The sequence below is a fragment of the Pseudophryne corroboree genome, chromosome 7 (assembly GCF_028390025.1).
Source record: "Pseudophryne corroboree isolate aPseCor3 chromosome 7, aPseCor3.hap2, whole genome shotgun sequence".
In the NCBI taxonomy this organism is placed as follows: domain Eukaryota; kingdom Metazoa; phylum Chordata; class Amphibia; order Anura; family Myobatrachidae; genus Pseudophryne; species Pseudophryne corroboree.
This window is the reverse complement of record NC_086450.1, coordinates 306,767,426-307,055,783: the sequence shown is the minus strand read 5'-3', so window position 1 is coordinate 307,055,783 and position 288,358 is coordinate 306,767,426. Positions and strand designations below refer to the sequence as shown.

Below are 288,358 nucleotides of genomic sequence, written 5' to 3'. Positions count from 1 at the left end.
TTGTTTAACCATGGACTGATTTAATTGTTGTAACCGGGTTGACAGAGTATCCGCCCATGGTGGATGAACTACAGGGACAATATGTGGCTGTAATGGCACAGGAGGTCCCACAAGGGGGCGTAAGTCGTGTTACAAGCGTAGTCAGCATATTTGAAAATGCGGCCCAAGGATTTTTTTTTGACACTGGTGCTGCGGGCTGACTAGAGGGTGCAGAACACCCAGTACCTGAATCCTCAGCAGAAATCTTTTCCTCAGGTAAATCCGTGGCGCCAGCACTGCATGATGCAGGCATACCTCCCAACTTTGAACTTGGACCAAAAGGGGCGTGGCCTAGGAAAAGGGACGTGGCTTCGCGGGGAGACCCGCGATCGCGAGCCACGCCCCCATTGTTGTCACTAAGGGGGCATGCCCAGCGCTCTGTGAGCCGCTGGCATGCCCCCTCTTCCTCGGACTCCAGTGAATAGACGCTGTGCGCATGCGCACAGCGTCTATTCACCGCTGCTCTGCTAAGCAGGGCAGCGACAGACAGAGACTCCCAACTGCCCCCCCCCCACCGTGGGACACTGCGGCCCGTGGGTGGGACAGCGGGACAGTCCCCAACAAACGGGACTGTCCCGCGAAAATCGGGACAGTTGGGAGGTATGTGCAGGACCTTCTGCAGATTTCCCACCCTGTGTAGCAGACATTATTGGGAATGTAGCCTTGGGGCGTATCAGTACAATATAGTCAGACAAACACAATACCTGGCAAAAAAACCCTTAGATATGTGACCGCAATTGTGCTCTGCGCACAGAGAATTTAAGTGGTATGAGGTGACTGAAACACACAGTGAAAAATACAAAACAGTATATCCTGTGGAATACTATATGGTATATGAGACCCTGACGCACTTAGACCCCCAGGGCACAGAATATAGGCCCTCATTCTGAGTTGTTCGCTCGCTATCTGCTTTTAGCAGTAGTGCAAACGCTAAGCCGCCGCCCTCTGGGAGTGTATCTTAGCTTAGCAGAAGTGCGAACGAAAGGATCGCAGCGCTGCTACAAAAAAAGATTGTGAAGTTTCTGAGCAGCTCGAGACTTACTCCTAGCTTGCGATCACTTCAGACTGTTTAGTTCCTGTTTTGACGTCACAAACACGCCCTGCGTTCGCCCAGCCACGCCTACATTTCCCCAGCCACTCCTGCGTTTTTATCTGACATGCCTGCATTTTTACACACACTCCCCGAAAACGGTCAGTTACCACCCAGAAACACCCACTACCTGTCAATCACTGCGGCTAGCAGTGCGACTGAATAAGCGTCGCTAGAGCTTGTGTGAAACTGCATCGGCTTTTGTGAAAGTACGTTGCGCGTGCGCACTGCGCACCTTACGCATGCGCAGAAGTGCCAATTTTTTGCCTGATCGCTGCGCTGCGAACGGCAGCTATCGATTAACTCGGAATGAGGGCCATAGTGATAGCAATATGTGTGATACACAGAATAAAATCCACAGAGCAGCTATAGGCACACACAGTCACCGGTACAATGCAGAAATTATTACATATAAAAAATAAAACTGCACTGGACTAGCAATACTACATAAAGATATGTATGTATACAGATATAACAATGCTCAGTAACCACTGAATGTATATCACAGAATACTTGGACTAAATATTCATATAGACGTGCACTTGTTCTTAACTAACGCTGTGTAAACGACATGTAGAATACTTAAGTGTCCTGTAAATGCACAGCGCTGATGAGACTGGCGGCTTTACAGAGGAGACAGTGCCCAGCAGTCCCAGGATCAGCGCAGCCATGTGAAATGGCGCCCAAACGCTGACAGGGAGTGAGGGAGAGAGAGAGAGATGCAGCTCCAGGGCGGGAACACCTGCTGTAGATGGCGCCTGGAGCTGGGGCTACAGGTCAGAGCCTTTTCCCCTATGCTGGACTTCACCACCGAGTACTATGGAGCCTATAATAAACGGATTTTAATAAATCCGACCTGTGCTCCCTGCCCTGGTGGATATAGTGGGGTCCCTGCACGGCCACAGTGTGCACGCCAGCGGCGCGGTCTCTTACCTCCTCCCTGAAGTGCAGCCACGCGATCCAGGAGAGCAGTAGTGGTGATGTGTGCCTGATGACTGGAGTGCCTCCGCTGCAACCAGGGCGTGGGAGTATGCAGTGCCGCTGGGGGAGGTGATGGAGCCTCAGCACAGAATGTCAGCATGATATACACAGCATCTAGTGCCTGTGCTACGGCCCTTGAAGTCTTCTTTCTCCCTAAAAAGCTCTTATTTGGGCTGCCTAGCGAAGATCTCCCTGTTAGTGACCTGCACTGCAGGCACCAACTTACAAACTGAGCTCCAGTGCCTGGAGGCGGGGCTATAGAGGAGGCGGTGCAGTGCATCCTGTGAACAGTGAAAGCTTTAGCCTGTTGGTGCCTCAGATCAAGATCCAACTCTACACCCTGATGTTATTCCCTGTGGAATACCAGTGTACCCCTCTGCAGAAATATGCATTTTTAAAGTGAGATATAATCCTTTTTAATTGTATGGTTTATTTTTGTTTAATATTGTATCAAGTCTAAAAAAAAAATTAATATTGTCTCTGCTGTGTTATGCATTAATTCAGCTATTTCATGTGTACTGTGTATTTTTATATAAAACACAACTATGTTGAAACTAGTTGTGGAATATCAAAACGTTTCAGAATTTTTTTGTAGTCTACTGTAAGTAAATCCTAAATAAGAATTATGGTTGATAAAACGTTAGATGATCCTTTAATGAATATTAGCACATACAGTAAATAGTGAGTAAAAAAAAAAAAATCCTATTTCAGATTCACGCCTTTATTTCATCAGTGTTATTTATACAGTAAGCCAGAAATACACACTCATTTTAGGGCATGAAAGTTCTTACTACCTGACACAGTGGTTTATAGTATTGTTTCTTCTATGACTCTTTACTGAAACCCTATTGGGAAGTTTCTTACTCTTTGTCTGCAGCTAGGACCTACCCTTTATCAATGAGCATTTGTACAAGATTGATGCCAGTCAGAAATATCCACAGAATTCTGGATCATTGTAGCAATGATATGTGTAAATTGTGCAATCTTTAAATGCATCACTTGCCAAAGACTTCAGATATGTTTTGATGCACTGAAACCTTTGTTTCTAGTAATTACAAGACTTTATTTTTATCAAATAAAATTATCACCGTGGCACATAAATAGTAATATTAGGGCCATATAGAGCCATTAAATCATGCTGTCACATTGAGTGGATGGTGCTGCCAGGATTAGGAAGAATCCCAAAACGGCTCTATAAGCTGCAGGGTGCATTTCCGGAGTACCCCAAGTACGCACTGCCAGCTCTCTAGCAGTTTTCTAGGCTGCAAGGTGTCAAATGCAGGTGCTATGGGGCAGTTATAGTCTTGCCGACTATGCTTTGTGCACTGGGTGGCAGCACTGCTCACTCACCCCTGATTATGGCCTTGAGTAAAAATGTTTGAATAATTATTATTATTTTTGCAATATAATAGCAAAGGGCGAAAGGGTCTATTTACTAAGCCTAAGAGAAAGATATATTGACAAGAGATATGGGGTAAATGTATGAAGCAGTGATAAGAGTGGAAAAGTGAGCCAGTGGAGTAGTTGCCCATGGCAACCAATCAGCTGCTCTATAATTTTATAGAATTCAAATTATAAATGTTACTTCAATGCTGATTGGTTGCCTTGTAAACTTTTCCACTGGCTCACTTCTCCACGCTTATCACTGCTTCATACATTTATCCCATACCCCACAACCAACCAGCTCCTAACTGCCATGTAACTGGCTGTGTTTGAAAAATGACAGAAGCCGATTGGCTGGTACTTTATCTCTCTCCACTTTATCTCTCTTCCAGGCTTAGTAAATAGACCCCTATATGTGTATCAGCTTCATATATTCATTTAGGTATGTTTTTTTTAACAATCATATATGTTCCACATATTGCCAGTACAGTATTTAGGAACGTTGTGTGGTATACCTGAGATTTGTTGTAGTTTTATATCACTAAACGTTTTCATGTAAAGTCTAATGTTATTTCCTTTCTGACATTATAGATACATGCACTAACTCTATGATACAGTCACATCTCAATTATATTAAAAAAAGCTATAAACCATTAATGAAAAGCAAATATCTTATCTACCTTCGCACTGCCCACTCTCAAGTGTGTGGGATGGAAAAGCTTTATCTGAAAACACAAGGTCAGTATCCAGATCAAAGTGATTCACCAAACATGAGTCACTGCTTACATGTGCTTTATACATTTTCTCATGTCCATTAGTGTCTAATCATCTGATGTCTCTTATGCTGAGTCACCAGTCAGTGTATTCCCCCCCCAGTTTTCACTTGCAGACGTGTAAGGGCTCTACTATATACTGTATATACCACATTTGCTTTTGTGATTTTATATTAACATTCAACATTTTTTACAGGTGCTACCTGTAAATTATAGCTGCACAACTCAGAGGCCACAAGCCTCATAAGGCTCAAGACGCAGGACAGATACAACGATACCGGGGATGTGGGGACATTACAGCATCTATTGAGATCCAACATGTCAGATCCCACTATAATGGTCTTGTTCCACATTGCTCTTGGAGCTACTACGGTGATGGTGGTGTCTGTGACGACGTGCCAGATAGAAAGTCAGCCCCATTCTGATATGCTGACAGGGTGCTGCAATACTGCAGAGCTTAATTTTGCACCTGAGAAATTATGAAAAACTTAGCTTGTGTTCCTAAGTTTTGCTGTTGCAATGGAGCTTGAGAGAGAACCCCAATCCCCCCCCAAAAAAAAACACCAAAACAAAAACAAAACAAAAAAACCCACAACAAAAACACAGGCATTCAATCTCAAAAGGACTGTTAACATGGAGTCAAGGCCGTAACTAGGGTAGTGTAACTGATTCCCCCGCATAGATAGCAAGATGCCCTGGGTGCCCTCCTCCTGTACCCGACCCGGCTGTAGCAGCTGCCTGTCAGCTCTGAAGGTGTTGCAAGCACAACTACCACTCTTCCCTAAATACTACTGTGTAGCATAATTTGTTAGGGGTATCACTGTGTGACGTAATGTGAATAAGGGACACTACTGTGTGGTGTAATGTGAATAAAGTTGCACTACTATGTGGTGGAATTTTAACTGGGGGCACTATTGCGAGGCCATACCCCTTACCAGTGAGACAATACCCCTCTTTTTGGATGCCCGCCAAAGGCATGCAATGTCCCTATTTAAAATATGGGGGGTGGGGGAGAGGGGTGGTGGAGGGGGGGGGGGGGGGGTTGAACGCCAATGTTCTTTATAACACAGGGTGCCAAAGTGCCTGTTTATGGCTCTGCATGGAGAAAAGATCAATGTAAGGATAATATACTCACACAGCAGCTGTTCAAAGGGTCTTACCACCCAATATTATAGGAAATCAAAAACAAAATGTCCTTATAATAATAATAATAATAATAATAAATGTTAGTATGACAGAATAGGCTCTGCCTCACCCAACTGCACATCACTGCTAAAGATATCAAGAGGTGCTATCATGCTGAGGCTTCTCATACTATGCTGGAGAAAGAGAGCTGTAGATGCACACTCCTAGCATTAAGAACACTGATAGTAAAAATAATTTAAATAAACCCTCACAATTAACCTGGAGTATAATTGAAGTTCTTAGCACACACTTGCACTAATGTGTGCTAATGTGTGTTTATTTCTTGATATAAGCGCCTTGAGTCCTATTGGAGAAAGAGCGGTTGGGAATCAGGAGCGGGGATAGTAAGTATTAATTTTTATTTTTTTATTTTTTTTATGTAAGCGGCGCTACTCTACAGGGGCACAACTCTACAGGGGGCACAAATGGGGGCACAACTCTACAGGGGGCGTAACTGACCACGCCCCTGTATGAAGCCACACCCCTATTTTCGCCCGGGGCGCCACAAGGGCTAGAACCGGCCCTGATTGCAAATAGATGCAGATTTCTGCCTGTATAGTGCGAGCTGGCTGCATTTCACCGCTTGTGAAGGTAGCTGTCATCATTACCAACACGGATTTGCACCAGCCCTATCCTTGGTATAAAAGATCAGTCTGAAATTACCAGATCTCAGCATACAATGTTCTCTGTACAGGCTGCATTTCTGTCTACATGCCCCTGCCAAACTTCCATACTGAACTGAATAGCCTGCAGATCCACAGAGATGCCTCAGATGTATGCGCAATGAGCCTAACTGCAGCAGTGATAGCGTTAGATGGTGATGCAGCAGGAAGTGTCTATTGCAAACAGATGCCTCCTGCTGCAGTAGGTATCCGACCTGTGTCCTGGGATGCAGCATTGCATTACTCAGCCACCATTGTGCGGCTTACGCAAGCCGCCCGTCGCAGAGGCTGGAAAATCTCCGTCATACAATAGAGATCCCTGGCCTCTACTTCCCCATAAATGGTGGTGACAAGATTCCATTTTCACACTGCCACCCCCCCCCCCCCCCCAGGAGGCAGCAGACTGTCAGTCACGGCCAGTCTGCTGCCACTCTGCATCCTGTGTAGCAGAACCCGTTTGTGCACATGCCGAAAATCTTTGCGATGATGGGTGCAGTTCCAGCCAAATCTGAATCAGGCCCATTGTGAGAAAATACCTTGCATGCGACTGTGAATTACGTCCAGTACTGGCTCTACTGTTGCCTAGGACAAATGCCGTATTTCTACAGGTATTTTTTTATTCCAAAGGTTAAATATGAAAAAGACCAAGCAATAAGAACCTTGTTGCTATAAGGCAGCAACAGATTTTTTTTGTGATGGTTGTTTGAAACCCTTGTCTATGAAATATACACTTTATTCAAAGACACTGTGAAATGTCTGCATGCCGGCATTATATAATTAAAGTCCTGAATGCACAGATGGTGACTGCGTTACGTGTATGAAAATCAATGCAGATATTGACCTGTATTCATAGTGTAAACGTCGGTTTACTTACAGGACTAAAAGCACTACTTTAAAAAGACATTTAATACACTTTAAATGGAGCCACTGCGGCCGCTGTACTCAATCCTTAGCCTACGTACTTTTTACACCATTAGCGTACAGAACCCCGTACCGTGTACATACTTTGCGTACAAACGCCGTGCTGGCCGTACAAAGTACACTCAGTGCGTACACACCCAGAGATACTCTGTGAGCCCTTAGCAGCTACACATGTGACTGTAATACACTTATAACCTTAGCAGGGAAAAGAGACACGACACCAGATTGTATTTAAAATGCCGGGTTCCGACACACCAACATATAATTACTGAAAGGGGGTTACAATAACAATACAATAGAATAATGGCTACAGTCAATGGTACATACGTTTTAGTTTCGCCTGCGCTTCCCAGTCTGGTCCTCAGTCATCAAGGTAGATGACCTTCAGAGTCTGTGTCTGACCGGTCATGCAGCTGGCTCTTTTATACAATAGTCCAAAACCTAACCCATTGGACACAGGGATGGTCATTTACAGTACAGGAGAGGTCATAGGTCGGTTTGAATAGGTGGGCGATGTCTGTTCCAGGTGCACTTGCAGGTGGTCTCCTCTGGGTTCCCGCCGCATACCAAATGTACAGTAAACAGTTAGTATTTATATTCTGCTCCTGCGCATAACTATTCGCAGGAGCGTGCGATCTTCTGCAAACCAACACCGGAATACTGCCCTTAAAATACCCTACAGCTGGATACAAACACCACCTTATAACCTAGTTCTGTCCCCTCCTATCCTGTAAAGGTAAATCCCTTTGTTCTGATACCATTTAAACTATTGTAACTTGCTGGTGTGGTGCAGGGAGACTATGTGTACATTGTGCACTATTTGGATTAAACATGTAATGTGTTTTTATGGCTTCTCCATGCGATCACAAACTCTACCGTAATTACCCATACCACGCGCTAATACGCAGGACCGCAGGAGCGGCCAAACGCAAATTGCGAATATGTGCACGCACGGCAGAATAAGTGTGCGCACGGAGGCCATCTGTGTGTAGTTTGTACGTGATGTGTGTACTGCAATATTTTTCGACTTTGACAATAGATTCACCCTTCCATGCAACCACACCCTCCCTATCCATCGACTTGTGGAAGAAGCCATCATCACTATTCTTGGTGCAAGAGATCTGTCTGCAATCAAATGCATTTCTGTGCAACCCTCAATTCTGTCACCCACAGTATGCCCTATGTGTGTGAATGCCACTCAGTTACCCTAGTCGGGTGCAAGTGAGATGCTTATGACTCTGAATAGCTATTAGATGCCTGTACACTGCTCTGGCACATGTGCAGTTGCTAACAAATACAAGAAGCATCCCGAAGCCAAACTTCCATACATATGCACCTCTGCCCACCAGCTTTTCCCTCATATGCACCTCTGCCCACCAGCTTTTCCCTCATATGCTCCTCTGCCCACCAGCTTTTCCCTCATATGCACCTCAGCCCACCAGCTTTTTCCTCATATGCACCTCTGCCCAGTGCCGTTAATAGACATTTTAGCGCTGTGTGCAAGGAACAGCATCGGCGCCCCTACCCCCACACCAAACACAAAACAGGGTCAATGCATGCAGTAGGCACACTCCAAAAATAGGGGCATGGCTTCATGGGGAAGGGGCATAGCCACATTGCTCCCTTTTACACAGTATGGCAGGCAGCATTCCCTTTTACACAGTACGACACGTAGAGTCCCATTTTACACATTATGGCAGGTAGAGCCCCCTTTTACACATTAGGCAGGTAGAGTAATCTTTTACACATTAGGCAGGTAGGGTCCCTTTTTACACATTAGGCAGGTAGAGTCCCCTTTTACACATTAGGCAGGTAGAGCCCTCTTTTACACATTAGGCAGGTAGAGTCCCCTTTTACATATTAGGCAGGTAGAGTCCCCTTTTACACATTAGGCAGGTAGAGCCCCCTTTTACACATTAGGCAGGTAAAGTCCCCCTTATACACATTACAGCAGCAGAGTCCCTTTTTAATCATTAGGCAACAGAGCTTTACACGTTAGGCAGGGAGTGTGAGATATAGATAGATAGACAGACAGACAGACAGACAGATAGATAGAGTGTATTACAGCAATAGAGCTCTACACATTAGGCAGAGAGTGTGAGAGATAGAGAGAGTGAGAGAATGTGAGTGTGTGTATTACAGCAACAGAGCTCTACACATTAGGCAGGGAGTGTGAGAGTGAGTGAGAGAAATGAGTGTGTGTATTACAGCAACAGAGCTCTACACATTAGGCAGGGAGTGTGAGAGTGAGTGTGTGTGTGTGTGTGTGTGTGTGTGTGTGTGTGTGTGTGTGTGTGTGTGTGTGTGTGTGTGTGTGTGTGTGTGCGCGTTTGTGTGTGAGAGTGTGTGTTTTTTTTTGTTTTTTTTACAGTCACCTCTGTGGCCAATCTGGCATCCAGGCCTGCCAGGCACAGTCACTCTTGTACAGGCGCTCCCAGTCCCTCTCCATTGCCGGCGGCGGGTCTCACAGGCGGAGCAGCTGCAGCTCATTTAACGGAGCTGCTGCCTGCAGTAACGCTTCCACTCCCTCCTCATTGCCAGCAGCGGGTCTCACAGCCAGTGCGGCGGTCTCACAGGCAGAGCGGCGGCGGGTCTCACAGGCAGAGCGGCAGCGGGTCTCACGGGCAGAGCAGCGGTGGCTCATTTAACGGAGCTGCCACCTGCAGTAGATCTTCCACTCCCTCTCCAATACCGGTGGCAGGTCTTGGCTGTATAACAAATGGCGCCTGGCACCTGCAACACCGCTCCCCCTCCCTTGCAGAGGTGGCGGCGGGTGACAGGCACCGGCACCCAGCGGAACTTACACCTCACTTACACCTGACTAAAATAGCCATACGTGCTGCCAGATGGTGCGCCTTCAATGCAGGTGCGCTGTGGGCAAGGCACCATCGGCACACACCTAGTTACGGCTCTGTCTCTGCCCACCAGCTTTTTCCTCATATGCACCTCTGCCCACCAGCTTTTTCTTCATATGCACCTCTGCCCACCAGCTTTTCCCTCATATGCACCTCTGTCCACCAGCTTTTCCCTCATATGCACCTCTGCCCACCAGCTTTTCCCTCATATGCACCTCTGCCCACCAGCTTTTCCCTCATATGCACCTCTGCCCACCAGCTTTTCCCTCATATGCACCTCAGCCCACCATCTTTTTCCTCATATGCACCTCTGTCCACCAGCTTTTCCCTCATACAGTATGTACCATTGCCCAACATCCTTTCCCTCATACACTATGTACCATTGCCCAGCAGCTTTTCCATCATATGCACCTCAGCCCACCAGCTTTTCCTCGTACAGTATGTACCATTGCCCAGCAGCTTTTCCCTCATACAGTATGTACTTCTGCCCAGCATCTTTTCCCTCATATGCACTTCTGTCCACCAGCTTTTCCCTCATTTGCACGTCAACCCGCCAGCTTTTCCCTTTTCCGCCCCCAACAAAACAACGAGAAGCTTATTGTCTAATGCATCTAAGGCTGGATACACATGGAGCGTTGTGTGCGGCCGATGCAACGGGCATCCGAGGATCAACATATCAAGCGGTCCCCACACAGGGGGTGCCCAACCACCTGCTATGCCGGCCCTCCTCCGCATAGCGCTGAATGGGATCGTCCACTAGCATCACTGATCATTTGAACATGCAGAAAGATCAGCAATGTGGGCAGACGACCCCACGGGGGGTTTGCAATGGATGACATCATGCCCACACACGGAATGATATAGCTGCTATATCGTTCCAGTTCATTGGATTGGCCGTTATATTGTGTTGTGTGTGGGCTTTATAAACAACCATCACCCAATGAATACAGCACTATGGTGCTGTGACCTCAGTGAAATTCCCAGAGTGAATGATGAAAGTACCTCTATTCCCCTTATATACCTGACTATCTATTACATCACTTCCTGTGTTCCTATTTAGTTCTTTAGATTTATTTTAGTTATTTTAAATGATGCATAGGATTAAAATTATTTTCAATTTTTTTACCCATTCAAAGAGCTTTCATTTGAAGTTATTTTTGTATATATTCATGAACTAGTACAGTTTAATTGGTATCTAATTGGATTAAGTTGCATTATAATTTAACCTATTTAATTTCCTGAGTGAGTTCCAAGCCTCATTGTCATTTCCCAGTTTTTTTAAACATCTAATGATAATCAAGCTCCTTTAGTTGTCATAGTGACCTGTTCATACTAACTATAAATGAGTCTGCTCCTTCCTCTAAATGTGCAGGTTATTGGTTTGTATAAATGATATATATATATATATATATATACACACACATACAATAAATATATATATATATATATATATATATTTATTGTAACACTGTAGGGGAACAGGCGCCATCTCCTGGGGTAGACAGCAGTGTGCAGCAGCTGAGAGATCATACAAGTCCAGTTTTGTGATGCAACTGGCCGCAACCAGTTTTATTAAGCAGAAAATAAAAATAAACATCAAAAGAGAATGCCTTGCCTGTCCGGCACTAGCTATACACAAGATGTACCTGACTGTCTCTAAACAAAACACAGAGTTTTCCATTAAGTACTGTGTGGCTCACTTGTATAAGGACGCAGGTTTCCCTCACAGAGATTCTGCAGTTTCTCCCCAGACAGTCTGCCCCCACTGATCAGGCTAGCAGCCCTATAACACTCTTACACAGCTGAAAGCCCTGATTAGCCCTCTGTGAGGCCAAAGACTCGAACTGGGCCCAATGGCTGGAACTTGCCCCCTCTCTCTCTCCCAGGACCCTCATCCAGCTTTTCCAACAGACTGAAAAGCTGCTAACAAAACAAACATTTTCCTGAAAGTTTATTTTATCTAAAACATGTAGGACAAGAACCTGGGACAAATGCACCTGCCCTCAAACACTATTCCAGTGTACCTATCACATATCCCCCTCTCCTGTTTCGACCTAGGGTCCGGAACACTTGTAGCCCCTAAACAGAAGATTTGGGACAATGCATCTGCATTGGCCAATTGTGTACCCGGCCTATGTTCAACAGTAAACTTAAAATCTTGCAATGCTAGAAACCATCTAGTTATACGAGCATTCTGACCTCTATTTACATAAATCCATTTTAAAGGGGCGTGCTCTGTCACTAGTTTGAACTATCTACCCAAGAGGTAATATTTCAAGGTATCTAATGCCTATTTAATGGTCAAAGCCTCCACAATAGCATACCTTCTTTCATGCTCATTGAGTTTCCTCAAATAAATTATAGGGTGTTCCTCCCCATCTCTGTTTTGGGACAACACGGCCCCTATCCCTACCTCTGAGGCATCCGTCTGTACAACAAATTCTTTTGAAAAATCTGGTGTTATCAACACAGGTTGTGAACATAAAACCACTTTTAACGCTTGTAATGCTTTTTCTGCATCAGGGTTCCATTTCACCATATGTGACTGCTTCCCTTTGGTAAGGTCTGACAACGGCACTTGTGTGGTCGCAAAATTAGGAATAAATCGTCTATAGTACCCTGTTATTCCCAAAAAAGCCTTTACCTGTTTTTTATTCACTGGACGAGGCCAGTTTTGAATAGTGTCAATTTTATTCAATTGGGGTCTAATCAGACCTCTGCCTATGGTGAAGCCCAAATATTTCACCTCCTCCATCGCTAGGCAGCACAAGTGGGACCCCCAGTCCAGACTGTGAATTACCACATCATCCAAATAGGCAGCTGCATACTTTCTATGGGGCTTCAAAATCTTATCCATTATCCGTTGAAAGGTTGCTGGAGCCCCATGCAACCCAAAGGGTAACATCTTATACTGGTATAGCCCCTCCGGAACCGAAAAGGCTGTTTTTTCTTTTGCGCTATCAGTTAAAGGTATTTGCTAGTAACCTTTGGTCAGGTCTAACGTGGTGAGAAACCTGGCTGTTACTAGCCTTTCTATAAGCTCATCCACACGGGGCATGGGGTATGCATCAAATTTGGATACCGCATTTAGCTTACGGAAATCATTACAGAAGCGCATGCTACCGTCTGGTTTCGGGATTAGAACTATTGGGCTGGACCACTCACTGTTAGACTCCTCTATAATTCCAAGTTCTAACATATTTTTAACTTCTTTAGAGACAGCTTCTCGCTGAGCTTCAGGAATCCTATATGGCTTTAAATTGACCTTGACCCCTGGTTCTGTGACAATGTCTTGTTTTATTATGACCGTTCGGCCAGGCAGCTCTGAAAATATCTCCCTATTTCAGATGAGAAACTCTTTAACCTGGTTGTTCTGATCAGCTGATAGTGTCTCTGACACCTTTACTGCTGGAAGCAATTGAGGTGAAGACACAGAAGGGCAAGGCTCAGCTGACAGAAACAACCTATCCTTCCAGGGTTTTATTAAGTTAACATGATAAATTTGTTCGAGTTTTCTCTTTACCGGTTGGTATACTTTATAGTTAACCTCATTCACTTTTTCCCTGATCTCAAATGGTCCCTGCCATTTAGCTAAAAAACTTGCTTTCCACAGTGGGTATCAAAACAAGAACTATCTCCAGAAGCAAATTCCCGTACCCTGGCATTCTGGTTATATACCCTCTGTTGAGCACTTTGGGCCTGTTCCATGTGCTCTCTGACAGTAGGTACCACGGCTGCAATCCTATCCTGCATTTGTGTTACATGTTCAATAATGCTTTTATAAGGAGTGGGCTGCCCTTCCCACGTCTCTTTGGCAATGTTCAGCAGCCCTCTGGGGTGTCTACCGTACAATAACTCAAATGGAGAAAACCCCAAAGAGGACTGAGGAACTTCCCTGATGGCCAACAACAAGTATGGCAACAAACAATCCCAGTTTTTCCCATCTCTATCTACAACCTTTTTTTAACATACTTTTTAATGTTTTATTAAACCTTTCTACCAACCCATCAGTTTGTGGATGGTAGACGGATGTCCTGAGGTGAGTGACCTTAAACAATTTGCACAATTCTTTCATGACCTTCGACATAAATGGGGTACCTTTGTCAGTCAAGATTTCTTTTGGTATTCCCAACCTACTAAAAACCTGCACCAGCTCCCTAGCTATCGCCTTGGTTGTGATATTGCACAAAGGGACAGCCTCAGGATATCGAGTGGCATAACCCATTATTACCAGGATATATTGATGGCCCTGAGCAGACTTTAACAAGGGCCCCATGAGATTCATGGCTATTCTGTCAAACGGGACCTCTATAATAGGCATGGGAACTAGTGGGCTCCTGAAATGGGGTCTGGGGGCATGATACTGGCATTCAGGACAGGAAGAACAATATTCAGACACCTCTTTATAAACCCCTGGCCAAAATAACCCTTGTAAGACTCTCTCAGTGTTTTTTTCTGCTCCTAAATGTTTGGCTGTGACGTGACTATGAGCTAAGTCTAACACTGTTCTCCTATAAGGCTGGGGAACTACCAGCTGTTCCACCACATCCTCACCCTTTTTGACCATTTGGTACAAGAGCTCATTACAGATGGCCATGTGTGGATACATAATCCTGTCACCCGGTACCACAGGTTCCCCATTAATAAACTTAACATTCTCTCTAGCCTTTATTAAGGTAGGATCCCTTAACTGTTCAGATGCAAACAGATCCTTCTTTACCTCAAGGTCAGGCACACTTTCAGCTCTAACTACTATGTCTCTATTCCCAGCAAAAGGATTCTCACTGGACTCCCCATCTGTCACTTCCCCAGCCAAACTAGCAAAAGGTAAAGGGTCAGAAAGTCAGAGGACACACGAACACCCATAAAATCACTGGTATTGTCAATTGGCTCTTTACTGCTCACACCTGTTGCTAAATGGGATTCCCACAATTTCCAAAAATAAGGAAAATCCCTCCCCTTTATGGCCCCATGCACTAAGGTGGGGACCAGTCCTGTTTTAACAATTGCTGACCCACAAAAGGTTTCTATATTCACTTCAGCAGTGACATAGTGTTGGGTATCCCCATGTATGCAAGTTACCCCAATAGTTATTTGTTGGACCTTTAAGGGGTTCAATAACCTAGCTTTCACGAGGGTAACTAAACTTCCTGAGTCTAGCAACGCCTCTACCCGGTTACCATCTAGGGACACTACACACATTTGTTTTTCCAGCTCAGGTGAAGGTACAACAGTACAGGCTAACCTAGTGACAATGCCGTTTTATATGTAGGAATGAAAAGCTATACCTTCTATACACTCTAAACACACTTTAAACCTTTAGCAGCTGCGGCCGCTATACTTGGTACACACGCTACGTACTTTTTACGCTATTAGCGTACAGAGTCCCGTACGATGTACGGACTCTGTGTACAAACGCCGCACTGGCGGTACAATGCACCCGCAGCGCGTACACACCCAAGTAATACGCTTTAAACCTTATACAGCAATGCAATGCGTTACTAATACACTTTTAAACCTTAGCTGGGAAAGGAAGACACAACACCGATTTGTAGTTAAATCACTGGGTTCCGACACCACAGCGTAATATTGCTGAAAGGGGGTTACAATATATACAATACAATATAAGACAATATAACAGAATAATGGCTACAGTCAATGGTACATACGTGAGTATATTCGCGTGTGATTCCCAGTCCGGTCCTCAGTAATCTAATAGATAACGTTGTGAGTCTTGTGTCAGACCAGGCCTGCAGCAGCTCTCTTTATACACTTCTTCCAAAAAGCAATACAATAGATACTGTAATCTCTTTGTCCATTGGACACAGGAATGCACATTTACAGTACAGGAGAGGTCATAGGTCTGTTTGAATAGGTGGGCAATGTCTATTTTCACTGCTCTTGTGGGTGGTCTCCTCTGGATTCCCGCCGCATACATAATGTACAGTAAATACAGTTTATATCTATATTCTGCTCCTGCACATAACTATCCGCAGGAACATGCGATCTTCCTCAAACCAACACCGGAATGTTTCCCTTAAAATAGCCTACAGCTGGATACCAAACACCACCTTGTAACCTTGTTCTGTCCCCTCCTATCCTGTAAAGGTGAATCCCTTTATTCTGTTACCATTTAAACTGATGTTAATTTCTGATGTGGTGCAAGGAGACTATGTGTACATTGTGCACTATTTGGATTAAATATGTAATGTATTTTGATAGCCTTCCATGCGTTCACAAACTCTGCCGTAAATACTCATACCACGCGCTAATGCGCAGTACCGCGGGAGCGACCATACGCAAATTGCGAATATGCGCACGCACAGCAGAGCAAGTACGCGCATGGAGGCCATCTGTGTGTAGTTTGTACATGATGTGTGTACTGCATTATTTTTCGACTTTGACAGTCCACCCTTTGGCAGTCACCAATAACTGCCACTATCTAATCAATAAAAACAGAAAAATATCTACACAATATCTACAGAAGCTTGGAGTTGTCAGAGGAGAGTTGTAGGTGGGAAATGTATGACCTAGTGGGATAGTAAAAGTATGTATGTATGAATCAATGTCTGAGGGGCATGTATCATCGTGCCGTATATGTTCTACATAAGCTTTGAGGTATTGCGAAGTATACATTAAATCCTTCTCATCCCGTATTAAGGGTCTGTAAATGGGCCAACAAACACTACCGAGCTCTTTTCGGCTTCTTGTTCCAACAAATGGGGTGCACATTTAGTTGATGATACATGGAGGGGGAACATATGTGAGTGCTAGTATATGTGGATATCACCTGTCGACTATGTTAACTGAAGGTTGTAGAGATGAAGATAAGACACATATCTAAAATACATTCACATAAACATTCTTGGGTAGGGCTGATGTCTTTTCCGGATGGGTGTATCTGGGCAAGGGGGAGACAAAACTAAAACGGGTGAACGAAACAGGCCATGAAATTCATTTGCAATTCTTATCATATCACTGTCTCTATGGAAGGGTCATGAATTAAATCTGCTGCTATAACAGTACCCTTGCTCCTGAGACTCATCAACTTTGTGCCGTACTTGCGCCGCGTCAGAATTCGAACACACCTAAAAATCAAACCAATAATTATGACTACTCCCAGGATACAAAGGAGAAACTTCCCTACACTCATAGTAACATTTTGAGCCCACTCTCCTAAACCTGAGAACCAATTTCGTGGGTTCAACCATGAGACCAAGCCGGTCAGTTCATTACTCACAGTCGCCAAGGTAAGGCTGTGTTTCCTCCTGAACTCCCACTTCAACTGCAAGATATCGTCCATCTTTTGATCAATGATCTCCGTTGGGTCGTCAGTACTGTTCGTAAAATACGTACAGCACTTCACCCCATTTTGAGTTGCAAGCGTAACACAGTACCCACCTGTCACGGCTGTGATATAATTAAAGACCATCCTGTGCTGAATCCGTTCCTTCTTGTAAGCTTGTAACTCCCTTCCCGTATACCTGAAGGTGTCGTCATACATCTCATTGATATTATCTATCAAGTTCGCTAGCGCATGGATATACCTATAATTTATAATTCCTCTGGCAGTACGGGTGATGTCTAATGCGAGAAGGAATGGAATCCCGGTGGATTTGTGGATCAAATCAGAGGCTGCGTGCTCTGTCCTATCTATGAGGTGTCTCTTGACGATGTGTTCATAGTGAGTATGAGTATAAGGAGCCTGAGCACTGCGGTGAACATATCTCATCTTATCATGGGTTATGGTCATGACCTCTGGCAGTACTCTCCCAATATAACACAATCCCTCTGAGCTCGGAGCAAGCCACTTGTACGCCTTCCTCCCACATATGAAATAGGCATCATCTGGGAGAACATAGGGGACAGAATATGACATCACCATATTATAAACTTTCCAAGTGAAAAACCCAATCCCTAGTTCTCCCATCTGCTCAGTACAAGTATCAGGATGGATGATATGAGCACAATACCCTGGTGATACTTTTCCAACCCACATGGTCTTGCTTCCACGAGTATACCTATACCGAAAATACCTCCCACTGTTGGCTATTTGGCGTACAAGTTCAGAGTCTATGGGTATCCTATCAGCTCTGTGTGAAAAGGTCATTGTCTGGTTATTCCACGTCACTTCCCAATTTCCCGGTTTTCGGTAATTGGAAATATTGAAACATAATAAGGATCTATCTACATGATACTGGTGGAGCTTCAAACTAGGGGGCCTAGAAATATTGAATTTCTTGTCCACCGGTCTCCCACCCCGCAATTCGAGTACCTCATCTATTGCTAAAGGGTACGGTACTAATCCTGACTTGCTCTGACCTTGAGGTACTTGTGAGCACACCCAGCATTCTGTCTGGTTTAAGACCTTACCCACTAGTGAGTGGTAGTCACTCAATGGATGACGGTCCATGTCGATGTTAAGGCTGGACTGACATCTCTGGATGCACCCATCCTCGACTATGTTCTCACAATTCCTACAAATGCAATTTTCTGCAGACAATAACCCCTCACAGTGCCTCCGAGCTCCCTGACTACCAGAGCGCTTACTGATGCCAGCCTTTACTAAAGTGATGTGCTGATTCTGAGATCCTACAAATTCATACTTGCCATCAGAACCCATTCCAGATCCCTGCTCGACCTCTCTGGGACCCTCACAAAAACAAACTGTCCTTATCAAAACCAGAGTTACTAATAGAACCCGAAACGCAGTCTCTTGTGATCGATCCATTTCGTATAGGGAAAGGAGGAAAATAAGAAGGGGAAAAGACAGGAAAATGCATGGGGAGGGGAAAAAAAATGATACTACAACCGTTCTAGATCTGTGCTCGGATGCCCTTCAACAGTCCTGCCTCTCAACCTTCCCGGAACAGACACTCCAGTGATACGAGGTTCTCTACACTCTGCTCTTTGTCACGAGTTCTCTCCGGGTCAGCGGCCTTTCTGTAGGGACCATAAATCTTGCATTTCAATGTGTTTAACTGTTGTGTATTATCAGTTGTGTGAAGTAAACCATCTGTGGAAAGTGAAAAGAGAAAGGAAATAATAAAAAGAAAATTTTTCAGATTTGCGTTCACCATCAGGCTGTCACGCCATCATACATATTGGTGTCTATGCACAGTCTCCCTTCACCAGTATTCTCATTCTCCACCCTTTGTGCATGACCAGGCACACTGCGTTAATACTGGTGTCCCTATGCTGGTGAGATATACTGGATTTGGGCAGAACTCTGAAAGACCGAGTAGGCCTGTGGCGTCTGAACTGTAACCCTGTCGGTGGACGTAAGAGTTGAAGAGGAAGCTTTGAAGACAAATCACATAGAGTTTAGTAACAGATAAGTTGGTAGAGGCAAAGAAGATTTTACAAAGTTTGACATCTGGATTGGGCACTAAGGGGAATGATTCTCTACTCGGTCTGCTCCCCAAAAAAAAAAAATCTATGTGTGTTATATCTCTACTGGGACTATCCCAGCCATCAATCCAGTGTCCTGTCCATTCTAAATTCATAGGGAACCCGGTATCTTTGAGATTATTTCCTCTACCTGTGATGGACATGTATCTAGAACAGTGAAATGCAACCTTAGTCTTCGTGGGTATCCAACATAATTCGTACTTCCTGGGCGGGAGCACGCTATATGTATACCATCTCTAACAAAAGTTCTGCTAAATTAATTAGAGGTCACTTCTGCTAGAGAAAGAAGCAGAATTTTAGAGACCTCCTCCTAACCCCAGTAAGTTCTGTCAAAAGGGTAAAGTTGCATTCATTTATTTATTTCTTCCCATTAACCGAATCTGTGTTTTCTCTATGGCTCGTGACTCCTTACTATATGTCCCTTGATCCCGTCTATGTGTTTATGTTTAATATGGTGGCTTGTTTTCTCTGTCTAGGGGTCTATATTGGCTATGTGCTCTACTACTCTTGCAATCTCTAGCAAAATGTCCTTTATTTTTTTTACAAATGTAACAATTTCTCTGTCTTTTCTTACCACCAGGGTTTTTGGGGTTTAGGCTGATGAGACTCTGGTGTAAGAGCCTGTATACTTTCAATCCCCAGCCTCTCCTCCTGCAGTTCTCTACGCCTAGCAATATTCTTATGGTGTTCAATCGTGCACTCTACGACAAGCTATCCAATCAGGCAAAAAATGTTTGTACCCTGTCCCTTACTGTCTGATTGAGTCCGTCCATTAATACAGAAACAGCTACCTCCCTGTAATTCGCATCGTTCCCTGTATCTGATACCCCCATGTATCTATCTATTATTTGCAGGTCCTGATGGAAGTATTCAGATGTCATTTCATTTTCCCTGTGTTTAATGGAGAAAATTTTTCTCCACTTAACAGTTGTGGGGAAATACAACTCTAGTTGCATGTTAATTTGCTCTAAGTTCTCCTGATTGTGTTTGGTCAGTCATAAGACTATCCGACTCTAATCTACAATCAGTGATACATTTTCGGGTGTCAATATTAGGAGGTAGGCACGCTTTCAAAAATATCCGCCAGTGTTTGTTTGTCGGTTCATACGCATTACCCAGATCTCGGAAAAATTTCTGACATCTGGCTAAATGCTTCCGAGGGTCGGGGAATTCTGAAATGATTGATCGCAGCTCATCTCTGGGCCACGGGCAATACATTGCATTATTCCTGGTGAGGATTATTCCCTGACTATCGGTTCCCCCATTGGGGGTTACTATTTCCAAGACAGGGTGTAATCCTACCATTCCGTTCCTAATCTGTTTACTGTGAGGTGTTGTTGTCTCTGTGCAATGAACTGTCTCACACTTACCGGTAGCTGTGACCTCACCAGTTCTTTCATTGGGGAATATTGTTACTGCTCTACCTGGTTGGACAGGCCCCACCTGAGTTTCCTGCAGCGAGGTGACTGCTTGGAGGAGAGCTGCGATTTGGCTGGATATATTTGTTATTAAAAAAAAAGATATAGATTCAATATATATATTACAAAGTACAGTATACCTACAGTTACAACTCATACAGTAAGCAGTTAAAACATACAGTTACATACAATTACAGTTACAGGCCAGCGATACAATTACCATTCCCTCCAATGCATCTTATGTCTCTCTCTCTCTGTAAATAAATACAGGAACTGATCTGCCAGCAAGTCCATCATCCTCTTGTGACCTATAACCTTGAAAAGACTTAAAAAAAACAGGATACATCTTGCAAAAAAAAAAAAATTAGGGTTAATACATTGGCCCTCATTCCGAGTCGTTCGCTCGGTATTTTTCATCGCATCGCAGTGAAATTCCGCTTAGTGCGCATGCGCAATATTCGCACTGCGACTGCGCCAAGTATCTTTGCTATGAAGATAGTATTTTTACTCACGGCTTTTTCATCGCTCCGGCGATCGTAATGTGATTGACAGGAAATGGGTGTTACTGGGCGGAAACACGGCGTTTTATGGGCGTGTGGCTGAAAACGCTACCGTTTCCGGAAAAAACGCAGGAGTGGCCGGAGAAACGGGGGAGTGGTTGGGCGAACGCTGGGTGTGTTTGTGACGTCAAACCAGGAACGACAAGCACTGAACTGATCGCACAGGCAGAGTAAGTGTGGAGCTACTCTAAAACTGCTAAGTAGTTTGTGATCGCAATATTGCGAATACATCGGTCGCAATTTTAAGATGCTAAGATACACTCCCAGTAGGCGGCGGCTTAGCGTGTGTAACTCTGCTAAATTCGCCTTGCGACCGATCAACTCGGAATGAGGGCCATTGTTTTTACATACTACTATATTTTACGGATATACCATTGACTGTAGCCATCTTCTCCCCCGCAATATACGGTAGTGGTGGTGCGGTCGCCATTGTTTTCCCGCTAGGTTTGGAACCTGCTGCACGAGCTAATTCCCTTTGCACATCCCCCTCTTGCTGCCATAATTTTAAACAATCATTATGTCTAATCCTTTGTTTTCTGGATTTAATCAGACATATCTTTAACCTTAAGTTCTGTAATACCTCTGGTTCAAAGCTGCTCACCTTGGGGAATGGTTCCCTATCTTTGTCAGTCATACGTACCCATTCAGACAAAAAGTCTTCAGTGTGTGATCCATATTTACCACACATAACAAACCTCGCTGACCCCTTAGGCCGTGGCACCTCAACCTGAACCCTGGTTAAAGGTCCACCGCTTGTGCAATTGGATCCCATTGCGGACTTTTTCCTTATTACACAATCCCCAATGCACAATACGAATAGACGGTGAAAGTTCTTAAAGCGCTTTCACCCACTCCTTCTCTGCCGGGTACCACGACTCACTCCAATAATGACCACCGCGTACCCAGTGAGGTCCCTATCTGATTTCTATTCACTGGAAGTGTTTAGGAGTGACTTACCTATTCCAGTGAATATACACCGCTGGAGATTTTCCTGAGAGAGACCAGCAAAAACTCCCTATACTCTTATACACAAATCACACTTGCGTATGCTCTATACCAGGGCTGGCCAAACCAGTCCTCAAGAGCTACTAACAGTTCACATTTTCCAGACCACCTAGCTGGTGCTCAGGTGTAGTCATTACTAATTATGATGTGCTGCATTCATTCCTAACTGACAATTCTACAGATCTCCAGGAGGACTGGAAAACATGAACTGTTGGTAGATCTCGAGGACCGGTTTGACCAGCCCTGCTCTATACAGTGCTAATGGTACCGCGATTTTACGCAAAGCACGTAAAGGGGTATCCAGTTGCGCTATATATATCGCATCCACAAATGCGCGGTCCAATCGCACAGCATATAGGTACTTGTTACTTATCTGCCGTATGACCACGGGTCATTATACAAACTGGGACCCTCAGTCTGGAGCGTAATACAAAAACCTTTTAACTTCAATACTTCGCAATACAATGCACTATCACGCTCCTTTACAAATCACCTCACGATTTGCGTTTTAAACCTTATACTAACGTGAGTCAGCTGCCTCACGCCACCAAGTCTCCACTCACTTGATGTACCAAATAACGGGATCCCGGATTACGGGGTTCGAATTTCACTCACTCCTACGTTCGCTCACTCAGGTATACTTGGTTTTTCTGTACAGAAAATTATCATTCATTCAGATAAGCAGCTCTACTCCCAGAGGCAATACAGTAAATAAGAGTTTTATACTAAACTTTGGAAACTGGGCAATTTTGTGCTATTGTAGCGTGGCTACTGTCCCACCTTTAAACTAAACAAACTATCGTGTGGTTTTATTCTGCGCACACAATGCTACGCAAGCTTGTGTAATTACGCAACCGTGCGTACCTCTATGCCACGTGTGCAGCCTTGCGCCACGTGCACGTTTTTGTGTACGCTGTCCTCACGTTCCGTACCACGTGTACCAATGTGCGTACGCAATAAAACAACTCACACAATTTCTATAAATGTGAGCAATTTTAACTATAATCGCTCACTTAACACGCCACACAGTTTCTTTCTGTATTAATCTTTATGCAGAACTGCGTTTGTGTCTTTACGCTTACTTCCTTAAAATACTGTTATTTCAAATGTACCTATATATTTACCTATATAGCAACAAATGTATCCTATTTCACACAGATCTATAATGACTAGCAATAATCAATAATTTAAATGATATGATTCAGATTGGATAGCTATCTTGCAGAACATACACTGATATAAATATACACATAATTATAATAATTATATATATATGTACCATTCACTGGTCTCCTGAGACTCCTTTACCCATTCAGTGCTTCTAATTTGCATATGAAAGCTATGTGCTTTTGCCTGCCTGTAAAAGTGGTTTTTCATTGCTAAGAAAAAGCAGTTACACAGGGCAATTTGCATTTCAATGGCTATCTTATAGCAAGCAGATTCTAACTAAATACTAGAGGTAAAAAAAACAAAAAACTTTGTTTATATCTGTGTGTAATTCTTACATCAAGTATTCATCTTACTATTAACTTTCACTAGGCCCAGCTGAAACTATTTGTAATTGACTATGGCATGGGTTAAATAAATGCATTGGTAACTCATAAATGGTGATTGATGTGACCAAGGAGAGCTGATTATTCTGGGCAGTGAAAATCAGCCATTTAGAAAAATGACCTTCCCAAAATGGCCGCAGCGCCTCCCCCTTCCACATCCATGAGGGTTACACAAAATGGTGGACAGGCCATGTGGTTAGTCCAAAATGGAGGACAGACCATGCGGCTTAATTTGTCAAAAATAAATCACACATCATACAAGCCCCTGAAGTTATTTTAGGCCTGAGTTAAACATAAAAACTATATCAATGCTATGCAGCAACTTTTAAATGTACTTTTAACCCTACTTAACAGATAAGCAATCCAATCTGAATCAAACACAACATGACTTATTTGAACCTTGTTTTGCAACAATGTGAGAGAGTATGCAAAGTATGGGTGCCGTGTATGCTTTTGGCGCCCCAAAAAAATTCACAGATTTTAAATAGCTTTTTTTTCTGTTTACCTTTACGAGTTCTACCAGCATCCCTACAAACCATACAGAGCAGACGTCATCTAATCAGCAAATAAGTAGGGTTTCTCAGTGCATCCACCGACCAAGAAAAGGTTACGTAGGATACCTGTCCACCCTTTTGCTGATAGGTTAAGTCTGCTGTGACCTGTGGATATGTGGAAAACCGGACGATGCTATTAGTGTACAGAGTCCCGTACGATGTACGGACTCTGTGTACAAACGCCGCGCTGGCGGTACAATAAACCCGCAGCGCGTACACACCCAATTAATACGCTTTAAACCTTATACAGCAATGCAATGCGTTACTAATACACTTTTAAACCTTAGCTGGGAAAGGAAGATACAACACCGATTTGTAGTTAAATCACTGGGTTCCGACACCACAGCATGATATAGCTGAAAGGGGGTTACAATATATACAATACAATATAAGACAATATAACAGAATAATGGCTACAGTCAATGGTACATACGTGAGTATATTCGCGTGCGCTTCCCGGTCCGGTCCTCCGTAATCTAATAGATAACGTTGTGAGTCTTGTGTCAGACCAGGCCTGCAGCAGCTCTCTTTATACACTTCTTCCAAAAAGCAATACAATAGATACTGTAATCTCTTTGTCCATTGGACACAGAAATGCACATTTACAGTACAGGAGAGGTCATAGGTCTGTTTGAATAGGTGGGCGATGTCTATTTTCACTGCTCTTGTGGGTGGTCTCCTCTGGATTCCCGCCGCATACATAATGTACAGTAAATACAGTTTATATCTATATTCTGCTCCTGCACATAACTATCCACAGGAACATGCGATCTTTCTCAAACCAACACCGGAATGTTTCCCTTAAAATACCCTACAGCTGGATACCAAACACCACCTTGTAACCTTGTTCTGTCCCCTCCTATCCTGTAAAGGTGAATCCCTTTGTTCTGTTACCATTTAAACTGATGTTAATTTCTGATGTGGTGCAAGGAGACTATGTGTACATTGTGCACTATTTGGATTAAATATGTAATGTATTTTGATAGCCTTCCATGCGTTCACAAACTCTACCGTAAATACTCATACCACGCGCTAATGCGCAGGACCGCAGGAGCGAATATATGCAAATTGCGAATATGCGCACGCACAGCAGAGCAAGTACGCGCATGGAGGCCATCTATATGTAGTTTGTACTGCATTATTTTTCGACTTTGACACTAGCAAAGAAAGACATTCTGCGACATTCAAAGGCAGCATCACATTGCATGGGTTCTTGCGTGACTGGGCAATTGGCAACATGACCTGGCATACCACACCTGAAACATTTAAACACACGATTATCAACTTGTTAGGGTGACAGAGACCTTTCTAGCCCCATTGGCCTGTCTTCAGGGCCAGTATTTACAATCTCTCTAGTTTTGCGTTCTCTTAACCGCCCAGCAACGTTTTCCCAGGGTACAGTCTTACCAGTCTTTACTGAAGGGCACTGTCGAGGATCTTGGGGTTGCTGGGTAGTCATCAGTAGTTCCTCTGCCGCCAGATACCTCTCTACCATGTCCACTAACTGGTCAGCTGTATCTGGATTTCCATGGCTCATCCACTTGCGCAGGACCATGGGCAATGATCTCAAATAGCGGTCCATGACAACTCTTTCAACCATCTGGGGACCAGTTAATGTCTCTGGCTGTAACCATTTTTTGGTTAGGTGAATAAGGTCGTGCATCTGTGAGCAAGGAGTCTTCTCCATGGCATACACCAAACGGTGCACCCAGGCGGGTCAGGATCTCAGTTTTTAGTTTTTCATAGTCCCGAGCCTCGGCAGGGCTTAAATCAAAGTATGCTTTTTGGGGCTCACCTGAAAGAAAAGGTGCGAGCAGACTGGCCCACTGTGCTTTAGGCCAGTTCTCACGCTCGGCAGTCCTCTCAAACATGGTGAGATAGGCCTTCACATCATCAGTCTCCATCATTTTCTGCAGGAAGTGACTGGCCCATATGGAAATAGAGCTGGTCGGAGCAATGGCGGCTACATCTCCAGTCCGTGCTGCAAGGCTCTGCACCACTTCTGTTAAGGCTTCTCTATCCTGACACTGTTGCCTGTAAAGTTCATCAAGAGCCACCTCCTGTAGTCTCCTATTCTCCTCAATGGCCACCTGCTGTAGTCTCCTATTTTCCTCAATTGCCACCTGCTGTTGTCTGTTGGCCTCCTGCTGAGCCGCTGTAGCTTGCAGCAAGGCCTTAAGAAGTTCCTCCATGTCAACAGGATTTTCGGTCTGCTTTGTAGTGGCTTTCACCCAGGACATATATTGAATCTTCAGGGGTAAGTCTCAGCAACTTCACACTGGGCTGTATCTGCATAAACCACAGTTTTCTGCAGGTCTCATAAAGCTGCTGCTTTCACTTATGCACAGAACGGAGTGCTCGCATTCTCCACCAACTTGTAACACTGTAGGGGAACAGGCGCCGTCTCCTGGGGTAGACAGCAGTGTACAGCAGCTGAGAGATCATACAAGTCCAGTTTTGTGGTGCATCTGGCCACAACCAGTTTTATTAAGCAGAAAATGAAAATAAACATCAAAATAAAATGTCTTGCCTGTCCGGCACTAACTACACACAAGATGTACCTGAGTGTCTCTAAACAAAACACAGAGGTTTCCAGTAAGTACTGTGTGGCTCACTTGTATAAGGACGCAGGTTTCCCTCACAGAGATTTTGCAGTTTCTCCCCAGACAGTCTGCCCCCACTGATCAGGCTAGCAGCCCTATAACACTCTTACACAGCTGAAAGCCATGATTAGCCCTCTGTGAGGCCAAAGACCCGAACTGGGCCTAATGGCTGGAACTTGCCCCCTCTCTCTCTCTCCCAGGACCCTTATCCAGCTTTTCCAACAGACCAAAAAGCTGCTAACAAAACACACATTTTCCTGGAAGTTTCTTTTTTCTAAAACATGTAGGACAAGAACCTGGGACAAACACACCTGCCCTCAAACACTATTCCAGTGTTCCTATCACAATATATATATATATATATATATATATATATTATAAACATATATAAAAATTTACATAAAAGTAATGAAAAAAATAAAAGAAAATAAAAAAATAAAAAATTAATAGAAATAATATTATATTAGAAATAAAATAAAGGGACTTCCGGTGGGTGGGGCATCGAGCATGGCCACCTTTTAGATTCTCTCCCGAAACAGGGACCTGTTTCGGGAGAGAATCACTCTTATTTTGGACAATTTTCGGGTTATTCTTTGCAACATAGGGTGCCCACAATTGTGTTGATTCTTTTGGTCCCTATAACTCCTCGGGATTATTGTTTTCCACCGGAATCCAGCCACTAATACCAGTGACTTCTATGAACGCCAGAATTGGTGCGAACACTGACGAGGCTCCTGAGGTATAGCAGATTTGCTTTAACCTCTGAGTTTTCATTGGGACTCCTATTTGCCTGCTGTTCACTCTGTCCTCCCTGTGCTCTGCCCGGCTGGGTGTTCAGGAGGATTGGAAGCGAGGGACTCAGAGTCGCATACCTAGCCGCGGAATGTGGCAGTGTGACCAACGTTGGACCTGTCCAAGGATTACTGCTATCTACACACCTGATTACCCTCTGAGGGATGGCTCCTGTCTGTAGCAGTGGAGAGCGGGTGCCGCTCGGCCGCTGATAGCTGCCGTTTGCCGGGGGTACCCGCTGCCTCACTTCTGGCAGCATACCAGCGGAATCTCCAAGCCTGGGTACTCGGGAGGCCATACGCTTACACTCTTACTGAAGTTCAACTTAGCAGGAGTTCTAAAGATACCAGGCACTGTTGCTGGAACGGCTGTGCAGGACGGGAGCTTGTGGGACTGACCTCCACAGAGAAAGCCTATTCTCACTTGCTAAAGGGGCACCAAATTGCGACGAGATCTCCTGGTCCCACTCTTGTACAGTTAAGATCCAGTGATCGACGTCTACTCTGGGGCTCTTGGTCCTCTTGACCCGCTGGAACCTACTGTCCCACTTTGCCTGCGGCAGCCCTGCGCTGACACTCACTGGAGTCTCACAACTCAACATCTGGGGGCTGACAATCTTCTCGCAGAGCTCTGAAGATATTGCTGCAGCCTCTTCCACCTGCTACTAATATTGTTTGTGGTTATTTTTTTATTTTTTTATTTATTATTTCTTCTAACACCCTGATTACTTTCTCTCCTCTCCCTGCTTTGCCCCATACCCTCCTATTGTGTTATCCATTTTTAGCAGGCTTTTCCTTTCCCATCCTTTCCATACTTACCTTTTCTTAGTTCCCCCCCTTCTGCTTCCCCTTCTTATATACTTTTTACTTTAGGAGAATACGCAACTTACTCCATATGTGTCTACCTAACAGCCCTGCAACTGATTTCCTTACAGAAACTGTGTCTTTCTCAGACGAGGCTGAAGTTAGCTTCTTATTCGGCCAGCTTCTTATTCAAGCTCTAGCTTCTTATTCACTTCTTATTCGAACTCCAGCTTCTTATTCAGATCATTCAGTTTTGCAAGGGTTAATGAGTCTTGGGTAACAAATTTGACACCTGAAATCAACAGAGTAGGTTCCCTTACATATGACCCACTTGTATTTTGCCTGGCCCAATGCTGTTTTGGGCATGAAATACACTGGCAAAGTGGGCACACACACCATATTTTACCATTTTGAATAAGTAGCTATAGTTTTGCAAGGGTTAACTAGTCTTGGGCCACATATTTGACACCTGAAATCAACACAGGGTGGTCACTTACATATGACACACTTGTACTTTGCTTGGCCCAACACTGTTTTGGGCATGAAATACACTGGCAAAGTGGGCACAAACACCATAATTTAACATTTTGAATAAGTAGCTGTAGTTTTGCAAGGGTGAACCAGTCTTGGGCCACAAATTTGACTCCCAAAAACAACAGAGGGTGGTCACTTACATATGACCCACTTGTATTTTGCTTGGCTCAACGCTGTTTTGAGCATGAAATACACTGGCAAAGTGGGCACAAACACCATTTTATAAATTGCCATTTTGAATAAGTAGCTGTAGTTTTGCAAGGGTTAACCAGTCTTGGGCCACAAATTTGACACCTGAAATCAACAGAGGGTGGTCACTTACATATGACGCAGTTGTATTTTGCTTGGCCCAATGCTGTTTTGGCCATGAAATACACTGGCAAAGTGGGCACAAACACCATTTTATAAATTGCCATTTTGAATAAGTAGCTGTAGTTTTGCAAGGGTTAACTAGTCTTGGGCCACAAATTTGACACCCGAAAACAACAGAGGGTGGTCACTTGCATGTGACCAGCTTGTATTTTGCCTGGCCCAACGCTGGTTTGGGCATGAAATACACTGGCAAAGTGGGCACAAACACCATAGTTTGTTCCTAGTTCCGAAACCGAATGGATCCTCCCGGCCCATTCTAAACCTCAAGTCTTTGAACAATTTTGTGAAGGTTTCCAAGTTCCGTATGGAAACTCTTCACTCTATTGTTCTGGCTTTGGAGCCCATGGACTATATGGTATCCAGTGATCGCGCTGAGCCAAAAAAAAGTGGGTCCGAGGGACCCCTCACTTTTGAAAATTGGGGTCCTACCGGTCTTATTCTGGGTCCCATCGGAATGAAGGTTCTTATAAACTTAATCTTGTTTGGACACTATAAAACTGTTGCAAGGTGGGAGGATGGGGTGACAGTGCTGCTGGGCTGTGTAGCATGCAGGACACCCTGCACCAGAGTTATAACTAGACATTTTGGTGCCATTAGGCAGAAAGTGAATTGGTGTCCCACCTCCCAGACTACAAAGTATAGGCGGTGTGCGCCGAAGGTGCGCCACAAAATTTTAGTGGCGTGGCTTCATGGGGAAGGGGCGTGACCACATAATAGTGCCAATTCACATTACGCCACACAGTAGTGCCGCTTATACACATTGCACCAGGTAGAACCTCCTATGCACACTGCGCCAGGTAGAGCACTTTATACATATTGCGCCAGGTATAGCACGTTATACACAATGCACCAGGTACAACACGTTATACACTTTGCACCAGGTACAGCACGTTATACACAATGCACCAGGTACAGCACGTTATACACTTTGCACCAGGTACAGTACGTTATACACTTTGCGCCAGGTACAGCACGTTATACACAATGCACCAGGTACAGCACGTTATACACAATGCACCAGGTACAGCACGTTATACACAATGCACCAGGTACAGCACGTTATACAATTTGCACCAGGTACAGCACGTTATACACTGTGCACCAGATAGAGGACTTATACAAATTGCGCCAGGTAGAACACGTTATACACATTGCGCCAGTTATTGCACATTATACACATTGCGCCAGTTAGAGCACGTTATACACATTGCGCCAGGGAGAGCACGTTATACACACTGCGCCAGTCCGAACGCGTTATACACAATGCGCTAGGTAGAGCACGTTATGCAATTTGTACCAGGTACAGCACGTTATACACTTTGCACCAGGTACAGCACGTTATACACTTTGCACCGGGTAGAGGACTTATACAAATTGCACAAGGTACAGCACGTTATACACTTTGCACCAGGTAGAGGACTTATACAAATTTCACAACGTAGAACACGTTATACACATTGCGCCAGTTATTGCACATTATACACATTGCACCAGTTAGAGCTCGTTATACACACTGCGCCAGTTAGAGCGCGTTATACACAATGCACCAGGTAGAGCGCTTTATACAATTTGCACCAGGTACAGCACGTTATACAATTTGCACCAGGTACAGCACGTTATACACTTTGCACCAGGTAGAGGACTTATACAAATTGCGCCAGGTAGAACACGTTATACACATTGCGCCAGTTAGAGCACGTTATACACATTGCGCCAGGCAGAGCATGTTATACACACTGCACCAGGCAGAGTGCGTTATATACACTGCGCCAGGCAGAGCGCGTTATACACACTGCGCCCAGTAAAGCACGTTATACATAATGCGCCCAGTAAAGCACGTTACACACAATGCGTCCGGTAAGAGCACTGAGGCACACTGCACCAGGTGAGAGCACTGAGGCACACTGCACCAGGTAAGAGCACTGAGGCACACTGCACCAGGTACGAGCACTGAAGCACACTGCAGTAATCACCTGCGTCATCCTCCTGCCCCCCCCCCCCCTCCCCCGGGCCGTAGCGGACACAGAGAGGGAGCCAGGGAACGCACCACACGTGCAGGGATCGGCGTCCTCCGTGATCTAGTGGGTAAAGCTGGGCTTTGTGACTGGGGCTTCCCGTGGTGCCGTCTGAGGCAGTGGCCACGCTGTCACTCTTGCTTCGAGGGGTTGAACACCTCAAAGCAATAGCGGCAGCGCGGCCACCGCCTCAGACGGCACCGCGGAAAGCCCCAGTCACAAAGCCCAGCTTTACCCACTAGATCACGGAGGACGCCGATTCCTGCACATTGCCAGCACCTCTCAGAGTCGTCCCCCCCCCCCCCCGTAACCCATCCCGCACTACTCTTCACTCACCGACACCGAGTCACCCGGCCTCCGCAAGCAGCCAGGCGCCAAAGAGGAGGGGAAACTGGCTCCACCTCCTCTTTATATCATTCAGCCCGAGGCCAGCTTGTCAACTGGAGTCCCATGTCTTCAAAAACAGGTAAAAAACGCGCCATAGCGCGTTTTTGCGATCACTGGTATCTATGGACACACAGGAAACTTACCTACATATACCTATTGCCATATCGCATCAACAAAACCTGCGGTTGGCTATTGGCAACCTACATTATTAATTCCAGGCCTTACCTTTTTGCCTGACCACGGCTCCACAAATCTTCAACAAGGTCATGGCGGTTATGACTGCCCTACTCCGCCGTTAGGGTATCAGGATCCCACCAGGTCTGGACGATTTGTTTATCCTGGGAAACTCCCCAGAGGTTCTCCTCCGTCATCTGGAACTGACGGTCCAATTTCTGCAAGCCCACGGGTGGCTCATCAACTGAAAGAAATCCTCCCTGGTCCCTGCTCAGAGCATGGTGCACCTGGGGTCATTGTTGGAGACACTCAACCAACGGTTGTTCTGGTCTCAGGAGAATGTCCTGAAGCGTCAGGACAGTATACAATACTTCCTTTCTCGCTCATGAGTGTCGATACACTCGGCGATGCAAGTACTAGGCCTCATGGTGTCGGCTTTGGACATGGTGGAGTATGCTCAGTTTCACTCTCGCCCTCTGCAGAAGCTAATCCTTGCCAAGTGGGACGGCCTGCCTCACCGGATCAGATCTCACATGATATCCTTGACTCCAGAGGTTCGTCTGTCACTGACCTGGTGGCTACAGGACCAACAATTGAGCAGGGGTCGTACCTTCTGGATCTCCAACTGGGTCCTTCAGTCTGCGGGGTTGGGGTGCAGTGTTGGAACTACATTCTCTTCAGGGTCGGTGGACCAGGGAGGAATCTCTCCTCCCGATAAATATTCTGGAGTTGCGGGTAGTGTTCAATGCTCTGAAACTTGCCCTGACTCTGGTACAGAACAGGCCTTTTCAAGTACAATTGGGCAATGCTACCACGGTGGCGTACATAAACCATCAAGGCGGCACTCGAAGCCGCATGGCAATGTTGGAAGTGTCAAAGATCCTTCACTGGGCGGAACGCCATCTGCCAGCCATATCGGCAGTGTTCATTCTGGGGGTCCTCAACTGGAAAGCGGACTTCCTCAGTCGTCAGGACATACACGCCAGAGAGTGGAGCCTTCATCCTGAAGTATTTCAACTCCTAGTAGACAAGTGGGGTCTACCAGATGTAGACCTGATTGCGTCTCGACACAATGACAAGGTTACGGTCTTCGGAGCGAGAATAAGGGATCCTCAAGCAGCGTTCGTGGACACACTGGCAATTCCATGGAACTTTTGGCTGCCGTACGTGTTCCCTCCGGTGTCACTGCTGCCCAGGGTAATAAGGAAGTTCAAGCAAGAAGGAGGAATCCTACTTCTACTCGCTCCAGCATGTCCCAGAGTACATTGCTTCTCAGACCTACAGGGTCTCTCGATAGAGCGTCCTCTTCTACTTCCTCAATGCCCAGACCTCCTAGTTCAGGGACCCTGTGTCTACTAGGATTTGGCCCGTCTGGCTTTGACAACGTGGCTCTTGAAGCTTCCGTCCTGAGTGCCAAAGTTTTTTCTGAGGCGGCCATTCAAACCATGTTGAAAGCCTGTAAACCAGCTTCGGCTCGGATTTATTATAGAGTCTGGAATTCTTACTTCACCTGATCTGTGGCTAAGAATTATGATGCATACAAGTTCAGTACTGCAAAACTTTTGGCATTCCTGCAACAGGGCCTGGACTTAGGCCTTCGTCTGGCCTCCCTCAAGGTTTATATTTCAGCCTTGTCGATATGGATTCAGAGAAAAATTGCGTCTCTGCCTGACGTTCATACTTTCACTCAGGGTGTTCTAAGGATTCAACCTCCCTATGTCCCTTCGGTGGCTCCTTGGGATTTGTCTGTTGTTCTAGATGCCCTGCATGAGGCTACGTTTGAACCTCTTGAGTCTGTGGACCTTAAGTGGCTTACGCTTTAGGTCTTGTTTTTGCTGGCTATTGCCTCTGCTAGACGGGTTTCGGACTTGGATGCCTTGTCATATCGGTCACACTTTCTGATTTTTCACTGTGACCGTGCGGTTCTTAGAACTCGCCCTGGTTATTTACCTAAGGTAGTGTCATCTTTCCACCTTAGCCAAGAGATTGTGGTTCCGGCCTTTATCTCTCCTGATTTGTCCTACAAAGAGCGGTATTTGGATGTGGTACGGGCTCTCCGTATCTACGTGAAGATAACCGCTTCCCTTAGGAGATCAGATTCTCTATTTGTTCTTTATGGTTTTCAGAAACGTGGCTGGCCTGCTAATAAGCAGAACTTGGCCAGATGGATTAGAATGGTGATTGCACAAGCTTATGTACAGGCTGGTCTTCCAGCTCCTGCAACTATCAAGGCCCATTCTACTCGTGCTGTTGGACCTTCTTGGGCGGCCTGCTGTGGCGCCTCCCTCGAAAAATTGTGCAAGGCGGCTACGTGGTCCTAAGTGAACACGTTCATTAGGTTCTGTGCCTTTGATACTTCCACCTCCCTGGATGCTCCCTTTGGACGCGGGTTTCTTGTGCCCGCTACACTGCATCCCCACCCATGAGGAACTGCTTTAGGACATCCCCGATGTTATTCCCTGTGGAATACTAGTGTACCCAGCTGCAGAAAAGGAGATTTATGGAAAGAACTTATCCTTTGCAAAATCTCTTTAGGCGAGGTACACTGGATTCCACAGGGCACCCGCCCTGACGCACTTAGCTTCTTTGGGTTTGTATGGCATTAGCCGCTGGTACCTTCTCCTGTTGTGAGAATGTGGGTCTGTGTGGCTACTAACTGTTGTTGTATCTTTTACCTGCTACTGCATTGGACTGGTTAACAAAACTGAGCTCCTGTGCATGCAGGTGGGGTTATAGAGGAGGCGGTGCAAGGCATCCTGGGAACAGTCAAAGCTTTAGCCTGTTGTTGCCTCGGATCAATATCCAACTCTACACCCCGATGTTATTCCCTGCGGAATCCAGTGTACCTCGCAGAAAGAGATTTAACAAAGTTAAGTTCTGAAAATAAATCTCCTTATTATCAGATTCTTATATAGCGCAGCAAATTCCGTTGAACTTTACAATTGTAAACAACTGTGAAAAAACAAAACTGGGTAAAAACAGCCAGATATAAGGTAGGAAAAATGTACAAACAAAAAACTAGTTAACCCTTGCAAAACTACAGCTACTTATTCAAAATGGTAAAATATGGTGTGTGTGTGTGTGTGTGTGTGTGTGTGTGTGCGTGCGTGCGTGCGCGTGTGTGTGTGTGTGTGTGTGTGTGTGTGTGTGTGTGTGTGTGTGTGTGCGTGTGTGCCCACTTTGCCAGTGTATTTCATGCCCAAACCAGCGTTGGGCCAGGCAAAATACAGTTGGGTCACATGCAAGTGACCACCCTCTGTTGTTTTGGGGGGTCAAATTTGTGGCCCAAGACTAGTTAACCCTTGCAAAACTATAGCTACTTATTCAAAATGGCAATTTATAAAATGGTGTTTGTGCCCACTTTGCCAGTGTATTTCATGCCCAAAACAGCATTGGGCCAGGCAAAATACAAGTGGGTCATATGTAAGGGAACCTACTCTGTTGATTTCAGGTGTCAAATTTGTTACCCAATACTCATTAACCCTTGCAAAACTGAATGATCTGAATAAGAAGCTAGAGCTTGAATAAGAAGTGAATAAGAAGTGAATAAGAAGCTGGCCGAATAAGAAGCTAACTTCAGCCTCGTAAATGAGAGAGTGTGTGGTTGATGACAATTACCAAGGACAGTAGTACTTCTGCTGTCCACTTGGTTGTGCACAGGTTCTCTGTTACTTGAGTATTGCAGAGAAATAGTTCCCTGGCATGTGGATGAGAGAGTGCTGAAAAGAAATAGCTGGTGAATGAATAGGCTAAGGGCCCCGCCTTCTGCTGTCCACTGTCATATAATAGTTTATAGCGGACAGTGGATGAGAGAGGTGGGCTGCCTTAGCCTATTGAAAGGAGGAATTAAAGATAGGCTCAATGATCTATTGATAAAAGATGTCAGCCCACTGTGCCAAATAGGTATATGAAAATGCAAGTATATAAGAATTGCACCTTAGATGTTATCAAATGGGACTAAGTGTCTATTAGCAGACAGACATGTGGTAATCCATATATATATGTAACTTATTAGCATCGACAATGGTTTATAAGTGCAATAATAAGTCAGATTCCTGTCTGTGCAAATACAGCATATGACCAGTATATGATCCTGTGTTGTTAAATAAATGTTAATCAATTCATTTTGATATGCATAGATATGGAGCACCAGAACAGACACTTTTAGTTATCTGTCTCTGATACAAGAAAAGATACATATATAGCTGTATTGCCCAAAAGGATAACGTATGCAAGTACTGAATAACTTGAAATTTTTTTCTAGTGCCCAACAGGTGCACAGAGGTGCAGATATATGAGTGTTGCACCGTATATGCTCTTAGAAAGGGCTGAGTGCCCATTACGATCATATACCAGAATCCAATTTCTGTATTTATAGCATGTGACCAGCATATAATTCCGTAAAGTTGGAAAAAGTATCAATCAATGGGCATTGATATGCATTACCAAGGTGCACTAAGGCAAACAATTGTAAGCAAATCTGATACAAAAGAGATGTATGCATAAATAGCCACAGAATACAGCAGTTTCTGCAAGAAAGATTGTAGCGATTTGTATGATGATATGCTGCTGTTTAGTTAGCTGCTGTGTCACTAGATGGTTCATTGTCTTAAACCACATAACAGCAACAAGATAGAAACAATGGTTTGTCTTTGTGATAGAAAAGCATAGGTACACACATTTAGTTTAAAAAGATATTAGCAGCAAGATTTATACAAGAATAGATTTCTATCCCGAAATGGGTGTATACAATACCAGGAGGTATGTGGGCTGAACTGTGCACAGTCCAGCACCACTCGTCCACAAACGGCCGTTTCACCTTAGGGTGGCTTGTTCACGGTCAAGCACGGGATTGGCTAACACTTACCCACAGGTGTTTCACAAGTGCTCACAGGTGCTCATTTGGTCTCCAACATGGCCACCTTCTAAACTGCAGACACACAGTGGTGCCTTCGGCCATTCGGTCCCCGCACTCTCGGCTCCCAGAACCTGCATCACCTCTGCCGCTGACCACACTGCGTCCCCACACGGCCACACAGCACCGCGATCAACCACACCGGCAATGGACAGACCCCAGAACCCACAGTGGTGAGTGATTGGTTCGTGACAGTACCTCCCCCTTTAAGGGTGGACTCCGTACACCTTTGAGCTTTGTTAGAATTCTTGGAGTAGAATTTTTGTACCAGTCTTGGAGCATGAACATCTCCGGCAAAAACCCAGGACCTCTCCATCGGACCATGGGGGTGATTCCGAGTTGTTCGCTCGTTATTTTTTTTTGCTACGGAGCGATTAGTCGCAAACTGCGCATGCGCAATGTACGCAGTGCGCCTGCGCCAAGTAAATTAGCACAAAAGTTTGGTAATTTACTCACAGCGTAACAAAGTTTTTCAATCGCTCTGCTGATCGTAGTGTGATTGACAGGAAGTGGGTGTTTCTGGGCAGAAACTGGCCGTTTTATGGGAGTGTGCGGAAAAACGCAGGCGTTCGAGTTGCAAAACGCAGGCGTGGCTGGAGAAACGGGGGAGTGGCTGGGCGAACGCTGGGTGTGTTTGTGACGTCAAACCAGGAACGAAAAGGACTGAGCTGGTCGCAATGGCTGAGTAAGTCTGGAGCTACTCAGAAACTGCGGGGTAATCGTTACGAGAAAATTAGTGAAGCTTTCATTAGCAATTCTGCTATGCTAAGATACAGTCCCAGTAGGCGGCGGCTTAGCGTGTGCAATGCTGCTAAAAGCAGCTAGCGATCGAACAACTCGGAATCACCCCCATAACCCTTCCAATCAACAAGAAACTGCAGGCGTCCATATCGACGACGTGAGTCCACAATCTCCTTAACCTCAAATTTTTCATCCTGCAAAGAGTGAACTTTAGGAGGTTTGGACATGGCAGTACGTAATTTATTGAGAATCAAAGGTTTCAACAGCGATGTATGAAAGGAGTTGGGAATTTTCAAAAAAGGTGGAAACTTGACTTTGTATGCCACAGTATTGAGTACCTTTTCTATGGGAAATGGACCAATAAACTTGGGAGCAAACTTCTTAGAAGGAACTTTGAACATAAGATTGCGAGTAGAAATCCAAACTTGGTCTCCTACCTTGTAGTTTGGTACAGCCGTACATTTTCTATCTGCAAAAGATTTATAGCGAGCAGAGGATTTAATCAACGACTTGCGCACACAACTCCAGATTTCAGACAAACGTTGAAGTACTTGATCTGCTGCTGGAACCTCTTGAGCTGGCGACAGATGGAACTCTGGCACACGAGGATGATAACCATAGTTAGTATATAACGGTGTAGATTCTGAAGATGAATGAAAGAGATTATTGTGAGTGAATTCTGCCATTGGAAGGTAGTCAATCCAATCATCCTGTGAGGAAGATATGTGTATCCGGAGAAAGGTTTCAAGATCTTGATTAACTCTCTCAGTTTGTCCATCTGTCTGGGGATGATATGCCAAAAGGAAAATTCAACTTAATGTTTAAAGATGAACAAAGCGACCTCCAAAACTTGGCTACAAACTGTGTTCCCCGGTCAGAGATGATCTCTTGAGGAAGGCCGTGCAACTTAAAGATCTCAGAAATTAATAATCTGGCTAGTGAAGGAGTTGATGGTAATCCAGTTAATGGCATGAAATGCGCCATTTTTGAAAATCGATCCACTATCACCAAAATGGTCCACCCTTTTGATGGAGGTAAATCGGTCACGAAATCCATTGAGATATGAATCCATGGTTGTTTGGGTATAGATAATGGCTGTAGCAAACCTGGAGGAGAACCCCTTGGACTCTTATGTTGGAAACATTTAGGACATGCTGCTATAAATTCTTGAACATCGGTTATAAGACGTGGCCACCAGTAAGACTGTTGAATAAATTTGATAGTCTTTAGGACCCCAGGATGACCCATGAAGGATGAAGAGTGAGCCCAAGTAAGTAGTTGTTTTCGAAGATTTGTGGCAACAAAGATTTTGCCAGGCGGAGGAACTGGGACCGTAGAAGTACTCATAATGGCTTGATTCGTGGTAGCTCATTTGATTTGGAAGAATTGATTTGGAAGAGTGAGCCCAAGTAAGCAGTCGTTTATGAAGATTTGAGGCGACAAAGGTTCTGCCAGGAGGAGGGAAAGGGACTGGAGAAATTTGAGTAGTTGAAAAAGAGGTAGAACTTACGATGGCTTGATTCGTGGTAGCATTGTCTGACTCGGAGGAACTAAAGGACCGAGAAAGGGCATCCGCTTTTTTTTTTTGAGACCCTGGACGATAGGTGAACTTAAAATTAAATCGGGTGAAGAAAAGAGCCCATCAAGCTTGTCGTGGATTCAAACACTGAGCCGACTGCAGATAAAGAAGATTCTTATGATCAGTATATACTGGGATGGGGTGTTGTGCTCCCTCTAGAAGGTATCTCCATTCCTCAAATGCCAATTTGATGGCGAGTAATTCCTGCTCCCCAATGGCATAATTATGTTCAGCCGGTAGAAACTTACGGGAGAAATATCCGCAGGGATGGACTTTTTTTTATCTTCAAAGACTTGTGACAACACAGCTCCCATTGCATCTGTAGATGAGTCTACCTCCACTTGAAAGGGATGGTTCAAATCCGGCTGTCGAAGACTGGGAGCTGACACAAAGGCTTGCTTCAAATCAGAGAAGGCTTTGATTGCTTCAGAAGACCAGTTCAAAGGAGATGCTCTCTTGCAAGTCAGGGCTGTGATGGGAGCGGCCAATGTAGAATAATTCTTAATGAATTTCCTATAAAAATTTGCAAAGCCAAGGAATTGCTGAATCCCCTTGAGAGTCATAGGAGTGGACCAGTCTCGGATAGCTTGTACCTTTACAGGATCCATACATAGCACTGATCCGAAAATGATATAACCAAGGAATGGTATAGAAGATACTTCAAATGTACAATTCTCCAACTTACAATAAAGTCGATTTTTCCTCAGGCGGGTTAGTACCTCTTTAACTTGGAGACGGCGGGACTTCAGATCCTTGAAGAATACTAAGATATCATCCAAGTACACTACTAAACACTTGTAAAGAAGATCTCGAAAAAGTTCGTTCACATAGCTTTGGAAAACTGCAGGAGCATTACAAAGTCCAAAAGGTATTCGTAATGCCCATCCCGGGTATTAAAGGCTGTCTTCCATTCATCCCCTGCACAGATACAAATTAAATTGTAGGCTCCATGAAGATCTAATTTTGTAAACACTGTAGCACCCTTTACCCGGTCAATAATTCTGGCATTAACGGCAGTGGGTACCTGTTCTTCACAGTGATCGCATTAAGTCCGCGATAATCTATGCATGGTCGTAAGCCACCATCTTTCTTCTTAACAAAGAAGAATCCGGCTCCTGCAGGTGAAGAAGATGGTCTAATAAATCCTTTGGAAAAATTCTCTTGTATATAATCAAACATAGCTTGAGTCTCCGGAAAGGACAGCGGATAAATTCGCCCCCTAGGAGGTGTTTTGCCCGGCAACAAATCGATTGGGCAGTCCCATTCATGATGAAGGGGGTAAGGAGTCAGCCACTTGTTTACTGAAGACATCCACAAAAGATTGATATACTGAAGGTAACTCGGGAAGACCGACTGACCTGAGGGGTTTGACTGAAGCTAAACAGTCCTTGGTACAAGATTCACCCCACAAAAGAATTTCCATGGTTTGCCAGTTGAATTGTGGATTATGTTTCTGCAGCCAAGTTAATCCATGTATCACATCATGAGAGGTTTTGGGAATCACGAGAAAGGAAATGTATTCGGAATAGAGCACACCAACTTTCATCTTGAGACATACAGTTCGACGAGTAATTATGCATCTGGACTTCGACTTCCATCTACTGCTGTAACAGAAACTGCTACTTCCAGAGGCATAGTTTGAACTTTAGATCATATGACAAAGGCTGAGGTGATGAAATTCTCGGCTGCACCGGAATCTAGGAAAGCAGAAACTTTTACTGTAGAACTCGGAACTTCTAAACGAATAGGCAAAGTTGGCTCCTTCCTGGAACATGATTCCAAAGTAACTCCTAGCTTAACCTCTCTTGAATAAGCTAGGAGCGAGAGTTTCCTGGCCGGAGTTTGCAAGACTTAATGAAATGTTCGGAGGACCCGCAGTACATGCAGAAGTTACCCTGTCGACGACGAATTCGTTCCTCCTCCGTAAGGCGAGAGTGCCCGATCTGCATAAGTTCTTCTGTCGTCACAGGAGACTGAGATGAAGAAGAATCTTGTTGAGGTCTGGGACGATAACGCGGACTAGATCATTCGGCCTTGGATTTCTGTAAACATCGCTCTCCGTAGCGCAGATCAAGTTTATTGCAGATGGAAATTAATTCATCCAGCTTAGTTGGCACATCACGAATGGTTGAATCATCCTTGATTCTTTCTGAGAGTCCATTCCAAAATGTCACGACCAGGGCCTCCTCATTCCAGTTTAACTCTGAAGACAATGTGTGAAACGGAATAATATATTGACTAACAGGACGTAAATCTTGACATAGACGGAGAATCTCCAAAGATGCAGAGGTGGTTCTACCTGGTTCATCGAAGATTTTCCGGAAGGATGATACAAACTCTTTATAATTAGAGAGAATAGGATCTCCCCTCTCCCACAGTGGTGACACCCACTCCAAGGCCTGACTGGACAGGAGGGCAATAATATATGCGATCTTAGAATGGGCTGATGGAAAACTACCAGACAACAGTTCGAACTGGATCGCGCATTGGTTCAGAAATCCTCTGCAAAGCTTTTGGGTCCCGTCAAACTTACTTGGCGAAGGTAACTGCAGACGAGACATAGGCACCGTCGCTGGAGAAACCATTGCGGAAGCCGAGACCACCGGAGCTGGAACTTGAATCTTGTCGTGTCTTTATAGCCGTATGAAGAGCCTCCAAATGATCTGCCATAGTTTGCATAAACTGAACTATTTGTGTCTGTATGGACTACTGATTTTCCAGAGGGGAAAGGATGTTTGCCGTAGCACCGCCTCCTGCGAATTGGTCACCCGACGGATTCATGGGGCCAGTGCTTACTGTCAGGGCCGACTGTTTTTGTGAATCCGTTAACCCTGGACCAGCCGAAGGTGTAGGTGCTGGAGTATGGTGAAAACAGGGAGGATGAAGAAAGTTCCGTTTCATATATTTATTAAAAGATGATTCCAATAATGAGTTAAATGACAATCATTAGACTCCAGGGGGTATATTTACTAATATTCGTGTTTTAGCCGTTTTTAAGGGTGTTTGAACTCGAATGGTATCGGGTGCATTTTACTGCAACTTTTTGAATCCTGATACGGTCATTTACTAAGCTGCCGAGTTTGCAACATTCGTCTTTTCCGATGTCGATGTGATTCGCAATGTCAGGCAGTGTTTTACGGGAGTGATGAGTAAAACACTGCCTGACAAAAATAAGAATTTACTTACCGATAATTCTATTTCTCGTAGTCCGTAGTGGATGCTGGGGACTCCGTCAGGACCATGGGGAATAGCGGGCTCCGCAGGAGACAGGGCACATCTAAAAAGCTTTTTAGGTCACATGGTGTGTACTGTCTCCTCCCCCTCTGACCCTCCTCCAAGCCTCAGTTAGGTACTGTGCCCGGACGAGCGTACACAATAAGGAAGGATCTTGAATCCCGGGTAAGACTCATACCAGCCACACCAATCACACCGTACAACTTGTGATCTGAACCCAGTTAACAGTATGATAACAAAACGAAGTAGCCTCTGAAAAAATGGCTCACAACAATAGTAATAACCCGATTTTTGTAACAATAACTATGTACAAGCATTGCAGACAATCCGCACTTGGGATGGGCGCCCAGCATCCACTACGGACTACGAGAAATAGAATTATCGGTAAGTAAATTCTTATTTTCTCTAACGTCCTAGTGGATGCTGGGGACTCCGTCAGGACCATGGGGATTATACCAAAGCTCCCAAACGGGCGGGAGAGTGCGGATGACTCTGCAGCACCGAATGAGAGAACTCCAGGTCCTCTTTAGCCAGAGTATCAAATTTGTAAAATTTTACAAACGTGTTCTCCCCTGACCACGTAGCTGCTCGGCAAAGTTATAATGCTGAGACTCCTCGGGCAGCCGCCCAGGATGAGGCCACCTTCCTTGTGGAATGGGCATCTACATATTTCGGCTGTGGCAGGCCTGCCACAGAATGTGCAAGCTGAATTGTACTACAAATCTAGCGTGCAATAGACTGCTTAGAAGCAGGAGCACCCAGCTTGTTGGGTGCATACAATATAAACAGCAAGTCAGACTTTCTGACTCCAGCCGTCCTAACTATATATATATATATATATATATATATTTTTAGGGCCCTGACAACGTCTAGTAACTTGGAGTCCTCCAAGTCCCCAGTAGCCGCAGGCACCACAATAGGTTGTTTCAGGTGACAACGCTGACACCCCTTTAGGAAGAAACTGGAGACGAGTCCCAGTTCTGCCCTGTTCAAATGGAAAATTCTAATATGGGCTTTTGTAAAACAAAACCGCCCATTCTTTTTGACAATCGCCTGGCCGAGGCCAGGACTAACAACATGGTCACTTTCCATGTGAGATATTGGTCAACAGCATGGTCACTTTCCATGTGAGATATTTCAAATCCACAGATTTGAGCGGTTCAAACCAATATGATTTTAAGGAATCCCAACACTATGTTGAGATCTCACGGTGCCCCTAGAGGCACAAAAGAACCGTATATGGAATACACCCTTTACAATCTGGACTTCAGGAACTGAAGTCAATTTTTTATTTTTTTTGGAAGAAAATCTACAGGGCCGAAATTTAAATCTTAATGAACCCCAATTTGAGACTCAAAACACTCCTGTTTTCAGGAAGTGCAGAATCGACCTAGTTGAATTTCCTTCGTGGAGCCTTCCTGGCCTTACCCACGCAACATATTTTCACCACATGTGGTGATGACGTTGTGCGGTCACCTCCTTCCTGGCTTTGACCAAGGTAGGTATGACCTCTTATGGAATGCCTTTTTCCCTTCAGAATCCGGTATTCAACCGCCATGCCGTCAAACGCAGCCGCGGTAATTCTTGGAAAAGACATGGTACTTGCTGAAGCAAGTCCCTTCTTAGCTCCCCAGGCCCTTAGTCCTCTGTGAGCATCTCTTGAAGCTCCGGGTACCAAGTCCCTCTTGGCCCATCCGGAGCCACTAGTATAGTTCATACTCCTCTATGTCTTATAATTCTCAATACCTTGGTTATGAGAAACAGAGGAGGGAACCCATACACTGACTGGTACACCCACGGTGTTACCAGAACATCCACAGCTATCGCCTGAAGGTCTCATGACCTGGCGGAATACCTGTCCCGTTTTTCGGGCGGGACGCTATCATGTCCACCTTTGGTCTTTGCCAACGGTCCACAATCATGCTGAAAAACTTCCCTATGAAGTTTCCACTCTCCCGGGTGGAGGTCATGCCTGCTGAGGAAGTCTGCTTCCCAGTCGTCCACTCCCGGAAAGAACACTGCTGACAGTGCGATCACATGATTTTCCGCCTAGCGAAAAATCATTGCAGTTTTGTCACTGCCCTCCTGCTTCTTGTGCCGCCCTTTCTGTTTACGTGGGCGACTGCCGTGATGTTATCCCACTGGATCAATACCGGCTGACCTTGAAGCAGAGGTCTTGCTAAGTTTAGAGCCTTATAAATTTGCTCTAAGCTTATTTATGCAGAGAGAATTCTCCAGACTTAATCACACTTCCCTGGAAATTTTTTCCCTGTGTGACTGTTCTCCAGCCTCTCAGGCTGGCCTCCGTGGTCACCGGCATCCAATCCTGAATGCCAAATCTGCGGCCCTCTAGAAGATGAGCACTCTGTAATCACCACAGGAGAGACACCCTTGTCCTTGGATATAGGGTTATCCGCTGATGCATCTGAGGATGCGATCCGGACCATTTGTCCAGCAGATCCCACCGAAGAGTTCTTGCGGGAAATCTGCCGAATGGAATTGCTTCGTAATAAGCCACCATTTTTACCAGGACTCTTGTGCAATGATGCACTGACACTTTTCCTGGTTTTAGGAGGATCCCGATTAGCTCGGAGAACTCCCTGGCTTTCTCCACTGGGAGAAACACGTTTTTCTGGACTGTGTCCAGAATCATCCCTATGAACAGTAGACGTGTCATCGGAAAAAGCTGCGATTTTGGAATATTTAGAATCCACTCGTGCTGACGTAGAACTACTTAAGATAGTGCTACTCCGACCTCCAACTGTTCTCTGGACCTTGCCCTTATCAGGAAAGCGTCCATGTTTCCTTTTAAGAAAAATCATCATTCCGGCCATTACCTTGGTAAAGACCCGGGGCGCCGTGGACAACCCAAACGGCAGCGTCTGAACTGATAGTGACAGTTCTGTACCAGGAACCTGAAGTACCCTTGGTGAGAAGGGCAAATTTGGACCTGTAGGTAAGCGTCCCTGATATCCAGTGACACCATATCGTCCCCTTCTTCCTGGTTCGCTATCACTGCTCTGAGTGACTCCATCTTGATTTGAACGCTTGTATGTAAGTGTTCAAATATTTCAGATCTCACCGAGCCGGTTGGCTTCAGTACCACAATATAGTGTGGGATACTACCCCCTTCCATGTTGTAAGAGGGGTACTTTGATTATCACCTGCTGGGAATACAGCCTGTGAATTGTGTGAGGGGGAGATGTCTCGAATTTCCAATGTACACCTGGGATACTACATGTAGGATCCCGGAGTTCCCTTGCGAGTGAGCCCCCTGCGTACTGAAACTCTTGAGATGACCCCCTACCGCACCTGAGTCCGCTTGTACGGCCCCAGCGTTATGCTGCGGACTTGGCAGAAGCTGTGAGGGGCTTCTGTTCCTGGGAATGGGCTGCTTGCTGCAGTCTTCTTCCCTTTCCTCTACCCCTGGGCAGATATGACTGGCCTTTGCCCGCCTGCCCCTATGGGGACGAAAGGACTGAGACTGAAAAGACTGTGTCCTTTTTTGCCGATATGTGATTCGGGGTAACAAAAAGTGGATTTTTCAGCTGTTGCCATGGCCACCAGGTCCGATGGACCGCCCCTTTATACGGCAATACTTCCACATGCCGTCTGGAATCTGCCTCACCTGACCACTGTCGTGTCTTCGTCTGGCAGATATGTAAATCACATTTACTCTTGATGCCAGAATGCAAATATCCCTCTGCGCATCACGCATATATAGAAATGCATCCTTAAAATGCTCTATAGTCAATAAAATCTTGTCCCTGTCAAGGGTATCAAAATTTTCAGTCAGGAAATCCGACCAAGCCCCCTCAGCGCTGCACATCCAGGCTGAGGCGATTGCTGGTCGTAGTATAACACCAGTATGTGTGTATATACTGTCATGATATTTTTCAGCTTCCTATCAGCTGGCTTCTTGAGGGCGGCCGTATCTAGAGACGGTAACGCCATGTTTTTATAAGCGTGTGAGCGCCTTATCCACCCTAAGGTGTGTTTCCCAACTCGCCCTTACTTCTGGCGGGAAAGGGTATACCGCCCATAACTTTCTATCGGAGGAACCCCACGTATCATCACACACTTCATTTAATTTATCTGATTCAGGCAAAACTACAAGTAGTTTATTCACACCCTACAAAATACCCTTATTTGTGGTACTTGTAGTATCAGAAATATGTAACAGCTCCTTCATTGCCCTTAACATGTAACTCGTGGCCCTAAAGGAAAATTACGTATGTTTCTTCACCGTCGACACTGGGGTCAGTGTCCATGTCTGTGTCTGTCGACCGACTGAGGTAAATGGGCGTTTTTACAAGCCCCTGACGGTGTCTGAGACGCCTGGACCGGTACTAATTTGTCCGCCGGCCATCTCATGTCGTCAACCGTCTTGCAGCGTGTTGACATTATCACGTAATTCCATAAGTAGACCATCCATTCCGGTGTCGACTCCCTAGAGAGTGACATCAACATTACAGGCAATTTGCTCCGCCTCCTCACCAACATTTTCCTCATACATGTCGACACACACGTACCGACATACAGCACACACACAGGGAATGCTCTGATAGAGGACAGGACCCACTAGCCCTTTGGGGAGACAGAGGGAGAGTTTGCCAGCACACACCAAAAGCGCTATAATGTATATAACAACCCTAGAAGGTGTTGTTTCTATATATGCGCTCTTAATATATCATTATATCGCCAATTTATGCCCCCCTTCTCTTTTAACCCTGTTTCTGTAGTGCAGTGCAGGGGAGAGTGGGAGCCTTCCTCACCAGCGGAGCTGATCAGGAAAATGGCGCTGAGTGCTGAGGAGAATAAGCTCCGCCCCCTTTTCGGCGGGCTTTTCCTCCCGGTTTTTTAATAACTGGCCTGGGTTAAAATACATACATATAGCCTTAATGGCTATATGTGATGTATTTATTTGCCAAATAGGTATTTATATTGCTGCCCAGGGCGCCCCCAGCAGCGCCCTGCACCCTCCGTGACCGTGTCAGTGAGCCGTGTGACAACAATGGCGCACAGCTGCAGTGCTGTGCGCTACCTCTCTGAAGACTGTGAAGTCTTCTGCCGCCTGTTTCCGGACCTCCGTTCCGCCGTCTTTCTTCAGCGTCTGTAAGGGGGATCGGCGGCGCGGCTCCGGGACGAACCCCAGGCTGACCTGTGTTCCGACTCCCTCTGGAGCTCAGTGTCCAGTAGCCTAAGACTTCAATCCTCCTGCACGCAGGTGAGTTGCCAGTCTCTCCCCTAAGTCCCTCGTTGCAGTGATCCTGTCGCCAGCAGGAATCACTGATTAGAAACCTAAAAAAAAAAAACTTTACTAAATAGCTCCTTAAGAGAGCCATCCAGTTTGCACCCTTCTCGGACGGGCACAAAAACCTAACTGAGGCTTGGAGGAGGGTCATAGGGGGAGGAGCCAGTACACACCATGTGACCTAAAAAGCTTTTTAGATGTGCCCTGTCTCCTGCGGAGCCCGCTATTCCCCATGGTCCTGACGGAGTCCCCAGCATCCACTAGGACGTTAGAGAAACACAAGGAATCCCGGCCGGATCTGTAAGATCCGTGCAGGGCTTCATTGTGCACCTTTAAAAATAAAATGAAAGTGTTAAAAATCAAGAAAAAAATTGCGTGGGGTCCCCCCTCCTAAGCACAACCAGCCTCGGGCTCTTTGAGCCGGTCCTGGTTGCAAAAATATGGGGGGGAAATTTACATGGGTTCCCCCATATTTTAACAACCAGCACCGGGCTCTGCACCTGGTCCTGGTGCCAAAAATAAAAGTGTAGGGGCGCTCCCTGATTGGCTGAAGGGACCCTCTGTGACAGGAGTCACGGGGGGTCTCGGCAGTCGGGGAAAGGGGTCCCATGTGTAAACATGGGACCCCTTTCAGTGCGTGGTTCAGGTTTTTCGGTTTGTTTTTTTGCCAAGTACGTGGATTACAAGCTCAGAAGAGGACCGATCTACACTGGATTTTTGTGAGTATAATTTTATTTTCAGGTACCCCATGGATTCTACTTGGAGAAGTGGACCTACCCTCGTGTGAACATAGGTAAGTATGTGTGAATGTAGGTGTGCATGTATGTAATAAAGTTTTACTTTCAAGGTGTGTGAGTTCTGTTTTTATTTGGGTATTTTTTTGTAGTAGTACTACAGGTACCAGCGGGCCCGTTTTTCCACCGCATGCTGGTACTTGTGGTTCTCCAAGTACCAGCTTGCGGAGAGGCTTGCTGGGACTTGTACTGCTACAAAAAACAATATTCTTATTTTTACACATGAATATCAGCCCCCCATCCGCAGCCCTTGGATGGGGGGGGACAGCCTCGGGCTTCACCCCTGGCCCTTGGGTGGCTGGAGGGGGGGACCCCTTGATTTAAGGGGTCCCCACTCCTCCAGGGTACCCCGGCCAGTGGTGACTAGTTAGTGATTTAATGCCAGGGCCGCAGGGACCAATATAAAAGTGTCCCCCGGCTTTGGCATTATCTCTCTGACTAGTGGAGCCCGGTGCTGGTGTTAAAAATACGGGGGACCCCTACGCTTTTTGTCCCCCGTATTTTTGGCACCAGGACCAGGCGCAGAGCCCGGTGCTGGTTGTTAAAATATGGGGGAACCTTTCAATTTTTGCCCCATATTTTTGCAACCAGGACCGGCTCAAAGAGCCCGAGGCTGGTTGTGCTTAGGAGGGGGGACCCCACGCAATTTTTTTTTAAAGTTTTTACACTAAACGACCCTTTCCCATAGATAACCATGCACAGATCTCACTGATCCGTGCATGATTATCCAAACTCGCCAGGAAAAAGCAGGTCTATTTTTTTGCTGCTTTTTTTAACGAATCGCAAAAAAAAAAAACACCCGCACTTGAGCATTCAGAGACTAACACCCAAATACGAATTAATAGTGAATACCCGTGTTGTATGAAATAACAGCCGCATTTGACCGATAGTCTATTCATTCGTATTTCTGAACTTAGCCTTGAAAACCATAACGAATAGCCCAAACACTGCCGAGATTTGTGCTTAGTGAATTCCCGTGTTGGGACTTAGAAAAAAAAACACAAATCGGTCAAACTCGGATTATTAGTAAATATAGGCCCATATGTAAACTGACGTACTGCAATGAATGGCATAATGATAAGCTAGAACAGTGTTATAAATGCATTGAAGAAATGTTCATACAACTGAATTTAAACAGGCTTGAAAATGAATGAAGAATTGTCCAAATGAAGCAATGATTACTGTAAGGAGTGTTAACTGGATATTGCAGATATAAATGAATAACTGTAGAGACTTGTACTGGAGCTTAAAGGTTAAACTGGAAGGCTGTGAAGAATTGTCCTTGAAAGAAGCAACAATGAAGATACAATACTGAATGGAATACTTGTAGGTTGCGAAGATAATACTTGAAGCACTGTGAAGCTGCAGCAGATGACAACGGTGAAGAATGAGTTAAACTGGATGATGAGACAACGAGGACCAGGATTAAGTAGAAACTTCCACAGACTCTGTGATTAAAGCAGGCAGTCACTGAACAAACAGGGAAACTCTAACAGGACTCCTGGAATCCACTTATTGCCACTTGGAGAGCGATTAACGGACAGCACAGCAGGGAGCTGGTGGATCTTTTGTGGTGAACGCTGCAGGCAGATCCCTGGCAGCAGAGGCGATATCAGGATCACTGGAACCACACAGGATATCACGGAGAGAGCACAGAGCTAGGGCATAGAGTAGATACAACAAAGCACTGGCTCAGAGTAACATAATCCCAGCCTACTTAAAGGCAGCACAAGCACGGGATTGGCTAACACTTACCCACAGGTGTTTCACAAGTGCTCACAGGTGCTCATTTGGACTCCAACATGGCCACTTCCTATACTGCAGACACACAGCGGCGCCTTTGGTCATTTTGTCCCTCCACTCCCGGCTCCCAGAACCTCTGCCAGTGACCACACCGCGTCCCCACACGGCTGCACAGCACCGCAAGCAACCGCGCCAGCAACAGACGGACCCCAGAACCCACAGTAGTGAGTGACCGGTTTGTGACAATAGAGTACCTGTGTGTACGGTTGTGTGTACTCAGCCTCTAAGGTATACCATAACTGTGCCATTTTGATTGATAGCTGTAAACAAAACTCCAAAAATAATGGTAGGTTGGTACAAAGGGGATCCCAGCTGAATAAGTGGAGAGCACCCAAAGTTAGAAGGTAGTCACAGGGGGTAAAGTGTGTAACTTTGTGGATCTGGGTGAGATAGTGTGCGATAGAATGGAGCCAGCCGCCAGGCTCACCTAACAGCCACTACACATATGATGATCTGTCCGTGCAGCGCTGTGAACCTCCGCTGTTAGACTCCTGCAGCTCTGATGGCTGCTCCCAGGCAGCTGGTTCTGTGTGTAACCGCTCTGGCAGTAGATGATCCAACCACAATTCTACCACATTACCACCAGTGGCGAATTTCCCATTAGGCATGTGAGGCACGTACCTAGTGGGGGCACGTTTGGGGGTGTCACTTGGATGCTTGTGTTGGTACTGTCAGCACAAAAAAAAGTACCAGTAATTGCACAACATTTCCACTGTACCATACCATACACAATCCTGAATGGCGTGTAACTGGGTAGGACATGCACATGCTGCCTCTGTAAGCTGTCCTACTTGGTACATATGTATACATATTTACCAAGTCGACGCCGGCAGGGGGGCAAGTGCAATGAAGCCCCTTGCGAGCTTGCTGCGCTCACCACGCTGCAGACTCGGTGGCCCGCTGCACTCGCCACAGGTACTATTCCCACTCTATGGGTGTTGTGGACACCCATGAGTGGGAATAGCCCTCGGCCCCCTGCCAGCATTCTGGTGGCTGGGATCCCGGCGTCTGTATGCTGACCGCCAGGATCCCGACTGGCGGGATCGTGACTACATCCCGAATAGACGCTATGCGCACAGCATCTATTCACAGTGCAAGGTGAGCACGTCCCCATAGCTCTGCACTCGTTCTCCGAGGCTTGGCCCCCTCTGACCCATAGATTTTTTTATATCATTGTATCTATGCAAAACCCAGAAAAGTGGGCAAGTCTCCTGCTTTTTGCTGACACCTGTCTGCACCCCCTGCTATCCCCCCACAGCTGCCCACTTATAGAGGGAAAGTAGGCGGGGCGATGATGCAATTAGCACTGAATTGTGTCATTGTAGCCCCACCCCCCATTTTACAATGCCTGTAATGTGGACATTGTATAGTGGGCGACAGCGCCATGATAATGCGATCACTTCTCTGCGCTCCCAGAGCCACCTCTCTATTCTATATCTGTGCCACCTGTGTTGTTGACTTAGCTGCCCCCTCTCAGAGGAAGCAACCAAAAAGCTGGCAAGTCTGATGCAAATATAGTATATTTTAAAATATTTCACATCTTTTCTAAATATATTTATGTGGTCCACCATCTCTTAATGGTGTAGCAGTGTTTGCTAATAAACAAGCAACTCTTAATCTCGCGTCGGCAGCATCAGCGCTGCAGAAATCACTGGGAAAATGGCGCGGTGGCCATTTTCCCTGTGTTTTGCACCTCCTGTGTTTTGCACCTGCGCAGTAGGAAAATCACTGGGAAAAGGTAGCTATGCCATTTTCCCAGAGACCTGTAAGTGCACACTAGACTTTGGGACAGCGCTAGGGTCTCCTAGTAACCTAAGTGCCCAGAGTCAAGACCGCTGCCGGCTAGAGAGGAGGGGGCCCAGAAGGAGACTGCACACTGTCCTCCTCCTCTCTGAAGATGCCCGTGGGTTGGTAGTAAAGCAGAGGGAAAGAGTGATTATCTATTCACAGGAGGGTCTTAATCAGTGCATAAACATCTAACAGCATAAAAAGGTTGCAGTTATAAAGCACATTCATAGTACTAATTACTAACCTACATTGAATATTTCCACTGGGAGAAGCAGGTGGGTGGCAAAGGGGGCAGGGCCAGGCTAATCGTGCTATTAGGCCCCACACATTGGCGTTTCTATAAAGGGTGCAATGTGTGCGGTGCACGCGGCCCCCTGGATCTAAGGGGGGCCCACACCGCACCCATTTTAATACTTACCATTCCGGAGTCCGCGCAGGGTGCTGCGTTCGCGGTGGAAATCATCACCAAAATAGCTGCCGCGCATGCGCAGTAGCCAAATTGGTCTCCGGATCATGGCATGCTTCTGGAGGCCTGCACATGTGCCGGAGTCTACAGCGCCGTTCAGAGGAGGGGTCCACCCGGAGGTGCACACGGGCCCCCTCCACTGTAGAAACGGCCCTGGCCCCGCACCCTCATGAGGAAAATGTCGCTATTGGATCCTTTTTGTATTTGGGGTGGAGTTAAATGATGCAATTGGCCCCCACCCCTCTGCAGGAACCACAGATTCACTGTGTTTATCTCTGCATTCTGCCCACTTCATTAGGAAGTGGGCACCTGTGCAGACTGCAGATGGGCCCCCTCCTCTCCCCAGCACAGTAGGCTCCGGCATTGTGCCAGAGTCTACTGCACATGCGCATGTCTCCGGAACCATGGCACCCGCCATGTTCCAGAGCCTGATTTCACTACTGCGCATTCGCCGCGGACATTTTGGCTGTATTTGCGCCACGACTGCAGCGCCCGACATGGGACTCTGGAGAGGTAATAAAGTATGGATGCAATGTGTGTGGTGTGGGCCCCCCAGGACCCAGGGGCCTGTGTGCACCGCACACATTGCACCCATTATAGAAACGCCAATGTACAGCTCTATGCTTTGTAGTACAGACTGCTGCTTCCTGCATCCAATGGGTTAAGTACTATGAGTCATACATCAAGAAGTCAGCCTGCATGAGATCTAGCCTATTAAATGACTAAATGGAATGGTGTAATGTTGGTGGATTCTGGAGCAGTGACTGTATAGTAATACAGGATGCCTGTGACACTGCTCCAGTCACAGTCCACCAGTGAGCTGGCATTGTGACTTATTAGACAAGGAGACATTTCAACCACTGAATATAGCGTGACATGATCCATACTACACTTTGCTTTTGAATTAGCTGCCCTGCAGTGAAGGAGACAGACGAAACTGTTAATAAATAATAAGTGCTGGGTTAACAAAAGAACAGCCAGGGCATAAACCAAGGGACCCCACACACAGGAGGTCCCCAGACCTAGCTACATCATCAGTGTGGGGAGCACTGTGGCATAATGTGAACTGGAGAAATACAGCATGTTTAACACTTTTGCAGTGCTGGGAGTATTTACACACACATACATTTTGATAATAATGTCAGTATATCATTTTGACAATTTAATTGGTCGGAACCCCCACACAAGATAGCTGCCCTCCGCTATACAATACCCAGATTACCAGCATTGTAAAGCAGTGGGTGGGGCTATAATGATGCAATTCAGCACAAATTGCATCATTGCCCATCCTACTTTCGCTGAATAAGCGGGAAATGAAGGGGTGTATGGGCAACTGCGGAAGGGGAGCAGGTGGCTCAAGGCTGCTTCGGGAGACTTGTCTTGGGGGTTGGGGGTTCTGTGCAACCCTACTATCCTGGCCTGTTGCTGCGGGAGCTGCTGGTGGCAATGGGCTGTCCGGGCCCAGTGCGTGCTAGCATATAATAGTGCTACACGATTTTCGGGAGCCTCCTGGCCGTTCCAGGAGAGTAAACATGTACAGTATGACTACTGTATAATGACCTTTTCTATATAAAACACACAAAAATGTAACTAATTAGCTACTGTCTCTAGCCCAACAAATTGTCACTCAGATCCCATCTGAATATGGTAAAATTATAGGTAGGCAGATGCTGACAGAATTGGCAGAATGCCTTTATACAATACCAGTCAGAGACTCTTAGGGGCATTTTTTTTCACAATCCTCAATTTTAATGCCGATGTGATAAATATTTTCTGCCTAAATTCACAATGCGAAAATGTGTATCTTCATGTGAATTTATATAGAAAGCTCTTGCTAGGAGAGCCTGTCCAGCTTCCGCTATCACTCTGCTTCCTGGACCGGTGGCCTGTGTACTGCGCATGCTCAGCTGTCGGCCAGTGCAGGCGTCAGTAGAGGGGCGATGGAGAGGTGTCTGTAGGCTTCTTCTGTGAACAAATTAGTGGAATAGTAGCCCATAAGCCACTATAGGCTAACGCTATCTGCAGATGGAAGTAGCTTCCAGGGTCAGTCTTGTTAAATCCAAGTAGATCGCAGCAACCATAAAAACTTACTGTATGAGGGATGCTTTGCAGTCAGCAATGCAGGGGCCATGACATACAGACCTCGGCCAGGGGCTGCGACGGTCCCTTAATGTTAAATACAATCTATGATATATGATGGAAAATATTTTTAATGTCATTTAAAACTTTCTAGTATTCTAGCTATTAGCTGCTGAATTTGGCAGTTAAAACTTTAATTATACGATTTCAGCACACAAGAGTGTCAAAGTCAGAAAAATATCTCTATGCACACTACCATATTTGCACCTCACACAGGTCCGTGCTGCGCATGCGTACGCTCTCCCGTACGTGCGCATACTCACAGTCACGGGCACCCGCAGGCGCACGGTATGCGTATTTACGGTAGAGTTTATGTGATCGTAGCGTGCGACTCAATCATTACATATTTTCACTATATAATGTATTTTTTAGATCATGGTCCCTTTGATAGATTCTGAAAGTTTGGTTAATATAGAATGTTCATGAACAGAGAAATCCCTCTTTGTTTGATACGAAGGGTCAGACAGGAGTAATACAGTGGTGTTTAGTATCCATCGGAAGAATATTTAATTAGAAATATTCCGGTGTTGGTTTGAAGCAGATCAATCGCTCGTGCGAATAGTTATGGACATAAGAAGTTTATGAACATTTACTTTATTTGCACTTTATTACCCATGCGGCGGGAAACCCAGTTTCCCTCCCACCTGAGCTGTTGGAAATAGTCACAGCCCACCTGTATGAATCAACCTATGACCTTTTGTTATAATGCGAGGAGGAATTCCTGTGTCCAATGAACAATGAGATTGTAGGGACCATTGAATTGCATTGTGTGTGGGGCATAAATAGAAAGGCCGATCACATCCAGCTCTCACTCTTCAACGGTTATCATTGCTGAAAATCGGGAGCTGGATGTCCAGAGGCGCATGCGATCGTTTCCTTTGTGCGTAAGTTTTTCTCCGTAATCATACTGTTTCTCTCTTGTTATTATGGGCCATATCTTTCTCTCTCTTCTCTTTCTCTCATTTTTCTCTTAAACTTAATTGTATTGTATTTACTGTGTAGTTACCTGGTTAGTTAGTCTATGTTATATTGTAGTGTATGATTTGTATTTGTATTAATTCTTTTGCAAGTATATCATTCAAAATATATATATATTAGGCGTTGGACCCTAAGCCCAGGTATCTGTGTATTTCTTATAGAGTTAAGTATTCTCAGAGCGTCGGTGATGCTCAAACTGCTTTTAAGCTAGTAAGGTTATACTGTGTTGCATTTACTCCATATCACTACACAAAGGGTTTACTGCATAATACACTGTTTATGGTTTAGATATAAAGGTTTAACATTGTGAGCGTATGCGCCGCTGGTGATCTCCTCGTGGTCTCGAGCGATCGCATCGCTATAGCGAATCATTACGGTAGTCGGCAGCCAATAGCGTGCCTGCCAGTGATCTCTTGGCCGTGAGCGAACGTAACGCTTGAGCGTCTCGACCACGGCTAAGCGATTGTTACGCAACGTGCGTACCCTTACGGTACTTCATACGTAGTTAGCGTACAGTGTTCTTAGACCTCATAAAGGGTATTATATAAGATAAATAATCTGCTTTATCAATTGCGGGCTTGTCCTGTCCTTCACATATCTGCACTAGGTAATTTCAGCAGACATTATCCAGCAGCAAAGGGCGGGAGATCATATTCCTCGTAGTGCTGTTTGGATAAGCGTCTGCTTCTCTTAGTAAAGGGTGCTGAAGGAATCCGGGAACCGGAGGTAAGAACAACACGCTAGTCTCTTTTAAAACTGTTTATTTTTCTGTCTTGCGTACACACGCACGCATATCTGCATTTCTTTTCATTCGTGTATTTTCGAATATCACTCTCCTGTTTGCTATTATATAGTTGATAAACGTGCTAAGAGAGATTTGCCGCTATTTCAAAGTGTAAAAGTAAAGGTAATATAGTTAAAGTATAGACAAACACACAGCTCTACCTGAGAGACAAGGCGAAGTCAGTGTGGTGTGCGGTAGATGATCAAGGATCATCTACATTGATAAACATATAAATTGTGTTACGGTGGATCTTTATTTTGCGTACACGTGTCTCTAACAAGGACTGAGATTTGTGCACGCAAACCAAAGGCCGACGCACGCAGCGTATATTACGCAACAGAGCGTACGGGTACGCCCACGTAACTCAAATCACAAGTTTTTTTTCGCTTCTCAACGCGATAAATAGCGCAACGCGGTAAATAACGCAAGGCGATAAATCGCAAAAATTTATTTTAAATTCGAAATTTAAATTAATAGATCCTTCTCCTAATTTGTAACACATCTGGTCTAAAGAGAAATTTCTGCGCAGAAATAGAAATAGAAACAAAAGTGTACATGTGGTGAGTGAGTGTGTTGTATAAAATTTTACAGGTTGAACCACAAGAAAAGTCGAGTTCTCGTGAGGTACATGCGTGTAAGTGACGTACACGGTGGCTAGGGAGGCATCCCTGGTTAAAACATACAATTTGAGCATTAGAGTGTAGCAGACCAGGAGGTCATACTGTAACAGACCAGGAGGTCATAGCAGACCAGCAGGTTCAGGTACAGCAGACAAGGAAGTCCGCTATACAGTCCACAGGCACAACACCAAGAAAGGGTTGGTGCAACACCCATATAGGCCATACAAGCTCTTGCTGAAGGAATTCGCAGCCGCAATTTTCGATTCCACTGGTCGCTCCGTACATAAGATTAGTTGCTTATGTGCTGAACGATTGTACCGCACGTAATTGTGTACATTAGTAAACCTGACCGGTACTATTTGTGTACGAAGGTCATAAACGCTATTTGTACATTCTAACGTGATTTGTGTAATTTTTTTTATTTTAAGGGAGGTTCGCTGCTCACTCAGGAACTATCCAACAACCAATAGTTACTGGAAAGAGTAAGTGTTCTTCGGATCACCCTCACAGGTTCCAGTAAATAGAGGTTCAGGTCGCAGGGGCCCTGGGTCGAGTACGCCAGCACCATATCGGTGTGATCAGGTCGTATTGGTCGGCGTGGGCGAGTGAGTGGGGTACTCGGTAAACCGCCACCGTCAGCCTATTTTGAACATTTTGGTTTGCGTAAGGGTTGGCTGAATAAAGCAACACCTTCGAACTATGGGGGCCACTTGTTCAGGTAGGGGGCGATCAACCTCGGTTCGGGTTGATTCAGTGAACCGACCAGTCGGGTCGGCAAGATACGTGATGTGTGAAAAATACGGTTCACACACAGAGGTTTTATGTGATGAATGGGAGAGAATGACGGTACATGACGGGGAGAAATTCCCAAGAGTAGGTAGCTTCAGCACAGAAGTGTTAACGAATTTAAGGAGAAGGATATGTCTCATTAAATCAGCAAAGAGACGAATCAAGCATTATGATTATTTGCAGTTGTGGCAACAGGAGGGTGACATACAGAGAGGATTGGCTCAGGCGGCGGGATCTGCCTCAATCAGAAAACTGATAGCCACGGCCCCACCGCCACCATATATATCGGGAGAGAAATTGGTTGCGGAGAATGACGCACTAAGGTGTAACACACAAACACTTAGCAACTGTGTAAATGTTAAAGATAATGTTAACCAATTAACCAATGCAAGTATTAACCCGTGCAAGTTGTACCCTGTTTTGAACTTTCCTCAGGAATGTGATCAAGAAGACGAATCGGCAACAATTTCAGCGCTCTCTCTAGCAGCCACCATAGCAGAGACCACAGTAGGCACAGCTCCACCCACGAGATTAGTAACAAGGGCCCCTAGCGGAGGGATAGGTGAGGTCGTATCTACAGGTAAGTACGGCACCATACACTATGCTGAAGCCATTTCACCACAGGCTGTAGAACCCACACAGAGTGATGTTGTTAGAGTTAATCCTGTTAGGGTAATAGCTGTTCCAAATGGGAAAACTGACACATCAGGAGTCACCCCTGTGAGGAACATTGCCATGTATAGCCCATTTTCCAGAATGGAATTAAGGACCATAGTGTCTGAATTCCCTGACCCTAGAAAAGACTTAGTTGCCAGCCAAAAATACATCAGAGACCTAGGTAACACTGTAGAGCCCAACAATAAAGACTGGCAGATATTGCTGAGAGCATGTTTACCCTCCAATGTTGACGCAACTCAATTTTTAGCTGATTGCGGATTACATCAGGATGTACCTCTTACAGATGTGTACAACAAAGACAATGTAAAAAGAATAAGCTTACAGTTAAAGGAGTATTTCCCAGCCGTAGTTAAATGGAACAAAATATTCTCCATTAAACAGAAGGAGTCAGAAACAGCTGCAGAGTATTTTCACAGAGCATTATCAGAAATGGCAAAATACACAGGCATAGAGGACATTAAAAGAAACATAAACCATCGAGAAGTAGCAGTATCGGTACTGATGGATGGTTTAAAAGAATCATTAAAGACTAGGGTACAGACCACACAACCATGTTGGCGAGGTCTGTCTGTGGCTACTTTGAGAGAGGCTGCTATTGATCACGATAGGAACATCACCAGACACAGGGAACAACAAAGTGATAAGTTAATGGCAGTAAGTATACAGGCCCTGACCACAAAACAGCCTGTGTTAACATCACCAAACCCTGTGGGTAAGTCAAATGTGGTAACATGTTATTTTTGTCACAGACAGGGACACTTTGCACGAGACTGTAGATCGAGAAATGTACAAAAATCTTATCAACCCCCTAGACAACGACACGACACACGACATTGGGAGCAGGGTCCGCAGAAACGGAGTTATGAGCCACATGCAGGGGAAACAAAAAGATACCCCCCGAACAGAGACTGGCACGCCTCTGGTAGTTCCCAATTAACTCCGTCACAAGTAGTTGCTGCCAGCGGGATTCAGGGAGGTCACCATACCCAATAGGGGTGTGGCCATACCTGTAATCTGCAGCCAGTAAAATTGATTGCAAGTCTTGGAAGTGAACCAGAAATTGCAATCAATGTAGCTGGTAAATCATTAAACTTTCTTGTAGACACAGGGGCGGCCAAATCAGTGATAAATTCGACAGTGCGCATGAGAACCACTGGTAAGACAATTCCAGCTATAGGGGTAACGGGAGTAGTCCAGCACTACCCTGTTAGCAAACCAGCCGAGATTACAGTAGGGCCTTTACATACCAAGCATTCCTTTTTGCTGGCTGCATCGGCACCGACCAATCTCCTGGGAAGAGACTTACTGTGTAAAATGGGGTGCGTCATTTATTGTACTCCTGAAGGTGTATTCTTGGACATACCTGAGAATCACGCTCAGGAAGTACGAGACATGTTAGACTCCCCGTCAAAATTAATGTCACATACCATTATGACAAATAGGACTCCCTCCCAAGTAGAAGAAATGACATCTCAGATACCAGAGTCACTTTGGACAAAAGATGGACAGGACACTGGATTAATGGCAAACATAGCTCCGGTAGTTGTACAAGTAAAAGATGGTAGGATAGCTCCAAAAATCCCACAGTACCCTCTGAAGCCAGAGGTGGAGTTAGGAGTTTATCCCGTAATAGAGCGCTTGCTACAACAGGGCATTCTGGTAAGAACGTCCAGCACTGCCAATAGTCCCATCTTCCCTGTTAAAAAGAGTGGGGGGAGGGGTTACCGGCTAGTGCAGGATCTAAGGGGGATTAACAAAATAGTTGAGAGTCAGTTCCCCGTAGTGCCAAATCCAGCTGTCATCCTAATGCAAATCCCTCCCACTGCGAAATTTTTCACTGTTATTGACCTCTGCTCCGCTTTCTTTTCGGTACCTCTGCACCCTGACAGTCAATATTTGTTTGCATTCACATACAGAGGAGTCCAATACACATGGACTCGATTACCACAAGGATACATAGATAGTCCAAGTATATTTTCTCAGGCTTTGCATGATTGTTTACAGTCTTTCCAACCAGTGAGTGGATCAGTATTAATACAGTACGTGGATGATCTACTACTGTGTTCTGATTCATTGGAAGCATCCCTGAAGGATACGAAACAGCTCCTGTTTCATCTTTCAGACACAGGACACAAGGTTTCCAAAGACAAGTTGCAATTATGCCAAACTAAGGTAAAATATTTGGGACACTGTCTAACACAAGGACTGAGACACCTGACCGCTGATAGAATTCAAGCAATTAGAGACATGACTCTGCCACAAACCCAGTAACAGATCAGAACATTTTTAGGAATGTGTGGGTATTGCCGTAACTGGATCCCAGGGTTTTCCATCCTAGCGTTACCCTTGCAGGAAATGGTCTCCTCAAACAAACCTGATCGGATTTCGCATACAGACGAGTCTGAGACAGCATTTGAGAGACTTAAACAGTGCCTAACGCAGGCACCAGCATTGGGTATGCCTGACTATGGGAAACCCTTTGAACTATACGGAACAGAAAGTGCTGGTTGCGCGGCAGGCGTACTAACCCAAAAGCACGGTGATGCCAGCAGGCCAGTAGCATATTACAGTGCTCAGCTAGATACGGTAGCGCGATCCCTCCCCACATGCTTGCGAAGCGTTGCTGCGATAGCATTGCTAGTAACGAAAAGCGAAGACGTCGTGCTAGGTCACAACCTCACAATTCATACACCACATGCAGTGTCAGCCTTGTTAAATTCTGCCCAAACCAGACACGTCTCATCAGCGCGGTTTACAAGATGGGAATTGGCACTAATGGCCCCCGTAAACATCACCATAAGGAGATGCAGTGCATTAAACCCTGCAACATATCTCCCAGGTGTGCCTGGACAGGCACAAAGGGTGGAAGATGAGAGTGGTGGGGAAGGAGAATTTAATACAAAGGAAGACACTCATGATTGTATGGAATATTTGACCCAAAATTTTACCGCAAGGCCTGACATCAGTGACAACCCACTGGAAGATGCAGAACTTACGTTCTACACGGACGGTAGTTGTCATAGACAGTCAGACTCGGGAGACTTGTGTACTGGATACGCAGTCGTAGATGACCAAGGCACCATAGAAGCGGAACCGCTAGGCCCACCTCACTCAGCCCAGGTTGCTGAACTGGTCGCCCTAACCAGAGCATGTGAATTGGCTAAGGGCAAATCAGCCAATATCTACACCGATTCTAGATACGCATTCGGGGTAGTCCATGATTTCGGAGCCCTATGGCGCCTCAGAAATTTCATGACGGCAGCTGGTACACCGGTAGCGCATGCAGCTCATATAAAAAGGCTTCTAACAGCGATACAGGAACCCGACAGAGTGGCTGTTATCAAATGTAAAGCACACACATATAGCCAAGACCCAATATCACTTGGTAACAGCCGAGCAGACGAAGCAGCTAAGTTAGCAGCTGGTACCCCCAGACAGACAGACACCACACAACTGATGGTATTTAATACCATCAACACACAGAAGTTGTGTGAGATGCAAAATTTGTGTTCCACACAGGAAAAGGCAGTCTGGAAGGCAAAGGGATATGGCCAGGAGTCCTCAGGACTCTGGACGGATGGACAAGGTAAACCGGTGGCCCCCAGAGCATACCTTCCATGTTTAGCTGAGGCAGCTCACGGGCTGACTCATCTGGGCAGGGAAGGGATGTGCAAGTTGGTAAGAGCATATTGGTGTGCCCCAGGATTTTCATCTCATGCGAGTAAAAGAGCAATGTCATGCCTTACCTGTCTGAGAAAGAACATCGGAAAAACAATACCTACAGAACCATCTCATATCCCACCTGCCGGCGGCCCTTTCCAGGTAATACAGATTGACTTTATTCAATTACCCCCTTGTCGAAATTTGAAATATGTACTTGTTTGTATAGATGTTTTCTCAAATTGGGTCGAAGCATTTCCGGCGGCCGCAAATACCGCTATGTTTACTGCTAAGAAAATTGTGCAGGAATTTGTATGTAGATATGGTATCCCTAGAATTATCGAAAGTGATAGGGGTACCCATTTTACAGGTGATGTCTTTCAAGGAATGTGTAAATTGATGGGAATTGATAGCAAGCTGCACACTCCATACCGTCCACAGGCGAGTGCGAAAGTGGAAAGAGTGAACAGCACTATTAAAAATAAACTGAGTAAAGTGATGGCAGAGACAGGATTGACATGGCCAGAAGCTTTACCCATTGTACTGTACAGCATCAGAACCACTCCCAGGTCCCCTCTTAATCTGTCTCCCTTTGAAATCTTGTTTGGTCGACAACCGCATGTTATGATTAACCCTCAGGATGATTTGAAGTGTAACAATGAAGTGACTGTAAAATACTTGATTAACATGAGTAAGCAGTTAAGGAATCAAAATGATAATCTGAAGTTAGTGATTCCTGATTTACCAGATAGTAATTGTCATGACATTGAACCTGGGGATTATGTAATGATACGGAATTTTCTACGCTCAGGTTGCCTTATTGACAGATGGGAAGGACCATACCAGGTCTTATTGACTAGCACTACAGCATTGAAGGTTGCTGAGAGAGAGACTTGGGTTCATTCGTCCCACTGTAAGAAGGTTGCTGATCCAGAGAGGTCCCGTGATAAGGAACAGACGGTAGAGGTTGTATCACTGGAGTGTCTGTTCCAGGAAGATTGAGGCGGCACCTGAGCATTGAAAATCACAAGACCAAAAGCAGTTGTCGATCCCCTGTTCCCTTTTATTGTTTTTCTCCAACTTCCCATCCCCTCTCCCCCAAATTTTTTTTTTTTCCCCCCCTTCTCATTCTTCTCCGTTTCCTCCTACAAGATGGACTTGCCCCAAGAGACTGTGATCCGGATTTTCCTGTTGACCATGATGTTGACCAGAGCAGTCTGTTCCGGCGAGAGTACCATGGAGGTCGAGAGAGGGTCTGGAATGGGTTCTGATGATAAAGATGGAGGCGTAGTTTTCCAAGAACAACTTAACCAACAAGTAAAGGCGAGTATCAGAAAACGATCCGATAGCATTGACCATAGAAGGAATTGTGAAGGATTGTTAGCTGAAGAAAACTATCTGTCGGCTCTGTAACAATGTCATTGAGGATGGGTGCATTAAGAAATGCCAATCCAGTTTTAATATCCATATGGACCGGCATCCATTGAGGGACTATCACTCCTTAGTGGGTAGTGTGTTAAATAAAACAGATTGTTGGGTATGCTCTCAAGTACCTCAAGGTCATAGCAAATCAGGACTAGTACCATTTCCTTTAACGATAGGGGAGGTACTTGAGTTAAGTGGTGGGAGACCGGTGGACAGAAGGTTTAATATCTCCAGTCCTCCTAGTTTGAAGCTCCACCAATACCATGTGGATAGGTCCCTATTATGTTTCAACATCTCCAATCCCCGAAAGCCGGGAAATTGGGAAGTGTCATGGAGTAACCAAACCATGACCTTTTCGCATAGAGCAGATAGAATGCCTACAGATACAGAGCTTGTACGCCACATAGCCAGTAGAGGAAAATCTTTCCGGTATAGGTATACCTTAGGAAATAGGATTACTAGAGTTGGAGAGGTATCACCAGGATACTGTGCACATATCGTACAACCTGATACGTGTACTAAGCAGATGGAAGAATTAGGGTTAGGAGATTTCACATGGAAGGTGTGTAATATGGTTATGTCCTACTCCGTCCCATATGTTCTCCCCGATGATGCATATTTCATATGCGGGAGAAAGGCGTACAAGTGGCTTGCCCCAAACTCTGAAGGATTGTGTTATATTGGAAAAGTACTGCCTGAAGTAATGACTGTATCACATGACAAAATGAAAGACATACACCGTGGTGCCCAAGCTCCTTATACTCACACCCATTACGAGCACGTTGTTAAGAGGCACCTGATAGAGAAGACAGAGCATCCGGCCTCTGATCTGATAAGTGAATCCACCGGGATTCAATTCTTAATCGCGTTAGATTTCACCCGCACCGCTAGAGGAGTGCTGAATTATAAATACATATCGGCGCTCGCAAATTTGTTAGATAATATCACTGAAATGTATGATGACACATTTAGGTATACTGGAAGGGAACTTCAAGCTTACAAAACAGAACTGGTACAGCATAGAATGGTTCTCAATTACCTCACAGCAGTGACAGGCGGATATTGTGTCACACTGGCAACACAATACGGCGTGAAATGTTGCACATATATTACGAATAGCACCGAGGATCCGGTCGAGGTCATAGACCAAAAGATGGACGATATTCTCCAATTGAAGTGGGAATTTCGCAGGAGACACAATCTCACTCTTGCTGCTGTAGGTAATGAGCTGACTGGTTGGGTGTCATGGTTGAACCCGCGAAATTGGTTTTCTGGTTTAGGAGAATGGGCTCAAGGAGTCATAATGGATGTTGGGAAGTTTCTCCTATGTATCTTAGGTGTTGTCATATCGATTGGATTGATATTTAGATGCGGTCAGGCTTTAATGAAGTGCAAACATCGTACAAGGGTAATGAGTTTGAGGAGTGAGGAAACTGTAATTCCAATGGACTTGATTTACGACCCAACGGTAGAAACAATGATGTAATGAAAATGCGATTATACGGTCCGTTTCTTTCACCTGTTTTTCCGTTTCCTCCAAGGTAAAAAGACCCACTTGGACGAGGAATTTGATGAGCCGATATACAGACAACAGATGGATTAAAGAAGAAGTTTTGACAACCTGATACACAGATTTTTGATGAACTATGCCATGGATCCCCAGTTTCCCTAGAAATTTTAAAATTACGCTAGCCCAACACTTTTGTAAATCTATGGACATTGACAGCTTTGCTCGCACCTTATGAGCAAAAGCACAAAGAAGACTGCATTCAACAGACACCAAACAAGACCTCAATCGACGAATGTACATTTACCTGACATAGAATACCACCGCATTTACCGTAATTATGTCTTTTCTTCATTTCTACAACCCTCAGGTAATGACACACATAGTCGATAGGGAATACAGGCACAGATATCAGCAATCACATATCTCCCCCATTCATGTATCATCAACTAAAATGTGCTCCCCCATTTTGTTACAACCAAAGCCGAAAAGAGCTCGGTAAAGTTTGACAGCCCATCCACAGACCCGTACCACGGGATAAGAAGGAATTCAAATGTATACTTCGCAATACCTCGAAGCTTGATTTAAAACACGTACGGCACGATGATACATGACCCCCAAGCACGGATTCATACACACATGCTTCTGCTATCTCACTAGGTCATACCCTTTTCCTACCTTCTCCTCTCCTCCCCTACCCAACCATGTAAATGTATTAACCCCTGACATATATTTTTCTCTTTTTGAAATGTTTTCAGGAAGTGGCAGTTATTGTTGACTGCCAAAGGGTGGACTGTCAAAGTCAGAAAAATATCTCTATGCACACTACCATATTTGCACCTCACACAGGTCCGTGCTGCGCATGCGTACGCTCTCCCGTACGTGCGCATACTCACAGTCACGGGCACCCGCAGGCGCACGGTATGCGTATTTACGGTAGAGTTTATGTGATCGTAGCGTGCGACTCAATCATTACATATTTTCACTATATAATGTATTTTTTAGATCATGGTCCCTTTGATAGATTCTGAAAGTTTGGTTAATATAGAATGTTCATGAACAGAGAAATCCCTCTTTGTTTGATACGAAGGGTCAGACAGGAGTAATACAGTGGTGTTTAGTATCCATCGGAAGAATATTTAATTAGAAATATTCCGGTGTTGGTTTGAAGCAGATCAATCGCTCGTGCGAATAGTTATGGACATAAGAAGTTTATGAACATTTACTTTATTTGCACTTTATTACCCATGCGGCGGGAAACCCAGTTTCCCTCCCACCTGAGCTGTTGGAAATAGTCACAGCCCACCTGTATGAATCAACCTATGACCTTTTGTTATAATGCGAGGAGGAATTCCTGTGTCCAATGAACAATGAGATTGTAGGGACCATTGAATTGCATTGTGTGTGGGGCATAAATAGAAAGGCCGATCACATCCAGCTCTCACTCTTCAACGGTTATCATTGCTGAAAATCGGGAGCTGGATGTCCAGAGGCGCATGCGATCGTTTCCTTTGTGCGTAAGTTTTTCTCCGTAATCATACTGTTTCTCTCTTGTTATTATGGGCCATATCTTTCTCTCTCTTCTCTTTCTCTCATTTTTCTCTTAAACTTAATTGTATTGTATTTACTGTGTAGTTACCTGGTTAGTTAGTCTATGTTATATTGTAGTGTATGATTTGTATTTGTATTAATTCTTTTGCAAGTATATTATTCAAAATATATATATATTAGGCGTTGGACCCTAAGCCCAGGTATCTGTGTATTTCTTATAGAGTTAAGTATTCTCAGAGCGTCGGTGACGCTCAAACTGCTTTTAAGCTAGTAAGGTTATACTGTGTTGCATTTACTCCATATCACTACACAAAGGGTTTACTGCATAATACACTGTTTATGGTTTAGATATAAAGGTTTAACATTGTGAGCGTATGCGCCGCTGGTGATCTCCTCGTGGTCTCGAGCGATCGCATCGCTATAGCGAATCATTACGGTAGTCGGCAGCCAATAGCGTGCCTGCCAGTGATCTCTTGGCCGTGAGCGAACGTAACGCTTGAGCGTCTCGACCACGGCTAAGCGATTGTTACGCAACGTGCGTACCCTTACGGTACTTCATACGTAGTTAGCGTACAGTGTTCTTAGACCTCATAAAGGGTATTATATAAGATAAATAATCTGCTTTATCAAGAGTGACCCCAATTAACTTCGGGGTAACCGCAGACCGCAAAGTTCCCATTATAGGCTATAATGGAGGACCGCGATCCTCCATACTAGCCGCTGCGCTGAGCCTGATTGACAGGCAAGGGGCACACAGCCAATCAGGAGAGCGCCATGACGTGGCGCTCCCTGATTGGCTGGCGGGACCTTCACTGACAGAAGTCACGGGGGTCCCGGCAGTCGGGGAAAGGGGTTCCATGTGTAAACATGGAACCCCTTTAAGTGCGTGGATCGGGATTTTCTGTTTATTATTTTAAACAAGTCCCTGGATTACGTCGAGAAAGAAGAGGACAGATCTACACTGGATTGGTTGTAAGTATAATTTTATTTTTCCAGGTACCCCATGGATGCTACTGGACAAGTGGACGTGAATCGCAGCATTGGATGTAGGTAAGTATGTGAGTGTGTGTAATTAAAATTTTACTTTCACAGTGTGTGTCTACTGTTTTTTTGGGGGTATTTTTGTGTAGTAGAACTACAGGTACCAGCGGGCCCGTTCTTTCCCTGCATGCTGGTACTTGTGGTTCTCCAAGTACCAGCTTGCTGGGACTTGTAGATCTCCTACAAAAAACAATATTCTATTTTTTACACAATGGCTATCAGCTTCCCATCCACCGCCCACGGATGGGGGAGACAGCCTCGGGCTTCACCCCTGGCCCTTGGGTGGCTGGAGAGGGGGATCCCTTAATTTAAGGGGTCCCCACTCCTCCAGGGAACCCCGGCCAGGGGTGACTAGTTGGGGGGGTAATGCCACGGCCGCAGGGACCAGTATAAAAGTGTCCCCCGGCTGTAGCATTATCTCTCTGGCTAGTGGAGCCAGGTGCTGGTTTAAAAAATACGGGGAACCCTACATCTTTTGTCCCCCATATTTTTTGAACCAGGACCGAACACAGTGCCCGGTGTTGGTTGTTTAAATATGGGGGGATCCTACGCATTTTTTCCCCCTGAATTTTTACAACCAGGACCGGCTCAAAGAGCCCAAGGCTGGTTATGCTTAGAAGGGGGGACCCCACGCATTTTTTTTTCTATTTTTAACACTTTCAACACTTATTATAATGTACACAATGAAGCCCTGAACTGATCTCACTGATCCGGCCGGCCTTCATTGTGTTAAGTCCGGCAGTGTTTTACTAATCACTCCCGTAAAACACTGCCCGACAATACAATTAGCATCGACATCGGAAAACATGATTTACTTCAACTCGGAAGCTTAGTAAATTACATGAACAAAATTCAAAAAGTTGCAAAAAAAAGACCGATACTAATCGAGATGAAATTCCCACCAAATCGCCACAAATACGATCCTTAGTAAATATACCCCCAGGAGAGATAAAGGCCGGAACCACAATCTCTTAGTTAAAGGTGGAAAGACGACACCACCTTAGGCAGATAACCAGGGCGAGTTCTAAGAACCGCATGGTCATGGTGAAAAATCAGAAAGGGTGACTGACAAGATAAGGCACCCAAGTCTGAAACTCTTCTAGCAGAGGCAATAGCCAGCAAAAATAAAACCTTAAGTGTAAGCTATATAAGGTCCACAGACTCAAGAGGTTCAAACAGAGACTATTGTAGGGCATCCAGAACAACCGACAAATCCCAAGGAGCCACAGGAGGGACATAGGGAGGTTGAATCCGTAAAACACCCTGAGTGAAAGTATGAACGTCAGGCAAAGTCACAATTTTTCTCTGAAACCATACCAACAAGGCTGAAATATGAACCTTGAGGGAGGTCAGACGAAGGCCTAAGTCCAGGCCCTGTTGCAGAAAAGCCAAAAGTTTGGCAGTACTGAACTTGTATGCATCATAATTCTTAGCCGCACACCAGATTCCAGACCCTATAATAAATCTGAGCCAAAGCCGGTTTACGGGCTTTCAACATAGTTTGAATGACCGCCTCAGAAAATCCTTCGGCCCCCGGAACTGAAGCTTCAAGAGCCACGCCGTCAAAGCCAGTCGGGCCAGATCCTGGTAGACACAAGGGCCCTGAATGAGGAGGTCTGGGCATTGCGGAAGTAGAAGAGGACGCTCTATCGAGAGACCCTGCAGGTCTGAGAACCAATGCCGTCTGGGCCACGCTGGAGCGATTAGAAGTAGTAATCCTCCTTCTTGCTTGAACTTCCTTATTACCCTGGGCAGTAGTGACATGGGAGGGAACACGTATGGCAGCCGAAAGTTCCATGGAATTGCCAGTGCGTCCACAAACGCTGCTGGAGGATCCCTTGTCCTTGCTCCGAAGACCGGAACTTTGTGATGGTGTCGAGACACCATCAGGTCTACATCTGGTAGGCCCCACTTGTCCACTAGGAAATGGTGTTCCGCCCATAAAAGAATCTTTGACACTTCCATCATTGCCATGCGGCTTCAGGTGCTGCCTTGATGATTTATGTACGCCACCGTGGTGGCATTGTCCGACTGTACTTGAACAGGCCTGTTCTGTACCAGAGGCAGGGCCAGTTTCAGAGCATTGAACACTGCCCGCAACTCCAGAATGTTTATCGGAAGGAAAGATTCCTCCCTGGTTCACCAACCCTGAAGAGAGTGTTGCTCCAACACCGTGCCCCATCCCCGCAGACTGGCATCCGTTGTTAGGAGGACCCAGTTGGAGATCCAGAAGGGATGACCCCTGCTCAGTCGTTGGTCCTGAAACCACCAGAGACAGACGAACTTCCGTAGTCAAGGAAATCATGTGAGACCTGATCTGGTGAGGCAGGCCGTCCCACTTGGAAAGGATTAACCTCTGCAGAGGGTGAGAATGAAATTGAGTGTAGTCTACCATGTCGAAAAGCTGACACCATGAGGTCTAGTACTTGCATCGCCGAGTGTATCGATACACGAGGGCGAGAGAGGACGCATTGTATCCTATCCTGAAGTTTCATGACCTTCTCTGGAGACAAGAAGAACCGTTGGTTGTGAATGTCCAGTAACGCCCCCCCCCCCCCCCCCCCGTGTACCATGCTCTGAGCAGGAACCAGCGAGGATTTCTTCCAGTTGATGAGCCACCCGTTGGCTTTTAGGAATTGGACCGTCAGTTCCAGATGACGGGGGAGAACAACTGGGGAGTTCGCCAGGATCAACAAGTCGTCCAGATATGGTAGGATCCTGATACCCTGACGGAGTAGAAGGGCCGTCATGACCTTGGTGAAGATTTGCGGAGCCGTGGTCAGTCCAAAAGGCAAGGCCTGGAATTGATAAAGTAGGTTGCCAATAGCAAACCGCAGATATTGCTGATGTGACATGGCAATAGGTATATGTAGGTAAGCATCTACAATGTCCAGGGATACCTTATTGTCCTTGGGCTCCAAGGCCACAACAATAGAGTGAAGGGTTTCCATACGGAATTTGGCAACCTTCACAAATTTGTTCAAAGACTTGAGGTTGAGAATTGGCCGTGAGGTGCCATTCGGTTTCGGAACTAGGAACAGCGTTGAATAGTACCCTCTGCCTCTCTGAGCCAGAGGCACCGGCACTATCATTCCTGTTTCCAGGAGGGATTGTACCACCAAATGTAGAGTTTTTGCTTTTAACAGATCCAAAGGGATATTTGTCAAGCAAAACTGGCGAGGGGGACATTTCTTGAAAGAGATGGCATATCCGTGAGTGATGACATTCCTCACCAAGGCGTCTGAAGTGGTCTGTAACCATACCTGGTCGAACCGCAGAAGTCAGCCTCCCACCCTGGGATCCCCCAGGGGGAGGCCCGCCCCGTCATGCAGCAGGCTTGTCTGGTTTGAAACAGGCTGACGGGCAGCCCAGGAACATTTAGGTTTGGGCTTAGAGGTTTTGGAAGTGCGAGCCTGTTTCAGGTATGCCTGACCCTTTGCCTTACTTGGAGGTCGAAAGGAAGGAAAGGTGGTACTTTTAGCTTTCGGAGCCAAAGGATTAGCACTCGGCAGATATGCAGTTTTAGCAGACCCTAAGTCAGCAACAATCTTGTTCAGCTCTTCCCCAAAAAGAATGTTTCCATTAAAAGTGATCACCTCCAAGGTCTTTTTAGGGTCCAGATCCACAGACCAGGACCGCTACCACAGAATCCGGCAAGCCAGAATGGACGTAGTAGATGCTTTGGCTGCCAGCACACCAGCATCAGAGGCCACCTCCTGTATGTAATGAGAGGCTGTAGTAAAATATGAAAGACACTGCCTGGCATTATCAGAAAAATTAGAAGGTAGCTCCGCTTCAACTTCTTGAACCCAGGCTTCAATAGCTTTTGCAGCCCAAGAAGCCGCTATGGTAGGTCTATGCACAGCACCCGCAAGAGTGTAAATAGACTTCAAGCAACCCTCCACGCGCTTATCCGTCGGTTCCTTCAAAGAGGTGACAGTAGTGACAGGCAGAGTAGAAGACACCACCAAACGTGCAACATGTGAGTCCACCGGAGGTGGTGTTTCCCAATTTTTACTTAACTCTGCAGCGAGGGGATAATGACCTAGCATCTTTTTAGACAGGGAGAATTTCTTTCCTGGAGTCTCCCAGGATTCCTGACGTATATGTCAGGTTTCTTAAACGTATCTGGAGGTTCAGTTTCATCATCGATATGAAGAATCAGTTTGATAGCCTCCAAGAGGTCAGGAACATCTACCTGTGTTGTAGATTCCCCATCAGAAGCATCTGCATCAGTGTATGATGGGTCAGTATATACGCCATCTTCATCGGATGAAGTATCCGAAACATGCATGGATTGTGAGGAAGAAATGGCCCGCTTAGATGACCCCTTAGTCCTAGGGGGGCGAGGGTCAGGCTTTTGTTTAACCAAGGACTGATTTAACTGATGTAACTGAGTCGACAGAGAATTCACCCATGGTGGATTTACAACAGGAACAATATGTGATTGTACAGGCACAGGAGGTCCCACAGGGGGCGCAAGTCTCGTTACTAGCGTAGTCAGTAAATTAGAAAACGCAGCCCAAGGTGGGTCTTGGTGTGCCACCGGTGCTGCAGGCTGACCGTGGGGTACAGAACCTCCAATACCTGAACCCTCAGCTGGAATATTTTCCTCAGATAAATACGCGGCGTCAGCACTGCATGACACAGGATCAGCCACGGATCTCCCGCCCTGTGACGCAGACATTATTGGAGAATGTAGCTCTAGGGCGTAGCAGTACAATATAGCCAGACACAGTACCTGACAAAAAAAACCTGTGGAGTGTGATTGCAAATGCAGATCACAAACAGAGGATTTAAGTGGTATATGGTGACTGAAATACACAAAGAAAAATACCAAAGGGTATATCCTGTGAAATACTATATATATAAGACCCTGATGCACTTAGCCCCCGTCAGGGTACAGAATATAGGGATAGGATGTGTGAGATACATAGAATAGGAACCACACAGCAGCTATTGGCACACACAGTCACATGTACAATGCAGAAATTATTACAAACAACAATAAAACTGCACTGGACTATAAATACTAAGTAAAGCTATGTATGTATACAGATACAGGTTGAGTATCCCATATCCAAATATTCCGAAATACGGAATATTCCGAAATACAGACTTTTTTGAGTGAGAGTGAGATAGTGAAACCTTTGTTTTTTGATGGCTCAATGTACACAAACTTTGTTTAATACACAAAGTTATTAAAATATTGTATTAAATGACCTTCAGGCTGTGTGTATAAGGTGTATATGAAACATAAATGAATTGTGTGAATGTAGACACACTTTGTTTAATGCACAAAGTTATAAAAAATATTGGCTAAAATGACCTTCAGGCTGTGTGTATAAGGTGTATATGTAACATAAATGCATTCTGTGCTTAGATTTAGGTCCCATCACCATGATATCTCATTATGGTATGCAATTATTCCAAAATACGGAAAAATCCCATATCCAAAATACCTCTGGTCCCAAGCATTTTGAATAAGGGAGACTCAACCTGTATAACAATGCACAGTAAATACTGGATGTATATCACAGGATACTTGTACTAAATATCCCTGTAGGTATGCACTTGTTCTTAACTAACACTGTCTAAACGACATGTAGAATACTTAAGTGTCCTGTTAATGCATAGTGCTGATGAGGCAGGCGGCTTTACAGAGGAGACAGTGCCCAACAGTCCCAGAATCAGTGCAGCTCTGTGTATGTAATGGCGCCCAAATGTGGGAGTGAGGGAGAGAGAGAGATGCAGCTCCAGGGTGGGAACATCTGCTGTAGATGGCGCCTGGGGCAGGGAGAGGGGCTACAGGCAGAGCCTTATCCCCTCTGCTGGACTTCACCACCGGGTACTGCGGGGCCTATAGCAAACAGATTTTGGTAAATCCGACCTGTGCCCCTTGCCCTGGTGGATATAGTGGGGTCCCTGCACGGCCAAAGTGTCCACGCCAGCGGCGCTGTCCGTCTCCAGAGACCGCGCCGCATTGTGATTTTGGTGGGTCCCACCTGGGGGACCCTCTTACCTTCTCCCTAGATGTGCGGCCATGCAATGCCGGAGAACAGCAGTGATGTGTGCCTGATGAGACCGGAGCGCATCCGCTGTAAGTACCCGGCAACCAGGGCACGGGAGTATACTGCGCCACTGGGGGAGGTGAGGGAGCCGCATCACGATATGTCAGTATGACATATAGCACCAAGTGCCTGTGCTGCGGCCCTTGAAGTCTTCTTTCTTGTCAGAAAAGCTCTTTTCAGGGCTTCCCAGCGCAGCCCTCCCTGTTAGCTGCCAGCACTGCAGGCGCCAACTTACAAACTGAGCCCCAGTACCTGGAGACGGGGATAAAGAGGAAGCGGTTCAGTGCATCTTGGGAACAGTCAAAGCTTTAGCCTGTTGGTGCCTCAGATCAAGATCCAACTCTACATCCCTGATGTTATTCCCTGTAGAATACCAGTGTACCCCGCCGCAGAAATACTGTATCTGTCTTGTCCTGTTTTCTAATATGACTTCCTTTTCCAAGGCCTCTTAAACACATGCTCTGCCTGAGGTCTCTTAGATGACTACGCTGCTTGAAGTCTCTTAGATAACTCCCCTTACAGGGGTCTCTGAGATAACTCACTTGCCTGAGTTTCTGGGGCGACTACCTTACCCAAGGCCTCTGAGGCAACTGCCTTGCCCAAGGTTTTTATCAGTTTTCAGTATTCTCACTGTCTGCTTCTTCCCTGAACTCTAGATGAACAAATCTGTTGCTCTGGTTTTCAGAGTCTGAGGATAAATATTAGGGATGAGCGGGTTCGGTTCCTCGGAATCCGAACCCGCCCGAACTTCATGTTTTTTTACACGGGGCCGAGCGACTCGGATCTTCCCGCCTTGCTCGGTTAACCCGAGCGCGCCCGAACGTCATCATCCCGCTGTCGGATTCTCGCGAGGCTCGGATTCTATCGCGAGACTCGGATTCTATATAAGGAGCCGCGCGTCGCCGCCATTTTCACACGTGCATTGAGATTCATAGGGAGAGGACGTGGCTGGCGTCCTCTCCGTTTATAGAGAAGAGAGTGAGACAGTAGAGAGAGACACAGTAGTAATTTTGGGGAGCATTAGGAGGAGTACTAGTTACTTGCTGAAGTGATAGATAGTGTGACTGTATATTATCTGACTTGTGGGGGAGACACTGACAGTGGGGGGCAGTTAGAGTCTGAGAGCAGGACTCAGGAGTACATATAACGTACAGTGCACACTTTTGCTGCCAGAGTGCCACACTGCCATTGTGACCACACTGACCACCAGTATAATATATATTGTGATTGTCTGCTTAGGAGTACTACTTGCAAGTTGCTGATAGTGTGACCAGTGACCTGACCACCAGTCACCACCAGTTTAATATATATATATATATATATATAATTGTATATAATATATATATAATATTGTATACCACCTACCCGTGTTTTTTTTTTTTTCTTTCTTCTTTATACATACTACTATAGTAGCTTACTGTAGCAGTCTGCGGTGCTGCTGAGCTGACTGTGTCCAGCAGGTCCGTCATCAGTCATTACATAATAAATATATATACCTGTCCGGCTGCAGTACTAGTGATATTATATATATATATTGATTTCATCTCATTATCATCCAGTCTATATTAGCAGCAGACACAGTACGGTAGTCCACGGCTGTAGCTACCTCTGTGTCGGCAGTCGCTGGTCCATCCATAATTGTATACCACCTATTCGTGGTTTTTTTTGTTTTCTTTCTTCTTTATACATACTACTATAGTAGCTTACTGTAGCAGTCTGCGGTGCTGCTGAGCTGACAGTGTCCAGCAGGTCCGTCATCAGTCATTACATAATAAATATATATACCTGTCCGGCTGCAGTACTAGTGATATTATATATATATATATATTGATTTCATCTCATTATCATCCAGTCTATATTAGCAGCAGACACAGTACGGTAGTCCACGGCTGTAGCTACCTCTGTGTCGGCAGTCGCTGGTCCATCCATAATTGTATACCACCTACCCGTTTTTTTTTTCTTTTCTTTCTTCTTCTTTATACATACTACTATAGTAGCTTACTGTAGCAGTCTGCGGTGCTGCTGAGCTGACAGTGTCCAGCAGGTCCGTCATCAGTCATTACATAATAAATATATATACCTGTCCGGCTGCAGTACTAGTGATATTATATATATATATATATTGATTTCATCTCATTATCATCCAGTCTATATTAGCAGCAGACACAGTACGGTAGTCCACAGCTGTAGCTACCTCTGTGTCGGCAGTCGCTGGTCCATCCATAATTGTATACCACCTACCCATGTTTTTTTTTTTCTTTCTTCTTTATACATACTACTATAGTAGCTTACTGTAGCAGTCTGCAGTGCTGCTGAGCTGACAGTGTCCAGCAGGTCCGTCATCAGTCATTGCATAATAAATATATATACCTGTCCGGCTGCAGTACTAGTGATATTATATATATATATATATTGATTTCATCTCATTATCATCCAGTCTATATTAGCAGCAGACACAGTACGGTAGTCCACGGCTGTAGCTACCTCTGTGTCGGCAGTCGCTGGTCCATCCATAATTGTATACCACCTACCCGTGGTTTTTTTTTTTCTTTCTTCTTTATACATACTACTATAGTAGCTTACTGTAGCAGTCTGCGGTGCTGCTGAGCTGACAGTGTCCAGCAGGTCCGTCATCAGTCATTACATAATAAATATATATACCTGTCCGGCTGCAGTACTAGTGATATTATATATATATATATATATATTGATTTCATCTCATTATCATCCAGTCTATATTAGCAGCAGACACAGTACGGTAGTCCACGGCTGTAGCTACCTCTGTGTCGGCAGTCGCTGGTCCATCCATAATTGTATACCACCTACCCGTGTTTTTTTTTTTTTTTTCTTTCTTCTTCTTTATACATACTACTATAGTAGCTTACTGTAGCAGTCTGCGGTGCTGCTGAGCTGACAGTGTCCAGCAGGTCCGTCATCAGTCATTACATAATAAATATATATACCTGTCCGGCTGCAGTACTAGTGATATTATATATATATATATATTGATTTCATCTCATTATCATCCAGTCTATATTAGCAGCAGACACAGTACGGTAGTCCACGGCTGTAGCTACCTCTGTGTCGGCAGTCGCTCGTCCATCCATAAGTATACTAGTATCCATCCATCTCCATTGTTTACCTGAGGTGCCTTTTAGTTGTGCCTATTAAAATATGGAGAACAAAAATGTTGAGGTTCCAAAATTAGGGAAAGATCAAGATCCACTTCCACCTCGTGCTGAAGCTGCTGCCACTAGTCATGGCCGAGACGATGAAATGCCAGCAACGTCGTCTGCCAAGGCCGATGCCCAATGTCATAGTACAGAGCATGTAAAATCCAAAACACCAAATATCAGTAAAAAAAGGACTCCAAAATCTAAAATAAAATTGTCGGAGGAGAAGCGTAAACTTGCCAATATGCCATTTACCACACGGAGTGGCAAGGAACGGCTGAGGCCCTGGCCTATGTTCATGGCTAGTGGTTCAGCTTCACATGAGGATGGAAGCACTCAGCCTCTCGCTAGAAAACTGGAAAGACTCAAGCTGGCAAAAGCACTGCAAAGAACTGTGCGTTCTTCCAAATCCCAAATCCACAAGGAGAGTCCAATTGTGTCGGTTGCGATGCCTGAACTTCCCAACACTGGACGTGAAGAGCATGCGCCTTCCACCATTTGCACACCCCCTGCAAGTGCTGGAAGGAGCACCCGCAGTCCAGTTCCTGATAGTCAGATTGAAGATGTCAGTGTTGAAGTACACCAGGATGAGGAGGATATGGGTGTTGCTGGCGCTGGGGAGGAAATTGACAAGGAGGATTCTGATGGTGAGGTGGTTTGTTTAAGTCAGGCACCCGGGGAGACACCTGTTGTCCGTGGGAGGAATAGGGCCGTTGACATGCCTGGTGAAAATACCAAAAAAATCAGCTCTTCGGTGTGGAAGTATTTCACCAGAAATGCGGACAACATTTGTCAAGCCGTGTGTTGCCTTTGTCAAGCTGTAATAAGTAGGGGTATGGACGTTAACCACCTCGGAACATCCTCCCTTATACGTCACCTGCAGCGCATTCATAATAAGTCAGTGACAAGTTCAAAAACTTTGGGCGACAGCGGAAGCAGTCCACTGACCAGTAAATCCCTTCCTCTTGTAACCAAGCTCACGCAAACCACCCCACCAACTCCCTCAGTGTCAATTTCCTCCTTCCCCAGGAATGCCAATAGTCCTGCATGCCATGTCACTGGCAATTCTGACGAGTCCTCTCCTGCCTGGGATTCCTCCGATGCATCCTTGCGTGTAACGCCTACTACTGCTGGCGCTGCTGTTGTTGCTGCTGGGAGTCGATGGTCATCCCAGAGGGGAAGTCGTAAGCCCACTTTTACTACTTCCACCAAGCAATTGACTGTCCAACAGTCCTTTGCGAGGAAGATGAAATATCACAGCAGTCATCCTGTTGCAAAGCGGATAACTGAGGCCTTGACAACTATGTTGGTGTTAGACGTGCGTCCGGTATCCGCCGTTAGTTCACAGGGAACTAGACAATTTCTTGAGGCAGTGTGCCCCCGTTACCAAATACCATCTAGGTTCCACTTCTCTAGGCAGGCGATACCGAGAATGTACACGGACGTCAGAAAAAGACTCACCAGTGTCCTAAAAAATGCAGTTGTACCCAATGTCCACTTAACCACGGACATGTGGACAAGTGGAGCAGGGCAGGGTCAGGACTATATGACTGTGACAGCCCACTGGGTAGATGTATGGACTCCCGCCGCAAGAACAGCAGCGGCGGCACCAGTAGCAGCATCTCGCAAACGCCAACTCTTTCCTAGGCAGGCTACGCTTTGTATCACCGGTTTCCAGAATACGCACACAGCTGAAAACCTCTTACGGCAACTGAGGAAGATCATCGCGGAATGGCTTACCCCAATTGGACTCTCCTGTGGATTTGTGGCATCGGACAGCGCCAGCAATATTGTGTGTGCATTAAATATGGGCAAATTCCAGCACGTCCCATGTTTTGCACATACCTTGAATTTGGTGGTGCAGAATTTTTAAAAAAACGACAGGGGCGTGCAAGAGATGCTGTCGGTGGCCAGAAGAATTGCGGGACACTTTCGGCGTACAGGCACCACGTACAGAAGACTGGAGCACCACCAAAAACGCCTGAACCTGCCCTGCCATCATCTGAAGCAAGAAGTGGTAACGAGGTGGAATTCAACCCTCTATATGCTTCAGAGGTTGGAGGAGCAGCAAAAGGCCATTCAAGCCTATACAATTGAGCACGATATAGGAGGTGGAATGTACCTGTCTCAAGCGCAGTGGAGAATGATTTCAACGTTGTGCAAGGTTCTGCAACCTTTTGAACTTGCCACACGTGAAGTCAGTTCAGACACTGCCAGCCTGAGTCAGGTCATTCCCCTCATCAGGCTTTTGCAGAAGAAGCTGGAGGCATTGAAGGAGGAGCTAAAAGGGAGCGATTCCGCTAGGCATGTGGGACTTGTGGATGGAGCCCTTAATTCGCTTAACAAGGATTCACGGGTGGTCAATCTGTTGAAATCAGAGCACTACATTTTGGCCACCGTGCTCGATCCTAGATTTAAAAACTTCCTTGGATCTCTCTTTCCGGCAGACACAAGTCTGCTGGGGTTCAAAGACCTGCTGGTGACAAAATTGTCAAGTCAAGCGGAACGCGACCTGTCAACATCTCCTCCTTCACATTCTCCCGCAACTGGGGGTGCGAGGAAAAGGCTCAGAATTCCGAGCCCACCCGCTGGCGGTGATGCAGGGCAGTCTGGAGCGACTGCTGATGCTGACATCTGGTCCGGACTGAAGGACCTGCCAACGATTACGGACATGTCGTCTACTGTCACTGCATATGTGTCACAATCCTGACTGTAGGTTTTATATTTGGTGACTTACCCCTGCCATCTGTCCTGGATCCTGTGTCTTTTCACTCACGGAGTTAAACAGCTTGTCAGTTTTCCTGAGTTCTCTGCCTGAGAGGTAATAGTTAATTAGCTCCACCTGTGGTGATCTCCTGTGTGAGGCTGAATTCAGTAATCTGAAGTTCAGGCTTCAGTGTTCTCTCGGCCTGCTATGCCTCGCTGCACTTCACAGCCTCCTCTAGAGTAGTCACATGACAGTGACTTCACCTGACCCAGAGTTGTCCAATCCTCTGCCAGCCTGAGACTCTCTACATCACCTAATCCTGCCCACCAATCATCAGGGACCAGGAAGTATAAATCAGGAGGCTGAGTTGGAATCTGGGCCAGTTCCTCATGTCACATACAGCCTTGTGTGAGTCTTATGCTGAGCTCCCTTAAGGTAACCTTTGTACCTAAGTTCCTGTGGGAACTCTGTTCCCTTGTTACCGTTTGGTTTACTTGTGTGTTGCCATTTGATTTCATCATTTTCCCTGAGTCTCAATGTAAAGGCACAGCTGCAATGTTTCGTCTTAAAGGCACAGTACTGAATTCCGTGTTCTCCACTGAAAACCACAGAAGTCGTGTTTCAGTTTTACTACTGTTGTAGTTGGGACCTCCGTGACTCAGTACCTCCGTGCCTCAGTACCTCGTGCCTCAGCATCTCCGTGCTTCCAGCACCTCCGTGACTCAGTACCTCAGTGCCTCATCATCTCCGTGCCTCAGTATCTCCGTGACTCAGCATCTCCGTGCCTCAGCACCTCAGTGCCTCAGCATCTCCGTGCCTCCGTGCCTCAGTACCTCCGTTCTTCCAGCACCTCCGTGCCTCAGTACCTCAGTGCTTCCAGCACCTCCGTGCCTCAGTACCTCCGTGCTTCCAGCACCTCCGTGCCTCAGTACCTCCGTGCTTCCAGCACCTCCGTGCCTCAGTACCTCCGTGCTTCCAGCACCTCCGTGCCTCAGTACCTCCGTGCCTCAGCACCTCCGTACCTTAGTACCTCCGTGCCTCCACGCATCCCAGTGCCTCTACGCACCTCAGTGTCCCCAAGCACCTCAGTGTCCCCAAGCACCTCAGTGTCCTCAAGCACCTCAGTGTCCTCAAGCACCTCAGTGTCCTCAAGCACCTCAGTGTCCTCAAGCACCTCAGTGTCCTCAAGCACCTCAGTGTTCTCAAGCACCTCAGTGTCCTCAAGCACCTCAGTGTCCTCAAGCACCTCAGTGTCTCCAAGCACCTCAGTGTCTCCAAGCATCCCGTGCCCTTTAGCACAGTTGAACCTGGTATTCTTCACTGATTCATCAGCGCCTTTCCAGTTCTGTCTTTCAGGAGACCTTCAGCGCCCCCACGTGCTTCCTGTCTGCCGACCTAATCCTGTATGAGGAGAGCCTAGATTCGTCCATCTCTGCCGCGGTTCCTCTTCCCAGTCATCGGAAGAATACTCGAGTCCACAACATTTCCAAACCAGGTCAGTGGTAGTATTCACATAATCCTCCAGTCGCCCGCACAGACTTCACTACACCGGGTTCACAAAAACCTCAGTCATGACAATATGATTCTCTCCCCATTGAAAGAATGGTGGAGGATTATATGAGTGACCGCATCCAAGTAGGCACGTCAGACAGTCCATACTTATACTGGCAGGAAAAAGAGGCAATTTGGAGGCCCTTGCACAAACTGGCTTTATTCTACCTAAGTTGCCCTCCCACAAGTGTGTACTCCGAAAGAGTGTTTAGTGCCACCGCTCACCTTGTCAGCAATCTGCGTACGAGGTTACTTCCAGAAAATGTGGAGAAGATGATGTTCATTAAAATGAATTATAATCAATTCCTCCGTGGAGACATTGACCAGCAGCAATTGCCTCCACAAAGTACACAGGGAGCTGAGATGGTGGATTCCAGTGGGGACGAATTGATAATCTGTGAGGAGCGGGATGTACACGGTGATATATCGGAGGATGATGATGAGGTGGACATCTTGCCTCTGTAGAGCCAGTTTGTGCAAGGAGAGATTAATTGCTTCTTTTTCGGTGGGGGTCCAAACCAACCCGTCATTTCAGTCACAGTCGTGTGGCAGACCCTGTCACTGAAATGATGGGTTGGTTAAAGTGTGCATGTCCTGTTTATACAACATAAGGGTGGGTGGGAGGGCCCAAGGACAATTCCATCTTGCACCTCTTTTTTCTTTCATTTTTCTTTGCGTCATGTGCTGTTTGGGGAGTGTTTTTTGGAAGGGCCATCCTGCGTGACACTGCAGTGCCACTCCTAGATGGGCCAGGTGTTTGTGTCGGACACTAGGGTCGCTTAGCTTACTCACACAGCTACCTCATTGCGCCTCTTTTTTTCTTCTTTGCGTCATGTGCTGTTTGGGGAGTGTTTTTTAGAAGGGCCATCCTGCGTGACACTGCAGTGCCACTCCTAGATGGGCCAGGTGTTTGTGTCGGCCACTAGGGTCGCTTAGCTTACTCACACAGCTACCTCATTGCGCCTCTTTTTTTCTTCTTTGCGTCATGTGCTGTTTGGGGAGTGTTTTTTAGAAGGGCCATCCTGCGTGACACTGCAGTGCCACTCCTAGATGGGCCAGGTGTTTGTGTCGGCCACTAGGGTCGCTTAGCTTACTCACACAGCTACCTCATTGCGCCTCTTTTTTTCTTCTTTGCGTCATGTGCTGTTTGGGGAGTGTTTTTTAGAAGGGCCATCCTGCGTGACACTGCAGTGCCACTCCTAGATGGGCCAGGTGTTTGTGTCGGCCACTAGGGTCGCTTATCTTACTCACACAGCTACCTCATTGCGCCTCTTTTTTTCTTCTTTGCGTCATGTGCTGTTTGGGGAGTGTTTTTTGGAAGGGCCATCCTGCGTGACACTGCAGTGCCACTCCTAGATGGGCCAGGTGTTTGTGTCGGCCACTAGGGTCGCTTATCTTACTCACACAGCTACCTCATTGCGCCTCTTTTTTTCTTCTTTGCGTCATGTGCTGTTTGGGGAGTGTTTTTTGGAAGGGCCATCCTGCGTGACACTGCAGTGCCACTCCTAGATGGGCCAGGTGTTTGTGTCGGCCACTAGGGTCGCTTATCTTACTCACACAGCTACCTCATTGCGCCTCTTTTTTTCTTCTTTGCGTCATGTGCTGTTTGGGGAGTGTTTTTTGGAAGGGCCATCCTGCGTGACACTGCAGTGCCACTCCTAGATGGGCCAGGTGTTTGTGTCGGCCACTAGGGTCGCTTAGCTTAGTCATCCAGCGACCTCGGTGCAAATTTTAGGACTAAAAATAATATTGTGAGGTGTGAGGTATTCAGAATAGACTGAAAATGAGTGGAAATTATGGTTTTTGAGGTTAATAATACTTTGGGATCAAAATGACCCCCAAATTCTATGATTTAAGCTGTTTTTTAGGGTTTTTTGAAAAAAACACCCGAATCCAAAACACACCCGAATCCAACAAAAAAAATTCGGTGAGGTTTTGCCAAAACGCGGTCGAACCCAAAACACGGCCGCGGAACCGAACCCAAAACCAAAACACAAAACCCGAAAAATTGCAAGTGCACATCCCTAATAAATATGCTGCCATAGTCTCTGTGCCTTGAGACAAACATGCTGCTATGGCCTCTAGACCTGAGGACAAACATCTGACCTGAAATCTGAGCCTAATTAGAAGTCTGATGCCCTGTCATTGGGCCTCGGAAATTCCAATGATTCTGCTAGATTTGGCCTCAAAATCTCATTGCTTACAAACTGGGAACTTAGATTCTCATGATATCCATGGATCCTTACCCACAGAAATGTACACACTTTCTGGATTACTTATGCATCGCTCTGCTGATCCTCAGTCACATTATTCCTTCTATGTTCCAGCAACATTTATACACTCTGCATAATCCCAAAAATATGTATTAGTTTGCAAGGAATTGCCATGGAATGCTTTGACTCTTGGTGACTGTAGAATTTGTAGTTCTAATAGTGTACTCCAACCAGAGGCGGAACTACCGCCAGTGCAACCAGTGCGTTGCACTGGGGCCCGCCTCTGTCCAGGGGCCCAAAGCATGTAATGAGTCAAACTGACTCATTACATGCCGCTGTGCGCTGCTGGCAACCGCTGCCTGCAGCGCACAGCCGCCCGGAGAGAGGAGCAGCGGTAGGGGGAAGGAGGAGGAGGGAGGTGGAGGAGGGAGCCGCAGCAGCGCTGTGTTACTGGTGGAGGTGCTGCTGCTGCTGCTCCTCTGCTTCACTATAGGCTGTCTTCCGAGAACAGCCTATAGTGAAGCAGAGGGGCAGCAGCAGCAGCGCCTCCACCAATAACACAGCGCTGCTGCGGCTCCCTCCTCCACGTCCCTCCTCATCCTTCTCTACTGCCCGGGAATTGTCAAGCTGCACCGAGGAGCCTGAGCCAGCGGAGAGGGTAAGTATAATTCTTCTTTCTTTCTGGCTCTTTCTTTCTTTCTGTCTTTGTTGGGACTGCCTGCCGCAATGTGTAAAAATGGGGGACTGCCTGCCGCAATGTGTAAAAAGGGGGAATCTGCTTGCCGCTATGTGTAAAAATGGGGGACTGCCTGCCACTATGTGTAAAAAGGGGGAATCTGCCTGCCGCAATGTGTAAAAAGGGGGAATCTGCTTGCCGCTATGTGTAAAAATGGGGGACTGCCTGCCGCAATGTGTAAAAAGGGGGAATCTGCCTGCCGCAATGTGTAAAAATGGGGGACTGCCTGCCGCAATGTGTAAAAAGGGGGAATCTGCTTGCCGCTATGTGTAAAAATGGGGGACTGCCTGCCACTATGTGTAAAAAGGGGGAATCTGCCTGCCGCAATGTGTAAAAAGGGGGAATCTGCTTGCCGCTATGTGTAAAAATGGGGGACTGCCTGCCGCAATGTGTAAAAAGGGGGAATCTGCCTGCCGCAATGTGTAAAAATGGGGGACTGCCAGCCGCAATGTGTAAAAAGGGGGAATCTGCTTGCCGCTATGTGTAAAAATGGGGGACGGCCTGCCACTATGTGTAAAAAGGGGGAATCTGCCTGCCGCAATGTGTAAAAAGGGGGAATCTGCTTGCCGCTATGTGTAAAAATGGGGGACTGCCTGCCGCAATGTGTAAAAAGGGGGAATCTGCCTGCCGCAATGTGTAAAAATGGGGGACTGCCTGCCGCAATGTGTAAAAAGGGGGAATCTGCTTGCCGCTATGTGTAAAAATGGGGGACTGCCTGCCACTATGTGTAAAAAGGGGGAATCTGCCTGCCGCAATGTGTAAAAAGAGGGAATCTGCTTGCCGCTATGTGTAAAAATGGGGGACTGCCTGCCGCAATGTGTAAAAAGGGGGAATCTGCCTGCCGCAATGTGTAAAAATGGGGGACTGCCTGCCGCAATGTGTAAAAAGGGGGAATCTGCTTGCCGCTATGTGTAAAAATGGGGGACTGCCTGCCACTATGTGTAAAAAGGGGGAATCTGCCTGCCGCAATGTGTAAAAAGGGGGAATCTGCTTGCCGCTATGTGTAAAAATGGGGGACTGCCTGCTGCAATGTGTAAAAAGGGGGAATCTGCCTGCCGCAATGTGTAAAAATGGGGGACTGCCTGCCGCAATGTGTAAAAAGGGGGAATCTGCTTGCCGCTATGTGTAAAAATGGGGGACTGCCTGCCACTATGTGTAAAAAGGGGGAATCTGCCTGCCGCAATGTGTAAAAAGGGGGAATCTGCTTGCCGCTATGTGTAAAAATGGGGGACTGCCTGCCGCAATGTGTAAAAAGGTGGAATCTGCCTGCCGCAATGTGTAAAAATGGGGGACTGCCTGCCACAATGTGTAAAAAGGGGGAATCTGCTTGCCGCTATGTGTAAAAATGGGGGACTGCCTGCCGCTATGTGTAAAAAGGGGGAATCTGCCTGCCGCAATGTGTAAAAATGGGGAATCTGCCTGCCGCTATGTGTAAAAAGGGGGAATCTGCCTGCCGTAATGTGTAAAAAGGGGGACGCTGTCCCACTGTCCCACTGTGTGTACCCTGCCGCTGCAGAAAGCAACAGCTAGTGGGGAAAATCCAGCTCTGCCTCCGCTGTGCAAAAAAGTGGCGGATGCAGAGAAAAGCAGCTACTAGTAAATTCAGCGCTACCCTCAGTGTGCATACTCAATGGCTGTAGGGAGGCTCAGCTGCAGGGAGAATGCATTTGTGCTCCAACTCGGCATACTTACCTTCCCCTGTTTGAATTCAGACTTTAGGGATGCCGCCAGCGGTATTCTGATCGCCAGCATCCTACCCAACCCAAGAGAATTAACACCTCAGTGTATCATCTGCAAACAGACAGATTAGTGAAACCCTTAAACAGATGTTAAGGTGGGTGGTATACCAGGATAAGAAAGATTGGGACCAGCTCTTGCCTTATCTAATGTTTGTAGTTCAAGAGGCACCACATTCATCTACATGGATTAGATCCTTTGAGCTCCTTTATGGTAAAAACCTAGAGGAATCCAAAAATTTCTTAAAGGAAGGGTGGGAACAACAACTGTCCCAAGAGCCACATATAGTTCAATTGTGTCTCAACAGTTTGGCCGCATAGTACATAATGAGCCACTTGTAAAAGAACATAAGAACTCGGCTCAGCAACGTCAAAAGCGTAATTGTGATGTTACAGCAGTGAACCGATACTTCAGTCAGGGGAGCAAATTTATTGTTTTTGGTTCCCACCCCTGAAAGTAAGTTGTATGCCCATTGTAAGTTGTATGCCAATAAGATCTCTATGAGATCTTAGAGGCAACAGAATCTGTTAACCTTCCCTATTGGCTAAAAAAACTCCCGACTGTCAGGTGCCTATTGAAGCCGAAGTAAGTCCCAGCCAAAAGCAGAAAGTTATAGACCTTGCAGTATGGAACTAGGATGTTTTTTTCTTCTATCCATGGGAAAATCCATATAATACAGTATGCTATTATTACATCACCTGGGGTGGTGATAAAACAGAGGCCTTAATATATTCATGTGGCTAAACAGACAGCAGTTAAGCAAGAGGTAGAGGAGATGCTGCGCCCAGGAGTTAGAGGAGTCAAACAGTGAGTGGAACAACTCCATTGTGCTGGTACCCAAGCCTTCAGAAGCTCTAAGATTCTGTAATGATTTTAGGAATTGGAATAAGGTCTCACAGTTCAATACCTACCCTATGCTTTGGATTGATGAACTGGAAGAGAACCTTGCAAAAAGCCAACATGTAACTACTCTTGACTTGACAAAAAGGTACTCACAGATACCCTTAACTGATGCTGCCAAAGCAAAAACAGCCTACTCTAGCCCGGAAGGACTGTTCCAATATAATGTGCTGCCCTTTGGTTTACATGGGGCCCCTGCAACCTCCCAAAGAGCTATAAACAAATTGCTTCAGCCCCATCGGTAATATGCAGTGGCTTACCTCGATAACATCGAATTGGAAGCCTCAACTTCCGAAGGTAGAGGCAGTTTTACAATCCTTACTGGCACATGGGATTACGGATAACTCGTAAAAGTGTGCTATAGGAATGGTAGAGGCAAAGTACTTGGGGTATGTTGTAGGAAGGGGCAAATTAACCCCAAACACAATAACGTAGAAGCAGTGGTAACATGGCCTAAGTTGAAACAAATCTCAGTTCAGGACATTTCTTGGTCTAGTGGGTTATTATTGCAGGTTTATATGTGATTCTAGAACCAGAGCAGCCCCACTGACTGAGTGTTTAAAGAAAAACTCTGTACGATTATCTGGTCTCAACTGGCTGAAGTAGCCTGGCAAGATTTAAGGCAGGCTTTGTGTACAGAACATGTTTTGCAGGCACCAGACTTTCGGAAACAGTTTGTGTTGCAGACTGCTGCTTCTGGAACAGGGTTGGGTGCAGTCTTGTCCTAAGTGGTGGATGGCGAAGAAAAGCCATCTTATATTTAAGCCAAAAATGATTACTTAGGGAGTGCAAGTACTCCATGGTACAAGAGTGCTTGGTAATTAAATGGGTAGTAGAGTCCCTAAAGTATTACTTGTTAGGGAGAGAGGGGGTCATTCCGAGTTGATCGTAGCTGTACAAAGTTTAGCACAGCTACGATCGTTAACTCAGACATGCGGGGGGACACCTAGCACAGGGCTAGTCCGCCACGCATGTCAGTGCCGCCCCCCCCCCCCCCCCCCCGCACAAATACAAAAGCATTGCACAGAGGCGATGCCTTTGTATTTGAGGAGTAACTTCCAGCCAGGGCAGCTCCTGAGGCTGGCCGGGAGTTGCTCGTCGCTCCCGTTGGCCGCAGTGGCCCGCCCCCCCAACGGTCCGGCCACGCCTGTGTTGGCCAGATTGCTCCCCCTAAATGGCGGCTTGGCGCCGCTGTTCAGCCCCCTCCCGCCTAGCGACCGCCTCTGTCTCAGAGGCGATCGCTAGGTAATGAAAGCTGCCATGCGCCGGTGCACTGCGGTGCCGGCGCATGCGCAGTTCCGACCCGATCGCTGCGCTGCGACAAACTGCAGCGAGCGATCGGGTCGGAATGACCCCCAGAGTTAATTACAGATGCACACGAACAAAGAGGTGGCCCATTGGTTTTTGGCTCTACAGCCATTCAAATGTGAGGTGCAACATCACCCTGGGAAGCTAGACCTCAATGCAGATGCCCTCTCTAGGAAATGTATAACTCCCAATCCTCCAGTCAACCCTGTGGTGAAGCTAGGGGAGGGGGGAAAGGATAATGAGTAGGGACTCTGGAAGGAGGTGCAGAAGATGTATCTTCCCAGACTTGAAACGGAAAAAAAGGTGGGCGAAGTAGAGTTGTCAAACAAAGGAGTATAGACACCTGCGCTAAGAGGTAAAATACATAAATCAACTTTAAATGTCTTTCTCAGTGGGACACTGTGATATAGCCACAGCTGTCTGCAATCCAGTGTACTTCCAGATCACCTTGTCACTGAATGACCCTCGTGGAGTAGTTTCTTAGTTACATGCACTTTTCAAGGAATGTTTGAGTGAAAACTCTACTTACATATTGTTTCACTCTCGCATGCATTGAAAGGTATCTTTTTATGGACTGCACCACACCAGCTACTTCACTTTCCTTCAAGGCAATATAACTTACATTCTAATTCTCCCCGCGTGCATATAAAGGTATCTTTCCACTTCCAATTCCGTCAATAAAAACTTCTTTAATATTCACACAATAGTCCACGAACATGTAGTACGCTTAAAAGTTTATAAAAAAATGCATAAAACAATTGCTTTGAAGCCAGACTGGACCGGACTTCTTGAAGTGGAGAAAGGGGAATCACCAACTTTGCCTCCGCCTCTGCAGTCAGCGGATGCATGCGGCTGATGGAACTGCTGATTCCACTTCTCTCCACAGTCTGCCGTTGCTGGAGGTACGGGATCAATAAACGCGTTTCAGAGACGACGCTCTCCTTTGTCAAGATACCCCTCTGAAACGTGTTGATTGATCCCGTAACTCCAGCAACGGCAGACTGTGGAGAGGAGAAGTCGAATCAGCAGTTCCATCAGCCGCATGCATCCGCTGACTGCAGAGGCGGACGCAAAGTTGGTGATTCCCCTTTCTCCGCTTCAAGAAGTAGTCAACGACCTGGACAAAATCGAAGATACATGCAAGAGACAGGCGAATCTGACCAAGGGAGAGGTACAGGCATTAGAGGAACTCAAGAGCTTTAAGACTCTTGTTATCAAACCGGCGGACAAGGGGGGTGGAATAGTGCTGCTTGACAAAACTGATTACATGCAAGAATCCAGACGCCTATTGGGAGACACACAGACTTACACCAAACTACCAGGAGACCCTACACAAGAATACAAACGAGAATTACAGACACTCCTGAACGAAGGTTTATCCCTAGGGATCATTAACAAGAAAGAATTTGATTTCCTCACTCCCAACAATCCAGTTATACCAGTATTTTACTACCTTCCCAAAATCCATAAAGACATAAAACATCCGCCAGGCCGACCTATCATTTCAGGTATCAACTCACTCACCTCAAATTTATCCAGGTACATAGACTTCTTTCTACAACAACATGTGACTAAACAGAAATCATATCTCAGAGACACCACACACACACTCCAACTACTGCAAGACATAACATGGACAGAAGATATGCTATTGGTGACCAGCGACGTAACATCCTTATATACAGTTATAGAACACACACAAGGCACCGAAAGCACAAGGCATTTTCTCCTAAAAGACGAGACACTTCAAACAAACACAGACAGAGTTCATTCTAAAGGCCATTACATTTATCCTAGAACATAACTATACCTGGTTTAACAATGCTTACTACAAACAGCGGACAGGGATGGCTATGGGGACCAGGTTTGCCCCGAGTTATGCCAACCTGTTCATGAGCAAGTGGGAGGAGGATAACATCTGGCAGGGGCATGGCTTTGGGGCAAACCTGGTGCTCTGGCGCCGTTTTATAGACCGGAAAGGGACCGGAAATGACTTACAGGAATTCATATCCTACATTAATGACAATGACCAGAATTTACAATTCACCACCACCTACAGTAAAGAGAAGGTGATCTTCCTGGATCTAGACATCCACATTGTCAACAACAGAATAGAAACACGCACACACCACAAACCAGTGGACGTGAACAGCTATATTTTATCTACCAGCAGCCATCACCCCAACTGGCTTAAAAGCATTCCCGTAGGACAATTTACACGATTGAGGAGAAATTGCACACAGATAGATGATTACAAGGAACAGGGACAGAAGTTAAAACAGAAATTCCTTGAGAAAAGGTACGACAAAGAGACTGTAGACAAGGCGTATCAGAAATTGGAAGAGACAGAGAAACACTTTTAACATATAAAGACAAGAACCAAGCGAAGAAAGGAGATGACATCTATTTTGTGACACAATACAACACTGCAGCTGGAAAAATCAAAGAGAGCATAAAGAAACATTGGGCCATCCTAATGCAGGACAAGACACTAGCAAGAATCCTACCCCCACAACCAAAAGTGGTGTACAGGAAGGCCCCCGACTTAAGTACAAAATTAGTACATAACCATATTCCCCCATCAGAGACCCATCAGATGAAACTACATGGTGCGACCAAAAGACCAGGGTTCAACCATTGTGGTTCATGTTTAGGCTGTAGGACCGCTCGCTCAAGAACTACCAAAAGCATTACAGAATTCACCTCAAACACCACAGGACAGAAACACATGGTTAAGGAAGAGCTATCATGCCACACGAAAGGGGTTATATACCTCATCACATGTCCATGCGGACTCCAATACATTGGACGCACGATTAGGACACTCAAGATCAGGATAGCAGAACATATACAAAATATAAAAAGAGGTTACGAGAAACACAGTGTATCACAACACTTTAAAGATAAACACATGCAAGACCCCACACACATACAATTTATGGCAATACAGCAAGTAACCAAGAATTGGCAAGGAGGATACTACATAAAAAAAATCAATAGGGAAGAACTCAAATGGAACTTCACTTTGAAGACCCTTACACCGAGGGGTCTGAACATAGAATACAATATCACCTCAGTTATGTAATAAGGTAGAATACACTTGAAGGTTGCACAACAGAAACTGGACCCCCCCCCCCTGTTCCACAGTATGTCCCACGGATCTACCAAAATACGTGTGTTCACTCTGTGTAAAGGGGGACGAATGGGCCCTCAGTTACAATCGAACACAGGACAGACCATACTATACTGCAACAGGTATCATTCATTAAGGGGTAACAATAAGGGTATAATATAGAAGATTGGTCACAAATACATTTTGCGTGAGGGATAATTTCCAATTATCATAACAATTAGACCCCTGACATGCAAAATACAGGAGTCCACATATTTGATTTAAGGACATGTGTGAACATTCACCATTAATCTATACACACTTTTCAGCTATTTGTAAATCTGCAAACCATTAGGGTATGCAACTTATCACATTTACTAAAGACGATCTGTGCAAATCCCCCTTTTTTTCATAATTATCATTCATTATTTATGACTCTGTAAATATACACACAATAGGATTCATGTATTCATTAAGACATTCAGATAAATGGGACAGACTTGAAACAAATTTCAGTGAACTTTATTGACAAATGATGGACAAGGAACATTCCATTGCCAAAGAGGGTGGCACCCACTAACAACCAATCACGGATTAGACATTGGCTTAAAAGCAATCCAGAGTATCAGGGATGTAATCCTAGAAAAAGGCACGTATGCTGAAACGCGTTGGAGACCTGATACACACTTTAAACACAGACTTTTTTACCCTGTCATTACACCACAGATCCCCCTCTCAGGCCGGGAAGGGAGAGTACACGATTACGGACAACCTCGCCCGCTCACGTGACCCAGCACATGACGCCGACACCAGGAAGTAGCAGACGGGACCCGCGAGCAGGAGGAATACAGCAGCGCCTGCAATAGAGCCGGGGACCGGAGCTGCAGACAGGACTCGCGGAGGCAGCGTAGGACGCGGGACGGGACTGCAGAAACCGGCGGCAGGCGCACCAGCCTGCCCCCGGCGGTAAGTGAAACTTACACAGCCCCACACCCGCTACCTCCAGCCGAGCACAACATTGAGAGTCTGACAGGCGGGACGCCGCAAACTGTCACACTCATTTACATCAGACTAATAGAGACTACTCAGAAGCACATAGGCACACCACACCTATGGTAAAGGTGACCCATACCAGGGTACACCCGACATTAACCCCAGCTGGGGTCCTTCTGAACAGGGTATACCATTAGGAGGGTATACTTATAAAGGGTGGTGTGCAAGACACACCTGATAGTGGCATTTTAGACATATTGACTACAAGGGTCTGGGAAAAAGTGTACCATTCAGGAAGGTACACTTAGAAAGGGTAGTCTGCACGACACACCTGAAGAGGGTTTCACATAAGCCAAAACAATAAACAAACACAGTTTATTCTGTCTCACGATTATCATTGTACACATAGGGTTTACAGTAGAGATGTGCACTTGAAATTTTTCGGGTTTTGTGTTTTGGTTTTGGGTTCGGTTCCGCGGCCGTGTTTTGGGTTCGACCGCGTTTTGGCAAAACCTCACCGAATTTTTTTTGTCGGATTCGGGTGTGTTTTGGATTTGGGTGTTTTTTTCAAAAAACCCTAAAAAACAGCTTAAATCATAGAATTTGGGGGTCATTTTGATCCCAAAGTATTATTAACCTCAAAAACCATAATTTCCACTCATTTTCAGTCTATTCTGAATACCTCACACCTCACAATATTATTTTTAGTCCTAAAATTTGCACCGAGGTCGCTGGATGACTAAGCTAAGCGACCCTAGTGGCCGACACAAACACCTGGCCCATCTAGGAGTGGCACTGCAGTGTCACGCAGGATGGCCCTTCCAAAAAACACTCCCCAAACAGCACATGACGCAAAGAAGAAAAAAAGAGGCGCAATGAGGTAGCTGTGTGAGTAAGCTAAGCGACCCTAGTGGCCGACACAAACACCTGGCCCATCTAGGAGTGGCACTGCAGTGTCACGCAGGATGGCCCTTCCAAAAAACACTCCCCAAACAGCACATGATGCAAAGAAGAAAAAAAGAGGCGCAATGAGGTAGCTGTGTGAGTAAGATAAGCAACCCTAGTGGCCGACACAAACACCTGGCCCATCTAGGAGTGGCACTGCAGTGTCACGCAGGATGGCCCTTCCAAAAAACACTCCCCAAACAGCACATGACGCAAAGAAAAATGAAAGAAAAAAGAGGTGCAAGATGGAATTGTCCTTGGGCCCTCCCACCCACCCTTATGTTGTATAAACAGGACATGCACACTTTAACCAACCCATCATTTCAGTGACAGGGTCTGCCACACGACTGTGACTGAAATGACGGGTTGGTTTGGACCCCCACCGAAAAAGAAGCAATTAATCTCTCCTTGCACAAACTGGCTCTACAGAGGCAAGATGTCCACCTCATCATCATCCTCCGATATATCACCGTGTACATCCCGCTCCTCACAGATTATCAATTCGTCCCCACTGGAATCCACCATCTCAGCTCCCTGTGTACTTTGTGGAGGCAATTGCTGCTGGTCAATGTCTCCACGGAGGAATTGATTATAATTCATTTTAATGAACATCATCTTCTCCACATTTTCAGGAAGTAACCTCGTACGCAGATTGCTGACAAGGTGAGCGGCGGCACTAAACACTCTTTCGGAGTACACACTTGTGGGAGGGCAACTTAGGTAGAATAAAGCCAGTTTGTGCAAGGGCCTCCAAATTGCCTCTTTTTCCTGCCAGTATAAGTACGGACTGTCTGACGTGCCTACTTGGATGCGGTCACTCATATAATCCTCCACCATTCTTTCAATGGTGAGAGAATCATATGCAGTGACAGTAGACGACATGTCCGTAATCGTTGTCAGGTCCTTCAGTCCGGACCAGATGTCAGCATCAGCAGTCGCTCCAGACTGCCCTGCATCACCGCCAGCGGGTGGGCTCGGAATTCTGAGCCTTTTCCTCGCACCCCCAGTTGCGGGAGAATGTGAAGGAGGAGATGTTGACAGGTCGCGTTCCGCTTGACTTGACAATTTTGTCACCCGCAGGTCTTTGAACCCCAGCAGACTTGTGTCTGCCGGAAAGAGAGATCCAAGGTAGTTTTTAAATCTAGGATCGAGCACGGTGGCCAAAATGTAGTGCTCTGATTTCAACAGATTGACCACCCGTGAATCCTTGTTAAGCGAATTAAGGGCTCCATCCACAAGTCCCACATGCCTAGCGGAATCGCTCCCTTTTAGCTCCTCCTTCAATGCCTCCAGCTTCTTCTGCAAAAGCCTGATGAGGGGAATGACCTGACTCAGGCTGGCAGTGTCTGAACTGACTTCACGTGTGGCAAGTTCAAAAGGTTGCAGAACCTTGCACAACGTTGAAATCATTCTCCACTGCGCTTGAGACAGGTACATTCCACCTCCTATATCGTGCTCAATTGTATAGGCTTGAATGGCCTTTTGCTGCTCCTCCAACCTCTGAAGCATATAGAGGGTTGAATTCCACCTCGTTACCACTTCTTGCTTCAGATGATGGCAGGGCAGGTTCAGGCGTTTTTGGTGGTGCTCCAGTCTTCTGTACGTGGTGCCTGTATGCCGAAAGTGTCCCGCAATTCTTCTGGCCACCGACAGCATCTCTTGCACGCCCCTGTCGTTTTTTAAAAAATTCTGCACCACCAAATTCAAGGTATGTGCAAAACATGGGACGTGCTGGAATTTGCCCATATTTAATGCACACACAATATTGCTGGCGTTGTCCGATGCCACAAATCCACAGGAGAGTCCAATTGGGGTAAGCCATTCTGCGATGATCTTCCTCAGTTGCCGTAAGAGGTTTTCAGCTGTGTGCATATTCTGGAAACCGGTGATACAAAGCGTAGCCTGCCTAGGAAAGAGTTGGCGTTTGCGAGATGCTGCTACTGGTGCCGCCGCTGCTGTTCTTGCGGCGGGAGTCCATACATCTACCCAGTGGGCTGTCACAGTCATAGTCCTGAGTCTGCCCTGCTCCACTTGTCCACATGTCCGTGGTTAAGTGGACATTGGGTACAACTGCATTTTTTAGGACACTGGTGAGTCTTTTTCTGACGTCCGTGTACATTCTCGGTATCGCCTGCCTAGAGAAGTGGAACCTAGATGGTATTTGGTAACGGGGGCACACTACCTCAAGAAATTGTCTAGTTCCCTGTGAACTAACGGCGGATACCGGACGCACGTCTAACACCAACATAGTTGTCAAGGCCTCAGTTATCCGCTTTGCAACAGGATGACTGCTGTGATATTTCATCTTCCTCGCAAAGGACTGTTGGACAGTCAATTGCTTGGTGGAAGTAGTAAAAGTGGGCTTACGACTTCCCCTCTGGGATGACCATCGACTCCCAGCAGCAACAACAGCAGCGCCAGCAGCAGTAGGCGTTACACGCAAGGATGCATCGGAGGAATCCCAGGCAGGAGAGGACTCGTCAGAATTGCCAGTGACATGGCCTGCAGGACTATTGGCATTCCTGGGGAAGGAGGAAATTGACACTGAGGGAGTTGGTGGGGTGGTTTGCGTGAGCTTGGTTACAAGAGGAAGGGATTTACTGGTCAGTGGACTGCTTCCGCTGTCGCCCAAAGTTTTTGAACTTGTCACTGACTTATGATGAATGCGCTGCAGGTGACGTATAAGGGAGGATGTTCCGAGGTGGTTAACGTCCTTACCCCTACTTATTACAGCTTGACAAAGGCAACACACGGCTTGACAAATGTTGTCCGCATTTCTGGTGAAATACTTCCACACCGAAGAGCTGATTTTTTTGGTATTTTCACCAGGCATGTCAACGGCCCTATTCCTCCCACGGACAACAGGTGTCTCCCCGGGTGCCTGACTTAAACAAACCACCTCACCATCAGAATCCTCCTTGTCAATTTCCTCCCCAGCGCCAGCAACACCCATATCCTCCTCATCCTGGTGTACTTCAACACTGACATCTTCAATCTGACTATCAGGAACTGGACTGCGGGTGCTCCTTCCAGCACTTGCAGGGGGCGTGCAAATGGTGGAAGGCGCATGCTCTTCACGTCCAGTGTTGGGAAGGTCAGGCATCGCAACCGACACAATTGGACTCTCCTTGTGGATTTGGGATTTCGAAGAACGCACAGTTCTTTGCGGTGCTTTTGCCAGCTTGAGTCTTTTCAGTTTTCTAGCGAGAGGCTGAGTGCTTCCATCCTCATGTGAAGCTGAACCACTAGCCATGAACATAGGCCAGGGCCTCAGCCGTTCCTTGCCACTCCGTGTGGTAAATGGCATATTGGCAAGTTTACGCTTCTCCTCCGACAATTTTATTTTAGGTTTTGGAGTCCTTTTTTTACTGATATTTGGTGTTTTGGATTTTACATGCTGTGTACTATGACATTGGGCATCGGCCTTGGCAGACGACGTTGCTGGCATTTCGTCGTCTCGGCCATGACTAGTGGCAGCAGCTTCAGCACGAGGTGGAAGTGGATCTTGATCTTTCCCTAATTTTGGAACCTCAACATTTTTGTTCTCCATATTTTAATAGGCACAACTAAAAGACACAGAGGTAGCTACAGCCGTGGACTACCGTACTGTGTCTGCTGCTAATATAGACTGGATGATAATGAGATGAAATCAATATATATTATATCACACTAGTACTGCAGCCGGACAGGTAGATATATTTATTATGTAATGACTGATGACGGACCTGCTGGACACTGTCAGCTCAGCAGCACCGCAGACTGCTACAGTAAGCTACTATAGTAGTATGTATAAAGAAGAAAGAAAAAAAAAACCACGGGTAGGTGGTATACAATTATGGATGGACGAGCGACTGCCGACACAGAGGTAGCTACAGCCGTGGACTACCGTACTGTGTCTGCTGCTAATATAGACTGGATGATAATGAGATGAAATCAATATATATATATATATATATATATATATATATATATATAATATCACTAGTACTGCAGCCGGACAGGTATATATATTTATTATGTAATGACTGATGACGGACCTGCTGGACACGGTCAGCTCAGCAGCACCGCAGACTGCTACAGTAAGCTACTATAGTAGTATGTATAAAGAAGAAAGAAAAAGAAAAAAACCACGGGTAGGTGGTATACAATATTATATATATATTATATACAATTATATATATATATATATATATATATATATATATATATATATATATATATATATTAAACTCACTGGTGGTGATTATTAAACTGGTGGTCAGGTCACTGGTCACACTATCAGCAACTTTCAAGTAGTACTCCTAAGCAGACAATCACAATATATATTATACTGGTGGTCAGTGTGGTCACAATGGCAGTGTGGCACTCTGGCAGCAAAAGTGTGCACTGTACGTTATATGTACTCCTGAGTCCTGCTCTCAGACTCTAACTGCTCCCCACTGTCAGTGTCTCCCCCACAAGTCAGATAATACAGTCACACTATCTATCACTTCAGCAAGTAACTACTAGTACTCCTAATGCTCCCCAAAATTACTACTGTGTCTCTCTCTACTGTCTCACTCTCTTCTCTATAAACGGAGAGGACGCCAGCCACGTCCTCTCCCTATGAATCTCAATGCACGTGTGAAAATGGCGGCGACGCGCAGCTCCTTATATAGAATCCGAGTCTCGCGATAGAATCCGAGCCTCGCGAGAATCCGACAGCGGGATGATGACGTTCGGGCGCGCTCGGGTTAACCGAGCAAGGCGGGAAGATCCGAGTCGCTCGGACCCGTGTAAAAAAACCTGAAGTTCGGGCGGGTTCGGATTCCGAGGAACCGAACGGCTCATCTCTAGTTTACAGCCATCATTGACACTCCTTATGCAAAAATAGACATTTGCAATTTGTCACCCATTCCTTCCCCCTCCCCTTTTTCCTTGGTATCCACATCCCCAAAGTGCGCTGTCCATTTTTTCCTTCCATATCTGCTAAAGGAGGTAGGACACCTCCAGGTCTAGCGGCACTTACCCAAACTGTTCCCCAGTGAGCGCCATCTCTCCCAACTACAAAACAGTATTCTGTCCTCTGAGAGATTGCAGCACACACCCCCAACCCTGTTTGTCCTTCACTTCAAGACACCGTATATCCTTAACTGTTTTCAATACACCGGCTGTGGTGAACACACATTCACACACACGTCGGTAGCATACATATGGGGATATTAGAATACCGAAATGATCGTATAGATAGGGCAAAACACACATTCACATTATTTGAACAGAGTACAACGTCACTGAACAAAGGACAAGACTTCTGTACACACATTACCCAATTAGAACGGTTACTGAAACAAGAAGCCAAACTATGGTGGGACACCTTTGCACTACAATGGTATTTAGATGAAAACACGATACCCAAGGGCCTGAAGATCAAGAAGGTACCCACACACAATAGAGAGAACATAGAATTTATGAACAAGTGGAATACCACTCTCAAGGACTGCTCATTGCAACTCATACGCATCATAATACAACAACATGAGAAAGATTTAGAAAAAATAGACCGAGACATCATTTCAGCACACCAACATTTGGATAAGTACCAGCAAGATCAGGAATACCAGAAAATAGAAACACTCACCAAGAGTAGACTCAAAAAAGGGGAAGACAACATAATTGAAAAGAAAAAGAAAAAATTCCTTGGGGACAGGTGGGGAGTAAAGACCACACACAAAAACAACAAAGGAATAATCTATACACCAAAGATTAAGTCACCAAACAAGAGTAGACCAGTAATCAAAACACAAAAATATATAGCCCCCAAAAAGTACAAACATCCCACTACAAATAGATCCTTGACTTATCAGGAGTACATGACCTTGATACATTCTGATAGACAAACCACGAGGGACATAGAATCAGAAACAGAGTCAGACATCACAGATACATCATGTATGGCGGAAATGGACTCCTCATTCTCCATCCACGAGGTAGAGGACCCAAGACAAAACACCACCACAAGGGAATTTGTGGAGAAAGGACATACTTTAGAGACATCAAACAAACGTATGGAAGAACAAAGGGAAAATACACAACAGATCACTATAGGAACAGAAAGCATACCAAGCCAGAATCCAGACGCAAATATAGGAAAGGGGAAACACTGGAACATAGATTTTTTAGACCTAGAGGCAGGGATTGCGGCCTGCCGTTCAACCAAGGTACACATACAAACCAACAAAAGAAAACTTACAGAACCAGACGAGGATGCAGGGGAGGCCAAAAAAACAAAACCCACTCCACCGCAAGTAGAATAGGACAGTCGGAAGGGGTATTCAACCTAAGCAGTTTCCCATTGGGGGAGCAACATAAAACACTACTCAACAAGGGACTCAAGTTCGCACCCACCAAAAAGATGAACAAATTTGAGACATACTTGGACATACAGGCATTCACAAGGAAAATAACACTCAAAAAATATTTCGCACAAACGAGTCTACAGTACAAACCAGAAGACAGAACCACAGACCACAAACATACCAGTTACAAACCACCATCCACTTTCTACCCCCAACATGTAAAGGGACATATTGTAAATACATTTGAACAATTAGTAGTCAACGACCTGGACAAAATCGAAGATACATGCAAGAGACAGGCGAATCTGACCAAGGGAGAGGTACAGGCATTAGAGGAACTCAAGAGCTTTAAGACTCTTGTTATCAAACTGGCGGACAAGGGGGGTGGAATAGTGCTGCTTGACAAAACTGATTACATGCAAGAATCCAGACGCCTATTGGGAGACACACAGACTTACACCAAACTACCAGGAGACCCTACACAAGAATACAAACGAGAATTACAGACACTCCTAAACGAAGGTTTATCCCTAGGGATCATTAACAAGAAAGAATTTGATTTCCTCACTCCCAACAATCCAGTCATACCAGTATTTTACTACCTTCCCAAAATCCATAAAGACATAAAACATCCGCCAGGCCGACCTATCATTTCAGGTATCAACTCACTCACCTCAAATTTATTCAGGTACATAGACTTCTTTCTACAACAACATGTGACTAAACAGAAATCATATCTCAGAGACACCACACACACACTCCAACTACTGCAAGACATAACATGGACAGAAGATATGCTATTGGTGACCAGCGACGTAACATCCTTATATACAGTTATAGAACACACACAAGGCACCGAAAGCACAAGGCATTTTCTCCTAAAAGACGAGACACTTCAAACAAACACAGACAGAGTTCATTCTAAAGGCCATTACATTTATCCTAGAACATAACTATACCTGGTTTGACAATTCTTACTACAAACAGCGGACAGGGACGGCTATGGGGACCAGGTTTGCCCCGAGTTATGCCAACCTGTTCATGAGCAAGTGGGAGGAGGATAACATCTGGCAGGGGCATGGCTTTGGGGCAAACCTGGTGCTCTGGCGCCGTTTTATAGACAACATACTGTTCATTTGGAAAGGGACCGAAAATGACTTACAGGAATTCATATCCTACATTAATGACAATGACCAGAATTTACAATTCACCACCACCTACAGTAAAGAGAAGGTGATCTTCCTGGATCTAGACATCCACATTGTCAACAACAGAATAGAAACACGCACACACCACAAACCAGTGGACGTGAACAGCTATATTCTATCTACCAGCAGCCATCACCCCAACTGGCTTAAAAGCATTCCCGTAGGACAATTTACACGATTGAGGAGAAATTGCACACAGATAGATGATTACAAGGAACAGGGACAGAAGTTAAAACAGAAATTCCTTGAGAAAAGGTACGACAAAGAGACTGTAGACAAGGCGTATCAGAAATTGGAAGAGACAGAGAAACACTTTTAACATATAAAGACAAGAACCAAGCGAAGAAAGGAGATGACATCTATTTTGTGACACAATACAACACTGCAGCTGAAAAAATCAAACAGAGCATAAAGAAACATTGGGCCATCCTAATGCAGGACAAGACACTAGCCAGAATCCTACCCCCACAACCAAAAGTGGTGTATAGGAAGGCCCCCGACTTAAGTACAAAATTAGTACATAACCATATTCCCCCATCAGAGACCCATCAGATGAAACTACATGGTGCGACCAAAAGACCGGGGTTCCACCATTGTGGTTCATGTCTAGGCTGTAGGACCGCTCACTCAAGAACTACCAAAAGCATTACAGAATTCACCTCAAACACCACAGGACAGAAACACATGGTTAAGGAAGAGCTATCATGCCACACGAAAGGGGTTATATACCTCATCACATGTCCATGCGGACTCCAATACATTGGACGCACGATTAGGACACTCAAGATCAGGATAGCAGAACATATACAAAATATAAAAAGAGGTTACGAGAAACACAGTGTATCACAACACTTTAAAGATAAACACGTACAAGACCCCACACACATACAATTTATGGCAATACAGCAAGTAACCAAGAATTGGCGAGGAGGAGACTACATAAAAAAAATCAATAGGGAAGAACTCAAATGGATCTTCACTTTGAAGACCCTTACACCGAGGGGTCTGAACATAGAATACAATATCACCTCAGTTATGTAATAAGGTAGAATACACTTGAAGGTTGCACAACAGAAACTGGACCCCCCCCCCCCTGTTCCACAGTATGTCCCACGGATCTACCAAAATACGTGTGTTCACTCTGTGTAAAGGGGGACGAATGGGCCCTCAGTTACAATCGAACACAGGACAGACCATACTATACTGCAACAGGTATCATTCATTAAGTGGTAACAATAAGGGTATAATATAGAAGATTGGTCACAAATACATTTTGCGTGAGGGATACTTTCCAATTATCATAACAATTAGACCCCTGACATGCAAAATACAGGAGTCCACATATTTGATTTAAGGACATGTGTGAACATTCACCATTAATCTATACACACTTATCAGCTATTTGTAAATCTGCAAACCATTAGGGTGTGCAACTAATCACATTTACTAAAGAAGATCTGTGCAAATCCCCCTTTTTTTCATAATTATCATTCATTATTTATGACTCTGTAAATATACACACAATAGGATTCATGTATTCATTAAGACATTCAGATAAATGGGACGGACTTTGAACAAATTTTAGTGAACTTTATTGACAAATGATGGACAAGGAACATTCCATTGCCAAAGAGGGTGGCACCCACTAACAACCAATCACGGATTAGACATTGGCTTAAAAACAATCCAGAGTATCAGGGATGTAATCCTAGAAAAAGGCACGTATGCTGAAACGCGTTGGAGACCTGATACGCACCTTAAACACAGACTTTTTTACCCTGTCATTACACCACAGATCCCCCTCTCAGGCCGGAGAGGGAGAGTACACGATTCTGGACAACCTCGCCCGCTCACGTGACCAAGCACGTGACGCCGACACCAGGAAGTAGCAGACGGGACACGCGAGCAGGAGGAATACAGCAGCGCCTGCAATAGAGCCGGGGACCGGAGCTGCAGACAGGACTCGCGGAGGCAGCGTAGGACGCGGGACGGGACTGCAGAAACCGGCGGCAGGCGCACCAGCCTGCCCCCGGCGGTAAGTGAAACTTACACAGCCCCACACCCGCTACCTCCAGCCGAGCACAACAGTGAGAGTCTGACAGGCGGGACGCCGCAAACTGTCACACTCATTTACATCAGACTAATAGAGACTACTCAGAAGCACATAGGCACACCACACCTATGGTAAAGGTGACCCATACCAGGGTACACCCGACATTAACCCCAGCTGGGGTCCTTCTAAACGGGGTATACCATTAGGAGGGTATACTTATAAAGGGTGGTCTGCAAGACACACCTGATAGTGGCATTTTAGACATATTGACTACAAGGGTCTGGGAAAAAGTGTACCATTCAGGAGGGTACACTTAGAAAGGGTAGTCTGCACGACACACCTGAAGAGGGTTTCACATAAGCCAAAACAATAAACAAATACAGTTTATTCTGTCTCACGATTATCATTGTACACATAGGGTTTACAGCCATCATTGACACTCCTTATGCAAAAATAGACATTTGCAATTTGTCACCCATTCCTTCCCCCTCCCCTTTTTCTTTGGTATCCACATCCCCAAAGTGCGCTGTCCATTTTTTCCTTCCATATCTGCTAAAGGAGGTAGAACACCTCCAGGTCTAGCGGCACTTACCCAAACTGTTCCCCAGTGAGCGCCATCTCTCCCAACTACAAAACAGTATTCTGTCCTCTGAGAGATTGCAGCACACACCCCCAACCCTGTTTGTCCTTCACTTCAAGACACCGTATATCCTTAACTGTTTTCAATACACCGGCTGTGGTGAACACACATTCACACACACGTCGGTAGCATACATATGGGGATATTAGAATACCGAAATGATCGTATAGATAGGGCAAAACACACATTCACATTATTTGAACAGAGTACAACGTCACTGAACAAAGGACAAGACTTCTGTACACACATTACCCAATTAGAACGGTTACTGAAACAAGAAGCCAAACTATGGTGGGACACCTTTGCACTACAATGGTATTTAGATGAAAACACGATACCCAAGGGCCTGAAGATCAAGAAGGTACCCACACACAATAGAGAGAACATAGAATTTATGAACAAGTGGAATACCACTCTCAAGGACTGCTCATTGCAACTCATACGCATCATAATACAACAACATGAGAAAGATTTAGAAAAAATAGACCGAGACATCATTTCAGCACACCAACATTTGGATAAGTACCAGCAAGATCAGGAATACCAGAAAATAGAAACACTCACCAAGAGTAGACTCAAAAAAGGGGAAGACAACATAATTGAAAAGAAAAAGAAAAAATTCCTTGGGGACAGGTGGGGAGTAAAGACCACACACAAAAACAACAAAGGAATAATCGATACACCAAAGATTAAGTCACCAAACAAGAGTAGACCAGTAATCAAAACACAAAAATATATAGCCCCCAAAAAGTACAAACATCCCACTACAAATAGATCCTTGACTTATCAGGAGTACATGACCTTGATACATTCTGATAGACAAACCACGAGGGACATAGAATCAGAAACAGAGTCAGACATCACAGATACATCATGTATGGCGGAAATGGACTCCTCATTCTCCATCCACGAGGTAGAGGACCCAAGACAAAACACCACCACAAGGGAATTTGTGGAGAAAGGACATACTTTAGAGACATCAAACAAACGTATGGAAGAACAAAGGGAAAATACACAACAGATCACTATAGAAACAGAAAGCATACCAAGCCAGAATCCAGACGCAAATATAGGAAAGGGGAAACACTGGGACATAGATTTTTTAGACCTAAAGGCAGGGATTGCGGCCTGCCGTTCACCCAAGGTACACACACAAACCAACAAAAGAAAACTTACAGAACCAGACGAGGATGCAGGGGAGGCCAAAAAAACAAAACCCACTCCACCGCAAGTAGAATAGGACAGTCGGAAGGGGTATTCAACCTAAGCAGTTTCCCATTGGGCGAGCAACATAAAACACTACTCAACAAGGGACTCAAGTTCACACTCACCAAAAAGATGAACAAATTTGAGACATACTTGGACATACAGGCATTCACAAGGAAAATAACACTCAAAAAATATTTCGCACAAACGAGTCTACAGTACAAACCAGAAGACAGAACCACAGACCACAAACATACCAGTTACAAACCACCATCCACTTTCTACCCCCAACATGTAAAGGGACATATTGTAAATACATTTGAACAATTAGTAGTCAACGACCTGGACAAAATCGAAGATACATGCAAGAGACAGGCGAATCTGACCAAGGGAGAGGTACAGGCATTAGAGGAACTCAAGAGCTTTAAGACTCTTGTTATCAAACCGGCGGACAAGGGGGGTGGAATAGTGCTGCTTGACAAAACTGATTACATGCAAGAATCCAGACGCCTATTGGGAGACACACAGACTTACACCAAACTACCAGGAGACCCTACACAAGAATACAAACGAGAATTACAGACACTCCTGAACGAAGGTTTATCCCTAGGGATCATTAACAAGAAAGAATTTGATTTCCTCACTCCCAACAATCCAGTCATACCAGTATTTTGCTACCTTCCCAAATCCATAAAGACATAAAACATCCGCCAGGCCGACCTATCATTTCAGGTATCAACTCACTCACCTCAAATTTATCCAGGTACATAGACTTCTTTCTACAACAACATGTGACTAAACAGAAATCATATCTCAGAGACTCCACACACACACTCCAACTACTGCAAGACATAACATGGACAGAAGATATGCTATTGGTGACCAGCGACGTAACATCCTTATATACAGTTATAGAACACACACAAGGCACCGAAAGCACAAGGCATTTTCTCCTAAAAGACGAGACACTTCAACAAACACAGTACAAAAAAAATTATGACCACAGGTCCCACCAGGCGCCTAGGACAAACAATGTATGACAACAGTAATATCTGGGGGTGCATAGACAATAGCGTATACAACCCTTTTCTTCTAGAGCGTAGTGTTCAACCTCCAAAAGCTCACACCTTCTCCTCACAGCATGAATGGTTCAGATGCAGCATATGTAAATAGAGGAGAGAGGAGAGCACATGTGTCGTACAGTAATTTAATAACATATACATACACAGTAAAAAAAGGGGAGGGGGACACAAATCACATAAAACAATTTTCAGATTGTGGAAATGATAAAGACCCAGGTGTGGGAGCCACAGGGGAAAAAAGCGGAAGAATTACCAGAGGGTCTGAGAACCCAAAAAAGTTCTCAAACAAGTTCTTTAAAATCCAAACAGCCGTCCCGGGCCGCACGCTTGGACCGTGTCTGATCTCTATCCCGCAAAATGCCCACCGGATGCTGTCCACATAGGGTGCAGCCAACGCGTTTCAACTCCTTTCCGGAGTCTTTCTCAAGGCTGTGTATCACTTCCAGAAGTAATTCTCCATATATTTAAGGGTTCCATAAACCAATCATAGCTGGCGTTCCTGTACGCTTCTTAATCATCACCACCGGTGCACTGGCGGGTTGCCATGGTAACCGGAAGTGTGTCCATGTCACTTCCGCCCGCTCGTGTGTGTGGTCGTCGTCATGGAAACCCAACACTCCGGCTTGTGCGCTCCGGGGCTGGCGTCCTCGCTGTTGTCTCCATATTAACTGGACGCGAGAGCGTCTCCTCGTCATGGAAACCCGACGCTCCGGCTCGTGCGCTCCGGGGCTGGCGTCCTCGCTGTTATCTCCATAGTAACTGGACGCACGAGCGCCTCCTCGTTAAATCTGTCTCTAGCTGGCGTTGTATCTCCATGGCAACATAAAGTCACAGCCGGCAAATAGGGAAATACATCTGAGAACATCCTGAATATAATAGATCAAGTCCAATGACTTTAAATAGTATATCAATGTTGTTAAAATCTAAAAATACAAAATAAAACATATAAGCTGAATAAAATCACATGAACCATTTCAATTCGAAATCATTATTAAGGCCCATAGGGTGCAGGGTATTAAATTCATAGATAAAATGCATTTTCGAATTGAAATGGTTCATGTGATTTTATTCAGCTTATATGTTTTATTCTGTATTTTTAGATTTTAACAACATTGATATACTATTTAAAGAAACACTTTTAACATATAAAGACAAGAACCAAGCGAAGAAAGGAGATGACATCTATTTTGTGACACAATACAACACTGCAGCTGGAAAAATCAAACAGAGCATAAAGAAACATTGGGCCATCCTAATGCAGGACAAGACACTAGCCAGAATCCTACCCCCACAACCAAAAGTGGTGTACAGGAAGGCCCCCGACTTAAGAACAAAATTAGTACATAACCATATTCCCCCATCAGAGACCCATCAGATGAAATTACATGGTGCGACCAAAAGACAGAGGTTCCACCATTGTGGTTCATGTCTAGGCTGTAGGACCGCTCGCTCAAGAACTACCAAAAGCATTACAGAATTCACCTCAAACACCACAGGACAGAAACACATGGTTAAGGAAGAGCTATCATGCCACACGAAAGAGGTTATATACCTCATCACATGTCCATGCAGACTCCAATACATTGGACGCACGATTAGGACACTCAAGATCAGGATAGCAGAACATATACAAAATATAAAAAGAGGTTACGAGAAACACAGTGTATCACAACACTTTAAAGATAAACACATGCAAGACCCCACGGATCTACCAAAATACGTGTGTTCACTCTGTGTAAAGGGGGACGAATGGGCCCTCAGTTACAATCAAACACAGGACAGACCATACTATACTGCAACAGGTATCATTCATTAAGGGGTAACAATTAGGATATAATATAGAAGATTGGTCACAAATACATTTTGCGTGAGGGATACTTTCCAATTATCATAACAATTAGACCCCTGACATGCAAAATACAGGAGTCCACATATTTGATTTAAGGACATGTGTGAACATTCACCATTAATCTATACACACTTTTCAGCTATTTGTAAATCTGCAAACCATTAGGGTGTGCAACTAATCACATTTACTAAAGAAGATCTGTGCAAATCCCCCTTTTTTTTCATAATTATCATTCATTATTTATGACTCTGTAAATATACACACAATAGGATTCATGTATTCATTAAGACATTCAGATAAATGGGACAGACTTTGAACAAATTTCAGTGAACTTTATTGACAAATGATGGACAAGGAACATTCCATTGCCAAAGAGGGTGGCACCCACTAACAACCAATCACGGATTAGACATTGGCTTAAAAGCAATCCAGAGTATCAGGGATGTAATCCTAGAAAAAGGCACGTATGCTGAAACGCGTTGGAGACCTGATACGCACCCTAAACACAGACTTTTTTACCCTGTCATTACACCACAGATCCCCCTCTCAGGCCGGAGTGGGAGAGTACACGATTCCGGACAACCTCGCCCGCTCACGTGACCCAGCACGTGACGCCGACACCAGGAAGTAGCAGATGGGACCCGCGAGCAGGAGGAATACAGCAGCGCCTGCAATAGAGCCGGGGACCGGAGCTGCAGACAGGACTCACGGAGGCAGCGTAGGACGCGGGACGGGACTGCAGAAACCGGCGGCAGGCGCACCAGCCTGCCCCCAGCGGTAAGTGAAACTTACACAGCCCCACACCCGCTACCTCCAGCCGAGCACAACAGTGAGAGTCTGACAGGCGGGACGCCGCAAACTGTCACACTCATTTACATCAGACTAATAGAGACTACTCAGAAGCACATAGGCACACCACACCTATGGTAAAGGTGACCCATACCAGGGTACACCCGACATTAACCCCAGCTGGGGTCCTTCTGAACAGGGAATACCATTAAGAGGGTATACTTATAAAGGGTGGTCTGCAAGACACACCTGATAGTGGCATTTTAGACATATTGACTACAAGGGTCTGGGAAAAAGTGTACCATTCAGGAGGGTACACTTAGAAAGGGTAGTCTGCACGACACACCTGAAGAGGGTTTCACATAAGCCAAAACAATAAACAAATACAGTTTATTCTGTCTCACGATTATCATTGTACACATAGGGTTTACAGCCATCATTGACACTCCTTATGCAAAAATAGACATTTGCAATTTGTCACCCATTCCTTCCCCCTCCCCTTTTTCCTTGGTATCCACATCCCCAAAGTGCGCTGTCCATTTTTTCCTTCCATATCTGCTAAAGGAGGTAGGACACCTCCAGGTCTAGCGGCACTTACCCAAACTGTTCCCCAGTGAGCGCCATCTCTCCCAACTACAAAACTGGATTGCAGACAGCTGTGGCTATATCGCAGTGTCCCATTGAGAAAGACATTTAAAGTTGATTTATGTATTTTACCTCTTAGTGCAGGTGTCTATACACCTTTGTTTGTGTATTGTACAAGGAACAGGTGTTGGTTCCTATATAGATTACCAGCGGCTCTAGAGGATTTGAAGTGAGCGCATGATTGAAACCAACTAACCGTTTTTTCGAAGTAGAGTTGTCGCCTGAAGAATTGGTAGCTTCACCAGGTTGGTTGAAGATAAGGGGGAAGGAGTGTCACAAGGACAGCATAAACATACCTGACATGGATGTAGAACAGCAGGGTGTGGAATCCAGTCCTGGAATTCCTTTTAGATCAAGTCTGAGCAACAGCAAGCATGATTGCAGACACCTGTCGGATTGCTGTTAAAATGGTTTCAGACACATGAGACAGTGCTCCTGATGGTGAACTAGTTACCAAAGCGATAGGCCGGGGGTGTGGCTACTGTAAGGGGTTCTGGATCATTGGTCTCTAGAGAATTTACACTGTATGCTAAGAACTGCTGTGAACTATTTTGGTAGCCTGTGACTTGCTGGTAACTGCTATGTTCAGTTGTGAATTGCCTAGCTGTGGAAAAGCTGTGGAAATATAAAACTGCAGTTTGGAACTTTATCTGGTGCATGTGATCCTTGTCGCTATATATTGTATATGTATGTGTGTGTGTGTGTGTGTGTGTGTGTGTGTGTGTGTGTGTGTGTGTGTGTGTGTGTGTGTGTGTGTGTGTATATATATATATATATATATATATAAAATGATCAAATCATGAGCGCTTTTTTGAAAAAACAATAAAGGGAAATTATATCTAATGCAATAGAGGCCTGCTTTTGCATTTACTATTACTGCCCTTTTAAATATGGCAGAAAAAATCCACAAAAATTATTGGTTGTGATAGGCCGGCCCCAAAAATGGGCATGACACGCCTGCATTTCCCAATCTCCCCTAACCCCAATTAAATCGCCACCCCATGACACCTGTCTCCTGTCAATCACCATGGGATCGCATCCTTCCGGGATGTGATTGTATGGTGAAGTGTCATGTATGCACACTATGGCCGGTGCGGATGCGCGGACTCTATGGACATGGCCGCTGCATGCAAATACAGCGGCTGCGTCCATCTCTGAATAAGGCCCAATGTGAGAAAAAAATACTTATATAGCAAAATTAACATACTGTATAAAGATGTACAAACGTGACCACAAAAGACTTAGCAGTGTGTAGCTTTTCAAGATTTCAATTATAAGGTACATCACTTTCACGTTCTCATTATACTGTCCTTCGTAACGGCATTCAAACTCCAATATATCATGGTAGAATAATTCTCCTTTGCTCCTTGTTCTCCTTGAATTTCACAAGATTAGCACCAGGAAATTGTACTTTAAAGGGAAAATCCTGCCGCAGTGCACCGGTGCATGCCAGACAGCTGACGGCTGTCTCAGCTCTGCGATTGCCTCTGCCTGATTGACTGGCAGAGGCGTTCACTGGGTGGGAGGGGGTGGGCTGACGGCATTTGGCCGCTGTTTAGGGAGCGCAGTCCGGGCAATGCAGGCCTGCCCGGACCGTTGGGGGGGGGGGGCGGGTCAAGGTGGCTTCATGATGTCACACGCAGCCACTGCGACTCTCACAGCGATGAGTAGCTCCCTGCCAGCACGCAGGAGCTGTGCTGGTGGGGAGCTACTCTTCAAGTACAAAAGCATCGCCACCGTGCAATGCTTTTGTACTTGTGCGACGGGGCAGGGCCTGACATGCGGGGCGGACTAGCCTTGTGCTGGGCGTCCCCCGCATGTCAGGGAAGCTGAATATAGATGTGCTGAATTTAGCACATTTACGATCAGGTCTGAATTAGGCCCATAGTTTTCAGCCTTGTGATTGCCCAGGAAGCCCAGAACCATAGTGGTAAAGCTGGTCCAAGCAGCTTCCGCTTTCTGAGCAAGCATCTTTGGGAATTCCTTGCACTGCAGATTCTTCATAATCTGTGGTACCATAAAAACACCAGCTTTGAATTTTGCCTCAGACAGCGAAGGGAAGTCTTGAGGGTGCTTGAAGGTTACCTACAGTAATCCTTACCTAGAGCTCTAATGAATTGTTTCATAAGGCCCAACTTCGGGCGGGATGTAATGCCACCAGAGTTCGGTCGGCGTGTGGGAAGCTGGCTGGACTCGGACTTATTTTAAAGGGGCAATCACTTTAAGGTCTTGTAAGTGATTGACACTTTAAAAAATGTCCAAGTTTAGCCGGACTCGGGTGGCATTACATCCCGCCCTTGATGTGCAGTGTAGGCATCAGCACCATCCTGGAGTCCACCAGTGGCTTCCACTTGACATTATTCATCCCCACACAGAACCCTGCCCACCATGGCCAGTGTCATCTATTGTAGTGTGCCATGGTGTCCCTGCTGACCCATAGGCAAAGAAAGCAGGGAAACCTGGTAAAACCGCCTTGGAGACCCAATAGAAATCCCACCATTTTGAAGTCTCTGATGACCTCCCAGCCATACTTCTAGCAAGGTCTTAATGCTGTTGTAATCCTCTTTGCGGTGCACCAAGTGAGCCAGAGGAAGAGACTGGTACTTGAATCAGAAATGTCCTGGAAAATAAGAGCATTTCAAAATATATCTGTCGAGATCACAAAAGCATAGTTTGTGAGGAATAATTGGCATTTTCTATAGACTCTGGGCTTGGGCAATTAGGAAAACAGGATTTTAATACCTACCGGTAAATCCTTTTCTCCCTGTCCGAAGAGGATGCTGGGGTCCACTTATTTACCATGGGGTATAGATGGTTCCGCAGGAGCCATGGGCACTCCCAAGACATTTCAATGGGTGTGAACTGGCTCCTCCCTCTATGCCCCTCCTCCAGACCTCAGTTATAGGAACTGTGCCCAGGGAGACTGACATTTCGAGGAAAGGATTTACTTTAATACTAGTGGTGAGATACCTACCAGCTCACACCTCAACCATGCCGCACCCATGGCAATTAACATAACACACGCCAACAGGCATGAATCAAATGCAGCAACAAGCTGAAACTAACATAACACAACTTGTGTATAACTAAACTGCAGGTAAAGTACGCACTGGGACGGGCGCCCAGCATCCTCTACGGACTAGGAGAAAATCCTGTTTTCTAATACATCCTAGAGGATGCTGGGGTCCACTTATTGACCATGGGGTTTATACCAAAGCTCCAGTACGGGCAGGAGAGTGCGAATGACCCTGCAGCACCGATTGACCGAACTTGAGGTCTTCATCGGCCAAGGGATCAAACTTATAGAATTTAGCAAACGTGTTTGACCCCGACCAAGTAGCTGCTCAGCAAAGCTGTAATGCCGAGAACCCCCAGGTAGCCGCCCAGGATGAGCCCACCTTCCTAGTGGAATGGGCCTTCACCAATCCTGCCGTAGTATGAGCTTGCTGAATCGTATCTCTGATCCAACGTGCAATAGTCTGCTTGGAAGCAGGACACCCAATCTTATTGGGAGCATACAGGACAAACAAAGACTCTGTTTTCCGAATTCGAGCTGTTCTAATGACATACATTTTCAAAGCTCTAACCATATCTAGAGACTTTGACTCAGTGAACGTGTCAGTAACCACTGGCACCACAATAGGTTGGTTAATGTGGAAAGAAGAAACCACCTTTGGAAGAAAATGTTGGCGAGTTCGCAACTCTGCCCTATCTTCATGGAAGATCAGGTAAGGGCTCTTGTGAGACAAGGCCCCTAATTCCGACACCCGCCGTGCGGATGCCAATACCAAAAGCATCACCACCTTCCAAGTGAGAAACTTCAACTCTATCTCTCGTAGAGGCTCAAACCAATCCGATTGAAGGAACTTCAACACCACATTAAGGTCCCATGGTGCCACCGGAGGCACAAATGGAGGCTGGATGTACAGAACGCCTTTCAAGAAGGTGTGAACCTCTGGGAGAGGCCAATTGTTTTTGGAAAAACACTGACAAGGCCGAAATCTGGACCTTGATTGACCCCAATCGGAGGCCCGCCTCCACACCAGCCTGCAGAAAATGGAGAAAACGTCCCAAGTGAAACTCTTCCGTAGGAGCCTTCTTGGATTCACACCAAGACACATATTTTCTCCAAATACGGTGGTAATGTTTAGACGTTACTCCTTTCCTGGCCTGAATAAGTGTGGGAATGACTTCTTTCGGAATACACTTACGGGCTAGGATTCGGCGCTCAACAGCCATGCCGTCAAACGCACCCGCGGTAAGTCCTGGTACACGCATGGCCCCTGCTGCAGCAAGTCCTCGCGAAGAGGAAGAGACCGAGGATCTTCTATGAGCAACTCCTAAAGATCCAGGTACCAAGCCCTCCTTGGCCAGTCTGGGGCAATGAAGATTGCTCGAACCCTTGTTCTTCTTATGATCCTGAGAACTTTTGGGATCAGCGGAAGTGGAGGGAAGACATACACTGACCGGAATACCCACTGGGTTACTAGCGCATCCACTGCTATTGCTTGAGGGTCTCTCGACCTGGAACAATATTTCTGAAGCTTCTTGTTGAGACGAGATGCCATCATGTCTACTTGAGGAACTCCCCAAAGACTTGTCACCTCTGCGAAGACTTCTTGGTGGAGGCCCCACTCTCCTGGATGGAGATCGTGTCTGCTGAGGAAGTCTGCTTCCCAGTTGTCCACTCCTGGAATGAAAATTGCTGACAGAGCTATTGCATGCCTTTCTGCCCAAAGGAGGATCTTTGTCACCTCTGCCATTGTTGCTCTGCTTTTCGTTCCGCCCTGCCTGTTTATTTAAGCGACTGCTGTTACATTGTCCGACTGGATCTGCACGGGATGATCTTGAAGATGTACCGTTTGTCAAAGGCCGTTGTAAAAGGCTCTCAATTCCAGCACGTTTATGTGAAGGCAGGCTTCCTGACTTGACCATTTTTCTTGGAAGCTTTCCCCCTGACTGACAGCTCCCCAGCCTCGGAGACTTGCATCCGTGGTTACCAGGACCCAGTCCTGAATCCCGAATCTGCATCCCTCTAGTAGGTGCAGACTGTGTAGCCACCACAGGAGTGAAATCTTGGCTCTTGACGACAGGACAATTTTTCGGTGCATGTGAAGGTGGGATCCCGACCACTTGTCCAACAGGTCTCACTGGAATACTCTGGCATGGAACCTGCCACACTGTATGGCCTCGTAGGCCACCACCATCTTCCCAAACAACCGAATGCACTGATAGATCGACACACTGGATGGTTTCAATAACCTTTCCCATTTTCTGGATTTCTAGAGCCTTTTCCACTGGAAGAAATACTCTCTGAACTTCCGTGTCCAGAATAATCCAGAGAAAATACAATCTTGTTGTCGGTTCCAATTGTGACTTTGGATAATTTATGATCCAACCGTGTTGTTGGAGTATCGACAGGGAGCGTGAAGTTTTTTAACAACTGCTCCCTGAATCTCGCCTTTATCAGGAGATCGTCCAGATAAGGAATTATATTGACTCCCTTTTGACGAAGGAGTACCATCATCTCCGCCATCACCTTGGTTAATACCCTCGGCGCCGTGGAGAGACCGAAAGGTAACGTCTGAAACTGGTAATGGCAATCCTGAACCGCAAATCTCAGTTAAGCCTGGTGAGGAGGATAAATGGGAACAAGCAGGTAAGCATCCTTGATGTCTACCGACACCATGTAATCCCCCTCCTCCAGACTGGAAATCACTGCCCGGAGTGATTCCATCTTGAACTTGAACCGTTTCAAGTAGAGGTTCAAACTTTTTAGGTTCAGGATCGATCTGACCGAGCCGTCCGGCTTCGGAACTACAAAGAGGCTTGAATAAAACCCCTCCCCTTGTTGCGGCAAAGGTACCAGGACTATGACCTGATCCTGACATAATTTTTGGATTGCCGTTGTTACTGCTTCTCTTTCTTGAAGAGAAACTGGCAAGGCTGATATGAAAAATCGGCATGGGGGAACGTCTTGAAACTCCAGCTTGTATCCCTGGGATACTATTTGCAATACCCAGGGATCCAGGCCAGACAGAATCCAACCTTGGCTGAACAGTTTGAGATGTGCCCCCACCCGAGCGGCCTCCCGCCAGGGAGTTCCAGCGTCATGTTGAAGATTTGGCAGAAGTAGGTGTAGACTTCTGCTCCTGGGAACCTGGAGGCGCTGTGGGCTTCTTTCCCCTTCCTCTTCCCCTTCCTGCAAAGAAGGGGGAACCTCTCGCTCTTTTGTATTTATTGGGCCGAAAGGACTGCATGTGTGTGGGATAGATCTTTTTTGCCGGTGCAGGCGCAGAGGGCAAAAACGTTGATTTACCTGCGGTAGCCGCCGAGACTAACGCATCCAGACCATTGCCAAATAAGGTCTCACTTTTATATGGGAGAGCCTCCATGTTCCTTTTGGAATCCGCATCCGCGTTCCACTGGCGAATCCACAATGCCCGCCTAGCTGATACTGCCATGGTAGCGGCTTGTGAACTCATGAGTCCAATATCTTTGATATACCCTAACTTAAGGAGTATCTCATCTTTATCAATCGTGTCAATTTCTGATGACACGCTATCTGACCATTTTTCGATAGCTCGACTGACCAACGCGCAGGCAATAGTGGGTCTGAGTAGTGTACCATTGGCAACATAAATGGATTTCAATGTAGTTTCCATCTTACGGTCAGCCGGCTCTTTTTCTTTTCAGAGAAACTCAGTAGAGCTCCTCAGAGTGCATCCAGTCTGGATGGGCACATTTCTAAAACTGAGGTCTGGAATAGGGGCATAGAGGGAGGAGCCAGTTCACACCCATTGAAAGGTCTTGGGAGTGCCCATGGCTCCTGCGGAACCGTCTATACCCCATGGTCAATAAGTGGACCCCAGCATCCTCTAGGACGTATGAGAAATAACACTTAAAACACAAGGACAAACAAAAAAATAAAATTTGTTACATAGTGAATTTCTTCTCTCATCACGTCATTATGTTACCACAATGTTCCTTGCTTTTCTTCCCTCCATAAAAAGTACATTAGTTCATCCAGGCATCCTTTCAGGTAAATAGCCTCTTAGACTTTGGAGATAAGCCACTTGAAAGAAAATACAATAGATCATCAAATGCACACTAGGAGGCCATTATTTTGTATGGCTGACAGATCATGTGCTTGAGTTCACTTAGTGGTTCATTCAGGCGCTGAACATCCAGATTTAAAACGTTCAGATCTGAGAGGGACGTGCTCAAACTCAAATCTGAATTGCAGTGTAAAACAAAGGGCCATTCAGACCTGATCGCTCGCTAGGGTTTTTTTTGCACTGCGGTGAGCAGTTAGTCGCCGCCCATAGGGGAGTGAATTTTTGCTTTGCAAGGGTTCGATCGCATGTGCAGCCAGGTGGTACAAAAAATATTTGCGCAGTTTCTGAGTTGCCCAGAACTTACTCAGCCTTTGCGATCACTTCAGCCTGTCCGCTCCAGGAATTGGAGTCAGACACCCGCCCTGCGAACGCTTGGACACGCCTGCGTTTTTCCAACCACTCCCAGAAAATGGTCAGTTGACACCCACAAACACCATCTTCCTGTCAATCTCCTTGCGATCGGCTGTGCAAATGGATTCTTCGTTAAACCCATCGCACAGCAACGATCCACTTTGTACCCATGCGACGCTCCTGCGCATTGCGGTGCATACGCATGTGCAGTTCTGACCTGATCACAGCGCAGCGGAAAAAAACTAGCGTGCAATCAGGTCTGAATGACCCCAAAGTCGTCCAGCAATTGTGGGCTACATGCAAAAGCAGCTAGTATTTACCCTGCATGCAAAAAATGTATTAGCACACCTTGCATTGCAACATGGTTTGTTCCAGGTACAAAGTTACTGTAGGCTGAGTACACACTTTTCCAATCCTTGGGAGATCTGACTCCTGATCGACCAGTTTGACTGACATTGGACAAGTGTGTACTCTCCGCTGAGCTACCCATTCACCCTATCCTGATCGCCTATCAGGTATCCTGGTTTTTAAACATGCTTTATGTTGCAGTGTGTATGCTGCTGAGACCAGATCAGACCTGGATCCTGGAGGATGCAGTCCCCATCAGCCATTACTGCAGAGTTCAACAGCAGGTGTAGAGCACAATGGCGGCGTTTCCCTGTTTAAAATCCATGCAATTTTTTTACTTGAAGATGGCCGTGGCAAGCCAATCGTGGTGAGTCGCATCATCACCCTGCTCCCTTGTGCCAACTAATATTATCCAGCGTGAAACAGTGGCTGTCAGTCCGACAGCGGAGGAGGAGCAAGCAAGAGCTCCTGAAGACTATGATGATGTTCATAGTTCTCAACCCCCTTTTAACATTGTTATTAATAAATTCCTCCCTATCTCCCACATTATCATTAATAAAGGCCCCTTCCCAACAGCCACATTTTTTTCCCAGCAGATTGTTACAGGTCCACTGAAAAATTGGACAATTGTGTATGCATAGATTGGATGTACAACAGACTCTTCGAGCAGGTCTGCGGTGGGATTGTATAAATAGTCTGACCTGGAATCTGATCTCCAGAGGATTGGACAAGTATGTACCCAGCTTAACTTGCCTTTCTGCTCAGCTCCCAACTCAGAATTAGTCCCTACTATAAGAAAGACTTTAGTGAAGCGTTGTGAAGAATATCAGAGTTTCTGCATTGCTTCACACTAAACAGGTATGAGGTAGCCCAGCTGAACATTAGAACATTGCCGACACCCACAGTGTGAATAATGAAAGATGCCCACATTTGTGCTTACATCAAATGAGTGTGCTGAATTCCTATCAAGGTATCTTTAACCACTTGCCTGGCATGGTCGCATCAGATGCCAGCATGCCTGCAAGTGCTCTATCTGACCTGGTCGCACAGGATGCGACCAGTCAGATAGAGAGTGTTAACAGCGGCCTGGAAGAGAAACTTCCCCCCGCTGCTGCTGTCAGGGGGACCGGAAGGTCCCTCTGCCTACCTGCACTCTCCTCTACTGATTGCCATGCTGACGATCACTGCTGATCGGTCAGCGTGGCAGGATCCCCCCTCCAGTGGCTGCAGACAATGGCAGCCACTGGGGAGAGTAAATGAACCCTCCCAAGCCACCCCTAGACCCCCCCCCCTGTATACCTGCAGGCTGTCCCGGCTTTCAAAATGAAAGCCGCGATGGTCACGATGTTCGCAATGTTCTGATGGTCGTGATGTTCCCGATCGATGTTTCGATGTTTGAAAAATATATATACATTTTTTTTTTAATATTTTTATTTTTATTTTTATTTTTTTTAACTAAAATCATTTGGGATAGGGTTAAATTCATGTTCTTTACCTAATTCACTCATAAAAAAACGACAATTTCGGAGCGGTTTTCGTCAAAATAAATCATCAGCTAGGTGGTTTAAGTCCACCGCTCCTTCCTGCCAAACTGATCCAACCCCCCCCCCCCCTTCCCTTTCCCCGGTAAGTGGCCACAAGTGCCTCTGCACAGAGTGCAGTGGGATCAGTGGCATAAGTTTGTCCCAGTTGCCCGGAGGCAAGAAAAATATTGGTGACCCCATATACAGGTTGAGTATCCCTTATCCAAAATGCTTGGGACCAGAGGTATTTTGGATATCGGATTTTTCCGTATTTTGGAATAATTGCATCCCATAATGAGATATCATGGTGATGGGACCTAAGTCTAAGCACAGAATGCATTTATGTTACATATACACCTTATATACACAGCCTGAAGGTCATTTTAGCCAATATTTTTTATAATTTTGTGCATTAAACAAAGTGTGTCTACATTCACACAATTCATTTATGTTTCATATACACCTTATATACACAGCCTGAAGGTCATTTAATACAATATTTTTAATAACTTTGTGTATTAAACAAAGTTTGTGTACATTGAGCCATCAAAAAACAAAGGTTTCACTATCTCGCTCTCACTCAAAAAAGTCTGTATTTCGGAATATTCCGTATTTCGGAATATTTGGATATGGGATACTCAACCTGTATATATATATATATATATATATATACACACATATATATATATATATATATATATATATATATATATATATATATATATATATATATATTTTTTGCTCCTGCATAGCAAGCCTGCAGATTCTAACTATGTGAAGCTACTACAAAACCATTGCAACTAGGTAGATCTTTGTAGGGGCCCAGCCACACACTACATATATCTGCTCAGTCACTCACAATGCTGATTTTTCTCTGACAATTAATTTGCAAGTGTCATATCCAGGATTAGAACCCACAACCTATTACACTGGAAGCATGCACCTTACTGATGGAGATATCTGCTCTTGCATACTAAGTATGAGAATTCTAACTGTATGAAGTTACTTGTAATTGTCAGAGTAATAACTTCATATAGTTAGAATTCTCATGCTTCCTTTATAGGAGCAAATAGCTTCATCAGTAAGTGTATCTATAATAAAGAGGGTGTGATTTGTAATGTGTAGTGGCTAGTGGGGAAGTCGGCTACAGAAGAGATACCGGCTGCTGTCAATTAACTTAATTGATTAATGTCGCTGAACACACAGAACCGGAGGAGCAGTGCCCCCCTTCAAAGCAGGAACCCAGCGGCAGTTGCCTCCGTTGCCTCCCAGAGTTCTGCCTCTGTGTGGGATCATCTGGTGGATCCTGCATCCGTGTCCTGGTTACTGTGGCTATTTGTTGCAGAGTCCCACAATGGCAAGCAACCTGGGGTTGCAGCATAGTATATTGAGGATTGGGTGCAGAGTATGCGGTATATGGCGGGAGCAGTATATGGAGGAGAGGGGTGTCCTGTATATAGGGGGGCCATATAGGGAGTGGTATGGGGGTGCAGTGTGTATATAGGGCATTATATGTTGGAGGGTGCAGAATATGTAAGAGGATGGGGTGCAGTGTTCATAGGGGCAGTATATGGTGGGGGTGCCGTGTACATAGGGAGTGTCTGTGGTCGTGTCCAAAACGGAGCTCTGTCGGGAGCCCTCCAGTGGCCACTGGCAGCACCACAGATGTAAGGAGTGGCATTAGCCATATATATATATATATATATATATATATTATAATTATCACATAATGTCTCAGTATTCTTAATTATCTATAGAGTATCTGTTAATAATAATACATGGTTCTACTCCCTATAGATAATTGTATTGTGATAGTGCTATTTGCCTATATATTAAGCAGAGTAGCTGAATTGCTATTACCCTCTCTAATCGAGTGGTGATAAAGCAGTAAACAATGTTACAATCAATAGTAGTTGTTAATTGTAATTATTTACGTTGAAAAAAGAATAGTTTGCTGCACTAATTTGAATGATGGAGCAGCTCAATAATGGGTTTTAAATACACATGCAAATTACAGTCCTAGGGCTGAGACCACGTGCTATTTATTTATGGTGTAATGCAAAGTAAATATTGATGATAATAATAATAATAATAAAAAATAAAAGTACAAAATAAAAATAGGAATAAATAAATAAAATTAAAGGGGAAGGAAGGGAAGTAGCAGATGCATAAAAAGCATAAGCAGTGAGAGAATAAAAATAAAAATATACAAAAAGGGTTAATTAACCAAAATGTTTACCGCGTTTTTGGACAGTTTTGGAACTGCGGGTAATGCCAGGTAACAACAATCTTGTATAGCTGCTTATGCCATATAGGCTGTGGTGAGCTATCCTTATCTTACCCTACATGTGCAGGTGGCTCAACAGGTCCCTCTCTGGCAGTGGCCCCTGGCGCGGACCTAACCGGAAGTCCATGCATCTACTTCTGGTGCCGACAGATGCCGACTGTACAGATGATCAACTCTTCAAACAACAAAGTGGTGATATGAAGAAAAAAATCCTACAAAAAGGTTATAAACTGGAAAAAGTGGAAAAACTAGAAAGAAAAGAAATAGTAGCCTTCAACCCCCCCCCCCCCCCCAAAAAAAAAACACAAAAAAAAAAAAACAAACAAACTGCAAGAAGAATTCCCATTGTCATTCATTAACAATTCAACAGTAACTACATGGAAATATAGAGCATACTAGACAGCCACTGGCGGGTGTGGTATGGAGGGTCGACAGTGTCTAGGTTGACCACTATTGGTTGACAGTAACTAGGTTGACAGGGATGCTAGGTTGACAGGGTGTGTAGGTCGACATGGTCTAAGCTGACAAGTCAAAAGGTCGACAAGAGTTTTTAATGGTTTTTTTGTGTCGTTTTCTCCGTACAGTGACCGGGAACCCCAATAAGTGCACCATGTTCACTCGCCATGCTTCGGGCAAGGTGCCTCGCTGCGCTCAGCACAGGTTACTATTCCCAATTGTAGTCCGTGTGGATCGTTAAGCATGAAAAAGTAAAAAAAAAAGAAGGAAAATGTGAAAAACTCATGTCGACTTTTTGACCTGTCGACATAGAAACCCTGACGACCTAGTTACTGTCAACCAATAGTGGTCGACCTAGACACTGTCGACCTAGCTACTGTTGACCTAGAGACCGGATACCGCCACTGGCATATCCGACTCCTGGACGAGGAACTAAAAAAGGCAATACCAAAGAAACTTAAGGTGATATAGAAAAAAAGCAAGAAACCTGAAACAACAATTAACAAATAGTTTGAAAACAAAATGTACTGTATAACCAAAAATAGGCGCATCCAGAAAGGCAGCAGAATATCACTCACACAAGTCACCAATAACTTGATTCAAATAACTTATAATATGAAGAAAGAGTGATGCGATCTTGCACCAAACTTGTTCCAAAATGGTCCTGTAGTAATATCGGATTCTTTCTTTGTAGTATGTTAAACCACCAGGGATCCTCAATAAAGTTCATATAAAGAGAATTAAACAAGAATCAGGTGTGTGATTATTTAGCAACACATGATTTGTAACACCAAACAGGTATGAGGCAGCCCAGCTGAACCAATTTCTGACAGCCAGTGTGATGAATAATGAAAGCTGCCCATCAAGTGGCCTAATTCAGACCTTATCGGTGTGATGCAAATTTGCAGAGAGCTGCGATCAGATAGTTGCAGCCCAGGGAGAGTGAATGCATGTGTATGCCGTGCGAAAACTTCACCAGGCAGCGGACATCTGCAAATCCGTTTGCAACTCACTCACCATTGAATGATTTTTCCATACTGTGTAGTCTGTGCATAGCCCAGGACTTACTCCTCCAGTGCGATACAAACAGGCTGATCGGGACCGTAGCTAACGTCACACACCGTCCCAGAAAATGCTTTGGAATGCGTGCGTTTTTCCTGACACTTGCAGAAAATTATCAGTTGCCATTCCCAAACGTCCGCTTCCTTTCAATCACCTTGCGTACACCTAGAAATCAAAATTTTTGCACCTTTCTGTAGCTGTTTGGCGTCACGCCTGTGCATTGCAGTGTATATGCATGCCAAGTGATTCGATAATCGGCTGCTGTGCGAATTTGCACAACAGCGATCAGGTTTGAATCGGGCCCTAGGTATTTTTAAGGTCCACCATTTGCAATATACAACTCCTCAATGTGCAATAATGCTGAAGATGCTTACACTTTGGCTTACATGAGTAAAATGGTTAGTAGACTCAGGGGTGTAGGATGGGCAGTTCCGGCAGAGCACAAGCTCCAGGCGCCAAAACCGTCAGAGGGTTCCAGAGTTGCTGGGAGATTGAGTAGCAGAGTGACGGGTCCCAGAGCTGCTGTGAATGTGAGTAGTGGAGCGGTGGGTGATGAGTCCCGGAGCTGCTGGGAGTGTGAGACCCACATACACACTCACTCTTTCCTGGCTACCTGCCATAATATATATGGGGCTACATGGTGTAATTAGTATGTAAAAACTACCTGGCATAATGTGTATATAAGGGCTACCTGGCATAATGTGAATATGGGGCTACCTGGCATAATGTGTATATAAGGGCTACCTGGCATAATGTGAATACAGGGCTACCTGGCGTAATGTGTATATGTGGCTACCTGACGTAATGTGTATAATGGGCTACCTGCCATAATGTGAATATATAATTGCTACCTGGCTTAATGTGTATAAGGGGCTACATGGCGTACTGTGTATATTGGGCTACCTGGCGTAATGTGTATATGGGGCTACCTGGCGTAATGTGTACATAAGGGCTACCTGGCGTAATGTGTATATAAGGGCTACCTGGCGTAATGTGAATATGGGGCTACCTGGCGTAATGTGTTTATTGGGCTACCTGGCATAATGTGAATATGGGGTTACCTGGCGTAATGTGTATATGGGGCTACCTGGCGTAATGTGTATATGGGGCTACCTGGTGTAATGTGTATATTGGGCTACCTTGCTTAATGTGTATATTGGGCCACCTGGCTTAATTTGTATATTGGGCTACATGGCGTAATGTGTATAAAGGGCTACATAGCGTACTGTGTATAAGGGGCTACATGGCGTACTGTGTATAAGGGGCTACGTGGCGTACTGTGTAAAATGGGCTACATGGCGTTATGTGTATAATGGGCTACCTAGAGTAATGTGTATAATGGGCTGCCTAGCCTAATGTGTAAAAGGGGATACCTGGCGTAATGTGTATAAGGGGCTCTACTGAGGTGTAATGTGTGTAAGGGGCTCTACCATGGCATAATTCAGGTTGCTTCTGCAGGGAAGGTGACGGAGCTAAGGTCTGAGGAAGGTGGGGGCTGAGGATGGGGATGTGGGCTGATGTAGGTGAGGGGGCTGTGGCTGAGGTAGGTGAGGGGGCTGAGAGCTGATGGAGGTGATGGACTGGGAGCTGAGGAAGGTCATGGAGCTAGAGACTGAGGAAGGTGATGGAGCTAGGAGGAAGGTGAGCCATCCCGCATGAGTACAAATGCATGTGATTTTAAAGGTGATGTGAAGGTTTCTGTTTTAGAAGTAACCCTTTGAAGTCACACAGGGCAGAGCTTTGTGTATGGTAAGGAGTACATGTGTTTATGGTAAGGAGCAGGGATTAACCAGTTTCGCCTCCTCTGGCCCACCTAACTCAGGATGTCAGCCCAGTGAAACAGGGAGATTTTGTAACCAGCAAGCGCCCGCCTCCTTCCCCACAATGGCAGCCGGAGTTCACTCCCAAGCCATACTTACCAACATTTCTTATCCACTATGGGAGATGCCCGAAGACAAGAAGCAGGTGGACAGCGATGGGGGCGGGGCCAAGCAAATGGTGTCATTAGACCCCACCCACTTGCTGAAATAATAACGTGATTGGGCGATATTTGCATAGGGGTGGAGCTGCAACGACACAATTTGCATATCATCACATCATGAGGCTCCACCCCCTCTGTCGGGGCCACAATTTCACCGTATTTATCTCCCTATTCTGTCCACTTCACTAGTAAGTGTGCAGAATGTGGGAGAGTTGCATACTCTTCCGGGGCTGCAGGGGAATACCCGAGAAACCGGGTGTCTTCTGCAGAATCCGGGAGAGTAGATAGGTATGTCCCAAGCTCCAGCTTCAGGCTCCCGTAGTGTGCACTATCGGAGAAACGTCATGACGTCTCTCCCATAGTTCCGAGGAGCGGGTGGCCAAGACGGACAGTAGTGGTCGGATGGGGCTTAAGGTAAGTATTGTGTTTCGTTTTTTTTCTGTGGGCACTACTATTTGGGGAATTATTACTGGGGGTACTTCTACAGGGGTCATTACCACTGGGGACATTTCTACTGGTAGCACTACTACTGGGGACATTACTACGGGGGGCATTGCTTAGGGGGCACCACTCCTGGGGGCACTGCATAACGGGCACCACTCCTGGGGGCATGGCATATGGGGCACCACTACTATGGGCTCTGCATAAGGGCACTACCACTATAGTGGGCATTGCTTAAGGGGCACTACTGCTGTGGGGCATTGTATAGGGGGCACTACTGCTGTGGGCATTATGTGTATTAGGAGCAGGAGCGGCTCTTGCCCCGGGCAAGCAGTTGTTTTGCCCGGGGCGCCGCATCTACGAGGGCGCTGCCGCATCCTAACGGGCGCCATGTTACTTACTGAGCACAGTGCAGTCAGCGCTGACCCTCCCTCCCTTCCGCCCACTTTCCCGCCCACTTTCCCATGATGCATTGCGCACGGTGCGCGATGATGTCAGCGCGCACCGCCTGACGTCATTGCGCACTGCATCGAGGAAGGAGCACTGATAACGGCACGCTTGAGGCGGGAGGCGGGCGGCACGGCATGATCAGGGAGGCGGACGGCGGCGGGCTTTAAAGTGGTCAGCGGCACGATCAGGGCGGCGGGCGGCACAGCACAGAGGCACAGCATGATCAGGGCGGCTTGTTCCTGCACTGCCCCCCTGTCTTTTAACAAGTTCCATGATGATCATTGCAAAACTGCAAGCCAGGTGAGGAAACAGTGATATATGAAGTACTTTTCTTCTATTAAATCTCAGCTTACTGTGAGCTATTTATTTATTTACCTCTGCCACCGCCACTGGGACTCTGTTCCATGTAACAACTACTACTTTGTGAGCTTCTAATTTCTACTGTACATACCCATATTATCTTTAATTTTCTCATTGTCTCTGCTCAGTTAATATGGGGGGACCTGGTGTTTATAGCAACAGGAACAACTGAGAGGGGCTGTTGAGGGGGTAATGCAATGCCAGCCGCCCTCTGACACTGTCTGGCTAGTGTGACATAAGGCACAGGTGTAATAGGAAACTGCAGTGAGAGTAACTGTGCAAGCATGATGCTGCAGGGCGGCGATGCCAGCATTCACAATGATAGGGCACCCTTACTATGGGGCAGTCACTCGGCACTAGGGAGGCCAATCCCGGGATCGGCAGGATCCCAGGATTTGGGCCCAAAAATGCCGCGATTTGACTTTGATTGTCACTGGATTACATTGCTCATGTGTGGTGGGTGATACTACTTACTAATATTAGGCGGGCGGCAGCCATGGACACATTGAACGCGGCGGCACTTCAAATGTAGCGCCCGCCGCCAGCCAATCAGAGCTGGTGGACCGGCAGCCAATCAGGGAAGCTGCCGTAGCAGCGGCAGCCAATCAGGAGCGACTGCTGCGGCCACTTCCCTGATTGGCTGCCGGTCCGCCAGCTCTGGTTGGCTGGCGGACGGCGCTTCATTTGAAATGCCGCCGCATTCAGTGTGTCCATGGTTGCCGCCCGCCTAATAGTAAGTAGTATTACTTACACCCACCCTCCCTCCGTGCAGTCAGTGCTCCCTACAGCCTTTCTCCCGCACCGCCACCTACACCCACCCTCCCTCCGTGCAGTCAGTGCTCCCTACAGCCTTTCTCCCGCACCGCGACCTACACCCACCCTCCCTCCGTGCAGTCAGTGCTCCCTACAGACTTTCTCCCGCACCGCGACCTACACCCACCCTCCCTCCGTGCAGTCAGTGCTCCCTACAGCCTTCCTACCCTCCTGCTCCGCTACCAATTCACCACTGTGCGGTGTAATGTGAATTGGTGCAATTCTGTGGCCACGCCCCTTCATCATTAAGTTACGCCCCTATTTGGCATGCACTGTCCCTGTTTTGAATGGGGGGCGCCGGGGGGCGCCCGAGGAAAAGTTCGCACTGGGAGCCACAAGGTCTAGAACCGGCCCTGATTAGGAGCACTACCACTGTGGGCATTGTGGCTGCTTGTCTTGTGACTCTGAATCAGGCCCCTGGTGAGAAGCTCTTACAGATGAGATAAAGTTGATTGCAGGATATGCAGGAATCAGAAATGATAAGATTACATGCTGAAATAAAACATCAGTGTGGTTACGTGGGGAGAGGCAAGACAGAAGAAAACACACATACTGTACACACAAAAGCTATTCCTGTAAAAAAAAGACCTCTTTTGAGCATACTCAGCAGGGTCTACAAAACGGAAAATGCGGTAACCCCCCGCTTACCGCATTTTCCAAATGCACTAACCCCCGGTTGTCAGGACAGTACTATGGGCTTCTCTCTCCGATCGGATCCCTCCCAGCATGCCCCTCGGCTGCTCCCGTCACAGACTGACTCCCGAGGCCGAAATCCGGAAGTCAGGGAGCCGCTGGAAATGGCGAAGGACAGCTCTTATCGGAAGAGCTGTCCTTCGCAATGCTACTCGTCTTCCTACCTCTATGACTGTTAGTTATTACCCAGTTTCGTTTTATCATTGTAAGTACATATGCGATTAGCATCACGACGATTGGCTGCGATTGGTGGTGATGTAACTTAGTACATCCCGCCCACTGTATAAGAAATAGAAAAAATATAGTGTACAGTGGGCCTAATTCAGATGCAAACCGGAATTAGTAGCTGACTGCTAGGTCAACATGGATAAGGTCGACAGTCAATAGGTCGACCACTAACGGTCAACAATCATTGTGTTGACATGGTTAAATTGTCTAAATAGGAAGCGGTTGATATGACCTTTTTAACTATTTTTTTTTTACTTTTTTCATACTTCACGATCCACGTGGACTACCATTTGGGAATAGTAACAGAAGCATGGCAAGCTTTTCCTATGTTGACCTTTTCTGTGTCGACCTCTTTATCATGTTAACCTTTTTTTGGGTGTCGACATTGTGCCTATCGACCTTTTTGGGGTCACTGTTGGCCTTTTCCAGGTCGACTTGGACAGCCATTCCCATGATCCATAGCCCCACATAACTGATAACACTTGTCATGTTGCATATGGAATCATGTATTGTTCGTTTACAGCATGATGAGTGTCAGCTACTTACTCAGCAACCTCCACATGTCCCATTCATCTCACAGTTACCCCTGGTCATTGGTGGTCATTCCGAGTTGTTCGATCGGTAATTTTCTTCGCATCGCAGCGATTTTCCGCTAATTGCGCATGCGCAATGTTCGCACTGCGACTGCGCCAAGTAAATTTGCTATGAAGTTTGGTATTTTACTCACGGCATTACGAGGTTTTTTCTTCGTTCTGGTGATCGTAATGTGATTGACAGGAAGTGGGTGTTTCTGGGCGGAAACTGGCCGTTTTATGGGTGTGTGTGAAAAAACGCTACCGTTTCTGGGAAAAACGCGGGAGTGGCTGGAGAAACGGAGGAGTGTCTGGGCGAACGCTGGGTGTGTTTGTGACGTCAAACCAGGAACGAAACTGACTGAACTGATCGCAGTTGCCGAGTAAGTCTGGAGCTACTCAGAAACTGCTAAGAAGTGTCTATTCGCAATTGTGCTAATCTTTCGTTCGCAATTTTGCTAAGCTAAGATTCACTCCCAGTAGGCGGCGGCTTAGCGCAGAGCCGGCCCTAACCAATATGATGCCCTAGGCAAGATTTTGGCTGGTGCCCCCTAGCACCACCGCTAGTTCCGCCTCTGACCCTACACCCCTTTCCCAGCACCATCACCCCCCACCCATAGCAGTCCTTTTTTTTGTTTTCCTACCCCCTGTAATCTAAATAAGAACAGTGTGCACATTCAGCGCACAGCCCAAAAAGGTATGTGTTTTTGCTGGCAAGGGTCATGGCCACACAATAGTACCCCCAATTCAAATTATGCCTCAAGTAGTGCAACTTTATTCACAATTTATCATGCGATAGTGTCCCTTATTCACATTACATCACACAGTAGTACCACTTTACCTTACATATGTTACTCCTCATTCACATAACTTCATACTGAATTGCTCCTTATTCACATTACACCACACCATATTGCTCTTTATTCTCATTACACCACACCATATTGCTCCTTATTCACATTATACCACACCATATTGCTCTATATTCGCATTAAACCACACAGTAGTGCCCTTTCTATACATTATGCCACACAGTAGAGCACCTTATACACATAATACCACACATTGGTAATGCATTTATACACATAATACCACACAGTAATGCCCCTTACACAAATGACACACATTATTAATGTCCTTATAAACATAATGCACCTTACACATTATGCCAACCCTTGTTAATGCCCTTATACACATAATGACACACATAATGTCCCTTACACATATGCCGCACATTATTAGTGTCCTTATACACATAATGACACACATAGTGCCCCTTACACATATGTTACACATTATTAAAGCCCTTATACACATAATGACACATATAGTTCCTGGTGTGAGTCAACTGGCAGCTCTGCTAACGTCGGGTGCCTATTTTTTATGAAAATGCATGTTATTTGCATTGCTATGTGGCTAGGATGCACAAGCAGCTTCTGCTGATTAAAATGATATGCGGCATGCCTATATAATGTGTGCAACTGTGGCTGTATCTGCATATGAAATGCTACACACAGAATATAGGCATGCCGCATATCATTTTAATCAGCATAAGCTGCTTGTGCCCCTAGGCATACCAGATGCCCTAGGCAATTGCCTAGTTTACCTATGCCTAGGGCCGGCTCTGGCTTAGCGTGTGCAATGCTGCTAAAAGCAGCTTGCGAGCGAACAACTCGGAATGAGGGCCATTGTTTGGGACTCTGCAGTGATGACAGCGATGTGTGGTACTCGCACTCAGGAGGGTGTGGGACGTATCAGAGAAGAGGCAGATCTCATTATGAGTTGCAAGCAGGGGGGAGGGGTGGGATAGTGATGTCAGAATGGAGGAGGGTGGGAAAAGTCCAGAGGGACGGAGGTACGGGTTAGTGAAACCATCAGTGCTGCTGCTGTGTGTTCTGTTGGCGAGTCCTGACTCCTGAGTAATACCGCAGCCTCTCCCCTCAGCAGGTTGGGGACAGGAATCAGCATCTTCAGCACAGTGCGGCGGTGTGTGATGTATTAGGGCTGTGTGTGCGCCTCGCGTACAGGGTGTCCCTCAGCAAACTTAATTTGGACTCCCGGAGAGAGAGAGAGAGGAACCTGAACACCTACACCGATCCGCCTGGCCGCCAGGTAAGTGTCCGTGCTGTGCTAGCTGCTGGTGCACCTGAGGGGTCAGCGGGAGGTGTGGTGGGAGACCCGGGTACTTGTGCTGTATGTTGTACACAGGATGTGGTCTCCGCCGCTTGTACCTATGTGTGCGCCGCAGGGATCGCTGCTGCTACGCGAGTTCCGGATCAGGCGGTCTGACTTTAGTTCATCACTTGGAGTAATGTGTAGTAGTGAAATGAGATTAGTGCAGTGAGAGCTACAGTGTGTGTGTGTGATTGGGAAACGTGTGAAGTTGGTTCTCCCCCGCTACTACACTTGGTTCTCCCCCGCTACTACACTTGGTTCTCCCCCGCTACTACACTTGGTTCTCCCCCGCTACTACACTTGGTTCTCCCCCCGCTACTACACATGCGATACTGCTATGGGAGGCGTGTGGTCTGGCTGCCTGCTGGTCATAGTCCATATAGTGTGGCCTAATAAGCTGCTTTATGTACAATTATATATGTGAGAGAGAGTGAAATGTAGTATTTACTGAATTAGCTTGTTCTGGCTGAGCAGTGCATGTTGCTAGAAATCTGCTTTAGTGTTTTATTATAATTTGTAGTTTCAGTTAATCCCATTATAAACACACCCTACTGCAGCTTCTACCTTTACAATTGTGTAGTATCAGAATAGAACAGATGCAGAAGCTTTCTAGTAAACATAGAAACATAAAATTTGAGGGCAGATAAGAACCACTTGGCCCATCTAGTCTGCCCATTTTTTTTTTATCCTTTAGGTAATCGCAACCCTCTTTGAACCTTAATTCCTTGTAAGGATATTCACATGCCTATCCCAAGCATGTTTAAACTGCTCCACAGTCCTCTAGTAGTTTAGATCCAGCAATAAGCGCAGGGTTGGACTGGCCCACAGGGGTGCAGAGGAAACCCCCAGTGGGCCCCACTGCCTAGGGACCCATCCAGGTTCCAGACTGTGCATGTAAATTCTACATTATACATATGTTACGTTATACTGCACTGGATTATGGTGTATTTTCTACAGTACATTGTTGTGATTGGTCTGGTACAATATAATGCATGCACTAGCGGTGTTTACAGAAATGCCAGCTTCTCCGCAATGATAGGAAGCCGGGTGCTACAGCATATAACTGGCCGTGCTGGGAGAGTCCCTGGGGCAGTCTACCATCTCCGGGAATGATGGGCATGCCCCTGGAGTGATTTAAACAGGGGCTCCCCATGAGGCCATGCCCCCTCCCTGATAGGCCACATCCCATGGAGTGATCTGAATGGAGGGTTCCAACGAGGCCACGCCCCCTTCCCACTAGCCTACTTCCCTCTTTTGATTGCAGTGGACAGGAAGTCTATCTACCACATTGGTTGCCACAGACCTCTGTGCCGCCACAGGACGCAATGTTGATACTGTACGCAGTGGAGCAATTTTCTTATTTTTTACTACTTTGCATGCATCTAAGTCGCACGTGCTGCGATCGTCCTGTGACAGTGGATGCAAAAATGATTTCTTCGCAAAGTAATTTGACAGGAGTGTTTTGTGGGCTTGTTACTGCTTGTAACAACAATCCTGTATGCATTAGAAATGTCTCCGGTGTCTTTCTTCCAGCGGCAATGCTGCACAACCATAGGAGTACTCAGAAGGGCAATGTCCGCCCAATGTGCATCCAATGGTTGAGTCTTTGTACTCAAGCGGCAGGGCAGAAACATTCATTATGGGCATCTCTATACAACTCCTAGTAGCTGCGACAATTGCTTATTTTCACACAGCTGCTGCTTACAAATTTGCAACTGCAAAGGCATTTGCGTATCTTTGAATCGGGCCCAATGACCACTGTCCCAGTAGCTTTGGAGAATGTAGAGAGACACTCTTTGAGGGCTATTCAGTTCTCTGCAATATCCAGAATCTAATGCACGTTACTGTTTATTGGGGATGTGGTCCGTATCCTGACGGTAAGCAGTGGTGTCATTACGGGGGTGCGCCGAAGGGTGATGGCAAAATGCCATCTCCTGCCAAGTGACAAAAGCCGGGTGCTGCGCTGTAACATTACGTGCAGCACCCCTCTCCTGTGTAGGAGCAGACACAGCAGTCTCCGGCGGCAGCCCGCATATCCCGTCCGATAATGGGTGTTTGAGATGCAAAGCCATGCCCCCTTTTAAAAGATAGATTTGAAGGGAAGGGAAAGATTTGGACTGTGGGTGGCGCACTGTAATTGTGTAAATGGTCAAAGAAAATTTATATAAAATGTAACTTTTATTAGTGTTTGTTTAAAAACGCTGAGAACTGTGAAATATTAAAATAAATTCAGACAAGTGCAAGACACAGTGCAACATAAACATTAAAAAACACACTCTCTTGCTCCAATGTGTTGTGCAAAGTCAAATATATTAAATATTTATTATAGTAGGTTCTATGACCTTATACCAGATTCATACGGTGTTGCCAGAAAGTTATCCCAATTAATGGTTGGATATAGTTAGTGTGAAAAGCAATGTATTGTCCACATGTGTGATTTCCAATCCTAACATGCGTCAGATAAGTGTACTATTCCAAACAGTATGGCACTACTGTTTGGAATACAGAACGGCTTCTCCTGATATGCATGCACCAATACATGTGACACTTAAATGTTTCTAACTTGTCTTTCTATCTAATGGACAGGAATTAGGGAACAATAGTACACTTATCTGACGCATGTTAGGATTGGAAATCACACATGTGGACAATACATTGCTTTCTCTATCGTCCTAAGTGGATGCTGGGGTTCCTGAAAGGACCATGGGGAATAGCGGCTCCGCAGGAGACAGGGCACAAAAGTAAAGCTTTTACAGGTCAGGTGGTGTGTACTGGCTCCTCCCCCTATGACCCTCCTCCAGACTCCAGTTAGATTTTTGTGCCCGGCCGAGAAGGGTGCAATTCTAGGTGGCTCTCATAAAGAGCTGCTTAGAGAGTTTAGCTTAGGTTTTTTATTTTACAGTGATTCCTGCTGGCAACAGGATCACTGCAACGAGGGACAGAGGGGAGAAGAAGTGAACTCACCTGCGTGCAGGATGGATTGGCTTCTTGGCTACTGGACATGAAGCTCCAGAGGGACGATCACAGGTACAGCCTGGATGGTCACCGGAGCCACGCCGCCGGCCCCCTCACAGATGCTGAAGCAAGAAGAGGTCCAGAATCGGCGGCTGAAGACTCCTGCAGTCTTCTTAAGGTAGCGCACAGCACTGCAGCTGTGCGCCATTTTCCTCTCAGCACACTTCACACGGCAGTCACTGAGGGTGCAGGGCGCTGGGGGGGGGCGCCCTGGGAGGCAAATGTAAACCTTTAAAAAGGCTAAAAATACCTCACATATAGCCCCAGAGGCTATATGGAGATATTTACCCCTGCCTAAATGTACTAAATAGCGGGAGACGAGCCCGCCGGAAAAGGGGCGGGGCCTATCTCCTCAGCACACGGCGCCATTTTCTGTCACAGCTCCGCTGGTCAGGAAGGCTCCCAGGTCTCTCCCCTGCACTGCACTACAGAAACAGGGTATAACAGAGAGGGGGGGCAAAATAAATGGCAATATATTAATATAAAAGCAGCTATAAGGGAGCACTTAATCATAAGGCTATCCCTGTCATATATAGCGCTTTTTGGTGTGTGCTGGCAGACTCTCCCTCTGTCTCCCCAAAGGGCTAGTGGGTCCTGTCTTCGTATAGAGCATTCCCTGTGTGTCTGCTGTGTGTCGGTACGTGTGTGTCGACATGTATGAGGACGTTATTGGTGTGGAGGCGGAGCAATTGCCAAATATGAGGATGTCACCTTCTAGGGGGTCGACACCAGAATGGATGCCTTTATTTGTGGAATTACGGGATAGCGTCAACTCGCTTAAGCAGTCGTTTGCCGACATGAGGCGGCCGGACACTCACTTAGTGCCTGTCCAGGCGCCTCAAACACCGTCAGGGGCTGTAAAACGCCCCTTGCCTCAGTCGGTCGACACAGACCCAGACACAGGCACTGATTCCGGTAGTGAAGGTGACGAATCAACCGTATTTTCCAAAAGGGCCACACGTTATATGATTTTGGCAATAAAGGAGATGTTACATTTAGCTGATACTACAGGTACCACTAAACAGGGTATTATGTGGGGTGTGAAAAAACTACCAGTAGTTTTTACCGAATCAGAAGAATTAAATGACGTGTGTGATGAAGCGTGGGGTGCCCCGATAAAAAACTGCGAATTTCAAAGAAGTTATTGGCTTTATACCCTTTCCCGCCAGAGGTTAGGGAGCGCTGGGAAACACCTCCTAGGGTGGACAAAGCGCTAACACGCTTATCAAAACAAGTGGCGTTACCCTCTCCTGAGACGGCCGCACTTAAAGATCCATCAGATAGGAGGATGGAAAATATCCAAAAAGGTATATACACACATGCAGGTGTTATACTACGACCAGCTATTGCGACTGCCTGGATGTGCAGTGCTGGGGTAGTTTGGTCAGAGTCCCTGATCGAAAATATTGATACCCTGGACAGGGACAATATTTTACTGTCGTTAGAACAAATAAAGGATGCATTTCTTTATATGCGTGATGCACAGAGAGATATCTGCACACTGGCATCACGGGTAAGTGCTATGTCCATTTCGGCCAGAAGAGCTTTATGGACACGACAGTGGACAGGCGATGCGTAGAGGAGTTATTTGGGGTCGGTCTATCGGATTTGGTGGCCACGGCTACGGCCGGGAAATCCACCTTTCTACCTCAAGTCACTCCCCAACAGAAAAAGGCACCGACCTTTCAACCGCAGCCTTTTCGTTCCTTTAAAAATAAGAGAGCAAAGGGCTATTCATATCTGCCACGAGGCAGAGGACGAGGGAAGAGACAGCAACAGGCAGCTCCTTCCCAGGAACAGAAGCCCTCCCCGGCTTCTACAAAAGCCTCAGCATGACGCTGGGGCTTCGCAAGCGGACTCGGGGGCGGTAGGCGGTCGTCTCAAGAATTACAGCGCGCAGTGGGCTCACTCGCAGGTAAATCCCTGGATCCTGCAGATAATATCTCAGGGGTACAGGTTGAAATTAGAGACAGAGCCACCTCGCCGTTTCCTGAAGTCTGCTTTACCAACGTCCCCCTCAGAAAGGGAGACGGTTTTGGAAGCCATTCACAAGCTGTATTCTCAGCAGGTGATAGTCAAGGTACCTCTTCTACAACAAGGGAAGGGGTATTATTCCACTCTTTTTGTGGTACCGAAGCCGGATGGCTCGGTAAGGCCTATTCTAAATCTGAAGTCCTTGAACCTGTACATAAAGAAGTTCAAGTTCAAGATGGAGTCACTCAGAGCAGTGATAGCGAACCTGGAAGAAGGGGACTTTATGGTATCCTTGGACATCAAGGATGCGTATCTCCACGTTCCAATTACCCCTCACACCAGGGGTACCTCAGGTTCGTTGTACAAAACTGTCACTATCAGTTTCAGACGCTGCCGTTTGGTTTGTCCACGGCACCTCGGGTCTTTACAAAGGTAATGGCCGAGATAATATTTCTTCTTCGAAGAAAAGGCGTATTAATTATCCCATACTTGGACGATCTCCTAATAAGGGCAAGGTCCAGAGAACAGCTAGAGATGGGTTTAGCACTATCTCGAGAGGTGCTAAAGCAGCACGGATGGATTCTGAATATTCCAAAATCCCAATTAATGCCGACAACTCGTCTGCTGTTCCTGGGGATGATTCTGGACACAGTTCAGAAAAGGTTTTTCTTCCCGAAGAAAAAGCCAAGGAGTTATCTGACCTGGTCAGGAACCTCCTAAAACCAGGAAAGGTGTCTGTACATCAATGCACAAGAGTCCTGGGAAAAAATGGTAGCTTCTTACGAAGCAATCCCTTTCGGCAGATTCCATGCAAAGGGATCTGTTGGACAATTGGTCAGGGTCGCATCTTCAGATGCACCTGCGGATAACCCTGTCGCCGAGGACAAGGGTATCCCTTCTGTGGTGGTTGCAGGAGGCTCATCTATTGGAGGGCCGCAGATTCGGCATGCAGGATTGGATCCTGGTGACCACGGGTGCCAGCCAGAGAGGCTGGGGAGCAGTCACACAGGGAAGAAATTTCCAGGGAGTGTGGTCGAGCCTGAAAAAGTCTCTTCACATAAGCATTCTGGAACTAAGAGCAATCTACAATGCTCTAAGCCAGGCGGAACCTCTGCTTCAAGGAAGACCGGTGTTGATCCAGTCGGACAACATCACGGCAGTCGCCCATGTAAACAGACAGGGCGGCACAAGAAGCAGGAGGGCAATGGCAGAAGCTGCCAGGATCCTTCGCTGGGCGGAGAATCACGTGATAGCACTGTCAGCAGTATTCATCCCGGGCGTGGACAACTGGGAAGCAGACTTCCTCAGCAGACACGACCTTCACCCGGGAGAGTGGAGACTTCATCCAGAAGTTTTCCACATGCTATTAAACCGTTGGGTAAAACCAATGGTGGACATGATGGCGTCTCGCCTCAACAAAACACTGGACAGGTATTGCGCCAGGTCAAGAGATCCGCAGGCAATAGCTGTGGACGCGCTGGTAACACCTTGGGTGTACCAGTCGGTATATGTGTTTCCTCCTCTGCCTCTCATACCAAAGGTATTGAGGATTATACGGCAAAGTGGAGTAAGACTAGTGGCTCCGGATTGGCCAAGAAGGACTTGGTACCCGGAACTTCAAGAGATGGTCACGGACGATCCGTGGCCTCTACTTCTGAGAAGGGACCTGGCTTCAGCAGGGTACTTGTCTTTTTCAAGACTTACCGCGGCTGCGTTTGACGGCATGGCGTTTGAATGCCAGATCCTAAAAGGAAAAGGCATTCCAGAAGAAGTCATTCCTACCTTGATAAAGGCAAGGAAGGAAGTCACCGCGAAGCATTATCGCCGTATTTGGCGAAAATATGTTGCGTGGTGCGAGCAGCGGAGTGCTCCGATGGAGGAATTTCAACTGGGTCGTTTTCCTACATTTCCTGCAATCAGGATTGTCTATGGGTCTCAAATTGGGATCTATTAAGGTTCAAATTTCGGCCCTATCAATATTCTTCCAAAAAGAATTGGCCTCAGTCCCTGAGGTCCAGATTTTTATCAAAGGAGTACTGCATATACAGCCTCCTGTGGTGCCTAAGGTGGCACCGTGGGATCTAAATGTAGTTTTAGATTTCCTCAAATCAAATTGGTTTGAACCACTAAAGAAGGTGGATTTGAAATATCTCACATGGAAAGTGACTATGTTACTGGCCCTGGCTTCGGCCGGGAGAGTATCTGAACTGGCGGCTTTGTTTTATAAAAGCCCTTATTTAATTTTCCATTCGACATAGGGCAGAGCTGCGGACGCGTCCGCATTTTCTCCCTAAGGTGGTATCAGCGTTTCACCTGAACCAGCCTATTGTAGTGCCTGCGGCTACAGACGACTTGAAGGACTCCAAGTTGTTGGACGTTGTCAGAGCCTTAAAAATATACATTTAAAGGACGGCTGGAGTCAGAAAATCTGACTCGCTGTTTATACTGTATGCACCCAACAAGTTGGGTGCACCTGCTTCTAAGCAGTCGATTGCTCGTTGGATTTGTAACAAAATTCAACTTGTACATTCTGTGGCAGGCCTGCCACAGCCTAAATCTGTTAAGGCCCATTCCGCAAGGAAGGTGGGCTCATCTTGGGCGGCTGCCCGAGGGGTCTCGGCATTACTACTCTGCCGAGCAGCTACGTGGTCAGGGGAGAACACGTTTGTAAATTTTTACAAATTTGATACCCTGGCAAAGGAGGACCTGGAGTTCTCTCATTCGGTGCTGCAGAGTCATCCGCACTCTCCCGCCCGTTTGGGAGCTTTGGTATAATCCCCATGGTCCTTTCAGGAACCCCAGCATCCACTTAGGACGATAGAGAAAATAAGAATTTACTTACCGATAATTCTATTTCTCGGAGTCCGTAGTGGATGCTGGGCGCCCATCCCAAGTGCGGATTATCTGCAATACTTGTACATAGTTATTGTTAACTAATTCGGGTTATTGTTTAGGAAGCCATCTTTCAGAGGCTCCTCTGTTATCATACTGTTAACTGGGTTTAGATCACAAGTTGTACGGTGTGATTGGTGTGGCTGGTATGAGTCTTACCCGGGATTCAAAATCCTCCCTTATTGTGTACGCTCGTCCGGGCACAGTACCTAACTGGAGTCTGGAGGAGGGTCATAGGGGGAGGAGCCAGTACACACCACCTGACCTGTAAAAGCTTTACTTTTGTGCCCTGTCTCCTGCGGAGCCGCTATTCCCCATGGTCCTTTCAGGAACCCCAGCATCCACTACGGACTCCGAGAAATAGAATTATCGGTAAGTAAATTCTTATTTTTCACACTAACTATATCCAACCATTAATTGGGATAACTTTCTGGCAACACCGTATGAATCTGGTATAAGGTCATAGAACCTACTATAATAAATATTTAATATATTTGACTTTGCACAACACATTGGAGCAAGAGAGTGTGTTTTTTAATGTGTATGTTGCACTGTGTCTTGCACTTGTCTGAATTTATTTTAATATTTCACAGTTCTCAGCGTTTTTAAACAAACACTAATAAAAGTTACATTTTATATAAATTTTCTTTGACCATTTACACAATTACAGTGCGCCACCCACAGTCCAAATCTTTCCCTTCCCTTCAAATCTATCTTACATGTTGGCAACATACATGGTGTGGCAGCACCCCCATAATATGTGACCAGATTCAAAGTGGCAGAATAAGATATGGGGTTCTCCTTATATTTAATTTAATTTAAAGATACATACACTAGTGCAGTAGATCTTCCATTTCCCATTTTCCCCTTTTAAAAGATCATTCAGAGGCACACCAGGTGTAATCAGCGTAAGTGATGCCCCTGACTAAGTACTGGGGTGCCTTCGGATGGTCGACATAGTTAGTGCTAGAATTTGTATAACAACCTGTTGTGGTGCTTGTCCCCTATGCATCTCTGAGGTGTGAGGAAAGATAAATTGCTGCATAGTGCCATCACAAGAATTGAATTGTCCATCGTTAGATTTTTTTTTTCTTTGTGGGGGAATGGGTGTTAATTGTTTTTTTTTTTAATAGATTTAGGGAATTGTCTGTGTTTTGATTACTTTAAAATAAATAAATAAATATATATATATATAATTATTTTTTATTTTTTTTGTCCTAGCATAAATCTTACATTCTCTTCCACTTCATTTAAGCCAAGTTTTTTTTCCATACAATTATTTAGCAACTGCACTTTCTTTATTAGGGTATTTTGTTTCCCTCCCCATGTACCAGGCCAAATGCAGGAGATGTCCCAGAAATCTATATACTGTCGATGCAGATTACACTCTGACTCCTATGTGCCAAACTCTGAAGAGCAAAGTTTGGTTTGGCCTCTTGGTTTATGCCATCCTCAGGCATTCTTGCAGGAGAGTGATCTTAGCAGTCTCCGTAAACTGATGCTGTATGCATGCATAGTGTCAGATTCTCAGGAGGAGTGTTTCACAATGTGAAAGACTCTTCTGTTATGCCAGGAATGTAACTTGCAATACACAAATTTGTCTTTAAAATGAAAATGTCTATTGCAATGCGGACTGCTGCGATTGTTAATACATAGGTCCCCGTGGTCTCTACAGAGTGTATTGTTGGATTTTATATATATATATATATATATATATATATATAGATAGATAGATAATCTATCTATCTATCTCATAGCATTCTTGTAAACATTGGCCCAACCCACAAACTTGTTGCATCCACAATGTGTCGATGGAAGGTATTCCATATACCTTATGCGTACAAAAGTGATTGGACACTGACTGAAAATAGATAAGCAAGATTTTATTAAATTTGTAGGTCCACCACGTGTAGTGATTACTGCAGACACCATTCTTGGCAAACTGTCCACAAGTTCCAGGACAACAGCAGGTGATATGTTTTGCCATTTCGCCTTAAATACAATAACCAACTGTGACACTGAAGAAGGTTGAGTTAGCCTAGAACACACCCATTGCTCCAATTCGTCCCAGAGGTACTCAATGGGGTTAAGAACTGGATCCTGAGCTGGCCAGTCCATTCATGCTACCAAATTTTCTATATACCCATCCAGCGTCACCCTGGAAACATGATAGATGGCATTGTTGTCCTGAGAAAGAAAAAAAATATTTCCGTAGAACTGCCACAATATAGGGAGCACAGAGTTATCAAGATCCTCTCTGTACTTCTCAGACTTAATGCGACCATGCATTACAACTAGTGGACTCATGCCAAACCAGCTGAAATAGCCCCACAGCGTTACGCCATCACCTCCATGCTTTACTGTAGGCACTGTACTTTCTGGCATCAGATGTTCTCCTGGCAATCGCCAAACCCAAACATGTCCATTAGATCTGAAAATTGTAAATCATGATTCGTGACTCACCACTATTGTTCCACCATCTAGTTTTTGCGCTCCTTACACAATTGTAATGCCTCAGCTGCATTCTTTTTTGTAGAAATCGTCACCTTAGTTGCCATATGGAACTCGTGTGCAATGGTATGCATGGAATGATCCCTGTTGAGCACTCTCCGGTCCCTGGGTTGAGTTTCGGGGCGTCTTCCAGGGCGAGGTGCGTTCCTGCAATGACCATTATTTTTCCACACATGACAAAATACACAGTGGATTTAGGAATCTTCCTAACATCTGCAATGCTTCTCACACTAATACCTCAGATCGAGCAACCTACGATGATCCCCTTATCAAACTGTGCTCCTTCCGGCAAGCCATTCAATTAGCAAATGATCAATTCAGTGCCCCTCTACCCGTTTTATACCTTCACAAACACGTCTGCTGCGGGCACACACCATTTTGCTTGTGCAGGGATGTCCAATCACTTTTGTCTACATAGTATATGTTTCTGCTGCGGGGTACACTGGGCTCCACAAGGATTGGACAATGGGGTGTAGATTAGGATCTTGATCCGAGGCACCAACAGGCTCAAAGCTTTGACTGTTCCCAGAATGCACAGCGCCGCCTCCTATATCACCCCGCCTCCCAGCACAGGAGCTCAGTTTTGTAAGTTGGTGCTGCAGTAAGCAGGCACTGAACAGAGGGGCTGCTCCAAGCAACCCTAAGAAAAGCTTTTTATGAGGTAAAAAGTGAAGACTTCAAGGGCAGCAGCGGTGGTAAATGTCTTGTGACATTCACTGCTGCAGCTCCAGCTCTCCCCAGCGGTGCTGTACACTCCCGAGCCCTGGTTGCTGGGTACCTACAGCGGAGGCTCGGTTTTCTTCACGTTAGACACCCACGGCTGGGGCTCTCCAGGATCGCGTGGCCGCGCTTCGGGAGGTGGTAAGTGGGTCCCGCTTGCGGGACCCGGTCTTTATCGCGATCCGGCGCGGTCAGTGGGAGGCGGGCCGCGCGTGCTGGCGGTGGACATTGTGGCAGTACAGGCGATCCCACTAGATCACCAGGGCATGGGCGCAGGTCAGGTTTTCTCTCTAAACCAATTCTTATTTCGCCCACAGTACCCGGTGGTTTTGCCAGCAGAGGGCATAAGGCTTAGACCTGAAGCCCCTCCCCCAGCACGCCATTTCTAGCAAGTGTTCCCGCCCTGGAGCTGCATATCTGTCTTTTCCTCACTCCCTGCCAGCTGCCAAGACCGATAAGACTGCCGTATGACGGGGGGCGGGCCTCCCCCTGGGGGATCCCAGGGTGGGGGGCCGGCTTCTAGGGTATACCCAGGAATGGTTGAAGACAACTTCAGATGCCTGGGTACGGGAAGTCGTCACTCAAGGTTACGCCATAGCCTTCAAATACCGACTCCCTCATCGATTTTTTCAGACAGACGTCCCTTTGGACCAGACAAAGGCAAAAACTCTACACTCTGTGGTACAGACCCTCCTGGATACAGGAGTCGTAGTACAGGTGCCTCTTGCTCAGAGGGGCCGGGGGTACTATTCTCCGCTGTTTCTAGTCCCGAAACCGAATGGGTCCTCCCGGCCCATTCTCAACCTCAAGGCATTGAACAGGTTTGTGAAGGTTTCCAAGTTCCGTATGGAAACCCTTCACTCTATAGTTCTGGCCTTGGAACCTGGGGACTACATGGTCTCCTTGGACATACAGGATGCTTACCTGCATATTCCTATAGCAGTGTCACATCAACAATACCTGAGGTTCGCTATTGGCAACCTACATTACCAGTTTCGGGCGTTGCCTTTTGGTTTAACAACGGCTCCGCGAGTTTTCACCAAAGTTATGGCGGTGATGACAGTGGTACTCCGCCGTCAAGGGGTCAGGATACTGCTGTATCTGGACGACTTGTTAATCCTGGCAAATTTCCCAGATCTTCTCCTGCGTCATCTGGATATGACGGTCCGGTTTCTACAAGCCCACGGGTTGCTCATCAACTGGAAGAAATCCTCCTTGGTCCCTGCTCAGAGCATGGTGCACCTGGGAGCGTTGTTGGACACTCACAATCAGAGGTTGTTCTTGTCTCAGGAGAAAGTCCTGAAGATTCAGGACATGATTCGTTGCTTCCTTTCTCGTCCGCAAGTTTCGATACATTCGGCAATGCAGGTGCTGGGCCTAATGGTATCAGCATTCGACATGGTGGAGTATGCTCAATTCCATTCTCGCTCCCTCCAAAGGCTGATTCTAGCCAAGTGGAACGGCCTGCCTCACCGGATCAGATCTCAAATGATCTTCTTGACTCCGGAGGTCCGTCTGTTGCTACACCGGTGGCTCCGGGACCAACAATTGTGCAGGGGTTGTCCCTCCTGGATATCCAACTGGGTCCTGTTGACGACAGATGCCAGTCTAAGAGGTTGGGGCGCGGTGCTGGAGCAACACTCCCTTCAGGGTCGGTTGACTAAGGAGGAATCTCTCCTCTCGATCAACATTCTGGAATTGCGGGCGGTCTTCAATGCGTTGAACCTGGCCCAGCATTTAATTCAGAACCGTCCTGTTCAAGTACACTCTGACAACGCCACCACAGTGGCTTACATAAATCATCAAGGCGGCACTCGAAGCCGTTTGGCAATGAAGGAAGTCTCACGGATTCTACGTGGGGAGGAACGCCATCTACCGGCCATATCGGCAATATTCATTCCGGGAGTCCTGAATTGGGAAGCGGACTTTCTCAGTCGTCAGGACGTGCATGCCGGCAAGTGGGGCCTCCATCCAGAAATGTTTCAACTCCTCGTGGAAAAGTGGGGTCTTCCAGACGTGGATCTGATTGCGTCTCGACACAATCACAAGGTTCCGGTCTTCGGAGCAAGGACAAGGGATCCTCAAGCAGCATTTGTGGATGCGCTGGCAGTGCCGTGGAGGTTTCGTCTGCCGTATGTGTTCCCTCCGGTGTCACTCCTGCCCAGGGTACTTCAGAAGTTCAAGCAAGAAAAAGGAAATCTGCTTCTCATAGCTCCAGCGTGGCCCAGACGGCACTGGTTCTCAGACCTGCAAGGCCTATCGTCAGAGCCTCCAATTCTACTCCCACAACGCCCAGACCTCCTCGTTCCTGGCCCCTGTGTCTACCAGGACCTAGCCCGGCTATCTTTGACGGCGTGGCTCTTGAAGCTTCCGTCTTGAAGGCTAAAGGGTTTTCTGAAGGGGTCATTAAAACTATGTTGCGGGCCCGAAAACCGGTTTCTGCTCTGGTTTATCATAGGGTCTGGCATTCTTACTTTGTTTGGTGCGCATCTAACAATTATGACGCTTCCAAGTTTAGTACAGCCAAACTTTTGGCTTTTCTGCAGCAAGGCCTAGATTTAGGCCTGCGTCTGGCCTCCCTCAAGGTTCATGTTTCTGCCTTGTCGGTGTGGTTTCAGAGAAAAATTGCGACTTTGCCTGATCATACTTTCACTCAGGGTGTGTTGCGTATCCTGCCTCCCTATGTCCCGCCTGTGGCTCCTTGGGACTTGTCGGTGGTTTTGGAGGCGTTGCAGGAGCCTCCATTTGAACCTCTTGGTTCAGCTGACCTTAAGTGGCTTTCGCTTAAGGTGGTGTTCTTTCTGGCTATTGCCTCTGCTAGAAGAGTGTCTGATCTGGGTGCCTTGTCTTGTAGTTCCCCATATCTGATTTTTCACCGTGACAGGGCGGTTCTTAGGACTCGTCCCGGATATTTACCTAAGGTGGTTTGTTCGTTCCACCTTAATCAGGAGATTGTGGTTCCGGCCTTTGTCTCTCCTGATTTGTCTCCCAAAGAGCGGTCTTTGGTTGTGGTACGGGCTCTCCGTATCTATGTGAAGAGAACTGCTTCTATTCGAAAATCTGATTCTCTCTTTGTTTTGTTTGGATTTCACAAACGTGGCTGGCCTGCTCACAAGCAACTCTGGCCAGGTGGATTAGAATTGTGATTGCACATGCTTATGTGAAGGCTGGTCTCTCTGCTCCTGATCACATTAAGGCCCATTCTACTCGGTCTGTTGGACCTTCTTGGGCGGCCCAACGTGGTGCGACCCTTGAACAATTGTGCAAGGCGGCTACGTGGTCCTCATGGAACACGTTCCTAAGGTTCTATGCCTTCGATACTGCCGCTTCCCAGGATGCTTCCTTTGGACGCCAGGTTCTTGTGCCCGCTACAGTGCATCCCCTCCCATAAGGAACTGCTTTAGGACATCCCCATTGTCCAATCCTTGTGGAGCCCAGTGTACCCCGCAGCAGATAACGAGTTTTATGGTAAGAACTTACCTTTGTTAAAACTCTTTGTGCGAGGTACACTGGGCTCCACAAGGGGCCCACCCTGACGCACTTAGCTTCTTTTGGTTGGTATGGCATTAGCCGCTGACACTTCTCCTGTCGTGAGAGTGGGGTGTATGTGGCTACTAACGTTGTCGTCTCTTTTCCTGCTACTGCATTGGGCTGGGTAACTAAAAACTGAGCTCCTGTGCTGGGAGGCGGGGTGATATAGGAGGCGGCGCTGTGCATTCTGGGAACAAAAAAAGCTTTGAGCCTGTTGGAGCCTCGGATCAATATCCTAATCTACACCCCATTGTCCAATCCTTGTGGAGCCCAGTGTACCTCGCAGAAAGAGTTTTAACAAAGGTAAGTTCTTACCATAAAACTCGTTATTTGGAGGGTATTACGCAGAAAAAGTTCTAATCTGCTCATCTGCTATGGACTAATGTTTAGTTTACGCTACATGAAATTCCCAGGTGCGACTCGTACAGTAGTTTTACTGTTTGATCTCAGTGACCAGTTGTATTCTGTGGCAGGACATAGAGGTTTACCATAGAAAATACGTCTATACTTAACTACAATTATTGCAACAAGATCTGATCTACCACTGGGATATACTGAATGGAATAAACACCTTCAGGGACAGGAGCTCCAACAGGAGTCTGTCAATGCGATGTGTAAATGTTAAGTGGTTGGGGCTCCGCCATGCTACAGCACATGTGCAGTGAGCCGGCCGTGCATGTTTGAGAAGCCCTTACTTGGCGAGGATCCTACAAAACCCTCTCCCAGTAAACTGTGATATGTAGCCCATAGGCGCTAATGTCCTTCTACCGAGGCCTATCTTTCTGTGGGGGCTGCTATTACGATTGTAAATGGAACTGCAGCAGATACTCCTACATACATCCTGGGAATACTTACATTTTGGGGGGATTGCCCGCAAAATTAGTTTAATAAATATGCTCCCTATTCCAAATTTTAATGCAGTGGTAAGTGTGCTAAGACGATCTCTAGCTATTGTTGACACTAATAAAACTTTCGGCAGAATAGCGCTCTACTTCTCTCTTCCCTGTGGTCTGCATTTTGCCCACTCCTGGTTTAGAGTCGCATGTTTTTCAGTCACTCTGTCTTATGTCGGTGGTGTTGGTATAATTTAGGAATCTAAAATGGATTATTACTACTAAATATACTTTGAAAGTGGAGTAATTTTAACATTTGCAGTTACCTGTAGAAGTGTACAGTGTTCAGAACAGAATGTATTGTAAATTTGTGTTTTGTGTGAAAATATTTGGATATTTCCAGCCAACTCCCAGTGTGGTTAAACAAGAAGACCGACTGTAGGTGTTACAAGGAAAATTACAAATAAGGAATAATTTATTTGTAAATAAATGCTTAACACAGTCTGCAAAACACCAAAGCCAATTTTTTTTCTGCACGACTACTGTTTCATAAGTGGAAAGTATGACGCCAAAGGAACTCCAGTAGATGTATGGTAGTATTTTTAGCATGCAGTGCCTATCGTAATATTCACCTCATATAGTACATCTGTATATCTAAACATTTAGTTAGTAATGTTTCAGTATACTTATGGTGTCTGCAGAGATAATTGCATGTCTAAAGGCCAGTACACATAGGAGAGATGTGTGCTGAGCAATCTGTCACAGACCGCTCAGCACAGGCTAATCTAGCACCAGCGATAGCTATGCGCGGGGCTGCGCATCTCTATCGCTGGAGGGGCATACACACGAGAGGTCTGTGCTTAAAATCTAAGCAATCTAGTCAGATTGCTTAGATTTTAAGCTTGGATCTCTCCGTGTATATCACCCTTAACTAAAATCAGTATGCCTGGAGGCAGTATTTGGCACACTATTTCTTGTCTTCCCATGAAAATGCATTTGCAGTGTTTTGTAGTTTCTTGGTTGGCTGCTCTGGCCAATTGAAGACAGCTGTTTACAAGAGCAGTGCTGACGTCTATACATTGACTGCAAGGTTGTTCAGGACGGTACAGGTCATTGGAATGACTTGCTATGAATCTGTGACACTCAATTGTCATCTTTGCCATTCAGAGATTTTTTTTTTTCTTTCCATTATATATACACCTACAAACAATATGTATTTAGTATTACACCCTGGAATTCATATACATTGGTGACTTTTTTTGCGCTCAAGTACTAACATCACATGTGTTTGTTGTACAATATTTTATTAGCGTTTGTTGTTCACTGTAATGCTGGCCATACATTAGGACAATCTGCACCATGATGCAAGTCGTCTCACGATTTCCCTTGAGCTCCTCGGGAGTTCTGTGGCAGTCCTGGACATGAGGGGGGAAATGTAATAGGGTGTGAGAATCAGAAAGTGAGAGATTTTGGTCAAATTTTCCTGGTGTTTTTCTCTTACGTCCTAGAGGATGCTGGGGACTCCGTAAGGACCATGGGGTATAGACGGGCTCCGCAGGAGATAGGGCACCTAAAAATAACTTTGACTATGGGTGTGCACTGGCTCCTCCCTCTATGCCCCTCCTCCAGACCTCAGTTAGATCTTGTGCCCAGAGGAGAATGGGTGCACTGCAGAGAGCTCTCCAGAGTTTTCTGTGGAAAAATAATTTTGTTAGGTTTTTTATTTTCAGGGAGTCCTGTTGGCAACAGGCTCCCTGCATCGTGGGACTGAGGAGAGAGAAGCAGAGCTGGCTTGTAAAGTTGGGCACTGCTTCTAGGCTATTGGACACCATTAGCTCTGGAGGGAGTCGGAACACAGGTCTCACCTGGGGTTCGTCCCGGAGCCGCGCCGCCACCGTCCTCCTCACAGATGCCGAAGATAGAAGCCGGGTGAGTATTGAGGAAAAGACTTCAGGCGGCAGAAGACATCAGATCTTCATGAGGTAAGGGCGCAGCGGTAAGCTGCGCGCCATTGCTCCCAGTCACACACACAAAGCAGGCAATGAAGGGCGCAGGGGGGGGCGCCCTGGGTAGCAATAAACCTCGTTTTGGCCATATATAAGGTGGATTAGGCTGGGGGACAGTAAATCCGCGGACCCCCGCCATTTTATTAATATATGATGAAGGGACCGAAGCCCGCCGTCGGGTGGGCGGGGCTTGATCCTCGGCACTAACCAGCGCCATTTTCTCCACAGAGGCTGCATGAGAAAACGCTAGCTCCCTGTTCTCTCCCCTGCTGAGCTTCACAGGTTGGAAAAAGGAGGAGGGGGGCACTTTGGCGACGCAGTGAGTGGAGATTACGATTATTAACATATAAAAGCGCTATCTGGTTGTATATTCCAGTGTTTTTAAGCGCTGGGTGTGTGCTGGCATACTTTATCTCTCTGTCTCTCCTAAGGCCTGGTTGGGGTTTTGTCCCCTTATAGGTAAATCCCTGTGTGTGTGGGGTGTCGGTACGTGTGTGTCGACATGTCTGAGGCAGAAGGCTTCTCCAAGGAGGAGGTGGAGCAAATGAGTGGTGTGTCCCCGTCGGTTGTGCCGACTCCTGATTAGATAGACATGTGGCATACGTTGCATGCAAGTGTGGCATCTTTACATAAAAGGCTTGATTAGGCTGGTTTAGGGGGGATATCAGGCAGTCAATCCTCAGATTGGACCGACTCACAGGGCCCGTCGGGGTCTCAAAAGCGTCCCTTAACACAAGACACTACTACCGACACGGATTCTGATTCCAGTGTCGACTATGACGAAGTAAAATTGCACCCTAGGGTGAATAAAACTATTCAGTGTATGATTGTGGCAATAAGGGATGTGTTGCATATTGTGGATGAACCCTCAGTCCCCGACACAAGGGTACACATGTTTAAGGAAAAGAAACAGATTATTAATTTTCCCACATCTCATGAATTAAATGAGTTCTTTGGAAAAGCTTGGGAGACTCCGGATAAGAGACCGCAGGTCCCCAAAATAATTTTTATGGCATACCCTTTCCCTAAGCAGGACAGGGAGATTTGGGAATTACCCCCCACTGTGGACAAGGCCCTGACGCGCTTATCCAAGAAAGTGGCGCTACCGTCTCCTGACACAGCGGCCCTTAAAGACCCAGCAGATCGCAGGCAAGAAACTACCTTAAAGGGTATTTATTCTCATACGGGTGCTGTGCTAAGACCGACGATTGCGTCGGCATGGGTGTGTAGCGCAATTGCAGCTTGGACAGATGAGCTGACAGATCATTTTGATACTATGGATAAGGATACTATATTCCTAACTCTAGCCCATATAAAAGACGCAGCCTTATTTATGAGGGATGCTCAAAGGGACATTGGATTGCTAGCTTCTAGGGCAAATGCCATGGCTATCTCAGCGAGAAGATCCTTATGGACTCCTTTCGGTCGCACAAGTCCAAAAGAGGTCGGGGATCCTCTTTCCTCGCCAGAGGTAAGGGCAGAGGCAAGAGAGCACCTGCTGCGGCAGGTGCCCAGGAACAAAAGTCCTCCCCGGCTGCTCCAAAACCCACAGCATGACGCTGGGGCTCCCCTGAGGGAGTCCGCACCGGTGGGGGCACGTCTTCGACTTTTCAGTCAGGCCTGGGTCAGTTCGGACCTGAATCCCTGGGTGTTGGAAATAGTTTCCCAGGGTTACAAACTGGAATTCGAGGAGGTGCCCCCGCGCCGATTTTTCAAATCGGCCCTACCAGCTTCCACATCGGAAAGGGATGTAGTGTTAGCTGCAATTCAAACGCTGTGTATACAGCAAGTGATAATCAAGGTTCCCATGCACCAGCAGGGAAGAGGTTACTACTCAACCCTATTTGTGGTCCCGAAACCGGACGGTTCGGTCAGAATGATTTTGAATCTGAAATCCCTAAACCTGTACATAAAAAGATTCAAATTCAAAATGGAATCCCTCAGAGCGATAATAGCCAACATGGAGGAGGAGGAGTTTATGGTGTCTCTGGACATAAAGGATGCGTACCTTCATGTCCCCATATATGCCCACCATCAGGAATACCTGAGATTTGCTGTACAGGATTGTCATTACCAATTTCAGACGTTGCCGTTTGGACTTTCCGCGGCCCTGAGGATTTTCACCAAAATAATGGCGGAAATGATGGTGGTCCTGCGCAAGCATGGAGTCACAATTATCCCATACTTGGACGATCTCCTGATAAAAGCGAGATCAAGGGAGAAATTGCTGAGCAGTGTGGCGCTCTCTCTTAGAGTGCTCCAACAACACTGTTGGATTCTAAATCTACCAAAGTCACAGTTGATTCCGACAACTCGACTACCGTTCCTAGGTATGATACTGGATACGGAACAAATTAAGGTCTTTCTCCCAATAGAGAAGGCCCAAGACATCCAGAACATGGTCAGAGAACTGCTAAAACCGAAAAGGGTGTCAGTTCACCAATGCACTCAAGTTCTGGGAAAAATGGTGGCGGCCTACGAGGCCATTCCCTTCGGAAGGTTCCATGCACGGACTTTCCAATGGGACCTTCTGGACAAGTGGTCAGGGTCCCATCTGCACTTACATCGGAAAATAACTCTGTCCCCAGGAACCAGAGTGTCCCTCCTGTGGTGGTTGCAAAGTGCTCACCTACTGGAGGGTCGCCGGTTCGGGATTCAGGACTGGATCCTGGTTACCACGGACGCGAGCCTCCGAGGAGGGGGAGCAGTCACACAGGGAAAGACTTTTCAGGGTCTTTGGTCAGACCAGGAGTCCTGTCTACACATCAAAGTGTTGGAACTCAGGGCCATTTACAACGGCCTTCGACAAGCGGAGAGTTTTCTTCGAAACCTACCGGTTCTGATTCAATCAGACAATGTCACAGCAGTGGCTCATGTGAACCGCCAAGGCGGGACAAGAAGCAGAGTCGCGATGGCGGAAGCCACAAGGATTCTGCGCTGGGCGGAAAATCATGTAAGCGCTCTGTCGGCTGTCTTCATTCCGGGAGTAGACAACTGGGAAGCAGACTTCCTCAGCAGACACGATCTCCATCCAGGAGAGTGGGGACTTCATCAAGAAGTCTTTGCAGATGTAACACGTCTTTGGGGAACTCCTCAAGTAGACATGATGGCGTCACGCCTCAACAAAAAACTTCGGAGGTATTGCGCAAGGTCTCGGGACCCTCAGGCAGTAGCAGTAGACGCATTGGTAACACCGTGGGTGTTCGAATCGGTCTGTGTGTTTCCTCCTCTTCCTCTCATCACGAAAGTGTTGAGGATCATAAGACGAAGAAGAGTACAGACGATACTCGTTGTCCCAGACTGGCCTCGAAGGGCCTGGTACTCGGATCTACAAGAGATGTTCACAGGAGACCCCTGGCCTCTTCCTCTGAGGGAAGACCTGTTGCAGCAGGGGCCATGTGTATTTCAAGACTTACCGCGGTTACGTTTGACGGCATGGCGGTTGAACGCCGAATCCTAGCAAAAAAGGGGATTCTGGAAGAGGTCATCCCTACTTTAATAAAGGCTAGGAAGGAGGTGACGATGAAATATTATCACCGTATCTGGCAAAAGTATGTGTCTTGGTGTGAGACCAAGAATGCACCTACGGAAGATTTTCATCTGGGTCGTTTTCTCCACTTCCTACAGACAGGAGTGGATATGGGCCTGAAATTAGGCTCGGTTAAGGTACAGATTTCGGCCCTCTCGATTTTTTTCCAGAAGGAATTGGCTTCTCTTCCAGAAGCCCAGACGTTTGTAAAGGGAGTGCTGCACATCCAGCCCCCTTTTGTGCCTCCAGTGGCACCATGGGACCTGAACGTGGTGTTGCAGTTCCTAAAATCACACTGGTTTGAACCGCTTAAGAAGGTTGAGTTGAAATTTCTTACTTGGAAGGTGGTCATGTTGTTGGCCTTAGCATCAGCAAGGCGAGTGTCAGAATTGGCGGCTCTCTCACACAAGAGCCCCTACTTGATTTTTCATGTGGATCGAGCTGAATTGAGGACACGTCCGCAATTTTTGCCTAAAGTGGTTTCTTCGTTCCATATGAATCAACCTATTGTGGTGCCTGTGGCTACCGGTGACCTGGAGGATTCCAGATCCCTAGACTTAGTCAGGGCCTTAAAGATTTATGTAGCCAGGACGGCTAGAATTAGGAAAACAGAGGCTCTGTTTGTCCTGTATGCGGCCAATAAGATTGTCGCTCCTGCTTCAAAGCAGACTATTGCTCCCTGGATCTGTAATACGATTCACCAGGCTCACTCTACGGCTGGATTGCCGGTACCGGATTCGGTTAAGGCCCATTCCACTAGGAAGGTGGGCTCTTCTTGGGCAGCTGCCGTTCGGCTTTACAACTTTGCCGAGCGGCGACTTGGTCGGGGTCAAACACTTTTGCTAAATTCTATAAGTTTGATACCCTGGCTGATGAGGACCTAGCGTTTGCTCAGTCGGTGCTGCAGAGTCATACGCACTCTCCCGCCCGATTGGATTCTTTGGTATAAACCCCATGGTCCTTACGGAGTCCCCAGCATCCTCTAGGACGTAAGAGAAAATAAGATTTTAAACCTACCGGTAAATCTATTTCTCCTGGACCGTAGAGGATGCTGGGCGCCCGTCCCAGTGCGGAAACTCTGCAAGACTTGTATATAGTTGTTGCTTACATAAGGGTTATGTTACAGTTGACATCGGTCTAGGACCGTTACTGTTGTTTTTGTTCATACTGTTAACTGGTTATGTATGTTCCAGGTTACATGGTATGATTGGTGTGGGCTTATATGAATCTTGCCCTTGGATTGCTAAATCCTGCTTTGTATTGTCCATCTCCTCTGGGCACAGTTCTCTAACTGAGGTCTGGAGGAGGGGCATAGAGGGAGGAGCCAGTGCACACCCATAGTCAAAGTCCTTTTTAGGTGCCCTATCTCCTGCGGAGCCCGTTTATACCCCATGGTCCTTACGGAGTCCCCAGCATCCTCTACGGACTAGGAGAAATAGATTTACCGGTAGGTTTAAAATCTTATTTTTTTTATTTTTTTTAAAGTGGCAATCATTTGCATGGCAAAATCAACCTGGTTTTGCCATGTAAATGATTGCCAGTTTAAAAAAAACAGGAGAATCATTTACATGGCAAAATCAGCCTCACAAAAAGCTTACACTCAAATGGCGCTGATCGAATGATGCATTGTGTGTGCATAAAAAATGGTACGATGTGCATACGATTACGACAGATAATGTGGGCTGCACATATGATCAGAAGATGCGACATTCGACCCGCGTGGCCGCTCATCACATCGTAATCGTACCCAAACAATGCACGATGTGCCGGCTTGAGAGATGTACATAAATGCAATCTCCGATGTCTTTTGTACTGTGCATGTGCAGATCAGTGGATATGACATCGGTGATTGTGCTCCCTAAGCTGCAGTATGACTGACATGCTGTGGCCGTTTAGGGACTGCAACAGGCTGAGTTCTCGAAAATGGGGTATTTTGCTCATTTTTTTTGCGTGTAGAGGACATTGTCTGCATCCGCTGATATACTGGCCTCTGCATCGGAAATGTTGCAGCCATACTGAGCTCACTCAGATGGTCGATGCTGGGACCGATGGTTATGATGGTGATAAGATACTACATCTTCGTATGCAGCACCTGGCTCTGAGATTTCATGTTTGACAACGAAAGATCTTTTTACGGTACATAAAGTCAATGAACAGATCAGCTTCCTTTATAACTATTACATCACGGAGTCTGTTTCGCTTAGAAGGGCAGGATATATTATTTATTAGCAGTTTCTTATACAGCGCAGCAAATTCCATTGCGCTTTACAATTAAAACAACAGTTATAGAACAAAACTGGGCAATAACAGACCGACATTGAGGTAGAAAGGCCCTGCTCTCAAGCTTACAATCTGTAGGGAAGTAGGCATTGGTACACAAGGATAGAGGCTGCCTATTGTGTAATGGGTTGTATGAAGGATCACTCAGCAATGTTGGCCAAGAGTGTGAAAGTAAAGAGAGACAAGATATGTGATGTTATGTGGACTGTACAGAGAGGATGTAATTGGAATTTGGTAGGATTATCTGAAGAGGTGAGTTTTCAGGGAACGTTTAAAGGTTTGGAGACTAGAGGTGAGTCTTATTGTGTGTGGGAGAGCGTTCCACAGAGTTGGGGAAGCCCAGATAAAGTCCTGTAATTTTGAGTTGATACAAGTAATACATGTGGATGAGAGACGCAGATCTTGTGCAGAGCGGAGAGGTCTGGTAGGAAGATATTTTGAGATGAGTAAAGAGATGTATGATGGTGCAGTTTGGTTATTTGTATGTAAGTAAAAGTATTTTCTATTTAACAGGGTAGAATACCGGTAACCAATGGAGGGACTGATAGAGCTGATCAGCAGGCAAAGAACGTCTAGCGAGAAAGATTGGTCTCTCAGCTGCATTAAAAATGGATTGTAGTGGTGAGAGCCTATGTTTGGGAAGGCCAGTAAGGAGACTATTACAATAATCAATGCGGGAAATGATGAGTGCGTGGATTAGAGTTTTTGCAGTCTTGTGTAAGATAAGGACATATTTTGGATATGTATTTTAGGTGCATGTAACATGATTTAGAGACGGATTGAATGTGTGGAACAAAGGACATTTCAGAGTCGAGGATGACACCTAGACGGCGAGCTTTTGGGGTAGGGTGGATAGTCACATTGTCAACAGTTATGGAGATATCAGGTTGGTAACTACTCTTGGCTGGTGGGAAAATAATTCTGTTTTGGAAATGTTGAGTTTGAGGTGGCGAGATGACATCTAAGATGAAATGGCAGACAGGCATTCAGTGACAGGATCCAGTACAGATGGTGATAAATCTGGGGAGGATAGGTAGATTGAGTATCATCAGCGTACAAATGATACTGAAATCCGAAGGAGCTGATTAGTTTACCAAGAGATGAGGTATAGATTGAGAAAAGCAGAGGACCTAAGACTGATCCTTGCTGTACTCCCAACTGATAAGAGCTAGAGAAGAAGAGGTAGAATCTGAGAAGTGAACACTGAAAGAGCGATTAGATAGGTAGGATGAGAACCAAGTAAGAGCTATGTCCTGAAGACCTAGGGATTGTAGTGTTTGTATGAGAAGGGAGTGGTCAACAGTGTCAAAAGCAGAAGAGAGATCTAGAAGAATAAGAAGTGACCATAACAAGACCATATCAACTATCAATTTTGACTTGTGGACAGAGATTAAAGGATGAAATAGTAGACAAAGGTTTGTGTTTGCCTAATCCTTGTCAATATAAGGAGTATATGATGCAATTTATTTGAAGGAGATAAAAGACATCACCCAAGGCTTCCTGCTTAACTGCACTCTATGTGCACTGACTCTGTATAGTTTCTTGTGGTGAAATTTTTGACAAAAGGGGAAAAGATCCTCAAAGACTATGTTCATCCAAAACTGTGAATGGGTGGAATGGATAAGCCCTTCTTTATTACAAAATTAAAGTGTTGACTGGGGATTCTTTAAATTTAATATTTAGATTTTGCTGCTTATTTGGCAGAATTAAATGAAGGGGGGTGATTTATATTGTACACCCGAGGGAACATCCTGTAGATCTGACTGTACTGGTAAACCAGGGCACTGTGATTCTAAGAAATACAGGAGTATATAGAACCACTACACCCACTATTCAGTCAAATGGTCAACAGTAACCATGCTGACGTTCATAATCCCAAGAAGGCTCAAACTATCGACAAGCACTAATTCGACCGCCTCAAACTGTTGTAAAGTTTACATTGTCGACATCTATTAAATATCGACAGTTTCAGGATGCTGACTGAGGGGGTGTCAGATCTTGCCTCTAGGGGGAGGGTTAGGTACAGAGGGAGAAATACTCACTGGAATGCTGCAGCATCAGGGGTCCGCACTGAAAGTGATTTACGTGGCTGCTGAGACTGGGTAGAACACACCAGAGCTGCCTCTACTACCGGGAAAAGGTAAAAAGCCACTAGACCACCAGGGATGGTTTGTCGACAGTTTATCATTTTGACATGTCACCCAGGTAGACATGATGATCCTATCGCCCTGATAACTGTCAACATGATGGGTGTCGACAAGTCATACCCCACCCAGCAGCTGAAACATTTATTGTGGCTGGGAAATACGGTTTAGGCAAGAAATCACTCCTTGTGCTACTTGTCGTTTCTTTATTCTATTTCTTTTCAACTATGTCTATCCAGTTTTGTGATGTAGGCCACCATATAAGCCAGTGGTTCTCAAACTTTTTTGAATCACAGCGCCCTAGAGTATCAGAATTTTTTTTTTCACGGCACCCTTAGATCAAAAGTTTCTTTCTAAAAAATTTAGAAAAATATTAAATTAAGTAAATTGTGTTTATATGTCATCCGTTTAATTGTGTGGTGAGGGACAAGATTTGCTTCTGTTTGTCCACATATTTTATAATTCACTGCTAACACTGGTTTGGCCTATTACACTGACCATAAATAATGGTAATTGGTCCTGGACCACCAACCCAGGGAATCCCTGCAAGTGTCCTGAGGCACCCCAGGGTGCCACGGCACACAGGTTGAGTACCACTGGCATAAGCTCTTAAGGTGCCACGTCCTTTCCACTAGATGAGTTCACAGACAACGAAGTAACAGGTTTTTTGAATATTTGAAAAAAAAGTCCTGAAGGAACATAACTTGTGCCATAAAGTCTCTTATAACAAAGTCATAGTTTTAAACTGCTATAAGAAGCAAACAATGGTGTCATTGATGTAGTTGTAGGCTCATCCCCTCGGCAAACAAGATACAGCCCTGTGAACAAGAGATAATGCAGCATTGTTTCTTTACGAAAACACCTACAATGAAACATTTTTTTCAGATTAAAAAGACTATTGCATACAAAACATTGCGCGTTGTCTCATTCAGAATAATACTCACATATTTGTTTGCTTCATATCAGGAGGGACTCGAGTTTTGGCTTTAAAGAACAAATCTATTAGGCATTGTTGTACCCACACCATCTAATTCTCTTTGGATTAATATACACTGTAACTATTTTTGGAGATTGTAGTTTTTAACATGAATTTACATTTTAATATTTCTTAAATATTGGTCTCCCTTCCAAATTTACCAGGCTTTCATAGCAAGATTGGAATGTGCATGCTGGAAGATGTAACAATGTTACTTCAAAGGGCTGCTTACCATAAATCACCCCCCTAATTTACACTTTTTTATGTGATAAGTGCAGCCTCTGGGCTGGGCTGGTAGCACTAACAATTGAATGCTTTGGTGCGGTTAAAACAGGAGCTACAAACAATTAAATGGGGCCTTCAAAACACTTCCTTAAAATACATAGAACAGCCTCCGTCCTATATGAGACAGAGAAAATGTACTCATTTATACCCCTTTCACATTGCACAAATAACCCGGGATCGACCCGCTATATTGCTGGGTCGGCACGGGTCACTGTGCGATGTTAAAGGGGCCATGGAGAATTCGCCTGACCCGGTAATTCAATCCGGGTTATCGGGTTATAAGAAGGGTTATTCCTGAGCTGAATACTGGCTCAGTGGCAGAGTGAATGGGTTGCCGGGTCGATGAGACCCGGGACCCATTGACTACATAGGGAGTGGCAGAGTGGAGATGCTCATCTCCCAGCACCGCCTGCCTCCCCCCCCCCCTCCCCCCCTGCCGCTATGACAACCGACCCGGCAATATGCCGTGTCGTGAAGCCTGCTGTTAGGGTCCAATGCCAGATCCCATTCGGGAAGGACCCGTTTTCAATTCCTGGGTGGGATCCGGCATTGGAGATGTGAAAGGGGTAGAACTTATTTTTTTTTTTCAGTGTCTCTGAAACATACAGTACTAATTGTAGGTACAGTATCTTCCAGGCCCAATCACTGAACAGAAAGCTTTTTGTCTTTCACCTACTTGCTTTATGATACAGGGCCCGATTCAGCATGGAATGGGGCCTTTTGAAGTGTGCGCATGCGCAGAAGCTACATTGCGTGTGTGCACACTGCGAGATGCCGCCTTGTTGAATTTTAGAATTTTGTGGCAAAACACACAAACATTTTTCTTGTGTGTGTGAGGTTTTTTTTTTAACAAATTGAATGGGGGGCGGAGTGGGAAGAATGTTATACCTTATTTTGTTAGGTCTGTGGGGACCATTGTTAGGATATTGTGGCTAGTACGACACTGTAGTAACACACAGATCCTAAAATAGTCTGTATATGTTTTAATAGGTAATGTGTTTAGATAGCTCTGTGGAAACGAAAGAAGCTGAAATGGTGGAATCTGCAGACTATGCAAATGTGTCAGGCGTACATTAATATCAGAAACAGAATTGAGTGCTGCAGAGAAAAGCATATTTTATTTACTCCAATTTACAGTACTACTGTATTTACCTTCTGTCAGCATGACTGTCAGCAGTCCCAATGGTCTCGGTATCTAGGTAGCGGTGTTATTTTTTGTTCTACTCTCTAGCGCCTGTAACACTACAAGTGATCATAGTAAAACAACACTAGGGAATGTTGCTCAGTATATCCATCTCTAGGGTCACTATTGTTCCAGACTAAACAAGTGAATAGCTTTCATTAAAAATGCATAATATGAGGCTGCAATTAATACTATACTACTTACCATGATCACATTGGAGTGGAATTCGCTCATGTGGCTTAATGAGAACAGATTATCTGAATAAAATGCAGAAGATTTTGTGGTTTTGCTGCAGCACTCAGACTTCCTTCCAGCTGCCTAAATAACCTTTTATCAGAACACCTCAAAATTACAATATAAGAAACATACTGTAGCTGCCGTAGGAAGTGCCTGGTGAAGCAACTTGGAGAACATCTAGAAATGGAAATATGATTATTTGTGGGAGGTAGAGCTTTTATAGGGTCGTGTAGTTTAGCACCCATGAGAAATTGGTTAATTATTTTGTTACTCACTGCAGGCAGGGGGCAGTTAATGACAGATTAACATCTGCAAACTTATTATAGGGGACAGAATATTATTTCCCATGTATTTCAGTTGGTAGGTTCAGGAGTCTTATTTACTGTTCATAACTGAACAAAGTCCACTTGCATTATTAATCGCTGACTGTGAGTGACAGTTGCTGTTGTTCGGTCAGTGGGTATTTATGTATTACTTGAGCCATTTTAGTCTACCATAAAGTGTGGCTTTCTGTTATTTTATCATTGCACCTGGAGGAAACCAAAGATAATAGTCAAACTATTTCTATTATTATCATGAGGCAACCTCTGTGTTCGTAGATGACACACACACACACACACACACACACTATATATATATATATATATATATATATATATATATATATATACATATAAATTTTGTTTTTACTTTTTCATACTTTACCATCCACTTGGACTACGACTGGGAATAGTAACCTTGCCGCGAGCCATGGAAAGGTACGCAGTGCACCAATTGGAGTGCCTGGTCATGTTACGCAAAAAGCCACACCAAAAACATAGTCTCATGTCAACCTTTTCATTTGTCGACCATGTTACTGTGTCAACCTTTTCCCCATGTCGACTAATAGTGGTCGACCTATTGACTGCCGACATTATTCACGTTGACCCGTTGATCCATAACCAATTGATTTACCTCACAGTGATGCAGAAGTACCAGGAGGCAAATCTGTTGACTGCATGCCAATAAGGGCTGCCGCAACTCCAGCATACAGAGTAAGAAAACGGCTGCTTTCTTTTATTACCTAGTACAGAGATAAATAGACATTGCTGGTGCAGGTGACCTTTCTTATATGCACATAGACAATCGGCTACTAGTGGCTACAGTAAAGATTTTGTCTGGTTGGAATTAATGGAAAGCCACCTAATCCCCTGCACAAAGGGGAAGACAAATAGTGTAAGGGGATGTTGCCCCAGGAGCTGCTAATGTTCAATAGGGGTGGTATTCATGTGACCGCCGGTCAGCTGACCGACAGTCACATGACCTCCTCCGTGAGCCCGACGGCTCACTATCCCGATGGTCGGCATGCCGACCAACAGGGACTATTTCCACTCGTGGGTGTCCACGACACCCATAGAGTGGGAATAGAACCCGTGGCGACCGCAGGTCGCCACCGAGCCCGCAAGGGGCTTGCCGCACTCGCCCCACCCGCCGGGATCCCGGCGTCGGTATGCTGCCGGGATCCCGGCGCCGGTAAGGTGACCGGCGGTCAGGAGACCGCCGGTCACCAGTACTACACCCCTCAATAGATCCCATCCCAATGAACCAAGTAACCAGTTCCTTAGTATTCTGCGAGTGTATGTTACTGTAACTTCTGATGTCATAAGTCATTCAGTCTGAAGGTCGTAAATCCGGGAGTCGTCACTCTTCATTAACTCCTCAGCAACACTTTAGCAAAAGTATTCCACTGCATAACCTTCAGTTTAGGATTGCTACAGGGTAGGGAAAACCAAGGGTCTGTAGGTCAACCACTATTGGTTGACAGTAAGTAGGTCAACATAGTTTCTAGGTCGACATGGTCTCTAGGTCAACATGTTCTAGGTCGACATGACAGAAGGTCGTCATGAGTTTTTCACTTTTTTTTAATTAATCTTAATTTTTTGAACTTTTTCATGCTGTATGATCCACGTGGACTACAATTGGGAACGGTAACCTATGCTGAGCGCAGCGAGGCACCTTTCCCGAAGCATGGCGAGCGAAGCGGTGCACTAATTGGGGTTCCCGGTCACTCTACGAAGAAAACTACACCATTTTTTTATTTATTTTTAAACACCTCATGTCGACCTTTTGTCCTGTTGACCTTGCACATGTCGACCTACTTACTGTCGACCCTATGATCCACACCTGGAAACCAAACAGAGACAATCTGGAATGTAGAGTTTTTTTTTTTGCAAATTACCAACAGGGGTGTACTACGGTATGCCAGTGCCCAGGATCCCGACCGCTGGTATATCGGCAGTGAGGCGAGCGCAAAAGAGACCCTTGCGGGTTTGCCACGCTGCGGGTACGGTGGCGCGCTACTCGCACCATGCTATTTATTCTCCCTCCAAGGGTGTTGTGGGCACCCCAAGAGGGAAAATAGTTGTCGGGATTCTGGCGTCGGTATGCTGAGCGCCGGGATCCCGACAGCCAGCATATCAAGTGCCACCCACCAAAAGGATTCACTTACTTACATTTCTAACGTGCTGGTGTAGACTGTGGGTATTGTTTATTGAATTAATGAATTGAAGTTGTATGTACATTGATATTCACGATTATATATTGTCATTAAACTTTGACTTTGCATGGGTAACCAAAGGTTTTACACAACTTACAGGTAAGATCATTTCTCTAACGTCCTAGAGGATGCTGGGGACTCCGTAAGGACCATGGGGAATAGACGGGCTCCGCAGGAGATAGGGCACTTTAAGAAAGCTTTGGATTCTGGGTGTGCACTGGCTCCTCCCTCTATGTCCCTCCACCAGACCTCAGTTTTACACTGTACCCAGAGGATGAAGGGCGCACTGCAGGGAGCTCTCTTGAGTTCTTTGCTACAGAAAGCATTTTTGTTTGGATTTTTACTTTTTCACAGGGAGCACTGCTGGCAACCGGCTCCCTGCATCGAGGGACTGAGGAGAGAGGGGCAGACCTACTTAACTGATAGGATCTGCTTCCTCGGCTACTGGACACCATTAGCTTCAGAGGGGGTGAACACAGGTTCGTCCTGGGCGTCCACCCCCGGAGCCACGCCGCCGTTCTCCTCACAGAGCCAGAAGAACAGAAGCAAGAAGACGTCTCAGGCGGCAGAAGCCTTCAGCTTCACAGAGGTAACGCACAGCACTGCAGCTGTGCGTCATTGCTCCACATCACCTCACACACTCCGGTCACTGTATGGGTGCAGGGCGCAGGGGGGGGGGCGCCCTGGGCAGCAATAATAACACCTCTTAGATGGCAAATAGGTATATACATATACAGCTGGGCACTGTACATGTATATAATTGAGCCCCCGCCATTTTACACGATTTTGAGCGGGACAGAAGCCCGCTGCTGAGGGGGCGGGGCTTCTCCCGCAGCACTCACCAGCGCCATTTCTCTCTCCACAGAACGCTGAGAGGAAGCTCCCCGGACTCTCCCCTGCTTACACACGGTGAAGGGAGTTTAAAAAGAGAGAGAGAGGGGTGGCACATAATTGGCGGATAAAGTACAATACAGCGCTGCTGGGGAAAAGCATTCTGTGTTGGTCTCCAGGTTGTTGCGCTGGGGTGTGTGCTGGCATACTCTCTCTGTCTCTCCAAAGGGCTTTTCAGGGGATACGGTCTTCAGAAAAAGTTTCCCTGGGTGTGTGCAGTGTGTCGGTACGTGTGTGTCGACATGTTTGATGAGGAAGGCTCGCTTAATGTGGAGGGGGAGTGCTTGAATGCCAGGTCGCCGTCGGCAATGCTGACACCGGACTGGGTGGATATGCTGAATGTCTTGAATGCAAATGTAAATCTCCTGCATAAAAGATTAGACAAAGCTGAAGCTAGGGATCAGTCAGGTAGCCAGTCTGTGCCTGTCTCTGTGGTGCCAGGACCTTCAGGGTCTCAAAAGCGCCCCATATCCCAGGTCGCTGACACAGATACCGACACAGATACTGACTCTAGTGTCGACTATGAGGATGCAAAATTACAGCCGAAGGTGGCAAAAGGTATTAGGTATATGATTATTGCCATAAAAGAGGTTTTGCATATCACGGAGGAACCCCCTGTCCCTGACACGAGGGTTCACATGTATAAAGGGAAAAAGCCTGAGGTCACGTTTCCGTCCTCATTTGAGCTAAGCGAATTATGCGAAAAGGCTTGGGAATCTCCGGATAGGAGACTCCATGTTCCCAAAAGGATTCTCATGGCGTATCCTTTTCCACAGAAGGATCGGATACGATGGGAATCTGCGCCTAAAGTAGACAAGGCGCTGACACGCTTATCCAAGAAGGTGGCACTACCTTCTCCGTATACTGCTTCCCTCAAGGATCCTTTTGATCGCAAGCAGGAAATTACCATGAAGCACATTTACACACATTCAGGAACTATAGTTAGGCCGGCCATGGCGTCAGCCTGGGTTTGTAGTGCTGTCGTGGCATGGGCAGACTCCTTATCTACGGAGATGGACACCTTAGATAGGGATACCATTCTAATGACCATGGAGCATATCAGAGATGCTACCTTGTATATGAGGGATGCTCAGAGAGACATTTGTTTACTAAGCTCTAGAATAAACGCTATGTCTATTTCTCTAACGTCCTAAGTGGATGCTGGGGACTCTGTAAGGACCATGGGGAATAGCGGCTCCGCAGGAGACTGGGCACATCTAAAGAAAGCTTTAGGATTATCTGGTGTGCACTGGCTCCTCCCCCTATGACCCTCCTCCAAGCCTCAGTTAGATCTTTGTGCCTGAACGAGAAGGGTGCACACTAGGGGCTCTCCTGAGCTTCTTAGTGAAAGTTTTAGTTTAGGTTTTTTATTTTCAGTGAGACCTGCTGGCAACAGGCTCACTGCATCGAGGGACTAAGGGGAGAAGAAGCGAACTCACCTGCGTGCAGAGGGGATTGGGCTTCTTAGGCTACTGGACATTAGCTCCAGAGGGACGATCACAGGCCCAGCCTGGATGGGTCCCAGAGCCGCGCCGCCGGCCCCCTTACAGAGCCAGAAGGCAGAAGAGGTCCGGAAAATCGGCGGCAGAAGACGTCCTGTCTTCAACAAGGTAGCGCACAGCACTGCAGCTGTGCGCCATTGCTCTCAGCACACTTCACACTCCGGTCACTGAGGGTGCAGGGCGCTGGGGGGGGGGGCGCCCTGAGACGCAATAATAAACACCTTGGATGGCAAAAAATGCATCACATATAGCTCCTGGGCTATATGGATGCATTTAACCCCTGCCAGAATACATAGAAAAACGGGAGATAAGGCCGCCGATAAGGGGGCGGAGCCTATCTCCTCAGCACACTGGCGCCATTTTCCCTCACAGCTCCGTTGGAGGGAAGCTCCCTGTCTCTCCCCTGCAGTCACTACACTACAGAAAGGGTTAAAAAAGAGAGGGGGGGCACTAATTACGCGCAGTATTAAAGATACAGAAGCTATAAGGGGAAAAACACTTATATAAGGTTATCCCTGTATATATATATATATATATAGCGCTCTGGTGTGTGCTGGCAAACTCTCCCTCTGTCTCCCCAAAGGGCTAGTGGGGTCCTGTCCTCTATCAGAGCATTCCCTGTGTGTGTGCTGTATGTCGGTACATTTGTGTCGACATGTATGAGGAGAAAAATGATGTGGAGACGGAGCAGATTGCCTGTAATAGTGATGTCACCCCCTAGGGGGTCGACACATGAGTGGATGAACTGTTGGAAGGAATTACATGACAGTGTCAGCTCTGTATAAAAGACAGTGGTTGACATGAGACAGCCGGCTACTCAGCTTGTGCCTGTCCAGACGTCTCATAGGCCGTCAGGGGCTCTAAAGCGCCCGTTACCTCAGATGGCAGATATAGACGCCGACACGGATACTGACTCCAGTGTCGACGGTGAAGAGACAAATGTGACTTCCAGTAGGGCCACACGTTACATGATTGAGGCAATGAAAAATGTTTTTACACATTTCTGATAATACGAGTACCACCAAAAAGGGGTATTATGTTCGGTGAGGAAAAACTACCTGTAGTTTTCCTGAATCTGAGAAATTAAATGAGGTGTGTGATGATGCGTGGTTTTCCCCCGATAACAACTGATAATTTCTAAAATGTTATTGGCATTATATCCTTTCCCGCCAGAGGTTAGGGTGCGTTGGGAAACACCCCCTAGGGTGGATAAAGCGCTCACACGCTTGTAAGGGCTCTACCCTCTCCTGAGATGGCCGCCCTTAAGGATCCTGCTGATAGAAAGCAGGAGGGTATCCTAAAATGTATTTACACACATACTGGTGTTATACTGCGACCAGCAATCGCCTCAGCCTGGATGTGCAGTGCTGGGTTGGCGTGGTCGGATTCCCTGACTGAAAATATTGATACCCTAGATAGGGACAGTATATTTTTGCCTATAGAGCATTTAAAAGATGAATTTCTATATATGCGTGATGCACAGCGGAATATTTGCCGACTGGCATCAAGTCTAAGTGCGTTGTCCATTTCTACCAGTAGAGGGTTATGGACACGTCAGTGGTCAGGTGATGCGTATTCCAAACGGCATTTGGAAGTATTGCCTTATTAAAGGGAGGAGTTATTTGGGGTCGGTCTTTCAGACCTGGTGGCCACGGCAACAGCTGGGAAATCCACGTTTGTACCCCAGGTCGCCTCTCAACATGAGAAGACGCCGTATTATCAGGCGCAGTCTTTTCGTGGACAAGCGGGCAAAAGATTCCTCATTTCTGCCCCGTGACAGAGGGAGAGGAAAAAGGCTGCAGAAATCGGCCAGTTCCCAGGAACAGAAACCCTCTTCCGCCTCTGCCAAGCCCTCAGTATGACGCTGGGGCTTTTACAAGCAGAATCAGGCACGGTGGGGGGCCCGTCTCAATTAATTTCAGTGCGCAGTGGGCTCACTCGCAAGTAGACCCCTGGATCCTTCAGGTGATATCTCAGGGGTACAAATTAGAATTCGAGACGTCTCCCCCCTCGCCGTGTCCTAAAGTCGGCTTTACCGATGTCTCCTTCTGACAGGGAGACTGTTTTGGAAGCCATTCACAAGCTGTATTCCCAGCAGGTGATAACAAGGTACCCCTCCTGCAACAGGGAACGGGGTATTATTCCACACTGTTGTGGTACCGAAGCCGGACGGCTCGGTGAGACCGATTCTAAATCTAAAATCTTTGAACACTTACATACAGAGGTTCAAATTCAAGATTGAGTCACTCAGAGCAGTGATTGCGAACCTGGAAGAAGGGGACTACATGATGTCTCGGGACATCAAGGATGCTTACCTTCATGTCAAAATTTACCCTTCTCATCAAGGGTACCTCAGGTTTATGGTACAGAACTGTCACTATCAGTTCAGACGCTGCCGTATGGATGGTCCACGGCACCCAGGGCCTTTATCAAGGTAATGGCCGAAATGATGATATTCCTTCGAAGGAAGGGAATTTTAGTTATCCTTTACTTGGACGATTCCCTGATAAGGGTAAGATCCAGGGAACAGTTGGAGGTCGGTGTAGCACTATTTCAGGTAGTGTTGCGGCAGCACGATTGGATTCTCAATATTCCAAAATCGCAGCTGGTTCCGACGACTTGTCTTCTGTTCCTAGGGATGATCCTGGACACAGTCCAGAAAAAGGCTTTTCTCCCGGAGGAGAAAGCCAGGGAGTTATCCGAGCTAGTCAGGAACCTCCTAAAACCGAGCCAAGTCTCAGTGCATCAATGCACAAGGGTTCCGGGTAAAATGGTGGCTTCCTACGAAGCAATCCCATTCGGCAGATTCCACGCAAGAACTTTCCAGTGGGACCTGCTGGACAAATGGTCCGGGTCGCATCTTCAGATGCATCAGCGGATAACCCTGTCACCAAGGACAAGGGTGTCCCTCCTGTGGTGGTTGCAGAGTGCTCATCTGCTAGAGGGCCGCAGATTCGGCATTCAGGACTGGGTCCTGGTGACCACGGATGCCAGCCTGCGAGGCTGGGGAGCAGTCACACAGGGAAGGAATATCCAGGGCTTATGGTCAAGCCTGGAGACATCACTTCACATAAATATCCTGAAGCTAAGGGCCATTTACAATGCTCTAAGCTTAGCAAGACCTCTGCTTCAAGGTCAGCCGGTGTTGATCCAGTCGGACAACATCACGGCAGTCACCCACGTAAACAGACAGGGTGGCACAAGAAGCAGGAGGGCAATGGCAGAAGCTGCAAGGATTCTTCGCTGGGCGGAAAATCATGTGATAGCACTGTCAGCAGTATTCATTCCGGGAGTGGACAACTGGGAAGCAGACTTCCTCAGCACGACCTCCACCCGGGAGAGTGGGGACTTCACCCAGAAGTCTTCCACATGATTATAAACCGTTGTGAAAAACTCGACAGGTATTGCGCCAGGTCAAGGGACCCTCAGGCAATAGCTGTAGACGTTCTGGTAACACCGTGGGTGTACCAGTCAGTGTATGTGTTCCCTCCTCTGCCTCTCATACCCAAAGTACTGAGATTGATAAGATGAAGAGGAGTAAGCACTATATTCGTGGCTCCGGATTGGCCAAGAAGGACTTGGTAACCGGAACTTCAAGAGAGGCTCACGGAGGATCCGTGGCCTCTACCTCTAAGAAGGGACCTGCTCCAGCAAGGACCCTGTCTGTTCCAAGACTTACCGCGGCTGCGTTTGACGGCATGGCGGTTGAACGCCGGATCCTGAAAAGGCATTCCGGATGAAGTCATCCCTATCCTGATCAAAGCCAGGAAGGATGTAACCGCAAAACATTATCACCGCATTTGGCGAAAATATGTTGCGTGGTGCGAGGCCAGTAAGGCCCGACGGAGGAAATTCAACTGGGTCGTTTCCTACATTTCCTGCAAACAGGAGTGTCTATGGGCCTGAAATTGGGGTCCATTAAGGTTCAAATTTCGGCCCTGTCAATTTTCTTCAAAAAAGAACTAGCTTCAGTCACTGAAGTTCAGACGTTTGTAAAAGGGGTACTGCATATACAGCCTCCTTTTGTGCCCTCAGTGGCACTTTGGGATCTCAGTGTAGTTTTTGGGTTCCAAAAGTCACATTGGTTTGAACTACTTAAATCTGTGGAGTTAAAATATCTCACATGGAAAGTGGTCATGCTGTTGGCCCTGGCCTGGGCCAGGCTCGTGTCAGAATTGGCGGCTTTATCCTGTAAAAGCCCTTATCTGATTTTCCATTCGGACAGGGCGGAATTGAGGACTCGTCCTCAGTTTCTCCCTAAGGTGGTTTCAGCGTTTCACCTGAACCAACCTATTGTGGTGCCTGCGGCTACTAGGGACTTGGAGGACTCCAAGTTGCTAGACGTTGTCAGGGCCCTGAAAATATATGTTTCCAGGACGGCTGGAGTCAGGAAAACTGCCTCGCTGTTTATCCTGTATGCACCCAACAAGCTGGGTGCTCCTGCTTCTAAGCAGACTATTGCTCGTTGGATTTGTAGTACAATTCAGCTTGCACATTCGGTGGCAGGCCTGCCACAGCCAAAAATCTGTAAATGCCCACTTCACAAGGAAGGTGGGCTCATCTTGGGCTGCTGCCCGAGGGGTCTCGGCTTTACAACTTTGCCGAGCAGCTACTTGGTCAGGAGCAAATACGTTTGTAAAATTCTACAAAATTGATACCCTGGCTGAGGAGGACCTGGAGTTCTCTCATTTGGTGCTGCAGAGTCATCCGCACTCTCCCGCCCGTTTGGGAGCTTTGGTATAATCCCCATGGTCCTTACGGAGTCCCCAGCATCCACTTAGGACATTAGAGAAAATAAGAATTTACTTACCGATAATTCTATTTCTCGTAGTCCGTAGTGGATGCTGGGCGCCCATCCCAAGTGCGGATTGTCTGCAATACTGGTACATAGTTATTGTTACCAAAAAATCGGGTTATTGCTGTAGTGAGCCATCTTTTCTAGAGGCTCCTCTGTTATCATGCTGTTAACTGGGTTCAGATCACAAGTTGTACGGTGTGATTGGTGTGGCTGGTATGAGTCTTACCCGAGATTCAAGATCCTTCCTTATTGTGTACGCTCGTCCGGGCACAGTATCCTAACTGAGGCTTGGAGGAGGGTCATAGGGGGAGGAGCCAGTGCACACCAGATAGTCCTAAAGCTTTCTTTAGATGTGCCCAGTCTCCTGCGGAGCCGCTATTCCCCATGGTCCTTACGGAGTCCCCAGCATCCACTACGGACTACGAGAAATAGAATTATCGGTAAGTAAATTCTTATTTTCTGCTAGGCGGCTCTTGTGGACCCGACAGTGGACGGGAGACGCCTACTCAAAGCGGCATATGGAGTCATTGCCTTACAAGGGGGAGTAGTTGTTTGGAGAAGGCCTCTCGGACCTAGTCCCTACTGCTACGGCCGGTAAATCGAATTTTTTACTATGTTCCCCCGCAGCATTCTAAGAAGGTACCACATTATCACATGCAGTCCTTTCGTTCCAATAAAAACAAGAAGGTACGAGGATCGTCCTTCGTTGCCAGAGGTAAAGGCAAGGGAAAAAAGCTGCACTCAGCTAGTTCCCAGGAGCAGAAGTCCTCCCCTACTTCCGCAAAGTCCATAGCATGACGCTGGGGATTTCCGGGGGGGGGGGGGGGGGGGGGTCAGACCAAGTCGGGGCACATCTTCGTCTTTTCAGCCACGTCTGGGTTCAATCACAGGTGGATCCCTGGGCAATAGAGATTGTTTCCCAGTGATACAGACTGGAATTCGAAGACATGCCCCCTCGGCGGTTTTTCAAATCGGCTCTGCCGGCTTCCTCGTCCGAGAGGGAGCTAGTGTTAGCGGCAATTCACAAATTGTACATTCAACAGGTGATAATCAAGGTTCCTCATCTCCAGCAAGGAGAGGGTTATTATTCATCCCTGTTTGTGGTACCGAAACGGACGGTTCGGTCAGACCCATTCTAAATCTAAAATCCCTGAACCTGTACTTGAAGAGGTTCAAGTTCAAAATGGAATCGCTCAGAATGGTCATCGACATCCTGGAGGGATGAGGTTTGGATGGTGTCCATGGACATAAAGGATGTGTACCTTCATGTTCCGATTTTTCCCCCCCTCACCGTTGGGTTTATGAGATTTGCAGTACAGGATTGTCACTACCGATTTCAGACGTTGCCGTTTGGTCTTTCCACGGCCCCGAGAATTTTCACCAAGGTAATGGCGGAAATGATGGTGCTCCTGCGCAAGCAGGGAGTCACAATTATCCCGTACTTGGACGATCTCCTTATAAAGGTGAGATCTCGGGAGAAGTTGCTGGACATCGTGTCTCTGTGTGTGAAGACGTTGCAGATGCACGGCTGGATTCTCAATTTACCGAAATCCCAGCTAGTACCTGCAACGCGTATGACCTTTTTGGGCCTGATTCTAGACACAGACCAAAAAAGAGTTTTTCTTCCGGTGGAGAAGGCTCAGGAGCTCATAGCCCTGGTCAGGAACCTTTTAAAGCCAAAAAAGGTTTCAGTGCATCATTGCACAAAGGTTCTGGGGAAGATGGTGGCTTCATACGAGGCCATCCCCTTCGGCAGGTTCCATGCGAGGACATTCCAATGGGACCTATTGGACAAATGGGCCGGGTCCCATCTACAGATTCAGAAACGGATCACCCTGTCTCCCAGGGCCAGGGTATCTCTCCTGTAGTGGCTGCACAGTGCTCACCTCCTAGAGGGTCGCAGGTTCGGCATTCAGGACTGGATCCTGGTGACCACGGACGCGAGCCTCCGAGGTTGGGGGGCTGTCGTACTGGGAAGAAATTTCCAAGGTCTCTGGTCAAGCCTAGAGACTTGTCTCCACATCAATGTCCTGGAGTTAAGGGCCATTTACAACGCCCTATGCCAGGCGGAGGAGTGGCTTCAGAACAAACCGGTTCTGATTCAGTCGGACAATATCATGGCAGTGGCTCATGTAAACCGCCAAGGTGGCACAAGGAGCAGAGTGGCCATGGCAGAGGCGACCAGGATTCTGCGCTGGGCGGAAGGCCATGTAAGCGCACTATCAGCAGTGTTCATCCTGGGGGTGGACAACTGGGACGCGGACTTCCTCAGCAGGCACGACCTGCATACGGGAGAGTGGGGACTTCATCAAGAAGTCTTCACATAGATCGTGGATCGGTGGGGACTGCCTCAAATAGACATGATGGCGTCCCGTCTCAACAAAAAGCTAAAGAGGTATTGCGCCAGGTCAAGAGACCCTCAAGCGGTAGACGCTCTGGTGACACCATGGGTGTTCAGATCGGTCTATGTGTTTCCTCCTCTGCCTCTCATAACCAAGGTGTTGAGATTAATAAGACTAAGAAGGGTCCGAACAATTCTCATTGTTCCAGATTGGCTAAGGAGGATTTGGTATCCGGATCTGCAAGAGTTGCTCACAGAAGATCCGTGGCCTCTTCCTCTAAGGCAGGATCTGCTGCAGCAGGGGCCCTGTCTGTTCCAAGACTTACTGCGGCTGCGTTTGACGGCATGGCGGTTGAACGCCGGATCCTAGCTGAAAAAGGGATTCCGGAGGAGGTCATTCCTACCCTGATCAAGGCTAGGAAGGACCTGACATCGAAACATTATCACCGTATATGGCGGAAATATGTTTCTTGATGTGAGGCCAGAGCTGCTCCTACGGAGGAGTTCCATTTGGGCCGTCTGCTTCACTTCCTTCAAACGGGAGTGAATTTGGGCCTAAAATTAGGGTCAATAAAGGTCCAAATTTCGGCCTTATCCATTTTCTTTCAAAAAGAATTGGCTTCTCTTCCTGAAGTACAGACTTTTGTGACGGGAGTGCTGCATATTCAGCCTCCCTTTGTACCTCCGGTGGCGCCGTGGGATCTTAACGTGGTATTAAGTTTCCTCAAGTCACTTTGGTTTGAACCACTGAAAACAGTGGAGTTGAAATACCTCACTTGGAAAGTGGTCATGTTGTTGGCCTTAGCTTCTGCAAGGCGTGTTTCGGAATTAGCGGCTTTATCATATAAAAGCCCATACCTGATTTTTCACGTGGATAGGGCAGAGTTGAGGACTCGTCCTCAATTTCTGCCCAAGGTGGTCTCATCTTTTCATATGAACCAACCTATTGTCGTGCCTGTGGCTACACGGGACTTGGAGGACTCCGAGTCCCTGGTTGTGGTCAGGGCTTTGAAGATTTACTTGACCAGAACAGCTAGGATCAGGATGACTGAAACTCTGTTTGTTCTGTATGCGGCCAACAAGGTTGGCGCTCCTGCTTCAAAGCAGACAATTGCTCGCTGGATCTGTAACACGATTCAGCAGGCGCATTCTACGGCAGGATTGCCATTGCCTAAATCGGTTAAGGCCCATTCCACTAGGAAGGTAGGCTCTTCTTGGGCGGCTGCCCGAGGGGTCTCGGCACTACAACTGTGCCGAGCTGCTACTTGGTCGGGGTCAAACACCTTTGCAAAGTTCTATAAGTTTGATACCCTGGCTGAGGAGGACCTCCTGTTTGCTCAATCAGTGCTGCAGAGTCATCCGCACTCTCCTGCCCGTTTGGGAGCTTTGGTATAATCCCCATGGTCCTTACGGAGTCCCCAGCATCCTCTAGGACGTTAGAGAAAATAGGATTTTACTTACCGGTAAATCTATTTCTCATAGTCCGTAGAGGATGCTGGGCACCCGTCCCAAGTGCGGACTTCTTCTGCAAGACTTGTATATAGTTATTGCTTACATAAGGGTTATGTTATAGTTGGTCGGTCTTGAACCGAGGTTGTTACTTGTTCATACTGTTAACTGGGTAGTTTATCACAAGTTATACGGTGTGATTGGTGTGGCTGGTATGAATCTTGCCCTTAGGTTACATAAATCCTTTCCTCGTACTGTTCATATACTCTGGGCACAGTTTCTCTAACTGAGGTCTGGAGGAGGGACATAGAGGGAAGAGCCAGTGCACACCCAGAATCCAAAGCTTTCTTAAAGTGCCCTATCTCCTGCGGAGCCCGTCTATTCCCCATGGTCCTTACGGAGTCCCCAGCATCCTCTATGGACTACGAGAAATAGATTTACCGGTAAGTAAAATCCTATTTTTACTATTGTGTTTAATTTAATTCTGCTTAAAAAAACAAAAACGTGTTTTTTTTTTTGTTTTGTTTTTTAAATAAATTGTAACTACGTTTAGGAAAACAATTGTGACCCTTCTCTGTGTTGACTCCTCCTTCTCCTCACCTCTTATGAAGCACAATACAAGCAAAACTTAACAGACCACTGGAGAAATGAAAACATCCAAAAGCTGTGCCAAGACCAACCCACAATTGAATCCTATATTAAAAGACAGCGTTTAAAGTGGTCCGGACATGTCTGCACAATGGATTAGTAGAGATTCTCTGCCTTTTGGCTGTCGCAGCCAACTAAACTCTACCAGCTCGAACTACCATTAGGTCTAAGGGCCTAACTCAGACCTGATCGCAGCAGCAAAATTGTTCTCTAATGGGCAAAACTATGTGCACTGCAGGTGTGGCAGATGTAACGTGCTGAGAGAGTTAGATTTGGGTGGGTTATATTGTTTCTGTGCAGGGTAAATACTGGCTGACTTATTTTTACACTGCTATTTAGATATGAGTTTGAACACACCACACACAAATCTAACTCTCTCTGCACATGTTATATCTGCCCCCCTGCACTGCACATGTTTTTGCCCATTAGAGAACAATTTCACTGCTGCGATCAGCTCTGAATTAGGCCCGAAGTCCTTACCTCTCTGTGGAAGTTTCAAAAAACCTGTATGTCTGAAAGACACTGACCACCAGGTGAAAGAGTATATAGTCATCCTTAAGTTAATATCCTACCTGCATACTAACCTTGCAAAGCATCTGCAGTACGGACTTGGGTGTCGCAGATCACTTACCTAACAAGTGCCAAAGCTTTTAGATTCATTGAGGCTATATGGTGTAAGTGTGCCTAGTCTGAAGATTCATTTACTCTCCCTCTTGAGGAGTTGATTTGTCTTATCCCCTCCTTTAATGCCCAGTCTGACTCTGTCACTGTAGGAGGTATAATTACTAAAGTGCAGATTTACAAAAGTGGAGCTGGGTCATTCCATGGCCGTTCAACCAGGTGTGTCCACAACCCATCTCAGATTTTTATGAAATTTTTTTTAGTTAAGAGAGGATGTCAAAAAAACTATTTCTGCCAAATCTCGACTGTCTGACAATTTGTTTATTAAATATTGTTTTTTCAGTTTATTAAATTATTTACTAATCGCTGCTACTTTATCCAGTTTATTTGAAGTGTGACGGTTGTTTATTAAGGAATCACTACAAAATTTGCACCCCTAAGGTATCGCTTCCTCCTGAATCCAAAAATCCAAACCAAATCACTTTACCTGCCTTACGTTTCAAGTTACTGCAAAAACGCACGTTTTTCAAAAATACTTAAGCGCTAGGTTCTATCAACATTAGATATTCCAAATTTTTTTGATGTGCTTAACAAAAGTATACATTATTACCACACACAAAATCTGCATGGTACTCTATTTCATAGTGGAGAAAAAAAATCATGAAGTTGACGTTCAATTACTGTTGTACCGCATACATAATTAACACAAGATACCATGAAATTTAAAAACTTAAACATAACTTGAATCTATAACTTAGATAAAGATTAAGGTAAGATTTTTTTCTTTCGATTTTTGACTATATAGTCAAAATCTCAAAAGTCAGTGCAGATCGCAAGGTGAAAGTCATCTTCCAATCCCGGTGCTCTCCCGCGAGGTTGCTATCGCAAGCCTAGATAGACTGTGCAGGCAAGTCAATTTTGACTATCTAGTATAAAAGTATTGTCAAAATTGCCACTTAGCCAAAATCGTACATAGGCCCTCATTCCGAGTTGATCGGTCGCAAGGCGAATTTAGCAGAGTTACACACGCTAAGCCTACGCCTACTGGGAGTGAATCTTAGCTTCTTAAAATTGCGACCGATGTATTCGCAATATTGCGATTACTAACTACTTAGCAGTTTCAGAGTAGCTCCAGACTTACTCTGCCTGTGCGATCATTTCAGTGCTTGTCGTTCCTGGTTGACGTCACAAACACACCCAGCGTTCGCCCAGGCACTCCCACCGTTTCTCCGGCCACTCCTGCGTTTTTTCCGGAAACGGTAGCGTTTTCAGCCACACGCCCCTGAAACGCCGTGTTTCCGCCCAGTAACACCCATTTCCTGTCAATCACATTACGATCGCCGGAGCGAAGAAAAAGCCGTGAGTAAAAATACTTTCTTCATAGTAAAGTTACTTGGCGCAGTCGCAGTGCGAACATTGCGCATGCGTACTAAGCGGATTTTCACTGCGATGCGATGAAAAATACCGAGCGAACAACTCGGAATGAGGGCCATAGTCAGTATCGCAAGCACAGTCATCTAGGCTTACGATACCGACCTAGTCCCTATCGCACAGTGAAAATCGGGGTTAGCCGGAATCTCACCGTGTGTACACAACTTAAAGTTGAGTTAACAATCACATTATCTTTCCATTGTTTGGAACCTGTTATAACGGTCTGTAATTTTCCTTAAAGTGTCTTCCAGTACTTCCTTGGATAGTGGGCACTTCTGTTACACAGGGGATGTGAATAAAAAGAACAAAACACTGAAGGTCAGGACAACACATTTGTTGTTTGGTTTCGTGTCATGAAGTGTACCAGCATATCTTGTTTCTCCTGATTACATTAAATGATATACCCAATGTACCAGATGTTATCATACTCCTGCTATGTATGTTCCAGGTTGCAGATCACTTTTGTCTAAATTTTTTGTGACTATGGTCATAGTGACACTAAAGGGGTTATGCAGTTAGCCCTGGTAAATTAACGCAGCTAATTGTCCCACGGGGGCTATTCAATTAGCCCCTTAAAGCCGCGGCTTGCGCCGGCTTACCGGGGATTTTGTTACACCTGCCTCAGGCAAGCTAAACCAAATCCACGGAAACGGGGCTGTTTCTACCAAAAACACACAGGTTTCACTGAACCTGTGTGTTTTTGGGAGGTAATGTGTTTTGTTTTGTTTTTGTTTTTTACAGGCGACCAAATTGGATAGTCTGTGTAAAAAATAAATTTAAAAAATTGCGTGAAACGGCGTAAAAAATCGCCCAATGTATTTTCACCTGTAATTGGATACCCCCGAACTGTGGTTCCTGCAGGCTTCATGTCGTCTGATGACAATCAGAATATGTGTAGTTCTTCTAATAGGCCGAAATTGGTGAAGAGCAAGTGTTCCTTCCACAGTCTTTGCTGTTTCTAGATGGCTATGCAGCTTGGTTGTGCAGTCTTATATTTCATTTTGTGACACATAGAAAAACTTTATGCCATATATCTTTTCAGCCCAGCTACACAGGTCCAAAGGTGTAAAGAAGTGATGAGTTTCCACTGCTTGCTGACTGGTGCGGGTGGCTAGACTTTTACTAGCAACATCACTAAAGTAGTGAACATACTCCAACTTTAGTAATAGTTCCGCTAAGTGTTTCATAACTACTGTAATGAAGGCATGCACAGTTACAGCTTCATGGTCATGGGTATCACTAATAACACACAGACTCACACAGTTTAAAGTGTCACACAATCATCTTGCCTAAAAAACAGATGTAGCCACGCTAATCGTTGCCTCGCGGCAAGTGTGCCCGCAAATGCATGCATATGCACGCCATTGGAAGCCTATGGAGCGAATGACGGCTGTGATCAGTCGCAGCACAGCGCATTCACACTATGCTGAGACGCGTATGCTGTGCGCACGCATGGCAGCATAGATGAGCGTGGCTCTATCTATATACAACAAATGTAGTGTTGTAGTATTGCTTGTGAAGTGTCCCAGTGGAATCCTTAAATTGCATCCTGACACACAAATTAATAATTTTCTGCACAGAATTGTTCCACAGTACTGGTGATTGTAACCAATTTACTTTGGTCAGTGTAGACACACTGCTTATAAACCATTGTGTCCTCATCATCCATGTCACGATCATGAAAAAAATTTTCAACTATTTTCTGAAGTGCTTCCAGACCTGGGCATTTATCACATCGATGAAGCATACAAGTTTTTGAGACTGAAGAACAAACAAGGATTTCAGTTAGGTCTTTGTAGTCCATCTTTAGTTGTAGAGCAGCAACCAATAACTTTTTATGCTTTCGTGAGTTTCGCAAACACACACAGAATGCATGTCTCTTGCAGCAACGCTAACTAACACATCATGTAGGTCGTAAGAAACAAACCTTAGACAATCCAACATGAATGTCTGGAAAACAGTAATTTTAGAGCAAGATAAAGCTCTTTACTAGCAGTAGCCTTTTCTGTTTGTGAATTCTTTTTTTCCTCCTGGAACATTTACGGAAACAGACTTTCTTTCCAGGGCACATCCGAGAATGTTCATCAACTTCGTACAACTGCTGTACCTGATGAACAATTTGTACAGGAAGGGCTTTCCCTCTATATTTTTTAGGTTCTGCCAGAATGCTATTGGTTTCTTTTAAGTTTTCGTGATTGTTTTACCATGTATTCTGTGACATTAAATAAGTTAGGAACTCAAGTTATGTTTACGTTTTTACATTTCATGGTTTCTTGTGTTAATTATGTATGCGGTACATCAGTAATTGAACTTCAACTTCAAGATTTTTTTTCTCCACTATGAAACAGAGTACCATGCGGATGTTTTGTGTGGTAATAATGTATATCTATGTTAAGCACGTAACCAAAATTGGGATCTCTAATGTTGATTGAACTTAGTGTTTTAAGTCTTTTCGAAAAACGTGCGTTTTTACTGTAACTCGAAATGTAATGCAGATAAAAAAGTAATTTGGTTTGGATTTTTAGATTTGGGAGGATGTTACCTTAGGGGTCCAAATTTCATGGTGAATTTTTAATAGACACCTGTGATACTTCAAATAAACTGGATAAAGAAGCTGCGATTAGTAAATTTAATTAATTGAAAGATCAATATTTAATAAACAATTTGTCAGATAGTCGAAATATTTGGCAGAAATAGTTGTTTTGACTTCCTCTCAACTAAAAAAAAAATATTTGAGATGGGCGGTGGACATTTCCATTTTTTGGGGTGATTTGATGTGGAATGACCCAGATATTACCCATAGCAACCAATCAGATTCTTATTATTATTTATCGAGCACCTTCTAGAAGATAATTGATAAAATTGGTTTGTTTCTTCGGGCAACACCTCCACTTTTGTAAACCCGCACTTTAATAAATGTACCCTTTTGGCTTTCAAGTTTCTGTATTCTCTGCAGTGTACTATAAGAAAATGTCTCGTAATCTTTTTCAGTTTAGAGAGATCTTTTCAAAATGGCTCTTATCTAGTAGGTCTTTAACATTTCTGGATCATCTTCCGTGCATTGATGCTGTCCTGTCTAGGTTTTGTGAAGGTCCATGTCCATGAGCAAGGATAATCTTTTTGATGTCTTGCCATTCATGGGAATAGTTACCTACTAATGTCATTTGTGTTTGTCTTTAAGGTCTTCTCATTTTTTGGAAAGTTGCAGTTTATAAAAAAGATAGCTTGCAGTAGACTCATGGGGGCATATTTACTAAGCTTGTAAGCAGTTATGGCTTGTAGTTTTAAAAGGGTATATTTATAAATTGCACAGTTCACAGTTCTTCACTGTTTAGTACTGGTGCCCATTTAAATCCTGCTGCCACAACCACTGACAAGTGGCAGCTTTGAATAGCTGCTGCTTAGTACTTATACCCCATAGCCTTACATGTATATTTGGCTTCCACTTGCAGTTTTAGAGCACCACTAATACTTTCATGTTTGCTGTCCAAAATAAATGACACAATTAATGATCTTTTACTTTACGCATACAAAAAAAAGAAATGATTTTTGTTAAAAAGAAAAAAAAATGTAAACCCATCATTCCATAAGTAGCTAAGATTCCCACCATTAGTCTTTTTTATTTATACCCCTTTCAGACCGCCAGCTTGTAACCCGGGTTATTGCACATGAGTGCGCACTAATCCAGGTTGCTACGCGGTCTGAAAGGTGCCAGAGGAAATATCCCTGGTTAAGTGACACGGTATTTCAATCCTGGTAGCGACCAGGTTTGAATACGGCTTCAACCAGGTCGCTCTGCAGTGTAAATGGGTTGCCGGGTCGATGCGACCAGGGACGTGCAGTCAGGGGAGGCAGGGGAGGCAGTGCCTCCCCTGTCATTCTCCCCTATCATTAATGATTACAATAATATAAAGAATATACTTATGACACATATTCTGTGTCCTAAGTATATGCTTTATATTATTTTAATCATTTCTACACTTTAAAACTGGTTACATTTTTTTTAGAGGCACCGAGAGCGGTGCCTCCTGTGTATAATGGTAAAGGGTCGGACGCGGGGGGCGGGCAGGGGGCGGGGCCAAGGACAGGGCTGTAAAAGCCCATTACAAAAACCAGGATAAGCGGCACCAGTGTGAGTGCCTCAGTGACAGGGGCGTGCTTTCTGCCCATATGAAAGCACGCCCCTGTCACTGCTGCAGATATGATTGGGCACTATGAGATCATGGGCAGGGCTACTCCTGACCTGAGTCCCTGCAGCTTCCGTTCGTCTGGCCAGACCCGCATCACCCGCACACCGCCGGCGCCGCCGCTCATCACCCCCGACCCCCGTCACCTGGTGCTGACGACCTCTCCTCTTGACTAGGCGACGTAGAGTTCTGCGCCGCTAATCCCCCACACACCGCCGGCGCCGCTCAACACCGCCCCTACACGTGGTGCTGATCATCTCCCCCGGGCCGCTCACCGTCAGTGCTGCCCCCCCCAACCATCGCTAGTGCTTCTCATCTACCCCCCTCCCCCCCCCCCGCGCCAGTGCTGATCATCTCTCCCCTCTCCCTCCCCGCTAGTGCTGCTCATCTTCCCCCCCCTCCTCCCCCACTCACCATCAGTGCAGCTGCCGCTCATCTCTCCCCCGGGTCCCCCAACCAACGCTGGTGCCTGTCATCTACCGCCCCCCCCCCCCTTCCCCGCCAGTGCTGAACATCTCTCCTCCCTCCCTCCCCGCTGGTGCTTCTCATCTACCCCCCTCTCCCCCCCCCCCGCACCAGTGCTGATCATCTCTTTCCCCCCCTCCCCGCTGGTGCTTCTCATCTACCCCCCTCCCCCCCCCCCCCCGCACCAGTGCTGATCATCTCTCCCCCCCCTCCCTCCCCGCTGGTGCAACTCATCTACCCCCCTCCCCCCCCGCGCCAGTGCTGATCATCTCTCCCCCCACCCTCCCTGCTGGTGCTTCTCATCTACCCCCCTCTCCCCCCCCCCCCCCCCCGCACCAGTGCTGATCATCTCTCCCCCCCCCTCCCCGCTGGTGCTTCTCATCTACCCCCCTCACCCCCCCCCCCCCCCCCCGCACCAGTGCTGGTCATCTCTCCCCCCTCCCTCCCCGCTGGTGCTTCTCATCTACACCCCGCGCCCCCGCACCAGTGCTGATCATCTCTCCCCCCTCCCTCCCCGCTGGTGCTGCTCATCTCCCCCCCCCCCCCCCCCCACTCACCATCAGTGCAGCTGCCGCTCATCTCTCCCCCGGGTCCCCCAACCAACGCTGGTACCTGTCATCTACCGCCCCCCCCCCCCCCCCCGCCAGTGCTGATCATCTCTCCTCCCTCCCTCCCCGCTGGTGCTGCTCATCTCCCCCCCCCCCCCCCCCCCCCACACACACACCATCAGTGCAGCTGCCGCTCATCTCTCCCCCGCCAGTGCTGATCATCTCTCCCCCCTCCCTCCCCGCCGGTGCTGCTCATCTCTCCCCCCTCCCTCCCCGCTGGTGCGGCTCATCTTCCACCCCCCCTCCCACCCACTCACCATCAGTGCAGCTGCCGCTCATCTCTCCCCCCAACCACCGCTGGTGCCTCTAATCTACCCCCCTCTCACCTGGTGCTGCTTATCATCCCCCCCCTCCCCCTCCCCTCCCCTTGGCCTGCAGTGCAATGTACAGACCAAGGGAGCGCCGCGTCAGGAGCCTGCAGCCAGAAGAAGAAAGAAATCATGTAAGTGGCTGACACTACACTACACCTACACTGCACCTACACTACACTACACTACACCACACTACACTACACTGTACTACACTGCACCTACACTACACCTACACTGCACTACACTACACTACACTACACCTACACTGCACCTACACTACACTGCACCTACACTACACTACACTACACCACACTGTACTGCACCTACACTACACTACACTGTACTGTACTACACTGCACTACACTACACTGTACTGCACTGCACTACACCTACACTGCAGTACACTACACTGTACTGCACTGCACTACACTGCACTGCACCTACACTACACCACAGCTTAAGGGTAGAGTGGGGGGAGGGGTGTGTGTAAAGTGCTCTACCTGTCGTAATGTGTACAAAAAAGGGGGGCTGTGTGCTGTAATGTGTAAAAAAGGGGACACTGTCTGTCGTAATGTGTACAAAGGGGACGCAGTCTGCCGTAATGTCTAAAAAGGGGACGCAGTCTGCCGTAATGTCTAAAAAGGGGACGCAGTCTGTCGTAATGTCAAAAAAGGGGACGCAGTCTACCGTAATGTCTAAAAAGGGGACGTTGTCTGCCGTAATGTGTAAAAAGGGGGACGTTGTCTGCCGTAATGTGTAAAAAGGGGACACTGTCTGCTGTAATGTGTAATAAGGGGACGTTGTCTGCCGTAATGTGTCAAAAGGTGGACGTTGTCTGCCGTAATGTGTAAAAAGGGGGACTGTCTGCCGTAATGTGTAAAAAGGGGACGCTGTCTGCCGTAATGTGTAAAAAGGGGGACGTTGTCTGCCGTAATGTGTAAAAGGGGCTCTAACTGGTGTAGTGGTGCTACTGTGCGGCGTAATTTGAATAATAGAGACTACTATGCACCGTTATATGAATTGGTATAATTTTGTGGCCACACCCCTTCCCCACGAAGCCACGCCCCTATATATTTTGCGCATGCCTGCAGCGCGCACTGCTCCTGTTTTACATAAACTTGGATGGAATGGGGAAGGGGGTCCAAAGCATTTTGTCGCACATGGGCCCACCGCTCGCTAGTTCCGCCACGGGCTCTACCTGCTGTAATGTGTAAAAGGGAGCTCTGCCTGGCGTAATTTGTGTAAGTGGCGCTACTATGCGACGTAATTTGACTAATGGAAGCCCTGGACAACAAAATTGCATTCATGTCCTCCTCCCACTCCCTTCCCAGTCCCAAACACTAATTTATTTATTTATTTTCTATAAAAATGTACAATATATCACAAGTATGATGAGCAGGCAGGTACCGGGCATTGGTGGCATCGGACTGAGATGCAAATTAGTGACGGAGGGCTGGGTCAGTTGATGGTGGGCGAGTTTGTAAGTCATTGGCGGTGGCAGCAGGCATCGGCACAGGGGCAGTAGTGGGCATTGGCTCTGCGGCGGTAGGGGTCATCGGCAGGATTCAGAGGACATTATGGCTGTAGTGCCTCACCAGCCACTGACCTCACCGCACGCTACTGGATGCGACCCCTTTTCCCGTTCACACTGTATGGACAGGTGGCGCTTGGAGATAATCTGATATACATATAGATTGGTAAATGCTCAATTAGCTTAGTGATATCATTCAGGTGCTCGAAAGGGAGGGGTATTTCTGAGCAAGAAAAAAAGCAATTGTTTCCCCAGCACACTGAATGGATAACAGTAACCAGATATAAATCCCACATGATAATAGAATTCAGAGATCTTCGTTACACATATTTGCGCAAATGTGTGGTTAAGCCCCAAAGCCGCATCAAGGCCTCTCTGTATATTTGGGGTCCCCAGCGCTATATCTAGGTGCAGGGTGTGGCACCCCAAAACACCAGAATGAGCCAGAAAGCACAGCGTGACATACCAGTGTAAAAAACTATAGTGTTAATAAATTAGTATTTAGGAAGCCGAAGCTATAGAGGGGGTGATACAAACATGAAATGTAATTAAAATAGAGAAATAGTGTTAGAAAATTAATAAGTGAAAAGTGTTAATAGAATGTAAAGGTATGCCACACTAAAGCCATCTAGCTCAGCCAGTCCAGAGGCACCACACCTCACACCTCCATTACCCCAATCTGGGTCTAATATTAACCAGCAAGGAGTCACATGATAATGGCTCCTTACTAAAATATGTCTAAGCTAAGAGCTACTTACCTTGGAGCAACCCCATAATGCTCCATGTGGCATGTCAGGGCCTGCACCTCCTCCTAATGCAGAAACCTCTCTGCCTCTCACAACATACATATAGATTGGTAAATGCTCAATTAGCTTAGTGATATCATTCAGGTGCTCGAAAGGAAGGGGTATTTCTGAGCAAGAAAAAAAGCAATTGTTTCCCCAGCACACTGAATGGATAACAGTAACCAGATATAAATCCCACATGATAATAGAATTCAGAGATCTTCGTTACACATATTTGCGCAAATGTGTGGTTAAGCCCCAAAGCTTAGTGTTTTAAGTCTTTTCGAAAAACGTGCGTTTTTACTGTAACTCGAAATGTAATGCAGATAAAGTAATTTGGTTTGGATTTTTAGATTTGGGAGGATGTTACCTTAGGGGTCCAAATTTCATGGTGAATTTTTAATAGACACCTGTGATACTTCAAATAAACTGGATAAAGAAGCTGCGATTAGTAAATTTAATTAATTGAAAGATCAATATTTAATAAACAATTTGTCAGATAGTCGAAATATTTGGCAGAAATAGTTGTTTTGACTTCCTCTCAACTAAAAAAAAAATATTTGAGATGGGCGGTGGACATTTCCATTTTTTGGGGTGATTTGATGTGGAATGACCCAGATATTACCCATAGCAACCAATCAGATTCTTATTATTATTTATCGAGCACCTTCTAGAAGATAATTGATAAAATTGGTTTGTTTCTTCGGGCAACACCTCCACTTTTGTAAACCCGCACTTTAATAAATGTACCCTTTTGGCTTTCAAGTTTCTGTATTCTCTGCAGTGTACTATAAGAAAATGTCTCGTAATCTTTTTCAGTTTAGAGAGATCTTTTCAAAATGGCTCTTATCTAGTAGGTCTTTAACATTTCTGGATCATCTTCCGTGCATTGATGCTGTCCTGTCTAGGTTTTGTGAAGGTCCATGTCCATGAGCAAGGATAATCTTTTTGATGTCTTGCCATTCATGGGAATAGTTACCTACTAATGTCATTTGTGTTTGTCTTTAAGGTCTTCTCATTTTTTGGAAAGTTGCAGTTTATAAAAAAGATAGCTTGCAGTAGACTCATGGGGGCATATTTACTAAGCTTGTAAGCAGTTATGGCTTGTAGTTTTAAAAGGGTATATTTATAAATTGCACAGTTCACAGTTCTTCACTGTTTAGTACTGGTGCCCATTTAAATCCTGCTGCCACAACCACTGACAAGTGGCAGCTTTGAATAGCTGCTGCTTAGTACTTATACCCCATAGCCTTACATGTATATTTGGCTTCCACTTGCAGTTTTAGAGCACCACTAATACTTTCATGTTTGCTGTCCAAAATAAATGACACAATTAATGATCTTTTACTTTACGCATACAAAAAAAGAAATGATTTTTGTTAAAAAGAAAAAAAAATGTAAACCCATCATTCCATAAGTAGCTAAGATTCCCACCATTAGTCTTTTTTATTTATACCCCTTTCAGACCGCCAGCTTGTAACCCGGGTTATTGCACATGAGTGCGCACTAATCCAGGTTGCTACGCGGTCTGAAAGGTGCCAGAGGAAATATCCCTGGTTAAGTGACACGGTATTTCAACCCTGGTAGCGACCAGGTTTGAATACGGCTTCAACCAGGTCGCTCTGCAGTGTAAATGGGTTGCCGGGTCGATGCGACCCCTTTTCCCGTTCACACTGTATGGACAGGTGGCGCTTGGAGATTAGTGTTCATTCTAGCACCCTGCACCTTTCAAAACATGTGCATTTCCTCTTTCCTGCCTGGGGTGTCGCTCTCTCCTCTGGTGCTTCTTAGCACACTCTGGTCTGTATTTCATTGCTGAGATACAGACCAGAGTGTTCTGAGAAGCACCAGAGCAGAGAGCGACACCCCAGGCAGGAAAGGAGAACTGCATGGAATTTGAAAGGTGCAGGGTGCTAGAATGAACACTAGAGATAATCTGATATCCAAGCGCTGCCTCTGCACGCGTCACCAATCCAGCAATATGCCAGGCTGGGGACGCCAGTGTAAAAGGGGCCTCAGGCAGCTTGCACCCGTTTTTGGCTCCCGGATGTGACCCGCCAATTGTGGTCTGAAAGGGGTAACACTGTAAGTTTCCGCTTTCACCAAAATAACAAAAGTTAATCAAAATATATTTAAATAAGATAGTCCTTTAGTTGGAATTACAGAGGCCAATCCCTGGCCATTTTTTTTCAATCCCGGGAATCGGGATTGAAAAATGATCAATCCCGGTTTACCCGGTATTGGTTCCCTAGCAATATCCGCAGCTGTCCCGCCCTGCCCAGGCCACATAAAAAAAAAAATCTCACAAGTCACCATGAGGTGGGTCCACCTGCAGCAGCGTTGGCGTGTGGGCGCTGAGGTCCTGGCGGTGGGTGGCTGTCTGAGCAGCGCGACGTGAAGACAGCCACGTCACGCGCAGACAGCCACACACCACCAGCCGCTGTACACAGCCGGGAGCAAAACAAAAAGTTTTCTGAAAATTGTGCGAGTCTGCACATAATTAGGAAATTGTGCAAGTCTGCGCATATTTTTTAAAGCGGCAATCATTTGCAAGGCAAAACCCACCTGGTCACACTTCTGCAGCACCAACTGGATAGTGATGGCTAATTCCCCACTGGCTGCTTATTCTGGACCAGTCTGCTGTGGAAGCGGCCAGAGGGAAAGGTAGAGACACTTTGCTCAAACTCTGTACAGCCAGGTAAGCAGGTACAGGTGTCTTTGAAGAAGGTTTGTTTTTATTGGATCCAATAAAATGTGCCTAAATAGACCATTCTTCTTAATTGAAGCTTTTGGGAATATGCAGTTTACAATATATTTAGAAGTCAGAGGAAATTCACCTTTTTGAGCAGGTGAAAATGTAGGGAAAGTCCTTATTTTAAGTTTTAAACATGTCGAAAAACTGCAAAACCTGTGGTGCACCCCTCCCAATGAATAATCATGCAAAACAGAATTAATTATATTTCCACCGACCAATAGTAGTTAACCAGCCTGATATCTCGATCACTGTTGAGAACTCAACAACCAGATCGCTGCCTAGGTGTCATACTTCACTCTGAACTGTTCTTTGTTCCCCACATTCAATGTGTCTCATCACGTTACATGCATCTAAAAAACATATCCAAAATACGCTCATACCTTACACAAGACACTTCAAAAACTCTAATCCATGCTGTTATTATCTCCTGCATTGATTATGGCAATAGTCTTCTTACTGGTCTTACCAAAAAGAGACACTCACCACCTCAATCCATTCTGAAAGCAGCTGTGAGGCTAATCTTCCTCGCTAGACGTTCTTCATCTGCGGATCCACTCCGTCAGTCCCTCATTGGTTACCTGTACTGTACCTTTATTCAATAAAAACTACTTTTACTCACACACAAGTCCATTAACCAAACTACACCAATATACATTTCTTTGCTTATTTCAAAATATCCCCCAAGCTTACCTATTTGCTCATCACAAGATCTACGTCTCCCATCCACACATTATTCGCTCCCATTCACGATTGCAGGACTTTCTTTGGGCTGCACCCAGTCTGTGGAATGCCCTCCCATGCACAATAAGACTTTCTCCTCTAGTCTCCAAACCTTCAAGCAGTCCCTGAAAACTCACCGCTTCAGGCAAGCTAATCAAATTCCGGAATCGCTCACATAACCTTCATAAACTTTCCTATTCAGATGCATCCCTACTATACAGTCCACACACATACTCGTATGTTTTTCTCTTTCTTCACTTTTCCATCCTCCTGACCCCAGGCCAACATTGTTGTGTGAAAATATCATACAGCCCACCAAGAACCTTTTGTAATCTGGTGGACCATTATGAATAACACCTATACCTGTGTATCAATGCCCATTTCCCAATAGATTGTAAGCGTATGAACAGAGCCTTCCTACCTCTGACTGTCTCTTATTACCCAGTTTTGCATTATCACTGTTTCCAATTGTAAAGCGCAACAGAATTTGCTGCGCTATATAAGAAACTGGTAATAAATAAATGCACTTGGGTATAATTAGCATCATTTGGCCAATAAAGATTCCATTTTTCAGGTAAATATTTCTAAAAAGCTCAAAAATGGGTTACATGATGTGGAGGAGGGGAGGTTTGTTTTTGTTTTTTCTCTAACGTCCTAGAGGATGCTGGGACTCCGTAAGGACCATGGGGAATAGACTGGCTCCGCAGGAGGCATGGGCACTTTAAGAAAGACTTTGGACTCTGGGTGTGCACTGGCTCCTCCCTCTATGCCCCTCCTCCAGACCCCAGTTTTAGACTGTGCCCAGAGGAGAATGGGTGCATTGCAGGGAGCTCTCCTGAGTTTCCTGCTTAGAAAGCATTTTTGTTAGGATTTTTTCTCTTTTTCAGGGAGCACTGCTGGCAACAGGCTCCCTGCATCGAGGGACTGAGGAGAGAGGAGCAGACCTACTTAAATGATAGGCTCTGCTTCCTCGGCTACTGGACACCATTAGCTCCAGAGGGAGTGAACACAGGTTTGTCCTGGGCGTTCACCCCAGAGCCGTGCCGCCGTTCTCCTCACAGAAGAAACGAAGACAGAAGACGTCTCAGGCGGCTGTGCGTCATTGCTCCCATACACCTCACACACGTCTCAGGCAGCTGTGCGTCATTGCTCCCATACACCTCACACACTCCGGTCACTGTAAGGGTGCAGGGCGCAGGGGGGGCGCCCTGGGCAGCAATAAAACACCTCTCCTATGGCCAAAGTCTATATACATGTACAGGTGGGCACTGTACATGTATATAAAAGAGCCCCCGCCATTTTTTAGTAAGTTTGAGCGGGACAGAAGCCCGCCGCCAAGGCGGCGGGGCTTCTCCCTCAGCACTCACCAGCGCCATTTTCTCTCCACAGCACCGCTGAGAGGAAGCTCCCCGGACTCTCCCCTGCTTGACACACGGTGAAAGGGGGTTTTAAAGTAGAGGGGGGGCACATTATTGGCGTTTATACATTAAACAGCGCTACTGGGTAAACAATCTGTGTTTTTCTCCAGGGTTATATAGCGCTGGGGTGTGTGCTGGCATACTCTGTCTCTCCAAGGGGCCTCAGGGGGAACCTGTCTTCAGAAAAGAGATTCCCTGTGTGTGTGAAGTGTGTCGGTACGTGTGTGTCAACATGTTTGACGAGGAAGGCTCACCTAAGGAGGAGTGCATGATGGTCAGGTCGGCAACGCCGACACCGGACTGGGTGGATATGTGGAATGTCTTGAATGCAAATGTAAATTTACTGCATAAACGATTAGACAAGGCTGAAGCTAGGGATCAGTCAGGTAGTCAGACCATGCCTGTCCCTGTGGCACCAGGACCTTCGGGGTCTCAAAAACGCACCATATCCCAGATCACTGACACAGATACTGACTCTAGTGTCGACTATGAGGATGCAAAATTACAGCCAAAGGTGGCGAAAGGTATTCGTTACATGATTATTGCCATTAAAGAGGTTTTGCATATCACTGAGGAACCCCCTGTCCCTGACACGAGGGTGCACTTGTATAAAGGGAAAAGGCCTGAGGTCACTTTTCCATCCTCATTTGAACTAAGCGACTTGTGTGAAAAGGCTTGGGAATCTCCAGATAGGAGACTACAAGTTCCTAAAAGGATTATTATGGCGTATCCCTTTCCACAAAAGGACAGGATACGATGGGAATCTTCGCCGAAGGTAGACAAGGCGCTGACACGCTTATCCAAGAAGGTGGCACTGCCTTCTGAGGATACAGCTTCCCTCAAGGATCCTGCTGATCGTAAGCAGGAGGTTATCATGAAGCACATTTACACGCATTCCGGTACTATCGTTAGACCGGCTATGGCATCGGCCTGGGTGTGTAGTGCTGTCGCAGCATGGACAGATTCATTATCTACGGAACTTGACACCCTAGATAAGGATACCATTCTAATGACCCTAGAGCATATCAAAGATGCTGCTTTATATATGAGGGATGCTCAAAGAGACAATTGTTTACTAAGCTCCAGAATAAATGCTATGTCTATTTCTGCTAGGCGACTCCTGTGGACCCGACAGTGGACGGGGGATGCCGACTCAAAGCGGCATATGGAGTCGTTGCCTTACAAGGGGGAGGAGTTGTTTGGAGAAGGCCTCTCGGACCTTGTCTCTACTGCTACGGCCAGTAAATCGAATTTCTTACCTTATGTCCCCCCCGCAGCATACTAAAAAGGCACCTCATTATCAAATGCAGTCCTTTCGTTCCAATAAAAGCAAGAAGGTATGGGGATCGTCCTTCCTTGCCAGAGGAAAAGGCAAGGGAAAAAAGCTGCATGCAGCTAGTTCCCAGGAGCAGAAGTCCTCCCCTACATCTGCAAAGTCCACCGCATGACGCTGGGGCTTCCCGGGGGGAGTCGGCTCAAGTGGGGGTACGTCTTCGATTTTTCAGCCAGGTCTGGGTTCACTCACAGGTGGATCCCTGGGCTATAGAGATTGTTTCTCAGGGATACAGGCTGGAATTCGAAGACGTGCCTCCTCGCCGGTTTTTCAAATCGGCTCTGCCAGCTTCCCCGTCAGAGAGGGAGTTAGTGTTGACTGCAATTCAAAAATTGTATCTTCAACAGGTGATAGTCAAAGTTCCTCTTCTCCAGCAAGGAAAGGGGTATTACTCAACCCTGTTTGTGGTCCCGAAACCGGATGGTTCGGTCAGGCCCATTTTGAATCTAAAATCCCTGAACTTGTACTTGAAAAAGTTCAAGATGGAATCGCTCAGAGCGGTCATCGCCAGCCTGGAGGGGGGGGGGATTGGATGGTGTCCCTGGACATAAAGAATGCATACCTTCATGTTCCGATTTTCCCTCCTCACCAGGCGTTCCTGAGATTTGCAGTACAGGACTGTCATTACCAATTTCAGACGTTGCCGTTTGGGCTTTCCACAGCCCCCAGAATTTTCACCAAGGTAATGGCGGAAATGATGGTGCTCCTGCGCAAGCAGGGTGTCACAATTATCCCATACTTGGACGATCTCCTCATAAAGGCGAGATCTCGGGAGAAGTTGCTGGACAGCGTGTCGCTGTCGGTGAAGATGTTGCAGGGGCACGGCTGGATTCTCAATATACCGAAGTCCCAGCTAGTCCCTACAACGCGCCTGACCTTTCTGGGTCTGATTCTAGACACAGACCAGAAAAAGGTTTTTCTTCCGATGGAAAAGGCTCAGGAGCTCATAGCCCTGGTCAGGAACCTATTAAAGCTAAAAAAGGTTTCAGTGCATCACTGCACGCGTGTCCTGGGAAAAGATGGTGGCATCATACAAGGCCATCCCTTCGGAAGGTTCCATGCGAGGACCTTTCAATGGGATCTACTGGACAAATGGTCCGGGTCCCATTTACAAATGCATCAGAGGATCACCCTGTCTCCCAGAGCCAGGGTATCTCTACTGTGGTGGCTGCACAGTGCTCCCCTCCTAGAAGGCCGCAGGTTCGGAATTCAGGACTGGATCCTGGTGACCACGGACGCAAGCCTCCGAGGTTGGGGAGCAGTCACACTGGGAAGAAATTTCCAAGGTCTATGGTCGAATCTAGAGACTTGTCTCCACATCAACGTCCTGGAGTTGAGGGCCATATACAACGCCCTACGCCAGGCGGAGGCATTGCTTTGGGACAAACCAGTTCTGATTCAGTCAGACAATGTCACAGCGGTGGCTCATGTAAACCGCCAAGGCGGCACAAGGAGCAGAGCGGCCATGGCAGATGCGACCAGGATTCTTTGCTGGGCGGAAGGCCATGTAATCGCCCTATCAGCTGTATTCATCCCGGGGGTGGACAACTGGGAAGCGGACTTCCTCAGCAGGCACGACCTGCATCCGGAAGAAGTCTAAGCAAAGATCGTGGGTCGGTGGGGACTGCCTCAGATAGACATGATGGCGTCCCGTCTCAACAAAAAGCTAAAGCGGTATTGCGCCAGGTCAAGGGACCCTCAGGCGGTAGCGGTGGACGCTCTAGTGACACCTTGGGAGTTCAGATCGGTCTGTGTGTTCCCTCCTCTACCTCTCATACCCAAGGTGTTGAGAATAATAAGACTAAGAAGAGTAAGAACAATCCTCATTGTTCCAGATTGGCCACGAAGGACTTGGTATCCGGATCTGCAAGAGTTGCTCACAGAAGATCCGTGGCCTCTTCCTCTAAGACAGGACCTGCTGCAGCAGTGGGCCCTGTCTGTTCCAAGACTTACCGCGGCTGCGTTTGACGGCATGGCGGTTGAACGCCGGATCCTAGCGAAAAAAGGTATTCCGGAGGAGGTCATTCCTACCCTGATCAAGGCTAGGAAGGACGTGACATTGAAACATTATCACCGTGTATGGCGAAAATATGTTTCTTGGTGTGAGGCCAGGACTGCTCCTACGGAGGAGTTCCATTTGGGTCGTCTGCTTCACTTCCTGCAAACAGGAGTGACTTTGGGCCTAAAATTAGGGTCCATAAAGGTCCAAATTTCGGCCTTATCCATTTTCTTTCAAATGGAATTGGCTTCTCTTCCTGAAGTACAGACATTCATTTAGGGGGTGCTGCATATTCAGCCTCCTTTTGTACCTCCGGTCGCGCCGTGGAATCTTAATGTGGTATTAAGTTTCCTCAAGTCACCTTGGTTTGAACCACTCACAACAGTGGAGTTGAAATATCTCACTTGGAAAGTGGTCATGTTGTTGGCCTTGGCTTCTGCGAGGCGGGTTTCGGAATTAGCGGCTTTGTCACATAAAAGCCCCTATCTGGTTTTCCACGTGGATAGGGCAGAAATTTCTGCCTAAAGTGGTCTCTTCTTTTCATATGAATCAACCTATTGTTGTGCCTGTGGCTACACGGGACCTGGAGGATTCGAGTCCCTTGATGTGGTCAGGGCTTTGAAGATTTATGTGGCCAGAACAGCGAGGGTTAGGAAAACTGAAGCGCTGTTTGCTCTGTATGCAGCCAACAAAGTTGGCGCGCCTGCTTCAAACTATTGCTCGCTGGATCTGTAACACGATTCAGCAGGCGCATTCTACGGCAGGATTGCCATTGCCTAAATCTGTTAAGGCCCATTCCACTAGGAAGGTGGGATCGTCTTGGGCGGCTGCCCGAGGGGTCTCGGCATTACAGTTGTGCCGAGCAGCTACTTGGTCGGGGTCAAACACCTTTGCAAAGTTATATAAATTTGATACCCTGGCTGAGGAGGACCTCCTGTTTGCTCAATTGGTGCTGCAGAGTCATCCGCACTCTCCCGCCCGTTTGGGAGCTTTGGTATAATCCCCATGGTCCTTACGGAGTCCCAGCATCCTCTAGGACGTTAGAGAAAATAAGATTTTACACTTACCGGTAAATCTATTTCTCGTAGTCCGTAGAGGATGCTGGGCGCCCGTCCCAAGTGCGGACTTATTCTGCAAGACTTGTATATAGTTTTTGCTTACATAAGGGTTATGTTATAGTTTCATCGGTTTAGACCGAGACTATGTTGTTTGTTCATACTATTAACTGGGTAGTTATCACAAGTTATACGGTGTGGCTGGTATGAATCTTGCCCTGGGATTCCCAAAAATCCTTTCCTCGTACTGTCCATCTCCTCTGGGCACAGTTTCTCTAACTGGGGTCTGGAGGAGGGGCATAGAGGGAGGAGCCAGTGCACACCCAAGGTCCAAAGTCTTTCTTAAAGTGCCCATGCCTCCTGCGGAGCCCGTCTATTCCCCATGGTCCTTACGGAGTCCCAGCATCCTCTACGGACTACGAGAAATAGATTTACCGGTAAGTGTAAAATCTTATTTTTTTAACTTGCAAATGAGAGCTAAAAGTGTTTGCTCCATCTTTGTAAATAATGGTATTAAAACACTGAAAAATCACTTAACATACATTTTTCTGTATGCTGATATGCTATAAAGACTTTCACTTGATGAAAAAACTTGCTGCCTGTCATTTTTCCATTTTATAGTAACAAGGGCAAAAATCAGCTATTTGACACCTTTTAATAAGCTCCAGTACTTTCCTTATGGCCACAAAATGCTTTCAATTAGGGAGGCCAATCCCGCGCCGTTTTTTCAATCCCGGGATTCGGGATTGAAAAACGCTCAATCCCGGGATTGCAGTAGGGATCAGTGAAGAAGGGTGTAGGGAGCAGCGCTGGAGGGTAGGTAGCGGTGCGGGAGGGTGTAGGGAGCGGCGCGGAAGGGAGGGAGGGTGTAAGTAGCGGTGCGGAAGGATGTAGGTAGCGGTGCGGGAGGGTATAGGTAGCTGGGCGGGAGGATGTAGGTAGCGGTGCGGTGCGGGAGGGTGGCTGTTAGCACTGCACGGAGGGAGGGTGGGTGTAAGTAATACCACTTACTATTAGGTGGGCGGCAGCCATGGACACTGAACGCAGCGGCATTTCAAATAAAGCCCGGCCGCCAGCCAACCAGAGCTGGCGGACCGGCAGCCAATCAGGGAAGCGGCTGCAGCAGTCGCTCCTGATTGACTGCCGCTGCTGCGGCAGCTTCCAAGATTGGCTGCCGCTGCTGCGGCAGCTTCCAAGATTGGCTGCCGCTGCTGCGGCAGCTTCCAAGAATGGCTGCCGCTGCTGCGGCAGCTTCCAAGATTGGCTGCCGCTGCTGCGGCAGCTTCCAAGATTGGCTGCCGCGGCAGCTTCCAAGATTGGCTGCCGCTACTGCGGCAGCTTCCAAGATTGGCTGCCGCTGCTGGGCAGCTTCCAAGATTGGCTGCCGCTGCTGCGGCAGCTTCCAAGATTGGCTGCCGCTGCTGCGGCAGCTTCCAAGATTGGCTGCCGCTGCTGCGGCAGCTTCCAAGATTGGCTGCCGCTGCTGCGGCAGCTTCCAAGATTGGCTGCCGCTGCTGCGGCAGCTTCCAAGATTGGCTGCCGCTGCTGCGGCAGCTTCCAAGATTGGCTGCTGCGGCAGCTTCCAAGATTGGCTGCCGCTGATGCGGCAGCTTCCCTGATTGGCTGCCGGTCCGCCAGCTCTGATTGGCTGGCGGCCGGCGCCACATTTGAAGTGCCGCCGCTTTCAGCGCTTGTCTATGGCTGCCGCCCGCCTAATTGTAAGTAGTAGTACTTACACACCCACCCTCCCGCACATGCGCAGTGTAATCCTGTGAATCCCGGGATTGGATGCTCCAATCCCGGGATTCAAATCCCGGCATTTTTGGGCCCAAATCCCGGGATCCCGCCGATCCCGGGATTGGCCTCCCTACTTTCAATACCGTTCTAGTATCTTGTCATATTTTGGGGTTCCAGGATGGTTTGTTTTTTTAGAAAAGTCGCACTACTGTGAATTGGCATTTCTAATTGAGTCTGGCATTTCTTGGATGCACGCTTTTACGCAATGTATGCAAGTTTCATGAAACAAATGCTTTGCAAACTCTCTTGTAACTGAAGTGCCCGCTATGAGTGATATACACAAACTAGATTTGCAGAGCTTTCTTTTATTAAGTAAAGCATACAGTACAGCAGTAGGGGCTAGCCAGTCCCTGACCCTAAACTATTCCATGTGGATGCATGCACTGTACAGGTGTGTGCTCCTTGAGAGATTTTACATTTTAACATTGTTGACAGCGGGGAAAGTGCACAAGGCTGCCAGAAAGCCAAGCCCAACCTGTACATTTACACATACCGCCCAACTGTCCCGATTCTAGAGTAACAGTCCTCTGCTATTTGGACACTGTCCCTATGTTCCACCCACGTGCTGTAGTGTCCCATGGGTGGTGGCGCAGATTGGGAGAGCCTGTAATCACTGCTACTCTGCAAAGCAGCCTGTGATAGCTGAATAGGTGCTGTGTGCACGGCATCTAAAGGGCCCTACACACTGGCCGATGTGTGTGGCCGATATGAACACTCTCTCGTTCAGTAATGAACGAGGAATTGTTCATATCATTCAGTGTGTAGACACCAACGATGAATGGTGCGCGGCCCCGTGGTCATTCATTGTTGGTGCCGGCTCGTTTGTACCTGCAGGCCAATATGGCCAATATCTTCCATAGTAGCAAGCAGGGCTATGGGGCCGGGTGACGCCAGGGAGTGAAGAAACTTCACTCCCCCCTTCCCCCGCCGGGTCGTCCATCGGCCGTTGGGCACCTTGGTGGCAAATTGGCCAGTGTACAGGGCCCGTAACAGTGCAAGGAGTTAGCTGGGGGCAGCTTAGGGGTGCGCCAGGTTCCGCATTGCTACCTTTAGACGTTGGGAGGTATGACTTAAATACTTCATACAAGTGCATGTAAAATACTTCTAGTCATTCGGACTTAACCCCTTCAGCACTGACCTAAAGCATGTCTGTCTAACTAGTAACTTTTGAAATCCGTGTTGTAAGGGATCCTAACTCTGAAGTCATGGTTTCTTATTTGCAGTTTCTGTATGGATGCCTAATAATCAAAAAATATCTAATTTAGACCAAGAAGGGGGAGATGTAAATTATGAAGAGGTGGTAAGTGTCCAAATGCGCTGTAACCAGGGCTATTTGATATTTAATTGCAAACATTTAACTATGGCAACACAAAAATCATTCAGATGTTATTAGAAACTGCTATATGCTGCATTATTGTTTTTTCATGTATTGACAGGATTACCCACGACTGCATCACTGGTCTCTGGCTGCGCACAAGATCTAGCAATGTTTGCGTCATGTGCGGCCGGCCAGTAGGTAAGACACAGCACATCAGCACAAGGCCGATGCACTGTGGGTCTTGCAGGGATTGCCGGAGGCGGGAGTTTTCTCTACCCCACTCCGGTGGCCTAGATGTTAATACATGTTGGAGATATTTATGTATTAACAGTTTCTTATTAGCGCAGCATATTCCATTGCGCTTTACAATTGGGGAAACATTAATAGAACAAAACTGGGTAATAACAGACAGACATAGAGGTAGGAGGGCCTTGCTCTCAAGTTTACAAGCTATTGTGGCAATAAGTTCTACTATAATAAATGTTCCCAAAAGTCAAGACTTTTGGGACTCTTATTTCCCGACAGGGGTTACCGGGCAATCTTGGCATGCTTCAGTGTGGGTGACGGCACCCTTTTTTCTGAGATGTGCAAATGCCGCCCATATTACCCAGCTTAAAATATTGTAAGGTATATGTGTATTTTCTTTATGCTTTAGAAACAAGTTATTCTTCATTTTTCGCATTGTCCACCTCTAAGAAAATACACTGGTAGGTTCTCTTGAGAGTTTGCATGTTATAAAGAAATGACTTGGTTTGTGTTTACTTCTGTCAATCTGTACTGAAATCAGATTTGGGGAAACATAATAAGAATTATGTGTCAGACTTGTCCATATCCGAGGACAAAATAAGCTAATAGGTAATTAAGGCAAATACATCTCATAGACATGATATCTTAAAACTCAATTACAAAGCATTATACGGAGATAAATTCAGTAACTACTTATTCTAGTAATTATCAATGTTACTGCTGTTCTACTAAAAGCTCTACATATTGCTTCTGATACTTTATTAAAATAATATAACAGCCTCCAGGTTGAACGTTTACTGCTTTACATTTTTATTACTGTCAGACACAGAAACTAGTAGTAAATAATGGCTAAATCACAATATATTCACCAGTTTTCAGTACAAAAATACATTCCATGAATACCATTTAGTGTAGTGCTGTTAAAGTTAAAGAAAAAATATTCATGGTGATCAAAATAAAATAAATAATAAAAGTACATAAAAAGTAAACTCTAATATAGGTGTTCCAGATGAAACGTCTAGGCATTAGTCCATTCAAATGAAACTGAACAGTATTGCTAAGTTTTAGTCTTGTTCTGAAGACTAATGAATCCGTGATGTGCTGATTACATTGAGCTTGATGGGCAACGGATATCTACATGTAAAAGATTCGTAATTGGTAATCTTGACATGCGATTCCAACCCCATGTAGATATCCTTTCTCCATCCAGCTCATTGTAATCAGATGTCAAGAGTACCAATAGAAATATGAATTGATCAGTGAAGCACCTTCTTGGCTTCAGTAGACAAATCCTATTTGCAAGAGTAGGGTGGGAACTGCAGCAGGAAGCATCTTGTGGAAGCATCCAGCTCCCAGAATGTCCTCTAACTGTCCATCACAGACTGCTGCCAATCGCCTGGTTTTCCTCCTCGCCAGCACCACTCCTTTGCATGTCTGCTTGATAGTGACTCTGCGGTTGCCATTAGACTTCTCACCTTGGGTTTAGCAAGTGGTGATTGCTGGTAGCATAGTCAGTCTATTGGGGGGGGGGGAGATGCACAATAGAGTTCACAGAGCTCCTCCTTTTCTCTTTTTTTTTATTTTTTTTTTATTGAGGTTGAACACACAATACAGCAAGAGTTAATCCAGCCCCTGTCTTTAATAAATCCAGCTGTGTGCTTGCACTGTGCACTATTCAGCTTGAGTAGTTCAACACTCTCTCTGATGGACAGAGACAAATGTTCTCTCTGTGCGTGAGACTGAGTAGATTGTCAAACCACTGGCCTCTCCCATATGCCTGGAAGGCTAGATGGGGAGAGGTACCCTCCAAAACTTCCAGGACTTCATTCTAGGGGCTGGCCTTCCCCTCTTGCTATTACCGGTGCTCCTAGATGTAGACAGCAGACCCTGGGACAGCAGCCTTCTTTCTACCAAAGCTGGACCAAGTAAGGATCCAATATAACATTCAGCTGGCTGTGACCCCATCTCCCCCTCCATCTCCTGAGATCTCTCTGACTATGGAGCTTGAGTGGAAGACCCTGCGGCAAGGCACTTAGAGCATCTTCCGCATAGGGTTAGGGGTTGGCTATAGCCACCCCTTCATCCCCTGAGCTGTACACACCAAGGCGTGGCAGCCTGAGACCTGCTTTTCCGATTGCAGTGATTTACAATACATTTAATACGTTTCCATTATTCTTTTACAAATTGCATATATCTTTTAAATATGCTTTAACCATTTAATGGTGGTAAAGGTAGCTACTCTCCTGGTCCCCATCATATTTTAGCAAGCATCGTACCTGGCGCTTTGTGTCTGGATCCCCTTCAGTAGTCCTGCAGCCCTGGACCGAGTTTCGGCGCTTCAGGATGAATCCGAACACCTTTGCAGTGCCAAGTGTCGCAGCCACTGGACTGAGTTTAGTTGAGTGGCGCTTCATGCTGAACTTTTATTTTATGTATTTTTTTATTTTTATTTTTTTGCCTAATGCATATACACATTTCCTCATGCAGTGCATTTCCCACAGCAGCTAATTTACACACGTAGGGAGCCCGTACCTGGCCACAGTAGTATTTACTGTACATGGTTCATATTACAGTAATATCTTCACAAAGACTTTTTACCCGACCCTGGTATGAGTTTAGTTCCTAATATATATTTTACATTAACAATCCCAAGTAATAAAACTCTTAATACACCCATCTCTTCCTCCTCCACCCTGAATTTCCTGCCTCTAAATACAGCATTGTCATTCTCTGTATTGTGAACCTGTACAATTTGTCATAGTCTTCAAGGGTCATTAGAGCATTTGTAAGTATTTATCTGTACACAGACAAACTATAAATCATAACACCCATATTTACTACATAAATATAGCCGTCCACATCAGATGCTGTTCATTTTGAGGAACTTGAAATCTGCACATATTGTGAGTCTGCTCTGACTGTTTTGGAACCGTCTAAGACAAGTGAACTTTTTGTAGACTGCGACCCTAAATGTTGTTTTCATTGGACAGTGACCATAAACCTTAAATGCTAACTTCCTTATGGTTGAGCTATACAGGTTGAGTATCCCATATCCAAATATTCCAAAATACTGTATAATAATATTTACAAGATAAAATATCAGTGCACTAGTCCGTTATTTAGCCCGGGTGGTCACTACGATCAAAGTCTGTATTGATGGCATATTAGTAATATTCGTCACACTTTCTCCATTATGGCTCTGTGGATGGCAGCTCAGTGCCTCAAAGTGCCGCTAGGTCAATGGCCAAAAGAATCTGCAAATAGAGATGGAACAGGTGCTCTGATTGTGAATATTTTGATTCAGGAATTACTACACTCAGTATCATATATCTTCGTGCCAGATATTAGATTTTCATAGCACATCAACTATAATTCTCATCCTCTCTGTCACCATTATCCTTAAGTCACGAAGGTCACCAGGCCAAAATGCCAGAAAAATCAGATACTACATTTTCACAGGCACATCAAAATGTGATTCTCCTCCTCTCTGTCCTCATTAGCGTTGACTCACAACAGTCAGAGGCTCTTCTAATCTTAGTGATGGCGTCTGCAGCCAGGAAAATAACTGATCCTTGCCCTTACTTCACTTTGTCACACCACTGGGCTACACTGCTGTATTTCCCGAAAGACCAGTTACTGGCCCACCACGTTATGCTATATGTTTTATTCCTGGTTTAATACATTCCCATGAGGTCACCACCATAATAAAATAAATGAATTTGCTAATGGGAGCTACTTCACAGTCCTCGGAACTTAAAAGTCCTGTCTACTGTGCCTTTATTTTTCTCAAAGAATTCTCCTTGGAGTTAACGAAGACCAGACAGTAAGAGGACAAAGTTCATGTGGATATTTTTTCCCAGAAAAATAATTATTTTTTTAAGTTAACTTCTTTTTGCATTTGGTCACTGTACAAAGAGTATTTAAAGGAGCTAGCAAGTCTATAATTATGTATCAGAAATGAGAGAACATGTGAACCTTATTTTTGACATGCTTTATAATCTCCTTATTGCCAGGGACATTTTGGCGTATAATTGCAATGTAGATAAAGGGAACCTTTATATATAGAGAAAGCTGTAGAGATGGCTAGCTATAAAGATATATAACTTAATGCATTCATTTCTTCGGGTGTGGGACTCAAGGTCGACACCTGAAATGGGTCGACATGGACAAAAGGTCGACATGAGTTTTTTTTAATGTTTTTTTGGTGGTGTTTTCTCCGTAATGTGACCGGGAACCCCAATTAGTGCACAGTGTCACCTCGCATGGCTTGCTTCGCTCGCCATGCTTTGGACAAGGTGCCTCGCTCCTCTACGTCTGCACAGATTACCATTCCCAGTTGTAGTCCACGTGGATCGTAAAGTATGAAAAAGTAAAAAAAAATAATGAAAAAAAAGGTGAAAAACGCATGTCGACCTTTTGTGCATATCGACCTATTTCATGTGTCAACCAGTTGGTGTCGACCTAAGTGGTGTCCACCTTTTTGGTGTCGATCTGGAGTCCGGATACCATTTCTTCAGTGTGGTGTAGTTCTATGTGCTATACAGTGCTTTGTTGAATTCAATCCCATGCTGAACTGACAGGACTACCTCATTATGACAGGAGGGATTACACACTACGGGTTTCCCTGTTGTAGTTTGCCCAGTCAGTTATAACCCTCCTGCAATTGCTGCTCCAAGCCCAGGATATGAATGCCAGCATCATAATCAAGTTGATCTTGATGGATGGTCTTTAGTATGCATCATGGTATATTGAAAGTGTATCTTGTGGCAGTATCTATGTTTAGTTTTGTTCTATTATTTTCAGTTGCTTATATTGTAAAATGTGCAAATCTAAAAGAGTAAAAACACTTTTCTCTAGCATCCATAAGGGATACTGGAGTTCACTTAGTACGATGGGGTATAGAAGGGGTCCAAAGGAGCCGGTGCACTTTAAATTTCTTCAACTGGGTGTGCTGGCTCCTCCCCTCTATGCCCCCACTCACAAGCCAGTTTAGAAAAATGTGCACTCAGGAGAGGATGCACACTCTGGAAACTCCAGAGGATTTTTTCTTCTACAGTATACCTGCCCCGTGGGAGTTGGGGGGGGCGGTTACAGGCCTCTATAAGGTGTCAGCCGTTTGGCGCCATCCACTGCCCAGCGCTGCGGCAGCAAGGACACACAGCTCCTCTAGCATTCCGGGATACACGACAAACTGGTACAGGGGTGTGAAATAAGGGGAGAGCTGCTATTGCGCTCTGAATAGTTTCCTGAATAGGACAAAAATCCAGTTTTACCGTGATATATTTTAGTAGCCTGCAGTCTTACTGAGTCTGACAGACTGGGTGTTCTGTCCTTCTCTCACTGGGTCTCCTCACATACAGTAAAGGGCAGGCTTGCTATTATACCTTGTCTGTGTGTGTGAGTGTTGTACTGTAAACATGGTCAAACACCAATTATGCAGTGTCTGTCACACCAGATTCTCTCCCTTAACCACGGGCTCCCTATCATGTGAGCAATGCAGTCAATCCTCCCAAGTTATTGAGGAAACTGGGGGGGGGGGGGGGGGGGAGAGTCAGGAGCCATCCTGGCTCGGTGCCATAAAAACTGTGATGGGAGACATGTCTTCTTCTCAGCTGTCTGCTAATCAACAGACAACACAACTGCAACAAACTGTTGTAGATAATAAACAGCCCCCCCTCCCTAGTCCGGGGCCACTAAAACGTGGGCTAACTGATTCTCTGACGAGGAGATACAGGAGGAGGGGGAGGAATTAGAGCCTAATGTAGAGGATTCTACTCCTGCACAGGGTATGGAGCCCCTCATTCTTACTATCAGGGATGTATTAAAAATCCCTTTGGAAGACGCGGCTGTACCGCAGTCGTTTTTTCTAGCACAGAAGAAGCTCAGTGTCACTTTTCCTCGTTCACCGGAACTAGATGACATATTTAAGCAAGCCTGAACAAATCAGGTTACACTGAGGATTTTACACACATTTTCATTTACACCTGAAAGTACGAAATATTGTGAAGAACCCCCAGCCGTAGACGTCTGTCTCCCACCTCTCAATAAAGGCGGTGCTCCCAGCTCCTGGCTCCTTTCAACTGAAGGACCCGGGAGATAGGAAAATAGAAACCACATTGAAGTCTATTTACACAGCGGTTGGTGTATCACAAAGACCTGTGATAGCGGGCTGCTGGATGACTCATGCCATCAACACCTGGGCTACTCAATTCAATAGGGCCTTGTGGGGGATATGTCCCTGGCCACTACGGTGACCCTCATCAAACACATTCAGGACACTGCACGCATCCTGTGTGACTCCCTCAAGGACATAGGCACTATCAATGCTAGGACTACTACCATGGCAGGGTCAGCGCGCACGGCATTGTGGCTGCGTCAGTGGATTGCGGACGCAGATGCCAAGCGCAGTGTGGAGTCTCTTCCCTTCTCAGGGGAGTGGCTCTTTGGGGGTTGAGCTGGATATGTGGATTTCTAAGGTCACTGCAGGAAAATCCACGTTTCTCCCCTCTAGGGCCTGGCTGGCTAGGCGTTCCTACCTGGGGCCATCTACTTAATCCTTTTGGACTAACAGGTTCAGATCAAGAGCGCGGGGTGCCTCCAGTGCGACACGAGGCACCAAAGGTAAGGCAGGAAAACCAGCTACTGCCAGTTCTCAGGAACCAAGAACGAGATCAGCTTCCACAAAAGCCTCAGCATGATGGTGCCCCCCCCCCCCCACCCCGAGGGTATCTCGAGGTGGGAGCTCGTCTGCGTCACTTCAGCCGCGTCTGTGGAAACCTCCTGCCAGGATACCTGGGTAAAGGACCTAATTTCTCACGGCTACAAGCTGGAGTGTTCGACAGTGCTCCTCCCCAATGATGTTTCAAATCAAGCTTACCAGTTTTGGAGAATACACGAGCCATGTTACTACTGGCCATCTAAAAGTTTGTCCAGTGCCACTACAACAACAAGGAAAGGGTTATTACTCCAACCTGTTTGTAGTACCGAAACAGAGACTTAGTGGTTGAGAGAGCCCACGGAGTTGGACCCCCCCTAAACCGCACTACAAGAGTCCACGCGTTATCTCCAAGTGCCTCAATTATTTACATAAAATTGCTTTTTGGAAAGCGTCTAGTCAAATACAGGATTTGACATGGGAGGGCAAATGTATCCGCCTTTTCCAGGATTTTTCAGTTGAGCTCACCAGAGCAAGAAAAGCATTTTCTCCTATATGCTCAGCCCTTGTCTCAGCGAAAAGTAAAATTTGCTCTTATGTACCCCGCCCGCTTGCGTATCTTTACTGCAGACAAACATTATGACTTCAACAACCCAGATGATGCCCAAGCCTTCCTGAGAGATGAAAATCAACTGAATCCTGACTATATTTCTGACCCACCAGTTACCGAGTAGTAACCTTTGCCCTTTTATGCCTCCTCCATCATATACATTGATATGTGAAATCAATCTCATTTTCTACAAACTTATATAATTTGTAATTTCTGACTTCTCATATCAGTCACATGTCCTATGGATCCACCCTCCCCCCCGGAATTGAAATCATCACCTCGCTTTCATCTGTTCCCCTGGGATCTAGGTGATTCCTACTGTTTGAATTGTATTACCCTCTGTTTATTGTTCTCAACTAGCGTTCTTCTTTAATTAGAGGCTAAAGAGATACTGTTTTAGGGTGTTAGAACACGTGATGTTCTCTGTTATGTTTTCTATCCTATACTCGAGCACTGTTTTTGGTGCCGAATTGCTTAATTATTTTTTCTATTCCTCAATGCGGAAGCAACGTGCATGGTTGCATATTGCCCTAATGTCAGACATGTGGTTCATACCCATGAGATGTTTGATTTCTATATTTGTTTTATTGTCTTGTCTCCCCTCTCCCTTCTGTTTTTCCCTCCTGTGTAGCACCTTTCTCTCCATGATCTTCTTACCAAGTACGTACACTTATGATGATGCCACATTCCCGCAACCTAATGTGACTACTATAAAGGTCGGCTCGATTTAATGTAGGGGGCTTCAACTCTCCAGCCAAGCGACGCAAGGTACTGATTTATTTGCACAGACAAAAACTAGACATTGTTTTTATCCAGGAGTCTCACCTCACTGCACAGGAAACTGTCCAACTTCAAATGCTTAATTGGCGTTTACTTGCCTCCTCACCCTTCAACTCGAAATACAGGGGAGATGTAATACTAGCGTCCAAATCGCTCCCATTAGAGGTTTTAACTACTGAAAGTGATCCAGAGGGCAGATTTCTCTTACTTTCTGTCAAATTATACTCTACTATATATACTTTATGTACCCTCTACGCCCCTAACTCCTACTCCCAAACATTTCTTTCAAATTTTAATACAAAAATTACTCCCCTATGCCTCTTCTAATCTCATTTTAGGTGGAAACTTCAACTTGGTCTCACATTCTCATTTAGATACATCTCATCCCAGAAAAACTCCCCCAACTCTACCTAAGTTAGGCGTATCTTCTTTCTTCTCTATACTACAATTAATAGACGTATGGGCGGCTTTTAACCCAACTGAGAGGGAATTTACCTGCATATCCTCTGCTCACCACACTCTATTTCACATGGATTATATCTCGTTATCTCATACTCTATTTACCAAAGTCATTGATTCTGGTATAGAGCCTATAATAGTATCGGATCATGCGCTAATGTGGCTGATACTGAAAACTCAAAATGAAAAATCTACACACCGAACCAGTGATCGCGCTGAGCCCCCAAAAAAGTGGGTCCCAGGAACCCCTCACTTTTAAAAATTGGGGTCCTACCGGTCCTTTTCTGGGTCTCATTGGAATGAAGGTTTTTATTCCTCTTAATCTTGTTTGGACACTACAAAAGTGTTGGGCTGTGTGACATGCAAGACACTCTGCACCAGAGCTGTGTAACTAGACATTTTGGTGCCCTTTGACAGAAAGTGAATTGGAGCTCCACCTCCCAGATTCGAAACTGCAGGCGGTGCGTGCCGAAGGCGCGCTGCAAAAATTTAGGGGCATGGCTTCATGGGGAAGAGGCGTGGCCACATAATAGTGGCAATTCATATTACACCACACAGTAGTGTCGCTTATACACATTGTACTAGGTAGAACCTCCTATACACACTGCGCCAGGTAGAGCACATTATACACATTGCACCAGGTACAGCGCATTATACACATTGCACCAGGTAGAGCATGTTATACACAATGCGCCAGGTAGAGCGCATTATACACATTGCACCAGGTAGAGCACGTTATACACATTACACCAGGTAGATCACGTTATACACATTGCACCAGGTAGAGCACGTTATACACAATGCGCCAGGTAGAGGACGTTATACACAATGTGCTCGGTAGAGCGCGTTATACACAATGTGCTCGGTAGAGCGCGTTATACACAGTGCGCCCGGCAGAGCACGTTATACACATTGTGCCAGGCAGAGCGCGGTATACACATTGCGCCAGGCAGAGCATGTTATACACATTGCTCCAGGTAGAGTGCGTTATACACATTGCGCCAGGTAGAGCGCATTATACACATTGCAGCCACCACCTCAGATCCCCCCAGACACAGTGATCGCGGGTGTCAGCGGGGGAAGGGGGTGCCATGTGTTACACTGCATGGAGCTGAAAATTGTCCCTCTTGAACAGACTTCTGTGGCTCTGTTGTGGAACTACGTCACACAACACCCTGACACCCTGAGGCGTGTAATTCTAGAATATCTAGAAAACCACAGAGCAGTGATAGAACAGAGATCACTGTGGTTGGAGTTGGTATCTTTACATTGTACATCTCACTAGGGGTGTACTACATAGTGGCTGCACTACTGTAATCGTAGGCGTGCGCAGACGCTGACATACGGGTGCCGCTCCGGACTTCCCCCCCCTCCGCCAGGTAACTGACTACGTCCTCCACCCCTTCCACTGGGACATAAGACTGCTCACCTGGGCCGCCCAGGTAAGCAGTCTATATCCAGGACAGGGGAGGTGAGAGTAAACTATAATGCCGCGGAGGGGGAGAAGTCCGGAGCTGCACCTGTATGTCGGCGTCTGTGCACGCCTATGACTGTAATGTTTCTGGATGCCAGATCGCAATTAAAGTATGAGCTTTGGGGGTGATATTGGATCTGACGCATCCAGACACCTCACCCACAGGGAAACTATGCACACAGACTCCCCACCCCCTGACATAGCGCTGAGCATCTCCCGCAATCCCAGGCAATGGGAGCCGTGCTTCAGAAGGGGGAGAAGATTAGACACCAGGCTGCCGAGGCAGGAGGGATCCGCGCTGCCGGGGTAGGAGTTCGGCTGTGCATGCGGCTTCCTCCCCCTCCTCTCGGGCAGCACGGCCGGAGACTGAGTCAAGCAATCTCCAGCGTCTGCCGCCAGCAGCATCTCTCCTGGCAGCAGCGAAGGCTGGAGATTGCTTGACCGTGCTGCCCGAAAGGAGGGGGGAGGAAGCCGCATGCACAGCCGAACTCCTACCCCGGCAGCGCGGATCCCTCCTGCCCCAGCAGCCTGTAAGGTGTTGCAGAGCTCTGGCCGGGGTGCCCATTAACACAGAGGGGTCCGGGGTACTGACCCCCTGGATGCAGACACTTCCCCCCCCCCCCCCCTTCCCCCTCCCTTCAAGCCACAGGGACGCCGACCATACGGATTACCCCCTTCCACCCGCAGGAAAACTATTTACACAGCCCCCCCACCCCCCGGAGCACTGAGATCTGGACTCCTCCCAGTCACAGTAACACGGACCACACATAGACTCCTGCCGCTGAGTAAGCTCCCTGCTGCGGGAGGACTTGGTCCCCGCCACCGCCACACAAAGTTCTGCCGGCGCTCCATTAACAGTCAGCGCACACACTCACCCCTGCTGCCACGCCAGGACATAACCAGAGAGCATCCGATTGGCTGTAGCAGAGCACGTCCTCAGGGACCCGCCCACTTTTAAAATGTGAGTCCCTGATCATCAAAACAGGGTAAAATACGCGCTATAGCGCGTTTTTGCGAACACTGCCGAACGTGGACATTCCCAGCCCATCTATGCAATTCCCCTAGGTTTAAAACACTTCTAGGAAAAACCTGGGATGACTACCATGAGGCCAACAAACATTTTCTTGCCTCAAATCCGTCTTTGTACTGGATGACAACGAAAGCTGTTTTGAGAGGTTCTATCTTTCATATGAATTTGAGGAAAAGAAAAGGTGTTCTCAGTCGTATATTTCTCTACAACAATCATTTTCTATTAATGCCTATTCGAAATAAAACCTAAATCCTTCTGCCACTAATAGATCCACTTATTTAACGGCCAAAGTGAAATTTGATGAAATCCTCCAATCTCTAACTGATAAATACCAGTTGTCTTGTAATACCGCTTCCATAGATACAGTAACAAGACCAGTAAGCTTCTATCTAATATCCTAAACGGTACTAGACCCCCCCGATGAGAGTCCATCCCTTACTCCTTTCTGATGGATCACATACTTCTTCTAACAAACAGATCACCCAAATAATGCGGGACTATTATGCTGATATTTATTCTTATCCCCAGACGACTTCCCCCCCCCCCCCCCCCTCCTGTTTCTTCTACTCCTTCTTCCTCCTCCCTAGCTTTCTCTCAGTCACTTTGGTGTACACTTCCCTACCCTCAGATTCCTAACGAACTCACTACTCCTTTAACTCAGCTGATCACCCTAGATGAAGTTAAGATAGCTATCAAATCATCTCCTCAACTCCCCCTTTTACCTATACCTACAGGCGAGACACTTTGCCCAATCTATAACTTCACAAAACTCGCCATGCAATCAAATCTACCCTCTGGATGCATTACTAAAATCTCTACAGACATGTAAAATTAAACTAAATCTCTATACTCTCTCCTCATCAACCCTCAAACTGAGGACAACCTAGACATACTCGTGCCTGGAGTGTTGATATCCCTGCAGTTTCTAAAGATGACCTCCTTCCTACACAATTACCTAGGATTATGAGTACCCTCCATTCAGCTTATTTACAGGCGGTACACTTTAAATCAATACACAATCTACATAGCACCTGCACAGAGGAAACACATGATCCACTCAGACTCAGGATCCTGCCTTAAATGTTCTATGGCTAACGCCAAATGCTTCCATTGTTTCTGGTCCTGTTCAAAAATCCTGAGATTCTGGTGTAAGGTGATGGCTTTCCTCAACTCCTCTATTCAATTACACCTGGATCTAAATACTCTTGCTTGCCTGTGTTTGAACTTTAAAGACTGGAATCTTTCTCGCGACGATAGCAGTCTCTCACCTTTTCTTTGCCCTAACTATGGCAAAGAAACTTATCCTAATACATTGGATCAAAAAATCTACTCCATCCATCCAAGAACTAAAAAGTAAACTCTTGCAGCTGAATTATTTCGATAAAAGAGCCCTCCCACTGAACCCAGGCAAGCAATATGACAAATTTGTTCCCGTATCTCATCACTTGACGCTGAAACCAGTACTGATATATGGCGAAATATTACTCTTACCACTGAAAGTATGTTATTGCACCTCCTCTTAATGTTTTGATGAAGAATGATCCCCCTCTGCTCACCTGCGATATCCCCAAGATCTGCACATTTAGTCTCTACAACCTTCCCCCCCCCCTTCTAACCTCAATCCTCCTCCCTTTCCTTTATTCATTTCCCTACTCTTTGTCTCCCCTCATCTTTGATCTTTGAGGGCACAATCATTTGTCCTTTCTTGTTGTTCTGCAACTGCAAAGCGGACTTCTTGAGTCGTCACCAACAGGTGTTTTAACAGATCATCAACCTGTGGGGCTGCCCACAGATAGACATGATGGCTTCTTGACTTAACAAGAAGCTTAGCTGGTATTGCTCCAGGACCAAGGACCCTCAGGCGAGGGCAATAGATGTACTGACGTCTCCTTGGCCTTACCGGCTGGTCTACCTGTTTCCTCCGATTCCATTGCTCCCAAGGGTGCTCAGGGAATCAGGGATTGCCCAGGATTGGCCTCTGAGGACGTGGTACGCGGATCTTCTGGATTTGTCTGTCGCTGACCCTTGGCCTCTGCCAATGAGAAAAGGTCTTCTGCAACAAGGACCGTTCATCTACTCGGACTTACGGCGTTTTTGTTTGACTGCTTGGAGTTTAGCGGAGCATCCTAGCTCACAAAAGCCTTTCCAAGAAGGTTATTGCAACCATGGTTTAGGCCAGAGAGCCTGTGACGTCAAAACACTATCATCATATCTGGAGAAGATATGTCTCTTGGTGCAAGGAACGCACATATCCACCTGCAGAATTCCACTTGGGACGTTTCTTGCAGGCTGGTGTGGATAAGGGCTTATGTCTGTGTTCCCTTAAGGTCTAGATTTCATCTCTCTCAATTATCTTTCAGAAGACGTTGACAGTGTTGCTAGAAGTCTAGACCTTCTTGCAAGGAGTACTTCACATACAACCTCCGTTTGTGTCGCCTACGGCACATTGGCATTTGAATGTGGTGTTGGAATTTCTACAGTCCTCCTGGTTTGAACCTCTGACGACGGTGGAAGTGACTCACGTGGAAAACTGTGATGTTACTGGCCCTGGCTTCTGCTAGACGCGTTTCAGGATTGGGGGCCCTATTGTGTAAAAGCCCCTACTTGGTCTTTTACGAAGACAGAGCGCAGCTCAGGACTAGGCAGCAGTTCCTGCCGAAGGTTTTCTCTGCATTCCACCTGAATCAACCAATTGTGGTCCAGTCTAGTGCTGGCACTTCTGCTCCTCCGGAGTCATTGGATGCTGTGCGAGCCTTGAAGATTTATATCAAAAGGACGGCTCGGATCAGAAAGACTGATTCATTGTTTGTGCTCTATGATGCGCAGAAAAAGAGTTGTCCTGTTTCTAAGCAGTCCATTGCTCGTTGGATTAGGCTGACTGTCCAACATGCCTATGTGTCGGCAGCCTTACCTGTTCCACAGTCTCTGAAGGCCCACTCTACAAGATCGGTGGGGTCTTCCTTGGCGGCTGCCTTTGGGCTTTTACGAGGACAGAGTGGAGCTCCGGACTAGAGAGCAGTTCCTGCCGAAGGTTGTCTCCGCGTTTCATCTTTAATCCATCTATTGTGGTTCCGTAGAGTTCAGACGCTTCTGCTCCTCCGGAAGCATTGGATGCTGTGCGTGCCTTGAAGATCTCTGTCAAGCGTACAGCTCGGGTCAGAAAGATGGATTCCTTATTCGTGCTCTATGATGCGCAGAAGAAGGGTTTCCCTGCTTTAAAGCAGTCCATTGCTCGTTGGATTCGGCTTACTATCCAACAGGCCTATGTGTCTGCAGCCTTACCTGTTCCTAAGTTTCTAAAGGCCCACTCTACAAGATCAGTGGGCTATTCCTGGGTGGCTGCCCATGGAGTCTCGGCCTTGCAACTATGCCGAGCTGCTACCTGGTCGGGGAAGAACACCTTTGTGAAGTTCTACAGATTTGATACCCTGGCCGAAGAGGATTCCCAGTTTGGGCAAGCGGTGCTGCAGACGTCTATGCACTTTCCCGCCTTTTCTGGAAGCTTTGGGACGTCCCCATCGTACGAAGTGAACCCCAGTATACCTTATGGATGCTAGATAAAATGGGATTTTGATACCTACCGGTAAATCCCTTTCTCGTAGTCCATTAGGGATACTGGGCGCCTGCCTCAGTGCATTGCCTTGTCTGTAGGTTCTTGGTTGAAGTTTACCTATTCAGTTTTGCTGATGTTACCAGCCGTTGCTGGTCGTTTTATGTTATGGTGTGCTGGTGTATGCATCTCACCACTCGTTATGTTCCTTCTCTCAAGTATGTCCTTTCTCCTTCGGGCACAGTTTTACCTATACTGGCTGTAAGAGGGGGCATGGAGGGGAGGAGCCAGCAAACCCAGTTGAAGAAATTTAAGTGCACTGGCTCATTTGGACCCCTTCTATACCCCATCGTACTAAGTGAACCCCAGTATCCCTTATGGACAATGAGAAAGGGATTTACCGGTTGGTATCAAAATCCTGGTTTTTATTTCTTTGTCCAGGCTTTTAATGCAAATGTGTTAATTTGTAAATGAACCTTGCTATGTACAATTATACTACTGCACAATAGTAGGACTAACAAATAGAGAGATGGAATAAAGGGGGAATGTGTGGGGAAGGGGAATAGTTTGTTCACAAGTATTGGTATATGGGAAAAGTTCCAATACTGTTGTCAGAAATGTAAAGGAAAGTAGAGACCTGGTAATAAAATCTTATGTAAGCTTAAAGCTAGGTACATACAGATTAGAGAAACTATCCAAGGTTTTGTTTGTTCTGAGAACTGGAACAATCAAATCTGATTTCCATTGTGTACACAATGCAGTTATTGCTCCTATCTGATTTAGAATGGTCCCTAAAGATCGCTGAGGAGCCATTTTTAAATGCACTATGTTGGGCCACATAAACACTAACTAATTTGTGGACTGTCAGGACTGACAATGTTGTGTGGCACTCCTAATTTCGGGAGCAAATCTGAGAGATTTGGAATAACAGTCTGCCCCGGATGTTGTGTACACAGTGTTCCATATTCAGACTGGGCCGCTGATAATTGTCTGTTTGGCCTAATTATTGTACCACTGGCGTGCAGACCTCACCGCACATCGCTGTATTGCACAGTGCGTACCCAGCTTTAAACGAACAATGAAAGGAGATTTACGAATAGACTGGTATAGTAGGTGACCAAACCAGTTACGGAAGAAATGTTATGTAAAGTTTGCTTGAGTTCACTTAACATTAATGTAGCATGTTGAAAGGAAACTGGAATTAAATTACTGATAATCTGATATGATCATTAATGCACTAATCACATTAAGGCAGGAAAAGCGCTATTCTAAACTTTCATTATCCTTTGTATTTCTATCTCTTCATAGAAAGAAACCAAAAATGTCAGGACATCCAGTAAAAGCTTCCTGTTAATGGGATAAAAACCCTTCATTTAAAAAGGGGTGTGGTATTGAAAGTCGCCAGTAACTAGGTCGACAATGTCTAGGTCGACCACTATTGGTCGACAGTAACTAGGTTGACAGGGTGTCTAGGTCGACAGGGTCTTTAGGTCGACATGTTCTAGGTCGACAGGTCAAAAGGTCGACATGAGTTTTTAATGTTATTTTGGTGTCGTTTTCTTCGTAGAGTGACCGGGAACCCCAATTAGTGCACCGCGTCCCCTCGCATGGCTCGCCATGCTTCGGGCATGGTGCCTTCACTTTGCTACCGCTTCGCTCGGCACAGATTACCGTTCCAATCGTAGTCCACGTGGATCGTTAAGTATGAAAAGGTTCAAAAAAAGAAAAAAATTGTGAAACTCATGTCGACGTTTTGACCTGTCGACCTAGAACATGTCGACCTAAAGACACTGTCGACCAATAGTGGTCGACCTAGTTACTGTCGACTTTCAATCCGGAACCCTTTAAAAAGTGCATTGGCACTCGGCTCTTGTTGTCTGCCGCATACTGCACTTCCCCTCCCTGCCTGCGATTTGCATGCTACTTGAAGAAATACTTCCTTTTAATGACTGAGTTTTGAATTTGATACTAATGATGAAAACATTTTAGTGGTATCGGCTTCTTGCAATTTTTTTCCACAAATGCCTCATCAGTTGTGTGTTGTTTTGCAAGTGATGCCTAGTGAATTTCCATGTAATCCTACTAGCTATGCTAATGAACACGAATTTGCTTAGTAGAAGTTGATATTCTGGTCTTTTATAATAACAATATTGTGCTGTAAATATATCCGCTTTATCTTCATGAAAAGAGCTTTTTTTTAAATGACTTAGAAGAGCGCACAGAATCTATTTTTCAGTACTTTCATATGACAATGGGCATTTCACCTACCAACTTTACGTTTCTCATCTAGTTTTTATTTTAATCTAGTGCGGCACCGTGCATGATCTCCTTTTGGTTCAGTCTTTTCTGTAATATGGAATACGCTTTTTTCTCATCTGACCCTTTTTAAATAGGTGTCTTCACGTTTTTCCTTGGTCCTTGTTTTGACCTACTCAAGTTATTCTCGTAGTTGTGCGACACTGGCCCCATGATGATGTCACCACAGGAGGCGTGAAGTCACACAGGTTCTTTATTAGAGGAGGGCCCACCCCTTGTGCTGACACATGTGCGAGAAAACCCTTACATTGTGGCAGGCACATATCTTAGAGCAAATAGCGCTTATTTCAACAGTGGCATGGAAATGTTAAGTATAGTCCAGTGGTTCCCAAACACATTTCTCAAGGCACACCAACAGTCCAAGTTTTAAGGATATCTATGCTTAGGCACAGGTGACTTAATTAGTACCTCAGTCAGTTTGACTTTAGTGTCTGTGTACAAGTAGGGATACCCCTAAAACATGGACTGCTGAGTGCCTTAAGGACTGCGTTTGTGAGCCTGCTGGTACAGTCACTGGTTGCAGGTTCAGTGCCTTGATCAAGCCCATTTTATTGTTTTAGTTGGTTAATTTCTCTTACGTCCTAGAGGATACTGGGGTCCACATTAGCACCATGGGGTATAGACTGGTCCACTAGGAGCCTTGGGCACTTTAAGAAATCAATAGTGTGCACTGGCTCCTCCCCCTATGCCCCTCCTTTAAAAAAAATGTGCCTGGAGGAGCCGATCACGCTTGGGAAGCTCCTGAACAGTTTTCTGCATTTTCTTTTTTTATTATTTTCAGGCAGCTCTGGCTGGCACCAGACTGCCTGCTTCATGGGACTTGGAGAGGGGACGGTACAACCTCCCTAGGGTTAATGGTCCTGTTCCCCGCTAACAGGACACTGAGCTCCTGAGGGTCCTATTCGTAAAAAAGAAATCCTCTGCTACTTTTCCTGCTTCCAAGGAATTAAATTCCCTTTCTGTGGCGGGGTACACTGGACTCCACAAGGATAGACATTGGGGGTGTGGAGTAGGATCTTGATCCGAGGCACCAACAGGCTCAAAAGCTTTGACTGTTCCCAAGATGCATAGCGCCGCCGCCTCTATAACGCCGCCTCCCTGCACAGGAGCTCAGTTTAGTAGTTGGTGCTGCAGATAGCAGGCACATAACAGAGGGGCTGCTCCTGGCAGCCCTAAGACATGCTTACCGACTTTTCAGCTGCTCTCTCCGGGAGAGAGCAGCCAGGTCAGATCAGCAGGGGGTGGGGATGGGTAGTTATGAGGAGAGGGGGCGTGGCAGCGGTGGGGGTGTGGCCGAGGTATCACGTCACTTAAGCCACGCCCCCACCACGTAATGCTGCTATTACAGGCATTATACTGTAGGGGGCGTGCCTTTGATGATGCGATTCAACAAGAATCGCGTCATCGACTGCCCGGACCGCCCACTTTACTCACTAAGTGGGCGGCCGGGCAGGGGGGGAGCGCAGGAATCCGGAGACTTGCCTGCTTTTCCGGGGGGCCGGGAGGGTCACCCGATTTTCGGGAGCCTACCGGCCATTCCGGGAGAGTAGGCAAGTATGCCCTAAGAAGAGCTTTTTTGTGAAGAAAAGTGAAGACTGCAAGGGCTGCAGCAGAGTTTAGATGTCAGGAGACATTCCCTGCTGCAGTTCCATCACTCCCCAGCTGCGCTGTACACTCCCGTGTCCTGGTTGCCGGGTACCTACAGCAGGAGGCTCCGGTTTTCTTCACGTTAGACACACACGGCTGGGGCTCTCCAGGATCGCGTGGCCGCGCTTCAGGAGGTGGTAAGTGGGTCCCGTCCGCTGGACCCGCTCTTTATCGCGGTCCGGCGCGGCCGATGAGAGGCAGGCCGCGCGCGCTGGCGTGGACACTGTGACAGTACAGGCGACCCCACTAGGCCACCATGGCGCTGGCACAGGTCGGTTTCTCTTATAAACCATTTTATGTTAAGCCCATAGTACCGGTGGTTATGTCCAGCAGGGGGATAGGGCTTATACCTGTAGCCCCTCCCCCAGCCCCAGGGCGCCATTTACAGTAAATGTTCCCACCCTGGAGCTGCATATCTCTCTCTCCCTCACTCCCAGTCAGTGTTTAGGCGCCATTTCTCTCAGCTACACTGTTCCTGGGACTGCTTGGGCAAATCCTCCTTTGTATAGCCGCCTGACAGTCAGCGCTGTGCCTTTACAAGACACTTAAGTATTCTACATGTCGTTTAGACAGTGATAGTTAAGAAAGTGTATTTGGTCAGGGTTATTTGGTACAAGTACCCTGTGATATATATCCAGTCTTTACTGTGCAGTGTTATATCTATTGATTACATAGCTGTATATATAAGCTAGTCCAGTGCAGTATTATTGCTTGTCATAACGTCTACATTGTACAAACTGTGACTATATGTGTGTGTATTGGCCTGCTGGGTGACTTTCCCACTCAGCTTGCTATTCCTATATTCTATAACCTGTGGGGGCTTGGTCCGTCAGGTTTATTATAATAATATAGGATATTCACAAGATATACTTTCATTGTATTTTTCTCTGTGATTTTAGTCACCGTATCTCTCCTGAATCCCTGTTTGTGCTGACTACACTGCGCAGGGGTTTGGGTCAGATATTGTGCTGCTGACAATTGTACTGTGTTACCTTATACTGCAAGCTATAACATGTCTGCTTATGAGGATAACTGTTCTGGGGCTGAACACACTGGGAGTGGTGCTGAAGCCGCAGTTACTTTTGAGGAAAATATAGTAGCTGAGGGCTCTGGTTCTGGGGGTTCCTTGCCCCCCAGTGGGACTGTGGCAATGGGGGTCCAGAATGACCCGCCGTGGGCTACCTTCTCCACACTACTGAATACGCTAGTTACTAAACTAACGCCCCCTATGGGACCTCCTATGCCGGTCCAACCTTATATGGTCCCCGCGGTTAATCCGCTGTGGGCAGATAACTTGTCCGCTCAAAGAAATTGAACCAGTCACTGATTACTAAAAAGTCTGACCCTCGCTCACCTAAGACCAAGGGGTCCTCTAAGCGGGCCATTACTTCCTCACAATCCACTGCTGTCACTGACACCTCGTCTGATGAAGATGGCGTTTACACTGACCCCACAGAGTCTGACACTAATAATACTGATGGGGATAGTAGTTCACATGTGGATGTTCCTGATCTATTGGAGGCTATAAAGTTGATTCTACAGATTACGGTTGATCCCGAGCTATCCGTTCCTCCTAAGAAACCAGATAGATTCAAGCGTCAGAAGGTGGTTAAACAGGTTTTACCTCATTCTGAGCACCTGGTTGATATAAGTCAGGAATCCTGGGAAAATCCAGGTAAGAAGTACGTGCCTCACAAGAAGCTGCTTGCTCGCTATCTCCTCGCGCCAGAGCTGTCTAAAAATTGGGAGACACCTCCTCCAGTGGACTCGCATGTGGCAAGGATGGTGGTTTTCTCAGCTCTACCTGTCTCTACCGTCACGTCTCTGAAAGAGCCTACGGATAAACGTGTGTAGGGTTGTCTGAAAGCGATTTACACCCTCACGGGCGCTGCGCAGAGGCCCACTATTGCAGCGACATGGGCTGCAGAAGCTATTGAAGCGTGTGCCCAGGAGTTGGAAGCTGAAATCTCTTCTGACCATGCTAGACAATGCTTGTCATATATTGTCACAGCTTCTCACTATATTAAAGAGGCGGCTTCTGATGCCGGTGTTCTGGCAGCCAAGGCTTCTACTACGTCAGTCCTGGCTCGCCGGATATTGTGGCTGAGATCTTGGTCTGTGGATCTGGATTCTAGAAAAACCCTGGAGGTACTCCCTTTTAAGGGAGATATCCTGTTCGGGGAGGACTTAAATAAGATGGTGGCTGACTTGGCTACTGCCAAAACAGCCCGTCTGCCAAGTACTGCTCCTTCTGTGTCGAAGGCTAAAAGTACTTCCTTTCGTCCTTTAGGTAAAGCAAAAGGTCAGGCGTACCACAAACAGGCCCGCACTTCCAAACCTGGTAAGCCAAAGCCCAAAAGAGCCTGGGCTGCCCGTCAGCCAGCTTCCAAGACCGATAAGCCTGCCGCATGATGGGGCGGGCCTCCCCCTGGAGGATCCCAGGGTGGGGGGCCGGCTTCTAGGGTACACCCAGGAATGTTTGAAGACCACTTCAGATGCCTGGGTACGGGAAGTCGTCACACGAGGTTACGCCATAGCCTTCAAAAACCGTCCCCCTCATCGATTTTGCCTGACAGATGTCCCTTCGAACCAGACAAAGGGGAAGACTCATCATTCGGTGGTACAGACCCTCCTGGACACAGGAGTGGTTGTACAGGTGCCTCTTGCTCAGAGGGGCCAGGGGTACTATTCTCCGCTGTTTCTAGTCCCGAAACCGAATGGGTCCTACCGGCCCATTCTCAACCTCTGCATTGAACAAGTTTGTGAGAATCTCCAAGTTCCGTATGGAAACCCTTTGATCTATTGTTCTGACCTTGGAACGTGGGGATTATATGGTCTCCCTGGATATACAGGATGCTTACCTGCATATTCCTATAGAAGTGTCGCATCAGCAATAACTGAGGTTTGCGGTTGGCAACCTCCATTACCAGTTTCGGGCGTTACCTCTTGGTTTAACCACGGCTCCGCGAGTCTTCATCAAAGTTATGGCGGTGATGATGGCGGTACTCCGTCGTCAAGGGGTCAGGATCCTACCATATCTGGACGACTTGTTGATCCTTGCAAATTCCCCGGAAATTCTCCTACATCACCTAGATCTGACTGTCCGGTTTCTGCAAGCCCACGGGTGGCTCATCAACTGGAAGAAATCCTCCCTGGTCCCTGCTCAGAGCATGGTGCACCTGGTAGTGCTATTGGACACTCACAACCAGCGGTTGTTCTTGTCTCAGGAGAAAGTCCTGAAGCTTCAGGACAAGATTTGTTGCTTCCTCTCTTGTCTGCAAGTGCCGATACATTCGGCGATTCAGGTGCTGGGCCTCATGGTGTCAGCATTCGACATGGTGGAGTATGCTCAATTTAATTCTCGACCTCCAGAGGCTGATTCTGGCCAAGTGGGACGGCCTGCCTCAACGGATCAGGTCTCACATGATCTCATTGACTCCGGAAGGCCGTCTGTCGCTGTACCGGTGGCTCCAGGACCAACGATTGTGCAGGGGTCGTCCCTTCTGGATACCCGACTGGGTCCTCTTGACGACGGATGCCAGTCTAAGGGGTTGGGGCGCGGTGTTAGAGCAACACTCCCTTCAGGGTCGGTGGTCCAAGGAGGAGCCTCTCCTCCCGATCAACATTCTGGAATTGCGGGCAGTCTTCAACTCATTGAACCTAGCCCAGCATTTAATACAGAGCCGTCCTGTTCAAGTACAGTCGGACAACGCCACCACAGTGGCTTACATAAATCATCAAGGCGGCACTCGAAGCCGCTTGGCAATGAAGGAAGTCTCACGGATTCTCCAATGGGCGGAACGCCATCTACCGGCCATATCGGCAATATTCATTCCGGGAGTTCTGAATTGGGAAGCAGACTTTCTCAGTCATCGGGACGTACACGCCGGAGAGTGGGGCCTCCATCCAGAAGTGTTTCAACTCCTAGTGGAAAGGTGGGGCCTTCCAGACGTGGATCTCGATGGCGTCTCATCACAATCACAAGGTTCCGGTCTTCAGAGTAAGGACAAGGGATCCTCAAGCAGCATTCGTGGATGTGCTGGCGGTGCCAAGGAAGTTTCGGCTGCCGTACGTGTTCCCTCTGGTGTCACTCCTGCCCAGGGTAATTTGGAAGTTCAAGCAGGAAGGGGAAATCCTGCTTCTCATAGTTCCAGTGTGGCCCAGACGGCACTGGTTCTCAGACCTTCAGGGCTTCTCGTCAGAGCGTCCAATTCTACTTCCACAATGCCCAGACCTCCTCGTTCAGGGCCCCTGTGTCTACCAGGACCTGGCCCGGCTGTCTTCGACAGCGTGGCTCTTGAAGCTTCCGTCTTGAGAGTTTTCTGAGGCGGTCATTCAAACTATGTTGCGGGCCCGGAAACCGGCATCTGCTTGGATTTACCATAGGGTCTGGCATTCTTACTTTGTTTGGAGCGCATCTAACAATTATGATGCTTCCAAGTTTAGTACTGCCAAGCTTTTGGCTTTTTTTCAGCAGGGCCTAGACTTAGGCCTGCATCTGGCCTCCCTCAAGGTTCATATTTCTGCCTTGTTGGTGTGGTTTCAGAGAAAAATTGCGACCTTACCTGATGTTCATACCTTTACTCAAGGTGTGTTGCGTATCCAACCTCCCTATGTCACGCCTGTGGCGCCTTGGGACTTGTCGGTGGTTTTGGAGATGTTACAAAAGTCTCCGTTTGAACCTCTTGGTTCAGCTGATCTTAAGTGGCTTTCCCTTAAGGTGGTGTTTCTGCTGGCTATTGCCTGAGCTAGAAGAGTGTCGGATTTGGGTGCCTTGTCTAGTAATTCCCCATATCTGATATTTCACTGTGACCGGGCAGTTCTTAGGACTCGTCCCGGATATTTACCTAAGGTGGTTTCTTCGTTCCACCTTAATCAGGAGATTGAGGTTCCGGCCCTTGTCTCTCCTGACTTGTCTCCCAAAGAGCGGTCTTTGGATGTGGTACGGGCTCTCCGTATCTATGTGAAGAGAACTGCTTCTATTAGGAAATCTGATTCTCGCTTTGTTCTGTTTGGTTTTCACAAACGTGGCTGGCCTGCTCACATGCAAACTTTGGCCAGATGTATTAAATTGGTTATTGCGCATGCTTATGTGAAGGCTGGTATGTCAGCTCCTGCTCACATTATGGCCCATTCTACTCGGTCTATAGGACCTTCTTGGGTGGCCCGCCGTGGTGCCACCCTTGAACAATTGTGCAAGGCGGCTACGTGGTCCTCTGTGAACACGTTCATTTGGTTCTATGCCTTCTATACTGCCGCTTCCCAGGATGCTTTCTTTGGACGCTGGGTTCTTGTGCCTGCTACAGTGCGTCCCCTCCCATAAGGAACTGCTTTAGGACATCCCCAATGTCTATCCTTGTGGAGCCCAGTGTACCCCGCAGCAGAAAACGAGATTTATGGTAAGAACTTACCTTTGTTATATCTCTTTCTGCGAGGTACACTGGGCTCCACAAGGCGCCCACCCTGACGCACTTAGCTTCTTTGGGTTGGTATGGCATTAGCCGCTGACACTTCTCCTGTCGTGAGAGTGTGGTGTATGTGGCTACTAACTGTCGTCTCTTTTTCCTGCTACTGCATTGGGCTGGTTAACTAAAAACTGAGCTGCTGTGCAGGGAGGCGGGGTTACAGAAGAGGCGGCGCTATGCATCTTGGGAACAGTCAAAGCTTTTGAGCCTGTTGGTGCCTCGGATCAAGATCCTACTCTACACACCCAATGTCTATCCTTGTGCAACCCAGTGTACCTCGCAGAAAGAGATTTAACAAAGGTAAATTCTTACCATAAATCTCGTTTTTTGTAGCAACTTGGGTTAATCCTGACAGGAAGTTTCATATTCCAAAACGGTTTATTACATCCTTCCCGTTCCCTCAGGATGACAGGAAGAAATTGGAAAACCCGCCGATAGTGGACACGTCAGTTTCCAGTCTGTCACGTAAGATTGTTTTACCGGTTCCTGGGGCAGCTTCGTTGAAGGATGCTACAGACCGCAAAATTGAGACCACTCTCAAATCTCTGTACACAGCGGCGGGGGTGGCCCAAAGACCCACTATAGCTTGTGCATGGATCACTAGGGCCATTGCAAAATGGTCTGGTAATCTAATTGACGGGTTAGATCAGTCATTCCCAACCACGGTCCTCAAGGCACACCAGCAGTGCTGGTTTTAGTGATATCCAGGCTGCAGCACAGATGGTTAAATAAAAATTGCTGAGCTACTAATTAAGTCACCAGTGCTGCAGCCTGGATATCACTAAAACCTGCACTGTTGAGGACCGTGGTTGGGAAGGCCTGGGTTAGATTCCTTGTCCAGGGGGGGATATTATTTTACTCCTACAGCATATACAGGATTCTGCTAACTTTATGGTGGAGGTCAAAAAAGAGATTGGATTGCGCAACGCGCGCACTACTGCCATGGCAGTGTCAGCATGTAGGGGCTTGCGGATGTGGATTCCAGGAAAGGCGTGGAAAACCTACCTTTCACAGGTGAAGCTCTTTTTGGAGATCAACAGGATACGTGGATATCCAAGGCTACGGCAGGTAAGTCTACATATCTTCCTTCTGCAGCTCTCCCGGCTAGGAAATCCTATTCTGCACCTATGTTGCAGTCCTTTCGGACAGCAAAGTTTAAAGGTAAGGCCAAAGGCTCTTCTATTGCCTTCAAGGGCAATAGAGGTAATCCCAGAAAACCTGCAAATACAGTCTCACAGGATCAGACCTCCGGTTCTACTTCCGCAAAGCCTTCAGCATGACGGTGGACCGCACTGCCTGGTCAACAGGCAGGTGGGAGCCTGGTTACGATATTTCAGTCATGTATGGACCACCTCATGCCTGGATCCATGGGTAAAAGATCTTATCGTCTAGAGCTACAGACTGGAGTTTCAGGAACTCCCACCTCACAGATTATTCAAATCTGGCTTACCAGCTTCACCTGAAGCAAGTATGACCTTACAAGCAGCAATTCAAAAACTGGTACAGAGTCAGGTCATTGTTCCAGTTCCACTTCACCTACAAAACAAGGGTTTATATTGCAACCTGTTTGTGGTACCGAAACCGGATGGTTCGGTAAGACCCATTTTAAACCTCAAGTCACTGAACCCGTATTTACAGGTGTTCAAATTCAAGATGGAGTTGCTGAGAGCAGTGTTCTCAGGTCTGGAGGAGGGAGAATTCCTGGTGTCTATGGATATCAAGGATTCATACCTTCATATTTCGATTTGGCCGCCTCATCAGGCTTATCTAAGGTTTGCGTTGCAGGACTGTCACTACCAGTTCCAGGCTCTACCAAGGTTATGGCGGAGATGATGTTTCTCCTCCGCAAGCAGGGAGTGAACATAATACTGTACCTGGACGATCTACTGATAAAAGCACCATCCAGGGAAAGGTTGTTACACAACATTGCCCTCTCCACACGACTACTCCAGAATCACAGGTGGATTCTGAATCTGCCAAAATCTCACCTGGAACAAATGCGGAAGCTTCAGTTCCTAGGGACGATACTGGATACGGAGGTACAGAAGGTGTTCCTTCCTCTGGAAAAGGCATTGGTAATTCAGTCAGTGGTAAGGGACGTCCTATGCTTTCCTCCCCCCCCCCCCCCCCGGGTCTTAGTACATCTGTGCATTCGCTGCCTGGGAAAGATGGTAGTCTCTTACAAGGCACTGCAGTACGGAAGGTTTCACGCAAGACCCTTCCAGCTGGATCTTCTGGACAAATGGTCCGGATCGCATCTACACATGCACCAGAGAATCCGTCTGTCCCCAAGAGCCAGGATTTCTCTTCTGTGGTGGCTATAGACTTCTCACCTGACCGAGGGACAAAGGTTCGGGTTTCAAAATTGGATTCTGCTAACCACGGATGCAAGCCTCAGAGGGTGGAGAGCAGTCACCCAAGGGAAAGCCATTCTTCCAATCAACGTGTTGGAATTAAGGGCAATAGACAACGTCCTTTGGAAGACATCTCATCTTCTTCAAAATTGAGCCATCCAGGTTCAGTCGGACAATGTGACGGCGGTGACGTACATAAACCGACAGGGCAGAACGAAGAGAAGAGCAGCAATGTCGGAGGTGACAAGGATTCTCTGGGTAGAGGGACATGCCGTGACACTGTCCGCAATCTTCATTCTGGGAGTGGACAACTGGGAAGTAGACTTCCTTAGCAGACACGACCTTCCACCCGGGAGAGTGGGGCCTTCATCCGGAGGTGTTCGGGTGCTTGACACGTTGGTGGGGAATTCCACAGATCGACATGATGGCCTCTCGTCTCAACAAGAAGCTTTAGCGGTATTGCTCCAGGTCAAGAGACCCACAAGCGGTGGACGCTCTGGTGACTCCGTGGGTCTACCAGGTGGTGTCTGTCTTTCCACCACTTCCGTTGATCCCAAGAATTCTGAAAAGAATAAAAATGGAAAGGGTTCAAGCAGCTCTCATTGCTCCAGATTGGCCAAGAAGGGCTTGGTACGCAGATCTACTGGAACTACTTCTGGAGGACCCGTGGCCTCTGCCTCTTCGGGAGGATCTTCTACAACAGGGGCCATTCGTCTATCGAGACTTACCGCGACTACGGAGGTTGAGCGTCAAATTCTAGCCCGGAAAGGGATTCCGGACAAGGTAATTCCTACCTTGATCCAAGCCAGGAAAGGGGTAACGTCTAAACATTACCACCGGATTTGGAGAAAATACGTATCTTGGTGTCAGTACAGGAAATTTCCTATGGTCGAATTTCAGCTGGGTCGTCTTCTGCTTTTTCTGCAGACTGGTATGGATGTGGGTCTGCGTTTGGGCTCCAGAAAGGTCCAGATTTCGGCCTTGTCCATTTTCTTTCAGAAACTGTTGGTGTCCCTTCCTGAGGTTCAGACCTTCTTGAAAGGAGTTCTGCACATCCAACCACCCTTTGTGCCTCCCACGACACCCTGGGACTTTAACGTGGTGTTGCAATTTCTGCAGTCGGATTGGTTTGAGCCTTTACAGGAGGTGGATGTAAAATTTCTTACATGGAAAACCATCACACTATTGGCCTTGGCTTCGGCACGGCATGTTTCGAAATTAGGGGCCTTGTCTCACAAGAACCCCTATTTGATTTTTCATGAGGCTAGAGCTGATCTCAGAACTCGTCTGTAATTTCTTCCAAAGGTGGTGTCTGCATTTCACATCAACCAGCCTATTGTGGTTTCAGTGCTTACTGACACCTCTTCTACTTCAAAGTCCCTGGATGTTGTGAGGGCTTTGAGAATCTATGTCAAACGGACAGCTCGTCACAGAAAATCGGACTCGCTGTTTGTGCTCTATGATCCCAAGAAAATTGGGTGTCCTGCTTCCAAGCAGTCTATTGCTCGCTGGATCACGCTGACTATCCAGCATGCTTACTTTACGGCAGGTTTGCCGGTTCCTAAATCAGTTCATGCCCACTCTACTCGGTCGGTGGGTTCTTCCTGGGCGGCTGCCCGGGGTGTCTCGGCTTTACAGCTCTGCCGAGCAGCTACTTGGTCTGGTTCGAACACGTTTGAAAAGTTCTACACGTTTGATACCTTGGCCTCTGAGGACCTTCAGTTTGGTCAATCAGTTCTGCAAGAACCTCAGTGCACTCCCACCTGGTTTGGGAGCTTTGGTACATCCCCATGGTGCTAATGTGGACCCCAGTATCCTCTAGGACGTGAGAGAAAATAAGATTTTAATTACCTACCGGTAAATCCTTTTCTCGTAGTCCGTAGAGGATACTGGGCGCCCGCCCAGTGCTTCGTGTTTCCTGCAGGGTTACTTGGTTAAGTATTATTGTGGCTGCTGCTGTTCTTGTTCATGTTGTGTTAACATGGTTTTCTTCTTGTTTGTGTGTGCTGTTTCGAATCTCACCACTATCTTTTTCTGAATCCTTCTCTCAAGATATGTCCGTCTCCTCGGGCACAGTTTGTGGGTTGGGTTTAGGTTGGGCCGTCCCCTTCCTCCTAAGTCCCATGAAGCAGGCAGTCTGGTGCCAGCCAGAGCTGCCTGAAAATAATAAAAAAAAAAAAAAGAAAATGCAGAAAACTCTTCATGAGCTTCCCAAGCTCCTCCGGGCACATTTTCTAAACTGAGTCTGGTAGGAGGGGCATTGAGGGAGGAGCCAGTGCACACTATATTGATTTCTTAAAGTGCCCAAAGGCTCCTAGTGGTCCCATCTATACCCCATGGTGCTAATGTGGACCCCAGTATCCTCTACAGACTACAAGAAAAGGATTCACCGGTAGGTAATTAAAATCCTATTTTCCCTTTTATTATTTCCCATAATATGTTGGCGCTGCATTCAGAAAAATAAAAAAAACTTCATCTAGTTGTCATGATCATTAATAGCAAAGTGATTTCTATTTTTCTTCCTGGCTTTGTGTTTTATCACACACTCCACCGCCCCTTTGTAGATTTGCTGAATACAATGTAACACTAGGCAGTTTACTTTGTTGAGTTTGGAGCTAATAATCTAAAGTCATTAGTTGCATAGACTGGTGAATTGCGTTCATGTCGGTGGAATCCAGCAATCAGCATTACTTACCGTGTGACTCATTGCACATTTTCATTGGAGTTTTTGTAACTTAATAGAATAAAGGATTAAACGGATTTTTGTTGTCGTTTGTCCTATTCACACCACCCACTCTGTGTTGTTGTAATGAGAATCATCCATGGTCAGTGCTGTGACATTTTATTTGTGAAATAATGTTCCCATACAGAATAATAACACCAGTGTATGCAGCATTGGCAAGAATTCAATCAATAATATGTGGGGTTTTTTTTTTACTAATCTGTTTTATTTCTATGAGAAATGTATTTAAATTATTCAGCATAATATTGTATAGTTGACAAATAGCTTTCAAAGGGACTTTATACTGGAACCTTACTTATCAGTTATTTGAAAACGGGGGATGTAGTTATGTGACCGGCGGCCAGGAGACCTCCGGTCACAATACCGACACCTCCATCCCTCCCCTGAACATCCCGACAGTTGGCATGACGACTAACAGGGACTATTCCCACTCGTGGGTGTCCACGACACCAATAGAGTGGGAATCGAACCAGTGCGGCTTTGTTGCGCTCGCACACCCCTCCCTGCCGGCATTCTGCGTTCGGGAGCCCGGCGTCAGGATGATGACCGCCAGGATCATGGCCGCCGGTGAAATAGCCCCAACTCTGGACAACATTTAAACAAACTGACATCATTGGATTTCAAGTTTCCAGTGTGAATAGATTTACTGAAGGTTTGAAACCCAGTGACATTGGTGTGCGTGTGCGTGTGTGTGTGTGTGTGTGTGTGTGTGTGTGTGTGTGTATGCGTTTAAAAGAAAAAATAATTTTAATTATCTGCCAACTAACAAGTTTTCTGATGCTGTGTATGGCTATATTTGTTTCGTTCCATTGTTAAGTTTACTTCTGTGTATTTCTTATTCCATTTCCTGCTTGTGATGCATTAATGCCCGCTATAGTACGATAAATTGTATGGGTAAAAGTGCAAAGACACTGGATTAATATGCATTGCTAAAATGTGGTTAAAGCAATATTAGGTTTTTACCTGTTTACCCAGTGCATATGTGAACAATATTGTAGCTACATTAAAATGGTACTGTCATTAATACTCCTGTAGTAGTTATATAAAACAAACGCCTACAACAGAGACAAATAAATACAAAATGGTGGATAGAAATATTATTGGGCTGGGTGTTTAGGATTCCAACGGACAAAGGTGGACTGGGATGGAAAACTATCTCAGGAAACCTCCTTAAGCAGCCCCAATTGTAGCAGGGTCTGCTAAGGGCAGGGCCTATCGAGGGGGCGGTATCTCCCTGAGCCACGGCCCTCCCCACATCCCCCACCACAGCCGCGACTCCACTCCCAACGCCATCACAAAGCTCCTCCCCAGTACAATTAGTGCCTTCAAACGTGCATGGACCAAGCGTTCACAGTCGCGCACATCATCCAACGGAACTTGGCTTCCAATGTAAGCAACCCAGTGTCTCTGCATGCAACCACCCCCAGCAACATGCTCCTATCATTACAACAACACACACCCACGCCATGCCACATCTGCGTCTGACCAGCTAACCCCCCGCAACTGCTCAGAAACTTCTCAGAACACGCCTCTCCTCGGGCGCATCTGAATCTGCATTGCACGAACATCACCAGGACGCACGAGCAGACAAATTACGCTGTACAAGTAAAAAAAAAAAAAAACAGAGCACTGCACAAGATACTGTAGTTGAGCATATGGACACATACATCCAACAGATGACACTTATTGAGAGAGCTGTGCAAACATTAGAAAATATAGTCTGTCCTAATTAAAGTATAATGTACTAAAGAGGCTATGGAGAGTCTCGGTGAGGATAGTGTGAGACATCAGATTAGGGGCTGTTGATTGTATGCTTTTGAGACTACAAATTCACATATTGCTCTGCATTTTGTAACCTGCCGACTGATCCCGGTAAGTATCCCAACCCTAACCATAACCGTCCCCTTCAGCAACTAACCCTAACGCTCCCCCTAGTGCCTAATACGAACCCTAACACTCCCCCTAGTGCCTAATACGAACCCTAACGCTCCCCCTAGTGCCTAATACGAACCCTAACACTCCCCCTAGTGCCTAATACGAACCCTAACACTCCCCCTAGTGCCTAATACGAACCCTAACACTCCCCCTAGTGCCTAATACGAACCCTAACAGTCCCCCTAGTGCCTAATACGAACCCTAACACTCCCCCTAGTGCCTAATACGAACCCTAACACTCCCCCTAGTGCCTAATACGAACCCTAACAGTCCCCCTAGTGCCTAATAAGAACCCTAACACTCCCCCTAGTGCCTAATACGAACCCTAACACTCCCCCTAGTGCCTAATACGAACCCTAACACTCCCCCTAGTGCCTAATACGAACCCTAACACTCCCCCTAGTGCCTAATACGAACCCTAACACTCCCCCTAGTGCCTAATACGAACCCTAACACTCCCCCTAGTGCCTAATACGAACCCTAACACTCCCCCTAGTGCCTAATACGAACCCTAACCCTAATGCTCAATGTTGAGATCTGCCGCCATTGTGACTGTCTGGATCTTGACTACATCCCATGGAGCCATCTCACAGCTTTCTGTGCCCTCCCGCTTTTTTCTGTAGACTCAAACCTTTTATTTATTTAATATTTTTTGTGATATAGGTGTGTGTATGTATATATACGTGTGTTTGTGTATGTATAGTGTGTGTGTGTGTATATATGTGTGTGTGTGTGTGTGTATGTATGTGTATATATATATATATATATATATATATATATATATATATATATATATATATATATATATAATGTGTTCACTCTAGGATTTTTTTAGGGCAGGGTGCTGATCACGGGGAGGGCACATTTTTCATTCGAGAGGGCACATTTTTAAGTTAGAAGGGCAAAATTAGGTACATACTATAATGCTTGGTGCTCCCATTCCTACAGGCGAAGGCATGGACAGTGCGCGCCGAAGGCGCGCAGCAAAAATTTAGGGGCGTTGTTTCATGGGGTAGGGACGTGACCACATAATAGTACCAAATCACATTATACCACACAATAGTGCCGCTTATACACATTGCACCAGGTAGAACACGTTATACACATTGCGCCAGATAGAGCACGTTATACACATTGCGCCAGGCAGAGCACGTTGTACACATTGCGCCAGGCAGAGCACGTTGTACACATTGCGCCAGGCAGAGCACGTTGTACACATTGCGCCAGGCAGAGCACGTTGTACACATTGCGCCAGGCAGAGCACATTGTACACATTGCGCCAGGCAGAGCACGTTGTACACATTGCGCCAGGCAGAGCACGTTGTACACATTGCGCCAGGCAGAGCACGTTGTACACATTGCGCCAGGCAGAGCACGTTGTATATATATTATATTGAGATTTTTTTTATTTAAAGTTTCTGATATGGCGCGGCATATTCCGTTGTGCTTTCCAATTGTAAACAGTGATAAGACAAACTGGGTAATAACCGACAGACATAGAGGTAGGAAGGCCCTGCTCGCAAGCTTACAATCTATAGGGAATTGGGAAGGATAGACACTATAGCATAGCGGCCCCACCAGATTGCAAAGACAGTCCTGATGGGATGTAATTAGATATGAATGCTTCTGAAGGTCATGTGGGCGGTTCAGGAATTTCAAGAGTACCAATGGAACTATGAATTGATCAGTGTAGCACAGGGAATGCTTAAACGTTTGGAGGCTAGAGGAGAGTCTTAACGTGCATTTACGGGCATTCCATAGGCATGAGAACAGTGTGTCATGGCACTCATCTGCACCATGTTCCATTGGGACAGGTGCTAGACATCCCTACCGCCTAACTAATCAGATTAGTAATAGTTTGTGTAGGAAATGTGTGGGGTTTGTATATGTGAATTGTTCCTGGCTTATTCTGTGGCCCCCAATTAGGAGTTTTTACACACGCATGCTGTCTGCCAGTCATATAACCAACACCATAGTCTTCACAGAATAGGAAATATCAGGAACCAAGAGCTTGCACCCGCCTCCATAATTGTTAGAGATGATTATTCTAAAGAAGTATATGATGTTCCTGCCCAGAATGTATGTGATCTGACTTTATTAGCTAGTCATTGTTTAGGTGGGTTTCATTCGGAATCAGAAATTCACTCGTATACTATGTTGCATTGCCTCTGGGCCACAGTCAATTAAGAAAAATATTTTTGAGACATGAGACTGAATAGTAGAACTTACTGAAGTTGAGCTTCCACCTTTTAATTACAGGAGAAGAGGATGACTAGAAAAGGGATCTATAGTTTTTTTTTTAATAATCCAGTGATTTAATCACAAAGTGTGGGTTTATAACAGCTTTTCGAGAATCCCACCACTACATGTATTTTTTCAGTTTTACTACAATCACCGTGGCAACCTTTGTTTATACTTGAAAGCCGTTAAATAGCAGAATAGAACATACTTGAGTGAATATTTGATGAAAAATACTTGACTCACACAATGAACTGATTTCTGCATTTTCTATCTTAAATGAAACCATTTTTTCTTGTATAAAGACAATTCTAATGGAACAGCTATTTAAAATGAACGTCAACTACTTCAGTGTAGTTTTTTGTTGGTAGTAATGTGTGATGCAGAGTGTGGACCTTCTGCATATAAATATAAATTGTCAACATGTAAGCGGTTACTAGACGGTAGATTTGATTCTAAATGATGACTAAAGCAAGGTCTAACTTATTTTTGTTCTATTTCTTTCAGATAAGGTGCAGAAATGTCATCTGATTCAACATCGCCTGTTAGTGGCCCCTCCAGCAATTCCCCAATATCTCCTCAATCTCCGCAATCACCAAAGACCCTCAATTTACCAGACACTCGTTATACTAGGGATCGTTCTCCATCCCCCATAAGAGGACACTTCATTCCCAGTCCTCTCCCAACTAGACGTACAAGAACATTTTCTGCGTGAGTAGTACTTTCACATTGTGGGGCTAATTCTGAGTTGGGAGTGAAGAAATAGAAAGAAAAAAAAGCCAAGTTACACTGCAAGGGATGCAAATGTATTTATTTTTTTGCATGCAGGGTAGATACTGGTTGCTTTGCATGTAGCCCACAAATGCTGGATTGCTTTAACACTGCAATTTAGATTCCATTTGGACACACCATTCAGATCTGAATCTGTGCACATTTTTAAAGCTCTAAAATATTATTTAATCTAACAATATAATAAACTGTATTTTTTTTATGCTATTATATATATATTATGTATGCGCCGCAGTCAGGAACATGTCTGTCTGCTGTGGTGGCATGTTGTTAACCCATGGCGCAATACATCTGGGAACTGTTAATGTGATCCCAGCCCTGGAAGCTCCTGCAGCTAGGCAGTGGGCACATAGCCGGTAGCTGCGCGGTGGTATGCTCTTGATAGCAGCAGGAGCTGGGAGTCCAGCCTGCGCATAGGCTTGTGCAATCACCATTCTAATCCATCTGGCCAAGGATTGCTTATTTGCAGGCCAGCCACGTTTGTGAAAACCAAAAAATACAAAAAGGGTATCTGACCTCCTAATAGAGGCAGTCCTCTCCACGTAAATACGGAGAGCCCGTACCACATCCAAAGACCGCTCTTTGGAGGACAAACCAGAAGAGATAAAAGACGGAACCACAATCTCTTGGTTAAGATGGAAAGATGTCACCACTTTAGGTAGATAACCAGGGCGAGTTCTAAGAACTGCCCGGTCACTGTGAAAAATCAGAAAGGGTGGACGACAGGACAAAGCGCCTAAGTCCGACACCCTCCTGGCAGACGCCATAGCCAGTAGGAACAGGACCTTGACCGTGAGCCATTTCAGGTCCACTGACTGAAGAGGTTCAAGTGGAGACTCTTGCAGGGCATTTAGGACAACAGACAGATACCAAGGAGCCACAGGAGGAACATAGGGAGGTTGAATCCGTAAAAAACCCTGAGTGAAAGTATGAATGTCAGAAGTAGACGCAATTTTTCTCTGAAACCACACCAACAAGGCAGAGAGATAAACCTTGAGGGAGGCCAGATGAAGGCTTAAATCCAGGCTTCGTTGCAGAAAAGTCAGAAGTCTGGCAGTACTGAATTTGTATACATCGTAATTCCTAACAGCACACCAGGTGAAGTAAGAATTCCAGACCCTATAATAAATCCGCGCAGATGCCGGTTTGCGGGCTTCAGCATAGTTTGGATAACCGCCTCGGAGAATCCTTTGGCTCTCAGGAGTGAAGCTTCAAGAGCCACGCCGTCAAAGCCAGTCTGGCCACGTCCGGGTAGACACAAGGGCCCTTAATGAGGTGGTTTGGGCATTGAGGAAGTAGAAGAGGACGCTCTGTCGATAGACCCTGCAGGTCTGAGAACCAATGGCGTCTTGGCCACGCTGGAGCGACTAGAAGTAGAATTCCTCCTTCTTGTTTGAACTTCCACAGTACCCTGGGCAGGAGTGACACTGGAGGGCACACGTATGGCAGCCGAAAGTTCCATGGAATTGCTAGTGCGTCCATGAACACTGCTTGAGGATCCCTGGTTCTTGATCCGAAGACTGGAACTTTGCATTGAGAAGCCATCAGGTCTACATCTGGTAGGCCCCACTTGTCCACTAGGAATTGAAAGACTTCCTGATGAAGACTCCACTCTCTGACATGCACGTCCTGATGACTGAGGAAATCCGCTTCCCAGTTGAGGACTCCCGGAATGAACACTGCCGATATTGCTGGCAGATGACGTTCCGCCCAATGCTACCATTTACACAGGGGTTTTCCCAAGTAGGCCCATAAATGCTTCCCGATACTTGGGTGGAGGCACATGGTAGCCCATATACCCCTGGGATTAAAGGGGGTATTATAATATAAATATTTTAGATTGTCTGAACCTTCTACCCACCCCTAAAAATAAACAAAAACATTTATGCTAAATGGTAACTTCTCTATCATAGCCTTAGCATTTTTTCTTTTCTTTTTTAAATCTACTTACATATTCTTATTAATATTCATTCTTTTTATACAGCACTGTACGGGCCTCTGAAGGACCTGTCTACAAGGGCGTCTGCAAATGCTTCTCCCGCTCTAAAGGACATGGCTTCATAATACCTGAAGGTGGAGGACCTGATATCTTTCTACATATATCCGAGTAAGTGCTGGTACATTACAGGAATAACTGTGACTAGGATCATCTCTGCTCATCCATGTTATTACAAAATCCAGACACAGGAAATGGTGTCTCACACATTGTTATACAGTCAGTGTCTATATGGTCTGAGTGACGACAGACACATTTTTTCCCCCCATTTACTATTTTAGGGTTAAAATGTGATTAGGGAGACCCACTTTGCCGATGGAAATACATATGGCTGACGTGCCCACCCATGTCTGTATTCTTCTTCCCACCTTTCTATGAGCACCATAAGAATTTGTATGTAACACAGTAACAAAGTATCTAAGGTTGAAAAAAGACAAATTTCTCTTACGTCATAGAGGGTGCTGGGGTCCACTTTAGTACCATGGGGTATAGACGGGTCCACTAGGAGCCATTGGCACTTTAAGAGTTTGAGAGTGTGGGCTGGCACCTCCCTCTATACCCCTCCTACCAGACTCAGTTTAGAAAATGTTCCCGGAGGAGCCGGTCACAGCTAGGGGAGCTCTACAGAGCTTCTTTAGTAAAAGTTTATTTTTAGAGTTTATTATTTTACAGGGAGGCTGCTGGCAACAGCCTCCCTGCTTCGAGGGACTAAGGGGGTGAGTAGTGTCAGCCCTGCGGGGTCTGAGCCACTATCTCCGCTGACAGGACACTGAGCTCCTGAGGGGATCGAACGTTCCCCACCACTGGATCGCTCACCCCGGCAGCATGCCGCAGCCCCCTTACAGAGCCAGAAGATCAGTGGCGAGTCAGTCACCGGCCCCCTAGCAAGCGGGGAGCCGGTGTGAAGATGGCGGCAACAGGGTATGGAGCGCAGTACTAACTGCGCTCCGGGGCTCAGCGGTACATAGTGCGGCGCTGTGAGGGGGCGCACTGAGCCAGCGCCTACACCCTACACTGACCTCTCAGCCTGTCAGGGTCCCAGGATCGCTGCCAGCACAATTCCTCAGGCCAGTATAATCTCCAGAAGAGCAGGAAGACAGCGCCATTTAGCTATGTCTAGGGACTTTGTGTCATGTGCTGCAGAGGATATGTCCTCTCAGGATGATCTCATTCCATGTAATCAGGATTGCACTGTTTTAGCGCAGATACCAGCAAGAGAGCCTGGATGGTTATCCTCTATCAAATCTATGATTTCTCAGATTTCTACTAGGTTTGCACAGAATGAATCTGCAACTCGGGTTTTACAGAACTCTATGGCAGTTTGGTCCGGTTCTGTTACCTCAGGGCCCCCCTCTGTAGGTTCCCACAAACGTGCTCTTGCCCAGATTATGCAAGATGACACGGATACCGATTCTGACACGGCAGACTGTGATGGGGATGTGCTCAGGGGGGCCGCATCTCTTGCTAAAGGGGTGCAGTTGATGATAGAGGCTGTTAGAGATGTGTTGAATATTGCTGATACAGCACCTGAGCAGGTTGAGGAGGCTTACTTCACTGACCATAAGAAAGCCTCGCTAACCTTCCCTGCGTCCAAAGAATTAAATGCTATTTTTGAAAAAGCATGGGAAAACCCAGAGAAAAAATTCAAGGTACCTAGAAGGGTTCTGGTTGCTTTCCCCTTCCCTGAGGAGGATAGAAAAAAATGGGAAAACCCACCCATAGTGTATTCAGACTCTTAAAAAAGGTGGTTTTACCTGTCCCAGGATCTACCGCCTTAAAAGAGCCGGCTGATCGCAAAATTGATACTACGCTCAAATCCATATACACGGCTTCAGGGGCGATACTACGTTCTACTATTGCCTGTGCATGGATTTCCAAAGCTATAGTAAAGTAGTCAGGCACGTTACATGAGGATTTGGATACTATGGATAAAAGTGACATTGAATTGGTTTTACGTAACATTCAGGATTCTGCAGGATTTATGGTGGAAACCATGAAAGACCTGGGTTCAATTGCTGCAGGAATATCTTCCATGTCCGTCTCAGCTCGTCGAGGACTGTGGCTGCGCCAGTGGTCTGCCAACGCGGAATCCAGGAGAGGTGTGGAGACCCTACCCTACAAAGGTCAGGCTCTCTTTGGGGAAGCGTTGGATGCGTGGATCTCCACGGCTACAGCGGGTAAGTCTCCTTTTCTTCCCTCAGCTGCACCTGCTACGAAGAAACCCTTTTCTTCAGCTGCATCACAGTCCTTTCGGGTTGCTAAAACAAGAAAGGCCAAACCATCCAACACCTTCTTTAGAGGAGGTCGACCAAATTCCAAGAAACCTGCTGCTGCGGGCTCCCAGGAACAGAAGCCTCCTTCAGGTATGCCAAAGTCCTCAGCATGAGGGTGGACCGCGCGGCCTGGAGGTAGGATCGGTGGGGGCGAGACTCAGACATTTCAGTCACGTCTGGGTGTCGTCCGGCCTGGATCCCTGGGTACAAGATATTGTCTCCCAGGGGTACTGGCTGGAATTTCAAGATCTTCCTCCTCACCGGTTCTTCAAATCAGGCTTGCCAGCTTTGCCGGCAGACAGGGCTACCCTACAGGGAGCCATCCAGAAGTAGGTGGAGGCACAGGTTATTCAACCATTTCCTCCCCAGATGCAAAACAAGGGTTACTATTCGAACCTTTTTGTGGTACCGAAACCGGATGGTTCGGTCAGGCCCATTCTGAACTTAAATTCACTAAACCCCTTTCTGAGGGAGTTCAAGTTCAAAATGGAGTCTCTAAGGGCGGTGATATCAGGCCTGGAGGAGGGGGAATTCCTGGTATCCCTGGGTATCAAGGATTCGTACCTCCGCATTCCGATTTGGCTGCCGCATTAAGCTCATCTCCGATTCGCACTGTTGGACTGTCGTTTTCAATTCCAGGCCCTGCCATACGGCCTCTCCACAGCACCGAGGGTTTTCACCAAGGTGATGGCAGAAATGATGGTTCTCCTCCGCAGACAGGGGGTGAACATAATTCCATATCTGGACGATCTGCTGATAAAGGCATCATCCAAGGAGAAGCTGTTACAGTCCATAGCTCTCACGACCCAGCTTCTCAGGTAACATGGTTGGATCCTGAATCTTCCAAAATCACATTTGGAACCAAACAGGAGGTTGTCATTTCTGGGAATGATCCTCGACACGAAAGTGCAGAGGGTGTTTCTTCGAGAGAAAAACCGTTGGTGATGCAAACAATGGTCTGGGATGTCCTAAAGCCAGCCCGGGTGTTGGTTCATCAGTGCATTCGCCTTCTGGGGAAGATGGTGGCCTCTTATGAGGCTCTGCAGTATGGGAGATTTCATGCTCGGTCCTTCCAACTGGATCTCCTGGACAAATGGCCGTTCGCTTATCAAGACTTACGGTGGCTACGTTTGACGGCATGGAGGTTGAACGCCAGATATTCGCTCGGAAGAGCATTCCGAACAAGGTTATTCCTACCCTGATACAGGCTAGGAAAGGAGTAACGTCAAAGCATTACCATCGCATTTGGAAAAAATGTGTCTTGGTGTGAATCCAAGAAGTTTATGGGCCTGAGATTAGGTTCCGTAAAGGTCCAGATTTCGGCCCTATCCATTTTCTTCCAGAAACAGTTGGCTGCCCTCCCTGAGTTTCAGACCTTTTTGAAGGGAGTTCTGCACATCCAGCCTCCCTTTGTGCCAACTACGGCGCCCTGGGATCTTAACGTGGTGTTGCAGTTCCTCCAGTCGGACTGGTTTAAGCCTCTACAGGAGGTTGAGGTCAAGTTTCTCACGTGAAAGGCTGTCACTTTGTTAGCCTTGGCTTCTGCTAGACGTGTGCCGGAGTTGGGGGCTTTGTCATGTAAAAGCCCATACTTAATCTTCCATGAAGATAGAGCTGAGCTCCGGACGCGTCAGCAGTTCCTTCCGAAGGTTGTGCCGGCATTTCATATCAACCAACCTATTGTGGTGCCAGTTGCTACTGACTCCTCAGTTTCATCAAAGTCCTTGGATGTTGTAAGGGCTCTGAAAATCTATGTGAAGAGGACTGCTCGTCACAGAAAATCGTATTCCGTTTCTTCTGTATGACCCCAAGAAACTTGGGTGTCTTGCTTCTATGCAGACTATCTCTCGCTGGATCAGGTTCACTATGCAGCATGCGTATTCTACAGCAGGATTGCGGTGTCCTACGTCTGTTAAGGCCCACTCTACTCGTAAGGTGGGTTCTTCCTGGGTGGCTGCCCGGGGTGTCGGGGTGTCTCAGCGTTACAGCTTTGCCGAGCGTCTACTTGGTCGGGGTCGAACATGTTTGCAAAGTTCTACAATGTTCGATACTTTGGCATCTGAGGGCCTCAAGTTTGTTTAATCAGTTCTGCAGGAGCCTCCGCGCTCTCCCTCCCGTTCTGGGAGCTTTGGTACATCCCCATGGTACTAATGTGGACCCCAGTATCCTCTAGGATGTAAGAGAAAATAGGATTTTAATTTACCTACTGGTAAATCCTTTTCTCGTAGTCCGTAGAGGATGCTGGGCGCCCGCCCAGCGCTTTGTGATCCTGCAGTGGTTACTTAGTTCAGTACTGCTTAGTTCTTGGTTAAGTACTGTTTTGTTACTTGGTAAGTAATATTGTTCAGCCGTTGCTGATGTTTCAAGCTGGTTAGCTTGGTTTGCCTTGTGTGTGAGCTGGTGTGAATCTCGCCATTATCTGTGTATAATCCTTCTCTCAAAGATGTCCGTCTCCTCGGGCACAGTTTCTAGACTGAGTCTGGTATGAGGGGCATAGAGGGAGGAGCCAGCCCACACTCTCAAACTCTTAAAGTGCCAATGGCTCCTAGTGGACCCGTCTATACCCCATGGTACTAATGTGGACCCCAGCATCCTCTGCGGACTACGAGAAAAGGATTTACTGGTAGGTAATTAAAATCCTATTTCTCTTACGTCCTAGAGGATGCTGGGGAATCCAAAAGGACCATGGGGTATAGATTGGATCCGCAGGAGCTTGGGCACACTGAAAAGACTTTAACTGGGTGTGAACTGGCTCCTCCCTCTATGCCCCTCCTCCAGACCTCAGTTAGACTTTGTGCCCAGGACTGACTGGACACTCACTAGGGGAGCTCTCCTGAGTTTTTCTGGAAAAGACTTTGTTAGGTTTTTTATTTTCAGGGAGACCTGCTGGCTACAGGCTCCCTGCAGCGTGGGAGTGAGGGGAGAGAAGCAGGACCTACTACTTCTTAGTTTAAGGGCTCTGCTTCTCGGATACTGGACACCATTCGCTCCAGAGGGTTCGATCACTTGGTGCGCCTAGTTGCTTGTTCCCGGAGCCACGCCGTCACCCCCCTCACAGAAGCCAGAAGAAAGAAGTCGGTGTGTATGCAGAAGACTCCAGTAACGAGGTACAGCGCAGCGGTAGCACTGCGCTCCATGCTCCCACACACTTCACCAACGGCACTCGCAGGGTGCAGGGGGGGGGGGGGGGGGAGCGCCCTGGGCAGCATGTTACTGGGTCTGGGAGCTGGCAAAAGGCAGTTCGGTGCCTCTGCACCGTTTTTCAACCCCCGCCGGCATTTTCTTAATTTCAAATTTAACGGGCTGAAGCGCGCCGGGAAGGGGCGGGGCTTAGTCGCACAGCTCGTCAGCGCCATTTTCTCTCCTCCACGCCGCTGCAGAGAACGCTGGCCCGGGACCTCCAAGCTCCTCTAAAAGCTCCTCTAAAAGTAACAGGGAGCTGATGGGGGGGGGTACAGTCTGAGTCTGAGGCCGTGTCGGCATGTCTGAGGCTGAGTATTATTCCCTCGGGGGAGCAGATGCGGGTCTGGAGTTGGCCCTGTCGGCGCAGCCGACACTTGATTTACTTACAATGTTAGGTACGCTTAATACAAATGTGGCCTCTTTGTCTAAAAGGTTGGATAAATCGGAGTCTCAGACTCTGGTATGGAGGAAATCCATGGAGGATGTTTTGTCTCAGGTGCAGACCCCATCAGGGTCGCAAAAGCGGCCTTTTACTCAGTTGGTAGATACGGATACCGACACGGATTCTGATTCCGTTGTCGATTTCACTGAGGCTGCTTTACATCCACGGTTAGTTAAGAGTATTCAGTACATGATTGTGGCTATAAAGGATTTTACATATTTCTGACGAACCTGCGGTGCAGGAAACCAGGATTTGCTTGTTCAAAGGGAAAAAACCTGAGGTGAAGTTTCCCCCCCTCTCATGAAATGAATACTCTTTGCGAAAAGGCTTGGGAGTCGCCGGATAAGAGGTGGCAGATTCCCAAGAGATTTTACATGGCGTATCCTTTCCCCTCTGAGGACAGGGAAAAATTGGAGTCGTCTCCGAATGTCGACAAGGCTCTATCCCGGTTGTCTAAGAAGGTGGCGCTTCCGTCCCCTGACACGGCAGCTCTCAAGGATCCAGCGGATCGCAAGCTGGAGACGTCTCTGTAGTCCATTTTCGCTAATACGGGTGCATTGCTCAGACCTGCTGTGGCGTCGGTATGGGTGAGTAGTGCCATTGCTAAATGGGCTGAGAATTTAGCAGCTGATATGGATACGCTTGATAAAGATAATGTTCTTTTAACTCTTGGTTATATCAAGGACGCTGCAGATTACCTGAAGGAATGCGGCGAGGGATGTAGGTCTCTTGGGATCAAGAGCCAATGCCATGGCGATCTTGGCCAGGAGAGCGCTGTGGATTCATCAATGGAATGCTTATGCCGACTCCAAGAGAGCTATGGAAGCTCTCCCCTTCAAAGGTAATGTCTTGTTTGGTGACGGCTTGGCTGATCTGGTGTCTACCGCGACGGCGGGTAAGTCATCTTTTCTTCCTTATGTTCCCAGACAACAGAAAAAGACTACACATCAGCAGATGCAGTCCTTTCGTCCCAATAAATACAAGCGTGGAAAAGGTTCGTCCTTCCTCGCTTCAAAGGGTAGAGCAAGGGGAAGAAAGTCGCCTGCAGTATCAGGCGCCCAGGACCAAAAGTCCTCCCCTGCCTCTACCAAGTCCACCGCATGACGCTGGAGCTTCCCTGGGGGAGTCCGGACCGGTGGGGGGCCGTCTGCGGATCTTCAGTCAGGTCTGGGTTTAATCAGGCCTGGATCCTTGGGTCCTAGATATAGTATCTCAGGGATACAAGCTGGAGTTTCAGGAGGTGCCCCCTCACCGGTTCTTCATTTCGGTTCCGGTATGAATGGTCGACCATGTTATGGTCGACAGTCATTAGGTCGACCACTATTGGTCGACATTGACATGGTCGACATGGACACATGTTCGGCACATGAAAATGGTCGACACATGAAAAGGTCGACATGAGTTTTTTAACTTTTTTGGTGTCGTTTTTTGCGTAAAGTGACTGGGAACCCCAATTAGTGCACCGCGTCCCCTCGCATGGCTCGCTTCGCTCGCCATGCTTCGGGCATGGTGCCTTCGCTCCACTACCGCTTCGCTCGGCACAGATTACCGTTCCAATCGTAGTCCACGTGGATCGTAAAGTATGGAAAAGTTCCCCAAAAGAAAAAAAAAGTAAAAAAACTTATGTCGACCTTTTCACGTGTCGACCTTTTCACGTGTCGACCTTTTCATGTGTCGACCTTTCATGTGTCGACCATTTTCATGTATCGACCATGTGTCCATGTCGATCATGTCAATGTCGACCAATAGTGGTCGACCTAATGACTGTCGACCATAACATGGTCGACCATGTGAACGGATACCCTTCATTTCGGCCTAACCAGTGTCTCTTCTGGACAGGGAGGTGGTGAAGGCAGCAATACAAAAGTTGTGTCAACAGAGGGTCATTGTTCCCGTTCCCCCGTCCCAACGGGGGGAGGGTTTCTGCTCGAGCCTCTTTGTGGTACCGAAACCGGACGGTTCGGTCAGACCGATTCTGAACCTAAAGTCCCTCAATCCATACTTGAAGGTTTTCAAGTTCAAGATGGAATCTCTTCGAGCGGTGATTGCCAGCCTAGAAGGGGGGACTTTATGGCGTCAGACGACATAAAGGATGCCTACTTACACGTCCCGATATATCCTCCGCATCAAGCTTTTCCTAAGGTTTGCGGTACAGGATTCTCATTACCAATTTCAGACGTTGCCGTTTGGGCTTTCCACGGCCCCGAGGATTTTCACCAAAGTCATGGCAGAAATGATGGTTCTCCTTTGCATGCAAGGGGTTACCATTATCCCGTACTTGGACGATCTCCTGATAAAGGCGAGGTCCAGGGAACGGTTGCTAAGAAATGTGGATTTGTCTGTGTCCGTTCTGCGACAACACGGTTGGCTGCTAAATTTGCCAAAGTCTCAGTTGATTCCGACCACTCGGTTGCCCTTTCTGGGCATGATTCTGGACACGGGCTCACGGAAGGTGATTCTTCCGGAAGACAAAGCTCTGGAACTCCAGACGATGGTCAGGGAGCTTCTGAGGCCAAAAAGTGTCGGTTCATCAATGTACTCGGGTTCTGGGGAAGATGGTTGCGGCGTACGAAGCCATTCCGTTTGGCAGGTTTCATGCCCGGGAGTTTCAGTGGGATCTGCTGAGCAAGTGGTCCGGGTCTCACCTGCACATGCACCGGAAGATAAGTCTATCTCCCAGGGCCAGGTTTTCTCTCCTGTGGTGGCTACAAAGTTCTCACCTCCTAGGAGGGCGCCGATTCGGTATCCTGGATTGGGTCCTGTTGACAACAGATGCAAGTCTCCGAGGCTGGGGCGCAGTCACCCAGGGAAGAAATTTCCAGGGGAAATGGTCGCTCCAGGAATCCTGTCTCCACATAAATGTTCTCGAGTTAAGAGCCATTTACAACGGCCTGCTACAAGCAAGAAGCCTTCAGGGTCGGCCTGTCCTGATACAATCAGACAACATAACTGCGGTGGCGCATATAAACCGTCAAGGCGGAACAAGGAGCAGGGCGGCTATGGCGGAGGCCACAAGAATCCCTCGCTGGGCGGAACAGCATGTGAGCGCCCTGTCAGCAGTCTTCCTTCCAGGAGTGGACAACTGGGAAGCAGACTTCCTCAGCAGACACGATCTCCATCCAGGAGAGTGGGCTCTTCATCAAGAGGTATTTGCAGAACTGACGAAGCGTTGGGGAACTCCGCTGATCGACATGATGGCGTCTCGCCTCAACAAGAAGCTTCCGAGGTATTGTTCCAGGTCAAGGGACCCCCAAGCCAGTGCAGTGGACGCCCTGGTAACTCCGTGGGTCTTTCAGTCGGTGTACGTGTTCCCTCCGCTTCCTCTCATTCCAAAGGTACTGGGAATCATTAGACGAGCAAGAGTGCAAACAATTCTTGTCGTTCCAGAATGGCCAAGAAGGGCCTGGTATCCAGATCTTCAGGAATTACTTGTGGAAGATCCTTGGCCACTCCCTCTAAGAGAGGACCTGTTATTGCAGGGACCATGCGTGTTTCCAGACTTACCGCGGCTGCGTTTGACGGCATGGAAGTTGAGCGCCAAATCTTAGCTCGGAAAGGTATTCCCGGGGAGGTCATTCCCACTCTCCTTAAGGCGAGGAAGGAAGTTACGACAAAACATTATCACCGTATTTGAAGAAAGTATGTTTCGTGGTGTGAGACTAAAGCTGCTCCTGCGGAAGAATTTCACTTGGGTCGGTTTCTCCATTTTTTTGCAGGCAGGCGTCGATGCCGGCCTGAAATTGGGTTCCATCAAGGTGCAGATTTCGGCTTTATCTATCTTCTTTTAGAAGGAATTGGCTGTTCTCCCTGAGGTTCAGACTTTTGTGAAGGGAGTGATGCATATCCATCCTCCGTTTGTGCCCCCGGTGGCATCATGGGATCTTGACGTGGTCTTACAGTTTCTTATGTCTTCCTGGTTTGAACCTTTGCGTAAGGTTGAGTTAAAGTTTCTCACTTGGAAGGTGGTCATGCTGTTGGCTCTGGCATCTGCCAGGCGGGTGTCTGAGTTGGCGGCCTTGTCACACAAGAGTCCGTACTTGATCTTCCATTCGGATAGGGCGGAATTGAGGACTCGTCAACAATTTCTTCCGAAGGTGGTTTCTTCATTTCACATTAACCAACCTATTGTGGTACCTGTGGCTACAGATGCTGTGGCAGTTCCAAAGTCTCTTGATGTTTTGAGAGCTTTGAAGATCTACGTCGCCAGAACGGCGGTGGCCAGGAAAACAGAGGCGCTGTTTGTCCTGTATGCTTCCAACAAGATTGGTCATCCTGCTTCGAAGCAGACTATTGCACGCTGGATTTGTAGTACGATTCAGCAGGCTCATTCTTCGGCTTGGCTACCGGTGCCGAAATCAGTGAAGGCCCATTCTACCAGGAAGGTGGGCTCATCTTGGGCGGCTGCCCAAGGGGTCTCGGCACTTCAGCTTTGCCGAGCAGCTATGTGGTCGGGTTCAAACACCTTTGCTAAGTTTTACAAGTTTGATACCCTGGCTGAGAAGCACCTCATGTTTGCTCAATCGGTGCTGCAGAGTCGTCCGCACTCTCCCGCCCGTGTTGGAGCTTTGGTATAGACATCATGGTCCTTTTGGAGTCCCCAGCATCCTCTAGGCCGTAAGAGAAAATAGGATTTTAGTACCTACCGGTAAATCCTTTTCTCCTAGTCCATAGAGGATGCTGGGCACCCATCCCAGTGCGGGCGGTTTCTTGCAGTGTGTTCTTATTAGTTGCATTGGTTTACACACAGGTTGTGTATTTGTTGTTTCAGCTTGTTGCTGCAGTTAAATTCATACTTTTATCTGGTTTACTGTTACTCCGGTTGTACGGTATGTTGTGGTGTGGGCTGGTATGTTCTAGCCCTTAGTTTGAACTAAAATCTTTTCCTCTAAATGTCCGTCTTTCCTGGGCACAGTTCCTATAACTGAGGTCTGGAGGAGGGGCATAGAGGGAGGAGCCAGTTCACACCCAGTTAAAGTCTTTTCAGTGTGCCCAAGCTCCTGCGGATCCCATCTATACCCCATGGTCCTTTTGGAGTCCCCAGCATCCTCTACGGACTAGGAGAAAAGGATTTACCGGTAGGTACTAAAATCCTATTATTGTCCATCAGGTTCAACCTATTTGTGGTCTCCTATGCAGGAGTATTTTGGTCTAAATTTTGTCTGATGCTGATGTGAGCCGTTGTATTATATTCCTCTTTTTATATTAACTATATCGCGTGACTACACACCATAACCCTGGATATCCTTATCCATTAGGAATTTATCTAACCCATTCTTAAAGGTGTTGACTGAGTCCGCCATTACAACTCCCTCAGGCAGGGAATTCCAAACACGTATTGTCCTTACTGTGAAAAAAACCTTTACACCGCATTGTGCGGAATCTCCTCTAACCTAAGAGAGTGTCCACGAGTCCTCTGTGCTGATCTTACCAAAAACAGGTCCCGTGCAAGCTCTGTGTATTGTCCCCTTATATATTTGTAGACGTTGATCTTGGTCTACTCTTTTCCAATGAAAACATGCCTAGCCTTGCGAGCCTTTCCTCGTATTCCAGCTTCTCCATGCCCTTATGTAGTTTGGTCGCCCTCCTCTGAACCTTTTCTAGCTCCAGGATATGCCTTTTGTAGTATGGTGCCCAAAATTGTACACAGTATTCAAGATGTTGCCTCACTAGTGATTTATATAATGGGAGTATAATACTCTCGTCCCTAGCATCAATTCCCCGTTTTATGCATGCTAATATTTTATTAGCCTTCTTTGCTGCAATCCTACTTTGGGTTCTGCTGCTTAGTTTGCTATCTATGTGAACACCTAAGTCCTTTTCCAGTACAGAATCCCCTAATGTTACCCCATTTAGTATGTAGGTGTTATTTTTGTTCTTGCTACCACAGTGCATTACCTTACACTTGTCTGTATTTAAGTGCATTCTCCATTTCGCTGCCCATGCTTCTAATTTAACTAAGTCGTTATGAAGAGACTCGGCATCCCCCTCCGTATTTATAACTTTACAAAATTTGGTATCATCTGCAAAAATTGACACCATACTCTTTAGACCTTCTGTTAGGTCGTTAATGAAAATGTTGAACAATAGTAGTCCAAGTACAGACCCTTGTGGCACACCACTTAGCACTTCAGTCCAATTTGAAAATGATGCATTAACCACAACGCGCTGTTCCCTATTATCTAACCAATTTTTGACCCAAGTGCATATTGTGCTCCCTAGCGCTATTTCTTGTAGCTTATAGATAAGTCGCATGTGTGGTACAGTGTCAGAAGCTTTGGCAAAGTCTAAAAAGATTACATCCACCTCCTTACCCTGATCAAGGTTCGCACTTACTGTTTCATAAAAGCCAAGTAAGTTGGTTTGACATGATCTGTCCTTAACAAATCCATGTTGATTCCTTTTAATGACCTTATTGACTTCAAGGAACTTCTGAATACTATCCCTTAAAATACCTTCCAATACTTTCCCCACTATAGATGTATGACTAACTGGTCTACAATTACCCGGTTCAGCTTTACTTCCCTTTTTGAATATTGGCACAACTTCCGCTATACGACAGTATTTGCGAACCATACCTGATATAACTGAATCTTTTAAAGATCAAAAATAGCGGTCTTGCAAGTTCAGAGTGAAGCTCCATTAGAACCCTCTTGTACTCTTATACCCCTTTCACACCGCACAAATAACCCGGTATTGACCCGGCATATTGCCTGGTCGATGCTGTGCAGTGTGAAATGGGGAATAGTCTAATTCCCGGGTCGCCTGACCCGGCAATTTAACCTGGGAATAAATTTGTGTTATTCCCAGGTTGAATACATATTGTGTGGGTCAGGAAGCCCGCTGTTAGGGTCCAATGCCAGGTCCCTCCCGTGAGGACCCGTTTTCAATTCCCGGGTGGGACCTGGCATTGGCAACGTGAAAGAGGTATTATTTATTCAGATTTGTAATTGTTCCAATTCGATGATGATGATGAATAGTAATCTAAAGGATCTGGTCAGGATCCAGACAGTCAAAATACCGACACTACTTGGAATTTGGAATGCCAGCACCGATATCCAGACATTGATTACTAGGTTTTGCCAGGGCTGCAGAGAGGTAAGCCGCGGTGGGTAGAGGGTACGGTTAGGCTGCGGGGAGGGAGGGTATAAATACCTACCCGACCCCTATAGGGAATCTCTACTTTGGGATGCCAGTGACGCTCATATGACCGCTGGCATCCCATCAGTCGGACTATTGTATATGTATCCCTAATCTAATAACTTTGGCCTTGCTGACCACAAACTCCTGCTATAAGATGGAAAACACCACTGTTAATCATGTATTCAAAGGCCATTCCATTTGTCCCTTACAGTGGATATTCATGAAGTATTTTTAAAGCTGTTATTTTCAGATTGTTTTAAGGGCAGTAACCATTTGTGATTTGATAATTTATTATTTATTTATTAAGTTCTTTATGTGCATTACACAGTGTTTTTAAACAACAATGTAATTTAGTATAAAATGTAAAATAACTGCATGTATAAAAAAGCAATAATTTTGTAGAAAAGTATGGTAGTAGAGGTTGAGCATCTCTAATCCAAAAATCTAAACTCCGGAACTTGTTGACTGAGAAAGTGACCCCTTTGCTTTCTGATGGTTCAGTGTACACAAACTTTGTTTAATGCACAAAATTACCTCCAAGATATGTTTTATATGGTGTATGTGAAACATAAAATTAATTTTGTGTTTAGACTTGGGCCCCATCCCAAGATATCTCATTATTATGTCTAAAAAAATCTTTTATAGTCCTTGCTTTGTGCACTGGGACACAGTCATTTTGTAATAGAAAACGGCCCTCCCCAGACTGTTGTCACAAAGTTGGAGTCATGCCATTGTCCAAAATGTCTTGGTATGCTGAAGCATTGAGATTGCCTTTCACTGTAGATAAGGGGTATTGTCCAACCCCTGAAAAACAGGCCCATACCATTATCCCCCATCCGCCAAACTTTACAATTGGCATAATGCAGTCAGACAGGTAAAGTACTCCCGGCATCCGTCAAACCCAGACTTGCCCATCTGACTGCCATGATTCGTAACTCCACAGAACACGTTTCTGATAAATGGCTGTGATTTGATTGGAATTCTGCCATCGATTTAGCCATTTATCAAGGTGCTTTCAGTGGTGTTTCATACCAGACACATTTAGGTGTTTATATTAAAATATTTGATCCGTTCTTCCGGAGCATGAGGCAGTGTCTTGCAGTTGCCATGTCAACACATCAGCGCATAGCACTGAGGATAATCTCGGCGTGCGGCAGTGCACCTTGTCGCTCTGGGAGTTGTGGTGTTCTTCCACAGGGGTTATAAAGTAAGCTTGTTTTCATGTTACTCACAGCAGCCTGAGAACAGGTCCTGCTTCACCCAGAAACATTGCATGCCAATGGGCTGTTTGATTGACGTAATACCGCTTTATTAAAACCTGAAGTGCCGCCAAAACTCTGACCTATCATGGCATGTACTCCACAAGACCTCTGAAGGTGTCCAATAGTGTCTGGCGCCAAAACGTTAGCAGCAGATCCTTTAAGTCCCATATTTTGTGAGGTGGGGCCTCCAGGGCTCAGACTTTGTTTTCCCGCACATCTCATAGATGCTCGATCAGATAGAGATCTGCATGTTCCCCAAACCATTCCTGAACAATTCTGGCAGTGTGGCAGGGCACATTATCTTGCTAAAAGAATCCACTGCCATCAGGTAATACCATGCCGAGAAGAGGTGTACTTTATCTGCAACAATGTTTAGGTATGTGTCAAAGAAACATCCACATGAATGCCAGGTTCAAAGGTTCCCCCGCAGAGTATTACTCTTACCATAACCCTCTTGTCCGGTTCCCAATGTTTCCTTTCTTGGACCTCTTTTGGTAGGTACTAACCACTGCATACTGGAACACCCCACGTAACCTTCCGTTTTGGAGATGCTTTGACTCAGTCTACTCATTGCACATTGGCCCTTTTCAAAGTCACTCAGATCTTTGCGCTTGGCCATTTGCCCCTCTGAATGTTCACTTGTTGCCTAATATATCACAGTCATTGAGAGGTATCATTGTAACAAGATAATCAATGCTATTTGCTTAACATGCAAGTGGTTTTAATGTTATGGCTGATCGGTGTATACAACTATTATATCTAAATCTATCCCAATTCAATTTGCTTTCTTGCCTAATCACTCTTAGAATAGCAAAAATACAGTGTGTCTGTCTATTCACATGTAGCAATTAATCTGCTTTATTGCTTATTTTGAAAATGTATTTTGTAATACAAAGTCTGTCCTCATGGAACCATAACGGCGCATGTTTTCCAGATCATCTAGCTGGAGCACTGGTGTGTTAATATACTATCTCACAATAGGTCTACAGGTGTTACTATTTACTGAGGATAGCTTGATGAAACACCGTTACGGTTCCATGAGGTCCGAGTTTGAGAAACACTGTTGTAAAAGAATCTTGTCAGTGGAGGCAAAACATTTAGAAATTAATTCTTCACACAAAATACCATTTATTTCTGTCTTTTCACTTCAACAGTATTGAAGGAGAGTATGTTCCTGTAGAAGGAGATGAAGTCACTTACAAAATTTGCACCATTCCACCCAAAAATGAGAAACATCAAGCTGTAGAAGTTGTAATCACTCATTTGGCTCCAGGTTCAAAGCACGAGACGTGGTCTGGTCGTATCATCACATCATAAATACATAACTGCATCTACTTCTATTTACACATTTTGGCTTGTGCGTTCATGGTTGTAATAGAATTTAATAAAATCTTTTTAAGGTTTCAACAAAAATGAATTTTCAAGTAACCATGAGAATAGTGTTATAATCCAGTAGGTAATCACATTTTTTTTTTGGCATCTAATACACTGATTCCCATGGTTTTATACAGAATATCAGGGCTACATCTTAATTGGCAATTGTGGTGCCCGACTGCAAAAATATTAGTCTAGAATTTGCCACTAAGATTTTGAATTACACCAGTTTGGCTTTAAATCTCTTTTCGTATAGTGTATTTCTATGTAACATTGTTATGCATACCTATATAACCCATAATGGGAGAAAAGAGGGAACTGCAGCTGAGAACCATATTAATGGCACATACATCTTGTGCATTAAAAATGTTTATCTGATTCTATATACTGTACTACAAAAGTGATATTCTGTTCTCATTTAGACCTGTCTTTCAGATGTTTATTTGAATATTGCTAATAAAGTTTAAATAGTTACACCATCCTTTGTCTTTAATACTTTGTATTGTGTGGGTTTTTCTGCTCTCTGACGGAAAGAAATAGTTTGACACATGGTAACCAACTGACTGATTATAAATAAACTTACACTTTATTGTAAAAGTAATACTTAACTTTTGTCTAAAGGTGCATACACACGGTGAGATTCGGGCTAACCCCGATTCTCACTGTGCGATAGGGACTAGGTCGGTATCGCAAGCATATAATGACTGTGCTTGCGATACTGGTTTTGTCCGATTTTTGGCTAAGTGTCAATATTGACTACGAGATAGTCAAAATTGACTTGCCTGCACAGTCTATCTAGGCTTGCGATACCGACCGCGCATCGGGATCGCAAGGTGACTTTCACCTTGCGATCTACACTAACTTTCCTTACGATTTTGACCTTGTGTGCACACACCATAAGACTAGTTATCAGACAACACTGGTTTCTATTTCGTCCTAGAGGATGTTGGGGACACCAAAAGAACCATGGGGTATAGACGGGATCTGCAGGAGACATGGGCACTTTAAGACTTTCAAAGGGGCGTGACCTGGCTCCTCCCTCTATATCCCTCCCCAGACTCAGTTTAGAAAATGTGCCCTGCGAGACCGAGGCACTTGGGGGAACTCTACTGAGTTTCTCTGAAAAGACTTATGTTAGGTTTTTTATTTTCAGGGAGGTCTGCTGGCTACAGCCTCCCTGCTTCTTGGGACTGAGGGGAAAGCAGTCTAGACCCACTTCTAATGAGTTTCAGGGCTCTGCTGCTGCTGACAGGATGCCTCCGCACCTGAGGGGAGATGAACGCCGGGTACTCTCGGATGCTCGCTCCCACAGTCTGCCGTCACCCCCTTTCAGAGCCAGAAGTCAGAAGACAGGTGAGTATGTAGAAGAAAAGAAGGCTTCTCTTCACTAAGACGGCATTACAGAGGTACCGCACAGCGAGTGCACCGTGCACGCCGGGCTCCCATACAGTACACACCGCTGGGGGGGGGCGCCCTGGGGAGCCTGTTTACCTCAGAAAAGCTGGCTAGTGGGACTAAAAGTGCCTAGGCACAGTCCAACACCCCCGAAAGGATAAATAAATGTATTTCTCTGACGTCCTAGTGGATGCTGGGGACTCCGTCAGGACCATGGGGATTAGCGGCTCCGCAGGAGACAGGGCACAAAAATAAAGCTTTAGGATCAGGTGGTGTGCACTGGCTCCTCCCCCTATGACCCTCCTCCAAGCCTCAGTTAGGTTTTTGTGCCCGTCCGAGCAGGGTGCAATCTAGGTGGCTCTCCTAAAGAGCTGCTTAGAAAAAGTTTTTAGGTTTTTTTATTTTCAGTGAGTCCTGCTGGCAACTGGCTCACTGCATCGAGGGACTTAGGGGAGAAGAAGTGAACTCACCTGCGTGCAGGATGGATTGGCTTCTTAGGCTACTGGACACCATTAGCTCCAGAGGGATCGAACACAGGCCCAGCCATGGAGTCCGGAGCCGCGCCGCCGACCCCCCTTGCAGATGCCGAAGATTGAAGAGGTCCAGAAACAGGCGGCAGAAGACTTTTCAGTCTTCATGAGGTAGCGCACAGCACTGCAGCTGTGCGCCATTGTTGTCAGCACACTTCACACAGCGGTCACTGAGGGTGCAGGGCGCTGGGGGGGGCGCCCTGGGCAGCAATGTATAATACCTTTCTTATGGCTAAAAATACATCACATATAGTCCTTGAGGCTATATGGATGTATTTAACCCCTGCCAGATCTCACAAACTCCGGGAGAAGAGCCCGCCGAAATAGGGGGCGGGGCTTATTCTCCTCAGCACACAGCGCCATTTTCCTGCTCAGCTCCGCTGTGAGGAAGGCTCCCAGGACTCTCCCCTGCACTGCACTACAGAAACAGGGTAAAACAGAGAGGGGGGGCACTTTTTTTGGCGATATTACTATATTTAAGCTGCTATAAGGATACAACACTTATATAGGGTTGTTCCCATATATATTATAGCGCTTGGGTGTGTGCTGGCAAACTCTCCCTCTGTCTCCCCAAAGGGCTAGTGGGGTCCTGTCTTCAATAGAGCATTCCCTGTGTGTCTGCTGTGTGTCGGTACGTGTGTGTCGACATGTATGAGGACGATGTTGGTGTGGAGGCAGAGCAATTGCCGGTAATGGTGATGTCACCCCCCAGGGAGTCGACACCGGAATGGATGGCTTTGTTTATGGAATTACGTGATAATGTCAGCACATTACAAAAATCAGTTGACGACATGAGACGGCCGGCAAACCAGTTAGTACCTGCCCAGGCGTCTCAGACACCGTCAGGGGCTGTAAAACGCCCTTTACCTCAGTCGGTCGACACAGACCCAGACACGGACACTGAATCTAGTGTCGACGGTGAAGAAACAAACGTATTTTCCAGTAGGGCCACACGTTATATGATCACGGCAATGAAGGAGGCTTTACATATCTCTGATACTGCAAGTACCACAAAAAGGGGTATTATGTGGGGTGTGAAAAAACTACCTGTAGTTTTTCCTGAATCAGAGGAATTGAATGATGTATGTGATGAAGCGTGGGTTAACCCAGATAGAAAAGTGCTAATTTCAAAAAAGTTATTGGCATTATACCCTTTCCCGCCAGAGGTTAGGGCGCGCTGGGAAACACCCCCTAGGGTGGATAAGGCGCTCACACGCTTATCGAAACAAGTGGCGTTACCGTCTCCTGATACGGCCGCCCTCAAGGATCCAGCTGATAGGAGGCTGGAAACTACCCTAAAAAGTATATACACACATACTGGTGTTATACTGCGACCAGCCATCGCCTCAGCCTGGATGTGCAGTGCTGGGGTGGTCTGGTCGGATTCCCTGACTGAAAATATTGATACCCTGGATAGGGACAGTATTTTATTGACTTTAGAGCAATTAAAGGATGCTTTTCTTTATATGCGAGATGCTCAGTGGGATATTTGCACTCTGGCATCGAGAGTAAGTGCGATGTCCATATCTGCCAGAAGAAGTTTATGGACGCGACAGTGGTCAGGTGATGCGGATTCCAAACGGCATATGGAAGTATTGCCGTATAAAGGGGAGGAATTATTTGGCGTGGGTCTATCGGATCTGGTGGCCACGGCAACTGCCGGGAAATCCACCTTTTTACCTCAGACCCCCTCCCAACAGAAAAAGACACCGTCTTTTCAGCCGCAGTCCTTTCGGTCCTATAAGAACAAGCGGGCAAAAGGACAGTCATATCTGCCCCGAGGCAGAGGAAAGGGTAAGAGAGGGCAGCAAGCAGCTCCTTCCCAGGAACAGAAGCCCTCCCCGGGTTCTGCAAAGCCCTCAGCATGACGCTGGGGCTTTACAAGCGGACTCAGGAGCGGTGGGGGGTCGACTCAAGAATTTCAGCGCGCAGTGGGCTTGCTCACAGGTGGACCCCTGGATCCTGCAGGTAGTATCTCAGGGTTACAGGTTGGAATTCGAGAAGTCTCCCCCTCGCCGGTTCCTAAAGTCTGCTTTGCCAACGTCTCCCTCAGACAGGGCGACGGTATTGGAAGCCATTCACAAGCTGTTTTCTCAGCAGGTGATAGTCAAGGTACCCCTCCTACAACAGGGAAAGGGGTATTACTCCACGCTATTTGTGGTACCGAAGCCGGACGGCTCGGTAAGACCTATTCTAAATCTGAAATCTTTGAACCTGTACATACAAAAATTCAAGTTCAAGATGGAGTCACTCAGAGCAGTGATAGCGAATCTGGAAGAAGGGGACTTTATGGTGTCCCTGGACATCAAGGATGCTTACCTGCATGTCCAAATTTGCCCTTCACACCAAGGGTACCTCAGGTTCGTGGTGCAAAACTGTCATCAGTTTCAGACGCTGCCGTTTGGATTGTCCACGGCACCTCGGGTCTTTACCAAGGTAATGGCCGAGATGATGTTTCTTCTGCGAAGAAAAGGCGTATTAATTATCCCTTACTTGGACGATCTCCTGATAAGGGCAAGGTCCAGAGAACAGCTGGAAGACGTAGTAGCACTAACCCAAGTAGTGCTGCAACAGCACGGGTGGATTCTGAATTTTCCAAAATCTCAATTGAACCCGACGACACGTCTGCTGTTCCTGGGAATGATTCTGGACACGGTTCAGAAAAAGGTGTTTCTTCCGGAGGAGAAAGCCAGGGAGTTATCCGAACTTGTCAGGAACCTCCTAAAACCAGGAAAAGTGTCTGTGCATCAATGCACAAGAGTCCTGGGAAAGATGGTGGCTTCTTACGAAGCGATTCCATTCGGCAGATTCCACGCACAAACTTTTCAGTGGGATCTGCTGGACAAATGGTCCGGATCGCATCTGCAGATGCATCAGCGGATAACCTTATCGCCACGGACAAGGGTGTCTCTTCTGTGGTGGTTGCAGAGTGCTCATCTGTTAGAGGGCCGCAGATTCGGCATACAGGACTGGGTCCTGGTGACCACGGATGCCAGTCTGAGAGGCTGGGGAGCGGTCACACAGGGAAGAAACTTCCAGGGAGTATGGTCAAGCCTGGAGATGTCTCTTCACATAAATATACTGGAGCTAAGAGCGATTTACAATGCTCTAAGCCTGGCAAAACCCCTGCTTCAGGGTCAGCCGGTGTTGATCCAGTCGGACAACATCACGGCAGTCGCCCACGTAAACAGACAGGGCGGCACAAGAAGCAGGAGAGCAATGGCAGAAGCTGCAAGGATTCTTCGCTGGGCGGAAGATCATGTGATAGCACTGTCAGCAGTGTTCATTCCGGGAGTGGACAACTGGGAAGCGGACTTCCTCAGCAGACACGATCTACACCCGGGAGAGTGGGGACTTCATCCAGAAGTCTTCCACATGATTGTGAACCGTTGGGAAAAACCAAAGGTGGATATGATGGCGTCTCGCCTCAACAAAAAACTGGACAGGTATTGCGCCAGGTCAAGAGACCCTCAGGCAATAGCTGTGGACGCTCTGGTAACACCGTGGGTGTTCCAGTCAGTGTATGTGTTTCCTCCTCTGCCTCTCATACCAAAAGTACTGAGAATTATACGGCAAAGGGGAGTAAGAACGATACTCGTGGCTCCGGATTGGCCAAGAAGAACTTGGTACCCGGAACTTCAGGAGATGCTCACGGAAGATCCGTGGCCTCTACCTCTAAGACGGGACCTGCTTCAGCAGGGACCGTGTCTATTCCAAGACTTACCGCGGCTGCGTTTGACGGCATGGCGGTTGAACGCCGAATTCTAAGGGAAAAAGGCATTCCGGAAGAGGTCGTTCCTACACTGGTAAAAGCCAGGAAGGAGGTGACTGCACAACATTATCACTGCATTTGGAGAAAATATGTTGCGTGGTGTGAGGCCAGGAAGGCCCCCACGGAGGAATTTCAACTGGGTCGATTCCTACATTTCCTGCAAACAGGATTGTCTATGGGCCTCAAATTGGGGTCCATTAAGGTTCAAATTTCGGCCCTGTCGATTTTCTTCCAGAAAGAATTGGCTTCAGTTCCTGAAGTCCAGACTTTTGTAAAAGGAGTACTACATATACAGCCCCCGGTTGTGCCCCCAGTGGCTCCGTGGGACCTTAATGTAGTTTTGGATTTTCTCAAATCCCATTGGTTTGAGCCACTCAAATCGGTGGATTTGAAATATCTTACGTGGAAAGTAACCATGCTACTGGCCCTGGCTTCAGCCAGGAGAGTATCAGAATTGGCGGCTTTATCGTATAAAAGCCCATATCTGATTTTCCATTCGGACAGGGCAGAACTGCGGACGCGTCCTCAGTTTCTGCCTAAGGTGGTGTCAGCGTTTCACCTGAACCAGCCTATTGTGGTGCCTGCGGCTACTAGCGATTTGGAGGATTCCAAGTTGCTGGACGTTGTCCGGGCATTGAAAATATATATATTTCAAGGACGGCTGGAGTCAGAAAATCTGACTCGCTGTTTATACTGTATGCACCCAACAAGCTGGGTGCTTCTAAGCAGACGATTGCTCGTTGGATTTGTAGCACAATTCAACTTGCACATTCTGTGGCAGGCCTGCCACAGCCTAAATCTGTCAAGGCCCATTCCACAAGGAAGGTGGGCTCATCCTGGGCGGCTGCCCGAGGGGTCTCGGCATTACAACTCTGCCGAGCAGCTACGTGGTCGGGGGAGAACACGTTTGTAAAATTCTACAAATTTGATACCCTGGCTAAAGAGGACCTGGAGTTCTCTCATTCGGTGCTGCAGAGTCATCCGCACTCTCCCGCCCGTTTGGGAGCTTTGGTATAATCCCCATGGTCCTGACGGAGTCCCCAGCATCCACTAGGACGTCAGAGAAAATAAGATTTTACTTACCGATAAATCTATTTCTCGTAGTCCGTAGTGGATGCTGGGCGCCCATCCCAAGTGCGGATTGTCTGCAATACTTGTACATAGTTATTGTTACAAAAAAATCGGGTTGTTATTGTTGTGAGCCGTCTGTTCAGAGGCTCCTACGTTTGTCATACTGTTAACTGGGTTCAGATCACAAGTTGTACGGTGTGATTGGTGTGGCTGGTATGAGTCTTACCCGGGATTCAAAATCCTTCCTTATTGTGTACGCTCGTCCGGGCACAGTATCCTAACTGAGGCTTGGAGGAGGGTCATAGGGGGAGGAGCCAGTGCACACCACCTGATCCTAAAGCTTTATTTTTGTGCCCTGTCTCCTGCGGAGCCGCTAATCCCCATGGTCCTGACGGAGTCCCCAGCATCCACTACGGACTACGAGAAATAGATTTATCGGTAAGTAAAATCTTATTATTTCTATTTCATCCTAGAGGATGTTGGGCACTCTCAAAAGACCATGGGGTATAGACGGGATCCACAGGAGACATGGGCACTTTAAGACTTTCAAAGGGGCGTGACCTGGCTCCTCCCTCTATATCCCTCCCCAGACTCAGTTTTAGAAATGTGCCCGGACGAGACACAGGGCACTCGGGGAGCTCTTAGGGTTTCTCTGAAAAGACTTATTGTTAGGTTTTTTATTTTGGGGAGATCTGCTGGCTACAGACTCCCTGCTACGTGGGAAAAAGGTGAGAGCAGTCTAGACCCACTTCTAATGAGTTTCAGGGCTCTGCTGCTGCTGACAGGATGCCTTCAGCTCCTGAGGGGAAATGAACGCCGGGCTCTCCTGGATGCTCCCTCCCACAGCTTGCCGTCCCCCCTCTTCAGCCAGAAGTCAGAAGACAGGTGAGTCTTGAGGAAAAGACATCTTCTTCAAAAAGACGGCATATAAGAGGTACCGCACAGCGGCTTGCTCAGTGTGCGCAAGGCTCCCGTTCAGGTCACACCGCTGGGCGATGAGGGAGGGGGGAGGGGGGGAGGGGTCTGGGGAGCTTGTTACCTCTATAAACTGGCTGGCAATGATATTCAGTGCCCAGGCACTGTCCACAATACCCCCGCCAGGATAGATATATAAAACTAAGAGGGACGAAGCGCGCCATGTTGGGGGCGGGGCTTCTTCCTCACTGGCGCCATTTTCCTCCTCAGTGAAGTCGCTGGTCCTTCCTCACCCGCTGCAAGTACCAGGGGGCTCAAAACAGAAGGGGGGGCATATTTATTTATTATAAGTGAAGCGCAGCAGCTCTGGGACATTTATTAGTGTGGTCAGACCTGCTTATTTGGCGCTGGGGTGTGAGCTGGCTATTTCCCTTTGTGTTTCCTCACAGGCTTGGTGTGTGTGCTGTCTCTGGGTAGTCGACATGTCGGAGGCAGATTATCCTTCTTCGGGGGATAATTTATCAGGGACACCGAATGTTTTGGGGGTGGCCCTGTCGGCACCGCCAACTGCAGATTGGTTAACTACGTTGAATGCCTTGCATGCTAGTGTCACGTCATTAAATAAAAAATGTGATCAGTCTGAATCTCAATCCCAGGTGTGGAAAAGATCAGTGGAGGACGCTTTATTACAAATACAAGACCCTGCGGGGTCGCACAAGCGTAGTTTTGACCAGTTAGTTGACACGGGTACCGACACGGACTCGGAGGCCAATGTCGATTATGCTGATTCTAGGTTGGACCCTAAATTGGCTAAGAGTATTCAGTATATGATTGTTGCTGTCAAAGATATCTTGAATATTAATGAGGACCCTATTACACCTGAAACCATGGTCCTTATTTACAAGGAAAAGAAGCGCTCGGTTACCTTTCCTCCTTGTTTCGAACTGAACGCTCTCTTTGATAGCATTAGGAACAGCCCTGATAAAAAAATTCAGATTACTAAAAGGATCAGGGTGGCATACCCCTTTCCCGAGTCTGATAGGGATACGTGGGAAAATCCCCCCACAGTAGACAAAGCCCTGGCGCGTTTGTCAAAACAGGTAGCCCTCCCTGCAGCCCAATCAACGGCCCTTAAGGAGCTGGCAGACCGTAAGCAGGAGGCTACCCTAAAGGCTATTTTCACTACTACAGGGATGCTGCTCAGGCCTCTTATTGCGTCTGCGTGGGTCAGTAGTGCTATTGAAAAGTGGGCAGACACTTTGTCTTCTGATTGGGATACTCTGGATAGAGATAACATCCAGGTAACGCTTGGTTATATCAGAGATGCAGCTGCATACTTGAAAGAGGCTGCAAGGGATGCTGGCCTGCTAGGTGCTAAGGCGAATGCTATGTCCGTTGCGGCTAGGCGAGCACTCTGGACTCCAGTGGAATGCTGATGCTGATTCCAAGAGAAATATGGAGTGTCTTCCTTTTAAGGGAGGTGAACTTTTCGGTGACGGTCTTACTGATTTGGTATCAGCAGCTACCGCGGGTAAATCTACCTTTTTACCTTCTGTTCCTACGCAACAGAAGAAACCGCCACATTATCAAATGCAGTCCTTTCGGCCCAACAAGTATAGAAGAGGCCGAGGAAACTTCTTCCTGGCTACCAGAGGTAGAGGAAGAGGCAGGAGGGTACCTGCATCCTCGGGTTCCCAGGAGCAGAAGTCCTCCCCGGCTTCTGCCAAATCTTCCGCATGACGCCAGGTCTCCCTTACAGGGGCCCGCACCGGTGGGGGCACGCCTAAAGCTTTTCAGTCAGGTCTGGGTTCGCTCGGGTCTAAACCCTTGGGTATTGAGTATTGGGTCCCAGGGGTACAAACTGGAGTTTCAAGACGTTCCCCCTCACCGTTTTTTCAGATCAGTCTTACCAGCTTCGCTTCCGGACAGGGCTCTGGTCTGCGGTGCAGTACAAAACTTGTGTCAAAATCAGGTTGTGGTCCCAGTACCCCTGGCACAGCAGGGGCAGGGGTTTTATTCGAGCCTGTTTGTGGTGCCGAAGCCGGATGGCTCGGTAAGACCAATCCTCAACCTGAAATCTCTCAATTTCTTCCTGGTGAAATTCAAATTCAAGATGGAGTCTCTCAGAGCGGTGATCTCCAGTCTGGAGGAGGGGGAATTCATGGTCTCATTGGACATCAAGGACGCCTACCTTCATGTCCCCATTTATCCTCCTCATCAAAGTTTCCTGAGGTTTGCTATCCAGGATACGCACTACCAGTTTTCAGACGTTTCCGTTTGGTCTATCCACGGCTCCGAGGATTTTCACCAAAGTAATGGTAGAAATGATGGTTCTCCTGCGCAAGCAAGGGGTTACAATTATCCCGTACTTGGGCGATCTCCAGATAAAGATGAGGTCCAAGCACAAATTGTTGCAGGACATTGCACAATTCTACAACAGCACGGCTGGCTCCTGAACTTGCCGAAATCACAGTTAATCCCGACAACCCGGTTGTCGTTTTTGGGCATGATACTGGACACGGTCCAACAGAGAGTGTTCCTCTCCATGGAGAAAGCTCGGGAAATTCAGAGTCTGGTAAAACTCTTGCTAAAACCGAAAACGGTCTCCATTCATCAATGCATTCAATTGCTGGGAAAAATGGTGGCGGCATACGAGGCCCTCCAGTTTGGGAGGTTCCATGCCAGAGTGTTCCAGTGGGACCTGTTGGACAAATGGTCCGGATCCCACCTTCATATGCACCGCTGGATAATTCTATCTCCCAACACCAGAGTCTCACTTCTGTGGTGGCTCCGGTTCGGGATCCAGGACTGGATCCTGGTAACCACGGATGCAAGTCTCCGAGGTTGGGGGGCAGTCACTCTGGGGGTGAGCTTCCAAGGAAGATGGTCAAGTCCGGAAACGCATCTTCACATAAACGTTCTGGAACTGAGAGCCATTTACAACGGCCTCCTACAAGTGGAACATCTTCTTCGGAACCTGCCGGTTCTGATCCAATCGGACAATGTCACGGCAGTGGCTTACATCAACCGCCAAGGCGGCACGAGAAGCAGAGCAGCAATGGCAGAAGCCACGAAAATTCTTCGTTGGGCGGAAAAACTTACAAGCGCTCTGTCGGCAATATTCATTCCGGGAGTGGACAACTGGGAAGCAGACTTCCTCAGCAGACACGACCTTCATCCAGGAGAGTGGAGCCTCCATCCGGAGGTCTTCGCACTGATAACAGTTCGATGGGGGGTTCCCCATATAGACATGATGGCGTCTCGCCTCAACAAAAAACTTCTGAGGTATTGTTCCAGGTCCAGGGACCCTCAGGCGGAGGCAGTGGATGCGCTGACAACACCCTGGGTGTTTCCGTCGGTGTACATTTTCCCTCCGCTTCCTCTCATCCCAAAGGTGTTGAGACTTCTAAAAAGAACAAACATTCCAGCGCTCCTTGTAGCCCTAGATTGGCCAAGGAGAACGTGGTACCCGAATCTTCAGACGTTACTAGTCGACGATCCCTGGCCTCTTCCTCTTCGCGAGGACCTGCTGCGGCAGGGGCCGTTCGTCCACCAAGACTTACAGCGGCTACGTTTGACGGCATGGCGGTTGAACGCCAGATTTTAGCACGGAAGGGTATTCCCAGTGAGGTCATACCTACTCTTATTCTTGCCAGAAAGGCTGTGACGTCAAAGCACTATCACCGTATTTGGAGGAAATATATTTCCTGGTGCGAGTCTAAGAGGGCTCCAGTGGAAAAATTTGACCTTGGACATTTTCTACAGAATGGAGTGGATGCGGGCCTTAAATTAGGCTCCATTAAAGTGCAGATTTCTTCCTTGACCATTTTCTTTCAGAAACAATTGGCCTCACTTCCTGAAGTGCAGACCTTTGTGAAAGGGGTGTTGCACATCCAACCTCCTTTTGTGCCCCCTGTGGCACCTTGGGACCTTAACGTCGTATACATTGGTTTGAACCTTTGCATAAAATGGAGTTAAAATTCCTCATTTGGAAAGTTGTCATTTTGTTGGCATTGGCATCAGCAAGGCGGGTGTCGGAGTTGGCGGCCTTGTCTCACATTAGCCCTTATTTAATTTTCCATGAAGATAGACCAGAGTTGCGAACTCGGCAACAATTTCTGCCAAAGGTGGTTTCCTCTTTTCATATCAACCAACCTATTGTGGTGCCAGTGGCTACTGGCGCTTTGGCTGAGAATAAGTCTCTGGATGTGGTCAGAGCTTTAAAGATTTATGTAGCCAGGACGGCTCCATTGAGGAAAACAGAGTCTCTGTTTATTTTGTATGCTCCCAATAAGATTGGGTTTCCAGCATCCAAGCAGACCATTGCCCACTGGATATGTCAGACGATTCAGCAGGCTCATTCAACGGCAGGCTTGCCGTTGCCGAAATCAGTGAAGGCCCATTCCACTAGGAAGGTGGGTTCGTCCTGGGCGGCTGCCCGGGGTGTCTCGGCATTGCAACTTTGCCGAGCTGCTACTTGGTCGAGGTCGAACACGTTTGCTAAATTCTACACGTTTGATACCTTGGCCGATGAAGACCTTAAATTTGGTCAGTCGGTGCTGCAGAGTCATCCGCACTCTCCCGCCCGCTATTGAGCTTTGGTATAAACCCCATGGTCTTTTGAGAGTGCCCAACATCCTCTAGGATGAAATAGAAAATAGGATTTGAAATACCTACCGGTAAATCCTTTTCTATGAGTCCATAGAGGATGTTGGGCGCCCGTCCCAGTGCGTACTGTATCTGCAGTTTAGTTCTGGTTACACACAGGTTGTGTTTTTTGTTTTTTTCTTCAGCTTGTTGCTGAGGTTTTGTCCATGTCCGTTGACATGTGTTCAGTTATCTGCCATGTTATACGGCATGCTTATGGCGTGAGCTGATGTTGGCTCACCTTGTTTGTTAAGTCCTTTCCTCGTAAATGTCCGTCTAGCCAGGCACAGTTCCAAACTGAGTCTGGGGAGGGATACAGAGGGAGGAGCCAGGTCACGCCCCTTTGAAAGTCTTAAAGTGCCCATGTCTCCTGCGGATCCCGTCTATACCCCATGGTCTTTCGAGAGTGCCCAACATCCTCTACGGACTCCTAGAAAAGGATTTACCGGTAGGTATTTAAAATCCTATTTTAAGCGTGACTAACCGCGCCATTATGGGGGCGGAGCTTCTTCCTCACTGCTCACTCTGCGCCATTTCCTCCTCCACACAAGCAGCGCTGGTCCTTCCTCACAAGCAGCAAGTACCAGGCTTTGATTTGGGGGCTGTTTTCAGTGGACAACATGTCTGAGGCAGATTATTCCTCTCAGGGGGATAATTTATTGGGGACACCAAATGTTTTGGGGGTGGCCCTGTCGGCACTGCTGACTGTTATCTACTTTGAATGCTTTAAATGCTAATGTCACTCTTTTAAATCAAAAGTTTGATCAGTCTGAATCATAAATCCAGGTGTGGAAGAGATCAATGGAGGACGCTTTATTGCAGGTCCAGGGCCCTCCGGGGTCGCTCAAACGTGGTGTTGACCAATTAGTTGACACAGATACTGACACAGACTCTGAGGCTGATGTCGACTATGCTGATTCCATATTAGATCCTAAATTAGCTAAGAGTATCCAGTATATGATTGTAGCTGTTAAAGACATATTACATATTGATGAGGACCCTATTACACCTGAAACGAGGGTCCTTATTTACAAGGAAAAGAGACGCTCAGTTGCTTTTCCTCCATGTTTTGAACTAAATGACCTCTTTGATGGCATTTGGAACAACCCTGATAAAAAATTTCAAATTCCTAACCGGATCAAGGTGGCGTACCCCTTTCCCGCGGCTGATGGGGAAAAGTGGGAAACACCACCCACAGTTGACAAGGCCCTAGCGCGCTTGTCTAAACAGGTAGCCCTCCCTGCGGCTCAGTCGACGACCCTGAAGGAGCCGGCTGATCGTAAGCAGGAGGCTACTTTGAAAGCTATTTTTACAACCACGGGGATGCAGCTTAGGCCTCTTATTGCGTCAGCGTGGGTAAGTAGCGCTATTGGAAAAATGGGCTGAAAGTTTGTCTTCTGATTTGGATAATCTTGATAGGGATAGCATCCTAGTGACGCTTGGTTATATCAGGGACGCGGCTGCGTACTTGAAAGAGGCGGCAAGAGATGCTGGCCTCCTGTGTGCTAAGGCTAATGCTATGTCAGTTGCGGCTAGGCGAGCGCTTTGGACTCACCAGTGGAATGCTGACGCCGTTTCCAAGAAAAATATGGAGTCCCTTCCATTTAAGGGAGGTGAACTTTTTGGGGATGGCCTTACTGATTTGGTATCGGCGGCCACCGCAGGTAAGTCAACCTGTTTACCTTATGTTCCTGCGCAACAAAAGAAACCACACTATCAAATGCAGTCCTTTCGGCCCAACAAGTATAAAAGAGGCCGAGGAAATTTCTTCCTTGCTACCAGAGGTAGAGGAAGGGGCAAGAGAACACCCACCTTCTCGGGTTCCCAGGAGCAGAAGTCCTCCCCGGCTTCTGCCAATTCCACCACATGACGCCGGGTCTCCCCTACAGGAGACCGCACCGGTGGGGGCACGTCTAAAGCTCTTCAGTCAGGTCTGGGTTCGTTCGGACCTAGACCCTTGGGTGTTGCAAATTGTGACCCAAGGGTACAAACTGGAGTTTCAAGACGTTCCCCCTCGCCGTTTTTTCAAATCAACCTTACCAGCTTCGCTTCCAGACAGAGCTCTAGTCTGTGGAGCAATACAAAAATTGTGTCAAAATCAGGTTTGGTCCCGGTTCCCCAGGCACAGCAAGGGGAGGGCTTTTATTCAAGCCTGTTTGTGGTACCAAAGCCGGATGGCTCGGTAAGACCAATCCTCAACCTGAAATCTCTAAATTTTTTCCTGAAGAAATTCAAATCAAGATGGGGTCTCTCAGAGCGATGATCTCCAGTCTAAAGGAGGGGGAATTCATGGTATCATTGGACATAAAGGATGCATACCTTCATGTCCCCATCTATCCCCCTCATCAAAGGTACCTCAGGTTTGCAATCCAGGATACTCATTACCAGTTTCAGACGTTGCCGTTTGGCCTGTCCACGGCTCCGAGCATTTTCACAAAAGTCATGGTAGAGATGATGGTTCTCCTCCGCAAGCGAGGAGTTACAATTATCCCATACTTGGATGATCTCCTGATAAAGGCGAGATCCAAAGACAAGTTGGTACAGGACATTGCACTGTCCCTATCGATTCTGCAACAGCACGGCTGGCTCTTAAACTTGCCGAAATTACAGTTAATCCCAACAACCCGGTTGGCGTTTTTAGGTATGATTCTGGACACAGTCCAGCAGAGAGTGTTCCTCCCTATGGAGAAAGCTCTGGAAATTCAGAGTTTGGTAAAACTCATTCTGAAACCAATAACAGTCTCCAGTCATCAATGCATTCGGTTGCTGGGGAAGATGGTAGCGGCATACGAAGCCCTCCAGTTTGGGAGGTTCCATGCCAGAGTGTTTCAGTGGAACCTGTTGGACAAGTGGTCCGGATCCCACCTTCATATGCACCGGAGAATAATTCTGTCTCCCAACACCAGAATCTCACTCCTGTGGTGGCGCCACAGCTCTCACCTCTTAGAGGGACGCAGGTTCGGGATCCAGGACTGGATCCTAGTGACCACGGATGCAAGTCTCCGAGGTTGGAGAGCAGTCACACAAGGGGTGACCTTCCAAGGAAGATGGTCAGGTCCAGAGACTCATCTTCACATAAACGTTCTGGAGCTAAGGGCCATTTACAACGGCCTTCTGCAAGCGAAGCATCTTCTTCGAAACCGGCCTGTCCTGATCCAATCGGACAATGTGACAGCAGTAGCATACATAAACCGCCAAGGCGGCGCAAAGAGCAGGACAGCCATGGCAGAGGCCACAAAGATTCTCCCCTGGGCAGAGACACATAAAAGCGCTCTGTCAGCAATATTCCTTCCGGGGGTGGACAACTGGGAAGCAGACTTCCTCAGCAGACACGATCTACATCCAGGAGAGTGGAGCCTCCATCAAGAGGTCTTCACACTAGTGACAAGTCTTTGGGGGGTTCCCCACATAGATATGATGGCGTCTCGCCTCAACAGAAAACTTCTGAAGTATTGTTCCAGGTCCAGGGACCCTCAGGCGGCGGCAGTGGATGCACTGACGTCACCTTGGGTGTTTCCGTCGGTGTACATTTTCCCTCCGCTTCCTCTCATCCCAAAGGTTCTGAGAATTCTAAGAAAAACAAAGATTCCAGTGCTCCTTGTAGTTCCAGACTGGCCAAGGATAATTTGGTACCCGGATCTTCAGGCATTACTGGTCGAAGATCCCTGGCCTCTTCCTCTTCGCGAGGATCTGCTACGACAGGGGCCGTTCATCTATCAGGACTTACAGCGGCTACGTTTGACGGCATGGCGGTTGAACGCCAGATTTTAGGCCGAAAGGGTATTCCCAGTGAAGTCATCCCTACCCTTATTCTTGCTAGGAAGGGTGTGACGTCAAAGCACTATCACCGTATTTGGAGGAAATAGGTTTCCTGGTGCGAGTCCAAGAAAGCTCCTGTGGAGAAGTTTGACCTTGGACGGTTTCTCCTAATTCTACAAAATGGAGTGGATGCGGGCCTTAAATTAGGCTCCATTAAGGTGCAGATTTCTGCCTTGTCAATTTTCTTTCAGAAACAATTGGCCTCACTTCCTGAGGTGCACACCTTCGTAAAAGGGGTCCTGCACATACAACCTCCCTTTGTGCCCCCTGTGGCACCTTGGGACCTTAATGTGGTATTGACATTCCTTCAATCACATTGGTTTGAACCTTTACGTAAAGTGGAATTGAAATTCCTCACTTGGAAGGTTGTCATTTTGTTGGCATTGGCATCCGCAAGGCGGGTGTCTGAGTTAGCGGCCTTGTCTCATAAGAGCCCTTATTTGATCTTCCATGAAGATAGAGCAGGGTTGAGAAGCCGGCAACAATTTCTGCCAAAGGTGGTTTCCCCTTTTCATATTAACCAACCTATTGTGCCAGTGGCTACTTGCGCTTTAGCTGAGAAAAAGTCTCTAGATGTGGGCAGAGCTTTGAAAATTTATGTCGCCAGAACGGCTCCAGTTAGGAAATCAGAGTCTCTGTTTATCCTGTATGCTCCCAATAAGATTGGGTGTCCTGCTTCCAAGCAGACCATTGCCCGCTGGATATGTCAAACGATTCAGCAGGCTCATTCCACGGCAGGTTTGCCGTTGCCGAAATCGGTGAAGGCCCATTCCACTAGGAAGGTGGGCTCATCCTGGGCGGCTGCCCGGGGTGTCTCGGCATTGCAACTTTGCCGAGCTGCTACTTGGTCGGGGTCAAGCACGTTTGCTAAATTTTGCAAGTTTGATACCTTGGCCGATGAGAACCTTAAGTTTGGTCAATCGGTGCTGCAGAGTCATCCGCACTCTCCCACCCGCTATAGAGCTTTGGTATAAACCCCATGGTTCTTTTGGTGTCCCCAACATCCTCTAGGACGAAATAGAAAATAGGATTTTAATACCTACCGGTAAATCCTTTTCTATGAGTCCGTAGAGGATGTTGGGCGCCCGTCCCAGTGCGTACTGTATCTGCAGTTTAGTTCTGGTTACACACAGGTTGTGTTATGGTTTCTTCAGCTTTTTGCTGAATTTTGTTCATGTCCGTTGGCATGTGTTCAGTTGAATGTCATGTTATTCGGCATGTTTATGGCGTGATCTGGTATAATGCTCACCTGGTTTGTTAATTCCTTTCCTCGAAATGTCCGTCTCTCCGGGCACAGTTCCAAACTGAGTCTGGGGAGGGATATAGAGGGAGGAGCCAGGTCACACCCCTTTGAAAGTCTTAAAATGCCCATGTCTCCTGCGGATCCCGTCTATACCCCATGGTTCTTTTGGTGTCCCCAACATCCTCTACGGACTCATAGAAAAGGATTTACCGGTAGGTATTAAAATCCTATTTTATCATCTTTTCTTTTTCATCCACTAGGGGTCATTGGAGTACTCTTGGGATATGGACGGCTTTAGCAGAACAGGGCACTGAATATTTAACTTTAGTAACTCTCCTCCCCTCCATATTCCCAGAGTACCTCAGTGTTTTTTCTGTGCTCACAGCACTAACAGGCTTGTGTGGAGCTCCCACACTTACTTTGAATATTTTATTTTTACTTTTTATTTTTACAACTTTAGCACATCTCTTCCCAGTTTATCAAAAAACGTGGGTCCGGGATAGTGCCCGCTGCACGGAGGCAGCGCATGGTGTGTCGGTCCTCACAAAAAGCACCCTTACAGCCACACGCAGCTCACTCACTGACCTGCAGGAAGAGCTGGACGGAGCTTATAGACAGAAGCCCCGTCATAGCCCTCAATACAGGAGTCAAGGTAGGCTGGGGGGACGGGGCGGTCAGCGCACGCTGCCGCCCTGCTGTGTGGGGTCTGTGTTTAGTCCCCGCCGCCCGCACCCTCCGCTAATTACAGGCCGCCCGCCACAGCCGATCCGTCCGCCGCTGTACGGGGCTCAGCGCCCGCCATGAGCCGCTCAGACCCGCCGGCCGCCGCTCACACCCGCCGGCCGCCGCTCACACCCGCTGGCCGCACAGAGCACCGCTCTCCACTACAGCGCTCCCTGCACCCGATCTCCGGCTTCAGGATACCCGCTCCCCGGTAACTGCTCCCTGCTAAGACAGCGGTACACGGGGCACAGGGGGAGGGGGAAGATCACAGGCAGCTGCACTGCACTTCGGCTATATATATATATATATATATATATATATATATATATATATATATATATATATATATATATATTTGATAGAGGTGGTGATCTGGCACAGCCACTTAAGATGTACCCAACCTTCGTGCCCTCACAGGAGACGAACATATAGCAAGCTGGTGGTGCGGCACTCCAAGGAATTTGAAACGGACACTATCTGGATAACAACGTTTCAATGCCTTTTAATCACAACGGCATTTTCGTCAGGTATAACATACAGTACAAAGAATCTTACCTTAAATACCCATAGCACCACGTGTAACGCCGAGCACCGCAGCGGGACTGCACACCCGGCGGCCGCGCATAAACAGTGACGTCATGACACGCCCGAGGCAGCGTCATATGACGAGTGACAGATACACCATAACCATAGAAACAAACAACAATACTAAAAGCAGCCGGTGCACATAGTCAGACTAATATCAAGGATCGTAATAAGGCTTTAAGATTATATCAATGAATTACTAATCTGATGCCATTAACAAATGCACATATAATGGCTATGCTGCTATCCGACAATTAATCACTACATAACGTTAAGCAGTATCAGGATGAGAACCGCAATATGACACATAATCCTATATATATACAGATTAATACATAAGAGAATGTGAAAAATCGATACAGGTAAAGTTCAACATCAACTGCATTAAAACAATCTAATGAACATGCAAAGGAAGCTGTATATTAATGTAAATTAACCAAGTTAGGCCAATAAATTAATGCCAGAGTGCTCATTAAGGCCCCTAGGGGCCAAAGTGCCCAAGCGAAAGATCCAGTGAGCCTCACATTGTAATGATTTAAGCCCACGGTTGCCCCCACATATGGAATGTGGGACATGATCAATCATTCTATACTTCAGCGTGGCAAGACTGTGAGCAGCCCTTGCGAAATGTCTCGCAACAGGCTGGTCACTCTTACCCGTAGATAATGCAGCTGTAATGGATGAGCGGTGTGCTGCCATCCGTTCTTTAAAGGGACGTTCAGTCTTGCCTATATAAGATAGGCCACATGGGCACAAAATCTGATAGACAGTAAAGGTGGAGTTACAAGTGAGCCTATACTTAATGTGTAATGGTTTACCATTAAGCGGATGGTAAAATATATCACCTGGGATCAGATATTTGCAAGTTACACATGTGCACCTAATACAGCCTGTTTTCCCACGATAAATACTAGGAGTGGGTTCAGTTATGTCTGCTTTAACCAAGACGTCACGGATGTTACGTCCCCGCTTATAGCAAGGCAGTAATTGAGTATCAGTGAGGCCGCATTCAGGGTCAGATTTAATAGTAGGCCATAAACTTTTGGCAATTTTATTAATGCCAGGGCTAGTTGGTGTATACTGAGTAACCCAGGGTAAGAGACTTCTTAGGTTTAGTATTAGAATGTAGTAAAGACATACTATCAATATTTAAAACCCTAGCCTTAATTTGGTGTAACTGAGCAAGGTCATATCCACGTTCCAAGAATCTAACAAGTAATGCATCAATCTGAATCTCTGCCTGCTTAATATCAGAAGTTATGCGCCTTACTCGAATGAACTGCGAGTAAGGGAGTCCCTTAATTAAAGGAACAGGGTGGCAACTTTTAGCCAACAGTAAATTATTACGGTCAGTAGGTTTAGAACAGAGATTAGTTAGAATATGGCCGTCAACAATAGAGATGGCCACATCCAAAAAAATGGATATCAGTAGTACTAAACGTAAAAGTAAGTTTAACTGGGCTTGTAGTGGAATTGTGTGATTCAAGGTGACTAACCAAGTCACGGCTGTCACCCCGCCAAAAGATGAGCAAGTCATCTATATAGCGGCAAAAAAAGAGGATTCTATCTGCAATTGAGGGGTCAGAAAAGAATATAGCTTGTTCAACGTCAAACATAAATATGTTAGCGTATGAGGGGGCTACCGCCGCCCCCATAGCACACCCAACCAATTGCACTAGTACTGACACTAGTACTGAATTGATACTCAATATACCAGCAAATAGAAAACCACAGCACTCGCCACCCCAGAAGCGGGGTGCAGTATCCGCTCTTGCCACTAATAGGGTGGGGTGCATGTAGCCCATGGCCACCTACTCAAAAATATAGAAACAAAAAGTTCAGCACTCACCAAAGTGAGCTCACTTATCCTCACAACATCAATGAATAAATGATGGGGGTTTAGTTAGTGAATTGGCCAATGCACGGAAGCCTGCATACCGCTCGCCAAGGTACCCCACCTTCATGCAGGTCCTACACTATCACAAAATCATAAAAATTAAAACCTGGCAAATGTATCACATAATATAACTGCAAATATGCCCACTTGGTGTAAGGTGTACCTGCCATGAACTGCAACTGGGAGGCAGATTATCTCAGCCGCCGGGATTTTCATCCAGGAGAATGGGCATTAAATCCAGAAGTGTTTCACATGTTGGTCCAGAGGTGGGGTTACCCACAAGTGGATCTGATGGTATCGCGCAACAATCGCCAAATGCCCCAGTATGTGTCCAGAACGCGAGATCCAAAGGCAGTGGCGGTGGATGCTCTCACAACCGCGTGGCCGTACAGCCTCGTGTATCTGTTTCCACTGTTTCCGCTGCTCCCTCTGTTGCTAAAACGGATCAAAAGAGAGTCCGCCACAGTCATACTAGTGGCGCCTCATTGGCCTCGGAGAGCTTGGTTCTCGGTTCTCTGCGGACTACTCGCAGATGATCCTTGGCCGCTCCCGCTACGTCCGGATCTGTTACAACAGGGTCCGTTCCTTTACCCCGATTTAGCGCTGCTGCGTTTGACGGGGTGGCTGTTGAGACTACCCTCTTAAGAAGAGAGGGCATTCCAGAATCAGTTATACCAACCATGTTACGTGCTAGGAAGCCAGTTACGGCAGCTCATTATTATAGAATTTGGCGTGCTTATATAGGTTGGTGTGAAGCTCGGAAGTTTCCGACATCATCTTTCAAGTTATCCCGTCTTTTGTTATTTCTGCAGACGGGGTTAGATGGAGGACTGCGTGGTGCAGGTATCTGCTTTGTCAATTTACTTTCAAAGACAATTGGCTCTATTGCCGTCTGTACACACCTTTCTGCAAGGTGTCCTCAGAGTACAGCCTCCATTCATTCCACCTACAGCGCCATGGGACTTGAATCTGGTTTTAGATTTCTTACAGTCTTCATATTTTGAACCCTTACAACAAGTGGATATTAAGTTTCTCACTTGGACAATCATTTTTCTACTAGCCTTAGCTTCGGCAAGGCGTGTTTCAGATTTGGGTGCCTTGTCATACAAGCCACCGTATTTGGTGTTTCATGATGACAGAGCGGAACTTCGGACGAATCCTGCTTTCTTGCCAAAGGTAGCGTCATCTTTTCACATCAATCAACCAATAATAGTTCCTGTGTAATCTAAAAAGCAGTTTCACTGCAAGGTCTGTAAGAGTGTGTTACCGGATGGATCTACCACATGTACAGTATGTTTTGTGAATTCTGTTACAAATACAATTTCCGCTCCGGTTTCAAAGCCGGTTTCATCCCCGGACCCTCCATGGGCTATGCTAACAGATGTCATGGCTGGGTTGCAATCAGAATTGACCGCCGCTCGACAAGAGCGGGGAGCGGCAAGATCTGAGTCTCGGGTGAGACCGCCAAAACTATCGGAGGGGTCTCAGCCTTGCCAAAGGTCCAAGTCCACTTTGGGTAGAAGGGATAAATTTCATTTGTCTTATGATTTACCAGTTTCTGCTATGTTGCATTCTGACGATTCTATGCCAGACCTCACTGCGCAAGATGAGGGTGAGGAGGGCGAATTAGACCAGCAGTCAGATAGTGAAGATTTTGACAGCCCAGGCATTGATAATCTCATCAGAGCGGTGCATCAGTCTCTGAAGTTTACAGAAACTGAGGAGCCTCTGACAAATGATGAAGTCGTATTTACTAAACGACAGAGATATCCAATGTGTTTTCCTGTTTCGGAATCTCTTAATAAGATGTTAGTAGAAATACAGAAGAATCCGGATAAACGGTTCTCTATACCTCGCCGATTTAAGTCTAGTTACCCGTTTCCAGAGTCTGTGACATCTACATGGGAGAATCCGCCAATGGTGGATTCTTCTGTGTCAAAACTTACAAAGAAATTAACCATACCGTACCAACGGCTACTACGCTTAAAGACCCTTCAGACCGTAAAATAGAAGCTATGTTAAAGTCCATGTATATAGCAGCAGGAGTGTTGCTTAGACCTGGCTTGGTTGGCATTTGGGTAACTAAGGCGCTAATGGTATGGATAACAGAACTCAAGTCTGGTCTACATGACGATCACCTTATACTTCTCGCTGATCCAATTTGTGAAGCTGCTGATTATCTATGCACAGCTTCTACTGACGTCTGTCAGCTCACTTCTCGCCTTTCATCGTCGCTAGTTTCGGCACGACGAGCACTCTGGCTGTGTTCTTGGCAAGCAGAGGTCAAAAGAGGTATAGAGGCGTTACCTTACGGTGGCGAGAAGTTGTTTGGTCCTGAATTGGACAAATGTATTTCTGAGGCCACGGGAGGGAAGTCTGTTTTCCTACCATTGCCTCCAACGGTACCTAGACGGAAATACTCTGGGCCGGCGTTCAAATCCTTTAGACCTCAGCCCTTTCGAGGCCGTGGTAGAGGAACAGCCACGCCTGGTAGATGAGGACGTGGTTTTCAACAAACCAACACCAGTCGTCAGGACGCTAAGGTCACCGACAAGCCAGTGGCACGACGGGCTCCCAGCCCATCTCGGATCTCCAGTTGTGGGGGCACGCCTTCAGACGTTCCATTTGGCGTGGTTCCAGACATCCACAGATGGGTGGATCCGCAATTTAGTGTTAAAAGGTTACAAGATAGAGTTCGACTGTGTCCCGCCACTGCGGTTTTTCAAGACAGGACTGCCTGCAATTCAGTCTCTGCTGGATTCAGCAGTTTTGATTCCGGTCCCTGTACATAAACAAGGTCAGGGTTATTATTCAAGTCTGTTTGTGGTACCAAAGCCGGATGGCTCGGTCAGGCCAATATTGAACTTAAAGGGCCTCAATCAGTACGTCACTTACTACAGATTCAAGATGGAATCTCTGCGGTCAGTAATTGCAGGTTTAGAGCCACAGGAATTCATGATTGCGCTGGATCTCAAGGATGCGTACTTACACATTCCGATTTGGCCACCTCATCAGAGGTTCTTGCGTTTTGCGATATGGCAGAACCATTACCAGTTTCAGGCTCTACCGTTTGGCCTCTCGTCAGCGCCTCGGGTATTTACCAAAGTGATGTCTGTGATGATAGCTCATCTCAGATCCCTGGGAGTGATAATAGTTCCGTACTTGGATGATCTGCTCATCAAAGCTCCGTCTCAACAGATGCTCCTCCAACATGCGTTGCTAACGTACAATGTACTAGTTCAGCACGGTTGGATTGTCAACTTCAAGAAATCACATCTGATTCCGTCTCAACGACTTCAATTCCTAGGTATGATTCTCGATACGGTAAATCAAAAAATTTACCTGCCAGAACAGAAAGTACAGATTATTCGTCATCTGGTACAATTAGTGCTCAAGCCACGCAGTCTCGGGACATTTGTGCATTCGCCTCTTAGGCACAATGGTGGCGGCTTTCCAAGCGCTTCAGTTCGGAAGATTTCACTCGCGTACTTTTCAACTGGATGTGCTCGCACAGTGGTCGGGCTCGCATCTGCAGATTCACCAGAGGGTGAGGTTGTCTCCACGGGCCAGAGTATCTCTACTCTGGTGGCTCAAAGCACACAATCTAACCGCAGGTAAACGGTTCGGCGCCTGGAATTGGATAATTCTAACCACGGACGCGAGTCTCAGAGGTTGGGGAGCTGTAGTTCAAAATTGTCAGCTCCAGGGTGTCACGATCCGGGTATCTGGACGCCATTACTTGCCTTTCAGATGTCTCCTGAGGCTGGCTCAGCGTTCCAAGGCCGGATCTCATCTGTGTCCACATTCTGCATATCCCTCCTGTCACGCTGAGACGCTGTCACAGCGGCGCCATGTTTGAATCCTGCATGGCATCTCCTGTCCTCTGCGGCCGGCGCCGCCATTACTGTTATGTTTCCACATGGTTTCCAAACCAGCTTTCCCTCCAAGTTCTAACATGGGCGCAGCCATGTTGGATCCAATCACATGTCTCAGTTCCACCAATCCACTGCCTCTGGAAATCTGCATAATTGCCCAGCCAATGCCTGCATTGCTGCAGGTATAAGTATCCTGTGCCTGGGCCAGGAAATCGTCAGTGCTTTGTTTGTCATACCTTGTTCCAGTCTGTCTCTCTCCTGTGGTTGTTTTCCAGGTTCCAGTTCCTGTCTCCAAGCTTCCACTAAAGAGACCCACTCCAGCCTACCACCTGCGGTGCAGCCTGACTCTCCAGTCCTCTGGGACTCATCTGTTTCCAGCTACAGATTCACCTGCTTCCAGCATTTAGCTTCCAGCAGAGATCAGCTCTTCTTAAAGTGCCGGTACCATTTCTGCAGATTTCCATTTACCACCGGTACTAATATTTCACCGTTCTCAAGCTTCATTTATCATTTGTATTTCATCGCTCTCAAGCTTCATTTATTATTTGGCTGGTTCCATCCAGTATCCACTCCATGTCTACATCTGTCTGGTTCCAACCAGTACCCACAGCAGCCACTTTATCTACAGCAGCCCAGCTTCCCATGGAACATCAGCTGGTATGATCCTGGGCTATTTCCATTACTACAGTCGGGTCTGGTAAGGACTTTCCATCTAGAGGTCAATAAGAACTGTACCCATACTACCAGAGCCCTGTGGCCATTGCCATCCTGTAGTACCCAGGAACTGTGTTATATTACTGCTGATTTTACGTTTCTCTTTTATTACTGCTGTGTTGCATGGAGTTTGTCAAATAAACATCATTGACTTTTATCTTGGTTGTCGTGGTCACGCCTTCGAGCAATCTCTCTACGTGTAACTTACATGTCCAGGGGTCTGATACAACCTCCCAGGTTTCACTACACCTCAGCCCCTACAACTGAGGCTGCCTCCCGTCAGCTCAGGCCCTCAGTTGTGACAGTAAGCACTGACCATATAAATCCAGCCGGAGACCAGGATCAAGCGGCTAGGCCGATGCAAGAACTGGCAGCCAGACTCGAACATCAGGAGGCTGCACAAGGCCACATCATCCGCTGTCTCCAGGATCTCTCTACGCGGCTGGATGGGATTCAAACGACCCTTCGTGGACCTGGCACGTCTGGTGCGTCCACTACAGTGACACCAGTTGTAACCCCACCCTCCGTACCCATTTCCATTCCACGTCTTCATCTCCCAACGCCAGCAAAGTTTGACGGATCTCCAAAGTTCTGCAGGGGATTTCTTAACCAATGCGAAATCCACTTTGAGCTTCAGCCTGGCAATTTTCCCAGCGACCGTACTAGAATTGCCTATATCATTTCCCTTCTCAGCGGCTCAGCCCTTGACTGGGCATCACCTTTATGGGAGAAGTCTGATCCCCTGCTGTCCTCTTATACGGACTTTGTGGCAACATTCAGGCGCATCTTCGACGAGCCAGGCCGGGTAACCTCTGCTTCATCTGAGATTCTCAGTTTACGCCAGGGAACACGTACTGTGGGGCAGTATCTCATACAGTTCAAAATCCTGGCATCCGAACTGGCATGGAACGACGAGGCCCTGTATGCTGCATTCTGGCATGGCTTATCAGAACGCATCAAGGATGAGTTAGCTACCAGAGACTTGCCTTCTAAGTTGGATGAGCTAATTTCTCTTTGCACAAAGGTCGATCTACGTTTCAGAGAGAGAGCAACCGAGCGAGGAAGATCGTTTGCTCCAAAATCTTCTGCTCTTCTTCTTCGTCAACCGTCTCCATCCAAGGATGAGCCCATGCAAATTGGCCGTTCCCGTCTATCTCCCGCTGAGCGCCGAAGACGTCTCTCTGAGTCTCTCTGTCTCTATTGTGCAGCTCTGTCTCACATTATCAATGCTTGTCCCAAACGTCCGGGAAACTCCAAATCCTAGCTCGCCAAGGAGAGGGCCGGCTAGGAGTAATGATCTCCTCTCCATCTCCTCATGATTGTAATCTCCCAGTCTCGCTCCAAATTGCTCAACGTTACAGGAACGTCATTGCCCTCCTTGATTCCGGAGCAGCTGGGAATTTCATAACCGAAGCTTATGTTAAACGGTGGTCCCTACCCACCGAGAGACTTCCTTCGTCCATCTCCTTAACTGCAGTAGATGGCAGCAAGATTTTTGACGCAGTTATTTCTCTAAGGACTCTACCAGTTCGTCTGAGAGTGGGAGTTCTTCATGCAGAATTTATTTCCTTCCTAGTAATTCCAAGAGCCACACATCCAGTGGTTTTGGGCCTTCCATGGCTCCGTCTCCACAATCCGTCGATTGACTGGACGACTACGCAAATACTAGCATGGGGTCCCTCCTGTGCTAAGACTTGTTTGTCCAAAGTGCTTCCTGTTTGTTCTTCTTTCCCCAGGTCGTCTGATGTTCCACCTCCTCCATATCAAGACTACACGGACGTGTTCAGTAAGGCTTCTGTTGATATCCTTCCTCCTCATAGAGAATGGGACTGCCCAATTGATCTCATTCCAGGGAAGGTTCCACCTCGAGGCCGAACTTACCCGTTGTCTCTGCCTGAGACACACTCCATGGAGGAGTACATCAAAGAGAACCTGGCGAAAGGTTTTATCCGACCTTCTTCTTCTCCAGCTGGCGCAGGCTTCTTCTTCGTTAAGAAGAAGGACGGTGGTCTGCGACCGTGCATCGATTACAGAGGTCTGAACGACATTACCGTCAAGAACCGGTATCCTTTACCCTTGATTACAGAGCTCTTCGATAGAGTCAGCGGAGCAACCATCTTTACAAAGTTGGATTTGAGGGGTGCCTACAATCTCATGCGGATCCGTGAGGGTGACGAGTGGAAGACCGCCTTTAACACCCGTGATGGACATTATGAGTACCTCGTCATGCCCTTCGGATTGAGCAATACTCCAGCTGTCTTCCAGCATTTCGTCAATGAGATCTTCAGAGACATCTTATACCGCCATGTCGTGCTATATCTAGATGATATCCTCATCTTTGCCAATAATCTAGAGGAACATCGTTTTTGGGTAAAGGAGGTTCTGTCCCGTCTCCGTGTCAATCATCTCTATTGCAAATTGGAGAAATGTGTTTTTGAAGTTAAATCCATTCCGTTTCTAGGTTACATTGTGTCCAGTTCCGGACTAGAGATGGATCCTGAGAAACAACAAGCAATCCAGAATTGGCCGATACCCTTAACCCTCAAAGGGGTCCAGAGGTTTTTAGGGTTCGCCAATTATTACAGAAAGTTTATACGAGACTTTTCCACCATTGTGGCGCCTATCACTGCATTAACCAAGTAGGGTGCTAACCCGTCCAAGTGGTCTGAGGAAGCTACGCAAGCTTTTCATCTCCTAAAGCAACGTTTCATCTCTGCACCAGTTCTGAAACAGCCCGACATCGACTCTCCTTTCATCTTAGAGGTGGATGCCTCCTCCGTTGGAGTAGGAGCGGTGTTAACCCAGAGGGCTAAAGATGGCCATCTACATCCTTGCAGTTTCTTCTCCCGGAAGTTCTCCCCAGCTGAGCGCAACTATGTCATTGGCGACCAGGAGTTGCTAGCCATCAAGCTCGCTCTAGAGGAGTGGAGATATCTGTTGGAGGGAGCTTCTCATTCAATTACTATACTTACCGACCGCAAGAATCTTTTATATCTGAAAAGCGCACAATGTCTTAACCCTCGTCAGGCCAGATGGGCACTTTTCTTTTCCAGGTTTGACTTTAAACTCCAGTTCTGTCCGGGTTCTCAGAATCGCAAGGCCGATGCCCTTTCCCGCTCATGGGAGCAAGAAAATGAGTCGGAGTCTGCGGACAAGCATCCTATTATTAATCCGTTGGCATTCTCCACGGTAGGGATGGACTCTACGCCTCCACCAGGGAAAAGTTTTGTGAAGCCGGTGTTAAGGAAGAAGCTCATGCATTGGGCCCATGCTTCCCGTTTTGCCGGACATACAGGCATTCAGAAAACCCTTGAATTTATTTCTAGGTCCTACTGGTGGCCAACTCTGAAGAAGGACGTCATGGAGTTTATTGCTTCTTGCCCGAAGTGTGCCCAACACAAAGTCTCCCGCCAGTCGCCTGCAGGGCAACTGGTTCCATTATCTGTTCCCCGTCGACCGTGGACCCATTTGTCGATGGACTTTGTTACAGACCTGCCTATGTGCAACAAGTTTAATACCATCTGGGTGGTAGTTGACCGGTTCACCAAGATGGCACATTTCATACCCCTCACCGGTCTTCCGTCAGCTTCCAAGTTGGCTCAAGTGTTTATCCAAGAGATCTTCCGACTTCACGGTCTTCCTGAAGAGATCATCTCCGATCGTGGAGTACAATTCGTAGCCAAATTTTGGCGAAGTTTGTGTCAAGCCCTCCAAGTCAAGTTAAAGTTTTCTACAGCTTACCATCCTCAGACCAATGGTCAGACCGAGAGGGTGAATCAGGACTTGGAGGCCTTCCTCCGCATTTATGTGTCTTCCTCCCAAGATGACTGGGTTCAACTCCTTCCTTGGGCCGAGTTTAGCCACAACAATCAATACCATTCCTCATCTTCTTCAACACCATTCTTCATCAACTATGGATTCCACCCTAAAGTTCCAGAATTCCAACCGCTTCCAGCAACTTCTGTTCCAGCAGTGGATGTCACCTTGCGTCAGTTTTCAAATAACTGGAAGAATGTCCGCGCGGCCCTGCTTAAAGCCTCATTCAGGTACAAGAAGTTTGCCGATAGGAAGCGTAGAGCGGTTCCTGCTCTCAAGGTGGGTGATCGTGTATGGTTGTCCACGAAGAATTTGAGGTTGAGAGTTCCCAGCATGAAATTTGCACCTCGTTTCATCGGTCCTTTTAAAATTGAACAAGTCATCAATCCCGTTGCTTACAGACTCCAGTTACCTCCCTTCTTGAAAATACCCAGGACATTCCATGTTTCCCTGTTGAAACCGCTGATCCTGAATCTGTTTCATTCTGCACTTCCTCCAGCTCCTAAAGTTCAGACTCAACGGGGAGTCGAGTATGAGGTGGCCAAGATTCTGGACTCACGTTTCCGTTACGGTCAGTTGCAGTATCTTATTGACTGGAAGGGCTATGGTCCTGAAGAACGCTCTTGGACCAATGCCTCAGATGTCCATGCTCCTGTCTTGGTCCGGAATTTCCACTCGAAGTTTCCTCTAAAGCCTAAGAAGTGTCCTGGGGCCACTCCTAAAGGGGGGGGTGCTGTCACGATCCGGGTATCTGGACGCCATTACTTGCCTTTCAGATGTCTCCTGAGGCTGGCTCAGTGTTCCAAGGCCGGATCTCATCTGTGTCCACATTCTGCATATCCCTCCTGTCACGCTGAGACGCTGTCACAGCGGCGCCATGTTTGAATCCTGCATGGCGTCTCCTGTCCTCTGCGGCCGCCGCCGCCATTACTGTTATGTTTCCACATGGTTTCCAAACCAGCTTTCCCTCCAAGTTCTAACATGGGCGCAGCCATGTTGGATCCAATCACGTCTCAGTTCCACCAATCCACTGCCTCTGGAAATCTGCATAATTGCCCAGCCAATGCCTGCATTGCTGCAGGTATAAGTATCCTGTGCCTGGGCCAGGAAATCGTCAGTGCTTTGTTTGTCATACCTTGTTCCAGTCTGTCTCTCTCCTGTGGTTGTTTTCCAGGTTCCAGTTCCTGTTTCCAAGCTTCCACTAAAGAGACCCGCTCCAGTCTACCACCTGCAGTGCAGCCTGACTCTCCAGTCCTCTGGGACTCATCTGTTTCCAGCTACAGGTTCACCTGCTTCCAGCATTTAGCTTCCAGCAGAGATCAGCTCTTCTTAAAGTGCCGGTACCATTTCTGCAGATTTCCATTTACCACCGGTACTAATATTTCACCGTTCTCAAGCTTCATTTATCATTTGTATTTCATCGCTCTCAAGCTTCATTTATTATTTGGCTGGTTCCATCCAGTATCAACTCCGTGTCTACATCTGTCTGGTTCCAACCAGTACCCACAGCAGCCACTTTATCTACAGCAGCCCAGCTTCCCATGGAACATCAGCTGGTACGATCCTGGGCTATTTCCATTACTACAGTCGGGTCTGGTAAGGACTTTCCATCTAGAGGTCAATAAGAACTGTACCCATACTACCAGAGCCCTGTGGCCATTGCCATCCTGTAGTACCCAGGAACTGTGTTATATTATTGCTGATTTTACGTTTCTCTTTTATTACTGCTGTGTTGCATGGAGTTTGTCAAATAAACATCATTGACTTTTATCTTGGTTGTCGTGGTCACGCCTTTGGGCAATCTCTCTACGTGTAACTTACATGTCCAGGGGTCTGATACAACCTCCCAGGCTTCACTACACCTCAGCCCCTACAACTGAGGCTGCCTCCCGTCAGCTCAGGCCCTCAGTTGTGACACAGGGTCTCTGGGCGGATCACGAAAGATTGCTGTCGATAAATGTCCTGGAACTCCGGGCAATTTACAATGCACTAGGACAAGCAGTGCACATGCTTCGGTCTCAGGCTGTCGCGTACATCAACAAACAAGGAGGAACGAGAAGCCGCATGGCCATGCGGGAAGTAGCTCGAATCCTCAATTGGGCCGAGCATCACCAAGTGATATTGTCGGCAGTGTTCATTCCGGGAGTGGACAACTGGGAGGCAGATTATCTCAGCCGCCGGGATTTTCATCCAGGAGAATGGGCATTAAATCCAGAAGTGTTTCACATGTTGGTCCAGAGGTGGGGTTACCCACAAGTGGATCTGATGGTATCGCGCAACAATCGCCAAATGCCCCAGTATGTGTCCAGAACGCGAGATCCAAAGGCAGTTGCGGTGGATGCTCTCACAACCGCGTGGCCGTACAGCCTCGTGTATCTGTTTCCACCGTTTCCGCTGCTCCCTCTGTTGCTAAAATGGATCAAAAGAGAGTCCGCCACAGTCATACTAGTGGCGCCTCATTGGCCTCGGAGAGCTTGGTTCTCGGTTCTCCGCGGACTACTCGCAGATGATCCTTGGCCGCTCCCACTACGTCCGGATCTGTTACAACAGGGTCCGTTCCTTTAACCCGATTTAGCGCTGCTGCGTTTGACGGGGTGGCTGTTGAGACCGCCCTCTTAAGAAGAGAGGGCATTCCAGAATCGGTTATACCAACCATGTTACGTGCTAGGAAGCCAGTTACGGCAGCTCATTATTATAGAATTTGGCGTGCCTATATAGGTTGGTGTGAAGCTCGGAAGTTTCCGACATCATCTTTCAAGTTATCCCGTCTTTTGTTATTTCTGCAGACGGTGTTAGATGGAGGACTGCGTGGTGCAGGTATCTGCTTTGTCAATTTACTTTCAAAGACGATTGACTCTATTGCCGTCTGTACACACCTTTCTGCAAGGTGTCCTCAGAGTACAGCCTCCATTCATTCCACCTACAGCGCCATGGGACTTAAATCTGGTTTTAGATTTCTTACAGTCTTCATATTTTGAACCCTTACAACAAGTGGATATTAAGTTTCTCACTTGGACAATAATTTTTCTACTAGCCTTAGCTTCAGCAAGGCGTGTTTCAGATTTGGGTGCCTTGTCATACAAGCCACCGTATTTAGTGTTTCATGATGACAGAGCGGAACTTCGGACGAATCCCGCTTTCTTGCTAAAGGTAGCGTCATCTTTTCACATCAATCAACCAATAGTAGTTCCTGTGTTAACAGGAGATTCTGGAACTTTGGATGTGGTAAGCGCACTACGCGTTTATGTATCCCGAACGTCTACAGTTCGTAAGATGGATACTTTGTTTGTTCTCTATGATGCTGCCAAGATGGGTTGGCCAGCTTCTAAACAGACCTTATCCAGATGGATTAAATTGACTATACGTCAAGCTTACCTTCATGCTAGGTTACAGCCGCCTACATCAGTAACAGCTCATTCCACACGTTCTGTGGGAACTTCATGGGCAGCTGGTTGTGGGGCTTCTACGACGCAGCTTTGCCGTGCGGCTACATGGTCATCAGTGCACACGTTTGTGCGCTTTTACAAGTTTGATACGTTTGCGGCATCAGCATCTAGCTTTGGCCGCCTAGTGTTACAGGTGCCAAACAGCTCTCCCGCCCACGGGGGAAGCTTTGGTACATCCCAAGAGTACTCCAGTGACCTCTAGTGGATGAAAAAGAAAATAGGATTTTGGTACTTACCAGGTAAATCCTTTTCTTTGAATCCATAGGGGGCACTGGACGCCCACCCAGAGCAGTTTTACCTGGTTTGTGGTAAGTTCAGGGGATCTTATGGTAACACATTCTCACCGACTGGTTCAAATTTTCAAGTTTTATCGGTTATGGTGTCAACTGTTTAGTTGTCAGTAACGTTATGTGTCAACTTTATTGTTATCCATTATGTTATATGTAATTCTCCATTGTCAACCTCTCTATCGCTCCTGTTCGGCTCAGTAAAAAACACTGAGGTACTCTGGGAATATGGAGGGGAGGAGAGTTACTAAATTTAAATATCCAGTGCCCTGTTCTGCTAAAGCTGTCCATATCGCAACAGTACTCCAGTGCCCCCTATGGATTCAAAGAAAAGGATTTACCTGGTAAGTACCAAAATCCTACTTTTGACACAATGGGGCAGATGTATTAACCTGGAGAAGAGATAAAGAAGTGCTAAAGCAGTGATAAGTGCAAGGTGATAACGCACCAGCCAATCATTTACAGATTTGAAAAATGACAGGAGCTGACTGCCTGGTGCATTGTCACCTTGCACTTATCACTGCTTTATCCCTTCTCCAGGCTTAATACGTCTGCCCCAAGATGATGTTCAATTCTGAGTAGTCCATCATTTGTCATCAAATACTCAGTCTTGCATACAACAAGCATCATTCTCAGTCCTGTTTGAGACTGAAGATCTTTTGTCTATATTCCTTATATACCATAAACTGGGTGTTGGCTGCTGGATATTACTAAACAAAGAGTTGAGGAACTATCTGCGCAAACCTTAATTGTTAAGGGAAAGGTATAAAGCACCACAGAACCACTAGTGTTTTTTTCCCTAGTGTTGAGAATAATACTTTAGAGTGCCTAAATTTTAGCTATGTTCACTGCGCTTATACAACCATGTAGCTACACCCAAATGTGTGACCTGTTATAAAGGATCACTGGTCTCTGGACATTATCTCACAGTCAGTCAAGCAAAACATTTGGGTGTAGCTACACCATTTTTAGATTTCTTAGATTTTGTAATACAATGTTTAAAAAAAAAAAAAAACTTCTGCAGCGTGGTACACTGTGTTCCACAGGGAATACATCGGGGTGTAAAGTTGGATCTTGATCCAGAGGCACCAACAGGCTAAAGCTTTGACTGTTCCCAGGATGCATTGCATGGCCTCCTCTATAACACCGCCTTCGGACACTGGAGCTCAGTTTGTAAGTTGGTGCCTGCAGAGCAGGTCACTTAACAGGGGGCTGCGCTAGGCAGCCCTGAAAAGAAGCCGCATGGCAATGATGGAAGTGTCAAAAATCCTTCATTGGGCGGAACACCATCTTCCAGCAATATCGGCAGTGTTCATTCCCGTCCCGGAGTCCTCAACTGGGAAGCGGATATCCTCAGTCGTCAGGACGTACACACCGGAGAGTGGAGTCTTAATCCGGAATTCTTTCAACTCCTAGTGGACAAGTGGGGCCTACCAGATGTAGACCTGATGGCGTCTCGACACAATCACAAGGTTCCGGTCTTCGGATCAAGGACAAGGGATCCTCAAGCAGCGTTCGTGGACGCACTGGCAATTCCATGGAACTTTCAGCTGCCATACGTGTTCCCTCCAGTGTCACTCCTGCCCAGGGTACTACGGAAGTTCAAGCAAGAAGGAGGAATTCTACTTCTAGTCGCTCCAGCATGGCCAAGACGGCATTGGTTCTCAGACCTGCAGGGTCTAGCAATCGAGCGTCCTCTTCTACTTCCTCAACGCCCAGACCTCCTCGTTCGGGGCCCTTGTTTCTAACCGGACCTGGCCAGACTGGCTATGACGGCGTGGCTCTTGAAGCTTCACTCCTGAGGGCCCTGACGTCCCAAAACTTCCAGAAAGGGCGGAAACATGCGGAGACTGCTGCAGCACTGCCTGCCCAAACTGGATATCCTCTTTGACTAGGTATCAAGTTTGTACAACTTCACAAAAGTGTTCTTCCCCGACCAGGTAGCAGCTCGGCATAGTTGCAAGGCCGAGACTCCATGGGCAGCCGCCCAGGAAGAGCCCACAGATCTTGTAGAGTGGGTCTTTAGAGACTTAGGAACAGGTAAGGCTGCCGACACAAAGGCCTGTTAGATAGTAAACTGAATCCAACGAGCAATAGACTGCTTTAAAGCAGGGCAACCCTTCTGCGCATCATAGAGCATGAACAAGGAATCCGTCTTTCTGACCCAAGCTGTACGCTTGACAGAGATCTTCAAGGCACGCACAGCATCCAATGCCTCCGGAGGAGCAGAAGCGTTTGAACTGGGGAGAACCACAATAGGTTGATTAAAGATGAAACGCGGAGACAACCTTCGACAGGAACTGCCGTCTAGTCCGGAGCTCCGCTCTGTCCTCGTAAAAGACCAAGTACGGACTTTTACACAATAAGGCCCCCAATTCTGAAACACGTTGAGCAGAAGCCAGGGCCAGTAACATCACCGTCTTCCACGTGAGGTACTTGTCTTCTACCGTCATCAGAGGTTCAAACCAGGAGGACTGTAGAAATTACAACACTACATCCAAATCCCAGGGTGCCGTAGGCGGCACAAAAGGTGGTTGTACTGTATGTGGAGTACCCCTTGCAACAAGGCATGAACTTCAGACAACACTGCCAATTTCTTCTGGAAGAAAATGGAGAAGGCTGAAGTCTGGACCTTAAAGGAATCCAGATGTAAGACCTTATCCACACCAGCCTGCAGGAAACGTCCAAAGTGAAACTCAGCAGGTGGATACGTGCATTCCTTGTACCAAGAGACCTATCTCCTCCAGATATGATGATAGTGTTTTGACGTCACAGGTTTCCTTGCCTGAACCATGGTAGCAATAACCTTCTTGGAAAGGCCCTGGTGAGCTAGGATGTCCTGCTCAACCTCCATGCCGTCAAGCTTAGTCACCATAAGTCCGGGTAGACGAACAGTCCTTGTTGAAGATCGCTTCTTAGTGGTGGAGGCCAAGGGTCTTCGAAGGACGTGTCCAGAAGATCTGCGTACCATGCCCTCCGAGGGCAATCAGATTTGCCTGGACACCTTGATTCCTGATTCGCTTTAGCACCCTTGGGAGCAATGGAATCAAGGGAAACAGGTAGACCAGCCAGTACGGCCAAGGCAACGCCAGTGCGTCCACTGCCCTTGCCTGATGGTCCCTGGTCTGTGAGCAATACCAGGGAAGTTTCTTGTTGAGATGAGAAGCCATCATGTCTATTTGTGGGCAACCCCACTGGTCGATGATCTGCTGGAACACCAGATGGTGGAGCCCCCACTCCCCCGGGTGGAGATCGTGACGACTCGGGAAGTCCACATCCCAGTTGTCCACACCCAGAATGAAGATTGCAGACATTGCTCTTGCATTTCTTTCCACCCAGAGGAGTATCTTTAACACCTCTCGCATGCAGGCTCTGCTTTTTGTCCCTCTTTGACGATTGATATACGCCACTGCCGTGGCGTTGTCCGACTGTACCTGGATCGCGTGATCCTTCAGCAGAGGAGAGGCCTGAAGCAGAGCATTGTAGAACGCCCGACGTTCGAGAATGTTGATTGGAAGGAGGGCCTCGTGGGCTGACCACCTGCCCTGGAACTGCGCCCCCTGGGTGACAGCTCCCCATCCCCGTAGACTTGCATCCATCGTGAGGAGCGTCCAATTCCGAATCCAGAAACTCCGGCCCTACAGGAGATTGGAGGACTGTAGCCACCACAGGAGGGAAATCCTGGCCTGAAGTGACAGCTGAATCATCCGGTGCATCTGGAGATGCGATCCGGACCACTTGCTCAGGAGATCCAATTGAAATGTTCTGGCATGGAACCTCCCATACTGTATCGCCTCGTATTAGGCAACCATTTTTCCCAGCAATCTTATGCAAAGATGGATGGACACACGAGAAGCCGGAGCACCATGCGGACAACCTCCTGATGTGTTTTCACCTTGTCCTCTGGTAGAAACACCTTCTGTGCCACAGTATCCAGCAACATCCCCAGGAACAGGAACCTCTGAGTTGGCTCCAGGTGGGACTTCTACAAGTTGAGAATCCACCCATGGTCCGAAAGAAGATGGATGGTGCGGTCGATATGGAGCAACAAAAGCTCCCTGGATCGTGCTTTTATCAGAAGATCATCCAGATAAGGGACCACATTGACCCCCTGGACCTGGAGTTGGAACATTATCTCCGCCATTAGCTTTGTGAATACCCTCGGGACTGTGGACAGGCCGAAGGGTAGTGCCTGGAATTGGAAGGGATTGTCAAGGAGGGCAAACCGCAGGTACGCCTGATGAGGCTGCCAAATCGGAATATAGAGATAGGCATCCTTGATATCCCTGGAGACCATAAATTCCTGTTCTTCCGGGCCCGCAATCACTGCTCGCAGGGACTCCATCTTGAACTTGAACACCTTCAAGTAAGGATTCAAGGATTTGAGATTCAAAATGGGTCTGACCGAACCGTCCGGTTTCGGCACCACAAACAGGTTTGCGTAAAACCTCGAGCCGCGTTGCGGTAGTGGTACTGGAACAATGATGTGGGACTAACCAACTTTTGGATTGCCTGTAGCAACGTAACTTGCATATCCTCCAAAGCTGGTAAGCTTGATTTGAAAAATGGAAACAATGTTTGATGAGGACTGCGCACTGGGGTACACGGTGTGGCGGGGAGTACTGCTTGTGTATAACAAGTGGGTCTGTGTTGTTTGGTAGTTACGAATAAACAGTTGTGGGTACACAGCGCTCAACCCCAATTATGTGAAGGCATATGATTTGAAAAATCGTTGAGGGGTGGTACTGTCGAACTCCGCCTGTAGCCCTGAGAAACGAGATCTCTGACCTAGGCATCCTGGTAGGAGGTCTTCCAGACGCGGCTGAAGTGGCACAGTCGAGTTCCCACCTTGAGATCCCCTCGAGGTGGGTGGGCACTGTCATGCTGAGGCCTTAGTGGAAGCAGAACTGGTGGACTGTTCCTGAGAACTGATGCTTGCAGGTTTTCTGGATTTACCTCTGGTGCCTCTAGCTGTACCTCTGGCCTTAGATCGAAATCTGTATGACCGAAAGGACTGGACATGCATCCCCAGATATGAGCGTCTCGCCAGCGTGGCCACAGAGGGGAGAAATGTGGATTTCCCAGCCATAACTTTGGAAATCCAGGTATCCAAATCGACCCCAAAAAGCCATTCCCCCAAAAAGGGGAGGGATTCCACACTACATTTGGATTCTGCATCTGCAATCCACGGACGCAACCACAAGGCCCTGCGTGCCGACACTGCCATGGCAGAAGTCCAAGCATTAATGTTCTCCATCTCCTTGAGCGAATCACAGAGGACATGGGTGGTGTCCTGAATGTACTTCAGGAGGGTTACCATAGTAACTAACATAACCTGAGAGGCCCCCCTGAATTAGAGTGGCCCAAGAATGAATAGCATGGGTCATCCAGAAACCCGCAATGACCGGCTGCTATGTATATAGATTTTACAGTAGTCTCAATCTTCTTATCCTTCATGGTAACAGAGCCCGGGGCGGGTTGCACCACCTTTTTAGACAGGTGAAATATCGAGACATCCACCCCAGGGGAGGGGGGGGGGGGGGGTTCCTCCCAAAAATATTCTACCTGCAGGAGCAAATGGAAAAGTGCGCAAAAACTTTTTGCACACTTGGAATTTTATGTCTGGATTTTTCCAGGCCTGTTTAAATAAGCAATCTAACTCTGTAGAATCAGGGAAAGTGACATGAGGCTTGTTTTGTACTAAGAAAAACTACTGCTGTGACCATCCTCTAGAGGGAGATGTAACATCCCTTATAGTCAAAATGAGAGGTTCAATACTCTGAGAAGGATTGGGATTCCCAGTAACGGGGTCCAGGTCATCACCATCATCCTGTACATCATCATCTGTATCAGATAGAATAGCAGGTAAACCACGCTTCTGGGGACCTGAGTGAGTGAGGGATGGGGGGGGGGGGGGTGCGTCAGCCCTAGCAGCTAAATCTGCAACAGCTTATTGTAGTAGCTGAGTTTTCTGCACATTAACATTCAGCCGGGCTGACATAGCTGACATCATAGTTTTTAGAGACCCTAATCAGTGAGGCTCTGGACCCTCTCCCCTAGCCCCTTCACTGATTTGTGAAGATTGACTGCATCGTTCACAGGAAAGAGAGTCATTAGGTAAGGGAGAGAATCTAGTGTGACATACACTGCACAACTTGTGTTTACCCATATTCACAGTAAGCACAATAACATACACATGCACACATTCAGTTATAATGCAGGCCTGCTCTACTGTATGTGAGAGGAGACAGAGAAGAGATGACACCAGCACACCCTGAGCTGCACAGCCCCAGTGAGACTGTCAGCTCCCTATTACACAGTAAACACTAACAATTATCGTCCTAGATAGGATCAGGATAGTGTACACAAGCGGCTCTCCCCCTTTGCTACACCCTGTACCACATTTCCAGCATGTCTGAGGATCAGGAAGTGCTGAGTGTGTGTTGTCTGTGCTGCAGTAAGCAGAGGAAGGCGCCAAAATGCCTCAGGTCCCGCTCTGAGCACATACATAGATTATACTGGCAAAAGTCTCCTTTTATCGGTGGTCCTGCAGCACGGAAGTGGCTCTGCACCTCGTAAGGTCAGTGACCGCCTCCCCCCAAACTCCCACGGTGCAGGTATGCTGTTGCCCAGACAGCATACCGAAAATAATAAATGATTTAAAAGAAATTGAAGAAAACTCTCTGGAACACAGATATGTGCATCCGTTCCTGAAGGCACTTTTTTCTTTTTTCTAAACTGCATGTGGAAGGGGGCATAGAGGGGAGGAGCCAGCAAACCCAGTTGAAGAAATTTAAAGTGCACTGGCTCCTTTGGGCCCTGTATATACCCCATCATACTAGTTTCGCCCAATATCCCTTATGGGTGCTAGAGAAATACCAGCTGATGGGATCCCGGTGTTCAGGAGGCAGATGCTGGAATTCCGACGCTGGAATCCCGATCACTGCTGGGTATTCCCATTTGATTGGTGGGTCCATGAAACCAACCGAGTGGGAATATAACCTGTGGCGAGCCCGTGAGGGGACTCGCTGCCGGGATTCTGACAGATGGAATGGCGCTGACAGCCAGCATCCCATCTGCTGGTAATACATATGTATTCCCTACTGGCTAATACTAGTGCTTTTCTCTCACGCACATGCTCAGTAAGAACTAACATAAGACATCAGTTTTCTAAAGTCATTGTCTAGCATTAACCCATACTTCCCTGCAGTGTATGTGTATGTCTACTGCTATGCTGTATAAGGTAATACCCTCTTAAAACTACTGATAGGTAGAGGTAGGTCCCTCAATTGATGTCCTATTTGACCCCAAAGGTTACAGCCATCTCTGCTTGAATACACTTTTCTTGGGCCTCAAGGGGCCCTACACAGGTATTAAAATGTATATGTTATGTTAAAATCAAATAATCAACCCCTCTGGTTACATACTTTAAAAAAAAATACACCATTAATTTACAGTTTATAAATAAAATTACTTTTCAACTTAATAAAACCACAAGTGAGATCTGATTTATGGCAGTTTAATACTTCAGTTATTTGGGTGAATGAAAGTTCTAACATACAGAGGCTGATCCTGCCACTGTTCCATGTGGCTACATATTGGATGAAATCCAGCCATTTGGCACTTAAGTCAAGTTGTCAGGTCACTTCCGGGAAACTCACCTCTTCCTCTAGGGATCAGGATCCAGACTGTGCATTTGAATTATACAAATGTTATCTTATACTGTACAGGACTATGGTGTATTCTCTACAGTGCATTTGTGTTTTTAATCTGGCAGTATTTACACAGATATATATTGTATGTATATGGCATTCCATGAGAAAGTGAACCTGACTATAGTTTTTTTCAGAATCATTACCAAGGTTCAGTTTTAATTTTTTATTTTTTTAGTAAATACCTCGAATTTAATATTCCAAGAAAGAGAAATCATTTTGCAGTGCTATTTATTGACCTAAATCATGGCAGAAATGTATATGTTGATCCCTGTTCAAACACATTTAAGTGTAATGTAAAAACAAAAAAATCTGTACTCAACAATAATACAGTATTTGTAATACAATTAACATGTTAAATTACAAAAAAATATCTACAGTAGTAACAGAAGTGCACGGTTTTTGTTTTGCATAAATAAAATGGATGTTACTGAGAATTATTTCTTTTTCATCCACTAGGGGTCACTGGAGTACTCTTGGGATATGGACGGTGCGTTAGCAGGGATAGACACATTTAAATATTTAAATTAGTAACTCTCCTCCCTCCTCTATATTCCCAAAGGTACCTGAGTGTTTTTTGTGTCTCGCCGGGATAGCATACGTTGGAGAGAGATCTCCACCCTTAATTTTTATAAAGAATTTTTAGTTTTAGTTTTTCTTGACAAAGGTCCCTTCCCAGCTTACTAAGAAGCTTGGGTTTCGGATTGTGTGTGTGTTTGTGCTGCTACCCAGCACAAGGCTTGTCGGTGCTTATGTGGAGAAGCCCCACCATAGACCTTCAGCAGTGTAAACTGGCTGCACGAGGAGCAGGTCAGAGCTTATAGAGAAGCCCCGTCAGCCTCCATGATGTGACTGCAAGAGGAACAGGTCGGAGCTTACTGAGAAGCCCCTTCAACCTAGATTTCCCTGCACCAGCGTAGAAGCTGGGCACAGATTTGACTGCAGGAACAGAGCTTGCTGAGAAGCCCCGTCGGCCAAGATTTTCCTGACCCAGCGTGAAGATGGCGCAAGAAAAGATCAGCCTACATACCAGAACCAGGTACTGAGCGGCCGGTCAGCTCACGCCGTCGCTGCTCTGTGTGTGGGGGAGTATTGAAACATATGCGGCCAGTCAGCTCACGCTGCTGCCGCTCTGTGAGTATCGAAACATATGTCGCGCTATATGGTCCCGCTGAGGGGGGAGCATGAGGGCTTCTGCACTGGTACAGGGACAGGCTGTACTAGAGCGGTGCCGCAGCATGGGGAACAGTGCCGCTGGCCTGCGCCCGGCACCGCGCCACAGACCCTGCCGCCAGTCGCGATCACTTTCTGCTCCCTCGGCTGTATTGTAGCACCTCCGACGCCTGGGGAACGGTGCTGCCGGTCTGCGCCCGACACCGCTCCACATACCCTACCGCTGCCAGTG

At 46.6% G+C, this 288,358-nt stretch overlaps 1 protein-coding gene across 3 annotated transcripts; it reads left to right on the top strand.

The window, feature by feature from the left end:
- Positions 1–129,570: 129,570 nt before the first annotated feature.
- CARHSP1 (calcium regulated heat stable protein 1) lies at positions 129,571–246,987 on the top strand. Of its 3 annotated transcripts, none has more exons than XM_063932362.1 (4): positions 129,571–129,867; positions 228,555–228,758; positions 230,821–230,943; positions 246,287–246,987. In XM_063932362.1, the coding sequence occupies exons 2-4, from the start codon at positions 228,568–228,570 to the stop codon at positions 246,447–246,449; spliced, it is 477 nt and encodes a 158-aa protein (XP_063788432.1). In that variant the 5' UTR covers positions 129,571–129,867; positions 228,555–228,567; the 3' UTR covers positions 246,450–246,987. The 3 variants fall into 3 exon arrangements, with proteins under 3 accessions (XP_063788432.1, XP_063788434.1, XP_063788433.1); XM_063932364.1 differs by lacking the exon at positions 129,571–129,867 and adding an exon at positions 153,776–153,842; XM_063932363.1 differs by lacking the exon at positions 129,571–129,867 and adding an exon at positions 174,559–174,581.
- The last annotated feature ends 41,371 nt before the right edge of the window (positions 246,988–288,358 follow it).

Coding starts and splice junctions, on each gene's coding strand:
- CARHSP1 (XM_063932362.1), top strand. CDS start 228,568: ATGTCATCTGATTCAACATCGCCTGTTAGTGGCCCCTCCAGCAATTCC. Junction 228,759..230,820: donor CGTACAAGAACATTTTCTGC/GTGAGTAGTACT, acceptor CTTTTTATACAG/CACTGTACGGGCCTCTGAAG. Junction 230,944..246,286: donor ATCTTTCTACATATATCCGA/GTAAGTGCTGGT, acceptor TCACTTCAACAG/TATTGAAGGAGAGTATGTTC.